General features: G+C 41.2%; 3 pseudogenes; 2 read left to right on the top strand and 1 right to left on the bottom strand.

Annotated features, from left to right (window-relative positions):
• The first annotated feature begins 69279 nt into the window (after window positions 1-69279).
• LOC142456040 (large ribosomal subunit protein eL14-like) lies at window positions 69280-74342 on the top strand (annotated as a pseudogene).
• Window positions 74343-92494: 18152 nt separating this feature from the next.
• On the top strand, window positions 92495-92782 carry LOC142456441 (mitochondrial import inner membrane translocase subunit Tim13 pseudogene; annotated as a pseudogene).
• A 34712-nt stretch (window positions 92783-127494) lies between these two features.
• On the bottom strand, window positions 127495-240989 carry LOC142456039 (dnaJ homolog subfamily B member 11 pseudogene; annotated as a pseudogene).
• Window positions 240990-251509: the final 10520 nt, after the last annotated feature.

The raw sequence follows: 251509 nt of genomic DNA, 5'->3' as shown, positions 1-251509 counted from the left end.
TCTTTCCAAGTGGAGTGCAATATATATTTGTCCATTGCTTTCTTTGCCTAGCAGGTTCACATCACATATCAAAATTGACTCTCACTATTCTACTAAACAAGGGGTTCTGGTGGCATAGTGTTTACAAATGGGGCTGCTAACTTTAAAGTCTGAATTTTAAAACCCCTTCCTCCATTTCCAAAGACAGGACTTTCTACTTCAGTAAACAGTTACACGCCCTGAAAACCACCGGGGCAGTTCCACCCTGTCCTACAGGGTGCCTATGGCTCAGGATCACTCAGAGGCAGTGAGTTTGCTTTCTGTTTGTATTACACCTACAATGCTATTTGGTGGAAAGTATGGGCACCCAAGAAGAGTGCTCAATGCCAAATAGCTAGGGACTGGTGACAGCTAAGATTGCACAATCGTCATCCTTCGACCGTTGCAAGGTGCTCCTCAACAGATGACAGCAAGAACTGAATCATTGACTGGAACACAGCCAGCTTTCAAAATTTCCCCCGGAGGTTCAGAAACATGGCTTCCTCAAACTCTGAAAAACCATCGAAAATGTAAACTCGATTTGTCTGCCACAAAGGAAACCAATGTAATAATTCCTTTCTATCCTATTAAATCTGTCTGGTAACTAGATCGCTCTATCCTCTCTTTTTGATATCACTTACAAATATGCCATCTTTTTTTTTCTTTTGCCCAAAATAACATTCTTTGTCCCTTTTAACTATCTTCTGTGGGCCATCTGCAGGAAACATTTCAGTGAGTTGTGTGCTGGTATTTTTTATATTTCTTTTTGCTGACAGTTGCCAAGACACGGAATCTTATGAAGCACATTACTGCACTGACTGTAGTAACTATCTTGTTTTTCTAAGTGCTCCGAACTTGAAGAATGGCATGTGGTCTCATCAAACTTAAAACCCACCCAGGACATGAATATAGCTGTGGTCTGGGTCCTTCCCACTTAAACATTTGGGTTGTATTTTCACACCTCCCAGCTTCATTTTAATCTCCAACTCTGATTTACATTTTATCTGGTGTTCTTGTGCATTTACTTTCTCTATATTCATGTTATGCTATTTTATGCATTGTTTATTTAAAAATCCTATTTTCCCTTTTTGAAATGTTTATATATACTTTAAAATGAAAGAACAACAAAAAAAGCTGGGAGAGGATTTAACAGCGGCAGTTCCCTTTGGAATCAAGCTACACACTGTTCACGTTAACTGAGTTCTTTTGAGGGATGGGGCCAATATACAACTTAAAAATGAACAGACCACGTTTAAGATATGACAAAATAATAATTCATAAATGATCAAGGGTTCATGAGGGAGGGGGTTACAGGAAGGGAGAGGGAAAATGAGGAACCAATACCAAGGGCTCATAAGAATTATGATGGCAACAAATGTATGAATGTGCTTGACACAATGGATGGATGGATGGATGGATGGATGGATGGATGGATGGATGGATGATGGATGGATGGATGGATGGATGGATGGATGGATTGTGATAAGAGTTATATGAGCCCCCAATAAAATGATTTTTTTAACTGAGCAAACCAAACCAGTTACTGTAGAGTCCATCCTGAGGCATCCTGATTCTCGCAGACAGAGTAGAGCTGCCCCATTGGGTTTCCAAGGCTGCAAATCTTTACACAAGTGGAAGCCCTCGTATTTCTCCCTGAGTGCCTGGTGGTTTCAAACCAACCACTTGCAACTCGCTAACAGCTTTTTGATTTAACCACCACACGACAAGGGCTCCTCACACGCATACAGTTCAAATCCTCTCATTCTTCTTAATTGCACCAGTAAATTATCCATGAACATAGGAAAAGTTTGGCATAAGCCATCAAGATAGTAATGAGTTCTGCACAGCTGATGTTCTGAGGCAAAGCTCGAGCTTCCCCGTCACTTTATCTTGATGGAGAGTAGTGCTTTTGAACTTCCTCACCACTTTTGACACATGTCCATGAGTCATTTTTTGAGAAGGGATGGAAGCTCTCCAATTCCACACTGGACAATGTGTAAGAGCCGCCTGGGCCTCTGTCCACCACATGCTGGTATAACCCTCTCCCACCATGGCAGCCAAGCGTGGCTCCAGTCATTGCCGTATGCTGCTCCCGTGAGGCTGGTTGAAAACCACTAATGGATGAAGAAATACTTCCAGAAGGAAATCAACAATAGATGTTTTCTGAGAAGTTGTAGCTAACTCCCATAGCTTTGTTTTTCCAACCGCCTCCATGAAATCAGTAAATAGTTCCATACGTGGTGTGGAGATAACTATGCCTCTTGAGAGTAGATCAGCAGACAGAAAGGGTCAATTGAAGGATTTTTGAAAGTCTACTAACAGTAACCATTTCTTAATGCCAAGACCATTAGGAGTGTCTTAGACACAATGAATATGCACGATAAACAAGAGTTGATATTTATGTTGGTGACAAAAGTGTAGTAAGATTAGGTGTTTTATGTTCTAATAAAAACTAATATTTTTCAGGATATAAAACTAATATATGCTCGATATAAATAGTAAAATTAAGTGTTTTAAAATTTAATTAAAGTAGTATCTGCTATTGCGAAAACAAAAGAAAGTTTAGAGTGAAGAAATCCATAGTACACAAAGTGAAGAGGTCATCTGCTTGCCCCACTCTCCAAAGGTAGACATTCCGAATCCCTTACGTATTGAAGCAACACATCTAATTCTCATGTACTGACTATTGTGTTGCATCAGATTTCTCATCTGGAACAATAGCAAACAAATAATAGAAAAGGTATTACTCAACTGTTTTGCACATTAATGATGCACATTAATGATCTGGCAGTAATGAATGTCAAAAAGTAATTCTGGCAGTGATGGTTAAGATCAGGACTCAGTGGTTTGGCAGTTCTGTCTTTATGTATCATCCTCCATTTTGAGCTCTGAGCTGGGCAGCCTTTGTTTCTTCATAATGCTGATGTTCACATTATGAAAATATGGAACTTTATAGGACAGTGCTGAACTGCCTTTGTGGGCTTTTGAGAATGTCAGTCTCGATGGGAGTAGGAAGCCTCATCTCTTGCCCTAGGAGCGGCTCATGGTTTCAAACTGCTGACTTTGCAGTTAACAGTCCATTACATCATTAAGGCTCTTCTAGGACACTAACAGTGCCATTGTTAACACACACACACACACACACACACACACACACACAGTCCTTTTATTGGTCCAAGTTGCCCTCAATATAGCAGTGTTGAGCTTGAGGATTACCAGGCACCAATAAGAGAACGCTGAACCTGGTTTTTAGGAAGAGAGAACATTGGCAGAGGATGGTAACGGAGTGTCCACTCTACAGCCAGCAAATGTTGGTCAGGGACGCTGCAATTCTCTGAGTCAGGACGCTCTCTCTTATCATCTCTGCCACCAGGAGCCCTAGTTGCATAGTGGGCTACTTGTGGGCTGCTAACGATAAGGTCGGCAGTTTGAAACCGCCAGTCACTCTGGGGGAATCAAGGTGAGACTTTCTACTCTCAGATAGAGTCACAGCCTCTGAAACCCACAGGGGGAGCTCTACTCTGTTCTGTAGGGTTGCTTTGAATCGACTCCATGGAAGTGAGTGTCCTGCCACCAGGGCTCCCTCAAAAACATTAACCAGATTTTTAAAAATAATAAGACTGTCTGAGAGGTTGAGGGATTTTCCTAAGTGAACAAGGATAATAAATGGCACCGCTCAAAATCAATGGCATGCTTTTCTTTGTCCAAGGTTGTGATTGGTTCTCCAGTGATTTCCAAATCAGGATAATCATTGCAGCCACCAACAGAGCTCTAAGAAACCCCAGATTTTCAGCACCACATATGGATCTACATGTATTGGGTCCCCCACAAACTGGACTACGCAGTGGCATCTTTGCTTTGATGCAATGGCAGCCTCCTGAGTAAAGCAAGATGATCCAGTGCATGTTGTGGGTGCCCTTCCAGGTATGTCTACGGAGGGGCAGAGCCAGCCAATCAGTTTCTCCCTAGCAAGGAACAGAAGAGCTATGTTCTCCTATTGGATGGCGGATGGACTATCCTTGCATGTCTGAGATACACATCGTATCTAATGGAACAGAAAGAGTGGGCTGACCTAACCATGGAGTGGACCCACCTGCCAGGACCACACGAGCCCAGACAGGAAGTTGAGTGTGTGGCGGCTGCTATGCCTGGCAGAAGAAGAGTAAGCGCAGCCACTTGGGCAACAGCCCAGATGCCACCCTTGGCTCCCTGCCTTTACCCGACAAAGAAGCCAGGCGCCAGCCCTTGGACTTCTTGCATGACACAGAAGACAGGAAGGAATACTGTACCCTCTTTGTTCATCTGGCAGCTGGCAACGGGCTTGGTTATCATTTGAGATTCAAAGAAATGTGATCTTAATTGTATCTCTAGGTTATAGAGTGGTTGATACTGGATTACATCAATGGGCTGATATTTTCCTATGCCTTATGATCCCATCTTTTCTCCGATGGTCCCACCAGAATTGCGCAGAGATAAAGAGATAGCAGTATTTGTAGTTTGGCTTGTGGTTGTGATCCTGCAGTCTCTCAGGGAAAAACGAAAAACAAGAAAGGTAGTAGTCCTGAGGTGATGAATAAGACCTGCTCCTGGCCATTCCAGAATATTTGGATGTTGTGAATGCAGTTCTTTTTGACCCTTGTTTTCGTGCAAGAGAAAGGAACCTGCTGCTAACAGAGGTTGATAGTTTAAATTCTCTAAGTAATTTATCCACAATGTTCAGGCAAGGACTGGCCATACAATGAGGGGGTGCTCATGCTAACCAAGAGGGACACTCTTTCAATACACTAATTTTCAAGGCTTTCAGTGAAATACATCCATATGAATTTAGCGAGTATTGATTTGATGACTCCGTGTATTTTTGGTATGTACCTGGTGGCATAGAGGGTTATGCATTGCACTGCTAACTACAAGGTCAGCAGTTTGAAACCACCAAGAGTTCTGTGGGAGAGAGAAGAGGCTTTTTGCTCCAGTGAAGAGTTAGTCTCAGAAACTCACAGGGGCAGTTTGAGTCTGTCCTCTAGGGTGACTATGTATTAGCATTTACTCGATGGCAGGCATAGGGTGCCTGAAGCTGAAGGCTCTGGAGCCCTGGTGGTGCAGTGGTTAAGCATTGGGCTGCTATAGCCCTGGGGGGCAGTTCAAAATGACCAACAGCTCTGCGGGAAGAAGACTGGGCTTTCTACTCCTGTGAAAGAGTTACTAGTCTTAGACACCCATAGAGCATGGTTCTCAACCTTCCCAACGCCACAGCCCTTTAATACAGTTCCTCATGTGGTGGTGACCCCCAATTAAAGTTATTTCCGTTGCTACTTCATTACTGTCATTTTGCTACTGTTATGCATCGCCATGTAAATATCTCATATGCAAGGTGTATTTTCATTGTTACAAATTGAACATCATGAAAGCATAGTGATTAATCACAAACAATATGTTATTACAGATTGTGAAATATTTATTTCTAATGACAGAGATGAAACTTTGTCTTGCCTGGTGTAGCATGGGTAACAGTCTTCCCGCCGAGTACTCACATCTGGGTGTATCTGCATGTGGGCGGACTGCCTGGAGACGGACAGAGGAGCAGTGTCTCAGTTCCTAAGAGGGGTCGCGACTCACAGGTTGAGAACCATTGCCATAGAGGGTCACTATGAGTCAACATTGACTTGATGGCAGTGAGCTTTTGAGAAAGCTGAGGGTTAATCCTCAGAAAGAAATGGCAAGATATCCTCTCCGATCTTTTTGATAGGTTATCACGACCCACCGCTGCCAACCAGCCTCACTCCCCTGAGGGGCTGTTAGGCTCAGGTGGAACATAGGCTGGGGCGCAGGGGGCGGGGCGGTCCTCTGAAAGCACAGCGAGGCCACAGCAGAGAGGAAGGCGCCATCGGGGCAACGATCGGGTTAAACAGAATTGTAAGGACGGCGCGAGGTTTCGGTTTGTTATTCGCTGTGGGTCAGAACTGGCTCGCGACAGCCCCAAGCAGCAAGGCCAACGGAAATCCTCATTTCTTTAGACATGAAGTGAAATGAAAGAGAGGGTCCGCTTATAAGTCTAATTTTTCCGACCTGGGCCGGTTCACCCCTCCTTAGGCAACCTGGTGGACCCCGCTCCCGGGAGGTCACCATATTGATGCCGAACTTAGCGCAGACACCCGATCGCCATAGCGCACTGCAGCCCAGAACTCCTGGACTCAAGCGATCCTCCAGCCTCAGCCTCCCGAGTAGCTGGGACTACAGGTGCGCGCAGTACCGATGAAGAACACAGCTTTTCCCCAGATCCTGGATGCTTCCTCCCCCCAACTACTATGATCCGAATTCCACCTTGCAGGACTGGATAGAGCAGAGGTTGTACACTGGTGCATATGGGAACTAGAGGCACAGGGAATCCAGGGTGCATGATACCTCAGGACCCCCAGGGATGTGAGGGGTGATACTAGGAGAGTAGAGGGTGAGTGGGTTGGAAATGGGGAACCGATTACAAGGATCCACATGTGACCTCCTCCCTGGGAGACGGACAGCAGAGAAGGGGGGAAGGGAGACTCCGGATAGGGTAAGATATGACAAAATAACAATCTATAAATTATCAAGGGATCATGAGGGAGGGGGGAGCGGGAAGGGAGGGGAAAAAAGAGGACCTGATGCAAAGGGCTTAAGTGGAGAGCAAATTCTTTGAAAATGATTAGGGCAAAGAATATACAGATATGCTTTATACAATTGATGTATGTATATGTATGGATTGTGATAAGAGTTGTATGAGCCCCTAATAAAATGTTTTTTAAAAAGTCTAATTTTTCAGATGTACATCCTTTTGTTCCTGAACATCCCTGATTAAGCTTATCTCGATAAAGTTCACATCTGAATCTCCCACTCAGCGTGAGCAGGATTTACTTCCTCTTGCGTAACCAGCATCATCTCTGCAAAATTGCACCTGGGCAGCTAGCGAAGTGTTTCCAGACATCCCAACTGGGAGCTTTCCTTAATAAACGAAAGCCGCTGGCAGGCTTCCCTTCCTGCACTCCGTCTTCATGGGGTCCAGCCCAGGCACTATCGATGTTTTGAAAGTGCCATTCTTTGGGGTGGGGCGAAGGGGGGGATGCCGTAGGAGACATTATAAAATACCTTTCCCTATGAACGTGTTCCCTTACATGGTGACGGGGAGCCACCTCGTCCTGTTTTACTCAAGGCCACAATAAGACACGTGAGAGCCCTCAATACTGATAATCTGGGTGTCCCCTCCTTAGCAAGTATCTAAATGGGAGATGTGAGTTATAGCTATATACATGTATGTGTGTGCATGTATGTTAGCGACCCATGAGTCTCTTTTTAAATGTAACTCTAACATAAGCTATTGAACACAAGGTGACATATACTTAATGCCTCAATGATGATATGTACTGTAATTATTCTATATGCTACATCCCAAGCAATAGATAATAAAAAATGAAACTCAACATATAAATTAAATTTTTTTGTGTTAAATCAATAGTAATGTTTCTAGTATTTTTGACATTTGTTATATTAATTATATTTTTACACTGCCATATTAAATGATTACCCTTTGTAATATTATAGTAAATGTATGCTAGATTGTGTCCGTAGGTATGGCAAACTAATTTTAAAGTTACACTTATGAATATGGTTTATAAATTTTAAAATGTAACTGCATATAAATGCCATACCGTTAAAAAGGAACTTGATGGAATTCAGTATACTGGTGAACTTCGTTGAGTTCCCGCGCTCTTTGGGTCACCTGGACCTGCATTCCACTGGTTCTCAGTCAGCAGGCACACAGGGCCCTCTTGTCCTGTCTACATCATGTGACCCTCCTGACTAAAGTGCGGGATTAGCAGATATGAGACAATTTTCTCAAAAAGGATCTGAGATGTGTCATCTATTCATATAATTCGTCCTTGCCTGATAACATCGCAGGTTGAATGCAGTTGTATATTGGGAGAAAGTAGCAAGAGTTCGTTTCATTCTGTTGCGCATTAGGAATTTTATTTCCAGCCATTACATTCTCACACACTGGGGTTAGCACCCGTTTGACTTAGTACTTTCCCTTTCCCTTCTAGGGCTGCACTACCTTTTCCTTTATGGAAAGTCTTGTCTGCTTGAGTTTTGAGTTTGTGCTGTGGAGACCATATGCCCCTGACCTTTCTTGAGTTTTCGTAAGGGAGACATAATCATTCTAATAACAAGTGGCTTCTTCGGTAGATGCTTTTTGTTCAGCTTTTGCCAAAAGGCAAGAACTCAATTGATAGGTTTTTTTGTCAGCTGAATATTATTCAATATTTTCCACTAAGTTTACCATGAGAAGTCCTGTCTCAAAACCACGTGGAGCATATTGTAAGCAAATTTATTGTCATTGAATATAAACACAAGCTGTTCCAGAAATTAGTTAGCTAAATGGCTAAAAATGGGAGATGTGTTTTGAAATGACATTTGAATGTTTATACTTTACATAGCCTGAAACACTTCCGTTTTCCTCACCTGCAGTTAGGGGAAGGGTAGAGGCAATTAGGTCAAGTTCAGGGCTGACATTGAGCCAGAAAATGAGGATTAGGGTACTTAGTCATCTTAGCACTGAGAATAAAGTACTGATTGCCCCACCTCCAGGAAGTGAAAATATGAAATAACTGAGTTTCTACCAAAGCCTGGCATATCACAAGTCAGGCAGGAGTAAGGAGGCAGAGGCCCTTACAAACTAGAGCACATGAGAACTTTTTAAAAAAAAGATGTAATTAAGGAACTAGACCCCTGGTCCTCAACCTGGGGAAATTAGAAAAAAATGTGGATGCTAAGACCAATTGAACCAGAATCTTGGGAGTGGGGAGCGGTGAGAGGATTTTAAAACATTGGCCCAGGGAATTCCCACATGCAAAAGGGCTAAGAACAACTGCAAATAAAAGCAGCCTATTCAGCTGCTGAATAACTAAGGTTACGTGGTAGGGACTAAGGCGACCATGGGTCCTCCTTGTTCACACAGTGTGTATTTGTGCATTCACGCAGCAGTTACAAGTTACTTGTCATCCCCCAATAGCCCAATGGTTCTGCAGACAGAGCTGAGGACAATTTGAGCTGTCTGGTGTATTCATTTTTACCCTCCAACCTGAAGTCAGACGAGGCCACATTGCCTTCTTGGTTCAGTTCACATACTGTAAGCAATTATCCTTTTCATTGTCTGCTTGATGTATGTATTTTTTGCAATTTTTACATTTCTGAGTATTTTCTCTGTTTGATGCATCATGCTGAAGGGCAATGTAATGTTCCTAAATGCAAAAATGTTATGATGTGCCTTGTGGAAAAAACAGTTGTGCTAGATAATCTCTCTCAAGCATGAGTTGTGGGGCTGTTGACCATGATTTCATTGTTAATCGAGTAGGGGGAAATATATATATATATACACATATATATATATATGGAAATATATATAGTACATTGAATATATATATCAGGATTATGTACTGATCAATTGATAAAAAGTTGTAACTAAATGCTAAGGTGAACCTAACTTTGTATTTCCTCTTGAAGCTAATTCAGCATTCAGAGCCTTATTAATCACATCGGCTAATGAAAGTGGACTTGTACATGTGAAAGTAAGAGTTCAGCCCCACACCAAGAGAGAAACTAGCACCTGGTACTGGTCTTCCAACTTGCTAGACCTGTAAACATGGGGTGCATGGCCTCTGAGCCCTAGATACTTCATCATTCAGTTGAAATCGATGGCCCCTCCTTCCCTCTGTGATTACAGCAAGGACTGAATGAATAGTTCACATGAGCTATAAACTCTGTTCCTGGAAATGGTTTTGGGCTAAAAAATGAGCTGCTCTTAGTACAAGATCATCTTGGGAATTTACCCTGAAATACTGCCATGTAATAAAGTTCTTTTGGGTTTTTCAAATACTTTATAAATGCATTTTATTTCAGCTATATTTTCATACCCAAATAACCTTGCCAGATTGACCTATTTTTTATCAGATTTTTCCTATTATCAGGAAAAGCTGGGATTTGCCTGAGAAGATATTTTGTTTTCTTTTTTAATTTAGATGTTATGAATCTTGTGGTTAGTTCTTCTCTTTGTTTTGACCATTTGAAAACTAACATGTAACAAATCTCAGAATGGACTAAAACTGACTTTAGTATTCATTTACCCTTTATTTCTTTTCCTCCTTTTTAAATCTCAGCTTAGATTTTATGCTTTTATATAAACATTTGTGTGTTTGAAATCCTTTGTAATGGTACCAGTGTAAGTTAAATAAAGTACAAGCTTTTTTCCTAATGAGATCTAGACTAACAGGAAGTTGGCTAATGAAGAACGGCAGCTAAAGTAGGGTCATAAAAGAAGTGCTGTATACATCATTTAAAATGTATTTAAATTTAAAACCTATAAATATGTATCTGCTCATCAATGTTCTAATACAGAGCAAAACTCTTGTCTTCAAGAGTGGGTCCACTAATGGAGTTTTTCCTTTCTGTCTAGAACAGGGGGCTGTATCATACTTGTCAACTACTATTTAATCAACTGCTATGTTCAGTATTTGTTAATGGAATCAAAATTCAGAAACTCCCAGACAGAAAACAGAGTACAGAATCTCTATGGAATGTGAACATTTTCTCCCTGATCTTTAATAAATTTCGTATCTAATACATAATATTTTTTGTCAGTCTTCTTTTTAAAAACGTCTTAAAACATTTAACTGAGTTTTCCTAGGAACAGTGAACCTCACGTTGCACTAATTTTACTTCCAACATTACAGATTTGGAAGCATGACCGAATCTTGATCAGCACACAACTCAACACCTGGAACGGAAAACACTTGTGTGGGAGTTTGCTGAGTGATTTAAACTGCTGAGTACAAAGTTGATGATCTGAAGTGTAAACCTCACCTAATTTACAATGGGGAAAAACCCAGCGTCCCAAGAAAAATTGACTCCATAATGGGAATCTCAAGGGGGTGAACAAATTCTTCTTTATAAGGTCATATTGTCAACTCCAAGTGCCATGTCATGGTTTTGAGTATAGGAATCAGGACACAGCAGAATAAACCTAAAGAAAAAAAAGGTGTGCCCATCCATGTGTGGTCTGTCAGTTGTGAACAGTGTGTGCTGTGGAGCACCGGCTTGAGAGAATGGAGAGCTTTGTATAAATTATCGATACAGAATAAGAGTAAAATGAATAGATTCTTATAAAATGACATAGCTGAATTTAACGGGAAGAGCATTCAGAGATGTCCAAACATACAAAGAAGTAAAGAGACATGCGTGTATTTTGATGAGTAGAGGTGTGTATGTTTCCTTTAGCAGCGATCAGAGTGCTGTTCTCTCCAGGGCCCGGCAGTAGCTTCCATTTCATTACCTTCCGAGAATCCATGCAACGTTAGTTTCCATATTGGTGCCACGTAGTTCCAAGAGTAATTTAGAAGCTAACGTTTCAGGGAATGTTGCTGGTGCTTGACCCCCCCCCCCCCACCGTCAGCTCAACACACACACACACACGCATGTAAACATGAGGCTAAAGTCAAACAACAGTGCTACTGAAGTGCCAGTTGATACACACACAGACTGATTCCAAACAAAACACATTTAAACACGTCTCTGCGGTTAGTGGGTCACTCCTTCACCTCAATTGGAAGAGTAATAAATTCACCCCTGGGTGAGTTAACTGCATAAAACAGTGCATTTCCTTTAAATGAAAGACAGAATTAACATGGGCTGCCCAATGGAAACTGCTACAATAAGTTGTATTCGTTCCCCAGGTAAGTTTAACACATAGGAACATGTTATCTGAGATTGCCTGTTGCTCTTCTAGAAAAGGAAATTCAGAATAGAGGAATGGTAATGGTTAATTTGTTTGTTTGTTTTTGAGTTGTATTTGCCATGCAAAGTGTTTAGGGCAAAATATTTATCAGCCCAAACCAAGCCAAACCAAACCAACTTCCCTTAAGTTGATTCCAACTCATAGCACCCTCATGTACTGCAGAGGAGAACTGCATGCAGTGGGGTTTGTAGGATGTTGCCTTTGGAAAGAGATCACTAGGTCTGGTTTTGTTTCATTTGTTGTTGTTGTTGTTGTTGTTTTTCATCACTGTGTGAGTTCCACTGTCACCCTTTGTGAATGGTAGCTGAGCACCTAACCATTTGCCCCTCTCAGGGACTGCCTGCAATTATCTAATCATTATTCCGTTGATCGGGCACCTCTCCAGAAATGCTTTATGCCCTCATAAAGTGGCATTTGCCTCAAGACTAGTCACATATCAGACCATAACTTGCAAATAGTCATGTTTAAAGGGGTAATTTTAAAAGATTTGTCAAGATTACTTTCAAATGAAGCATACTTTTTTGCTAGTAAAATCATGTTGATTAAATGGCATAACTGTCTCACATTTTATCTTTAAAATGGTTTTATTGAGATATAACTAGCATATCATATGGTTCAATAGTTCAATTGTAGTAAGAAGGTTTGTGCGGTCACCACTGCAATCGACTTTGGAACATATCGTGCCATTTGTCCTCTTGAAATCCACAATCGCCCATCTTAATGATTAACAGGAGACATTGGAAAGAAAATGTATAGAAATATACCATAGCTGGACATATTAAGTGGAATCATAAAGTTAAGCTTTGGGAAAGTGGTCATGCAGGTTTTAGGAGCTTCTGAGAATTTGGGGCAGCACATGAATACCTAATCAGATAGCCTCTGAAGTAAGAAGTTTTACACGCATGATCAATCCTAAAATTTACCCAGAAGTTCTCTCTCTCAATCCAGTTTATAGCATACTAGTGCTCTATAGGAGTCATATTTTCTACTAAAAATAAATTAGTCTATATAGTCCTGCTTTCAAAGGGGGGGAATTTAAGTATATAAGCAATTACACCTAAATTGTTAAACGTCTTTAATATAAATGTGCTAAATGCTTGGTATTTATTCATGTTTAGATCAAGTTGGTCATTCTTCAAAGAAGGTATGTTAGCCAGATGAATAATTAGCATAATTTGAATTAGAAACAAATGAGTCATTGGGCTAAAGAGTTTCAGTGAGTTGGTCTTAGGATCTCACAACACTGAAAACATTAACTTCTAAACTGTTATTCTTGCATGCCAGAAGTATACCAGATGATACCCTGGGGTCTAGAGTCTTAAAGCCAAAATTTAGACTTAAATTGACTTTTTATGGTGAAAAGGAACTATCTAACTTTACTTATATTCATTCGACCCACTGTTTAATACCAATGTGATGCTTCAAATGCCATGTCTGAAATCACAGTCTTGCATTACTCATGAGAAGTCACAGGGAGAAGAGGCCGCTCTATGACTGAGTGGAGAGTAAGCCTTCTTACACTTCCTTTAGAATCTAGAGCTGCAACATGCTGGCGTGGAGTAGGGAACCAGTGGAGAGGTCTGGGAGGCTGACTCCAGTACCAAATATTAAGTGGATGCCTGCCCCTCCCCGCAGAAGAATTTATTTCAAAGGACAACATTGAATCTGCAGCTCCGCTCTGGGAGAGGGACATATCTGATCAGAGCACACAAGAGCAGATGAAGGGGGAGTAAGAGAGAGTGGAGCACATCCTGGCCCAACAGGCCCTGAGGACGATGACAACAACTAGAGCAGCCAGTCCACAGAGAGGACCACATGCCCAGCCCTACTATGAGATATGACGTCCCTCATTGATTCATGGCCCTGCGGGGGACTGCACCAGAGACACAGTGTGGGAATTGTGCCCGAACTGATCCCACCACACCGAGGCAAAGCACTGGGGGAGTGCAGCGGAACAGCAAGGGAATGGAGCGGCAAGATCCCCAGGGAATGCTGAAAGTGGACTTTGGGGCCAGGGTGTGGTGCCCCAACAGACTGGACTGGAAAACGCTCCTAAGGGCCAACAAATGATCCTAGAACTAACTACAAGCTTTTCTTTCTTGTGTTTTGTTCTTTGTCAGTGGTTTGCTGTTGTTGTTTTGTTGTATACTGTTGCTTGGTTTTGCTCTGTCTTGTTGTTGTGCATGTTATTATCTCCGCGGGTCTGTCTAAATAAGATAGGCTGGATGAACTACCTGGAGGAAAAACAAAGGGACTGACGATTCCGGGGGGACACGGGATAGGGGGAGGTGGGAGTAAGGAACTGGTGTTAACAAACCCAGGGACAAGGGAACAACAAGGGATCCAGATTGGTGGTGAATGATCAGAGGGTAATGTAACGAAGAGGTGTAGCTGAAACCCAGGTGGGGACAAAGCATGATAGTGGGACAGGAGGAAAGTCAAGGGAAATAGAGGAAAGAGCTAGGAGGCAAAGGGCATTTATAGAGGTCTAGACAAAGACATGTACATATGCAAATATATAAATGAGGATGGGGAAATATATCTATGTGTCTATATTTATAGGTTTAGTATTAAGGTGGCAGGACATTGGGCCTCTACTCAAGTACTCCCTCAATGCATGAATACTTTCTTCTATTAAATTGGCATTCTATGATACTCACCCTCCCGACACAACCACTGAAGAAAAAGCAGGTGAACAAGCAAATGTGAAAAAAGCTGATGGTGCCTGGCTATCAAAAGATATAGCATCTGGGGTCTTAAAGGCTTGAAGATAAACAAGTGGTCATCTAGCTCAGAAGCAACAAAGCCCACATGGAAGAACACACCAGCCTGTATTATCACGTGGTTCTGAAGGTATCAGTAATCAGGCATCAAAGAATAAAAAAATCATATCATTGGGTGCACACCTCCATGATATGATCAGAGGACAAACGGGTGCATAAGCAAATGTGACGAAGAAAGCTGATGGTGCCCGGCTATCAAAAGAGATAGCGTCTGGGGTCTTAAAGGCTTGAAGGTGGACAAGTGGCCATCTAGCTCAGAAGCAGCAAAGCCCACATGGAAGAAGCACACCAGCCTGGGAAATCACGAGGTGTCGAAGGGATTAGGTATAAGACATCATCAGGAAAAAAAATCTTTCCATAGTGAATGAAGGGGGAAGTGCAGAGTGGAGACCCAAAGCCCATTTGTCGGCCACTGAAGATCCCCTTGCAGAGAGGTCTAGGGGAGGAGACAAGTCAGTCAGGGTGTGATGTAGCACCGATGAAGAATACAGCTTTCCTTCAGTTCCTAAATGCGTCCTCCCCTCACCCCCCACTATCATGATCAGAATTCTACCTTGCAAGTCTGGATAGAGCAGAGGATGTACACTGGTGCAGATAGGAGCTGGAGGCACAGGGAATCCAGGGTGGATGATACATTAAGGACCAGGGGTGAGTGGCGATACTGGGAGGGTAGAGGGTGAGTGGGTTGGAAAGAGGGAACCGATTACAAGGATTTACATGTGACCTCCTCCCTGGGGGACAGATAACAGAAAGTGGGGTGAAGGAAGACATCGGACAGGGCAAGATATGACAAAATAATAATTTATAAATTATCAAGGGCTCACAAGGGAGGGGTAGCAGGGAGGGAGGGGAAAAAATAAGAGGACTTGATGCAAAGGTCTTGGGTGGAGAGCAAATGCTTTGAAAATAATGAGGGCGGCTGATTCCCTTTTGGACACTGGGTCTGCGCTACTCCGGGCAGCGGAGGGAGGAGGCCCTAGCTCGAGCTAGCAAATAAACTTCTTTTGCAGCTTTTGCATCTCAAAAAAAAAAAAAGAAAAAAGAATGAGGGCAAAGAATGTACAGATGTGCTTTACACAATTGATGTGTGTGTGGAATGTGGTAAGAGTTGTATGAGTCCCTAATACAATGTCTTTAAAAAAAGAATCTAGAACTGTATTGCTGTTGACCTTATTTTTTTCTAAGTGGTTACAATTTGTTGTGTCCCAATAATTAAGTTGATTTTACTAATTATTTCACTACTTCCATTTTTGTAGTCTTCCAATTTTATTTATGTTCTCCCTTAGCATTTTAACAAATACATTTAAGATGATGAATAAAGACAATGTGCACATTTGTATTAGTTTTCTCTAGCTGCTACAAAAAAAGTATCACACACTTACTGGCTTCAAACAACAAACACTTTTTCTCTCACACTTTTGGGAATGTCAAAGTCCAAAAATCGATTTTAGTGTGTTAAAATTGTCAGCAGAGCGGATTCCTTCTAAAGACCCTACAAGAGAATCTATTTCTTTGACTCTTTCATCTGTTTATCCACTTCCTTGATCACCCCAGCTTCTTCCTTCATGGTTATATCATATTCTCTCTCAATCCTTCTACATCTTTCTTCGTAATAATTTTTATTATGTCAGGCCCACCTGGATAATCTAAGGTAAACTCCCCATCTCCCAAATCTTTACTTTAAGTCCACCTGTAAGATCCCTTTTCTATATAAGGTGACCCTCACGGCTTCCCAGGACTAGGAGGTGGACATCTTTGTGGGGACATTGCTCTTCTACAGTTTTCAAGGTGTGCGTGTCGTTTCTCACCTGTCTTATTGAACCTTCGCCAAACATCTTCACACTTTTCTGTTGAGATTGGTGCATTTGACCTGATGAACTACATAGAGTTTGACTTTTGAAGATATATATGTAGAGAGAATTCCTTTTCCATGTTTTATAACAGAATTTTGGAATCTTAATAATCTCATTATGCCATCTTCCAGGTGGAACAACTTTGCAATGGGCAAATCACGTTTAGATTTCGATCAGACTTAAATTTCCTAAAGGAAAATACAACTTGGGGTGTGGGTTTTAAAAATTCCCCCTTGGAGATGAACTCGAAAGGAAAATATAAATATATAACTGTTATAAGGAAAACATACAAATAACTCACATCGTTAAGTTGTCCTGAAGGCAGCTTTTTATCTGTTGAAATTTTAAGAATCAACTACTCATGAATTCCATCCATGTACTTAATAAACTATTTAAAAGAACTGAGAATTGTAAGAATGCTATTGAAACCTTTCATTACACCTAGACTGTCAAAGGCCTGCCTGGGTGGTCCAGGGAGCGCGCCTCGACTGCTACCTGCCCAGATTGGTGCCTTGAGTCCACAAGCGGATCCTCAGAAGGAATAAGCTCGAAGATTAGCCATTGAACACCTTAGGGAGAATAGAGCTTTTTTGACACGTAAGGGGTCATCTTAAATTGGATTTTGCTTCATAGCAGCTGTTAAACTGTGCAAAGGTTGATTGTGAATATTGTTGGTGTTTTAATGGCAGTGCACCAGCACATTTGCACAATTGTGTCACCCAGGCTTTTCAGTTGGAAAACACATTTAAAATTGCTTATCGGGTTTTCTGGTTTAATAAAAAACAAACACAGGCAAAATTCACTTCCTGAATTACCGAGAATGTGGGATCTCCCCTTTTCAGTTCTTTCAGTGCCCTTTTGGAAAGTCTAGCGTCCTCGACTGCTGCCTCTTCTAAGCGTGAACGCCCAGAGTAGCGCAAATGAGTGGTGCGCTCCACTGCCAACTGGGATGGTTGGACGTTCTAATCCCCCCTAACCCCCTCCCCGCCCCCGCCCCCGAGAAACCTCGGGGAAGGTCTGCTTATCTGCTTCTGCAAGATGACAGCCTGAAAAAGCTTATGGCGTGCCGTTCTGCTCGCCACACATATGGGGTCACTGTGTGCTGGAATCCGCTCAATAGCACCTGCTCAGCAGATAGAGTAACTGTCTGCCTGGTAAGCAGCGATGGTGAAACTTGAACGAAGGGAAAACCAGCATCGTGCTCTTCAGTGGTGTGATTGAAAAAACATCCAGGTATTGACAATTTGGGTGTACGTGAGAGACAGTTGGCTTGTTCTACCTGTCCCTGCAAACCTGAGACCTGAAACACAGTCACCAATGGAGAGAATGGCATGCTGGATCTGGCCTATGGACGAACATATCCCAGTTGGGATGTTACTCTGTTTGACAAAGTATCATTGTTTCTTGAATTTTTCTTTTTCCCAGAAATCCTTGTAAAAATTAGTCCAATTCAGCAATTTGTGTAATGAGTTATTTCCATGAAATTTCAATTATTTGAAGAATGCTATATTTTTATCACGTCCTCTGAAAGCCAAACCTTTTAAGTTAAAAAGGTCACACAGCTGCAGCTGTTTTATCTAGCACTTCACAACAATACTGAATGTTCTCTCTCTTCTGCAATGCCTGATGTTAGCTTGACGTATTTTTATTAGACTTACATGTAATCCAAACAAACATTATGTTCTTTAATATCTGTTTTACCAAGACTTGGTGAGATCTTTTGGTATTCAGAAAGCACATGGGTCTGGTTCATTATAAACTGCTTTGAACCACACACTTGTAATAGCTTCAGAAGTTTAAAAACTATTTTTCTCTCAAATAGATGCATCGAAAGAAAAAACGAGTGACTGGAATATTTACAATAAATGCTCTCACAAACTTTCGATTTCAATGAAAGTCCCTTCCCACAGAGTCCCCTTTGATTCCGTGAATCGATTCTGCTTTTCATTAAAAAGGAGCATAATATAACTTTGGCGATTAGATAAATCCTAAAATCCCCTTAGGCAGAGCCAAACTGAAGCAAAGTTTTGCAGAAAGTGATTTCCCCCCCTGGTCTTTCTCCAAAATGCTCCATCTCTCCATTCTTCTACACTCCCAAAGGTGTACTCAATCCAAATCCCACACATACTTAATTTCAATTTTATGGTGCAATTCCTCATAAAATTTAGTCCCAGTAGATATCAAAGTTTCCGCCTGCTTTTGTCAAAGAAAATTTGTATTGTTATCTTTACATTATCTGCTGCAGAATAGCTTGCTTTCCCACAGACCTTCTGTATCTTTAGCGAATTAGCCGACCACGTGGTTCTAATCACACTTCTACTTGCTGCCACAGCAAACAAGCAGTGTTTGGAGATCAAGTCAGATTGATTTAAATAAAAAGAAAGGGAGAAGAGTTTCACAGTGTGATTTTCAATGTGCGTGTTTCCCTTGGATCATTTATTAACCTCTTATCAGAAAGCAGACCAAAGACCAAAGTGCTTATTTCACTTGGAAAAACTATGATGATTCAGAGACTTGCTCCATCCACCATCAATAGAAAGCATATGTCTTATTCCCCCACCCTCCATGCCGACCCCCTGGAAATTGGTGCTGGTGCTTGAAAGCCCGATATGTAATACAGTATAAAGCATGTCTTCATTCAAATATAGGTTCATGTTATTGGAAGTTATGTTTGAAGGATTTGTCCATTCTTGTTTTTAATATTGTGGGGGGGATTATTTCATTTATCATACCTTTGAGTCAAAATAAATTTGCCTTCTGACACCCATGTTTATCACAACACCATTTATAAAAACAAGAAGACATACATCATCAGTTGAATGCCCATTGGTGAAGGAATGGATAAATCAACCTTGGTACATACATATACTGGACTACTATGCACCCGAGGATTATGGTGATACAGACAGCTTTAGAAGATATCAAGCTTAGGGAAGTTAGTAAGTTCCAATAAAACAAATACTGCATGAAACCACTATCATAAAAGGAAAAAAGACCCCAAATAAATAAGAAAATGGTTTTCACACCAACAGAAGCAGACTTGGATAGTTACAAAAAAGCCAGGGGGGAAGGGGTTAGGTGGGGTTGAGGATGGAGAAGAAAGGCAGGATTGGGAGGGCGATAAGTAAATTTTACAAAATAAAAAAGATACATATAGTAGCACACATGTATACATCGATATTAGGATATGAGGGGGTACCCCCCAAACAGATTTTTTTCAAAGCTATTTATCTATCTATTTAATTAGTTAATTAATTTATTTACAGAACAAGTTTATAACCTTCAAGGTACTGTCCATTACAAAAATGCTCTTGTCAAATCTGGGATTCTATTTTTGGAAATGTTTTTCAAAGTCATCTGTCTGGTTGGCTGACAGCACCTTCCTTGTTTTTTTCCTAACCTCTTCTATGTCATCAAATCACTGTCCTTTCATGTCCCTCTTCATTCATTGAAACAAAAAAAAAAGTTGCACAGAACAAGGTCAGGTGAGTAAGATGTGTGGTGCAAGATAGGCATGCTGTTTTTGTCAAAAACTGGCTCACTGATCTGGTTGCTGAGTAGGTGCATTGTCATGGTAGCAAAACAGTCTGCCATCTGCCACAATCAGGCTTTTTTCGGTCATACACTGTTTCGCTGATTGAGCTTCAAGATAGTCCAAATAATTTCCCCATTTATCAGTTTCTACCTAGCTTGTTGAGTGAATGTGTAGTTTTAGATTAGCCTTACACTTAAATGTAAGGTATGGATATGTAAGATATGGATATACATATCTTGAATATCCTTCATAGGCCAAATGACTTACTGCTTAATCAAAGACACAACTCAGCAAGATGAGAATAACCTTTCAGAAATTACATGCAGGTATGGTAAGAGAACCGATGTTATTTACATATATATGAGCATGCATAGTTTGTTTTTAATCAGCTTTTTGGTCTATTGAAATACTTGTCATATAAAGTGGTAGGGTGGAGGCCTCTTAATAGCCATAAAAATTTGATTCTAGAATTGAAGTTATCTACAAACGTCTTAAACATTGAACACTTCTGGAAATTACTTTTTTCTTCAACGGTTTATCTATTCATGTACTTATCTTTTGAAAGCCTTCAGGATATTGATGTTAATAGTGCACACCCAACATTCTTTCGTTAGGAAAAATTCCTATATGCTCAATGACTATGTCACGGGTATCCCTATTTCAAACCCTCTGTGTGTATTAAGTTATCCTGCAAAAATATTGAATCAATCAACACTCCACTAGTGATACAGCAAAATGTTCATTTACCACACCCTGGCTAAACCCCAAGTGTTGTCATTTGAAAATCTTTGCCAATGTTATTTCAATTTGAAAAGTGAGCTAAAAAAATGCAGTGGTGATTGTATGTTTGTATTGAGATACTTTAAAGGAAAGTGATCAAAGATATGTCTCAATATTGGATTTTGGAGCATTCATTATAAGACATTTTAAGCAGCTCATCTTCCTACTAGTGCTCTCATTGGTGTATAGATCTTTATTAATCACAAAATTGAAACCAAAACTAACACTGTCCAAATTGAGTCTTTGAATTATAAATATTATCCAATGCATTTAAATACCATTCTAAATATTTTGTAATATTTATAGATATATTCATATAAATTTGTGATGTAATATTTATAGATAGTGCTATGTATTTATAGCTACAGATGTAAATGACTTTATTTACATCTTAAAACCGTGTAAGGATAAATAAATTTCAATCCAGAAACCACTTTGGTTTGACTGCTGTAATTGGAAATCATTGCTAAATAACTGAAATGTTTCATAAGAACTACAGAAAAGCTAACAAGGCATGACAATAACATGGGTGTAGTAAAATATCAAGTTTGTTTCCTGACTGATCTGAGCAGAAGCAGATGGGAGACATTTAATGGGCTCTTCCTGAGCATTTCAGGTGTTCATACATTTCCCTGATCTAGTCAAGAGCTCAGCACTGATCCAGCCTGCCATGCGCTGCGTGGTGGATTCTCAACAACATCAAAGCCATTCCCTAAACCCGCACCACCGTAAGCTCCCCCAAATGAGTGCCAGGCAGACATTAGGACCAATTTTGTTTTTCAGAAGAGTTAAAAAAGAAACATATGTCCTAGAACATTCTATTAACCACATTTCAGTAATAGAAAAAATATTTTAAGTGATTTTTGTTAATGTGATTGGTGAACCTATTCTTATATTCTATTACTTTTGTATCTTTTCAAATGCTACTGGAGATAAATCCCTTTATGCAAGTTATTGTTATGTCTCTTCTCCTGTATTTCTTTTTTTTTAGTTCAAGGATCATCGTTTGCTGACCCTTAGGAGCGTTTTCCAGTCCAGTCTGTTGGGGCACCACGCCCTGGCCCCAAAGTCCACTTTCAGCATTCCCTGGGGACCTTGCCACTCCATTCCCTTGCTATTCCGCTGCACTCCCCCAGTGATTTGCCTCGGTGTGGTGGGATTAGGTCAGGTTCAATTCCCACACTGTGTCTCCGGTGCTGTCCCCTGCAGGACCACGGGTCAGTGAGGGGCATCATGTCTCATTGTGGGGCTGGCCATGTGGTCCTCCTGTCTGTGGACTGGCTGCTCTAATTGGGGTCATCGTCCTCAAGGCCTGGTGGGCCAGGATATGCTCCACTCTCTCTCCTACTCCCCCTTCATTTGCTCCCGTGTGCTCTGATCAGATATGTCCCTCTCCCAGAGCTGCAGATTCAATGTCGTCCTTTGAAATAAATTCTTCTGCGGGGAGGGCAGGCGTCCACTTAGTATTTGGTACTGGAGCCAGTCCCCCAGACCTCTCCACTGGTTTTATTCCAATTCTTTGCTCGGTAGTTTATTGAACACCACCCAAACCAAGTTCACTGTTATTTAGTGATTCCAACTCACAGCTGCTCTCTATATGGCTGTAAAGCAGCAGACAGGCTCCTCAGTGGAGTCATCAGCGGGTTTGGATATCTGGCCTTTGGGTTAGCATTCCCAGTGCCTCACCCACAGCACCACCAGGGCACAATGTATATGGGTGTGTGTGTATTCCTCTTGAATAAGCAACTTTCTGATATTCAAAAACTCTTACTGTGATTGAGTCTATTCGGATTCATAAAGCCCTAAGAGACAGGATAGCGAGTCCCTGGGGTTGCCAGTTGTCCATCTTTATGGGCTCAGGCAGCCCCAACATTCTCCTCAGAGCAGTGGTGGGTTGAATGGCACGCTTGCAGTTAGCAGCCCAATTCATAAAGCATTAAGCCAGCAGGACTCTTGCTTGCTGATAGAAGAAATGAAATACATGTGCTGAAATTAGCATAGATTTTATCTGTGGTTGGGACGTTGTCCATGCCTTTTTAAAAAATCCTTTTTATTGTGAAGTTAGGTAAGGGCTTACATTTCAGATCATCCATTTTGTACATCATTTGATTTTTTCCAGAAATACAAAAGCTTAAAATTTTCCTCTTTTGCTCTTTCCACTTGCAATTCTCCCAACCCTTTTCAATGTATAAAACCTTAGCCTTTTCAAAACGGTTGTTGTTTGCAATTGACTGCAAAAGCAAACATTGGCAGTTAAAACCCACTCCCTGTCTCCATGGAAAAATGGCTTGGTAAACTGGTGACATGCGATTACAGTTAAGAGGATTTTATGGAGTAATTCTGCTCAGTGACTCAGGGCATTTCCAAGAGTCAAAAATGCAACTGAATTTGCCTTTTCAGGGAATGCTCACACACTCATTTCTATTTTGGCCTTTGAAAGAGGATAGCTGTCTTGTTATTTGTTAGCAGTTAATTCTTATGCTACCTTTCATTGATTTATTGATTTGGTAGGATAAATGAGGCAATTATCTATTTCTCTCTATCTATCTATCCACAGAAATGTGTGTATGTGTTTTGCACCCCCATCTAAATACTTAACTAAATGACATCACATCAGAGGATCTTACTCACACATTTACATGACAGAGGTCCCAACACAGAACCTTGCACAGACTGGGCACAAAGTAAAAGCAAATTAAACCTGGCATGTGACTTTACTTTTATACCATTAACTATGTCTTGAAGAAACAAACTAAAGTCATTGATAACAAGAGTCGTGGGTACTGAACTCTACAGTATCTTATTGCAGGCCGTAAATTCAGTTATGCTATGGGACAAATCATGAAAGTTTTGTTTTCTTTCCAGAGAGAAAATACACCCCCAAAGGAGAGATTTTCATGTTCTTACAAGTCAGAAAAAATAAAAGTGATGTCGCGAGCAGGGGTTTTGTTTTCATCCTCAGTTCTCTTTTCAATACCGTCTCCTGTGGGAGAGATGGGTCAGAAGGCCCACCTAGGTCTGTGGTGGCTTCAACATCCGTGCAAAATAAGAAGGGAAGAAACTGCCACAAATTAAGAGCCCTGGAAATCAAAAGGAGCAAAAGACAAAACAGAAAAATGGGACCTCATCAAAACTAGTCTTCTCCATCTAAGGACTTTATCAATAAAGTGAAGAAGAAACCTACAAAATGGGAAAGCATGTTTGAGAGACATCTATCTGATCAAGGTTTTAAATATGGAACATCTAAGGAATGTCTGTAATCCAACAGCAAATCAGACAAGGGGGCCAAGCAGATAGATATTTCCCCAAAGATCGACAGGTATCCAACAAGCACAGGAAGAGTTACTCAAAGTCATTAGTCACCAAGGAAACGCATACCACAACCATACTCTATCCCTCTCCACCCCCAAGGAGAACGCCCGGCATCAGAACAAGAAGAGAAAATTAACAACAACACAAACAACATTAGGGGAAGTCTCAGAGATGTTCAAACAACTTCTTATAAAAAAAAACCACGTGAGGCAAAACATGTTCGCCAACTATAGATAATATTTCTGGATATACAATCAAACCTTATGCCTTATTTTTAAAGCTAAAATATAAGTCTGATGTTAAAGTGATACATGAAATTGCAATGAAAGGAATGTTTTTAACTGGATGATGTAAATGATCATGAAACCAGTCTCCTATAAACACATATTCCGAACGCACACACAAAGCAGCTGCGCAAATATCGCGGAGTTACGTCCTTAGAAAGGAGCCCTGGCGGCGTGGTGGTTACGCACTTGGCTGCTGTCGGTGAGAGAGTCTGCTTTCGGAAGATCGACAACTTCAGAAACTCTATACGGCAGCTCTCCAGAGTCGCTAGGAATCAGCAGCAATGGGGGGTGTTACATATTCAAAATTACAAAATTCAAGAAATCATTTGATGTGTGATAGTTACACAATGACTTCTAATTAAAGTGTTTATCAAAGAAAGTTCCCCAGATGGTGAAGAATCCAGTTGATTCCCTGCAGAACTTTTCAATTAACATTGGTGCCCACGCGCATGTTCACAGTAAATAAAACAACATGACTCGTCTCATCTATATGTTCTTGCCTCATTTCTTATCATTAGAGGTTGGCTCCTAAGGAGGTTTGTGATTTGAAAATGATTCAAACTCTTTCTTTTTATTATTCACAGACCATTTCAAAAGTTTTAGCCCAGCTTCAGAGCAGAATAAGGATTAGAGGCACTCAGAGCAACAAAGGGAGGTCTGTTATTTTCGGCTTCCGGTCTACAGCAGGAAACGTGTAGCTGGTTTATTGCAGTGTCACCACACTGCCGGCAGTAGCCTGTGGTGGGGGCTTGTCCTTTGCTCGGATGCGGGAAGTGCTGCCACTGGCATATGAAGCACCGGCAAGTGCAGTGGGGGCTCCGGGGCTCAGTAGGCTGAGGAAAGGGACAGGTCATCTACTTCTGAAAAGTGGCTCATAGCAATGGCATGGATAGCTACTGTGCAGTTTTGATAAAGGGTTGGAAACGAGCACCTAAGGATGCAAAGCAGTCAAAATATGTTTAGGGGAGAGTGGCTCCTTCGGTGCAGAGTGGACCTTCTGGACAAGGGGGCACATCTTCAGATGCCTTCGTTTGCTGATGTGGCTCCATTGACATGTAGAGGGAGCAGCTGCCAAGGTGCATTGCAATCAGAGTAGGGTGTGCATGGAGAATCTAGACAAGCTGGAAGTCTTTGGAAATTAAATTAAGATTAAGACACATTAAGATCAATATCCTAGGCATTAGTGACTTGAAATGGACTGATATCAGCCATCATCAATCTATCGGACTGTTTATCATGCCAGGAATGATATCATCAAAAAGTACATTTCAAGAAGTATCTTTAAATACAATGTTGTCTGTGATAAGATAATCTCTATAGATCTACAAAGACGACCAGCTAATATGAAAATATTCAAATGTGCGCACCAGTCACTAATGCCAAAGATGAGGAAATTGAAGATTGCAGTCTGAAGTGGATTAAATATTCAGTCAAGTTGCATTGATATTTACTGTTGATTGGAATGTGAAAGTAAAAAATGAAAAAGTATCAGCATTGGTCGTTGATGAAGGAAACAATACTAGGAATCAAATGATAGAATTTTTCAAGACCAGTAAATTCTTTATTGTGCATATCTTTTTTTCAACCACATAAATGGCCATTATAAGCATGGACTTCATTGGATGGAAGCCATAAGAAATAAGCTTACAGTTTTTGTGGAAAGAGATGATAGAGAAGCTCAGTATTATCCATCAGAACAAGGTCAGTGGAACGGACTTAAAAAATTTTCCTAAGCAAGTTCAAGTTAAAGCTTAAGAAAAAGTTTAAACTCCATGGACCCATAATTTGATCTTGAGCATATTCCAGTGGAACTCAGAGACCATTTTAAGCACTAATGAGCACTAATAATTAAGCACTAATAACTGAGGACGAGGTGAAGGGCATTTAACAAGCTGGAAAGACGGGGGAGAGGAGGAAAACGCATGTTAGAAAGTATTCTGAACCTCTCTGTTTCATGTAGAACTGTTACGCTGACAGGAAGAACTGATGAAGTGAAGGAGCTGAAGGGAAGATGTCAAAGGATGGACAAAGCATCACAATGAAATGTACAAACACCTGGGGTTAGACAAGCGAATGGGGATAAAAGACTCAGTATTTCTCAAGTTGAAAAATTGGAGCCTTGAGTTTGCCAGATAGAATAATTCTATCTGATATACTGAACATTGTAGTAAACATTGAAGAAGCTGGAAAACTACACAGTCACTGTACCAAAAAGAATTGGTCAGTACTCCACCATTTCAGGAGGTAGCATATAAATCAAAAGCAATGGTATTGAAGGAAGAAGTCCAAACTGCACTGAAGGCATGGACAAACAAGCAAGCAAAATAAAGCTCCAGGAATTGATGGAATACCAATGGAAATATTTCAACCAATGGATGCAGTGGTGTAAGTGCCCACAAGTCGAACTTGTTGGGTTGCTTTTTAAAAACTATTAATATAGCACAAATTACAATTTTGCTGAAAATTACTTTAAAATTAGTGCAGCAGTACATCCACAAGTAACTGCCCTAAAGTCAAGCTGAATTCAGAAGAGAGCATGGAATACGGGCTATCACTGCTGACATTAGATGGGTCTTGGATGAAAGCAGAAAATACCAGAAATATGTTTACCTGTGCTTCACTGACAATACAAAAATATGTATGTGTATGTATCACAAAAGTATGGATAACAGGAATTCCAAGATAGGAGTTCCAGAACACCCATGTAGTTTCTACAAAGATCAGGAGGCAGCTGCTCAAAGTAAACAAGGGGATACTGCATGATTTCTAATCAATAAATGTGTCTGTAAAGGTTGTTCCCTTTGACCACACTGATTCACTCTGCAGGCTGAGTAAATAATATGAGAAAATGGACTATATTTGAAAATGTGGCATCAGGATTGGAGGAAGGTTCACTAACCACTTATAATGGGCAGAAGACACAATCTTGTTTGCTGAAAGCAAAGAGAGCTTGAAGCACTTACTGATGAAGGTCAAAGACTACGGTCTTCAATATGGATTATAGTTCACATGGATCAATAAACATCATGATAAATTAGAAAAGAATGCAATTGTCAAGAACCTATAATCAATGGCCATGGAAGTAGCAGTCAGGATAAACTGCAGTTAATCTTTCAAGGACATCTTTGAGGTGTTATGAAGCAAAGATATTACTGAGGATTAAGTGTACCTGACCCATGGCCTGGAATTGTCAATCACCTAGTCTGCATGGGGACACTGGACAGTGAGGAAGGAAGACAGAAGGTGGACTCGTGCCTTTGACTTGTGGCATTGGTCCAGGAGAACAAACAACTCTGTCTTGTGAAGGTACAACTAGGATGCCATTTAGAGGCAAAGATGTTGAGACTTTGCCTTCAGTGTTTTGGATGTGTCACGAGGACAAAGAAGGACTTTATGCTTCACAAAGTATGAGATCAGGGAAAGGGAGGAAGATTTCAACACAATTCCTTGGCACGGTGGCTGCAACAAGGGGCTGAAGCACAGTGATGAGTGTGAGAATAGCATGGGACTGTGCAGTGTTTCATTCTGTTGTGTTTAGGATTGTAACAAATGGGAGCTGACTAGAGAGCACTTAACAATAATAGCAGTATTCTGAAATAATCATGTCTTTCCAAACTCAGTCTTTTTATTTTCATTTTTTGGTCATCTTCTGAAAATCAAATGCTATGCTAGATTCCTCTATTCATATTTTATCCAAATTGGTTTTATCTTTTGAAGACTTCTTGATGTTTTCAATTTGACTCCCATCCTACGTGAATGAGTGTTTGTGTTATCTATTGCTATGTCTTAGGCACTGATGTCTAATGATTTGTTATCAGTAAAAAGAAAATCTCTATTCCAATGATGTATCAGAAGTGCCGCAAACACTTCCCAACTTTATGGTTGGCGATCACCACAACAAGAGAACTGTACTAACGGGTGGCCACATTAGGAAGGTTGAGAACCACTGCTATTAAGAGTGAAGAGGCGGAGTTTAACCTGTCAATCAGTAACAGCTGAGGACAACATTTGGAGACACAACAGAGATAAATATCTCACTGGAGGCCAGATACACACACTTCCTGCGAGACATTCCTGTTGACAAGCCACATGGAGCTACACTGAGAACCAGAGCCCTGGAGCTGGGGAGCCACATGGAGACACACACCTCTGCTGAGTTGCTTCCACAACCAATGGGTCCACTGGACTGTGATCTTCCTGCATTTGGTGTCATTCCATGGTTGCGTGAATCTAAATGGGAATTTATGGACTAATATTGATATGTGGAGCAATACCGGACTTTTGGACTTGATCTAGACTGGGCCGGGATGTTTTCTTAATGTAAAATTGCTCTTTTATATAAAGTTTTCTTTTATACACATATGTCTATGAATTTGTTTCTCTAGTCAACCTATTCTAATACAAACTGGTTAATCAAGTACTAACAAAAGATAAAGCTTTATCTATGGATTATTCTATTTTCCCTTCTCCATTCTTCTCATACATATTATGAGAATTCTTCATTTGAGAGTGCTAGCACAATACTTTTTTCCTATAGTCTTGCTTCCCCGTCACTCTGGACAAGCAGTTTCCAAAGTGTGGTGTAGGGACTGGGCACCCTGATATCCTTTGAGGGGAGCTCATGATGAAAGGCAATTTTCATCATAATTCCTAGATGCTATTTGCCTTTTTTACATGATCTCTGTCAGTTACTAGGGGACTTTTCCAGGGGACATATAATATCAAATCTATGGCTTCTCATGTTTTTAATGTGTCCTTGCATCGTCTCATATTTTAAACACTTATGCTATCAAAATTCATCAGAGACCCCCAAAATCCAATAGATGCAAAAAACAAACATCTCAAATCCTACACAGAGCGATTAGACCATGTAGGGCATGCTAAATTGTGCACCTGCTTATTGTCCAAGAGGAGGACAAAATTAGCTAGGCCAAGAGGAAAACATGACTTCTTTGAAGCAAGTATACATGCCTGTATATTTTTTCCTCTCAGGCCCATCTTGAAAGAAAAGATGGCAATTCTTCCCATTTGTCTCAAATTAAATGAGTGGGACGTTGAAAAAGCCAATTGGAAAACTTGCTAAATCCTCTCCTGAAGCATGGGCTTAGGATGAAGTCTAAAAATAGCCAAGAAGAAGAAATTAGCTGGCATCTCGTCAAGGCAAACTGAAGAGCGAAAAGACTGCCTCCTACTGACCACGTGGAAACAATGCATGTTTCTCCTCAGGGACACACAGGAGGGGTTCTGAGGAAAAGATGCATGTTTCTCCTCAGGGACACACAGGAGGGGTTCTGAGGAAAAGATGCATGTTTCTCCTCATTGACAGACAGGAGGGAGTTCTGAGGAAAAGATGCATGTTTCTCCTCATGGACACACAGGAGGGGTTCTGAGGAAAAGATGCATGTTTCTCCTCATGGACACACAGGAGGGGTTCTGAGGAAAAGATGCATGTTTCTCCTCAGGGACACACAGGAGGGGTTCTGAGGAAAAGATGCATGTTTCTCCTCAGGGACACACAGGAGGGGTTCTGAGGAAAAGATGCATGTTTCTCCTCATGGACAGACAGGAGGGAGTTCTGAGGAAAAGATGCATGTTTCTCCTCATGGACACACAGGAGGGGTTCTGAGGAAAAGATGCATGTTTCTCCTCAGGGACACACAGGAGGGGTTCTGAGGAAAAGATGCATGTTTCTCCTCATGGACAGACAGGAGGGAGTTCTGAGGAAAAGATGCATGTTTCCCCTCATGGACACACAGGAGGGGTTCTGAGGAAAGGAAATATTAGGTGTGGGAACTAGGTGGGTGTAGGGTCTCCAGGGAACTGTCAGAATTTCTACAAAAGAGAATCAGCTTTCAAATCTACTATATCTAAAATGTACTCAAACCCTATTAAAATTGTACCAGTCAAGAAAGACATCCCCTATCAACTCATCTCTGCTCCCCTTCATCCTCCCAGAAAATGCCACTAGAAAGTTTTTGAGGAGATGGACTCAGGGAGAGGGAATTCCTCCCACTTTCCTTTTCCATTCTGCACGATTCCCAGGCTAGTTTTAAAATTGGGGCCCGAAGTTTTAGATGGAATGAGACTATTTAAAATCTTTGAATTTTGATACAACACTTGACAAGGATAGTCACTATCTAGTAAAAGGATACTATTTATTACCCAGACATGCTGTGGCATATGCCCGTGGTCTATCCAAAATGGGAGAGAGCATTCTACAGGGAAGAGTCAAAGGGATAGAGATCGTTAAAAGTTTAACTTCTAGTGTCCTAGGAAAGGCAGCAGCTTATGCCTATGTTTTAGTAACACGTTTGGAGACATGTTAATTCCTGCTAAATTTATCACAAATGTCTCCTCCTGGCTTTCAATATAACTCCGGTCTCTCTTTCCAGTAAGAACTTTTTGGAAATACTCACTTCTTTCTTCTATTCCAGACCAATGGGATGTGTTACACCAACCAGTTTCACCCTTCCATATACCTGGATGCCCACATGGGTCCTGCTTTCTAGAATTTTCTTCCTATTTCAGCCAGTTGAAATCCTTTCTGCCTTTCAAGGTTCACTTAAAACGCTCTTTCACAAGCTTATAAAGAAGAAACATCTGGGATGCCAAATCCTAACATTTTTAAAGAGCTGCCAGGGGCCTGTGGCACCACCTCTGCTTGGTCCTTAGGGGCTGTTTTCATGGGCTGCGCTCCAACACAGGATACACTGCTGAGTCCTCGAGAGAGATTTGGAAACAACCCGGGGCTCATCTCCTGCTGAAGGTCACAGGGTTGACCACTCATCAGATTTCACCTACTGCCTTTACTTCCAAAGGGCTCCAACAGGAGAGCAGCTTCAAACCACTAGGCTCTTGCACCAACACCACCTCAACCTCGGCGATGGCAGAGCACACACAAAGGGGAAATTCAAACTCTTCTTTTCTCCCATCAAACGACTGCCACTTTGTAAAGCAGAGGTTCTCAACCTGTGGGTCATGACCCATTCACAGGGTTCAGCCGATTCATTACAGTAGCAAAATGACAATGATGAAGTAGCAATGAAAATAATGTTATGGCTTGGGGGTCACCACAACATGAGGAACTGTAGCAGAGGGCCACAGCATTAGGAAGGTTGAAAACCACTGTTCTAAATCAATGGTCTCTTAAATATGCACATTTGAGGATTCTATATTGTTTGCCCAGTATTCGTTGTCATATATTATTCAGTCTTTGGAAATAATGGTTTCATTTATTAATTCATGCTTTTAGGTGTTGATTGTGTAAATGAGAATAGTTTGCTCTCCCTTTAGAGTTAGAGTTTGAAACTAAAAAAGTATTTGTATTTACCCAGAAAACAAATACTTTACCTCTTTTATCGTGCTTAAATAATATTGCTTATAGGATGGTTATGGCTTTATGCTTATATGGGAGGCCACAGGAAATAGACACTAACTACAGAGACAAGTTCTTTCATTTTGTATTATTAATGTTTGCATCTTCTATAGAAGCTGGTACATAAGAGGCAGTCACAAAATGTTCATTGTTTTAATGTAATGAAATATTCTCATATTGCAACACCTTTGAATATAACCGAATAAAGCCATTTTCCCTTGCCCTTCTGCAAGATTCTCAGTCTGATTTTTTTTTTAATTTTAAGTTTCATATTGGGTGAGAGCTTTCAAAGGCCTTGAGTTTTGATATTACACTCAACAAGGATTTTCATCTATAAAAAGAATACTGTTTATTACCAGGATAAGCTATGAAATATGCCCATGGTTCTACACAAATATGGGAGATTTTCTTGGACTATATTCAGTATTTGTGCTTATTGGTACCTTGAGGATTCTGCCTTACAAAGAAATCTCTGTTTTATATTCTCTCAATATATGGATCCTAAAAAGAGTGCAGTAGGACTTGATACAGTAAGGTGCTTATAACCTCATCTTATAAAGTACTTAAAAGCCTGTTGTCAATTGAAAATATGCTTATGAGACTTCATACACCTATTTTTTGCTACAAGTTCAAAACCACACTATCTTGACAACATTTATTTTTCTTCCCAAATAGCTGAAATTATTGTACAATAGTGTGTATCGCATCCTTGCCAAGCCTTTTCAGCAAAACTCTTTTTGTTACATAGGCACACAAGCATTCAATAATAAGAAATTGAGATTCTAGGAAGGATGGCAGACCAGGGGACCCGCACACTCGGAGAGCTCTTTTGAACAACGTGGGTTTGGTGTCCAGGTAGGTGAGTGGTAGGAGTATGGTGAGTGAAATATCCCCCCTGGACAGCACCCCACCCAATCCCCCCACAACACATTTGTCCTGAGCAGGGGTCTCGGTGACACAGGACCCAATTTGTGGGACATCTCCGGTACCTAGGCTGCCGCCATTGTGGCCGCGACTAGCTATAGTCCCACTCCATCCCAGACTGGGACCCTGAGCCCAGAGTCACTTTCCTGCCCTGCCGAGACCTGCGTAGTGGTCGCGGGACCCCCTATAACAGCTGGCCACTCGCAGGGTCCCAATAGGATGGAAGCTTCCCTTTTCTGCAGTTCCCCTCTCCCCACGTGGCAGCGATCTGCCCTTGCGCCCACGTCCCTCCCTCCATTCATCCAAGGCCTAGGTAACTGACTTGCAGGCCACCGGGGACTGCCTGGCGACCCCCACGGGGTACCAACCACTCCCACTGCTGCCTGGGACCTCTCCACCAGCACTCCTTTTGCCCAGTCGTCTGCCCTAGTCAGCTTAGTGCCCGCTCCACTCCCATCCAGGGAACCTGCACTGAGCACATCCCACCTGTGAGAGCCACACCGGAGCCCATCCCGCTTCTATCCGACACTGTTTCCGCCAGAGCCACTTCAGGCTGGCTTGCACAATCGCAGAGACCTGTAGCCACTACCCGGGATGCTAAGCCTGCCTGCCGCGGGCGCCCCTTCCGGCACCGACAGCACCGTGCACTACAGTGGGCACCCCTGCCTACTGGGAGCGAGCGACAGGGTCTTGTACTCCTGTGGGAGTGGCATTGCCCTCCCTGGTGCGCTGTGGGGATTCAAGCAGCCAGCAGCTCTAAGCCTGCTGTGAAACATTCCTTCCTGGGCGGAGGACAAGTGTCATTGCACGCAGTTTCCCTCCAGAGCCGCTGCTGCCTGATCCGACTAGGACCACGTCGCTGTGGAGCCTGTGCCGCACAGGGCGGGCGGATTAAGCAATAAACGTCCCGCCTGCTGAGGAGCCTAGGACAAGGCTTTGCGGTCCCCGCCAGAGCCATCTGTGTGTCCCAGCAGGCTCTCACCACCTCGGGGTCCTGCAGGATCCCCAGCGCCAGTGTCTAAGCCTGCTCCAGCCCTTCCCAGTTAGCATAGGAGGCGGGTATTGTGGCCTGTGCCTCCCTCAACACCCCTTGCTACCCCGGCATTTTCCAGCTGGTGGAGGAGGCCTGCCCTTGGGGGGCTGCTCCTGTCTGTGTAGCCTCTGCCCACAGGCTCAACGCTATAGGCCTGCAGGGACCCGGGGGGGGGCTTGCTGATCTGAAGAGCATTTTCCCACCATATAGCATCCGGAGCCCAGATCAGCACCACGTCCCATGACAGGAAGGCCTTGCCCACCTCCACGTTCTATTAGGCGTCACTAGAACTTAGAGGGAAAAGAAGTGGGGGGAGGGATTTACATGCTGCATATACTCGTGTATAAGCCGAGTTTTTTAGCCCAAAAACATGTGCTGAAAAACTAGGGTTCAACTTATACACGGGTCAGTGGTACCCCAGCAAGGTGTAACATCTCACAGGTAATTGCCATTTCTCTGCTGTTCATTCAAAGCCATGCTGACACTGCAGGGCTTTGAATGTTTGTTTACTCACATCTAACCAATCAGAACCGTCCTATGATGTGGATGGCTCCAATTCACAGAAGCAGCCACAGTGATTCACTTACGCTGGCAGCTGAACTGGTAAGGATGTGTCTGTGGCTGTGCTCCGTCTCTCCCCTTCTGGTTTCTGTGTTAATTCACATCCTGCATTTCCCACCCTAGGCTTATACTTGAGTCAATCAGTTTTTCTGGTTTCCCAGTTAATAATTAGGTACCTCAGTTTATACTCAGGTTGGCTTATATTTGAGTATATATGGTGTATACCTATGTACATCTTTTATCTCAGGCTGGCTTATCTCTTTTCTTTCTTTTACTTTCTGTGTTGTCTTTTCTCTCTTCTTTCTTCCTCTTTTTCATTATTGCTAGTACTTCTCTTCTGCCCCTTTTCTCTAGGCTTTCCTTCTATCTCTTTTTTGTTCTCCTTCCACTTCTACTATTATAACTTCTTTTCTCTCTGTTATAGCTTCTCCTCCTTCCTCTCTCCATTTTTTCTTTTTCTGCCCAAAATTTTGCTAAAAATTATTTAAATTTTTTTTAACCTTTTAAATTCTTTTTTTATTTCTAAACCAAAAAAAAAAAAAAAGTTGCTAAGGGTACCCTGAAAAACCAGGTCAATGCAGCCTGAAACATCTCACTACTGCAGGTTACTAAGTCTTCGGGGAACTCTGCCTACACAGCAATCTGACCCATCCTTATAGTAGGTCATAGGCAAGAAAACTTAACAGCAACACAGATAAGAATACCCTGGCCTCCCAGAAGCAGGGGGGCAATGAAAGGATCAAGGAAAAATCCACAGACCACATCACTCCCAACAAAAATAGAGATTAAACATAGTAGCAGAGCTAAAGTCTCTCACAGAAGAAACAGACACAGATCTGCCACAGAATGAAATCTTCAGAAGTCTGCTTGCAGTAATACAGGAGCTGAGGGAAGCAACCCAGAATAAGGATGCAATGATAGAGGAGATGAAGTCCACAATAGAGGGGATAAAATCCACCCACCAAAGGGAACTGCAGGAGCTAACAGAGGAGGTAGCAGAAGCCACAAGCAAGGTCACAGAATTTACGATTAGGCTTGAGAAGAGAGAGAACCGTATCAGTGATCTTGAGGACACACAAACAGACCTAAGCAAGTGAGAAAGACAGTCAGAGAGGAAAATTAAAGAAACAGAAGATAGCCTGAGATCAATGACAGATGCTATGGCGAGGAATAATATTAGAATAATGAGTCTACCAGAGCACAACACAACACACAAGTCAACAGCCAAGGTAGCAAAGGAATTTTTAGAAGAAAACTCTCCCATCCTAACAAGGGAGAACCAGGCACTCATACAGGAAGCAGAAAGGACTGCCAGCTAGACTAAATCCCAAGAAGAACATGCCAAGACATATGATAGTAAAAATATCCAACTTAGAGGAAAAAGAGGAAATTTTATGAGCAGCAAGAGAAAGGAAGACAGTCACATACAAAGGAGTTCAGCTCAGACCTATCAGCGGATGCCATGAAGAGGAGGAGAGAATGGAGTAACATCTTCCAAACGCTGAAAGAAAAAAAATCCTCCCCTAGAATCCTGTACCCTGCCAAGATATCCATTAAGATAGGTGGTGAGATAATGGTCTTCCAGGACAAGGAAAGATTCAAAGAATGTGCTGCAAGTCACCCGACGCTGCAGAAGATACTGGCTGACTCACTATGGCCAGAGGATCAACCTCCACCAAGAACTAACAGGAGACCACCATGTAGCCCATCTCCATCTAGAAGCCAACATGCCAGCAACAATTACCAGGACAACATGGTCTCAGATGGAAAAGAAGACAAGATAGAAACTCTCCACTCAAACACAGCACACTGATATGGAGTGAGATAGGTAAAGATCCAAAACACAAAACAGGATATGGCAACTATGAATACACAGAGAGTGATAATAACTCTGAAATTCAATGGATTCAATTCATACATTAAAAGAAAGAGGCTGGAGGACTGGCTCAGAAAACATAATCCATCAATCTGTTGCCTGCAAGAGACACATCTTAAACACACAGACAAGAATATGCTAAGAATAAAGGGTTGGCAGAAAGTTTACCAAATTGTAACTCTAAAAAGGCAGGGGTGGTTATCTTAATCTCTGACAAAATGGACCTCAAGATCCAAACCATAAAAAGAGACAAATCGGGAGACTACATAATGCTCAAAGATTCAGTAAACCAAGAAGCACTTAGCATATTGAATATTTTCACTCCTAATAATGGTGTGGCGATTTTGTCAAACTATTAAAAAGATGAAAAAAGAAATCACGGAATCAACAATCATAGTAGGTGACTTTAATACTCCACTATCAGAGAAAGATCACTGAGAAATAAGTTCAGCAAAGAGGTCAGAGAGCTAAACAATGTAATTAGGCAAAAGGGCCTGATAGACATCTATAGAGGTTTCCATCCAAAATCAAACAGTTTCACATTCTTCTCAAGTCCACATGGATCTTTTTCAAAAATAGACAACATGCTGGGACACAAGTCCAGCCCGAGTACATTCAAACACATAGATAATATCCAGACATCCTTCTCAGATCACCATGCCATAAAGCTGGAGATTAAAAGAGGATGTTCAGTAAAGCAAGGGCAACCAACTGGAGAATGAACAACGATCTCCTGCGACATGAATGGGTACAGCCCATATCAGAGAGGATATTAGGAAGTTTCTAGAAACTAATCAGGAGAATACAACATATCAAACTTATGGGACATTGCGAAGGCAGTTATCAGAGGTAGCTTGATATCATTAAATGCATATATGAAAAAAGAAGAAAGGCATATGACAGATATGCTAACACATAACCTCCAACAACTAGAACAGAGTCAGCAGAACAACCCCTCCAATAGCAAGAGAAAAGAAATAATAAAACTCGGGGCAGTTAAACCAGTGGGAGGACAAGAGAATAATGCAAATGATAAATGCAGCTAAAAGTTGATTCTATGAAAGAATTAACAAAATTGACAGATGGGACCTGGAAACACAGGGAATCTAGGACGCATGAACCTCTCAGGACCGACAGTGAGAGTGGCGATACCGGGAGGGAGGTGGGGGTAGAAAGGGGAAACCGATCTTGGGGAACTACATATAACCTCTTCTCTGGAGGAATGGGCAACAGCAAGGTTGGTGAAGGGAGATGTTGGGTAGTGTAAGATGAGATAAAATAATAATTTATAAAGTATTAAGGGTTCATGAGGGAGGCGGGAGTGGGGAGGGAGGGGGAGAGAAAAAAGGAGTATGAGCTGATTCCAGGAACCCAAGTGGAAGGCGAATTTTGAGAATGATGAGGGTAACGAATGTATAGGTGAGCTTTACACAATTGATGTATGTGTGGATTGTGATAAGAGATGTATGAGCCCCAATAAAATTATTTAGATTTTTAAAAAAACCTTATCCCCTTCAAAGTACTCTCCATTATACTGAATACATTTGTCGAATCTGTGATTTCATTCTTGAAAACATGTTTCAAACCCATCTGTTTGGATGGCTGACAGCACCTCCCTCATTTTTTTCTTGGCCTCTTTTACATTGTCAAATCACTGTCCTTTCATAATCCTCTCCATTTGTGGAAACAAAAACAAGTTACAAGGAGTGAGGTCAAGTGAGTAAGGTGAATGTGGCAAGAGAGGCATGCTGTTTGTTTGTTTTTGGGGTGTTTTTTTTTTTTTTTTTGCCCAAAACCGTCACACTGAGATGGCTGCAGCAGCAAGTGTACTGTCTTGGTGACAAAACCAGCCTCTCAACTTCCACAAATGAGGCCTTTTTTTAAAAACACTGTTATGTAATCTTTTCAGAACCTCTAAATAGAAAGCTTGATTAACAGCCTGACCTGGTGGAAAGAACTCCAAAGGCACTAGAATGAATCAACATTTTCATCTGTTTGCGAAGTTGAAGGATGTCAAGAATGAGGTTTGTCATCATTTGACATTTCACCTTTTTTGAAATGAGAAAATCACTCATATGCTTGAGTTTTTTCCCCTTGATGTCCTTGTAAGCTGTAGTCAACATCACAACAGTTTCTGTGGCATTTTTTTCAAGCAGGAAACAAAATTTTACAGCCATAAACTGTTCTCTGAAATCAGCCATCACACACACACACACACACACACACACACACAACCAAACGAATTGAGCAAAACTGCTTTCACGAAAAAATTCACTGTGACCAGAGAGAACCTTCCCAGGAAATGCCACTGGGTGCACTAACTCAGAGCAAGTTGCTGGATGCCTAGGGGAAAAAATGTACTATGAAAGCTCCACCCAGCAGAACTTTTTTCCCAGTTTTTTTTGGGGGGGTACCTCTTTTTATATGAAGTTATTATTTCTTGGCACCTCCTCCATTTAAGTCTATACACTTCTGTAAGCAATATTTCCATCTCTCTAACCCTAAACCAAATGAGGTGCTCTTGTGGCATAGTGTGTGCCCATTGGGCTACTAATCCCAAAGTCAGCAGTTCAAACCCACCAGTGGCATCTGAAGAGAAAGATGAAGCTTTTTACGCCTGTAAAGAGTTAACAACAGTCTAAAAACAAACAAACAAACAAACAAAAAAAAAAAACCTAGAGCAGCTCCTACCTGCCTTGCAGAATCACTATGAGTCAGAATCAGCACAATGGCACCGAGTTTGTTGTTTTGGGGTAAACCTTCTCCAAAGAATTATAGGCTCTTTGATTTCACCACGTTTAAACAGCAGTCTGAGCATCCTTAATGGATGTAAATCACATTCCTTTTTAAATGTTCTTTGAGATTGAGAAGAGACAGAAGTCTGAAGCAGCAAAATCAGGACTATGGGGTGGATGGGGTAAGGGCTCCCAACCACATTCTCATACAGGAGCCTCAAAGAATGAACAGAAGCATCGTCAGGAAAGATGAAATTTTTTTTGTATATTTTGCACAAATTATATTGATATCTACTTGTAGCTTTTCCCATGACAATGTATTTATGGTGATTTTTAGACATTATCAAATCTTAATTTCGTTTGGTGGGTGGTGTTTGGAATTTTATTTTGAAGGATAAGTTGTGAAAATTCTTTATATCCTCTATGAAATAACTCTACAGTTGCCGTCAATTTCACCACTCTACAGTAGAAGACACAGATTTGTATGATCAGCTTTGTTTTGTCACCTTATAAATGAATGTAAAATTGAAGTACATTTATTTGCTGTTGTAAAATATTTTTCAAGCCCTGAAGTTTTTATTCACAATAGTCTTCTTCTCTTAGTACAGAATAATTGTTTCTATGAATAAATGCTTTTTAATTATTACCGTTTAAGGAGTAGTGCAAAAGTTTAATTGCCATTTAACAAATCTCAATTACCAGTATTAATGGTTTAGCTGACTATATAAAGTTTTTCTGTCTTATGTGTGTATCACTTTTGAGGTTAGGAAATGATCCTTTATTGCTGCATTTTCAAAGCATTTGTATTCATAAGGACTTTGTAAATAAAAAACTCAAGACTTGAAAAAAAGAAATTGGAAATTTTCTATCCAGTATTATGTAAATTAAAAGAACCAAAATGCATTTCTCTTATGCCTTGGGGTTAAAAAGGAGTCGGTAACATTTAAAAAGTATGGTTCAAAGCCCAAATTATAAGGTAATATTCCTCTCATGGCAGAAGTTTCCCTCCTAAAAATGAGCTTAGATATTTTAAATATTTTATAACAATTCTACTTGGTAAGAAATCTGAAATGGGTTACTTACGGATCCAAGGCAATAATCAGTGGTTTTCCCTCTATTTTTCTCTTGTTTACCAGAATGCAGTAGATTTGAGTCAGCACCTTGTTTTACTGCAAAAATAAGGTAAAAACCCTGACTCCAAATTTTGAAAATGAAAACACACACATACACATATTTGAACCATTTGGGATTTTTCTGAACCATCTAAAGAAAGGTAATAAAAGTTCACTATGAACAAATGCATTTTCAAAAGTAGCCATTGAAATCTCACCAAAAAGTTCTGCATACATTGCCCTAAGGTTATATATTACCTGAGTCAGTTTATTCTACAAATTTTGTAGGAAATCATGAGTTTCTCTTTTCTCAAGAATTGCACATTGTCTAAAAGTTGGGCTTGTCTCAAGAAAATATTCAAGGATGGTGCGTCCCAATCTTAGCCCCGTAGGAAGGACAAAAACTCCTTGCCATTGAGTCAATGCCGACCACACGTGGTGACCCTATAATACATATTAGGATTGACCCTGTGAGTTTATGAAACCATAACTCTTCATGAGAATAGACCTGCTTTTTTCCCTCCGACCGGCTGGTGGTTTCAAACTGCTGACCTTGCAGTTATCAGTCCAACTTGTAACCACTACACCACCAGCGCTTCTGAGGAAAACCAAGTAAACATTAAGAAAAAAAAAAACCCAACCAGAGGTATGATTGTTACTGGTAGGTGCAGAGTCAGTTCTAATTCACTGTGACAATAGAAGGAGCACTGCCCTGTGCCATCCTCTGGAACCCTGGTGGCGGTGTTGCCCATTGGATGGCTAACCTCCAGGTGAGCAGTTTGATACCACGAGCCACTCCTCGAGAAAGGTGCAGCTTTGTACACCAAAAAGGTCTCAGAAACCCACAGGGGAAGTTCTACTCTGTCCCATAGGGTTGCCATGAGTCATGATTGGGCGGAGTTGTGCTATCCTCAAAAACCATTCAATGTTTGAGCTCATGGCTGCATCCACTGTGTCCATCCATCTCATTAGAAACAGTCCTCTTTTTCTCAATGCTCTACTGGGGCTGGACCCTCCTAATGACAAGCCTCAACTACAGGAAAGCTAAGTCTTGCTGCCCTTCACTTCTAAGGAGCATCGTGGTTGTACTTCTTCCAGCCCAGATCTGTCCATTCTTCTGAACATCCCAAATATATTTAAGATTACTTATTAACTCTACAGTTCAAATGATCTATTCTTCTCCTGTCTTCTGACACACTGTCCAGCTGTCACATGCACATGAGGAACCTATTGAAAATTCCAAGGCTCGGGTTCGGCTCCCTTTAGTTCTCAGAGAAGTTTACTTTGTGAAGAGGTCCTTGCAAGGGTGCAGTGTATCATTTGATTTCCTGACTGCAGATTCCATTGGCATTGATGGTGGATCTAGGTAAAATGAAATCCTTTGACAGCTTCATCTTTTTCTTTATCGTGATAGTGCCTATTGGTCCAGGAGTGAGCATACTTCTTTAATGTATGTTGAAGTGTAATCCATATTGAAGACTGGTTGTCTTTGGTCTTCACCAGCAAGTGCTTCAAGTCTTCTTTGCTTCCAGCAAATGAGATCAGCATTAACAGTTATTTATTTTCTGCAATGTAACTCCAAAGCATTTGCAATCTAGAAAGCAAGGTTGTTTCTGGTGGGAACAAACTATGACAGTAGAATAAATATCCCTGTCCAAAAGCCAAAATGTCAGTGAAATCACAGAAGCATTCTCTAAGATTCTTAGAGCCATGTTTGGCAAGTGTTCTCCTCAGTGTCTTGGTGAGTATGAGTCAACACCAGAGCGAGCGTTCTGAAATATAACATTTTAATAGTGACCACTGTGGAGAGAGAGTGTCTAAGGCTAAGGATAGGGTTAATATGACAGCAAAATAACTACTTGATAAATATAGAATCTGGCCAACCAGTTTCTCTGCAGAATACCAAACCACCAATTAGACTAGTTTTGTTTTTATGAACCTATTACCAAAATAAGCTGGGGAGCCCAGCGGGATGACAGGCAAAGTCAAAGTGGTCATTATGATATAATAAACTTTGAGTTTTAAAGTCTGGCTTGCCCCTTACAGCTTAGATAATCACAATGATGATACTCACCAAAATATAGGGTTAGAGTTTTTCTGGAAAAATTAGCTTGCTAAGGACAGCTCCTTAGTTAACACGTTATTTTCCTATTTCATAATTGATTCACTGCCACAGAATCAAACATCCAGACTCACTACCATCAAGTTGATTCCAAATCATAATGGCATTATAACCACAGAACAGCAACCCAACCTATCAGCCACTCTATGGGAGACAGACGGGGCTTTCTACTCCCATGAAGCCTCCCAGTCTCAGAAACTCACAAGAGCAGTTCTACCCTGTCCTGTAGGGTGTCTATATGTCAGCATAGACTCAATAGCAGCAAGTTGCTTGGGAGGCGAGGGAGTGGGTGCCGTTGATTTCATAAAAGTAGGTGAAATTTTCATTTCCTTTCAACATATTTTTCATAGAAGAGCCACGTGGCATGCTGCTGCTGTTGTTCTTAGGTGATGAGTCAGCTCTGACTCATAGCCACCCTAAGTGCAGCAGAACGAAGCCCTCCCGCGTCCTCCGCCATCCTTAACATTGTTCCTATGTTTGAGCACATCCTCCTAAGCCACTGTGGCTGTCCATCTTGTCAAGGGTCTCCTTTACCTTTGTCTCTCTACTTTACCAACCAAATCCTTTCCCAGGGACTAGACTCTTACCATAAGGAGCTATGGTGGTGTAGTTGTTACATGTCAGGCTGCTAACAGAAAGGTCAGTAGTTCAAAACCACCAGGGGATCCCCCGAGAAAGATGAGGCTTTCTACTCCCCTCGAGTCACAGCCGTGGAACCCCACAGGAGCAGTGCTACCCTGGCCTAGAGGTTCACTAGGAGTCAGAATTAACTTGATGACAGTGAGCTGCTGTTTGGGGTTTTTGTTTTGTCTCTTTTGATAACATGTCTAAAGTATGTGAAACAAAGCGCCTCATCCTTCTTTCTAAGGAGCAATCTGCCTTTACAGATGTATCCATTCTTTTGGCGTCTGTGACACTTCCAATATTTTTCACTGGCACCATCACTCAGATACATCGATTCTGCTTGATCTTTCTTGTTGAAAGTCCAACTTTCCTATGCAGATGAGGCAAGTGAAAATGCCATGGCTTGGATCAGACCTACCTCATTCCTCAAAGTAACATCTTTTGTTTCCAACACAAAGTTGGACAAAGTAACATCTTTGTTTCTAAGAGGTCATGGGCAGCAGGTTTATCTAAGGTGATGCATCCTCTGATCTCTTGACTGTTGCTTCCAGCAGCATTGATTGTGGGGCTAAGCAAGGTGAAATCCTTTACCAACTCCTGTACTACAAGAAGTATGTGTTACATTCATACATGGAGCTAGAGAAGGTAGGTGGATCCACAGAAAGAGAGATGAATGGAGGGAAAGATGGAAGGGAGGGAAGGAAGGAAAATGATGGATGATAGATTTTAAACATATTTCAAGATATAAGGGGGGAAAAGAAAGCCAAGGCCCCTTTCTTTCACTCATGCACTACCCACTGCCTTTGGAAGGCTTGCTTTACACCAGGCCACCTCTCTGGACAGCACGCAGTAGCACTTGTCATGCTAACTGAAAGACATCTCAAGAGGGTTTTTGCTTTTACAAAAGCAGTGAAAAGCAAAACTGGGTGTGTGTGTGTGTGTGTGTGTGTGTGTTTTGCAGCAGGCAGCTAAAAGACCCCTCCTTCCCAGCACAGTGGAAATAGTATGGCCAATCTCCTTCCTGGGCAACCACACTCTGCTTCTCAGCACCAAGTCACCCTACTTTGAAATGTGTCAACAAACACTCCATGTTGGTGTGATGTTAGATTTTATCTAGTAGATCTAGTATGACCTACTAGGGTGTTTAGAAAAGCTCAAACATTTTGAATGAATGTCAACTGCTATATAAATGAATGTCAACTGCTTCTTCACATTCTGCCATCCTACCGAAGTTTTCCTAAGAGTGTTCGATTTTCGGGTAGTGGTGGAAAACTGTGTGTGCCTTTTCATGGCCATCTGGAAGAACATGATATTGTTTTCAAATGAGCTTGCAGTTTGACACCGAGTCCTGTTCATCCGTGCCCTGGTGTCTTGAGGATAATAGAGGCCACATTCCAGACACCACGAATGACAAGGAACCTATCTGGCATTGGATTCTACTTTGGTTATTTCCTGGCACACTTACATTTGGAACAAAGAAAGAAATTAGTGACTCTTACAATGTAAGATCTTTCTAAATTTTTTAAAAGAAAGATGTAGAGCATACCTGTGCAAGAAGAACGGAAATATTTTTAAACTTCTAATCCCATTCTGAACACATTTCTTTAGAATAAAGTACCTCTGAAACAATCAAATTATCATTCCACATCTCCATTCTTCACAGGACAATGATGCAACAATCCCAGTGGAAAACTAGCCCAGTTAACTAAAACACAAGATCATTGGATATATAATCCATGTCTACACTTAGTTATTTTTTAAGTTACTAATAATAAATTTGATTATGGATCCAAGCAAGATGAATTACTTTATAATTTTAAACTTCTCTCCATTTATCACAATGTTACCTACTGGTCTAGTTGTGAGGATTGTTGTTTTCTTTACATTGAGTTGTAACCCATCCTGAAGGCTGCACTCCTTGATTTCATCAGGAGGAGCTTCAAGCTCTCCTCACTTTCAGCAAGCAAGGTTGCATCATCTGCATATCGCAGGTTGTTAATAAGCCTTTTCCAAATCCTGATGCCGAATTTTCTTCATATAAACCAGCTTCTCTGATCAATTGCTCAGCATAAAGCTTGACTATGTGAGTTGATACAATGCTGTCACATACCTTTCCTGATTTTAAACCATGCAGTATTTCCTTGTTCTGTTCACACAACCGCTTCTTGATCCATGATAAAGTTCTACATTAGCACAGTTAAGCATTTTGCAGTCAGTCAAAATCCATCTGACATCAGCAATGATATCCTTTGTTCCATGCCTTCTTCTGAAGCTGGCCTGACTTTCTGGCAGTTCACTTTCAACAATGTACTGTGGTAATCTTGTTGGATGATCTTCGGCAAAATTTATTTGCATGTTATATAGCATGTTATTTCTTTGGAATGGGTATTAATATGGATCTCTTCAAGTCAGTTAGCCAGGTATCTGGCTTCCAAATTTCTTGGCATAGATGAGTGAATGCTTCCAGTACTTCATCAGCTTGTTTAAACATTTCAATTGGTATTCCATCAGTTCCTGGAGATTTGTTTGTGGCTAATAATTGTAGTGTACCTTGGACTTCTTCCTTCAGTATCCTTGGTTCTCGCTCATATGCTACCTCTTGCTCAACAGCTAAATGTTGACTAATTCATTCTGGTGCAAACAGCTCTCTTTAAGACAGGATGGCACTGCCCTGTCTTACTCCTGCAGAGCGGCTAGTCGTTTCTAACTGCTGACCTTGCAGATCACAGCCCAACACATAACCACCATGTCACCAGCACTCTGGTTCCCTCAGATACAGTCAATTTGATTTCTGTGTATTCCATCTGGTCAGTCCGTGTGTGTAGTTGCCTTCTGTGTTGTTGAAAAAAGGTATTTGCAATGCAGAAGCCATTGATCTTGTAACATTCTACCACTCAATCTCTAGCTTTATTTCTTTCACAAAGCCAAATTTCCCAACTACTGTTTATTCCTCTTGGCTTCTAACTTTTTGCCTTCCAATTGCCAATAATTATCAATGAATTTTGCTTACATGTTTCATCAATTTCTGACTGAAGGCATTGGTAAAATTCTTCATCACTAGCTTTAGTGTTGGTACATACAAATTTTAAAATAACACATTGCACTGGATAAATCTGCTGTACAAGATCTCTTTAAAGTGTTTAAAAGCTAGGATGTTCCTTTAAGAACTAAGGGGCCCCTAACCTAAGCCATGGTATTTTCAATCTCCTCATATGCATGTGAAAGTTGGACATTGTATAAAGAAGATCAAAGAATTGATGTATTTGAATTATGGTGCCAGTGAATAATATTGAATGTATCACAGATTGCCAATAGAATGAATACATATGTCTTTGAAGAAGTACAACCAGAATGATCTTTAGAAGCAAGGAAGGGGAGACTTCATCGTCTGTACTTTGGACATGTTATCAGGAGAGTTTTATTCCTGGAAAAGAACATCATGGTTGGTAAAGCAGAGGGACAGTGAGAGAGGCAGAGAGGCAGAGAGGCAGAGAGGCAGAGAGGCAGAGAGGCAGAGAGGCAGAGAGGCAGAGAGGCAGAGAGGCAGAGAGGCAGAGAGGCAGAGAGGCAGAGAGGCAGAGAGGCAGAGAGGCAGAGAGGCAGAGAGGCAGAGAGGCAGAGAGGCAGAGAGGCAGAGAGGCAGAGAGGCAGAGAGGCAGAGAGGCAGAGAGGCAGAGAGGCAGAGAGGCAGAGAGGCAGAGAGGCAGAGAGGCAGAGAGGCAGAGAGGCAGAGAGGCAGAGAGGCAGAGGCGATTGGTAAGGCAGAGGGGCCGTGACAGAGAGAAAGTCGATTCTGGATGAGATGGATCGGCACTGTGACCGCAACCATGGGCTGACATATAAGAACAATTGTGAGGATGGCACAAGACCAGGCCGGGTTCATTCTACTGTAGATTGGATCACTGTGAATCCGAACCAACTCAGCTACACGTAACAGCAGTAATGCACATTGATTTTGCAGATTCTATGAGGAAGAGCTTGAAAGCTCACCCTTAAAATCACGCAGCTCCCATTCAAATCTAGACACGTACATTCAAAGTTTGGCTGAGTCGCTTATATTCTGTGTGATTTTGGATCAATTTATGCAATCTCTATGTCTTAGACCCCTCAAATTTAAATAGTGGTGCAAATAGCATCTATCTCATAAAATTCTTAGAGACATTAATTGAATTATCCCTTGCAAGGTCCGTAGCATACTTTCTTTCAAATTATGATCACGCAAAAATTATTTATGATAATAAATATTATCAAAGCCACTGAGTCCACAATGAGTCATAGAGACCCTATAAGACAGAATAGAACTGCCCCTTTGAGTTTCTGGACTGTGACTCTTTAGTCACAGTAAAAATGCTTCAGTGTAAAAATACTGAAGATAAACTCTAAGGTTCAACAAGTAAAATTGTTTAACTCTGTACTGAGAAGGCCTAAAATGTTTATGCAACTTCCAAGTAGTTGAAATTGTTCTACAGGAGAATGTGATCCCCACTGTGCTGGAGCAGATTAAAGGACGGGACCTGTCTGTAGTTCGACCTTCCTGCTGCATTCTCAGAGCCCCTGTCAACATCCTAGACCAACCGAAGGAAATCCAAGCTACAAACAGCAACTTGAAAAGCAATTGGTCTAATGACGGATCTGACCAATAAGAAAGGAACATTCTAATCATCATGCAGAGAAACTTGGATAACAATTCACCCTTCCCAGCTGTCCTAAATTTGTCTCACCAAAAAGACAGCTTCTATTGATTCTAAACTTTGAATGAAGCCCAAATGGCTCCTAGTTTCTCTCTTTTCAGAGTTGGGTTTTGTTTTGTTTTTCCATTCAGCAACATTCTGTCTCTCTGTCTAAATCAAATCAAGCTAGAGGAAAGTATCTGAATTTCTGATTTTACTACTCCATGCCCAGACAGCAAAACTTGACAAAATGGGAAACAGGAACTTGAACTCTGGCTACTAAAGATAGCATCTATCTTGACAGAGTAAATGGTAGGGTTGTTACTTGTCATAGAGTTGCCCGCTGCCCACAATGATGCCGTGTGATACAGTAGAACTAGCCAGTGGTGTGTTCTTGCTGTAATATTTTCTAGAAGCAGCCCCTGGATGGGTTGAAACCAATGTGCCCGTTAGTAGCTCGCTGAACAGGTCACCATGGCCCCTCCAGTGTTCTTTCCCTAAAGTCAGCCTACACGAATCACTCTTTCCTTGGTCCGATTTCTACCAAGGTCGATTTAAAGGACAAGTAACTACAAGAAGTATAATCATTTTGTTATATTGCTCTCACATCATTCGAGAAAGCTCTGCAGAAAGGCCACTGCTTCTGCCTGTATTCATAAAAGAGAAAGGACACGCAGTGTTGAACTTCACACACAACTTCCTTTCCCAAAAGGGCTTCCAACAGCCTTTCTGTGGCTTCAAGAGCTAAACGCAGCTGAAACCATCTACCCACACGGTAATCCTAAAGGGACCCTCTGAGGCGGCTGCTGAAAGATTGTCCTGGTTTCTGCTGGAGCAGGGACAGTCACCCCAAAGTGATTTTACCTCATTTTCCATAGGAGGATACTCATTGTCGTGCCTCACTCACCTGCGACCATACCTCCACCTCTCTTTTTAAAGTTTTCGACTTCTGTCTCTCAGGAACAGGGTTTTCATGGTTTCATTATTTCTCCCACTTGCACTTGCACTTGCACTTGCACGTGGGCAACCTCAGCAGCACAGGCTCCAAGAAATACCCCGCACTTTGTTTCCCGGGAGATGTGAGCACAGAGGACTGAGTTCTGAGAGCGACATGGTTGGTGCAGCAAAGCACTGGTGGAAAGCTTTGTCTTTACGATTCAAACCCCACCCCAATCCTCCCGAGGCTGCTTCCCATTAAAGACCCTCACCATGATCCCTTGATCAGTGATTTCAGAGAAGCCGCTGTTTACCTTCACCCGAATGAGGAAGTGACAGAGGCTTGGAGTTTTGGGGAAGCTATGATTTGGGGGTCACTTATCTTCCTGTCCATTGTCTACATTACTTGTCGGCTTCATAGCAGCTTCTCTATCATTAAACACATTTTCACAGGAAGCATTCCTGGTGAGATTATTTCTTGTTTTCAATCCACCTTTTTCTTTATTGAAATCATGCTTTCCGCATTACCAATCAGGTGCTGCTCTTTGACCCTAAAGGCAGCAGCACCACGTCCCCGCACAGGTGTTCCGAAATTAACAGCATTTTAACTTCTGTACACAGGGGTGTATGATGGAATCTATACCAGAAACTACTAAAGGAGTGCGTAACATTACAACCACTGATTGACAAGATTGGCTGTTCCTTCAGCACGCTTAGATTTGCGTTGTCTGCGTGCATGGGGCGGTCTGGGGAGACGTGCCAGTGAGAGCGTTGCCTAGCTGCGGATGCAGTGAGTCCACAGCTGACGCCTTAGGGGGCAAGTTCAATTTTAGTCGCCCTGAATTTGAGGGACCTTTTAGAGGATGTACCAATAAGAATGCGAAAAGTTACTTTACACTCACCTGGCAATATGCGGTAACAGTGCGCTCGTGGGAGCCGCGATGGTCGATCTGGTGGTCGGGGCCCAGCAGGTCTTCTCATAGGAAATCAGATGGGAAAAGGATGACTGAGAACGCACTCGGGAGGAAGAGGCATTTTTAGAGAAGAGGCTCAAGGAAGACTCGGGAAGGAGTCTGGAAAGAAGGAGGGAAGATGGGGAGAGAAAACCAGAAGTCTGCCTGCGGCCCATCAGAGGTGCTTTGGCAGCACAGTTTCGTCTCGACTGTTTGCCACCGCTTAAGTCCAGAGCTTGGTGTTTGACCCAGCCTTCTAGAATTCAGGTTCTCAACCCGTAGGTCGCAACCCCTTTGGGGATCGAACAGCCCTTTTACAGGGGTCTTCTAAGACCATCGGAAAACACATCTTTCCCGTGGTCTTAGGAACCGAGACGCCGCCGCTCCTCTATGGGTCTGCAGGTGGGTCCGCCCACATGCAGATTCGCCCACAAGGAGCACCTGGCGTGGAGACTGACACCTAGGCTACACCATGCTTCAAGGCGAAATTTCATTTATTTTCATTAGAAAGAAATATTTCACACTCCATAAGTACGTATTGTTTTTGTGATTGATCACTATGCTTTGTGTTCACGTTGTAACAAGGAAAACACATCCTGCGGATCAGATATTTACATGACGATTTATCACGGTAGAAAAATTACAGGTATGAAGTAGCAACACAAATAACTTGATGGTTGGGGTCCCCACCACATGAGGACCTGTGTTAAAGGGCTTCGGCATGAGGAAGGTGGAGAACCACTGGCTCTAGATCAGGCTCTCTGGCCTTCCTGCTTTATGAGTTTGCTGAAAGAAAAGTAGCGTTTCTGATCAAATACCAGGGAAACTTCAATAGGAATTACAGTTCACAGAAGCACCACGCTCCCCGCTGTCTTTATTCACATTGCTGCCGAGTCTGCAGGAGCCGGATCTGGCCTGGAAGGTTGTGGGGGCAGCAATGTGAGGCAGCGATTTGGTGCCGCCATGCTGAAATTACATATGATTCAGGCCTTCTATCCTCGTCAGTTCCACAGTGCATCTCCTAACGTTGCCTTTTTCAGTTTCCATAGAATTCACAGGTTTCTGTTGGAAATGACACCTACCCATTTACTCACCAGTACGTCCAAGCAGATGTGTTCGTTGTGAACCAGGGATGCAGCCAAGCCAGCAATGGGTGAAATTTTAAGCAACAAGGAACTCCTGGGATTGGCTGGTGTGTTTTCAAAAATTGATGGATGACAAATCTGGGTTGAGATAAAAGTATGTCTTTCCTAAGATATATGGATTGCTAAGCTGTTTGTTCAATCTTTCACTGGATAGAAGACTGGGAAATGTTCTTGTGTTTAGTAATATTTTTTAGAGGGTCTTAGCGAGGTATAAAAACGTGTTGTGTAAGCAACACTTTAAGAGTTTAAAAGGACAAAGGACAAATTCGCGCGCGTGTGTGTGTGTGTGTGTGTGTGTCTGTGTGCACTTGAGTAGTGTGAAGGAAGTGTCAGATAATATAAGCAAGAAGAGTGATCCATGGACAAATAGGTCAATAATGCCAAATGCTGCAGAGAGACAAACTGTTTCATGGTATTTTTTAGGAATTATGTCACTCGTGACCTTAGCAGGAGCAAATCTAGTAAATTGAAGGAAAGTGAAGAGTAGACAGAGACTTCCTTTTCCAATAATATTGGCAAAATAGCTATGCTGAAAAGTTGTCCTGCTATGAAGCACTCTAAAGGAGTGGACACAAAAGTCCAGGATTTTTAACGTCTGACTGAATCTGAAGGAGTAAGAGAAATCGTCAAAGTCATTCAAGGCCAATGGTTCTGGGATGAAGCAATTCAGAGTGCTGCTCACTCTAGGGGTCTCAAGCTTCAGTTGTGATGAAAGAAACAGAAGTCTACACTGGCTCGGGACTTGGAGTCCACTCAGGCCCACCGAAACCCATGCCCTCAGTGTTCCAGCATGCACTACTAAAATTGAACAGAAGTCTGCTCTGAATGAAGAAACCAGCCAAGAACTCTCCCCTGAGAATTAATGAAACAGCCAGTCCGCAAAGGGGTCTAGACTAGGGTCCCCAACCTCCCTGCCTGCATGGCCCGAAAAAAACTCAAGTTGGAAGCTTCCATAACGTGTTCACCAAAAGCAAATAATGATTTTCTCAGAATTAATAAAATCAGGCCTCTGAGAATTTCTGCAAATTAATGTTCAGCATGATCTCGTGAAATGCATGAAACAATAAATGAAACAAGGAGCGTGTGTAAATGTCAGCAGAAATCATAAACACCAGAATCAGACCTACAAAAGATCAGATATTAGGATGAGCACATTTAGAATATAAGCGTGTTGTTGCAAAAAGGCTGGCTGTCTATATCTTACCTTCTCTGGCTTCCCGGCTATAAGAGAGAACTCTCTCCAAATGGGATTATAACTACAAGCGGAGAGACTAGAGTTTTATAATATAGTACATAAAGGATTATGGCTAGAAGTGTCAAATTAATTGACTACATCTCCATTGTGTAAAGTACTAAGGAAAGAAAATCCAATGTAGTAATGACTATGAAGATACTGGCATGAGTGTGATCACGAGGTGCCAAGGGACCAGGTATAAGGCATCATGCAAAAAAACCAACAACGATATAAGTGTGTGTATGTATGTGTATATATGTGTATATGTATATGTATATATATACCATATTAAATGAAGGGGGAAGTGCAGAGTGGAGACCCAAGGCCCAAGTGTTGGCCAATGGAGATCCCCTCATAGAGGTGCTTAGGAGAGGAGATGGGTTAATTAGGGTGCGAGGTAGTACCGATGAAGAACACAGCTTTCCCCCAGACCCTGGATGCTTCCTCCCCCCAACTACCATGATCCGAATTCTACCTTGCAGGGCTGGATAGGACAGAGGCTGTACACTGGTACATAGGAGGGCTGGAGATACAGGGAATCCAGGGTGGATGATACCTTCAGGACCAAGGGTGTGAGGGACGATGCTGGGAGAGTGGAGGGTGAGTGGGTTGGAAAGGGGGAACTGATTACAAGGATCCACATGTGACCTCTTCCCTGGGAGAGGGACAGCAGAGAAGGGGGGAAGGGAGACTCCAGATAGGGCAAGATATGACAAAATAACGAGGTATAAATTAGCAAGGGCACATGAGGGAGGGGGGAAAGGGGAGGGAGGGGAAAAAAAAAGAGGACCTGATGCAATGGGCTTAAGTGGAGAGCAAATGCCTTGAGAATGATTAGGGCAGGGAATGTATGGATGTGCTTTATACAATTGATGTATGTATATGTATGGATGGTGATAAGAGTTGTATGAGTCCCTAATAAAATGTAAAAAAAGAAAAGAGGAGAAAAAAATGATTAGGGCAAAGACTGTACAGATGTGCTTTATACAATTGATGTATGTATATGTATGAACTGTGATAAGAATTGTATGAGCCCCTAATAAATTGTTAAAATTTAAAAAAAAGATACTGGCATGATTTTGATTTTTTAAATTCCATAAATGAAAACTACAGTAACTAAAATGAAAAATTCAATAGACCTGATACTCAGGACAGTAACTATGACTAAACAGAGATTGGCTATTAGACTCCTGGAAACTGTGGCCCTTACAAATCCCTCAAATCTGGAACCAAGCCTGCCTTATAACCAAACAACCGACAGACCTATAAAGTAGACAATATCACTTGTGAGGAACCTATTTCTCAGAGTAATCATCAACCTTGCCAGATAAACTGGCAGTATCCCCCCCACCCCTGCCAAAAAGCCAATAAAGTTTAGAAGACAGGAAGGGGCAGGAAAAGGGTGAATGAAAACAAAGAACCCAGGAGAAAGCGGAAAGAAAGCTGTTTCCTTGAAGGCATTTCACTAAATATTGTGAGACAAAATGTGTACTTTGTTGAATGGAAAAGTGAACTTTCACCCAAACCACAATAAAATAAATAGATAAAAACCAAGTCACAATTCAGAAAGAAAAGACATCCTTCCAAGGAAACAACAATTAAATTGATAACTGGAACCTAGACAATATTGAAATCTAGAAAATCGTAAGATATAACATCAAAGTGATGCAGAAAGATATGCTGAGACATACTAGAATTGCATACCCAACATTACTGTTTTTCAAAAACAGGAAGAAGTAAATTTATGTTTAGGTAAGACAAAACACAACATTTCTACTATCAGTTCCTCAATAAAGAAACGTATTCAAAGTCCAGCTTTCACATGCATATGAGGCAATTGAAATATACCATGGCTTGGGTCAGGGGCCCCTTAGGCCTTAAAGTGAGATCCCTGCTTCTAAACCCTGTAAAGAGGTCTCGGGCAGCAGAGTTACCCAAGCATGATTTTGGCCCTTGTTTCTGCTTTCACAATCATTTTGTGGATCCAAGCAAGATTAAATCCTTGACAACTTCAATCTTTTCTTTGTTTAACAGATGTTGACGATTGGCCCAGTTGGGAGGATTTGTACTTTTTCATTTTGATAATAAGTGGTCATCCATACTGAAGTCTGCCCCCTTGAAGGTCATCAGGACCCAGGAATGTTTTCAGGTGCCATCAGGCTGGTCCCAACTCCTAGCAACCTTCAGCACGAGAGCGAAACAAGGCCCAGCCCCGCGCCATCTTCACAATTGTTCCTCCGCGTAAGCCCGTTGTTGAAGCCGCTGTGTCCGTCCATCTCTCTGAGGCCCTTCTCTTTCCCTACTCCTCTGCTTTGCCAAGCATGATGTCATTCTCCCAGGGCTGGTCTTTCCTGACAACATGCCTAACGTGCAAATAGAAAGTGAAGAACAATGCAGTAGAAATCATTAAAAATATATCAGTAATCTAAAGGAAGAGAAAGATGCGGTACACCATACAGATGCACACGGGGACCTCCTCAGATGCAGAGGAAACCGTAGGAGGTGTGGAAAGTTAGGGAACTCCTTGATCTCTCAGGCAGATGCCATTGACTTGTTCGGATAGCGTCATGGCTTGTTAGGGAGGTTGAAATCAATTGAGTTGAAGTCTGGGTGGGATGCAGCTGGTTTAATAACCAGGGCAGTAAATTGGCTGGGGAGCCTTTCCTCTGCAGACGAGAGGAGCGACATACCTGCTGGAGCAGGCCTTTTGGTCCCTGCGTCTAGATGGCGCAGATGACACAATCAGCTGCTAACCACAGCGCTGGCTGTCTCAATCCACTCAGAAGCACCTTGAAAGAGAAATCAGATATTACAAACAGATGGGGCAGGGTTCTATTTGGAGTCTCCGTGAGTCATAGCTGACTTGACAATAATTGTGTTTGGGTATTTTTTAAATGCATTGGAGTCTTAATGATGTCAAGGCAGCACCTGAAATGTTAGATCTTAAAGTATATCCTCAAGGATGAGCAATTTGACGTGAGGAATAAGAATTAATGATTGAGAGTTGTATTGTGAAGCTGTTGCTGCTGTTGTTAATTGCGGACTCTTTGTGAAGTTAGAATTCTCACATCGGGTATTTGCAAAGGGTGTACAAAGTACACAAGTATAACATGACTTCCTCTGAGCGTAAAGAGAACGCCACGTCTTCGCTTGGCAATATGCTTTCAAGTGTGGTAGCAAATTCTCTTCCCATCTTCACTCTTATTTTTAATTAAAAGTTAGTTTGGTTTATCTGTAGTTCCTATTTTGATTCGTTGCTGTATATTGTACTTACCCCACTCATGGCACCCAAAAACATTTTTTGTAAGCCTTGATAATAAGTCTGTTTGAGCTGCTAAGGCATGTGATATTTACCTCAATGTCTAAAAAACCCAGACGAGCGCTCAGCATATCAAAGAAGGTTCAAAATATTCATTGGATAAATGAATGAAAGGAGTAGAATCATTTTACAAACTAGAAAAATTGTGAAACTTATGGACTGACTAGTGTGTTTTGGTGAGGACAGTATGAGTCCATGTTGTGGGGTAGAGTACTTCTTGCATAAGTTGTTGAGATGAAATGACGATGCCACCAACTATTTACAAAGTCTTGACTCACCTGAGAGGGCTTTGGGAAAAGAAGATAATTTTAATCTAAAACTATGGAAAACCCAGTACAAAAAATTTAATAGAGCATCTGAAAGATGTAACCATCGCAATCACTTTGTAGACAGCACCAGGGGAAACATTGATACTGTACTCATTGATGGAGTGGGTTTTGTGATGGGCTGCTGACTACAAGGTCAGCAGTTCAAGATCACCAGACACTCCTCTTGAGAAAGATGAGGGCATCGGATCCTTTTAGTTCCTAAATGCTTCCTTCCCACCCCCACCCCCATCATGATCTGATCCCAATTCTACTTTGCAAGTCCGGATAGAGCAGAGGATGTACACTGGTGGAGATAGGAGCTGGAGGCACAGGGACTCCAGGGCAGATGATCCCTTCAGGACCAGGGGTGTGAGGGTTGATACTGGGAGGTAGAGTGTGAGTGGGTTGGAAAGAGGGAACCGATTACAGGGATCCACATGTGACCTCCTCCCTGGGGGACGGACAACAGAAAAGGGGGTGAAGAGAGACGTCGGACAGAACAAGATATGACAAAATAATAATTTATAAATCATCGAGGGCTCATGAGGGAGGGGGAGTGGGGAGGGAGGGGGAAAAAAGAGGACCTGATGCAAAGGGCTTAAGTGGAGAGCAAATGCTTTGAAAACAATGAGGGCAAAAATGTACAGATGTGCTTTACACAACTGATGTGTGTATGGATTGTGATAAGAGTTGCATAAGCCCCTAATAAAACGTTTTTTTAAAAAAGAATTACAATCTCAGAAACCCAAGGAAACAGCTCTGTTCTGTCCATTAGGGTCACTATGAGTTGGAATAGACTCAATGGCAGTAGGTTTGGTTGTATTTGTTTTATTTGGGGGGGGGGCGAGGTGGTAGTTGCATAATTTGTTGTCAATTTGAGACTTTGGAGCAGCAGTTCTCAACCTGTGGGTGGCAACCCATTTGGAGGTAGAATGACCCTTTCATAGGGGCTGCTTGATTCATAACAGTGGCAAAGTTACAGTTATAAAGTAGCAACGAAAATAATTTTATGGTTAGGGGGTCACCACACCATGGGGAACTGCATTAAAGGGTCACGGCATTAGAAAGGTTGAGAACCACTGCTTTAGAGTAAAGGAGTGGAATTTAGCCTGTCAATCGGGTCTCAGCTTTGGAGGCATTCAAGAGACAAATTGCTCGATGGAGGTGGGACACATACTCACTCCCTGCCAGACATGACTGACAGTGAACCTGATAGAACTATGCTGATGCAGCCAGAGCCCTGGAGCTGGAGGAGCCATGTGGAGACCCATGCCAGTGCTGAGATGTTTCTACCAACACTGGATCCACAAGACTTTCCACCACTGGTCTGTGATCTCCCTGCATTCAGTGTCATTGCATGTGTTCCATGAGTCTGAAAAGGAATGTATAGATTGGTATCAGACACATGGGCTAATATTAGACTTATGAACTTGATCTGGACTGGGTTGGGATGTTTTCTCAATATTCAATTGCTCTTTTATATAAAGCTCGTTCTTATACATATGTGAGTGTCTCTATGAGTTTGTTTCTCTAGTCTACCCAGACAGGGAGACAGGACTATTATCTAAAATTAGTAGCCATTTAAATCGCTTCTTATGGAATATTTCATGAAAAGCATATTTCCATAGCCCAAGTTATAGACTTTACATTTAACAAGAGGAAACTTGTTTTATAGTGTTGGAAATTATATTCCAATGAAATCAAGTTTATCTTTAGAAGTGGGTTTTAAGAAACCTGAAGGATTGGTAATGCTGAAGAAAATATGGAACAGATGTTGCCTCAAGCAGTCCTGGCTGAAATGTTTTTGATATAAAGCTAATAAAAAGGGATCGTGTCATTGCTATGGTATTTTCTCTAAATTTCTACATGTTTATCTATCTAATCTTTGATGTGTAATTTTTTCAAATCTCATCAACAGCCGAACAGTTTTAAATACATATTAAGTGTGCTTTGAATTTGCAGTTACTTGTTTTTTAAAAATATAAAAACCACTAACTGAAATTTTAGAAGTGTAAATCTTGCTCTTGTTTAATGGAATTACAAGGAGCTTCAAAAAGTTTGTGGGAAAATGCATTATATTTTAATTCTATTCCCCCCTCCCCAAAAATGTTGAAGCCTCTTCAGTCTTCTCATTAAATTCATTTGCTTTGAGTGATTAGCAAATAAATAGCAAGACCATACAAGTAGTCGCTTTGGAGAGAGAGGAGGAATAGCTATATATTTTATTATCTGTTTTAATCCTTGAAATTAAGTTGGCCTTAAAGGCCTGCTTAAAGAGCTACCCACTGCCTTCAAGCTGACTCAGACACAGCAATCCTGTAGAAGACCATGGCTGTTTGTGAGGTGGTCAAGGCTGCAAGGCTCTAAGGTAGCAGGCAGCCTCACCTGTCTCCACGGAACAGCTGGTGGGTTCCTTTCGGTTAGTGGTCTCCTACTTAAACCACTGCATTACCTGCACTCCATGGCCTCATGAGATAGTAAATTATCATCTGATAGTACATGTGCTATGTGAGTAATGAAACAGCATTGGACACATCAGTGTGCTGGGTGTCCTATAAAGATAGTAAACAGGAATCCGAATATCCTCTGTTCTCTAATCTGTTGGGGAATTGTGGAATTTTATAAGTGAACGGAGTAAAATGGTGGGGAGGCCATATTTGATTTCCTCGGCTTCAGGAGGAAGAGGAAGCCATCTCCACAGCAGCCCAAGGCCAACTGCCACAAGACAGGGCTCAGGCCATCCTCTCGACTCCGTCCTTTTCCCTGCTCTGACTCCAAATGCTCCCCCAGGGCGCTCTGCTGTGCTGCTGGGTTCCATCATGACTTCCAGTGGCCACAGAGAACTCCGAGCCAATATTCACAATGAAGGGGGCGACGGGGAAGTTGACAGCTTACCAAAAGTCAGGATGACGAAACAGTCAGTAGAGTCTTTAGTCCTCATAAGCACCTTTCTTAGGCAGCTGCCAAGTCTCTGGTCCTCAGTCTTCAGCTACATTGTCCCTGGCCTCTGCCTTGGTCAGTGTACCTGCAAGTCTGTCCAGGCTCAGCCTCACAGTCTCAAGGGCTCTGGTCTCAGCACGGTGGCTCTCTGGCCTTGTGTCTCTGGCCTCCAAATGGCATGGCCTCTGCTACTTAAGCCATTTCAGGCAGGGATCTTGAAAGAGCATGCTCTACTGGTGGCCCCTCCTCTTTGATAGACCTGGGAATTCTCTCTTATATCCAGAGGAAGGGCTTTGATAGGGGCGTGGTTTGTATCTTTCACCAGAACTCCCCCCCACCCCCTAAGAAGTAAAGGGTGGCGACTTGGTTTACATGCTGCATTTAAGGGGGAGACCCATTTGACGCCTGTTCGTTAGCATAGCAGAGAACGGCCTCCCAAATGCGATTATACCCGAGGTATAGAAGCTAGAATTTATAATTCATCACAAAAGGGATTATAGCTAGAAGAGTATATTAAGAAATTTCACTTCACAATAAAAACAAAGCCTTATATATTAACTCCACTTTTAAGCTTGAACAACAAACAAAACAAAAGGGGTTTCAGGGAGATTGCCCCTTGCTTGGTGCCTCTAAAAGCTGTACCCAAAACTTCCAGATGCATTTTGATGTTCCAACCCACCCAGAAAATGGGGCTGATAATCAGCTTCTGAAAAGCAAGAGCTGTGAAAACCCTTAAAGATACACATGAGAGTGTGCATCTTACAAAAAGGAATATTTTCCAAAGCAATCTATTGCTATAATTATTTACAAAACAACCTGATCACCTTCAAAGTCCTCTCCATTACACTAAATACATTTGTCAAATCTGCTACTCCATTCTTGGAAACATTTTTTCAAACTCATCTATTTGGATGGCTGACAGCATGACCTTATTTTTTTCCTCACCTCTTCTATGTCATCAAATCACTGTCCTTTCATGTCCCTCTTTATCTGTGGAAACAAAAAGAAGTTTCACAGGGTGAGGTAATGTGAGTAAGGTACATGGGCCCCTGTCTGCAACAAATCAGGCCTTTTTGTCGCACACTGGTTAATCTTTTCAGAACCTCTAAGTAGAAAGCTTGATGACAGTCTAGCCTTGTGGGACAAACTCTAAATGCATGCACTGTTCCCCTCACATCAACAAGGCAAATGAGCATCATTTTGATCTTTAACTTCACTTGACTGGCTTTTTCTGGCTAAGGTGACCATCGTGTCTTCCACTGGCTTGATTGAGATTTGCTTTCAGGGTCGTAAGAATAGCACCATGTTTTGTCACCAGGAATGACCTTAGGAAAAAAATCTGGGTCGTTTGAAGCTGTTCTTTCAAAGCAGGACATGGTTCCACTCAACACTCGTTTTCCTGGTCATTCAGAACCTGGGGCACAAATTTTGCAGAGACCCTTCTCGTGTCCAAATATTCCATGAAAATTCGCTGAACTGAGCTCCACAGGAGTCCAGATAACGTCCCCATCTCTTCAGTGGTCCGTCCTTGGTCTTGGAGCACAAGTACATGGATTTTGTTGACATTTTTGTCCATTTGGGAAATTGACAGATATCCAGAATAAGGTGTGTCATTAATTGACATGTCACCTTTTTTTGAAATGAGAAAACCATTCATACACTTGAGTTTTTCCCATAGTGCTGTCCTTGTAAGCTGTGTTCAACATCACAACAGTTTCTATGTCATTTTTCCAAAGCAGGAAACAAAATTTCACAGCGGCATGCTGTTCTTTTAAATCACAAAATAATGAGGTTCGAGTGGAACTGCTTTTACAAAAAAAAATTCACTGGACCAGAAAAAACCTTCCCAGACAATGCCACTGGATGCACAAACTCAGAGTTGCTAGATGCTCGCCTAGTAGAAAAATGCATGCTATGAAAGCTCCACCCAGTGGAGCTTTTAATGTTTTGTAGGTTTTTTTTTTGGGGGGGGGGTAATCCTCTCATATGTATATACATATTTTAATGACCAGCCTTACAATGCAATTTAAAGGGAAAATAAGAGAGAACAAACAAGGGGACCAAGAACTGACCTCTTATCATGTAAGAAACAAGAGAGAGTGAATGTATTCTCCAACAGGCTTATATAGTCTTGGGCTAGCAAGTCCTGGTAAGCACATAGGTAACAAGGTAGGCAGGTAGTAGATGCACATACATAATAGGATGGGCAGGTACTTGAGTTAAGATGGCAGCTCAACCTTGTATATACCTGAGCCCTCCTCAGGGGAAACAATCTCTGATTAGTATCAGAAGGGAGTTGGCTGTGCGTTGGGAGGGACGGGCAATAGGGCCCGGTTGCTTTTGTTGGCAGAGAGCCTCTGAGCTTATAGTAAACAGTCATGAGCTTGTAAGAATCATTATAAAAGTAGCAATATTATGTGGGGAGTGATTTTAGTCAGGAGAATGTGCCTGGGATTTATCTCCTACTCGCAAACATGAAGGCCTTCCTACACCAGAGTCTTGGTCTTCTACACTCTTGGTCATGAGTATAGAGAATTTGTCCAGATCCACTATACGCTCTCTTCCCGGCCCTCAGTTTTCCAAAACATACATATACATTTATTGTTGTTACATGCCATCGAGTCAGGTTCCCACCCATAGCGACCCTATGTGTAGCAGAATGAAACACGGTGTAAACGAGAATGAGCCAGAACAGTCCTGCGCCATCATCACACTCGTTCCTACACCTGAGTTCATTGTTTCACCACTGCGTCAATCCCTCTGTTGGGGGCCCAAGCACGATGTCCTTCTCTAGGGACTGGTCTCTCCTGATGTGTCCAAAGGACAGGAGACAAAGCTTTGTCGTCCTTGCCTCTAAGGAGCTCTCTTTGCCATTCATCTGAAGTGGCAAAGGCAGCGGAGGCCCTGCCATAGAAACCCTGTCGGACAGTTTTACTCTGCACACATGGTTTGTCACAACTTAAAATCTGCTTCGCAAACCACACTGGCAACCTAAGAATTGTTAGCAGAATCTTCTTTCCTCTGGGTCACTGTTTTATCCTCTTCTGTTTGGTTTTGTCTCCAAAACCTGTATGTTCACATGAATATTTACTGTCTGGATTAAGATGCCTGCTGTTTTTCATATGAGCACACTAATTACACATAATTAAAGTTAAAAAATATATTGTAGTTGGTATGAGGGTTAACAAGAATGAAAGGAATGAAATTTCAAATATAAAAGTAATTGTTTTTTAGGATCCAGAACCAGCAATCAGTGGGTGAGACTTGAAACTCAGCAAAGAATTGACATTTATAAAAATTCTGGAATAAAATCTATAATTATTCCTTCCCTCCCCCCTATAAAAAAGAAACCCACAATATTTTAATAAAAGGTTCATATGTGCAATGATATCCCAATATTATAAATATTTAGATGCTAAAACACTGGGCTGAAAGTTACACAGTACTAGAATGGTCTAATTAGACGGGATCTTGGGACCCAATGTGGCTACCTGTTTAACATTGAAGGCATTGCTCATGTGGTTTGTTGTTCTGACTTCCTCTAAAGGGCCACTGAGATCTGGAAATGTCTTTTGCTTCTTCCTCCTCAAATTAAAATTTTGGAAGTAGGATTGAAAGCAGAACTTCTAATGTCAAAACCACAAAAATGTTATGGTTTAGGGGTATTTAATCTTGATAGGCTGTTTTAAAAGATCTGCTTCTTTGGTTTCAAGACTAAAAGTGGGCTCCAAATTAGAAAACAAATCAAAATGTTTTACAGTCATCTCAAATATACTTGGCTTAAAGAAAAGAATTTTAGAAAACCAATGCACACCATGTGAGTAGTGTTATATAAGCTATTGTTTTCTACCCCCGAAAATTCTAGAGAGCTTAAGCAAATATATCCAATATTTATCCTCAAATATTTCATTATTGTTACATAGTCAAAACCTTTTTCCCAGAAAGAAGATAAAGTTTAGTTATGTTATCCAGCTAAAGTAAATTTCCAGTCCAATATTTGCTCCTCAAATCCTTTGTTGGGGGTGTTGCAAGAACAATTAATTGAGCTGCTGTTTGTGAAGTTAATTAGCTATTTTTCTTCTGTTAGCTACTCTATACTTTGACCTCATCAGGTAGAATACACATGAACCAAATCAATTATTTCTGTATAAATAAACCATAGAGAAACTCAATATAATCAATCAGAACAAGGTCAGAAGCAACTGAAGAACAGACCATCAATTGCTCATATGCAACTTCAAGTTTCAATGTAAAAAATTAAACAAGTCCATGAGAGTCGAAGTACAACTGTTAACACATCCCAACTGAATTCAGAGGCCATATTAAACATAACTGGACCCAGTATGACTGAAGATCAGATGAGTTGCAGATGGCATCAAGAATATCAGATCCCAGTACTGCTTTTCACTGTGGGTTAGACCAGAGCACATGCACAGGAACAGATAAGAGATAAGAGCTCATGACACATGGAATTCAGGAACAAGAATGGGAATAGTGATACCAGACGGGTAGGTGGAAGGTGAGGAAAGGAGGAGAGGAAGGGGGACCAGTAACAATGATTGACACATAGTCACACACTCCTCCTCCAGGGGATGAACAACAGGAACCACGGGGAAAGGTGTAAGATATGAACATAATCATAATTTATGATTTATCAAGGGGTCATGAGGGTGGGGAGGGAGAGAGGGAAAAAAAGGATCTGATACCAAGGGCTCAATGGGAAATAAATGTCTAGAAAAGAGTGATGGCAACATATGTGTAAATATGCTTGTTGCAATTGTTATGAGTTGTAAGAGGCTCCAACAATATGATCTTTTAATAGAAAAAAAAAGAATATCATACATTAAAGGGGGAAAAGTTGTTAAAAAGACAGAAAGGGGGAAAAAGACCCAAATGGGTGTCAGAAAAGATAGAAACCTTCTCTTGAACACAGAGCAGCTAAATGAATGGAAGAAGTGATCGGGTAGAAGAAAGGAGCAGACAATTTCAAAGGGCAAAGCAAAATATTATAATGAAATATACAAAGACGGAGATCGAAAACCCAAAAGCAACAAGATGCTTTGTATTTCTCAATCAGGAAGAACTGAAGAAACTTTTCGCGCCTCAAGCTGAAATATGGAAAAGTTTTCTGGGCAAAATATTGAACTGCCCAAGAAGCATCAAAAAAGCAAGGAAGGAATCCACAGAATCCCTCCACTGAAAAGAATGGTTCCCGTGCTCCAGCATTTCAGGCGGAAGCACTTGATCAAAAACTGATAGCATTGAATGAAGACATTGCAGAAGTTGGTAAAAAGATTTTAAAGACTATCAAAATTGATGAAGTACTGATTTGAAACATTTCAATAAACCAATGCTGTGCTAGAAGCACTCACTAGTCTGTGCCAAGAAATGTGGAAGACGGCTACTTGGACACTTGCCTGGACAAGATTAGTACGCATTTCAAGAACTGAGTGTGGAAATTATCAAATAATACTATTAATATGACTCACAAGTAAAATTTTGTTAAAAATAATTCAAAAAATCCCAACTACTACGTGGATACCTGCCCCTCCCCACAGAAGAATTTGTTTCAAAGGACAACATTGATTCTGCAGCTCCGGGAGAAGGACATATCTGATTGGAGCACACGGGAGCAGATGAAGTGGGAGGAGGAGAGAGTAGGGCACATCCTGGCCCACCAGGCATTGAGGAGGATATTCCCGATTAGAGCAGCCAGTCCAAAGAGAGGAGCACATGGCCAGCCTCACTATGAGACATGATGTTCTTCACTGACCCATGGCCCTACAGGGGACAACACCAGAGAAACAGTGTGGGAATGACACCTGATCTGATCCCGCCACACTGAGGCAAAACACTAAGAGGGTGCAACAGAACAGCAAGGGAATGGAGAGGCAAGGTCCCCAGGGAATTCTGAAGGAGTACTTTGGGGCCAGGGAGTGGTGCTCCAATAGACTGGACTGGAAAACACTCCTAAATGTCAACAAACAGTCCTTAAACTAACTACAAGCTTTTCTTTCTTGTGTTTGGTTTTATTTTTTTGTCATTGGTTTGTTGTTGTTATTGTTTTGTTGTATATTGTTGCTTGGTTTTGCTCTGTCTTATTTTTGTGCATATTATTATCTCTGCAGGTAGATTGGCCAGATGAACAATCTGGAGGAGAAAACAATAGGACTGACAGTTCTGGGGGAATAGGGGAGAGGGGGAGTGGGGAGAAAGGTAGTGGTGTTAACAAACCCAGGGACAAGGGAACAACAAGTGATCCAAATTGGTGGTGAGGAGGGTGTAGGAGGTCTGGTAGGGTATGATCAAGGGTAATGTAACCAAGAGGAATTACTGAAACCCAAATGAAGATTGAGCATGATAGTGGGACAAGAGGAAAGTCAAAGGAAATAGAGGAAAGAGCTAAGAGGCAAAGGGTATTTATAGAGGTCTAGATAAAGGCATGTACATATGAAAATATATTTATATATGAGGATGGGGAAATATATCTATGAGCATATATTTATAGGTTAAGTATTAAGGCAGCAGAAGGACATTGGGCCTCTACTCAAGTACTCCCTCAGTGCAAGAATACTTTCTTCTATTAAATTGGTATTACGTGATGCTCACCTTCCCGACACAATCACTGAAGACAAAGCGAGTGAATAAGAAAATGTGGTGAAGAAAGCTGATGGTGCCCGGCTATCAAAAGATATAGCATCTGGGGTCTTAAAGGCTTGAAGATGAACAAGCGGCCATCTAGCTCAGAAGCAACAAAGCCCACATGGAAGAAGCACACCAGCCGGTGCGATCACGAGGTGCCAAAGGGACCAGGTATAAGGCATCATCAGAACAAAAGATCATATCATTGTGAATGAGGGGGAGAGTGCAGAGTGGAGACTGGCCAAAGCCCATTTGTAGGCCACTGGATATCCCCTTACAGAAGGGTCTCAGGGAAGAGACAGCCAGTCAGGGTGCGATGTAGCTATGATAAAATATACAATTTTCCTCTAGTTCTTAAATGCTTCCTCCCCCCACTATCATGATCCCAATTCTACCTTACATATCCGGCTGGACCAGAGGATGTACACTGGCACAGATAGGAACTGGAAATACAGGGAATCCAGGACAAATGAACCTCTTAGGACCAGTAGTGAGAGTGGCGATATCGGGAGGGTGGAGGGAAGGTGAGGGAGAAAGGGGGAACAGATGACAAGGTCTACATATAACCTCCTCCCTGGGGGATGGACAGCGGAGAAGTGGATGAGGGAGATGTTGGATGGTATAAGATATGATGAAATAAAAATAAATTTTCAAGGGGAAGGGGGGAGCAAAGAGGGAGGGAGGCAAATGGGGAGCTGATACCAAGGGCTCAAGTAGAAAGCAGGTGTTTTGAGAATGATGATGACAACATATGTACGAATGTGCTGGACACAAATGATGTATGTACAGATTGTGAAAAGAATTGTATGAGCCCCTAATGAAACGATTTTAAATAAATAAATAAAAAGAGGAAAAAAACCAACAAAGCAAAGAGGTCACACTGAAAATTTAGGTGTGCCTGACACAAACCATGATACTTTCAAGCATATCACACACCTTATAGGCTGAAGAACGAATAAGGAAGACTGAAGGACAATTAATGCATTTGAATTATGATGTTGGCATAGAATATGGAATAAAATTACCTCAGAAAACGTAAGGCCTGATTGCTTGGTAGAAGCTAGATGGCAAGACTTTGTTTTATGTACTTTGGACTTGTAAGTAGGAGGGACTAGTCCCTAGAGGAAAACAACATTCATGATGAAATAGAGAGTGATCGCAAAGAGGAAGGTCTTTAATACAATGCATTCATATAGTGGCTGCAACAATGGTGAGGATGGTATAGGACTGAGCAGTGTTTTATTCTAGTGTATATATAGTCACTGTGAATTTGAACAGATTCTACAGCACCTAGCAACAACATATGCGTGCAAAAGCTACACAATGAATAAGAAAGACCAAAGAAGAATTAATGCATTTGCATTATGCGTTCATGAACAATATTGAGTATATCATGGACTGCCAGAGAAATGAACAATTGTGTCTTAGAAGAAGTTACAGTCACAATGTTGTTTAGAAGCAAATACAATCAGACTTAATTTCATGTACTTTGAATGTGGCACCAGGAGGGGCCAGTCCTGGAGAAGAACCACATGCTTAGCAGGGGGTCAGTGAAAAAGAAGGGGACCTTCAATGACATTGATTGAATGGGTTAGACTGGCAAAGACCGGGAGGGTGGCATATGACTGGGAAGTGTTCTCTTTTGTTTTACTTAGGGTCCATGTATTTAAGCTGAGGCTCAATGGCACTTAACTACAATAACAACACTTTAAAATAATTCTGAAGATTTTAGCTTCAAGAAAATTATCTCCAGGCTCTTGTTGGGTAAAAGTTACTAAGTCATGCCTATGGTGCTCTTCCTGTAGAGAAAAATTATATAGATTTATAGCTTCAAAACATGTGAAGTAAGTGTCAAGAAGGTAATGTTAGAACCATCTTCTTTTTAAGTTTGGATTAATTGGCTCACCAAGCTTCCCGAGTTAATATACACAAAGTAAGAATTCCCAAGTAAGAAACACAAATTCAGGACATATTTCCTTGGGATGTTGAGTTCCCTGAGATTGGTTCTGTATCTTTCTCACGACTTAATCCTAAATACAGAACAAAACACATGGTTGTATTTAATAAACAGTAAATGAGGAAAGAATGCAGCTTTTCCTACCAACTGTGCTTTTGTGGCATCATCAACAGATGGCAGTTTCCAGTGAAGACCAGACCCTGCACATCATTGGGTCGTCCCACTCATCCTCCTCACATGCTGTGAAGCACAGAAAGGAAAAGGACTGGCAGCTGCTCAGCTTGTTCTTCTGTAATTAGGTTATTGATGTAAGAATTAATTTTTTAAGAAGAAAGAGAAAATGCTAATTTATGCTGTGCTTAATTTCTTTTTAAGAATATAATTTAAAGGACATTTATAGAGGTCTAAATACAGGAATGTGTATACGTAAATATATTTATATATAACAACTGAAAGAGATCTATGTACATTTATTTATATGTTAAATATCAAGGGTGTGGATGAACATTGGGCCTCTACACAAGTATTCCCTCGATACAAGAACACTTTGTTCTAATAGCTTTCTCAACACAATCACTGAAGACAACATGGGTGCAAATGTGGTGAAGAAAGTTGATGGCACCCAGCTATCAAAAGATACAGCATCTGGGGGTCTTAAAGGCTTGAAGATAGACAAGCAGCCATCAAGCTGAGAATCAACAAAGCCCACATGGAAGAAGCACACCAGCCTGTGTGATCACGAGGTGTCGATGGGATCAGGTATTAGGCATCAAAGACACAGAGCAAAAAAATCACATCAATGTCAATGAAGGGGAGCACAGAATGGAGACCCAAAGCCCATCTGTAGATAATTGGCCATCATCTTATAGAAGGGAATCCAGGAGAGATAAACTCCTCAGGACCAATAATGAGAGTAGCAATACCAGGACGGGAAGGGAAAGGTAGGGGAAGAAAGAGGGAACCGATCACAATGATTGACATATAACCCTCTCCCAGGGGGACACAGCAGAAAAATGGATGAAGGGAGAAAGAACAAAATTATAAATTATCAAGAGCTCATGAGAAAGGGAGGGTAGGGGAGGGGAAATGGGCTGATACCATTTGAAAATGATGATGGCAACATATGTACAAGTGTGCTTGTCACAATGGATGGATATATGGATTGTGATCAGAGCTGTATGAGCCTCCGATAAAATGATTTCTAAAAACACAATTTAGTTCTACACGAATGTCTACTTCACACAGCGCTTTGTGTATGTGGTGTTAGTCTTGGCTACCTTAGCAATGCTGTTGCTCTTTACTTCACCCAAGAGGAAGGAAGTGCCTTCCTCAGGTGTCCTGGAGCTATTCAGTTTGCACTATTCTTCCCTCCCCAGAACTCAGGCAGTAGAAGCACTGGTGGCATACAGGTTGCGATGCTCAGCTACAAACCCAATGGCAGTTGGGACCCACCAGCTACTCCACAGAACCATGGGGCATCTATAACTGTAGCGCTTGTAGGAATAAAATCCCAGTAAAACAAACAAACTCACCGTACTCAGTCAATTCTGACTCACAGTGACCCTGCGCCCTGATGGCGTAGTGGCTGTTCATTGGGCTGCTCACCACAGGGCCAGCAGTTTGAAACCAGCAGCCACTCAGTTGGAGAAACACTTGGCCTTCCACTCCCATCAAGAGTTATTTATAGCCTTGGAAACCACATGGGCAGCTATACTCTGCCTCATAAGATCACTATGAAAAAACCCTGTGAGGCAGCTTTATTCTGCCCTATAGGGTTGAATTTGACTAGACACCAGAGTGTGAGTTTGGGAAAATCAGATTCAAACTCAATGCTATTGATTCCATTTGACTCAGTGACCCTATGGACAAAGTAGAACTGCCCCAGTGGGTTTCAGCAGCTGTAAATCTTCATGGGAAGGGAAAGCCTCTTTCTCCTTAGGAGCAGCTGATGGGTGTGAACTGCTGACCTCATCATTAGCAGCCCAACTGCTAACCCACTATCATTGTTGTATAAAAGTTAGTAATTCAATGTCTCAAGTTCTTCAGTTGTACTATTCAGTTGTGATACAACTCTTATCACAATCCATACATATACATATATCAATTGTATAAAGCACATCCGTACATTCTTTGCCCTAATCATTTTCAAAGCATTTCCTCTCCACTTAAGCCCTTTGCATCAGGTCCTCTTTTTCCCCCTTCCCTCCCTGCTCCCCCCTCCCTCCCTGCTCCCCCCTCCCTCCCTGCTCCCCCCTCCCTCCCTGCTCCCCCCTCCCTCCCTGCTCCCCCCTCCCTCCCTGCTCCCCCCTCCCTCATGAGCCCTTGACAACTATTTTATGTGGTCATGTGACACCATTCTGACCAATGAGCTACCGTGTTGATCGGTGCTATCAAATGCGTTCTCTTCCCGCGCATCTTCCATCCTGAAGCATGGATGATGCCAGGGGCATCCTGAAAGGGGGAAACAATGGGAAGCTTGATAAGGATGGCAGCCCAAGTGTAAGACGTTGACCACCTTGTGGAGCCATCCCACCCTGGGAGTCTACATGAACTTCTCTTTATGAAAGAAAAAAATAAGCCCCTTTACTATAATTTTGGTTTTATATTACATGTTGCTGAATGCAATCATAACTGGTATACTAGAATATTGTATTTTGGGTTTTGGGCTCTATAGCAGTAAGATAAATTTCCCCCAAATAATATGAACTTAAAATTAATTCAAATCAATCCCTGTTTCTCGACTATGTAAAATGATGGGGGTGGAGGGGCAGGGAGTGTCTCATTAAGACATATATTGTAAGAAAAGGCAGTTTACCTAGTTCTGTTGAATATACCCATTGCCATCAAGGCAATTCCAACTCACAGTGGTCCCAGATAAAATGGTTGTTAATCCTTGTTTGTCTAAAACAACTATGGAGTTTCTAAACCCAAGATCATAAATGCACCTCAAATATTTATTGAGAATGACTGAACTGGGTTTTCACAGATGTTTCTGATTTCAATTTGTTGTGAGAATCTTTGAAGCAAATCACCACCCCAAAACCCAAGCTCAGTGAGTTTACAGGCATATTTAGTCAGCACAAGGTCCTGACATGTAAATACTTCGTACTCAACTATGAAACTAGGGGTTGGTTGTTCAAATCCACCAGCAGCAGCACAAAAGGAAGGATTAGAATTTTGCTTTCATAAAGTTTACAGTTAATAAAGAGTAGAGCCAATGGAGTATTCTTACTTTGTAACAGTTCTATAATGGGCTGGATTTGACTCAGTGGCAGTACACGAAGGACCTTAACTTTATCTGCAAAATGGCTTCACAGCCACACTCAGATTTGTTTTTAATTGAATGATTATACCAAGGGATAGCAATCTTGGAGGTCTTCTTTGAGTTCTGTTCGCCAGAGTGATAGGGACAATGCTAATTATTTTTAGTAGATTTATAAATATGTGATTACTGAATCAATGCATACAAATATTTTAAGATTCTTAATATAATTGTTCTCCAAAAATAGTGTTCATATTTTTTGTTTCCATCAACAACATAGGAGGGGGTTTTCAAAAAGTTTATGGAAAAGTGGAATTAAAAGAATAGATCCTTTCCACAAATTTTTGGAACCCCTGGTCAGTAAGTGTTTTCACACTGCAAATTTTTAAACCCTAGGTTTAAAAAGCAAGCTTAAAAAAATTGTACTTCCTTGTTTTAATTTCCCTTTTTCATTTGCGTTCAAAGTTTTTCACATATATTTGCTATTTTTTAATTTATTTCCTATAAGCCATCTAAATCCTTAACTCTTTTGTCACTGGATGCTTTTACTATCCAGTCTCAGGATATCTTCATGTATGAAAGATATGGACTCGATGTGGCTAATGGCTAATTTTTCTCACTTGTTCACATGCTAATTTGTATAAGTTTATCTTGTGGATGATACACTTCCCTAACATCTTTTTTTTTTGTGGCTGGCATATTTTGTGGTTGGCATATTTCCCAAACACCTTTCAGTTAGAAACCCCCAGCACCACAAGGCTTCTTCTTCATGAATTGTGTCCTCCCTAAAAGGTTGAGAATGAAAACCCAGAATGCCTTGGCCCGACACTCACAGCAGGCTGCTTCAACATGCCCCACGCTCAATACAACATGTCCAAAGATTTCCTCAGGGAAGGGAGTAATATTTTGAAATTTGTCTTAATGGTCTTATTTCTGATTTCTTTTCAGACAAACAAAATAAAGGACATTACAAATCTTCTTTACCTGTATCTGTTTGATCATTCTAATCTCAGAAGCTGGGCTGGAAAAAGACAGAGATGCATCCTTTGCCTGTGGTCAAGTTGCTTATACTTATATCAGCCAAGTACGATGGGCCAGTGTCAGTGGTGAAGAGGTTTTTCTTCTGGAATGACAGCTGCAAAATTATTTTGAAAAATTTAAAAATCATTTTATTAGGGGCTCATACAACTCATCACAATCCATACTACTTTGAAATTTATACAAGTCAATTTAAACTTTCAGAAGGAATATTTTTAAAATGCTAGTCTACCTTTTCAGAGAAAACTAATCTCTATTGATATTTCTAACATTTAAAAAAAATCTGGTTTGATTCTAAAAATATCATTTTATAAAGATAAAATTAATCTATGCTAATTTCTTTAAAACTTTTTAAAAGACAGAAATTCTATTAACATATTTTAAAATGAACCATCTTACTACTCAATCTAATTTATATTAATAGTATTTTGCACATTTTTCTTATAATGTGATGCTCTTCTTTCAACTCACAGAGAACCTATATACAACAGAACGAAGCACTGCTCTGCCCTGTGCCATCCTGACAACTGTCGTTACGTTTCAGCCCATTGCTGCAGGTACAATGTCACTCCATAGTTTCTGCCTTCAGCCAAGATCCATCTGACTTCAGCAATGATGCTCCTTGTTCCATGTCATCTTCTGAATCCTCTTGCATACCTACTTCCTCTCAATGTATTTCTGCAACTGTTCTTAGATGATCTTTAGCAAAATTTTATTTGTAGATGATGTTAATGACATTGTTCTGCAAATTGTGAGTTCTTTTGGGTCAACTGTCTTTAGAATGAGGACAAATCATGGGTACAGATAAGAGCTGGAAACACGGGGAATCCAGGACAGATAAACCCCGCAGGACCAATAATGAGAGTAGCAATACCAGGAAGGGAAGGGGAAAGTGGGGGGAGAAAGGGGGAACAGATCACAATGATTTACATATAACCCCCTCCGTGGGTGATGGACAATAGAAAAGTGAGTGAAGGGAGACATCGGTCAGTGTAAGACATGAAAAAAAAATTATAAATTATCAAGGGTTTGTGAGGGGGGAGGGGAGGGATGCGGAGCTGATACCAAAGGCTCGAGTAGAAAGAGCATGTTTTGAAAATGATGGCAACAAATATACAAGTATGCTTGACACAATAGATGGATGGATGGATTGTGATAAGAGTTGTATGAGCCCCCAACAAAATGATTTTTTAAAAGGGTACAAATATGGATTTCTTCCAATCGTTGGCTATCTAGCTATCTTACAAATTTCTTGCCAGAGACAAGTGAGTGTTTCTAGTGTGTGTTGAACTATTTCAAACAGTATCCCACTAATTTCTTTGAGCCTGGTTTTTGGCTAATGTTTTCAATGCCACTTGGAGTTCTTTTTTTTTTCCTTCACTACCATTGGTTCTTGACTATGTGCTACCTCTCAAAATGATTGAATATCAACTAATTCTTTTTAGTACAGTGAGTCTGTGGTAGTTACATAATTTTGTATCAACTTGAAGATATGAGTGTAGGGCTGGAGTCTAGCCTGTCAATCAGATCACAGCCTGATGGTACCTCCTTTTGGGTGTGGTCTCATAAGGAGAGTCCTGGGAACTTCACTCTCTCTCTCTTTCATCAACTTCCTGTTGAAGAGCCATGCTGGGAGGTTCCCACAGACATCAGATCCACAAGATTTTGCACCCACCAGTAAGTGATGTTCCTGCCTTCTGCATCATTACATGTGACAGCATGAATCTGAAGAGGAACTTATAGACTAATATTGAACTTATGGACTAGCATTGGACTTATAGACTTTATCTGGTCTGGGATGGGATGTTTGCCTGATATATAATTACTTCTTAATATAAAGCTCTCTCTTATACCTATATATGAATGTCATTGGATTTGCATTTCTAGTCAACCCAACCTAACATTGACAATATATATTTTTCCATATTCTCTTAATAATTCCTTCATCTTCAATATAGCCCATAGACCCTTTCAGTATGTCAACTCAAGGATTGATTTTTTTCCCTTCAGTTTTTTCAGTTTGCTATAGCCTGAGATTGGTTTCTGGCTGAATGCTGCCAAGATAGTGCTTTTTTGAGGTTGGCTGGGTGGCCTACATCTCATTTGGGCCTTGTGTTAGTCCAGGTTGACTAGAGAAACAAATTCATAGACACTCATATTTGTATAAGAAAAAACTTTGTATAAAGAGCAATTGTATATTAAGAAAACTTCCCAGCCCAGTCCAGATCAAGTCTTATATTAGCCCATATGTGTGATAACAGTCTATAAATTCTTCTTCAGACTCAGAAAACACATACAATGATGCCGAATGCAGAAAGATCACAGGCCAGTGGGTGTTAAGTCTTGTGGATCCAGTGGTGGTGGAAGCATCTCAGCTCTGGTGAAGGTCTCCACGTGGCTCCTCCAGCTCCAGGCTCCATCAGCATAGCTCCATGTGGCTTGTCCACAAGAATGTCTCAAAAGAAGAGTGTCTCTGGCCGCCAGTGAGCTATTTTTATCCATCTCGCCTCCAAATGAGATCATCAAGCTGAGACATGATTGACAGGCTAGTCTCTGCCCAACTGCCACACGCCTCATGCCACGGAAGTGATGAGTAGGTAGATGTGATTGATCAGAGCAGGGCTTTGGTCCATGGACCATGCCCTCAAGCAAGCTTGTAGGCCCCACCTTTCAAACGTATGCAGCTCCCTGACTTCAGCCTCAAGGCCCCACACTGGCGGCAGAAGACTGTCTGACAAGCCTGGCAAAGGGTGGAGAGCAACATAAAATGAACAGCCCCAAGATGGGCCAAAAAGATTGCCGTCAGAGAAAAGAAAGCCAAGATAACAGAGTTTTTGTCATTTTAAAGTCCCAAGGGCAAAGAAAGTGAGGAATGAGCTAGTGAAGTATGAAGTTAAGAAGCTTCAAAGGGCGGCTCTCCTGAAAGCGTCTCCCAAAAAGCCAAGGCTGAGAAGGGAGCTGCTGAATGGGAACAGCGAAGGTTCCAGCGAAGAAGGTTCCAGCGAAGAAGGTTCCAGCGAAGAAGGTTCCAGCGAAGAAGGTTCCAGCGAAGAAGGTTCCAGCGAAGAAGGTGGCCACTGCCCGCAAGAAACCCCCCCCACCCCGAGAGAAGGGCCCCTCAGAAAGAGAAAGCTGCGCTCAAGCCCACAAAGCACCTGCGCAAGGCAACTCAAGAGAGAGGTCAAGGCTGTGATAAAGTAATCAAGTTTCTATTTGGCAGGCTCAACAAAAAAACCAGATAGACCTAGAATGATTCGAAATATATTTTATTCTAGTCTCATCTCACTGACACTACAGAGACCATCCACTCCCAAGTGGATAAATAAAGGCATATATTCAGGTTATGATTTATAATATTGGGGGAGGACAGAGACACATGTCAATCCATAACAGACATGTTTTCCACAACTGAGCTAATATTCGATATTCAAAGATGTGCTGAAATTTTTCTTTTGGTGCAACATCATATCATGAACATTTTTACACATAGTTAAATCTTTTTTTTACAGTACCCTCCCTTCTTCCTATATCACGCACAGGCGTTAACGTTGACAAGGAAAAGAAAGGAACTGTAACAAATCATATTGCCGCATTGCCATTCTCAGAAAATACAGTGAAATCATTGTATTGAGGCTACACATTTTACAACACCTTCTGGTGAGTGACATACATATTTTCTAAACTATGCTCTTGGCAAACATAGGGGAGAGTGATAATCATTATTATCCATATTTTTAAAATATAAAAAGTAAGGGTAGATAGGTTGAGCTGTTTGTCTACAATTTCCCTGTAGTCATTGAGAAGGATTTTAAACCCAGATACCATGTTCCCATACTCGCTCTGTCTATATGAGGGAGTTCCAAAGAGTTTAGGGGAAAAACAACAACAAAAAAACCTTCTTTTTTCCGTGAACTTTTTGAAGTTCCTTCATGAGGATAAGCAAAAAAGTAATGCTACAAAATAGTAATAATGTTTATTAACCAAAAATATCAAAACGTGAAGCTGCTGTTTCTTGCCATGTCTGCCAACTGGTTCGGAACACTTGCCAAGGCAATGCTTTCATTTCCCTAAGCCTGGTCTGGAGAATTTTGTGGTTTTTAAAATTTAAATAACAAAAGAGTTTTGGAGTCTTCAAGGCACCCAAATGTTTATTTTCAGTGTTCTTTGAGTTTGGGGAACAAAAAGGAGTCTGAAAGGGCGATTCAGTCCGGAAGTGGGTAAGGAGTAAGTGGTCTCAGTGAAATCTCACAGGATACCTCTTGCCACCCTTGGAAAGTATGTGGCTCACACAGTTCTCACAGAAAAAGTCCTGGACATTTCCTCACCAATTCAGCTTTCTGTTTTCTTAAAAATTCATAATAAATCCCTGTAATTTACTATGCATCCTCCCCCCAAATAGTCACTATAACCTTCTGAGATGATCTCTCTGCCTTGAATTTAACTAGTCCCGCATTCTCTCAGAAGTCATTCTTTGGATTAGACCTGACGCAACCTCTCATATTCCAAAACTGACCGAATACCAATTACAATATTTCCACAAGCTGGCTAAGCCCTGGAAGTGCTCACTAGCTCATGCCAAGACATTTAGAAAAATTACCTGGCAAACGAACTAGGAGAGATGCCTATAGGTGCCTATTCCAAAGAAAAGCAGCCCCCAGAATGTAGAAATTATCAAGCAATGTTATTAATATCATTACTGAAGAAAATCAGACTATCGTTAGAAAACTCCAGATATTTATACTTGGTTCAGAAGAGGATACGGGTGAAGGATATCCTTGCTGACATGGGATGGATTTGAGTTGAAAGCAGAGAATACCAGAAAGATGTGTATTTGTGTTTTATTGACTATGCAAAGGTACTTGACCATGGGCATCATAAGAAAGTACAGATAACATTGAGGAGAGTAGGAATGCCAGAATACTCCCCTGTGTTCGTGCAGAAGCTGTGCAGAAGCCACGAGGCAGTCGTCACAACAGGATAGGGAACACTGTATGGTTTAAAATCATAAAAAGCGTGCAACGGGGTTGTGTCCTTTCACCGTACGTATTCAATCTGTAGGCTAAGCAATAATCTGAGAAGTGGGGAATACACGAGCAAGGACGCGGCATTGGGACCGGAGGGAGGTATTTTTAACTACCTGTGGTGTGCAGATGTTCCTGATGGCACTCAACAACAACCCTGTAAGTTGAAAGGGAAAAGGACTAGAAAGACTACAATCTTTACTATACATTGTGACACATAAAGAAAACCACAATCCTGCCAACTAGACTAACACACAATGTCATGATAAATGGAGAGAAGTTTGAGGCTGGATCCGCGATGGAGGCTTACAATAGCAATCAAGAAATCAATTATTGTATTGGGCCAACTTACAGAAGAAGACCTCTTTAAAGAGGTCACTTGGAAGACTAAAGAGCTCCTGATCCTAGTAGCCATGGCAATTACAATCACGCTGTACGTATGTGAAACCTGTAGAGGAAAAAAATGATGCATTTTAATTATGATGGAGGAAAATCTTGCAAGTCCCATGACTGCCAAAAGAATGAGCAAATCCATCTTGGAGGATGGATGGATGGACATCCACCTTAGCAGAGAGTATGGCAAGATTTTGTGTCATGTGCTGGGGACGTGTCATCAGAAGAGACCATGCTTGGTAAGAAGACTCTGGAGAGGATGGATGGGCACAGTGCTCTGACCCAGGGGCTCAGACCTGGGCTTCTGTGGGACATGGACTGCTATGAATGGGAGCCAAGTTGGTGGCCCCTGACAGCAATGAAATGATGGCTGTTAATGCTGGCCACACTTTAAAATCAACTGAGGAGCGTTTACAATTTTCAGGTTTTACTACCCACTTCCACACACCTCTTGTGATCTTTGACCTCATTATTTGAAACGAGATCTAATTGTCAGTGGGTCTGAATGTTCCCCAGGTCATTCGAATGGGTTTCTACAGTTGAGAAACTTCTGTGAACACACCGCTTCGCCGGCACGGAACATACTGTGGTTTCTCAGATGACTCGGGAGCATCAAGCTCTTCTCCAGCACTTACCACGCCTGAGTTCTTATTGTGGTTAATTTCTGGGAGCACACCTCGCTTCTAATGGAAGTTTTGAAGACCTCTACATATGCGATATGTTCTCTGAATCTTCCCTGGGTATGTTCTTTTATTAAACAAGAAATCTAATTTGGGTAACTGTGGAAATGGGTGGAGGGCAATTTTTACTCAAATTTTATAGCTATTTTTCTACTCTGTACTGATATTTATACTTACAAAAAGCAAGTCTAAGGTAATGCTTTTATTTCTTTTGAATTTGAATTGTTTGTTCTTTAAATTTGTAGTATCTGCTGTCCTTTTTAGCTACCATCTCTTCATTAGTTCAATTGTTAACTTTTCTTCTGAATTTTGTACATTCAAACTCTGAATTGTTTTTTTTTCTGATTGTAAATTTTTAATTCTCTCACTGGATTCAATAAAAATTCAAATATTGTGTTATATTTTAAATTTATCACCCAACTTGATTTTAATTTTATCTTAAGAATATCAGCTCTGAAACAGCAAAGCCCACATGGAGAAGCACCCCATCCTGTGAGATCACAAGGTATCAAAGGGATCAGGTATCAGACATCAAAGACATCCCCCCCAAAAAATCATAGCATTGTGAATGTGGGGGAGTGCGGAGTGGGGACCCAGGGCTCGTCTGTGGGAAATTGGATATCCCCTTGCAGAAGGGCCATGGGGAGGAGACAAGCCAGACAGGGTGCTGTGTAGCAATGATGAAACATATACTTTTCCTCTAATTCTGAAATGTTTCCTCCCCCTACTATCATGATCCCAATTCTACCTTACACATCGGCTGGACTGGAGGATGGACACTGGCACAGATTGGAACTGGAAATACAGGGAATCCAGGACAGATGAACCCCTCAGGACCAGTGGTGAGAGTGGCAATATCGAGAGGGTGGAGGGAAGGTAAGAGAGAAGGGAGGAACCAATTACAAGGATCTACATATAACCTCCTCCCTGGGGAATGGACAGCAGAGAAGTGGGTGAAAGGAGATGCTGGATGATGTAAGATATGACAAAATAATAATAATTTATAAATTATCAAGGCTTCATAGGGGTAGGTAGTGGGGAGGGAGGGGAAAAAATGAGGAGCTGACACCAAGGGTTCAGGTAGAAAGCAAGTGTTTTCAGAATGATGAGGGAAACAAATGTACAAAAGTGCTTGACACAATGGATGGATGTATGGATTGTGATAAGAGCTGTATGAGCCCCCAATAAAATGATTTAAAAATAAAACCACATCACTCAAAAAACAAGAATTTCAGCTCTTATTTAATACCTTTTACATTCCTTTGATAGTCTGTCAAGCATTTTCTCATGTATACACAGATATTGAGATGGTAGCTCTTCTCTCATGTTCTAAAACATATTTCCCTTGTTTTCTTCCCCCCATAATTTATTTTCAAATGAGCCAAGTTCTGTCTACACTCAATGCTCCTCAGGTGTGTGGATTTCCTCTCATGACATGAGTGTCTGTTTGAATCTAAGTGCAAACCAGCAGGAAGACAGTCCTTCTAGCCCAGATGTAGTCCGTAAGAGGCCATTTTCTTGCCATGTGTGTTGTCTGCTAGGATGTTCCAGAAAAAAATTGAGAATGTAAATTTACACCTCACGGCTGGTACAATTGCAAGGACCTCTTGGCATGTCTGCACAGACCTATAGCACTGTGTATCCATCCTTAGAGACGAGAAGGGCAGGACTTTGTCTTGCAGACTTTGGGCATCTTGTCGAGAGACCAGTTCCTGGACGTGGACATCATGCTCAATAAAGTGGAGGACTAGTGAAAGAAAGGAAGGCCCTGCCCTGACGAGATCGATTGACACAGTGGCTGCAACAATGGCTCACACCTGGGGACAATTGTGAGCAAGGTGCAGGACCGTGCAGTATTGAGCACAGGGTGGCTATGTATCAGAACCAACTCGAAGGCACCTAACAACATGTATCCCTGATAACTGCAAGGTCAGCGGTTCTAAACCACCAGCCACTCCAAGGGAAAAAGATGAGGCATTCTGCTCCCTTAAAGCTTTGTAGTCTAAGAAACCCACAGGGGTCGGTCTATTCTGTCTTATAGGGTTATTACAAGTTGGAATGAGCTCGATGAACTTGGAGTTGGAGTTCCATGATGCCAGGTAATAATGCTTTTTTCTCCTTTCTCAAAAGTTCAGATTAAATACAGAATTCCAGTTCAATTTGAATTTCAAATAAGCAACAAATAATAGGTTTAGGATTGGTCTATACCATGAGAGTTCCCCAAGGGCAAGTGTTCAGGCGCTCAGTTGCAGTTAGGAGCCATGAATCAGTGCTGCCTTACGCCGATTGTACGGTTGTACAGTACCCGGTGCACAACAGAACGGACACCGTCCTGTCCTGTCCCCTCATCGCTACTGTTCACTGTTTGAGTCCACTGTGGCAGCCACAGCATCAGTACATCTTGTCAACCCATCAACTACTCCATTGCCAGCTCCTGGCATGATGAAGTCTTAGAAACCCAAAGGGGCGGGTTCACCCTGCCCTAGAGGGAAGCTAGGAGTCAGAGTTGACTTCAAGGCACTGAGTGTGGAGTTTTGAGGTGGAAAAGCAAATTATCACCAGGGAATAAAGCCCTGGTTTGAACTACCACTTTTGATGTTTATCAACCCCCCACCCCCAACATAAAGGAAATCATCATTATTTAATTACTTTCTCTCAAATAAAGCCTGCTCCCTCTACCTTCACAATAGCGAGACAATTTTTTCTGGAAAAGACAATGCCCTTGGTGAAGTCAAGATTAGCTTGCCGAAGATACACATTCCAGATGATGCCGTGGTTCAGGTTTTTGGCAGTCTGTCCCCTTGAATGCCCAGAGAAGTGTATTATAGTAATTTAGGATCATTTGACCTACTTTTGCTTTGTCTTAATAAAGACACAAAACAATGCTGAAGATCTATTCCCTCTTTGCCTATTTTAAGGCAACCTAACACATTTCAGGCTTTTCCCCCCAACAATTCCTTCTTCCGGGTACTCTGGGAAAATGAATGGTCAATCACAACACCCTTCCCACATTTAAAACCAAGCTGAGCTGCAGAGCATCTTCCACTGTCTGTTTGGAAAACGTGGAAGCGTATAAAACTATGCATAGTTAAGGAAACATCTTGAGACTTGGTCTTGACACTCTTAGTTCAGTGGGTTCTCAGCTACCAGCTCCTCTTAAATAAGCCATGCCTTTAGCTCAGTTCAAATCCCGACAAAGGTTATTGATCTTGCTTTTGTGTAAATGTGCAGTGCCTCATGCTGTTTCACCACCCCACCGCAAACACAAACCAACCCTGTTTTATTCCCTCCAGCTGGTTTCTCGTTTGTCTTGATTTATCCTCAAGGTTTTTGCCATTATTGACGTATAGTGGAGGACTATTCATTTATTTGATGAAGATTATCTCTCGATGCCTGTGCTATTTGGTAAGAAGAATGCAAATTTGGTGTTCATTATATTATTTGTTTCTGTGTAACAAGATAATGGATTTTGCTTGTAAGGAACAATACACTCCCCGAGAGATGGGAGGAATTCATCCAACTGTTGAGGAACTCCTGTGGAAAGTGTTTTTGCTTCTACTGGTTTTCATTTGAGGTGTTGAGCTAAATTGGGATGATGCTCTATAACCTACAACTCTGAAAGCTCTTTATTTCTGCAGTTACACTGAGGATAGGCTGTTCTGGGTAAAGTAAACCTTTGAGGAGAACTGCTGGAAAGGGGGTGCTCATTAGAGATAAAAAATGGAACGCTTGAAGAGAATTCTGACTTGTGTCTGTAATGGCTGGAGGCCCTTTGGTCCTGGATCCAGATGGTTTTAATCTGTCGTTCTAGACTGACTTAAAGTGTTTCTGTGAGAGTATATGTGGTAGTTACATATCTGGTGTCAATTTGAGGATTAAGAGTGTAGGGGGAGAGTCTACCTGTCAATCAGGTCATAGCCAATGAGGCCTCTGTGTGGGGATGGCCTTCTCCTGAGGATTCTGGGAACTCTGGTATTCCTCGAATGCTTTCTCTCTCACTCTCTTTCTCTCTCTCTCAGCTCACTCCCTGTGAGACATCCCTGTGAAGAAGACACATGGAGAAAGGCTGAGGGAGCCAGACCTCCAGAGCCAAAAAAGCCATGTGGACACTCCTGCCAGCGCTGAGAGGCTTATAATGCCACTGGATCCACAAGACTTCCCACCCAATAACCTGTGATTTTCCTGCAGTCAGCATCATTGCATGTGTCTTGTGAGTCTGAAGAGGACTTTATAGATTGGTATCAGACATATAGGCTAATATTGGATTTATGGACTTGATCTGGGCTGGGATATTTTCTTAATATCCAATTGCTCTTCTCTATATAACTCTTTCTTATGCACATATGAGTGTCCATGTATTTGTTTCTCTAGTCTACCCGGACTAACAGTATACTCCACTGAAAAAAGAGGGAGAGTTACACTATCTTGTTAGATTACTCACCCCCAGCTACCTCACTTTCTTAATCTATAAAACTAAGTCAACAATTCTTTATCAGTTGGGGCAAACACTAAAATATTGGAACAAAGATTTCAAAATATAATAGCTTCAAAAAGACAATAATTTCAATAAAACAATTGTTGATTTCTCTCATGGAATTATTTAAGGGTGGACAGCCCAAGCCCCTTTAATCTATGCCAAAGAGTCCTGTTGGGCATTGGGCTCCTAACTGCAAGAATCAGCAGTTCAAATCTACCAGCTGATTTAAGGGAGAAAGATGAGGCTTTCTGCTCCTGTAAAAATTTACTGCTTCAGAAAACCACAGGGGCAGTTCTAATCTGTATTATTTATGAGTCAGAATTGACTCAGTGGAAGTGAGAGTCTTTGATTTGTTTGGTTTTAAGAATTTACTAGGAGCCCTAATGGTGTAGTGGCTATGCGTTGGACTGATAACCCCAACGTCAGCAGTTTGAAACCACCAGCTTGCTTTATGGGAAAAAGACAGGGCTTTCTGCTTCCATGAAGAGTTGCAATCTTGGTCACTCACAAGGGTAGTTCTACCTTGTCCTAAGAGTTAGCATCGATTCAATGGCAGTGAGCTTGTTTGTTTGTTTAATTCAGGAAAGCACATTCCTTTTGTCTTGCTATTTGGTAATTTTGTAGGCCATCTTTCCACATGTGTAAAGGCAAAGTCAGGACACAGCAGATCCTTCTAGCCTGCAAGACAGGAAAAAGGAAAGAGGAAGAGGAAGTCCAGGAAAAGCAATTTAGGTCGGTGATGATAAAGTCCCCTCTATGATGTCCCTTCACATCCCTTGGTGAGAACTCTGTCACGTAGCTAGCCTTATGGGAGGTTGAGAAATGTCATCTTCAGCTGGAAGCAAGACCTAATTGTGAGGATTAAATAATATGTTTTTAAAGTAGTTTAACACAAAATAACATAGAAGATGACTGAGGGTTTAGTATTAAATTTCAACAGTTTTATTGGCATATAATTCACATTTCATAACATTCAGTAGTTCACTGGGGACGATGCTGGGAGAGTGGAGGGTGAGTGGGATGGAAAGGGGGAACTGATTACAAGGATCCACATGTGACCTCTTCCCTGGGAGAGGGACAGCAGAGAAGGGGGGAAGGGAGACTCCGGGTAGGGCAAGATATGACAAAATAACGATGTATAAATTACCAAGGGCACATGAGGGAGGGGGGAAAGAGGAGGGAGGGGAAAAAAAAGAGGACCTGATGCAGGGGGCTTAAGTGGAGAGCAAATGCCTTGAGAATGATTGGGGCAGGGAATGTATGGATGTGCTTTATACAATTGATGTATGTATATGTATGGATGGTGATAAGAGTTGTATGAGTCCCTAATAAAATGTAAAAAAAGAAAAGAGGAGGAAAAAAATGATTAGGGCAAAGACTGTACAGATGTGCTTTATACAATTGATGTATGTATATGTATGAACTGTGATAAGAATTGTATGAGCCCCAATAAATTGTATGAGCCCCAATAAATTGTATGAGCCCCCCCCCCCCGCAAAAAAAAGAAGTGCTGAACAATCATCGGCACAATCAGCTTTAGAACATTTCCTTCATTCTTGTGCTCATCACTGTATTGCTTTGTTCTTCCCTCACTAATGCTTTCCTATAAGAATTAATACTTGGTATTAGAAAAGACAAGGTGCCCTTGCCTTTATGTAGTGGTTGTGTTTCGGGCTATTAACCATAAGCTCAGCAGTTCAAAACCACCAGCCACTCTACAAAAGAAAGAGGGGCTTTCTACTCCCATAAAGAATTACAGGAATGGAAACTCTCAGGAGTCGTTCTTCCCTGCCTACAGGGTCACTGAGTTGGCATCAACTCATTGGCAATCAGAATTTGAGGGTTTTTTATTAGAAAAACAGGTAAATCATAAATATGATTAACAACGGTTCTAAATACATACCCAAGGAGAAGTGGAAGGAACAGAATTCTGATAATGCTTGAATTTAAGTACCTCTCATCCCTGAAAGCTTTAATTACCTGGTTGCCCCCTTGGAGACTGAGTAAAAAGAATAACCCTCCTGTTACCCTTCTTTAGGGAGCTCCAGTGACCCGGTGGTTACATGCTGGGCCACAAGTCCCAAGGTCAGTAGTTCTAAACTGCCACCACTCTGCAGAAGAAAGACGAGTTTTCTACTTTTCTCCTCCCATAAAAATCAGTCACAGAAACTCAAGGGGGCACTTCTACCCTGTTCTATAGGGTTGATATGAGGTGGAATCGATGTGATGGCAGTACGTGAAGTGCCCTTCTGTAACAACCTTTGTATCTGAAGATTCTCAGAGACCAGGAGCATTGGGAGGGAGAAGAACAGAGCCACTGATGATGGTCTAACCTGTACAGACATCTGTAGAGAACTGACAAGGACCTGAAGAATGCCAGACTCTGACGTGGGCAGCACAGCTCCTTAGAGGAGAGAAGCAGGAGTTTATCACAAAGATATTATCAACATTGTCCGTCACTGTAGGACCCTGGGCCTCCTATGGGAAGAGGGGTGATAGTGGGTAAAATCCTCGATGAAAGTGATAATAAGGTTACTGTATGCTTGGCTCCATTATAAGCACTTTACAATTATCCTCCTAGGTACATTTGTCAGCCATGTTTTTTCAAATGAAAGAACCGAGGCACCCATGAGCTAAGGATGTTGGCAACTGGGACTTGAAGGGAGGCAGTTTGGATCCAAATCTGCACTATGACCCTTTGTACAATGCTTCCTTCCTATGTATTTCATCTCCTATCCTATGAAAGATGAAGAATCTCGACAGCTTGATGCAAATGAGTGGCCCAAAGCTCCACCCACTGTGGGTTGCAGGCCTATTTGGGGTCACGTCAGTGAATGCAGGAGTCTCAAAAAATTGGCAACAGTGAAAAGTTTCAGGACATGAAATGACCAAAAATGAATTGAAAATCAAACTTATAATGAAGAGAAGGTGTTGGGGGCAGTGGCTGCCTTATAGCAAATTTCTCAGGTGAAAAGTGGGGCGACGTAGAAAAATTTGAAGAAGCTCTTAAAGGGATTGCTAACAACACATCAGGGATGGAGTTCTCTTTTACTCTCAGGAACCCTAGTTCATTTCTAATGCAGGTCTTTGGGAATTATATGTGTGAGATCATTGCTAGTTTATTATTGGGTTCTGGAAGGGATAAGCAAACTCTGGTACACACGCACAGTGGTATATTATGCATCCTTAGTAAACACTGAGGGGTCTGCCACACACAACAGGACATGGGCAAAATTGGAGGACATCGTGTTCCACAAAGATAGTCAATCACATAAAGATAGTTCAGGATACCATTCTTACCATTATTAATTTGGACATGTAATTGGGACAGACGAGTCTCTGGAGAAGGATATCATATCTGGTAAAGTAGAGGGACAGCAAAAAGTAAATAAAATAAATAAGGGCCTCAACAAGATGGATTGATGTCATGGCTGCAACAATGAGCTCAAACATAAGAACAACTGGGTGAGGGCTAGGGGTGGAGACGGATCTTAGAGCTGATTATGATAATGTGTACACAATTCGTTTTAGAACCAGTTTAACTATGGAGGTGTATGATACGTGAATATTCTATCAAGAAAACTACTTAAAAAAAGAGAGCAGACTTACGTATGTTTCCCATGGGTGAAGGAGGACATTGAGGTCATTTGCAGGTTGGTGGGACAAAATGGAGAGTGGTCACAATAATGGTTTACAACACTAAGAGCATCATAGATGCCCCTGCAGCACTAAGAGTATCATAGAAACCCCCTGCAGCACTAAGAGTATCATCGATGCCCCTGCAGCACTAAGAGCATCATCGATGCCCCTGCAGGACTAAGAGCATCATAGATGCCCCTGCAACACTAAGAGCATCATAGATACCCCTGCAGCACTAAGAGCATCATAGATACCCCTTCAGCACTAAGAGCATCATAGATGCCCCTGCAGGACTAAGAGCATCATAGATACCCCTGCAGCACTAAGAGCATCATAGTTGCCCCTGTAGCACTAAGAGTTTCATAGATGTCCCTGCAACACTAAGAGTATCATAGATGCCCCTGCAGCACTAAGAGCATCATTGATGCCCCTGCAGCACTAAGAGCACCATAGATGCCCCTGCAGCACTAAGAGTATCATCGATGCCCCTGCAGCACTAAGAGCATCATAGATGCCCCTGCAGCACTAAGAGCATCATTGATGCCCCTGCAGCACTAAGAGCACCATAGATGCCCCTGCAGCACTAAGAGTATCATCGATGCCCCTGCAGCACTAAGAGCATCATAGATGCCCCTGCAGCACTAAGAGCATCATAGATACCCCTGCAGCACTAAGAGCATCATTGATGCCCCTGCAGCACTAAGAGCACCATAGATGCCCCTGCAGCACTAAGAGTATCATCGATGCCCCTGCAGCACTAAGAGCATCATAGATGCCCCTGCAGCACTAAGAGCATCATAGATACCCCTGCAGCACTAAGAGCATCATAGATGCCCCTGCAGGACTAAGAACATCATAGATGCCCCTGCAGCACTAAGAGTATCATCGATGCCCTGCAACACTAAGAGTATCATAGATGCCCCTGCAGCACTAAGAGCATCATCGATGCCCTGCAAGACTAAGAGTATCATAGATGCCCCTGCAGCACTAAGAGTATCATAGATGCCCCTGAAGCACTAAGAGCATCATCGATGCCCCTGCAGCACTAAGAGCATCATAGATGCCCCTGCAGCACTAAGAGTATCATCGATGCCCTGCAACACTAAGAGTATCATAGATGCCCCTGCAGCACTAAGAGCATCATAGATAGAGAAGTTGTTGAATTGGTGAATATATTGTTTTGTATTTTTTTCTAAGATTGTACAACTCTTCTTCTATGATTGAACTATTGAATTGGGTGATATGTAAGTGAAGTACCAATGAAACGCAATCAACAACACAAAATCAGAACTAAGAATAACTGTGAGGCTGATATACGGCCCGGCAGTGTGTCGTGGCGCTGGGCACAGGGTCAATGTGAGTCAGCATGGACTGCAGGACACCTAGAAGCAATGACACCCTTTTAAAGGGGGAATGATTCTCAAACCAAAGGAGACTTTGAAGACTATGCCTGGGTCAGGGCAGAGGACGAAGGGGTAGGGAGGCACCCAGGGAAGTAAGGAGGGGCGGTGAATGGAAAAGAAGACAAGAGAGAAAGCGCCCATACCCAGGGCTTATTGGGGTGCCACCCCTCTTGTTGAGATGAGCTGTGGAACTGTATAGAGAATGATTTTTATGTGTTATATTTCATAAATAAAAGGAACAACCATAAAGCTGAACAAATCTTAAAATGGTAAAATAACAATAAAGAGGTGTCACAGCCTTAAATGTTCCCCGATTACTTACTCTTCAAACCTAAACACAGACCTAAACACAGATCTGCATAGTTGCAAAGGAGAAAAAATGGATTTGAATCCTTTTGTGACAAACCAACAAATGGATTGGATTCTGACTTGTCAATTGAGCCATGGCTAGAAGAAGCTCTCACTAATGCATTGTCCAACGCACCATGATTTATCTTTCTATTACATTGGAACAATCCAAGGATTTAGAGAAATAACACATGTGAGATGTCTGAGTCATGCACAATTCTGTGCCTTATGGTCAGAAAAAAACAAAACTGGGGTAGTTGCTTGGCAATGACAGAAAGTTGTGTGGGAAGTCAGAGTCCACAATAGACCAGCAGTCCCTAGATTACAAAGGAGATCCATGCCTGTGTGTCTTTACATCAATTTGGTGGGTAAGTCAGAACAGGTGCATACAGTTCTTATTTAGCTTTACTTCGGTGAAAGAAAAGACTCAAAGCCTTTTTGATGATTTCAAATCTTCACTTGCAGCAAATGAAGATGAATGTGACGAAGACTGTCATGACGGGGTTGGTTTATTCATTTCAAAGAGAAGGTAAATCTATGTAACACCAAAAATTACAAGCAGGGGAGTGATACTATTTGACCAAGTATATCTAATTATGTAAGGAATCTAGTTCTTTTTTAAGCAAAGCAATATGTTCATACTTCTATGACTTTAAAGACACATATTAAAAGATAGGTTATTTCTAGAATAAGTTTGAGAAATTATGAATATTTTTATTCTCTTCTTTACCTTTTTTGAATATTTTCTATTCTCTATAAAGTTAAACTAATATAGGGAACTGGCGGTGGGAAGACAAAAGCTGGATACAATATTTCTTTTAAGAGATCTTCAAACTACCCATGTCCCAGCAGGCCTTTCACATTGTCTGCAATGAAAACAATCCAGTATTCCCGTTAGGTAACTGGGGGAAGCAGATATTACGTTGGGTGTTTTTGAAAATGTAAATCTAGAGCACAGAGGTATTCTCTGCAGTGCTCAGACAGTGGTGGGAACAATATTGGAACCAGTGACACATCCATTCAAGTCTTCCACACTTACGAAAATCATTGTTCACGGAAACATAATGAGTGTGCAAGCCTGCCGTTTCCTTTGCCATTGTTTCTGTCTTTAATGCTCCCTAGTGCCCCATAGTCTTCCAGGAAACAGCGCCCCACTCCTTCCTCCTAATGAACATCAAAAGACTTAGCAGCCGTTCGTGTATCCACCATGTGTTTTTATGGTAGAAGCTAAAATCAAATCTTGTTTCAAGTTCTCAAGTAGGAATTCCTGCGGGCGTGGCAGCACGGCTCCGCCGGGATATGCCGGGGAAGGCTCGAGTAGTGGTTTTCCATGGCCAACGAAATGTACCGTGATCAATCTCCAATGGGAAACTGGTCTTTCAAACCCGATCCAGTGTTTCCAGAATAGAATTTATTATCTCTATGGTTTCTTCAGGTTGGGAGCTCTGGGAATAAATTCCAGTATCCCCAAACTAGAGGAAAAAGTGAAATTCCTAGTTAAAAATAAGCACTTCTTTAGGGCATCTTACTTCAAAATCGTGTTGTTGTCATCTCTAGCCTGAGAGTCTGGTTTCACTTACTTCTTATCTTGGCATTGGTGCTTTTGTTGTTAGGTGTCTTCGAGTCGGCTCAGACCCATAGCGATCCCATGCACAGCAGAACAAAACACTGCCAGTCCTGTGGCATCCTCATGATTGTTCCCGGGCCTGAGCCCATCCTTATAGCCACCGTGTCAAGCCATCCTGTGGAAGGCCTTCCTCTTTTCCGTTGTCCCCCTCCACCCCCCACTTTCCAAGCATGCTGTCCTCCAAGGACTGTCTCTTCTCACAATGTGTCCAAAAGAAGAAGTCTTGCCATCCTTGCCTCTAAAGAACACTCTGGCCTTCTAATAGAGATGAATCCGTTTGTCCTTTTCACAGTTGATAGTACTTTCAATTTTCTTCTCCAGTACCACAATTCACATGTAGCTACTCTTCTACAGTCTTCATTATATAATGCAAACTTACCCAGTTTCACATTTTCAAAAAAATCAGTAGTAAAAGCAATTTTTTATAGTAAAAGCAATTTTTGCCATACAAATCTCAGTGATAATGTTAATACACAAGCAGAGAATGTGGATCCTTTTGCCTTTATACATAACTATGACATTGCTTTTTTTTCTTTCTTAAAAAATATTTTATTGAGGACTCTTACAGCTCTTGTAACAATCCATACATTATGACTCTGCTTATAACTCTGATTTATTCCCAAATTCCTAAATTTAATGGAAATTTAGAGCTCCACAGGAAATATGCAAAATTGTTGTTTTGGAATATTGATTTCATGTTTCTTTCTATATACTCTTCTGTGTTTGGGAATTTTAGATATTTGGTAATTAATTTTGACTTCTGGAAAGCAAAAAATGTGCTTTTGACATTAATAAAAAAGCATAAAATATATTAATGCAGTTCTTAAAAAACTCAATGCTTAAAATAAACTTTGATTTTAGTTAAGGCAAACCATTGTTTAAAAACCTTTAAGGGGCATTGTTGATTCAAGTTTTAAAGATGATCTCAAAGCAATATTTTTAGGGGTTCATACACACCTATCATGATCCCCAAATATCTGAATTCCATGAGAAGTTGAAATTCTGTTTTACATTTGTTCCTCTGTTGATCAAGATGCTTCAGTAGATTTTTTTTAAATCACAATATTCAGTAGTAGTAGCCAAGCAGCCTCCAATTCTTCCGATTTCATAATAAAGATACCATTGTTCATGGAAGCATTCAGCCACATACTTTATTTTCTGCTCCTGGTCCTGACTATCCTCCCTCTGACTGTTCCCGGCATATAGACATTAGTGGCTGCATTGTGGAGGATCACTGGCAGGCTTCGAAACCCCAGGTACTACTCAGTGCGCTAGAAGTAAAACAGAAGCACTAAACATGATGTACTGGAAATGAGCTGGACTTTCCTTCGCAACTGTGACATCAAACTTCACAACAGCAAACAACAACAATAAAACCCAAGAAAGTGCTTAGTTTTACACAGGCTGCCACAGTGGATGCTCTCTCCTCTTTTCTTTTTTTGGTTTCCATGAAAATATGAAAGCAAGTAAAACCATATTGGTACGAAATCATAGAAACCTTTATTAAACCAAACATTACACCAAAGCAATTGTTTCCTGGCTTACGCTCCATCGAAGTCTATACACTTCTTAGGGTTCTGTATTTTGTCTAACATTTCCAAACAGCCAGAAACTCCTCTCTGATTTACTTGGCGCTAAAATGACAGCACGGGCATCTTCGAGGAAGCCACACAGTGTTCCTTTTTAATGTTCTTTGAGTTTGGGGAACAAAAAGAAGTCTGAAGGGGAAGCTAAGGGCTGTAGGTAGCTGACATCAGATAAGATTGCCCAACACAATCATTACAGACACATCTTCGAGGCTTTGCCTGCCTGGAAGAACAAGCAAGTGACTTGGCATGATGGGAAAAAACTTTTTGTCAGTGCGCATTTTATGACCCTTTTCTCACGGATGCAGTTTTCATTTTTCTTGATACTTCTTAATAAACTCTATGGTTTCCCTTTGATTGTCCTTTAAGAAAACCTGTCAAAATTACCCCTTTGACACCCCCAAAGGAGGTTTTCCATAACCTCTCTACCTTGAATTTCACTGGCCCTGCAGATAGATCCCATCAGCAGCCACTCTTTCAATTAGACCTTTGTTTGTTTGTTTAAATTTTGATTGGGAATTAGATGAATATTTACAGAGCAAATCCATCACCCCCATAGCAACAACCACGCTTCCCCTCAGTATATTCCCTCGCATCCCCGCATTCTGCAATCGACCGCAACGTCTTCCACAACCCCCCAATAGGAAAGGAATGATTTACATGGTTGGGGTAATGCTCACTCCCAAGACAAACAGCTTTCCCTCTGGAGCAGCGGCTCTCAACCTGTGGGTCCTGACCCATTTGGGGTCAAACAACCCTTTCCCAGGGGTGGCCTGGTTCATACCAGTAGCAAAATGACAGTTATGAAGTAGCAATGAAAATAATGTTATGGTTGGAGGGTCACCACCCCGTGAGGAACTGTAGTAAAGGGTCGCAGCATTAGGAAGGTTGGAAACCACTGCGAGTATCCTGCCCGTTGACCTGCTCCAGGAACCTGGGGCATCAGGTGGGCCACGACTCAAGTCCCAACCACGGTGCCTTGGATCAGATGTACTTCAATCCTTGTTCTTCATCACTCTAAAGAGGTCCTGTGCAAAGGTCTGCCCAGTGCAAGATGCTGTTTGATTTCTTGACAGGTGCTTCTATGAGCATTGATTGCATATCCAAGCAAAATGAAATCCTTGACAACTTCCATCTTTTCTCTTTCCATCAGGTGTTGTCTCTTGGTCCGTTTGTGAGGATTTTTGTTTTCTTTACATTGAGCTGCAATCTGTGCTGAAGACCGTAGTCCTTGATCTTCATCGACCAGCTTCAAGGCCTCTTGGTTTTCAGAAAGCAAGCTTGTGCCGTACACATGCTACTATGCAGGGGCTGTCTCCCATCTCGAAGCACGTTCTTCATTCTGCAGAGCAGTTTACTCACTGATCTGCTCAGCCTTCACCTTGAGTGAGTGTAATGGAAGGATACAACTCTGACACACGCCTTTCCTGCGTGAAGCCATGCAGTAGTCCCTTGCTTTGTTCATGTGACGATTTCTTGGTCCATGTGCAGGTTCTGCATGAGCCCAATTAATTCTGGAAATCCCACTCTTCTAAAGATTATACAGTTTGCTATGATCCACAGGACTGAATGCCTTTGCATAGCCAATAAACGCAAATGAACATCTTTCTGATCTCTTCTGCTTTCAGTCAAGATCCAATTGATATCAGTAATGTTATCCCTCATGCCATGTCTTCTGAATTCAGCTTGGATTTCTGGTAGCAACCTCTAAATGGACTGCTATAACCATTTTAAAAATTATCCTCAGCAGAATTGTACTTTCATGTGACATTAATGATCTTGTCCAAGTATTTCCTCCTTGTTAGGTCACCTTCTTGGGAATGAGCAAAAAAAATATGGATCTCTTTCAGCCAACTGAACTGGTATTTTCCAAATTTCTTGGCATAGACGAATGAGTATTCGTCAGCTTGTTTAAACATTTCAGTTAGTATTCTGCCCATTCCTGGAGACTTGTTTTCTGCTAATACCTTCAGTTTGACTTGGACTTCTTCCTTCAATACTATTGGTTCTTGATCATTTCCAACCTCTTGAAATGTTCGATATTTCCTGCATATATGTGACAGAGATAAATACTGTTATACTTAAAATCCTGAAATAATGATGATATAAGAATAGAATCGGCCAGTACAGGTCGGCGCACGCGGCGGCGGTCCGGGTGACTTTGCGGAGCAATGGAGGGCGGCTTCGGCTCAGATTTCGGGAATTCCGGGGGCGGGAAGCTGGACCCCGGTGTCATCATGGAGCAGGTGAAAGTACAGATTGCCATCGCCAACGCGCAGGAGTTGCTACAGAGGATGACGGACAAGTGTTTCCGGAAGTGCATAGGAAAGCCTGGGGGCTCCCTGGATAATTCTGAGCAGAAGTGCATCGCCATGTGCATGGACCACTACATGGATGCCTGGAACACGGTATCCCATGCCAACAACTCGCGGTTGCAGCATGAGCAGGCCAACATGTAACGAGGACCCTCCAGGAGCCCCTCCCTCCAACCCCTATGCCCTTATCCATAAACATTCTGAGACAGGACAGCGAAGAAGGTGGTTCCGTAGCGCCTGGACTGCCACTCATTGGACACTGAACCTCACCCTGTCCGCCTCCAGTGTGAATTGAGTCTGGGGACCCAGTGCCTTCCTAACATGCTGGCAGCTCGGGGTCAGGTTGCAAAGACCCCCTTTGTGCTCCAAGGTCGACTTCATGCCCCATGCAACCCTTCTTGTTTGGACTTTGGTGGGAGGGTGGGGTGGGCAGGCCAGAGCCGACTTGTGCTCACCTGAGCCAAATCCACTTTAGGCTGTGAAATAAACTGCTGACAAGCGACAAAAAAAAAAAGAATAGAATCTTGAATAGATATATATGTTGAACGGTTCTGGGAGAAAAAGTCGGAGAATACCATGACTATATAAAAATTTGACAGGATATTTGTACATGGCTATATTTCTACTTATGCTGCAAATATATGTACACATGTCATTTAGCATACAGGGCCAAGTTATAGAAATGTCTGAGATATGAACAAACACCATGAAGGAAAAAGTTGCTGGACCTGGGGCCTCAGAACAATAGTCTCCGGGACACCAAGCAATTACTATAACACAGAGCACAAATACAATGCTTTATATTCTACTTTGGTGAGTAGCAACTGGCAACTTAAAAGTTTGTGAGTGGTCATTTAAAGTCTGTCTGGAGGAAAGAAGCGCAAAGAAAACGTTGATGTGTGAAAACAATTAGCCCAATGCATCTTGCAAACGTCAGCCTTCCAGAGCCTGGAACAGAAGGATTAGCCATCATTGCCAACTGCTCTGAAAGTGAGCGTGTTACAAGTCCGCGGACAGTGCGGGAAAACAATGTGGAAAAATCTCAAATTCATGAAAAATACCAGGGTGACTGGTCAGCTGGAGACAGGTGGAACCACTAAGACTACGACCCTCAGTCCCCCTTTTGGTCGGGCTTGAACGCATCACCATGGCATAGCCTTTCATCAAACAATGGTGATATGAAGAGAATAACAGCACTAAGAAATTGAGCCTCCTTAGGATTTAAGATCAAAACCCAGAAAGGCTAGGAAAGAAGGATGAATAAAAACAGGAAACCCAGGGAGTAAGCTGATAAGTGATGTAATTGACATGCAACAAAATTTGTCTCAATTGCTGAATAGAAATTGGTTCTGTTCTCTAAATCTTCAGCCAATTCACAATAAAAAGGTAGTTTGTTTGTTTAAGTTTGTGGAAAATGGAATTCATAGATAATGGAATTTTTCTATGAATAATATTTCTTAAATTCCAAATCCATATCTACTGATATCAAGTCTATTCTGACTCATAGCAATCCAATAAAGCAGAGAACTGTCCCCTAGGGTTCTCCAGGCTGCAGATCTTCAGCGAGGTAGATTGCCGTATCTCCTTGTGAGTGCTTGGGAGTTTAAACAGCCGACTCTTTGGTTATCAGCCCAGCGCTTTCACCAATATTCTACCAGGACCCCTCCCAGACATTATTTGCAGTACTCTGAAATCCTTTGAGTGTTTCTTGAGAAGAAAGAAAAGCATGTAATATTGATGAATAGATAGACTTTCTGTGTGCCATTTGATCACTAAAAGTATTGATGAATTTGTAGACATGCCTCCCCAAATCAGATCCATTTGGGGTGTTACTCTTCCATTCCTGTGGAAACCGTATCCCTAGCATGTCCTGGAAAAACCCTTAGGATTGTAAAACACAAATTGGACACTCTAATGTAAGTTGTGACCTTTGGGTAGTATGCCAATATTGGATCATCAGTTACAATAAATGTACCAACAACAACCAAAAAACCCTCCACATGTATCAAGTCAACTCTGACTCCTGGTTAGCTAATAGGACCGAGTAGAACGGCTTCCTGGGCTTTCAAGGTTGTAAACCTTTATTGGAGCAGAAAGCATTGTCGTTCTCCCACCGAGCAGCTTGTGGGTTTGCTTGAAGAGCTTGCAGTTACTAGCCCAATACATAACCCATTCCACAGCAGAGAGCCTTATCTGCCCCAAACAAACAAGTGGCCATTGAGCACACTCTGCGTTGGTCAGCCCTGTGTGGGTCTGAGCAGAGCGGTGCTCCCTAAGGTCTGGGTCCTTTCTTGGGAGCCTCTCTGAGTGAACACGAACTTCGCCTTGACTAATTAGCAGCTGCGCATTTTGCCCACTTACACCACCCAGAAAATCAGAGAGGACTGGTATTTTGGTTAGAAGGTTGGCTCTTCCATTAACTAGCTCTGTGATCTTGGATGGATTACCCATCACCCTCAGGTTCCACATCTACTGCTCAAACTCCTGGCCATCAAGTGAATACGGACTCAGTCGATCGGACAGGACAGAACTGGCCTTGTGGGTTTCCAAGACAGCCACTCTTTGGAGGAGTAGAAAGCCTCATCTTTCTCCGGACGTCCACTGCATGAGGGTAGTATTACCTACTTTGCAAAGGCTGTTAGCAGACGTGAATGGGATAGAACATAGAAAAGGTCTCGAATAGTTGCCAGAACATTGCAGGCTTTTGAAAAATGACAGCAATTCTAACTAATACAAGAGAAAGCTTGCACTAGATTTGATATTGGCATTTTCAGAATGTTAGTTGAGTTTTTTAGGCTTACTCAATAAATATTAGTTGTAACGTGAGTAAATAAACAAAGTACAACCTGTACAGTGAGTTTCTTTTTATTTGCATGAACTTCTTAAAGATAGCCCCCTCTTTTGTATTATTTTTGTACATAAATCACTGTGGTTTTATTATGACTCCCATCTTTTAGTTCAATTAAAAATACCAATCAATTTTGATTATCCATAATTAAATCCTGATTTCCCTCCTCTTGCCTCTTCCTTCCTTTCCATCTCCTCGTAGTTTAAATTTTCCATATCCTAGAGTGAGAAATATGAGTTCTCAATTTTACCACAGCTTCAATAAGCAGAGTGGAAAATGTTCTAATGAACTGCTTGAAATGAAGAATCTTAAGGGTTTCTCCACATCCTCCTGAAGATTTTCATACTGGGCTCCTCTTTGACTCACCTTTTCTCAGCATCCATTCGCACCCTGAGCTGGAGCCTAGCTTAGCAATCTTGGTAGAGCTGTTAGTTTAAAGTGGAGCAATGCTATTTTGCTGCTAAATTAACTTCATGTCATTCTTTTCACACAATTCTCTCTCGTTGTTCTTATTTTCTTTGTTGTTAGTTTTGAAATCAGAACTTCTCAAATACTCCTGCCTTTACTCTGCGTGTTACCCAGATGTGCAAAGATCAAGAGACAAGCATTCACTTTTCTGAACATTCTTTCTATCTTACTATGTATCCATTTTAAAGCGGTTTACGCTTCTTCCAATCTTACTCAAAGGTGTTTCTAGAGAAGGTGCACACTGAACAGGCAATAAATTTGCCTGAATCTAGGCTTTGTTTTTTGCATGACAGAGAAGTATACCTTTTTCTTTATGTGAGAGAAAGTTGACCTTTATTCTTACTCCATTTCCTTTTGAATCAACCTTCCTTTTTCTTGAGTTTGCCTCCCTGCTGAATGTTGACCGTTTCTCATATTTCACTAATTTCAGCTCTACCTACTTCTTATTCAGGTTCCTTTTCAAATCCTTTCCCTGACTCAGTGACTTTGTTATGGGACCAGTTCATTAGTATTTCAAACTCTCCATTTATTTATGAAAAATTAAAAGGATATACAATTTTTCATTGTAGTGTTATTGTTATGTGCTATCAAGTTATAGCGACCCTATGAACAAGAAAATAGTGTGGTGGGTCCTGCCCCATCTTCACAGTAGTTGCTATGTTTGGGGCCATTTTTGCAGCTACTATGTCAATCCACCTTCTTGAGAGTTTTCCTCTTTTTCACAAACCCTGTAGCTTCCCAAGAGTGATGTTCTTCTCTAGGGAATGAGCCTTCTTGATAACACATCCAAAATATGTGAGTGAAAGCCTTGTGATCCTGGTTTCTAAGGTGTATTCGGGCTATGTGTCTTCCAAGACAAAATTTATTCAGTCTTCTGTCAGTCTTTGGGATATTTAATATCCTTTGCCAAAACTATCATTCAAAGGCTCTAATTCTCCTTCATTCCTATTTATTCGTTGTCCAACTTCCCAGGCATCAAAGGGGACTGAAAACACCGTATCTTGTACCAGGCACACCTTAGTTCTCCAGGTGACATCTAGGCTTTCTAACATTTTCAAGAGTTTTTTATTCCCCAGAAGCAGATTTGCCTAATGCAATGCAAAATCTGATTTATTGACTTCTGCTTCTATGGCTGTTAAGTGCGGATAAAAGTAAAACAAGATTCTTAACTTCAATCTTTTCTCCATTCCCCAAGAAAATGTTTATTAGTCAAGTTGGGAGGATTTTTGTGTTCTTTATATTGAAAAACAATCCATACTTAGAACTAAAGTTTTGACCTTCATCAGTAAGCAGTTCAAGTCCTCCTTGCTTGATGCACAGTTGTATCATTTTTGTATCTCAAAGGTTAATGAATCTTTCTTCAATTCTTATTTTTAATTCCTTTGCATATTATTTATAAAATTCATGTCCAAATGAAATTTTCTCGTTAATGTTTTTGAAGCTCCTTCTTATGATATAGCTTCTAGGATGATTTGCTCAACATACATATTGAATATCTATACCAAAAAAAATAGAACCCTGACATACACATTTCCTAATTTTAAGCCATTTGGTGCACACTTCCTCTGTGTAACGACTGCATCTTTGTCTACATAGTTTCCATGTGAGCACACTGAAGTGTTCTGGAATTCCTATTCTGGGCACTGTTATCCATAATTTGTTATGATTCACACAACTGAGCAACTTTGCATAGTCAAGGAAGCAGAGGGAAAGAGTTTTCTGGTGTTCTCTGCTTTCAGGCGAGATCCAGTTGACAAGAGCAGCAGTGCCTGGCACCCGCTGTTCCCTCCCATTCGGTCTGACTTTGTGCTGATGTACTGCTGCAACCACATTTGAATTATCTTCTGCCAAACCTTATTCGCATGTGCTATTAATAATGCTGTTCACTAATTTCTGTTTCCTATTCGATCACGTTTTTTTGGAATGGGCACAAATTTGGATCTCTTCCAGTTGGTTGGCCAGGCAGCTAGCTGTCTTCCAAATTTCTTGGCGTAGACAAGTGAGTGCTTCCAGCATCTGTTTGTTAAAACATCGCAATGAGTACTCAGTCAATTCCTCAAACCCAAACTAAACCCACTGCTTTGATGTCAATGCTGACTCATAGTGACCCCTATGGGTTTCTAAGACTGTAACTGTTTACAGGAGTAGAAGGGTCAGTCTTTCTCCAGGAGAGATGCTGGTGGTTGCAATCTGCCGATCATGCACATCGTAACCAACACTTTACTACTACCCCACTAGGGTGTCTTCATTATCCACAATGCCTTCAATACCATGGGACTTCCTTGAATCTTGATCCTGTTGCTACTTTCTGAAATCATTGATCATAGGTGTTTGATCCTGTGCTATTGATTGTTGATCCTGGGCTGCTTCCTGAAGTGGTTGGTCATTGATTTTCCTTTGGCATAGTGGCTCTGTATTTGTTCCATATGCTTTCGATGCTTCCTACATTATTAATTAATTTGCTCATCATAGCCTTGCTGAAAGTGAGGAGGACTTAAGCAGTTGTTGGTGAAGTTCAAGGATTGCGGCCTTCAGTATGAATTACAATGCAATGTAGGGAAGTTCAAAATCTTCACAAGTGGACCAATAGGTAACATCATGATAAATGGAGAAAAGGTTGAAGTTGTCAAGGATTTTGTCTTGCTTGGATCCACAATCGATGCTCACGGAAGCGGCAGTCAAGAGATCAAAAGACATGTTGCATGGGGTACATCTGCTGCACAAGACCTCTCTAGACTGTTGGAAAGCAAGGATGCTACTGTGAGGAATAATGTGCGCCTGACCCAAATCCAGGTGTTCGCAACTGCCTCACACACAGCTGAAGGTTGGACATTGAATAAAGAAGAGCCAAGAAGAATTCATGCATCTGAATGGCGGAGCTGGAGAAAAATACTGAAGGTACCATGGACTGCTAACAGGACACACTGATCTGTATTGGGAGAAGTAGAAGCAGAGTGCTTCTTAGCAGCAAAGATGGCAAGACATTGTCGCCCGTATTTTGGGCATGTTGCCAGGAGAAACCAGTCCCTGGAAAAAGGACAGCATGTTTGGTAAAGTAGAGGGGCTGCTCAAAGGAGGAAGGCCTTCAAGGAGCTGGGTTGACACCATGGCTGTAACAATGCGTTCAAGCATAGGAGCAATTGTCAGGATGGTGCAGGATCAGGCAGTGTTTCGTTTTGTTGTGCATATGGTCTCTATGGGTTCAAACTGGGTCAATGGCACCTATCAATAAACCATAGGGTGAAGTATAACTGTCACTGTGAGATTCCAAGACTGTCAATCTTTACAGGAATAGACAGCCTCATTTTCCTCCTGTAGAGCAGTTGGTGGTTTTGAACTGGTGACCTTATGATTAGCAGCCCAACTTATAACCCACTATGCCACAAGGACTCCACAAACGTATACATGCATATAATATTTTTAGACAAATAACTCTTTTTGGAAACATTTTTGTCACCATACAAAGTAAAAAGCATTTGCTAGAGATTCCTTCGAAGGCTACTGCATGATTTGAATCATTGTTTTCCTGCTTTATGATGATCATAGAGGCATTTTAGAAACACGCCCATGAATTTTCTCAGATGGGTGTTGAAATGAGTGTGAAGATCACTTGAGGGGATTAGGATCTTAAGAAGTTTTGAATCTTATGTTCAATTTGCTAAGAAAGATGCAAATGATTATTTTTCTTCAGCAAGATACTATTATCATTAGTACCACAAGTTAAAGAGATCATGTAAGGAATAGTCCAAAGAAGTCTGGAGCTTGTTTATCGGAGTCTCAGCACAATACTCCCAATTCAATAGCCATCGCTCTTAGAAAGGTCAGGGTTCTCTGAAAGAGCAACACATTTTCTGGACGACCTGTGTGGTAACAATAGAGCCATATGTTCTGGAAAACTGACTGACTGACTGACTCTGAGCTGAATTATACTGAGGGCAAGAAGATCAAGCATTTTCCTCTATTTATGTGTAAAACAGTTGTTTGGGGGGGTAAATTTATAGGGCTCCTGGAGGGTATAGTCACAATACCTAATGGCAATATTTGACCTAAAGGAAGTCGAATTTACCTCTATTTCATGACCGCAGGATTCACCTTCTCAGAGCTGAAAGCAAGCAAAACGTTCCTAATACGGAGACGTAAATAGAGTGAGTGTCTGGGGAGTTCAAATGGTTGGCATGCTTGGCAGCTAACCCAGAGGTTGGCAGGGTAGCGCACTCAGAAGCACCTTCTGAAAAATTATCCATTGAAAACACGAAGGTGCACAATTCTACTCTGACATACATAAGGTGGTATGAGTCAAAATCGACTCAACAGCAAATGGTATGGATGCCAGTTGTTTTTTTTAAAAAACCCACGGTCCATTTCTTCAGTCAACATCAGGCATCAACTATAAAAATCATATCTTTATCACAGTGAAAACAGCTGTTAGCAAATATGGAATATCCCTGATGAAAAGAAGTCTTTTACAAAAGGGCCAATCCACACACCCATTCTTACACATATTGCAACATAATGTTGTCCTGTGAGCACGAACCCCATAGAACTGGGCATGCGGCTTCAATTCCAGCTCTCTCTCTCTCTCTCACTAAGGTGCCATCTCTGGCAAGACTTTAGCCTCTCTGTCCTTCAATCCTTCTATCTGAAGAAGAACACTGATAATAACGCGGTTCTACTGAGTTACTATGAAGACAAAATAAGACAATGCATGCAATACGCTGCCTGGCACGTGGTGGGTGCTATGAGTTAGTATTTGTATTTGTAGCCCATGGGTCCATACCAAGATCATAGAAACTCTTCAAATAAGTGTTTTAAGTTGAAAAATAATCCACGCTAATGCAATGACACTATTGAGATGAAACATAACCAAAAAAGGAAGATGAAAAAAATGAGCATTTTACATTCAGATCCAAAATACATGTAAGATATTTTAAAATACCAAACAAAGGCTTATTCAGTGAGCTTAAAAATCCATCGTGCACAAATTTATTTTTCCATAAATATTTTAGGCATATGAAAAAAATATTTTGACTAGAGAAGATGATTGAATTAATTAAAAAATAATTTTACAGCTTTTTCTGTAAATCATCTAAATGAATAAGCAGCAGGAGGATAATGAGAAAGGACCAAGCAGATGTTGGTTTCTGCTGACAATTACCAAAGCCTTACAGCATCGTTATAATAGGTTTACATTTGCTTCCCCACAATGTAAAAGTAAGTGGGACATTTGGATCCAGAAGAGAGCAGAAATGATTAAAGGATTGGAAAACCAGGCTTAAGAGGAAGAGATTGTGGAAATGATGTTGGCTGGCCACAAGAGGAGAAGTATCTGGGTGACTTAGTTATAGGCTTGGTGTCTGCAATGTGCCCTATAAGGAGATCGAGAACAGATGTTATTCCCCAAAGAAAATAGAACAAGATGGAATGGGTACCCTCTGGCTCTGACTTGATAAAAATCTTCTCTGACTACAGGGAATTGTTGAACAGTTAAAACTTGTTCTTTCAACCAGTTATTTATGCATCTCCTCTTCTGCTTTGAGGACTGTATTAAGTGCTAGGGATGACTGATTGATCATAATGAGCATATAGATAGAAATATAGATTGGAGCCCCTAAGAGTTAAAGCAGGTACCACACTTGGCTGCTAACAGCGATATTTGCCATTCAAGTCTATCAAAGGAGTCTCAGACGAGAGCCTTGCCCATCCACGTCTGAAAAATCAGCATTGAAAATCATATGTATCACATTTCAACTCCGACACAGTATTTGTCACCATGACTCAGAATGTAGACTCCATGGCAACGAGTTGTGTAGCTATGCTTACAGGAATGTTTCCTTTGCCACTGAACTGCACTTGCAGGAGATTTGCTGACCTTCACACAGTAATACATCCTGCCTCCACCCATTATGTCGCATATGGTTGGAGTTTCCTGAAGAGACATCCTCTGGCTGATACTCCACCCAAAAGGCCGTCCTGGGAGAAAGTGGATCAGCAGTAAAATGTGGAGAGAGAGATTTAAAAGAGAGGAAAGCAGAATGGATCTTCCAGCACAGGGAACTATGCCATGGGAGAGCTGCCGTTGCAGGTCACCTTGCTCAGAGCTCACTTAGCAGTCCCAAGAGGAGCCTTCCACCAGGAAGCATGAATGACTTGTCTGAAATTGGCTGAGAATCCACAGCAAAAACAGACGAGAAATGACAGAAACCACAAAAGTAATTTATACACGGCTTATCATCTACTCTTGCTGGCTATTTATATTTCTGTGGGACTGTAGTTATCCGGTGCCATGCCATTGGTCTGGCACACAGTGTTCCTATGTACAACAGGATGAGACACTACCTGGTCCAGTGTCATCCTCACAATCATTACGATGCTTGACCCCATTCTTACAGTCATTATGTCGATCTGTACAATGGGGAGGGGTGTCTTCTTTTTTATTGCCCCTCTACTTTTCCAAGCATGGTGTTCTTCTCCAGCTATCAGTCATCAGTATCCAAAGTATTTGAGGCAAATAGGGCCTAGGGAACATTTGGGCTATTCTTTCTAGACAAATCTGTCCATTTTCCTGGAAGTTCATGGTATAGACAATATTGTTGGTCAACACCATAATCCAAAGGCATCCATTCCTCTGTGTTCTTCCCTACTCATGTCCAGTTTTCAGATGCAGATGAGGCCATTGAGAACACCATGGCTTTTGTTACTGCGAGGGGACTCAATATTTTGATCTCTTCTCTCAATTCTTATCTCTCTTCCAAGAAATAATTAAGGTGAGGGACAGTATTCAAACCAGTCAGAGAAAAGGCTTGAATGAAGGAAGAACCCCCAGTTCATCAGAGGTCTGCATGGAATTACGAGTTAGGATTTTATCCTGCCAATGGTAAACTTTCAACCAGTGACTGGCTGTGAAGTGGGTCTTTTGCTATTGACTGGATTTCTGTAGGATTCCCTCTATAGGTGAGATTGCGTGTTCTAGAGAACAATACGAGTGACCAAACTCACTGCCATCAAGTCAACACTGAAACCGTCAATAGGGTGGAACTGCCCCCTGTGAGTTCCTGAGACTGTAACACTACAGGCGTAGAAAACGTCATCTATTTCCCTAAGAGCAGCTCAGGGCAGTGGTTTCTGACCTTATGAAAGACCTTTACATCAACAAAAAATTTAGTGAATTTTATATCAAGAAAGTGGCCCAACTCCAAGAGGCTGGGAGTCGGCCCTCTGGACTCAGGCTTCTACCAGCTGATGAATCAGCAAGGTGAACCGGTAAGCTGGGAGATTGCCGCAGGCCGACGGATGCTGAGTCACATAGATCCAAGGTCCACAAGGACATGGCAAGGTGCTTACAGCTCCCGTGGTTGGGAGGCCACATGGGCCGTTAGCCCCAAAGGAGACATGTCGAAGCCAGTCAAGCAGGAAGGCAGAGACAGAAAATTTCTCCATTGCATCTCTCATAAAAGGGCCATATCGCCAAGGTGACATCATAGACGATGACCTGATGGAATTGAACACCTCTCCATCCCTACCTTCACACAGGTGTAAGCTTACATAAAACCTGAGCACCCCACTCCTTTGTCCACCTACATACACCCCTGTTCCCCAGAGCCCATGCTGTGTCCTTGTCACCAGGCCCCTTAAACCAAGGATCAATTCAACCATTGTGTAGGTAATGCGAATGTCTTCTTTCCCCTCCTACACCTTTGCGCTATCTCATCCATTGATAAGGAAAGCCTTCTCTTTAATGTCCTTTGAGTTGAAGAGGCAGGGGGGGGGGTGCCCTCACCTCCCTTTTGTACACAATTCCTTTCAGTTTTACAATTTCCCCCTGTGCCAGTGTTTGTCTTGTTAACGTTCTGGCCAGATGCATCATAGTCTCCAAGGTGACATCTTAACTTTTTAAAACACTTTAAAGTGGTCTTTTGCAGTCAATTACATTAACGATGGCACAGTGGGTTAAGCACAGGGCTGTTAACCAAAAGGTTATAAGTTTGAATCCACCAGGTCCTCATTGAGAGAAAGATGAAGTATTCTGTTTCAATAAAGATACACAGTTCTGGAAACCCTAAGAAGCCACCGTACTCTGCTCCGTAGAGGCGTGAGCCAGAATCCACCAGGTGGCAGTGAGTTTGGCTTTGTGGTTCGGTATGTTGTCCAATTCAGTGGGCAATGTGTCCTCTAGGTTGGAAGCTATTTCAAATACACAGTGGCCACCAAACTTGACCAACCATTTGAAGATGGTGCAGGAGTGGATCACCTTTTGTTCTGTTGTCCATGGGTGGGAGCTGACCCAACAGCAAAGAACAACCAACAAATTACGGTCCATGGAAGATTAGTATCTTCGTTACAAAACAATTATCATTCAAGTTTCCAATCTGCAAGTAGTTCTACCCTCTATCCTTCATATACATTCCATTCATGTTAGAATCCGTTATATGATTCAAATTAGAAAGGTAAGAAAGAGTGATTTAATTGCTTGCCAAGACATCACCAGATTCCACCCTCAATCAAAGAAAAATGTTGTGGAGTTATCATAAGATTAAATAGTGTCATTAACAAATACATTCTCTACTTCTTCTCAGCCAGTTTCCTAGCTGTGTCTATGAAGCAATTGATTCATCAGACACCAGAGAACTGGGAAGGAGGTGCAAATGTAATTATCAAAGTTACATGAACAAAGTTATTCCTTTCACAATATAAAAAGATATGAAAATTTTTATAATACATATTTAATTACTTGATTTAATCCTCCCTCCCCCTCTAAGTGTGTTATCTATTTTACTGTAGCAACTGACTGTAAATGTTACTGGTCATGGAATATCCTGAAGTGTAATCTGGAACCAGCAGGAGATAGTATTAGGCAACTTAATTAATGAAGCTGTTTTAGGTTACATTCTCCCCAAAAGGGAACCCAGAACCAATGATTGGGGCCCCTCTAGTTCATAAGGCAGAAGCCCTGATGGTGTGACAGCAACATCACGACCCGGGAATGACCAGGCAGCACTTGGGCAGACCTGGAGGGAGGGGACCATTATCCAACGACCCCTACACACTAGCGGTGGGGAAGATCTGGGTCCTGAAGGACCCGCAAGCCTAGCTTTTAAACCCCAGGAGTGAGCAAGGTCACAGAACAGAGCAGAGTAGGCGGGGATTTCTAGTACAGACATGGTGGTTAGGAAGGAGGGAAAGGGGGAAAGGGGGAAAGTGGGAGTAGAGGGGTGAATAAGGAAGGACATGAGATGAGGCAGTGCATAGGGAGTCTTTTCAGATTAAAAAAAAAAAAACATTAGGAGTTTCCTTGTCATGAGTGGCTCACTTGTTATTGTCCGCTGCTGACCACCAGGTGGGCAATTTGAAGCCATCAGTCAGTCCTCAAGAGAATGGTGTGTCCGTCTGTTTCCGTCAAGACTACAGCCTTGGAAACTTGGGGGGTACTTCTGCTTTGTCCTCTTGGGTCACGATGAGTCAGAATTGGCTTGATGGCGAAGGCCAACAAACTTGGGGAGGTAGTTCTGAAGCACTGGCAGGGGCATGGGGAAGCAAATGAAGAAGCAATCAGGCTTCAAGCAATGTGTGTATTGCCCCTGGCAGAACATTCTCAAGTGCTGTCCCAGGGAAATCAGAAGGAAGCTGGAGTGTGGCTCCAGTAACTCCTATTCGCGGCTGACTGAGGGCTGCTTCCAGGGAGTTGGCGCTTAAGGAGCTGCCACTGGCCGCACACGTGCAAGGCCCAAGATAGCCTGTGCAGGGAAAGCGCCCCGGCAGAGGGGCAGGAGTTCACAAGAGGAAGCGAATTGTGGACAAAGGAAGGAAAACCAACACCACCACCCCACACACACACACACACACACACACACCCGCTCTGACAGCTGTGAAACATCTTGCTGTAAATCCTTTGAAAATGGATAACTTCTGAAGATGACTTTAAACCCACTGGTTGGGTAAACAGTTGAGTGCTTGTGTTAGGTGTCTTGGGTGGTTTGCCTTGATTTTCACTTCTCAATGCTGAAAGAATTCATGTGCCATAAACATGTCTGTAAATCCGAGTAACTTTTATGAAGGAAAGGGACATTTCAGCATTAAAGTCTCAGCTAGTGCATGCTATCGCTGGAAAGTGTGCAAGGCTGCATGGCAGGGCCTTGGGAAAGCTCACAACTGAAAATGGCCCTTCAGGCGAGCGTGGAGAAACACATGGAACAAATACTGAAAGAGGGACGCAACCCAGTGTGCAGAGCCAAGAGCAGGAAATCCCAAGTGAGCCAAGAGAAGGTGCCCTAGAGGGCCCTCAGTGGCTTACATGCCTCCAACTCAGGGGAGATTTCCATCCTCCACTTGCTGAGCACACCTGAAAGAGAGGGCTCTGCCCTAGCCAGTGTTTTTTATCTGCTCCCATCCCCAGTGGCAGGGGAGGCCTGGTTGAGGGTATTGGCTGATCTTATTGGCTGAGTTTAGGCACATCTGTGTGAGTCATGAAGCTGGTGCCTAGTCTGTAGGCCCAGGTTGCCCTTTACCTGGGCCCAGGTGACTTGAGACTTGGATCTGAGCATGCCCAGTTTTGGATTTTCCCATAGGTGTCTAGTTAGTGTGCCTGATTTCTTTCCAACCCCTTTATTGTGGCACGGACAGCTAGTTTTCGTTCAGCGGAAACCAGCAGAGACAACTCCTTTTATCCCAATTCTAGCTACCTGTCACTTGGCTACTAACCGAAAGACTAGCAGTTTGAGCTGAGTTACACCTTGGTAGAAAGGTCTGAAGTTCAAGACCTTAAAAGAATCCTATTAGAACCCTACCTGGCACACTTGAGTGGGGGTTGGGGGGTGGGGTCTTTAAATGCTATGTTTTAGAGGAAATGCAAAGAAGGCGATTTATTGCAATTCTAGGCCTTCAACATTCTAAGAGCATTCTAACAACATTGGGATGCTGGAGCAAATCATTATTTGGCCACAAAGAAAGCATTTTATGAGAAAAAGAATTTACATTTCAAAGTGAATATTTATAAAACATGTATTGGTATTGTGAATTATGGATAATCACAAAATTTTATACTCAAATTTTAAAAATAGAAAACTTCTATTTTCAATATTCTGTGGAAAAACTACAAGAGTTATGAGTTGGACAGCTAACTACACGGTCAGTGGTTCAGAACCACCAGCTGCTCTGCAGGAGAAAAAGGAGGCATTCAACTCTCAAAAATAGTGACAGAGACCTCTCTTGAAACCTACAGAAGCAGTTTATTTGGTCCTAGAGGGTTGCTATAAGTTTAAATCAACTCAGTGCCAGTGAATTTAGTGTTTGCTGGTAAAATCAGTGTATTCCATGAATGTACTTTTTTGAATGTACTTATTTGAAGGTGAACATAAATGTACATTAATTTTCCATTGTTTATATAGCTCAGTCTTAGAAATCTGCCTTAGTAAGGAAGCTGAATAAATAAAATTAACTATATAAAATATATTAGACCAAAAAAATCAGGTATACCTTGGGCAAATCTGCTGCAAAGGGCATGGATCTTCAGTGGTCTCATAGTCGTTCAAATCTACATAAAGTGGATGAGGAAGACCTAAGAAGAACTGAGGAGCCCTGAATGCACAGAGGTTACACATTGAGCTGAGCTCCTAAGGGTCAGCAGTTTGAAACCATCAGCCCATCCACGTGTGAAATACCAGGATTTCTACTCTCATTAACAGTTACAGTCTCAGACGTTCATGAGACAGTTCTACCCTGTTCTTGGGGTAGCTATGAATTGGCATCAACTTGATGGCAGCGAGGAAGAGAGAGAGAGAGAGAGAGAGAGAGAGAGAGAGAGAGAGAGAGAGAGAGAGAGAGAGAGAGAGAGACGGATGCATTTGAATGATGGTGTGGGCAAAAAGCGCAGAATCTATGTAGCCTGTCAGAAGAAGAAACAAATCCGCCTGGAAAGAGAAGCCTCCTCTTCTTCTTGCAGAGTGACTGGTGATTTCGATTTGCTGACCTTGTGGTTAGCAGGCCAGGTTGCATAGTAATTATGCTTCAAATCTCAATGTCAGCTGCTCAAACCACCAGCTGCTCCTCCACAGAAAGACAAGGTGTTCTATACCTGTAGGGGTTTCTGTCTCAGAAATCCCCAGGGGCAGTTCTACTATGTCCTTAGAGGGCTGCTATTCATCAATGGCATTGAGTTTTTCACTTGGTCTTCGAAGAATTTGAGCCAAGAATGGTGAGAACTCATCTCATCTATTTGGGGCATGTTATTAGAAGAACGCAGTCCCTAGAGAAGGACATCTGGTTGGTAAAATAGAGGGTCAGTGATAAAGAGTTAGGTCCTCAACAAGATGATTGACACAGAGGCTGCAACAATGCTCTCAAACATAGGAATGGTTGTGAGGACAACACAGAGCCAGGCAAAGTTTCGTTCATTGTGCATCATGTTTGTTCATCATGTGCTGTTCTCTGTTCTCTGTGATGTCGTCCTCCCAGTCAAGTTCAAGCTAAACAGAGACCGAAGAGTATCTATAATGCTCTTAGATAAACCTGTAAGTTTATGACTGGCACATAATTGTTTGGTGACTAAGTCATCAGACAACCAAAAGCCTTTTCTGGAGAGAATCTCTGCATTGTCAGGTGGCCATCCCTCCAGCTGACTTGTAACAGGTTGACTATAGCAACCTATTAAACCAATAGCAAGTCAACATCACAGTTTACAAATATACTTTCTAGTTAGATGATGTCTTGCACTTTGCAAAGCTCTTTTTTTACATACGGACTCATTTAATCCTCAAGATATGCAGAGAATGAGTTGATAGATGTCTTTTGTGTGGAAGCTATGGATTAAGGAGATTGATTCAATTGCCAGTGCTAGCCAGGTAGTAAGTGACAGAGATGAAGCACAAACTCAGTTCTATGTGGAGAACATCAACCCTCTTTCCACCAACCCATTCTTTTTCTGGTCTTCTTTAGGGAACTAGGCAGATAATTGTACACTTAAGCAAGAAATCACTGAATACTGCATCCAAAGTGTGACATAAATCTACCTAAAATAAGCTAAGGAGTGATTGTAATGTGCATTTTTTACTAGAAATCTCATCCAAATTTTCTTTTGTTTGCCAAATGAGCAACTCTCCTTTTTCCAACTGCCAAATTTCTCATGCTAATAAAATAGAATGATGTTTTCTAGGCGTTTACATAACTTATTGAGGCATCACAAATTTCTGCCAATTTCAAAAGCTTGAAACAATAATGAGAGAGAGTTTTGATGGATTGTTCTGACTCAGGGTCTCTGTTACTGTACAGCTGTCACCCGGGTGATAACTCTTTGAGGTTGAAAAATATATTTCCAGGCTCATCCTTGTGGTTGCTGGCAAGCCTCAATTTCTCTCCGGCTGCTGGCTAGGTCTCCTTGTTCCTTGCTGCATGTATCTCTCCGTGCACTGCATGAATGTGCTCATGATTTGGTAATGGTCTTCCCCAGAACACATAACCCAAGAAACAGAGAGAGACGAAGACTGTAGTCATACTCTATCATAACCTATTGTCAAAAGTGACAAACTCACCTTTGCCATATTCTATTGTCTATGTTAGCCAACCCAGGTCCAAAATGGAAAGAGATTGCATAAGGGCTCAATGCCAAGAGATCAGGAGATCGATTGGATGATTGGAGGTCATCTTGGAAGCTGGCAACCAGGATAAGAAGCATGCCAATGTATAAGACATTTTATTCCTTCTATTGTGTAAGAATATTGAGTTACATACTTACACAAAAAGATATTTCCTTTGCTTATAAATATAATCACTGCCACTGAGTCGATACCAACTCACAGAGATGCTTTAGGACAGGATCGAATTGCCCCTGTGACTTTCTTAGAGTTTAATTGTTAACAAGAGTAGAAAGCCCTGTCTTTCTCCTGAGGAGTGCTTGGTGGTTTCGAACTTCCAACCTTGTGGATCTCATCCCAATGGGTAACCACTATGCTACCAGGGCTTCGCCTTTATAAATATACAGCTCAATATATAATTTGTATTTCATCTTTATTATTCTAAGCTCAGAACAGATTATAATATCGAATGAATGAAATATTAAGAACCTACCACTATATTCAAAGAGCTATGAATAAAACTAGGATACATGGTGCAAAACACCAAAAGACAGTCAGTCTGAGAGATTTTTAAAGCAGCATAGGGTTCAAATAATGATAGAAAGCTTTTTGAAAGAGTGAAGACTGAGGGACAGGAAATAAAGAGAAAGGGAATATAATATGGGTAACACTCAGAAGTGGAAAAATGTGAACGATGAGAGTCTTGCGGAGACTTTGCATCAGAAATCCTAGTGATCACATCACGCTCTACGTAACTATGGAAGGTTCAGCAGGCAAAGTAGCTTGTATTGAGTCTGATTCCAAGGTCCTTATCTGATCTACACCTCTTAGTGTCATCACAAATTACTCCATTGCCTCAATGTTCTTCCTTCCCAGTCCTTCAGCAAAGGAGCAAGAAGCAGGCTGACCAGAGAAGCAAATCCAGTGACACCATATATGTGTAAGAGAGAGCTTTATAGCAAGAAAGAGCTGTATATCAGGAAAACATTCCAGCCCAGTCCAACTCAAATCTGTAAGTCTGATACTGGTCCATAAGACACTCTTCAGACTTATGCATCTGCATGCAATGATGCAGAATGCAGGAAGATCACTGACCGGTGGGTGCAAGGTTCCATGGATCCAATGGCTCTGGACTCATCTCCAGGGCTCTGGTAGCCACCAAGGTTCACTAGCAGGAAGGTGAAAGAGAAGAGGGGGGAATGGATTCCCAGAGACCTCCTTATGAGAAGGTCATGCTCATAAAGAGGCGCCATCAGGCTACGACCTGCTTGACTGGTTGAATAGCACCCCAACACATTTATATATCTTCATGTTGACACGAAATGATGTAACTTCCGCAGGGATAAACGTTGGGCTTGTAACCTTAAAGTCAGCAATTCAAACTCACCAGTTATTCTTCAGGAGAAAGATGAGGCTATGATGATTTACAGACTTGGTACCTGTGTAGGGTCATTGGAGTTAGAATGGATTCGATAACGGGGAGCTTGGGTTTGGGTTCTGTAATGCTTCGGTGATCCTACTTGTTTATCAGTCTCAGATACATCAACCTGTGCGCCAGTTGGGCAAAGAATGCCTCTCCAGTCCCTCTACTGTTTTTATATGGATGCCGTTCACATTCCATACACTCACCTACTCAGCTTTCCAAATGCAGTCCAGAGGTCACTTTGTATAGAAAGCTTTACTGACTTTCTTCTTCCTCATACCCACCATCCGAGTTGGTAATATTAATATTTGTATATACATTTATGCCCAACGAGGCACTGATTTTAATAGGCACATTCAAATCTTATAATTCATGACATGGCATAGTGTATTTAATATTCTTTTCTTTGAGTTAGATAAAATAATGATGCATCATAAAATCGATGGTGTCTTAAATTAATCATGATATAGTATGCTCATTCTTGCAATTATTTCCTCCCTGTTGTTAAATAGACTATGAGGACTAAGGTCATTTCTAATTTTCTATTCTATCTGCCTGGACTATCCCATTGCCTTGGAAAAATCAGACACACAGCCATGGAGTTGTTTCCAATTCATAATAACCTCATAGGGCAGGATATAGCTGCTCCAGAGGGTTTCAGGATGGTACACTTTTGTGGGGGTGCGATGTAGCAACAATGAAACATACAACTTTCCTCTAGTTCCTAAATGCTTCCTCCACCCTCCACCCCCCACCCCCACTATCAGGATCCCAATTCTACCTTACAAATCTGGCTAGACCAGAGGATGTACACTGGTACAGATAGGAACTGGAAACACAGGGTATCCAGAGCAGATGATCCCTTCAGGACCAGTGGTGAGAGTGGCGATACCAGGAGGATGGAGGGAGGGTCGGGTAGAAAGGGGGAACAGATTACAAGGATCTACATGTGACCTCCTCCCTGGGGAACAGGCAACAGAAAAGCGGGCGAAGGGAGATGTCGGACAGGGCAAGATATGACAAAATAATAATTTATGAATTATCAAGTGTTCATGAGGGAGGGAGAATCGGGGAGGGAGGAGGAAAAATGAGGAGCTGATGCCAGGGTTTTAAGTGGAGAGCAAATGTTTTGAGAATGATGAGGGCGATCAATGTACACATGTGCTATATACAGTTGTATGTATGGATTGTGATAAGAGTTGTATGAGCCCCTAATAAAATGATTTTTTTAAAAAGAACATTCTCCTGTGGACTGGCTGATGAATTTGAACTCCCAACCATGTAGTTAGTAGCCCGATACTTAACCCACTGTACCACAAGGACTCCTTTTGTCCACTGCAGACTCTTCACAAGTATTTAAGTAAAGAAAATATGGTGACTGATCCTTAAGGGTTAAATAAAATACCCCCTTCGCTGTTCTCTGGCTCATGATCCCGAGTGTCCAAGCCTTTTCATTTGAAGGGTCAGCACAGGGTTAGTGAGTGGAGACTCCCTGATCTACTGACCTTGTTACATACTTTACCCTGCAAACTGCAAGTCCCTTCCTTGTATGTCACATATCTCTAAGCCTTCCTGGAACTGGAGTTAAAAGTCTCCAAAGTTCTTGACAGGGAGCCATGGATGATGGAAATAAACTTAGAAATGTGATTGTGTTCAGTTGGTGAAGTAACTACACAATGGAGTTAGACCTGGGTTGAAGTTCATTCATTAGCATTGATCAGTATGTGCCTTACTGACTAAGCACTCTGAACCTCATTGTAATCCTCTGACCAATGGGGTAATATAATTTACTTCTCAGATTATTTGTGAAAACTACCCACATTAACAAGTACAAAATATCTACTCTGTGCTCTGGTACAGAAGGGAATTTGATCCTAGAGCCGCCATTGCTATGTCTCCTCCATGTGGTATATTACAAATTATACCTTGTTCTGTGGAATGAACAACAAACTGATGAATGACAACAATACCCATGATCTGATGAGCAACATGGGCCCAGAAATCTTGCAAATTATTGTCTAGCCTGGCAGCAATTATCCAAAATAGTGATGTGAGACTCCATAAACAGTGCTTCATGCAGGGGATTGATTCTACTTGGGCTTCCATGCATTTCTCTCTTCATTTATCAGCAAGTCATTTTGGTTTGGATCTATTTTTAATGACTATTTTACTATGACTTGAAACTTATGTCAATCAGGTCATACATTTTTCCAAATATCATCATTTTCGAATCAGGATGCAGTTTTTGTTTCCTGACACTATTATTATGTGTGCATTATACATCAATTTTTAGCCCTCTTCAACTGTTTCAATGAGGCTAGCTTATGTACACTAACATTTCCCATGAGATTTTGTAATTTTCCTCTGAACTTTCTCCCAAAACTCAAAGCCCTTGTTTTTTGTCCATATTTTCCTTTCCTCCACCCCACCCCCATACACTTTTCTATTTGGAAAATTTGGATGGAGTCCCTATGTCAACTGATGAAGGGAAAGGCATAGCGTGTGAGAAAGATGCACCAAAAGGCAGGGAGGACATGAGAATAAAGAAAAGAAGGAAGGAAGCAATTGAGAGCTGAGTCAGAAAACTTGGAGAACAGAAAACAAGAACCGTAAACTCAAAAACAAACTCAATGCCATCAAGTCGATTCCAAGTCATAACAACCCTGTAAGACAGGGTAGAACTGCCCTGGTGGGTTTCAGAGACTGTAGCTCTGATGGGACTAGAAATCCTTGTCTTTCTTCCCAGGTGAGGCTGGTGGTTTTGAAATGATGAGCTTTCAGGTAGCACACTATGTTAGGCAGAGCTCTCTAGAGAAACAAAACCAGGACACTTATGATTGTATGTATATATGAGCATAGGTTTATACAGTGCCAATGAATATAACAGCTAATTAGTCCACACAACAGTACAGAGAGCTAAGTTCAACTTACTTCCATTGAACACTTAATATTCTGGAAGCCCTTCTCAAGAGGGCCGCCAGGTTCAAGGTCAAGGAAGCAGACAGCTGAGTCTTCCCTTGGGAAATGCAGGCTGATTCCGCCCACAGGCAGCAAACAGCAAAGCAGTTACCAACAGTCAGCAGCTCAGGAGCTTAGCAAAGCAGGCCCAGATTGGATGCCAAACTCAAGCAATACAAGATGATGGGATCCACCAGCCTCAAGCTCAAGTAATGTACACACCAGCAGCGTGGCAACGCAGGCCAACATGGAACCTCAAGCTCTACTGACACAATCCACGGTTGACTTGTCCTACAGGTAAGGTAGCTCACAAGTTGAGGCAGAGAACTAGCTAAAGCAACCACATGCTGGTCTGATCACCAGAGAGCAATAAAGAGAGGAGTGGGCCTTGCCAAGCCATTTATCTTTTTCCCTCCAATTAAACTGTGACCTGGTTGACCCCACATGTTCCCATTGGCCAGATTGCCACAATAAACCTACCTATCACACAGACCCACCTAATGTGTAACCACTACACCCCCATGGATCATAGTAAAAGAGTAGAAAAAGAAAATTTGTGGTGGTTTATTGCAATCCAATGACAGAGATTAAGATAAGGAAGGAAAGATTCTTCTGAGTTCCATTTCAAATAGAATGGATGGAGAGGAAATCTGTTTTCACAAATGTTCACTAAAAGCCAGACCACAAAAATCTAAATTTCCATCATGTACTGATGAGCCCTGTCACAGATGTCAAAATCAGAAGAGAAGCAGCATTCTGGAACAATAAAATAGATAACCATTTCTGCTCGATTCTGATCTCCTTTGTCTACTTCATAAACAGAGCTGTCATAATAGACCGTGTGAATAGGTGGTTGATCCAAATGCCTTGATCAGGTTGAAGACTTTTCTATCTATCACATAGGAACAACTTTCAAAGATAATTTCTTCAAAATTCCTGTGCTTTAATAAACAGGTTTGAGTGTTTCATAATCACTAGGCATTTGAATGGAGATTGATTCACAGACTCAGATAATGGAGCTTGTCCTGGCATGTTGTTTTTAGCAAAAGGTTGAAAGATACAACTTTGGAGAATGTGGAGACACTCAACTATGAAATTTTGATAGCTTTGGGGCAGAGAGACATAAACCAAAGAAATAATCATCATTCATTCAAAAAGCATTCATGGCCTTGGTGGAAGGCCAAAATTCTGTGATTAATCACAGAATTGAAAAAGCAGGAAAAAAGGCAATATGAATTCTTGGGGTAACCAAAAACAGTGCAATTAAAATAAGTAGCTGTAGAATCAGGGATGATTTTTTTTCCTCAAATTCTCATGAATCTCATTTTTATTTAGAATTATTTGACTTCAAGCTTGTCCTGAGTGAAAAACAACAACAAATCATGCCTGAGTAAAAATCACTGACTTGCTAGAGAAGGGATAAAATATTTTATAATATAAAAGTGACTAATATTCTTTAATTAAAAAGGCCTGAGAAATAAAATTAGTTTTAATTTTTATTTATATTTTTAACCCTTGAAATTTTGTTTTCACAATAAGCTCCTGAAAAGGGTAAAGATTATATTGTGATTCGTACATTTTGTACAAGGGAACAATGATAAAATGTCAAGAACAGGGATAAAAGAATTGATATGAAAAATCAATGTGAGAAATTATATTAATTAATCATGCAGAGCATCTCTGCAGGCATATTCCAGACAGTCTATGCGGAGCCTGCCAGGGACACGCATCAAGCCCTGGGCAAGGGAAGGTGTCTCTGACTGGCACTGTTGCTACTGTGGTGTGAGTTCCTACATGCAAAGTAGCAAAATGTATGTATTCCAAGACAAATATATTTAAATATGTCTCTGTGATCACTGGGTAGCTGCAGATAAGCTCACTTAGCAATGCATTTGTTTTTATTTCAGTAAAATGGCTTAAAACAAAGGCCTGAGATCTTCCGGGCTGGTGAAATTCCAGGCAGAGATATCAGCTCAGATTATAACAACTATTTTCTTGGGTTGCCCAAGGGACAAACTTAATGGATTTTTTTCAAAGGACACAGAACTATTATGGGGACTGATCATGAAATTACGTTTTAAGAAAATTGAAAACCACATTGGTGAAAAAATGGCTAAGATAAAAAACTGAGATTTTTTTGTTTAATCTACTAATGTGAGGTTTCTTGATTGGGTAATACCTTGGCTCTTGGCTTCACATGAGAAAGAATTCACGCCAAAGCCTGTTCTGTAATCGAAGTGAGTTTTTATGAAGGACAGAAGTTTCAGGTTTTAGTATCAAAAGCGTGCACGCTCTCTCAGGGAAGTGAGCCAGATTGCATGATATCTACATGGAAGCCCTTAACTGGACACAAGCAACCTGGTGGGGCAGCCACTCCCAGGAGCAGGGTAAGACGCGACCAGCTTTCCCACTGCCCGGGGCTTTCAAAATCTCTGGCTGCGGAGGCATGGTTGAAGGTATTGGTTGACCCCGTTGGCTGAATTAAGCCCACCTGAGTCTGGGTCTAATTTGGGCTTAAGTCAAGAGCCTGAACCTAGTTTGGGCTGCCCAGGTGTACTGCCCACCTGGGTTGGGGCTGAATCTGAGCATGCCCAGTTTTGGGGTCTCCATGGGTGGCTGAGGCTTGTCTGATTTCTTTCCCAACCTCCTCTAGGGGGAGCCTGTCAACATATGGGTGGAGCAGCCCCCTGTCTCTAGCTACCGGTCACTGCCACCAGCTCCTTCTGTAAGTGTAACAGAAACTATCCTCTGAGAATTGTGTTGGGAAATTTTACCCCAAGTACTCTCAAGTCCCAGTCTTGTCCCTTCAGACTTTTTTTGATCCTGAAACTCAAAGAACATTAAAAATGAACACAATTTGAATTCATTGAAGGTGCTAAAACAGTTGGTTTGACTTAGTATAAATAAAAGTTCAGCGTTCTTTGGGGAAGGGTTAGAGAACTGGAAAGCACAAGAGAAGGAAGATAAGTTGAAAAACAATAAGCACATTTTGATATTTTTATTTTGAAAACTTTTCTATGATTTTATAGTAATATATTTTGGCTTCCTCCATACAAGGATAAGCTCAAATAGCTAGCTTCTCTACCTCCCGTTTCTTTTCGAAAAATACTTTGTCTTGTGAATTGAGTGAAGATTCAAAGAACAGATCTGTTTTCCACTAAAAAAAAGTTACACAAATTAGTTTCATGCCATTGATTGCAATTCCCATGATGTACCATCACTTCTCCCACTTCCTCCATGCATGTCCCACGGTTCCCATTGCTCCTCCTTACCTAAATGCTGCCCTTCTTATTTCCAATGATTTTATCCTTACCACCTTAGCGCGATTTTGTTTTTCGTTGTTTTCTATTGGGCATCCTAGCTGTGAAGCACAGGAGGAGTGGATGCATAACGAGGATAACTGAGACAAGGGGCTACAGATAACATAGGGGTTGGGGTAGATGATGGGGAGGTAATGGCAGAGACAGGAGGGGGAGGAGCACTGGAATGGACAGTGACTGTATAACTCATCTTGGAGGAGATGTAACCATGGGAGGGGGAATGTTCTAAAAAAATTGATGTGGGCTGATTGTACAATTCTCCTTGGTATGATTGAACTATTGAATTATACGGTATATAAATTACTTGCCAATAAAAGTGTTGGGGGGAAAATGTTTGATTACTCTTAGGAGTGCAAAGCTCCCTACTATTCCTGTTGAAATTTTAGACCTATTGTTTGAATGAAAATTGTGCCTTGGGGATGGGTTCATTTCCTGTTCTCAAGGGTGACCAAGAGTCACAATGGGCGGTGGGAAGGGTTCCTCCAGTCTATCTGACCAGAACACTTTTATTATTTTTTTATGACTTTAAGGTTTTGTTTCTTTTTTTCACACATTTCCTCCCACTCTATCCAGGACTTCCTAATGAGCAATCTTTCCAAGCAGTTGGTAAGAGCAGCCAAGTAGCATCTAGTTCTTCGGGTCTCAAGGTCATGGAGGCTGAGGTAGCTTCACATGGTCCTTTCGTCCATTGGAGTGATTGTTTCCATGTTTCTTCAACTCTTCTTCCCTTTGGGCAGGGAGAGACAAATAATGGAAACTTAGGGGGCTGCTGAGCAGTTTTAATATCCCGGTTTGGTAAAATAAGATATTGAACACTGTCACGGTGGACTAGTTTGTGCCAATTCACCTTCATGTCTCCCGCGATATGTTCCTCTGTTCCCAGGCACAACTGTAAATTCTCGTCCTCACAATTCAAAGTGGCCGTATTCAATCAACAGAATACTAAATAGTTCATTATAAATCTTCAAGACATTACTTGCATTTAATAACTTGATATCACCCTTATCTTTACAGGAAGAATGATATATCTATTATGCCAGAAACTTCTTAGAGTTTTGATTAAATGTAAAACCAATTTTCCAGAATTTGGTTAAAGTTGGCACCAATCATAAAATTATTGGTACCATTTAAATGATATTTTTATAATGATGCCTTGCCTTCATATTTTTCAGACTCATCTTTAATAAAATGTATGTGAGTTACTTTTCAATGCTGGAAGTGAATTTTATATGATAAATTACCAGCTCTAGTGGTGTCATTATTTCCCAAATAATTTTGTTTGTTTGTTTGTTTGTATCTGAGTCAGGAAGAATCCCACCTATCTGTTAATCAACACCATACTTTAGTCTTATAACTGTGCTATGATTAGGAAAAGATGCATTGATATTAAATGTCATTTAGAAGTGAATGTATTATAGTTTTAAAATGAAAACTTCTCTGAAAGTGTTAACTCATGAGAATTGTTACAATATTTTCTGGTGTCTGTGTCTATCCAGGGTTTGGAACCAGCTCATTCCTTTGAACCCTGCTTGAAATCTGTACATCCATCGAAGACCTCCTGAATCTGACACTAGATGCTTAGATGATTCTTACAGATCTTATTAATTAAAATACTCTGCTTAAGTCTATATATTATGGAAATTCAAATTCTCAGCATAGCATGCCACTGGGATGAACTAGTTCAAAGCCCTGTTTCTAACGTATTACTGATATCTCGTAAAGGAATTAAAACTAGGCTTTGTTGTTGTTACTGTATTACTGTTATCTCGTAAAGGAATTAAAACTATGCTGTGTTGTTGTTACGGTTACGTGCTGTCGAGTTGGTTCTTACTCATCTTACAAGAACAAAGCACTGCCCGGTCCGGTGCCACCCTCACCATTGTTCCTATGTTGAGCCTGGGAATGCAGCCACTGTGTCAATCTGTCCTGTTGCAGGTCTCCCTCTTTTCCCTGCTCTCTTACTTTACCAAACATGCTGGCTTTCTCCAGGAACTGGACCTGCCTGGAAATATGTCCAAAAGTCCACGAGACAAAGTTTCACCGTCCTGGCCTCTGAGGGGACTTCTGGATATACTTCATGCAAGACAGATTTGGTTGTTCTTTTGACAGTGTGTGGTATTTTCAGTATTCTTGCCCAGCACCGTAATTCAAATGTATCACTTGTTCTTTGGTCTATTCTTTCCCAGCACTGTAATTCAAATGCATCACTTGTTCTTTGGTCTTCCTTACTGAACGTACAACTTTCACAAGCATGTGAGGCTATTGAGAACATCACGGTTTGGGTCAGGCATACCTTAGTCTTCTCAGTAATGCCCTTTCTTTTCAACACTTTAAAGAGGTCATGTGCAGCAGATTTACCCGGGGCAGCATGCTGTTTGAACTCTTGGTGGCTGCTTTCCTGAGCATTTATTGTGGATGCAAGCAAGGTAAAATCCTTGACAGCCCCAATCTTCCTTCTCTTCACCATGATGTTACCAGACCAGCAATTGTTCATATATAAGTTCAAGGTGAAGCTGAAGAAAATCAAAACAAATTCTTGAGAGCCAAAGTACAACCCTGAGTCCATCCCATGCGAGTTTCAAGAACAGACCTGGCACATTGAATACTCCTGACAGGAGATGTGATGAGCTGTGGGAGGACATCAAGAACAGCAAGGGAGGAGGTGTCGCCCAGCACAGGGACAAGGGAACAGCGAATGGTTCAAAACCAGAGGAGGGAGGGGAGGGGAGGACTGGAAGGGAGTGACCAAGAGCAAGGTAACTGAGAGGAATTACTGAATCCAGAATGAAGGCCAAACATGGTAATGGGTCGGGAGGAAAGCGAAAGGAAATAGAGGAAAGGAGTAGGAGGCAAAGTGCATACAGAGAAGCCTAAATACAGACATGTACATATGTAAATATATTTATGATTATGGGGGCAATAGATTTATATGCATATATTTATAGGTTCAGTTGTAAGGTAGCAGATGGACATTGGGCCTCCTCATGCATAATCCCCCAATACAATAGCACCTCACCCTGCTAAACAGCCATTGCAGGATTCCCATCTTCCTGACATGATCACTGAAGACAGACGTGTGTGTAAGCAAGTGTGGTGAAGAAAGCTGATGGTGCCCGGCTATCAAAAAGATATAGCATCTGGGGTCTTAAAGGCTTGAAGGCAAATAAGCGACCATCTAGCTCAGAAGCAACAAAGCCCACAGAGAAGAAGCACACGGCCTAAGTGAATACAAGGTGTTGAATGGACCATGTAGCAGATACAAAGGAACAAAAACAATCATTGTGTGATCACCTTCCTCACATAATTGCTGAAGATGAAAGTGTGCATAAGCAAGTGTGGTGAAGAAGGCTGATGGTGCCCGGCTACTGAGAGATATAGCGTCTGGGGACTTAAAGGCTTGAAAGCAAACAAGCGGCCATCTAGCCCAGAAGCAACCGAGCCCACACAGAAGCAGCACACCGACATAGGTGACTGTGAAGGACAGAGGAGACCAGGTCTCCAACAACAAAGGTGGGGTGGTGGTGAGAATCACATCACCGTGAAAGAGGGGGAGTGCATGATGGGGACCCAATGCCCACCTGTAGACAGCTGGACACCCCTTCCAGAGGGGTAGTGAGGAAGAGATGGGCCACTCAGGGTTCAGTGTAGCAACAATGAAACTCAAAACCTTCCTCTAGTTTCTGAACGCTTCCTCCCCTCCCAATCATCATGACCCCAATTCTACCTTGCCTTGCGGACCTGGTTATACCAGAGGATGTACAGCGGTGCAGTGGGGATCTGGAGGCACAGGGAATCTAGGACAGACGAACCCCTCAACACCAGCGGTGGGAGTGGCGACACCAGGAGGGAAGGGCGTGTAGAAAGGGAGAACCGATCTCGGAGGTCTATGTGTAACCTCCTCTCTGGGAGATGGGCAATGGGTAGGAGGGTGAGGGGAGACGCTGGGGAGTGTAAAATAAGATATAATAATTATTTATAAACTATCAAGGGACCAGGGGTGGGATCGGGGAGGGAGGGGGATGGGGGGAAAAAAAGGGAAACCGAGCTGATTCCAGGAACCCAAGTGGAAGGTGAATTATGAGAGTGACGAGTGCAACGAATGTATAAGGGTGCTTTGCTCAATTGATGTATGTACAGACTGTGATAAGAGCCTTATGAGCCCCAATAAAAAGATTTTAAAAATAATAATAATTTATATTCTCAAAAAAAAAAAACAGCAAGGAAGAAAAGGGTCGTTGAAAGGACTGGAAAGGAAGAAAAGACCCAAATGGGGGTCAGAAGAACTCTGAAACTTGCTCTTCGCTACGGAGCAGCTAAGGCACATGGAAGAAATGGTGAAGTCAAGAGCCGAGCAGAAATCTCAGAGGGCTGCTGGAGAAGTCAAAGTAAAATATTATCATGAAATGTGCAAAGATCTAGAGTTAGAAAACAACAGAAAAATGTGATCAGCATATCCCAAACTGAAATGACTAAAGAAAAACTGTGCTTTACCCACTCGAAACCAGTTTCCAGCTTTCTTGCTACCTCAGACAGAAAATTCCCCTGCTATGTTTTCCTTATTCTTCTGGAAATAGAACTAAATTCCATTTTGATCTTGTTTTAACCCTGTCCACTTTTCTGTATAATCCAAAAGAATAAGCAGATACAAACACACGTATCTACAAGGGGGCTTCACAAAGTTCATGGAAAAGTAGAATGAAAAGATGGAATGTTTCTATGAACTTTTTGAAGCGCTCTTATACATATGCACATATAAGATCATGAATTCATAGAAGTAATGAAATGAACATCCAATTCCGATTTCAGTAAAACCAACCCCAGGACTAATTAAATGTATATGTTTTCTATTGATCTCTCCACTAATTGTTGAAAATGTATATACATGTTCTCTACTAATCAACAATTTGTTTGGGGGTCACTCTAATCTGACATTGTACCTACTTTATCTTTTTCTCCCCACTTGGCAGAGATGAACTTTTTATGATTTTAAACTTTTATGTACCGGTTGGGGCTTTTTGCATTTTGATGGACCTTTAAGCCCATTTAACAAAGAAAGAAGTGACTGTGGAGAATATTACAAGTTGTAAAACAGTTCTTATAAATTTCTTTTTGACAAGACAGGATAAAAAATAAACTGAAGGCTGTATTTCTATTCCTGGAAGAGTTCTACATAAAATCCATGGGCTCCTGTGGGTCTTCACTGTGGATCAAGTCACTACTGCAGAAACAAGCCCTGTCCTCCAAGCCTCCCAGTCTTTGCTCACTGCCATAGCCTCCTTTCAAAAGCAGACGTGAAATGCAAATATTCATCTCCTGACCACCGTGTCATAAACTGCAACTTTCCTTCTTCGAGGAGGAAGGAAGGAAGCATGAGAACGGGGGAAAAAACAACCCTTTATTGAGGTTTGTTTACTCTAACGCTATTGGAACAAGAGCACCTAGATAGGAAATGATTTCTACCTTGTGTATGGCTACCGTACTAAGTTGTAAAGACTGAGTATTCAGTAAATACATTATCAACCAAATATTAACTCTGAACTTCGGTGAACTGATTTAGAAAAAATGGAAATGGAAGGCTATCGAGGTAAAATTCCACTTAACCCCATTCTTAATACAGACATACTATAATTTGCTGACCAAAAAAGAGTAAAAAGTTCCTTGGAAAAACAGGCACACAATTTTAGGTACATCAATCTGAATGTAAACTCTAAGCGTACTATTTTGAGATGCAATAATATGCATATTGGCCCCCCTCCCTTTTTCAAAGTAATGATGATTTTATTACAGCTGCTTTGGCTGGCAGCAGAGTTGAACATTTGAAGCAAAGCAGAGTAATATTCTGGTTCTTGTCACTTTCCTAGAACTCATGAATATTAATTTTTCCAATCGTTCTTCCACCCTTGGGAATTGTGGTTTTTCATTTTCAAGTCTATTGTTACATGCATTGTTTTTCTTTTCATTAAAAGAAAGTATTTGAGACCATTCAAGTAAACTCAGTTTTAAAATAATACTAAGAACCTAATCATTTCCAAGATTTGTTCAACCCCATGGCACACACGAAAGCTTAAATTAAAATAAAAGTACTCTTCAAAATTGTATTAATGAGGTGATTTTATTTCAATAGATTCCATTGATAGCTTCTATTGTGTCTTCAATTATCTTTCTAAATTACCTTTTCAATTAATTCATTTACATAATTTGTCTCTATTATCTTCAAGTCAGCAGGCACTGAAAACCAAATAAATCCTTTGTCCCTGGTACAAAGAAGGATGGGTTCTCAAAAACTGAAGCTGACATTATCAGAAACACCAGGCCCTCTTCAAAGAGGACCTGGCGCCCCCTTTGTAACTTCTGCATTAATGTCATTTTCCTGGCAAGCAGACAACTTCATCAGAGAAGGCAGCCAAGGAGAGTCTTTAAATGGAAGTTGTGCTCATGAGGAGCAAATGCATTAAAAACTTGCTGACGGGCATGAAATGCTTTGATCTGTAGATGGAAAACTCCAAAGCAGGAAACTTGGTAATTTCTCTGCAGAAAAGGATTTGGGGCATTTTGAGTCTGGTTGACTCTGTGGTTTCCCAGCAGAGTTATTCCATGGGCTAAAATAAATGCAGAAATGGTATTTTGAGACCACAGCTGCAGAGGGGAGTCTGGTGAATTTCAATGAAAGATCCTGTTGAGTCTTGTAGTTCAGATCTTTAAAAAGCAAAGGAAATGAGAGAAGTAATATTGTTCCCTGAAACTTAATTGTTTTTCTATAAGAGATAGTAAAGAGCATATCATTTATTTAAATATATTCTTAGGAGAAATGTTGAGTCCCTATTTCCTGGATATACTTAGTACGTGCTCTAAAGTTTAGGGGTGGGGAATGAGAGTCTTAGTCCTCTTACAACTTTAATGCTGGCGAGAAGCAAATTCATGGGTAATCTTATAGAAGTGAGGCTCGGAGACACATAGCTGAGTAAGGACCATTATCTTCACAAACAAGTTTCTTAGGATATCACTCAATAATTTTCACACAAAGCTTAGTTCAATGAGCAAGGATTTAATGCCAAGATAATAGTTATTGAATTGGACCACCATATAGACAAAAAGAAAAAAAAAGACTATTCAAGCAGAACCTTAGACACAAATTTTATTTTGTACAAATAATCATCTAGCATTACACTGTGATTAGACAATTTGATACAATAAGATCTCAGAAATTTTAACACAATAAACTAGATTTCAAATACAGTCTTAGGGATTAGAGCTAGATAGAATAGTAAATAAAATAGTATAATACTTAAGAATGGACTCCTGAATTTTGACAAAATTCTGAGTCAGCAATTTATGTGACCTTCTACAACCTCCTTCATCCTTCTGTGACTTTTTTTCTTGGCTGTAAATGGAGATTTTAATTGAATTTACTTTCATTAATCTAGGTAAAACTCTTTAAATAAGTGCCTAGCATTTAATAACTGTGCACTAAAAAGGGTTATAATTATGAGTGGTATGGAACAGTGTAAAGAGAATCAAAATGAAAGTGAGTCATCTGGCTCTGCAGCTCGTGAAATTCTATGGGCCTGCTTTTGTCCATCTGCCAAATGAAAGAGTTGGGCTAGATTGTCTCTAAAGTTCCTTCCAGTTTTAAAGCACATTGCTTTCAGGCATGTTGTTTTAGGTTATGCTACATTGCGCAGTTTTGAAGCAAAATAAATTGAGAAAACACAAAAGAAAATTGAAAAAATTGCTGGCAATAACAGACTATATGGACGAAGAAAATATTTTTCCAAATGGTTTTAGCAGAGTGATATTTTTGCGGTTGTTTGCTTTTTTGGTGATCCGTGAAGTTTTTATTGGCTTTTCTTTCCTTTTTCTTTAATTGTTATTTGAGTGAATGCTTACGGAGAAGAACCATTTTCCACTCAACAATTTATGTAAATTTGGTTTTATGCCATTGATTGCGATTCCCACAAAGACACATCCCTTATCCCCATTCCTCACGTCTCCCATCTGCATTCCTCCTTCTTTCCAACCCTCTGAACTTGGTCAGATGGTCTCAAATGGCCAATTATTCTCAGAAGTACACACCCCAGAGTTATTGCTCCCCATATGTCATCCAGATCCATTCCAACTCCAAGCACCTCTGTATGGAACCTTTGAGTTTTTAAATTTTTACTGGAGCAAACTCATCCTTCTCCTATAGAGCAGCTGATGGGTTTGAACTACTGACCTTGCAGTTAGCAGCCACATGCTTAGCCCACAGTACCGTCAGAGTATCTTACAGATTGGTTTCAGAGGCTTAGGCATCTACTCCCTCTTCTGCTGTTTGTGTGCTTCAGTTATATTTGATAATTCAGTCGTGCCATGTTTGAGGGCACCTGCATTTGTCTCTATTTTTAATTGATGGTATGTACAGTTTTACGTTAATAACCCATCTTGAACCAATTTGTCGGCAAACAGCTCTGCATGGTTACCATCCTTTGTCTTTCAGTTAACACTGTGGTGAGGTCACCCATTTCATTTCCTACTTGAATGAAAAATGAAACGTGCATTTTCTTCTTTTTCTTGGTTACATTTGCCAGTGGTTTGTAAATTTTTTTTCAATCCTTTCAAAGAGCCTCCTTCTGGATCTTGTTGATTCTTTCTATTGATTTTCTGTTTTTGTTTTATTTATCTTCGCTCTGATCTGTAATAGCTCTTCTGTGGCCAGCAAGCTTCTTTTGCCATTCTTTTCCTAATCACTGGAGATGTTGGGTTGGGTGCTGATTTTAGTTCTTTCCTTGTTCCATTAGCAAGGTTCAAAGGCTCACATAATAAAAATGCAAACACTCTCCCCTGACTTTTAAGATTCTTCATGAGCTAGCCATTCTGATCTTACTGTCTATGATTCTCGCCTTGCTCATCACAATCTCTCCAGCCCACTGGTCTTTCTCATCCTGGAATAACTTCGCTATTATATCGCTAGTACCTCACAGGGTAGGGTGAGCACCCCCCAAAAATATATATGTCTTATTAAACAAAAATATCAAATAGACATCCTTTGTTTCTTCACATATATCATGCAGGCAGATACATTCGGAAGACAATGTTTCCATCTCTCAAACTCTTCCTCAAAGAACCTTAATGTTGCCTGGCTATCAAAAGATATAGTGTCTGAGGTCTTAAAGGCTTAAAAATAAATAAGCAGCCATCTAGCTCAAAAGCAACAAAACCCACATGGAAGAAGCATACCAGTCTATGTGACCACATGGTGTCAAAGGGATCAGGTATCAGGCATCAAAGAACAAAAAATCATATCATTGTAAATGAGGGTGAGTGCAGAGTGGAGACTCAAAACCCATCTGTAGGCAACTGGACAGACCCTTACTGAAGGGTTGTGGGGAGGAGATGAGCCAGTCAGGGTGCAGGGTAGCAATGATGAACCATATAACTTTCCTCAAGTTCTTAAATGCTTCCTCCTCACCCCACTATCATGATCCCAATTCTACCTTAACCTCTGGTTAGACCAGAGGATGTACTTTGGTACTGATAGGAACTGGAAACACAGAAATCCAGGATAGATGATCCCTTCAGGACCAGTGGTGAGAGTGGTGATACCTGGAGGGTGGAGGGAAGGTGGAGTAGAAAGGGGGAACCAATTACAAGAATCTATGAATAACCTCCTCCCTGAGGGATGGACAACAGAGAAGGGGGGGAGGGGAGACATCAGACAGTATAAGATATGACAAAATAATAATAATTTATGAACTATGAAGGGCTCATGAGGGAGGGGGAAAATGAAGAGCTGATATTAAGGGCTCGAGTAGAAGGCAAATGTTTTGAGAATGATGATGGCAACAAATGTATAGATGTGCTTGACACAATGGATGGGTGGATGGATTGTGATAAGAATTGTGTAAGTCCCCAATATAATGATTAAAAAAAAAAAAAAAAAAGAATCCTGAGCTCTTCCATTTACAGCATGCCAAAGGGAAGTTTTGGCATTCTTGTGGGCTCAAAGCCATATTCCTTTTAAATGCTCATTGAGTTTGGGGAGCAAAAGGAAGTCTGAATGGGTAAGAGTGAGGTTTCCTAGTTAAATTCTCCGAAGACACCTTTTGCTGTCCCCAAAGAATGAACAGGTTTGTTGTGTGGGGGAAAAAATTCCTCTGCACACGTTTCTTGGCATTTTTCTATTTTCTTATAACCTATTCTTGCATCCTTTGAGAAAATCTATCAGTATTACTCATGTTGAGCACCCAGAAAAAGTTGTTATAGCATTCTTTTAAAACAACGTCCAATTGTATTGGCTCTTAATATTCGTCCAGTCTATTGTATATCTTCTGTACCAATCCTTGTTTAAGCAATTGCTTGATACCCTCTCTTGCTTCCTCTGGTAACTGCTCTTTTGGAAAATCCACATCAAAAGTGGTTATCCAAGAGCCTCTGATGCTGTCAAAGTTGGGGAGCCCTTCCCCTGGCCTGGTGATCTTATCATGAGTAAGATATACCTTGTGACCATCCAAGTGAGCAGTAACCATATCAAAGCCGACCAGAGACTCAACTAGGAAGATTGTCACGTTTGTGTATAAATCATCTCCTTGCCTTTCAAATACTGGGTGCTTGACAACTCGGATTTAGAACTGCGAGTCTCCCAGTTCCCCATCCACACGAGGCTCACCGCCTCCAATCATGGGTCCTCCACACCTCTCTCGCCAGCTCCAGTGTCGTTCTCCATTCACTAGTTTATCGTTCGGGCATTCATCACAGACCCACTCCTGGGCCATTTGGAAGTGTCCTGGGCCTAGCTGGGTGGTCCGTATCTCTTGATGACTGTTGTATCCCCTTTACCAGGTGCCTGTCTTACCATGTTTCTATGTCTAATGACTTCAACAAAATTGTTTGCATATGTTTCTTCCCAAATGACTTTTAGATCTCCACTTCATCTGAGAATGAAACATGACAGAAAAATTTCCAAAGAGGTGTGAAAAAGAAAAATGTCTCCCCGGGAGCTCAGATGGCCTTCTTGTGGTTCCTCCTCCCTACATGCATCGTACTGTTTCCTGTCTCACTGTGATAGAATGTCATAAGCAGCACCCAAGCGTCTCGGATTTCGCCTGAGCTCATGCATCAACAGGTGAAGGACTAGTTTCCAAGAGACGTTTAAATGTCCTTTGTAGAGGCACTTCAAGTCCTCCCACCCAAGAGCTTCCAGAAACCTCGCCCGGCTGTCCCGGCCCAGAATAGGTATAGCAGCAACAGGCAGAAGTTGCCCAGGTTCTGCGGGGCCAAGGTGACGCTGTCCCCGGCCCTATGTCAAGCTCTCCTCCCAGGCGCCCATGCCGCCTCACTGGCTGGCCAGCACCCACAACCATGTGAGACTGGTACATGCTGGGTCTGCCAGGACGCCTAGTGGTCCCTTCCTCAGCCAGGTCACCGCCTGGGACTCCGCTCAAGAGTTGCTGTAACACTGTGAGTTGGCCTCTTGGCCTTGAATTTAACTGGCCCAATAGAAGTTGCTGTTTTCCTCGGACGGCTCTCTGGATCATATTATTTTTTGTTCCATAAAATCATCTTTATTGGCTTCAATCGTGCTTACAGGCCTGACTTGAAAACCAGTTCTTTGAGCTGGCTGATATTTCTGCAATACTTTCGACACCCTTCCAGTCCTAAACTTACTGAGGCAAAAGTGTTTGCTTTAACATGAAAATGTAAAACCCTGTGAAGTCGCTACTTCAATAGCTATTACATCAATGACAATTCTACTCTTCTGCCATCAGTTTGTGACCTTCGGACACAGTCCCTTCATTCATGGGGGTTGACAAGCTTCTTTCTCTTGCCTCCTACTAGAAGTCACCTCAATCTTCTTTGAAAAGATTGATCCTTCTGAAATTTCATATGGGTAACAGTATTCTAAACATGTTGCAAACTTTCAGTGATTCAGAAAGTTTTCTGTGTTTTGTTAAAATTCCCATATTAGTCATTTCAAAATCATGCTACAAAAAGCACTCCTTTTTTCAAGGCGGCCAACCAGGACAAAGAAAAGTACACTCCGGAGAGAATGTGTCTGAGCCATCTACTAATCACAAGCAGTTCAGTGGTACTCACCCTCTGCAGTGAACCCACTGTCTATGCCTGTCTAGTTACAGTCTTTGTCACGCTCATCACATGCAACTAAGGTGTAGAGGACTCTCAGGAGGACATTGGTCAATGTCACCATGGCTGTGGGTATAAGGGGAACTATATCAAAGCAGGAAAACGAGAATCTCATGACCATCAAGAAAGAACTGACCAGCATATTGCATGTGAACTCCATGTGTGAAGTGACGGCAGTAGCAGAAGTAGCAGCAGCCACAGCAAAGGGGCCATACGACAGAGTTCAAGGCTTCCTTGCCCATGGATGGTAAAAAGCTGAGTGACATCAGGCAAGAGACTAGCTAGCAGAGTGGGGTCCCCTGTCAGCATTTAGTAGGACTGCAGGAGTTCTTGAACACTTGCCTTGGCACAGAAGAGGTCACAGAACTGTGCACCTGAGAGGCTGAGGACCTGAGAGACGTGTGCCTACCAGCTTGGCTGAGAAGCCTTGCACAAACTAAAGCATTGTTATCTTTATTGTTTTCTGATCTTGACTTGCTGTGACCTGTTAACCTTGTGAGCTCCATTGCACAACAATGTGAGTGGCCATCGCAATGGGTTATCTAACCCAGCAGGGAAATAGAGCATCACGGGAGGGATGGTTGGTGTCTGAATAGAGGAAGTGGGGAAATGGGGGCATGTTTGACCATGGGAATCATCGTTGGGCAGATGAGAATTTGGGTTCTTCTCCCTTATGTAGCTAGAGAAGGTCAGACGTGACCCCTGAGCCATTTCCTCACCCTCATATTTAAAACAAAAACAAACAAACAAAACACATTGCCATCATAAGGCTCCTGAGACTGTGAATCTTTACAGGAGCAGACAGATTCATCTTTCCCCTGCAGAGTGGCTGGTGGGTTTGAACCTCTGAACTTGAGGTCAGGAGTCCAGCATTTAACCCACCAGAGTTCCTCCCCTCAAATATTAAGTGATTAAGAGCTCATTTCAATAAATGAATGTGTGATTTTCCTCTTTTAGTATAGATTATTAAAATAATTTGCTGCATTCAAATGTAATTTACTTCTATAAAATGGTTTTGTATTTTCCTATTAAAAGGAAAATTTATACGCACTATCAGTAATTTTCTTGTCTTTCAAAGAGGAATACAGAGTCACAGCTCTTTGCTTCAAGCGATCCTCTTGAGGATTTAAATAATTAATTCAAAAGGCATGTTTTAGCTACTGCCTGTGTAAACATGTAATAAATATGTTCATGGTTACCTAGGAACATTAATAATGTCCTCGTGTTTATAGGCCAGCTCTATCTCACTGCCATTGAATGGAATCCAACTTATAGTGAGGCTACATAGGGTTACTGAGGTTGTAAATCTTCACAGAAGCAGAGAAACCACACTTTCTCCCACAACGTGGTTGACGGACTTAAACTGTCAATTTTGTGGTTAGTAGTCAAAGGCTTACCTAACAGTGCCACAGGGAGGGAGAGAAAAAGGTTGATTTTTGCTTCTATAAAGATATTCATGTTCATATTTATAATAAGCAAAAACAAGGGAAATATTTTTAAATGCTGTCAAAATTCTCTATGTACCTCTTTCTAGGGCATGACTGTTTAGGTATATATTACATACAAACATCTTAAAAATAATTAGTGATCCGCCCCCCCTCCATTTCAATTATGAAAAGAAAGGTCTATCACTCCTTATGGGAAAACTATTTGGGAGTGGCTCATAGAATTTATTATCAATTGTATTTTGAATCATTTCTCAGAAAAATTGCCTTTGAAGGAGAAAATTATTGTCTTAATTTGAATGGAATTTATTCAGGAAGGATGCACACAGAATTGCCAGATCTTGAGTTACACTAACTAAGCTCTCTTTGGGCTCCCGATAGTGTAGTATTAATCTGCCAGAACAGAACATCTCCCACTAGTGTACAAGCATTTTGAAGGTAAACTTAGCTTATAATATACTCTTAAAAGGGATTCTGGTCATATGAATTTTCTTATAGTGTCATGAAGAATAAAGTTAATCCATTGAACTGTATCTCAATTCTAAAACTGAAATGATTTCCCTGAAACTTAAAATTAAACCCATGGGACGTCCATTTCTGGGAAGATGGAGTAGACCTATCTTCTCAAACTCATGTTAACATGTTTACATAGAGTGCAAACATAAAAGGCCTTTGAAAGTTGGAGAGGAGACAACTGGCTAGGAACTTCAGGACCCAAAGAATTCCCCAGGATCCAACTAGTGAGTTCCCTGGCTTTTCCTTTGCCAAATATAGCCCTGACTTAGCTCTGTGGGATGGTAACCAAAGCTCTACTATTCACATAATCAGATTTCTGTGAGAAAGAGGACGCACACAATACTGCAAAAGATTACCAAAATATCTCTGCATCTGGAAAAATACATAAACATACTAAAAAGTTGGGGGAGGGGGAACACCAACAGGATATATATTCCAAAGAAATCTCCATGTGACACATCAGAGTAAAATGTTTAAATACTAAAAACAAAGAAAAATGTTGAAAGTCGCAAGAATACAGAAAGGAAACGAGAGAAGAAACAAATGAGAAAGTTCAAGAATTAAATAAGGGTGATCATGACAGAGGAATGTCATTGCTGCACATAGCAGAGCTAGCTTGATCGGTGTGGCATTGGCTATGCAAGCACATCCACCGTGTGGATTGTAACAAATCAGGGAAATTCCAGACTGCTTAATTGTGCTCATATGGAGCCTGTATATTGACCAATAGGCTCTCGTTCAACCAGAACAGGACATTGCAGGGTTTAAAAAGAGGCAGGGCCTGAATCAGAGTTGCAGGCTTTCACCATAGTCATTCCATCTGTATGCTGAGCAAATAATCCTGGAAACTGAACTATATAAAGAACATGGAGTAAGACTTATTAACAACTCGCTCACTGAAAGGTGGGGACTGTCTTGCTGAACACTTGAGACAAGGTGTGTACAGGCAGTCTCCCTTGACAGGTTACTTTACCCTGGTCCACCTCGCTTTTCCTGCTCTCTTGCCGCCTCGGCACTCTCCTGGCAGTCAGGCAAATTCACCCTCTCAGTTCCCTGGAGTGAATCCTTACTCGTTGTCCAAGATGAAAACAAATCTGACTGCTATCCAAAACTTGAACTCATTAACCTTTGATATTTACAGAGACAATAATAAATAAAAAGAAAAAATATCTGTGTGCTCTGAAATGACTATTTTTATAGAAATAACATTTTGGGCAGGAAAAAAATATGGTCCTTACCACATAGGTAACCTGAGGAAAGCATCCGAAGTTGCTGTGTGAGTATCAGGCAAGGGCCAGCAAGTATAGCTTCCTAAAACAAGATGATGTCGAGGAAGATGAGAAATTTGGGGATTTACAAACACAAGGATAACTTATCAAATTATATTTTGAATATATTATTTCCATCCCTTTTAGTTTTGTCATGCATAGCATTGAAAAGAATGGAATGCAAGGTGACATTTGAGTTTATTTAAATATTGTAAAATGGTGATTGCACTGCTTCTAAAATTAAAATAATTTTCATAGTATATAATTGACAAAAAATCAATTCTACAAATATTAGCATAAAATACATCTGGAATGATTAAATAAACCTGTGTGTGTGTGTGTGTGTTACTAACTTGAAAGAACACTAGATCATTTTGTCAAGCATACATTGTCCTCACTCTCTTATTGAAAGGAAGGATATAATCCATTTGTTTTTCATTCACTTTCATAGGAGGCGACGTAAAAGAGACTCAAATAAAGTATCCAAATGCTACAAGCCAGTTATTCCTGTTCCCATGTCTTTTTTCGGAACTAAAAAAAAAAGTCACACTGGAGTAGAGAGTTGTCAATTTCATATAATCAATCCTGATTTAAAAAATACTGTTGACATATCAAGAGATATTATAAAGTCTTACAAACCAATCCTCTGGCATGTAGCACAATTACAATTCGATCCCTTGGCTTTTCTGCCACCATTAATGACCCCTCTAATCATATCATAACAGTACATTTCAGACCATCAACTCTGCATTTGAGAATTCAAACCACTCACCTACTTCACAATAAAAATATTCATTTATAAAAAAACTAATGAACAATACAAATTAGGGAAAGCATTGAGAGAAACGGATAACATGTCTAATTGGGGATTAAAAGAAAAATCATTTTAAAATTATAAAATAACAGTAATATTTCTATATTCAGTACATTTAACTATGTCTTGGGAGACTTCAGATTTAGAAGGTCTACCTTTATGCCACTTTCTTCCATTTGTATAAAATAATTTGTATCTTTATCAGATGTAGGAAGGGAAGCGGTACCAGATGCCCCAAAGACAAACGAAGCACAAACCTAAACAACATAAAGCAAACCACCGAGCCCCGTTTGTCCTGAGTCGAAGACTTCAGCTGGCGCACACTGTTCTCCCTGACTTTCCAGATCAAGTTCTTTCTTGCTCATTAACTGCGGTAATTTCATTTGAAATGGTTTATGCCATGTCCCCTCAATAGATGTCTTTATTGCCTCTCCATTGTGGAGAAAAAGCAAAGGGAAAGGAAGACCGCTTCGCGGCACTGGAGCGGCACTGGAAGCCAGATGTCACAGCCTTTGCTCCCAGCGGCCAGGGTGCCCAGAGGCACAGTTGGCACATTGTCTGAGATGAGAGAAGAGACGCAAGGGGTGCCTCTAACCCAGCAAGCAGTGTGAGGTTTGCGGTCCCTGGGTCTGTGGTGTCCTTTAACTGGTCCCCTTAATACTAAATGCCACTCTTGGGTGCAGCCTACTGGTACTGACACTTCCTTTTGCATGCCACAGTTCAAAGGATCAAACTACGAAATCGTTCCAGAATGTGCCTTGTAACATTTTGCTACAATGAGGGCATTTACTGTGTTCCCAAATATTCTTGAGAACCAGTGGATCCACATTCTTGAGTGAGATGCAGCATTGCAGAGGGCTCGGGATATGCTGTGGTCCTTTGGATAAAAAGCTGTGTGCTGGGTGTACTTTGGAGTACAGTGAACTTACTTAAGGTCATTATTTTCTGGGAGGTTTATAAATTGGGAGTAGGCACGCTGTCTTTTCTTTGACAATATGTACAACAAAGAGAATATGGTCACACAAAACTGCTGAATATGAAGAATGCATGCAAAGACCTAGTCTTTTTAGATTTTTTTTTTTCCCATTAGAATGGTTTAAGGATAAGCACTGGTGATAACTACTGAGATTAAGTACCTTTGCATTTAGCAACTTGAGGGCAAGGATCATTTTCTTTTCTTTTTTGCTTTTTTTATTGATTTTTAGAGAGAACTTCTGGGGTTATCTTGGTATCCCAATCGCTTGGTTGAGAGACTTGCTATCTGTTGAGCGACAGCAAATGGTTGATGAAGTAATAAATAAAAAACAAATAGATGTAGATCTAGGCGTTGAATCCTTCCAGTTCTGGGCAACCCTATGTTGTTGTCAGTTGCTGTTGAGTCAGTTCTTGCTTGTAGTCACCATAGGTATGACAGACCAAAATACTATCCAGTCCTCCCATTACTTTGCTGGTCCAGCCCATTGGTACAGACACTGTGTCAACCCATCTTTCCAAGATTCTTCCTCTTTTGTTTTTTTGCCAACCCTCCACTGTACCAAGAATGTTGTCCGTTACCATGGATTGATCTCTCCTGATAACATGTCTAAAATATGTGAGAGGAAGTCTCACTTGCCTTGCCTCCATGGAGCATTCTGGCTCTACTTCTGCTAAGACAGATCTGTTTGGTCTTTTGGCAGTCATGGTACTTCCAATATTCTTTGTCAAAATCATAGTTTAAATGCATCAATTCTTCAACTTTTTTTCTTCAGTGTGCAATTTTCACATACATATGAAGCAATTGAAAATACCATAGCTTGTGTCAGGCACACCTTAGTTTTCAAAATAGCATTTTTCTTAAATACTTTAATCATGGGCTAAATTAATGACACTATCAACAGAAGGACCTTATGCTCCAGAGAGATGCTTGATTATGTTCTCTAACATAAAATAACAAAGACATCTCTAAGGTGAACCAGAGGTATCTGTAAAACATAGATATAGGAATGGATATGGGACTCGCAAATCATTAATCTTAGCTCCAATTTAAGAACAATTAGTTCTTATGACATGGCCCTGATGTATACATCAAGCCCTCATGAAGGAAACATGGAAGCTGTAGATGCTACAGCAAGGTGTGATGAAGAAACTAGATGGTGCCCGGCTACCAGAAATAATAGCATCTTGGGTCTTATAGGCTTGTTTTCAAACAAACAGCATCAAACTGAGATATCAACTAAGCCCACATCGAAGAAGTACATGAGGTTGTGTGATCCAAAGATTGCAAATAATATAATCCGACTCTGAAGTGAGTAATGGTATCAGAGTTTAAATTGTGAGATTCTGATTTCGAGAAGGACCACAGTGGAAGTCCAAATTATAATGATAAGATCTACACATAGAAATAAGCCTCTGGTGATTTACCCCTGACTATAATCGAGGGAAGAGAACAGTGAGGTTATTCAGAGTATTAACAAGACATTTATAGCACATTAAATTAAACAATTTGACTTGAATGTTTAAAACATTATCATTGTTACCCCCTTTGACACATTTTGAATTTGCTCTAGTATGTAATATTTTCTGTTTCTTTCAAATTGTGTTTTATCTCTGTTGTATTTTGTTTTTATTGGTTTTGTATACTGTTATTGTTGTGGTTGTATTTGTGTTTCTCTGTTATCTATTTTTCTATGTTTTTCAGTATGTAAAACCCAGGATGGAGGGAAGTTTGGGGGATAGTGAGGAGCTAATAACAAAAGAGTATTGGAAGGATGAAAGTGTTTTAAAATTGTGTTAGTAACTTTACAATACTTCTTGATATGACTTAAATATCAAATTGTTTGATGTATGGATTATGTCCTAATAAAACAATAATAAACAGCTGTTATATAATTAAATTATAACAACCTACTTGAATAAAGAGATCGTGGCACCCTAGCAGACTTGACGGGGAAACACTCATAAAGGTCAATGGACAGACCCTTAAACACCTTCCTTTTCGTTGGTTTTTATTGTTGCTGTTGTTCTGTTTTCTGTTGTTGTTTAGTTTGGGGCTTATTATTGTTTCTGCTTGTCTATCTAGTAAGTTAGGCTGGATAAACAATTGGAGAAAAAAACAATGGTTCCAGGGGAACATGGACCTAGAGCTTCAACCTCCCCATGAGAGACACCCAAGGAGGGGGCCAACATACTCAGGGAGAAGGGAACAACAAGTGATCTAAAATCAATGGCGAGAAAAGTGTAGGATACCTGATGGGGCTTGATCAAGGGCAATGTAGCCAAGAGGAATTACCAAAACCCAAATGAAGGTTGAACATGATAGTGGGCAAGAGAAAAGTAAAAGGAAATAGAGGAAGGAATTTGGAGGCAAAGGACATTTATAGAGGTCTAAATACAGGCATGTGCATATGTAAATATATTGATATATAATGATAGGGAAATAGATCTCTATACATGTATTATATGTTAAGTATTAAGGTAGCAGATGAACATTGGGCCTCTACTCAAGTCCTCCCTCAATGCAAGAACACTTTGTTCTAATAACCCGGCATTCTATGATGCTCACCTTCCAGACATGATCACTGAAGACAAAATTGGTGCAAGAACAAATGTGGTGAAGAAAGCTGATGGTACCTGGCTATCAAAAGATATAGCATCTGGGGTCTTAAAGGCTTGAAGATGAGCAAGCAGCCATCTAGCTGAGAAACAACAAAACCCGCATGGAAGAAGCACACAAGCTCAGGTATCAGGCATCAAAGACTCAGAGCAAAAAATTATATTGATATAAATGAGGGGGATGGTGAAGTGGAGACCCAAAGCTTATCTATAAACAACTGGACATACTCTCACAGAGAAGTAATAATGGAGGGAAGAGCCCAATCAGGTGTAGTATAGCACCAATAAAACATACAACATTCCTCTAGTTCTTTGATGTTTCCTCCCTGCCTCCTCCTTCCTCCAATATCAGGACCCCAATTCTACCTTTCAAATCCAGCTAGACCAGAGCACGTACATGGGTACAAATAAGAGTTGGAAACACAGGGAATCCAGGACAGATAAACCCCTCAGGACCAATAATGGATGTTGTGATAACAGGAGGGTAAGGGGAGGGGAGGGGGAGAAAGGGGGAACCAATCACAACAATCAACATACAACCCCCTCCCAGGGAGACAAACAACAGAAAAGTGGGTGAAAGGAGACAGTGGTCAGTGAAGACATGAAAAAGGGTTCATGAGGGACGGAGACAGGAGGGAGGAAATGAGCTGATAAGACGGGCTCAAGTAGAAGGAGAATGCTTTGAAAACGATAATGGCAACATATGTACAGAATATGTACAGAATATGTACATATGTCAAATGCCTGATACAATGGATGGAGGTATGGATTGTGGTAACAGCTGTGAGTCCCCAATTAAATGATTAAAAATAAAGAAGGAAAACAATAAAGAAATTTATCAATTCATAATTATATTACTAAAAAGAAAAAAGATACCCTGATTTTGTTAGGCACACCTTAGTCCTCAAATCTGCATCCTTGCTCTTTAAATATTCTAAAGAGGTCTTGTGCCGAAGATTTACACAATGTGTGGTGGTTACATAATCTGTTCTCCTTTTTAAAGTGAAGGGGTGGAGTTTAGCCTGTCAATCAGGTTGCAACTTGATGACTTCATTTGGAGGCACTAAGGAGATAAATAGCTCACTGGACGTGGGACACTGGCTCACTCCCTGTGAGACATTCCTGTTGACAAGCCACATTGAGCTATGCTAATGGCAGCCAGAGCCTTGAAGCTGGAGGAGCCACGTGTAGACCCACACCAGCACCGAAATGCTTCCACTGCCACTGGATCCACAAGACTTTCCACCCACGGGCCTGTGAACTTCCTGCACTCGACATTATTGCATGTGCTGCATGAGTTTGAAGAGGAATTTACAGAGTGGTACTGGACATATGGGCTAATATCAGACGTATGGACTTGATCTGGACTGGGCTGGGATGTTTTATTAACATACAGTAACTGGTTAGATGAAGCTCTTTCCTATAGACACATGAGTTTTCCTGGATTTGTTTCTCTAGTCTACCCGGATGTGTTAATCTGAGTATATTAGAGAAACCAATCCACAGAAACTCATGAATAAGAGAGAGTTTTATATAAAGGTTAGGTGCACAAGAAAACACCCTAGCCCATTGCTGCCCAAGCTCACAAGTCTAACATTAACCCATTTCCCCATATGTCGACACCAATCCTCAAAGTCCGCCTCCATCTTACAAAACAGATGCAATGATGCCGACTGCAGGAGGAAAGCTGAATCAGTGAACATGCAAGCATCTCAGGGCTGGCAGGGGTTTTCACATGGCTACTCCAGCACCCAGGGTTGCATTGGGATAGGTCTGTGTGGCTTCTTCTCAGGGATGTCTTGCAGGAAGTGAGCCTTGCCAGCTGAAGCAGGCAACTGGCAAAGGCAGCTGCACCCTAGTCTGACCATCAGAAAACAAGAGACCAGAAAACTTGAAAGGCGAGGCTCACTGAGTCATTTATCTCTCCACCCTTCAATTTACCTCACACGTGTTTATTGGCCAGGTTGGCACAACACCAGACTAACACATAATACAATGTATCTTTTGATCTCTTGACTGCTGCTTCCATAAGCATTGATTGGGGATCCAAGTAAGACAAAATCCTTGACAACTTCAACCTTTTCTCCATTTATCATGTTACCTGTTTATGCACTTGTAAGGATGTTTGTCTTCCTTATTATTGAGTTGTAATCAACACTGAGGACTATAATCTTTGAACTTCATCAGTATGTGCTCAAATTCCTCCTCACTTTCAGCAAACAAGATTGCATCTGTGTACCACAGTTTGTTAATAAACATTCTTGATGTCACATTCTTCTTTCTACAATCCAGTTTCTCTGATGATTTTCTTAGCATATAGATGAAAAAGAATGGTGAGAGGATACAACCCTGATGTACACCTTTCCTGATCCTAAGCCATGCAGTGTTCCCTTCTGCTTGCACAGCTCCCTCTTGGTCCTGTACAAGTTCTGAATGAGCACAATTAAGGGCTCTGGAATTCCCGTTTTTCTCGAGATTATCCACCGTTTATTATGGTCCACATAGTCAAATGCCATGATGCAGTCAATTAAACACAAATAAACATCTTTCTGGTATTCTCTGCTTTGAGCCAAGATCCATCTGAAATCAGTAATGCTATCCCTTGTTCCACATCCTCTTTTGAATCCAGCCCAAACTTCTGGCAGTTCCCTGTCAATGTCCTGCTACAATTGTTGTTGGATGGTCTTAAGCAGACATTTACTTGAGTGTGATATAAATGATAACATTCTATAGTTTGAGCATTCAGTTGGGTTAGCTTTCTTAGGAATGGGCTCAAATATGGATATGTTCCAGTCAGTTGGCCAAGTAACTGTCTTCCAAATTTCCTCACATAGATGAGTACTTCTAGTGCTTCCTCAGCTTGTGGAAGCATTGCAATGGGTAGAATATCAATTCCTGGAGCCTTGGTTTTAGCTAATGCCTTCAGTGCAGTTTGAACTTCTTCCTTCAGTACCATTGGTTCTTGTTCATATACTACCTCCTGAACTTGTGGACTGTGGACTAGTTCTTTTGGGCATTGTGTTAGTCTGGGTAGACGAGAGAACCAAATTCATAGACACTCATACGTGTATAGGAAAGAGCTTTTTATAATGAGTTATTGTATATTAATAAAACACCCCAGCCCAGTTTAGATCAAGTCCATAAGTCTGATATTAGCCCATATGTCCAGTACCAGTCTATAAATTCCTCTTCAGACTCATTCAATACAAGAAATAGTACCAAGTGCAGGAAGATCACAGGTCAGTTGATGGAAAGACTTGTGGATCTTGTGACAGTGGAAGCATCTCAGTGCTGGCAGGGGTCGCCACGTGGCTCCTTTAGCTGCTGGACTCTAGCGTAGCTCCATGTGTCTTATCCACAGGAATGTCTCACAGGGAGTGAGTGTGTGTTCTGTTTCCAGCGAGCTATTTATCTCCATAGCACCTCCAAATGAGTCATCAAGCTGCAACCTGATTGGCAGGGTAAACTCCACCCCTTCACTCTTCAGTCTCAGATTGACCACAGATTATGTAACTACCGCAGGCATAGTAACTGTGTATTCATTCTATCTTCTCTTGATAATTCCTGCACCAGTCAGTATTCTGTCTGTAGAATTATTTTAAACTGCAATTAGATACTTGAATTTTTTTCTTGAGCTCCTTAAATTTCAGATATGCTGAGCATATTCTTCCCTTTTAGTTTTCCAATTCAAAGTCTTTGCACATTCTTTTATAATATTTTGGCTTTGTGTTCTCAATGCGCCCTTTAAAATTTTCCCTGTAGCTCCCTGACTTCATCTTTTCTTCCATTTGCTTCAGGTCCTCTATGATTCGGAGCAAGTTTCAGAGTCTCTTCTGACATCCCCTTTGGTCTTTTCTTTCTTTCCTGTCTTTTAAATGACCTTTTGTTTTCAATATGGAAATATTGAGAAAATTATAGTAAATACAATGGAATCTCATGCAATTATTAAAATAACATGGTGACTCTACAGAAACATGGGAACTATAGAAGTGTTGGAAATTCTTTAATATAAAATATTAATAGAGAAAAATATTCAAAAGTGAACATGATTGCTAAAATGATGGATCATCTTTTATCCTCCAAATTATTAAATGTTAGAAATTTCTGTCCTCTAGTACTCTCTTTGCATATACATGACCGATAGGGATTACATTTTAATATTTAATATAAAATATCCAAGTGAAATTACAATGTTAAGTTTCACTATTTATAAAACTACTGCTAACTTACACTGAACTTAAAGCTCAAACTCACTGCCATCAAGGAGACTCTGACTCACAGTGACTCTATGAGACAGGATAGAAATGCCCGCTCCTGTGAGTAAGCAACTAAGTCTGTAAATCTTTAGGAGAGTAGAATGCCTCATCTTTCACCAGTGGAGCATTTTTTGGTGGTTTCAAACCACTGGCCTTATGGTTCACAGCCCAATGTGATCATTAAACACTGAATTCCTTTTTTTCTCATGTGTAATGAAATCAGTGAGTTAGCATAGCACTCAGCATTCCTGGTGCAGGCAATTAAAATAATGTTACTGAAATGCACAGTGCCCTTTGTTCTAACGACCTTTCCTCTTGGGCAGGAGGCCCAGCCCACTTGAGTTGCAATGACCATATCTGATGGAGATGACATGGAAATATGAGCCCTCTCTCCAGTTCAATTTTTCCCACTCTAAATTTCAGCCTAATTGACCATTGTCCTACCGTGAAACACCTACATGGTGAGAATGAACAACTTTGACAGCTATAGCACATTGGCAGTTAGCTTATCTCTCCAAGTCTTAGTGTTCTCGTCTATTTCTGAAACTAATAATACCCATTTTACATGATGAAGGGTTGATATGGATGAAAGGTGTGACAATTGAGGGGAAATGCACAAACTGTCCACTGAATAACGAGCACAATGATTCACATGAGCCTTCTACGCTAGAAGTCCAGATAAATTGTTGCTCAATAGTTCTCGCTACTTTCCAGCTAATGACCCTTTGGAAATCATGCAAAGACGAGCAAGGACATGAATCTATAAGGTGTCATACAATTCTAAAAGTTTTATCAATGTTTTTTTTATAAAAGCTAATTAAAAACAAACAAACCGTCTTTTACACAAAGTCAGGGCTGACTGACACCACAGATCACCTAATAGGATACCTTAGGGCAGTGCGGAATCCCTCATAAGGAACGGTGCAAGCGCACTGTAAAAGAATAAGGATGAAAGGAAGAAACAATCAGGAGGAAAAAGAGAGACAGACATGAATAAAGAAAAAGATGTGTAAGCTAGGTTTGTGCATATAGAATATGTAAGAAATACGGACCCATCTGTAGTCATTTTCCTTAACCTGCATTGATACACTTATTGGATGTGAATTTAAGTAATGTTCACAATGGTCAAATAGTTCATATCATGGCCTTAGAAAAATTTTATAACACAGTGTACACTAATCCTAAGTATAATCAAGGTGTCAAAGCCAAATTGACCTTCCAGATGTTGAGGGTGAATAACTTGAAGGCAGGCCTTCCCAGCCCCACAGCCAGCACATTCCACTTATGTGGGCTAGCCCTTCTGCTTGGCTTCTCCTCTTTAGAATTAAGAGACCATGGTTTGGAGGCTTCTTTAAACCGCATTTACAAAGTAGCTTAATTGTTTTCTGCTTTCCCAGCTCAGGTAACAGGTTTTAAATTAGAAAAAAAAAAAAGGCTCCTAAAAAGCAGAGCACAGTGTCAGAGCCAGATGAGCATTTCCGCTGGGTCTCATCTACTGCTCTCTTCAGCGTGCTGCTCTTGTCTCAGGGAAAGATTGTGGGCACAGCAGCTATTTTCCCGGCTCTCCTTTCCCTGCTGCAGTCACCCAAAGGGAAGGGCTCCACTGTAACTTTAGGTCTCCGGTCTGCAAATCCTCCACAGCTCCCTCTGACTCTCACAGACCTTGTTCTGGTCTCAGCAAAAGGGGAATTCTCTACTACAGAATTTCCACCCTGGTGGCATAGCGGTTACCTAACCACAGTGGGCTGTTAACCGCAGTCAGCAGTTCGAACCACCAGTAGCTCCCTGGGAGAAAAATGAAGGTCTCTACTCTGTAAAGACTTACAATCTCAGACCCCCAAAGGGCACCATGAGTTGGAATGGATTGGATCATTGTGATCTTAGGTTCTTTATATTGCAACAGTGTGGCTCTCTATCCGGGCCTAGTTTGCCTCCCATGATGAACACAGTAGGGCCTGGCGATATTTTGGTTGCCGTAAGGGGAAGAGGAACAGATTAGTGTCTTTTAGAGTATACAGGTTAGGGATATTGCTGAAAATCCTACAACAAAGAGAACAGGCTCCAAAATAATAAATTAATAATTATTCGGCCAAGAATGTCCAAAGTATCCAGGCGAAGGAAACCCTGCTATAAACCCAATGCTAGAAGATGGAGATTCGAATGGACCGCACCCATACCACCATTGCATTTACCTGTGTATCTTAGTCCTCGGTTACAGTCTCAGCTCTTAGGAACCTAGAAATGACTTCGATGGGGAGTCTGACTATTTCATCTGACGGTCTTGTTAAAATGTAGATTCTGGGTTCTTTCTATTTGGTGTTGAAATGCAAATTTTCAGCAGGGCATCAGAGAAGAATGATCTGGACTGAAGTCCTGACAGAAACAACACCGAATTCTTTTAGCATCCTCATAGACTCCAGGGACCAGAAAGGACAATGCCTGATGAAGCACCTGGAAATCCCAGATGTACCATTTAAAGTACATTGACATTGAATTTGTCAAGGTGCTTAACTTCCCTGAGCTTGAACTCTACAGTAGTAAAGCAAGAAGAAAGAACTTGTAAGTGTGGTGTTTGGATTGAACATGAAGTTTTTGTGCAAACTACCATGCCTGAGGGCCAAGGCAAACCAAACAAATTTACAATGGCAGGGAGTTATCTGGGGAGTTTATGAAATCCATATTCCCAGGCCCTATCTTCAAAATTTCTGTTTGGCTCTGCCAGGAGCATTTACCTAGAGGCTGCTTGCTTTAAAAGATCCAGGTGTTTGTAGTCTATACAGCATATAAACCACATGCTGAGAAACACCAGCCTGGCCTGCCTGAAGCATCGAAAGTGCAGCCCCAGAGAAAGCAGGAGGTCAGCCAAAAAGAGGGACAACCTTGCCAAGACAGACCGACGCATTGCTTTCAATTATAGACTCAAGTATAGCAATTGTGAGGAGGGGGCAGGCCTGGACAGTGTTTCATTCTGACAGTGGCTCATTGTGAGGCGGAAGCTATTCCACAGCTTATGATGATAACATCTGCTTTGTCAGCCACCCTCCACCTCCCAGCGCCCCAATCAAGTCAGCACCCTCCAGCGGCTGGTACTACCCACTTTGAGAAACTGCTCGAGACTGATCTTCAATCACAGCCCTGCTCCTGGACTCTGAACATCAGGGTGCTCAGGTGTAAAATGGGGATGAAAACAACTGCTTCTTCTACTAGCCCATCCTCTCAATGATCTATTCTCCACAGAGTGGTGCCAGGGATGAACACCCACCCGGAGATGCACAGGGGAAAGGCCTGGCAATCTACATCTGGAAAAAAAATAATAAAATCAGCCTGTGGAGCACAATCAACCTCTGACCAAAAAAAGTTGATTCAATGGCAGCTGCTATGAGCTGGCCATTCTAGGAGTAGCCCCTTTGCACGTGACGGAATTCTGGTTAATTGTCCATTATCCTCTTCCTGTTTATTAATGTAACTCCACTTGGGGGTGGGGAGTTGGCGGAAGCAATCTACCCAGCTAAAAGAATATGAGCTTTTCTTCTGTGTGCCGATCGGTGAGATCGACAATAACGTCAAGGGCTTTTAGGAGAGTAATGCTTCCACTTTCTCCTTGTCCCGTTTTCATTGTCATGCTCCTCTTGCCCTCCCCTCCTCCTATTATTATTATTGCATCTAATTGGAATGTGTCTGTGAGGTTGGAGGTAAAGAGTCCACATGTATCCATGAAGGTGAAATACTTGCTAAGGATGGTGTAGTAGGCACCCTGGGACCTTTGTGGAGACCAGACAATAGCTAAGCCTGGCCACCACCAAACTGGATGCTGCCTGGCAGTAAGACCCTTGTGTGGTTTCATCCACTGTGATGAGGGTTTTGCGTTACATGGAAGGAAGCATAATCCCTAGCCAAAGAATTCCCTGGGATGAACTGGAATAACATTAGCAAGGTCAAGCCTTAATAGGCTAAACCTTTTGCTTTTAAAACTGCTTATTACTTGGGTCTTTCTAACACAATCTGTTTTGTGAAATACTCTGCGCTAATTGAAGCCGATAGGACGATCTCTTAATCTGCTGCCTGCCCTTACAGCTTTGTTGCACTTCCCTTTGATTTTTCCCTAGACTTGTTTACCCTCCTGCCTCTGATGTCATTCTTCAGTCAGACCAAAATGGATCCATGCTCCATATAGGCGCTCACCTGTCCTTAGAGCCAGAAAGGGGGCTTGGGGGCGACTAATAAGGAGCCCAAAGTGCAAAATGTAAGGAGGCCCTAGCTTCTGGGATCGTGCAAGTGAAGGGTTGGTATGTTAGACTAAGTACCTTCTTCCATGTTTCACCTCGCTGACCTCATTCTGGGGCTAACCCTGCTCAACATAGATCAGTTCACCCCCATCACCCCGCCACGTGCTCACTGTCTGTGAGAAAGTGTCTGATCTATCTTCAATATGGATGCTTTCAAAATTGCAAAGTGACTGCTCTCGCTTAATGAAATTCTTATCATGGATACCCAAACCAAAGTCTAAATCGATACTTTAAAAATGATTTCTCATTTAATAGACTACCAGAAAGCATCCCACATAGTAAATGTAATATTTCATGGATTTTTTCATTCAGTTATGCATATAAACATTTATGTGTATAGTACTAAGTTGTAACACAAAAGTATTTTCAATTGTAGGTGTGATTTAATTTTTCTTTTTAAAAATTCAAATCTTTTCTTTTTGAACCAGGTTTCTCACTTCTAGCTATCTTAAAGCTATCTATTAAGTTTCTCTTAAAAATTTCCATCATACAAGCTGCATAAAAAGATAATTAATTTCCTTATCAGCTCAAGGCCAATTGTTACAAAACAGAAGTTAGACATGCCTCCACTCTCCATCTTTCTTTCCTCTATTCTGACACCAAACATTCCTCCAACGGCATTCTACTTCCATGCTTTGTTCAATAATCCACTGCAATAATCACACATAACTCTCAGGCAATCGTCACAATTAGGAGGTTCATTAACAGGGTACCACAAACCAGGATCAGAAAGCAGGACCATTACAGGCACTGCTCCACAGCCACACATCTCCTTACTAAGAAACCACATACTTCTCTGCTCCTGAACCTCTCCGCCACATGATCCCTTGACCTCTACCTTGTTCCACGGACCAGAAAACCTGCCTGTGGCTCTCCCCGCAGCCAGATGTCCTGGTCTCAACACAATGCTACAGCATCTCTGGTTTGGTACCACTGATCTCACTGTGGCATGGTGTGGCAGTTACGTAATCTCTTGTCAACGTGAGCGAAAGGGTGGGGTGTAACCTATTAATCAGGTCATAGCAAAAGATGACTCGGTGTGGGCATGACCTCCTCCTGTGGATTCTGGGGACTCTTACCTTCCTCTCTGGAGGTAGGACACACATGCTCTCTCCTTCACCTTCCTGTTGACAAGCCATATAGAGTCACGCTGATGGCAGCCAGAGCCCTGGAGATGCGTCCACCACCACTGGATCCATAAGACTTTCTACCCATTGGCCGTGATCTTCCTGCATTCAGCATCATTGCATGTGGTGTGTGAGTCTGAAGAGGAATTTATAGACTGGTATCAGACATATGGGCTAATATCGAACTTAAAGACTTGATCTGGACTGGGCTGGATGTTTTCTTACACTTACTTTTTTATATAAAACTCTCTCTTGGGTAGGGGAGAAAATGGCAACCAGCTAGGACTCATCCTTCCGGAGTTCCTGCTGCCAGACCAGAAAATTGGGAGGTAAGGTGAAGGAAACGGGGAGGTAGAGGCCTGAAATTAGAACTAGGGTACCAGGGTTTCTCCTTAGCCCATTTTTGTGTGGGATTTCCACTCACAAAGCAAAACAAGTCCAGCCTACCCTCCGGGGGAGTGCTGTACACCACACAAGGCAGCTGGAACAAACACCTACAATGTGCTGCACTGCTGAAGAAACCTCCAGCAGACCTCTAAGGCGATCTCATCAACTAGGGAAATTCTGCCCAGCACCACTGGGTCCTCGCATTAAATGGACACACCAACCTACCATTTGGGGGCAGGGCCTAAACCCCTCTGGCCCCACATCCAAGCAATCCGGGATCAGCTCTCTCTTTATTCTTTATTTCCTCCTTCTCTCTCTCCTCCCTCTTTACCATCACAACCAATCCTCGTGAACTCAGTTGGTTTTATTTCCTTCTTTCTGTTTATTCTCTTTTTCTTCCTTTCCTCTTTCTGTCTTTGTTCCCTTCACTTCTCTCTCTGCTTGTATGATTCTCTCTGCTCCCTCTCATTCCTTTCAAATGCCACTGCTGGTTCCCAGACCCCTACACTCGGCCTGGGGCAAATCTGTGCTCCCAGTGGGCAGCCTGACCCCTAAGACAGTGCTGCACACAGGACGAGTCAGTGCTACACACAGCACAGCACGGGGTCAGCTATTTCTTTAACTATTTTTAAAATTCCCTCTCCTCCTCCTTCCTTTTCTCTTCTCTTCTTTTTCTTTCATTGCGCTCTTCTTACACGTTTTCTTCTTTTCTCCTCTCCTTCAAGCTCTTCTCTATTTTCTACCACAGCCTCAACGGATTTAGTTCTCCTTTTTAGTTGTTTTCATTTCCTTCTTTTTTCTTGTTACTGTTTTCACCTTTGCTTAATCTGTGCATTTTAGTTGTGCATGGGTGAGTGGGTGTCAGTTTGCTTGATATTATTGCCCCAATCTGTTTCTTCCTCTTTTTCTTTTTCCTCTCCTTTCACTCTCTTTCCTGCCACGAGACACTAGTGGCCTCCAGGCCACTCTCCTCTGCCTAGGGCAACTCTGAAGGCCCAACTGGGGGAGATCCCACCCGCATTTTTGGCATGGAAAGCAGCTTGGGAATTCACGCTGCTCCTCTCCCACACACCAAGCATCAGGGGATTCTCCCCTAAAATAGTGGGGGCATCACCAGACTAAATCCTGATGCCCTACAAGTGACTAGGGGAAACGCCTGACCACCACTTGTGGGCTGCGAGAACATCCACCCAAACTCCAAGGTGATCTCTCTGCCTACGGTAATTCCCCTGCCAGCTACAGACCTCTACACCAAGAAGGTATATCCCAACACCCTCCTCAACACTACAGTTGCAGAGAAAAATACCACAAGCCAGACGAGGTGCTCCAAGAACTGTGAAGCCTACTGAGGGATAGGCCAGGGAAGCGACAGACTCATGGGCCCACAACAAATCCGACCAGTGTCACATGAGAGGTATATACAACACACATTCCAAGTAACAGAATTCTGGATGGCTAGGATAAGAGTGAAACCACAGGAAGATATAGCGATAGCCTGACCCCTCAGAATAGTTATGGGCAGAAAGTTTATAGAAGGACTCATACAAATCCCCCAAGAGAGAGCCCAGGGATCTTCGACTCAGGAAGATGGCTCCAGGGTCCTCTAAAACAACACATAAACAGAGACCAGTTCCAACAGCTTCAATGAAAAAGCAGGAAAAACAGAAAACAATAATGGAAGAAATCATGAACTTAACGATGTGCATAGAAGAAGCAGATATTGACCTGCCACAAAAAGAAATTTTCAAAATGCTGCTTAAAGTCATAAAGGATATGAGGGAAGCAATTCAGAAAAGAGACGAAATGATAGAGGGGATAAAGGCAATGCACCAAAGGGAAATACAAGAGTTAAAGGATAAAATAAAAGAATCCAGTGACAAATTGACAGAACATGTTAATAGACTTGAGGAGGGAGAGAATAACACCAGTGACCTAGAGGACAACCAAGCAGACCTCAGCAAATGGGAAAAGCAATCAAATATGACAATTAAAGAAGCTGAAGAAAACTTGACAGCCATGTTTGATGCTATGAAAAGAAACAATATTAGAATAATTGAACTACCAGAACAAGACACAACAAAGAAGTCAACAGCAACAATAGCAAGGGAATTCTTAGAGAAGAACTTCCCCAGCTTAATAAATGAAAATCAAGCAACCATACAAGAGGCTGAAAGAACACCAGCGAGAATGAATTCCAAGAAGAAGTCACCAAGACACAAAATTGTCAAAATATCCAACTATTAGGAAGAGGAGAAGATCATAAAAGCAGCTAGGGAAAAGCAAACAGTCACGTATAAAGGTACCCCAATAAGAGTATGTTCAGATCTGTCAGCGGAAACGATAAAGAGGAAGAAATTGAGTAACATATATTCCAAAAATTGAAGGAAAACAACGCAAATCCAAGAATACTTTGCCCAGCCAAATTATCTATTAAGATAGATGGAGAAGTAAGAGTCTTCCCAGACAGGGACAACCTCAAGGAATTCATACAAAGGAATCCAGCCCTACAAAAGATCCTTGCCAATCCAGTATGGGCAGAAGATCAACACTCACCAAGGGCAAATAAGAGACCTTCACATAGAACAACTCCACCCATAGGGTGACAAAGAAGAAACATCCCCCAGGATAGCATCAGCTCAATAGTGGAAAGAAGGCAAACATACACTCACACAAAACAAGTGGATAAGACAGGTAGATAGAAAAATATCCATCACAAAAGGTACAATATGACATCACATCACAGAGTCCACAGATAGATATAATAATACTGAATATCAATGGCCTGGCCTGAACTCAGCCATTAAAAGGCAGAGGCTAACAGACTGGCTCAGGAAACATAACACATCGATCTGCTGCTTCCAGGAGACTCATCTCAAGCTTATGGACAAAAACAGGTTGAGAATTAAAGGCTGGAGAAAAATATACCAAGAAAACGGTAATGCAAAAAAACAGGGGTAGAGATCTTAATATCTGGCCAAATTGACCTCAAGATACAGGTCATAACAAGAGACAAGGAGGGGCACTATATAATGCTCAAGGGGACAATATACCAAGAACCAATGAGCATAATAAACATATATGCACCTAAAGAGAGACCTGCGAAATTCGTAAATCAAACACTCCAAAAGATGAAAAAAGAGATCACAGGATCAACAATTATAGTTGGTGACTTTAATATATCACCCTCTGATAAAGACAGATCATTGGGAAAGAAACTCAACAAGGAGGCTATAAATCGAAATAGCACAATTGGACAACTTGACTTAATAGATAGTTTCAGAGCTTTCCACACACATGCAAAAAAATGCACATTCTTTTCAAGTCCACGTGGCACATATTCAAAAAGAGACCCCATGCTGGGACACAAGTCGAACTTGAGTAAATTGAAGCACATAGAGCTTATCCAGATATCTCTCTCCAATCATTGTGCCATAAAGCTGGAAATTAACAGAAGGGCAGTGAAGGAAACAAGGGTCAACAATTGGAGGATGAACAATTTCCTATTGCAAAAGGAGTGGGTATTTCCCCAGATCAGAGATGAAATCAGGAAGTTTCTAGAAACCAATGAGAATCAAAATATGACATACCAAAACCTGCGGAATACAGCAAAGGCATTTATCAGAGGAAGGCTGATAGCAATAAATGCACACATTAAAAAAGAAGAGAGACTCATGGATGATATGCTGACACAAAACTTACACCAATTAGAGCAGAGTCAACAGAACAACCCTACTAATAGCAAAAGGATAAATATAATAAAAACCAGAGCAGAGATACCAGGAGAGGGAAAACAAGAAAACTATGGAAGAAATTAATGCTGCTAAAAGTTGGTTCTTTGAAAGAATTAACAGAATTGATAGACCCCTGGCAAGCCTAACCAAAGAAAGGAAGGAACAAATGACATTTGCAAGGGTGAGGATGAAACAGGGGACATTACAACAGACCCTAATAAAATCAAAAGGATAACTACACAGTACTATGAAGGTCTATATGCTAACGAATTCAACAATTTGGAACACATGGACAAATATTTGGAAACACATCCCTCCCTAGACTATCCCAGATGGATGTCACCAACCTCAACAGACCCATAGCAAAGGAAGAAATAGACAAGGTAATCACGGGATCACCAAGAAAAAAATCCCCTGGGCCAGATGGCTTCACAGGAGAATTCTACCAAGCATTCAGGGAAGAACTGACACCAATCCTATACAAACTCTTCCAGAACATAGAAAAAGACAGAAAACTCCCAAACTCTTTCTATGAAGGTAGTATAACTTTGATATGTAAAGTAGACAAAGATGCCACAAGAATTGAGAACAATAGACCAATATTTCTAATGAACATAGATGCAAAAATCCTTAACAAAATACTGGCCTATAGAGTATAAAAGCATATTAAAAAAATAATTCACCACGACTAAGTGGCATTCAAACTAGGGATTCAGGGATGGTTCAACATACGAAAAACCATCAGCATTATTAATCACATTGGCAGGAAAAATGAGAAGAACCACGTGATAATATCAATGGACGTAGAAAAAGCATTAAACAGCATCCAACATGCATTCCTGTTTAAGACACTTAAGAAGATAGAAATAGAAGGAAAATTCCTCAATATTATAGAAGCCATATATGAAAAACCAATAGCTGATGTGGTAGTCAATGGAGAAAAGATGAAAACAATTCCACTGAAAAGGGGGACCAGATAAGGATGACCCCTGTCCCCACTCCTATTTAACATCATACTGGAGGTCCTAGCTAACAACATAAGACAAAGGAAAGATATTAAAGATATTCAGCTGGGGAAGGGAGAGGTGAAATTATCATTACTTGCAGATGATGTGATTCTATATATTGAAGATCCCTTAAATGCCACAAGCGGAGTGTTGGAAGCAATAGAGGAATATGGCAGAGTGGCAGGATACAGAGTCAACAAACAGAAGTCTATTGGGCTGCTCTACACATCAGACAAGACCACAGAAGAAATGATTAAAAAGGTAGTACACTTTATAATAGTCAAGCACAAATTGAAATACCTAAGGATATTCCTGACTAAAAAAAATGAAAGAATTGTATGAGGAAAATTATAAAACACTACTTCAAAAAATCAAGGGTGACCTCAACAAATGGAAAAATATCCCTTGCTCGTGGATTGGCAGACTGAATATAGTAAAGGTGTCAGTTCTGACCAAGGCACTATTTAAGCTCAATGCTATGCTGATACAAATAAAAGCATCCTTCTTCAAAGAATTGCAAAAACTGATTACCAACTTCATATGGAGAGGGAAGAAGCCCAAAATTAGCAGAGAACTCCCCAAAATTAGCAGAGAGGGCTTGCTCTACCTGATTTTAGAACATACTATACGGCCACCATAGTCAAAACACTGTGGTACTGGTAAAATGACAGATATTCAGACCAATGGAAAAGAGCTAAAGACCCAGACATAAAAACATCAGCATACAGGCAACGGATCTTTGATAAGGGCCCAAAAGATATTAAGTGGGAAGCAGATGCCATCTTCAATAAATGGTTCTGGAAAAAATGGATATCTACCTGCAGAAAAATGAAACAAGACCCTTACCTCACTCCGTGCACAAGAATAAACTCAAGGTGGATCACAGACCTTGAGATAAAACCCCAAACAATTAAGGCCACCAATGAGGGAATTGGGACAAATCTGAGACCCTTGGCACAGGGAATACATAGGCTATAAGAAATAGGGAAGGATACAAATACAGAGTCACAAATAGACAAGTGGGATATACTGAAGGTAAGACACCTGTGTACACCGAAAGAATTCACCAAGAGAGTCCACCAACTGGGAAAATATCTTTAGCAATGACACAACAGACAAAGGCCTTGTTACTAAAATCTACAATACTTTGCAAGCTTTCAATAAGAGAAAAACTAACTGCCCACTGAGGAGGTGGGCAAAGGACCTGAACACAAGTTTCACAGAGTCTGAAATCTGACTAGCCTATAAACATATGAGAAATTGTTCCCATTCATTAGCCATAAGAGAAATGCAAATCAAAACAACTATGAGATATCACCTAACACCATCAAAGATAGCCCAATTCACAAAATCAGAAAGTAACAAGTGTTGGAGGGGCTGTGGTGAGATAGGAACTCTCTCATTCACTGCTGGTGGACCTGCAGGTATGTACAGCCACTATGGAAATTGATTTGGCAATATCTCAAACAGATGGAAATTGAGTTACCATACAACCCGGCAATCCCTCTACTGGGCATATACCCAGAAGAGGCAAGAAACAAACCATGGCCAGATATCTGTACTTCAATGTTCACTGCGGCACAGTTCACAATTGCAAGGAGTTGGAAGCAACCCAAATTTCCATCAACAGACGAATGTATTAAACAACTGTGGTACATACATACAATGGAGTACTCTGCATCGCTAAAAAACAGTGATGAACGCATGAAGCATATCGACGCATGGGAAGAACTGGAGGAAATTATGCTAAGTGAAATAAGCCAAGCACAAGAGGACAAGTATAACATGAGTCCGCTGAGGTAAGTTTATTTATATATAAAAAAGAGAGAACAGAAAGGTAAGTGGCAAAAGGGGCACAGGGAAAAAGCTACTGTATACAAACACTCCAGGGGTGAGGTCCAGATAGTATGGCAGGGGCCAGACCAAATCCAGGGGTACATATGGTAGCCAACTAAAATTGGAGTGGAGGGAGGAAAAGGGAAAGGGAAAAAAAAGATGTGCGATGGGGGAATAGGGCACTGACCCACGCAAGGGGAGGGTATTGTTTGTGTCTCCACAGGGAAAGAGGGACCAGATATAAAGACAGTGCCAGATGACTGCAGTGTGTCGGCAAGGCCTGGGGAGCCAGTGGAGGGGCCTGAGGGCTTGGTCCCCATACCAGCTACGTGGACAACTGCCCCCCCCCGAAGAATTCACTTGAGGACGGCATTGAAGCTGCAGCTAGGGGAGAGGGGCATATCTGATCATCACAAATGGGAGCAAAAGAAATGAGAGGAAGAGAGAGTGAAGCACATCCTGGCCCATCAGGCCTGGAGGACGATATCCCCGCTATGAACAGCCAACGGACAGAGTGGACAATATGGCTGATCCCACTATGAGACACACCGTCCCTTGATGGCCCAGGGCCCTAAGGGGGACAACACTGGAGACTCATTGCTGGGACTGTCCCAGACTGACCCCGTGACACTGAGGCAAACCACTAAAAGCATGTGACACAGCAACTACGGGAGCAGAACAGGGAGCCCCCGAGGGAGTACAAAGGACAGATTCTGGGGCCAAAGCGTGGTACCCCATTGGACCTGACTGAAGGACATGCCTGGAGATTAAAAAAAATCAGACCTTTATCTATTTACAGGGTTTTCTTTCTTTAAAAATTTTTTTCTTTTAATTAATTTATTCTTCTATGGGTAATTGGTTTCCCTTTTTACTGTGTTAGCTGTTTTCTCACTCATTGCCTAACTTGCATTGACTTGATTTTTGGTGCATATTATTATCTCTACAGATCTATCTAGATAAGATAGACTGGATGAATAGTCTGGAGGAGAAAACAATGGGAACAATGGTACCGGGGGGACATGGGAGAGGGGGAGGAGGGATCAAGGAGGTGGTGCTGACCAACCCAGGGACAGGGGGGCAATAAGTGAACCAAAATCAGTAGCAAGAGGGTTGTGAGTGGCCTAGTAGGGATTCATCAAGGGCAAGGTAACCTAGAGAAATTACTGAAACCCAAATGAAGGCTAAGCATGATAGTGTGACAAGAGGAAAGTAAAAATAAATACAGGAAAGAACTAGGTGACAAAGGGTATTTATAGAGGTCCAAAGACTAGAGTGTACATATGTATATGAGGGTGGGGAAGCAGATTTTTGTGCATATATTTATAGGTTTAGTATTAAGGCAGCAGATGGACATTGGGCCTCCACTCAAGCACTTACTCAATGCAAGAACACTTTGTTCTATTAAATTGGCATTCCAGGATGCACACCTTCCTGACACGATTGCTGAAGAAAAAATGTGTGCATAGGCAAATGTAATGAAGAGGGCTGACAGTGCCCGGATATCGAAAGATATAGCATCTGGGATCTTATTGGCTTGAAGATGAACAAGAGGTCATCAACTGAGAAGCATCAGGGCCCACATGGAAGAAGCAAACCAGCGTGGCTGACCACGAGGTGTAGAAGGGACCAGTTATTAGACATCAAAGAACTAAAAACCATATCAGTGGGTGCCCACCCTCCTGACACAACCACTGAAGACAAACATGTGCATAAGCTATTGTGGTGAAGAAAGCTGATGGTGCCTAGCTATCAAAGGATGTGGCATCTGGGGTTTAAAGGCTTAAAGATAAACAAGCGGCCATCTAGCTGAGAAGCATCAAAGTCCACATGAAAGAAGCAAACCAGCCTGTCTGACCACCAGGTGCAGTAGGGGCCAATTATGAGAAATCAAAGAACTAAAAATCATATCAATGGGTGCCCACCTCCCTAATACGATCAATGAAGACAAATGTGTGCATAAGCAAATGTGGTGAAGAAAGCTGATGGTGCCTAGCTATCAAAGGATGTGGCACTTAGAGTCTTAAAGGCTTAAAGATAAACAAGTGGCCGTCTGGCTCAGGGGCAACAAGGCCCACATGGAAGAAACACACCAGCCTGTGTGCCCACGAGTTGTCAAAGGGATCAGGTATCAAGCATCAAGGAACAAAAAATCATATCATTGAAAATGTGGGTGGGTGCAGAGTAGAGACTCAAAGCCCAATGGTAGTCAACCAGACACCCCTTACTGAAGGGTTGTGGAGAGGAGATGAACCAGGCAGGGTGCAGGGTGGCAACGATGAAACATATAACTTTCCTCTAGTTCTTAAATACTCCCCTCTCCCCCCACTATCATGGTCCCAATTCTACCTTACAAATCTGGCTAGACCAGAGGATGTACACTGGAACAGATAAAAACTAGAAACACAGGGAATCCAGGACGGATGATCCCTTCAGGACCAGTGGTGTGGGTGGCGATGCCTGGAGGGTGGAGAGAATGTGGGGTAGAAAGGGGGAACTGATTACAAGAATCTATGTATAGCCTCCTCCCTGGGGGAGGGACCACAGAGAAGAAGGCGGGGGAGGTGTCAGACAGTGTAACATATGACAAAATAATAATAACTTATGAATGATGAAGGGTTCATGAGGTAGAGGGGCGTGGGGAGGGAGGGAGAAATGAGCAGCACATATTAAGGGCTCAAGTAGAAGGCAAATGGTTTGAGAATGATGATGACAACAAATGTACATATGTTCTTGACACAATGGATGGATGGATGGATTGTGACAAGAATTGTACGAGCCCCCAATAAAATGATTAAAAATTCACTCTTATACACATATGAGTGTCTCTGGATTTGTTTCTCTAGTGAACCTGAACTAACACACTATGGTACCCTGGGAGTGTGGTCCTAGAGAAGCAAATCATGAAGATGGAGACGGATACTTGTTTGAACTATGCCCCATGGTAGTTTTTCTTCTTTGGCTAGCCAGTGATCAGATATGGCCAAGCAGTTTACTGCGTTGTTTTCTGGAAAGAATATGGGATGTTAAAGTTTTGATTATTTCGTTTGGTTATTGTCTTTGGTTATTCCTGTGTGAAAGGGTGAATGTGAATGTGATTAATGTATATGTTGAGCTCAGGGGATGAAACTGGCCCTTATATTTCTCAGAGACCATGCTGCTTAATGAGGCTGACAGAAGGGCCTGACTCGATGCAGTCAGAGGCCTAAGGCTGTATTTTGTATTGGTGGAAGAGCTTAGATGAGCTAGATAATGATTGAACTTGACTGTTTTAAAAATTGAGTTTAGGATCTGGCTGTACTTGGTTTATACTGTTTTATTTTGACTATTGTTATTGATATAATGATTGATAAAAATGATTTTAGGGAAGTATAGCGAGTTGGTAAGCTCACTGCTACAGGTAACAATTTGAATCTCTAAATGGGTTTACGACACTCCTGAAAAGAAGGCTCAGAAAAGCTAAGCCCCACCCAGTGTCTTGAGTGCACAGAACATTCAAAGGTGAAGACGTGTTAGGGGACTGTTGACAGATTGAAAGGGGAAAAGCAACCTTTTTTTTTTTTTTTTTAATTTTTAACTAGTGGTTTGTGCCGGAAGCTGGAAAAAGTTGGAGCCATGAAGAAACTCTCCTATAGGACTGAACACGAAATGAAGCCTGCAGGCAGCCTGGAATGCTTACCTGGTGACCACCTGTGTCCACTGGTCTAGTGGAAGTGAGAAATGCAGCAATAAAGAGACCAGTTCAGTCAGGCCACTGACAGGGAGCTGGAGTTGTCGACAATTCGTGATCCTGTCCATGATCGAAAGGCAAGTGGCCAATGGGCTAAGCAAGGTGGTCCACACTGAGTTGACCTGAACCCTACCAGATGAAGGAAGATTTTTGAGCCTGTAAATGGATGCATATTTATGCTAACTTTATTGATGACATCAAAGAATACACTTGTGTCAGAGCACTGCATTGATATGGGGAGGATAAAGGCATGTAGTGGCTGGCTTATAAACTTCATAGATGGGGGAATATGCTAATAGGATTATAAGTTTGGTGTAGGTGTTCGCTTAACTACAAGTGTTAGGCATAGAATATTGTTGTTTTGTTTACTTATAGAATAGTATGCTTAAATGAGGCTGCCACATTTTGAGTTGTATGCATTTTGGTTTTATCCTGTTAGGTACAGATATGGTTTTATTATTAGGTGGTTTGTTTTTTTTCAAATTATATATCGCTAAAGAGTTGTGTAAAAGTGTCAATTTGACAGGGGTGGTCTATGGCACTTACATAATCACCTGTCAACTTGAACAAAGAGGTGGAGCCTAGCCTGTCAATCAGGTCATAGCCAATGATGCCTCAGTGTTGGCAAGGCCTTCTTCTGAGGATTCTGAGAACTCCTATCTTCCTTTCTGGAGGCAGGACACACACTCTCTCTGCTTCACCTTCATGTTGACAAGCCACATGGAGCCATGCTGATAACATCCAGAGCCCTAGAGGTATTTCCAATGCCACTGGATCCACAAGACTTTCTACCCACAGGCTATGATCTTCCTGCATTCAGCATCATTGCATATGTTGCATGAGTTTGAAGAGGAATTTATAGACTGGTATCAGACATATGGGCAAATATCAAACTTATAGACTTGCTCTGGAATGGGCTGGATGTTTTCTTAATGTACAATTACTCCTTGATAAAAAGCTCTCTCTTATACACATATGAGTGTCTCTGGATTTGTTTCTCTCGTCAACCTGGAGTAACACACCTGGTCTCTGCCCCTTTAGGCAGGGACAAATTTCAAATGTACTCCATGTGGACTCTTCTTCCGTAATGGTCCCTGGAATTCTCTTCCTTGGCTCCCAAGAAGCTCCTTTTATACACAGAGGAATGGGCACTCAAACTGACCAGTCTCCTCTGTCAGTGTTTGGCATACCCTATTTACATAGTCCCACCCAACCATTTGGGGGAAATTGCAAAGACAAGGATAGAAGAACTAGATGAAAGGATCGCACTTCACCACACAAACATAATGTACTTTTACATAAATGATGTGCGCTTTTCGTGTTTGTTTGCCAACCACATCCTCTCCTTGCTATGTATTTTATAAGCATGTCATGCTAATATTTAATAGCAACATAAAAATACTTGATATTAAAGTTAGCATAGTTGTAGAAGCTACAAAATCAAAAATCAAACACTGTCATCCAGTTGTTTAAGACTCAGAGCAACCCCATAAGGAAACGTGGCACAGCCCCTGCCAATTTCTGAGTCTGGAACTCTGTTTTTGTTGGTTTAATCACTTTATTGGGGGATCTTACAACTCTTCTAACAATCCATATATCCATAGTGTCAAGCACATTTGTACATATTTTGCCATCATTCTTTTGCCATCATTCTTTTCAAAACATTTTCTTTCTACCTGAGCCCTTGGTATTAGCTCCTCATTTTTTATCTCCCTTTCCTACCCCGCCCCCACCCTCATGAATCCTTGATAAATTATAAATTATTATTACTTTCATATCTTACACCATCCGCTGTCTCCCTTCACCCATGTTTCTGTTGTTCATCACCCTGGGGGTGGGTGGGTGGGGTGGCTTATACATTGATCTTTGTGATCAGTTCCTACTTTCTCCCCCCATCTTCCCCCTACTCTCGTGGTATGACTAGTTCCATTATTGTTCCTGAGGGGTTTATCTGCCCTGAATTCTGTGTGTCTCAAGAGCTCTTGTCTGTACCAGTGTACATGATCTGGTCTAGCCAGATTTGTAAGGTAGAACTGGGGTCATGATAGTTGTGGTGAAGAAGTATTAATTAACTAGAGGAATGCTGTGTGTATCATCAGTGCTATACTGCACCCTGGCCTGCTTGTCCCTTCCTTGTGAGGGGATGTCCTATTGGCTACAGATAGGCTTTGGGTCTCCACTCCTCCTCCTCTCATTCTCATCAACATGAGTGTTTGTTTTCATGTTCTGATACCTGATCCTGTCAACACCTCATGATCACCCAGGCTTTGTTGCTTCCCAGCTAGATGGCTGCTTGTTTATCTTCAAGTCTTTAAAACCTCAGATACTATGTCTTTTTGCTAGCCAGACACCATCAGCTTTCTTCACCACATTTGCTTATGTACCCATTTTGTCTTCAGCGATCCTATCACAGAATGTCAGGTTATTAGAACAAAGTATTCTTGCATTGAGGGAGTACGTGAGAAAAGGCGCAATGTCTGTCTGCTACCTTAATACTTAACATCTACCTTAATACTTAACATATATGTACATAAATCTACATCTCTATGTTTATATTTAAATATATTTTATATGTAAGTGCCTGTATTTATACCTCTATAAATGTCCTTTGCCTCCTACTTCTTTCCTCTAGAGACTGGAACTCTTTACGAGAGTAGAAAGTATCCACAGAGAGACTGGTGGTTTCAAACTGCTGACCTTGTGATTAGCAGCCCAATGAGTAACCGCTATGCTACAAGGACTCCTATAAACTATAATGAGCTGATATATGTGTTATATGATTCTTCAAGCTTAACATTGTTCAGAATGATGGATTTCATCACAAAGGTAAGGGTCAATTTCCCGGAAGTTACCATCAGCTTAATATCATTCTTTATACTATAAAAATTGGTCCACATTTTAAAGAAAATTCATATTCCTATTTTGGATTTTTAGTAATTTCTAGGATTTTGCTATCATTATTAAACCCATCATGTTATATTAGGAAATTTGTAGGAGCCAAATTGTCTAAAATCTGATTTATGTTAAGAGACATGGATTAACTCTTCTAATATTTTAGTTTTCCAGGCATAACTAAGATGCATAAAAGCATCTGAAGTTCTTAAGAGAATCCATAGTAAAAGAAACCTTGATCTCTACTAATATCTAGATGCATTAGGGAAAAAGCCTTTGCAAGGACTTTTTTGACTGTCTATGATATATTCCTTCTGAAAAATTAAGCACATTCCAAGCCAAAAGTGATCTAGAAGACATGAATCGTATTGCTATATAGTATATGAAACAAATTAAATTTGACAACAAATTAAAGGAAGAAAGAACTATAAGTAATTTTAAATGTAACACATATATCCAAAGGATCTAAATACAGAGGGTATCAAAGAGTTCATGGAAAATATCCATTCATAAAATATCCGTTGTTAACTTGATTGTTTAACAAACATTTCAGAGCCCCCTTATAGATGATTGTATTAGGCTGGATTCTCTAGAGAAGTTAAACCAGTGAATATTTATATTAATTCATATATATAGTGATGTTTCTATATTTGTGTAAATATTATATGTACATATATGATATATCTATATGTGTGTTTACATATGTTTAGAAAGAAATTTACATCAAGAAAATGGGTCAACAATAGTAAAGATGGCTAAGTCCAGTCCAGTTCAAGTCCATGGGTCAGATTTTCAGCTGGAGGCTTCTCCTGACGCATGCATATGCAGTGGCTAATAAACCAAGGAGGAAGACCATAGGCTCGTGCCTGTAGAGGTAGGTGAAGTCAAATGCCAGGTCAGATGGTAGGATGCTGATCGCTCCCAGGATTGGCAGGCAATATGGAAGGCCACTGGCTCAAGAACCAAAGGTCAATGAGTCAGATGCAGGATCTAGACCAATAAAAAGTAAAGAAACTCTCCACAGAGTCTACTTATATAAGGAGACCACATCGGGGTTTATGTGACCCAAGGATATAATAATAAAATGAGTGATCAGAGGAGGGAATTGTGTTAGAGCTTGTGTTAGTCTGGGTGGACTGGAGAAACAAATCCACACAAACTCATTCGTATATGAGAAAGAGAGTTTTATATAAAGGGTAAGTGTACATTATGAAAGCATCCCAATCTAGTCCAGTCTAAGCCCATAAACCCAATATCAGCCCATATGTCTGACACCAATCCACAAAGTCCTCCTCCATCTCACAAAACACACGCAATGACACCAGCTGCAGGATGAAAGCTGAATCAGTGAGTGTATAAGCATTCAATACTGGCAGGGGTTTTTCACCAGGCTGCTCCAGCATCCAGGCCTGCATCAAGGTAGGTCCATGTGGCTTCTCCTCAGAGATGTCTCCCAGGAGGTGAACCTTGCCAGCTGAAGCAGGGAACTGGCTAAGGCAGCTGCACCCTGGTCTGACCATCAGAGAACAAGTGATAGAGAACTAAAAAGGTGAAGCTCACCGAGCCATTTATCTCTCTGCCCTTCAGTTAATCCCACGTTTATCAGCCAGGTTGGCACAATAAACCTTAACTATCACAGAGCTTAAAGTCTAAGACTAAGTACTCAGTTTTCAGAAGACTATGAATGACAGTCAAGGCCACAAATCCATTTGCAGAATCCCCATGTAAATTAAGCCTCTGTTGCATTCCCTATAATCATTGACTAGGGCTGTGAGTAGTCTTGCCCTTCCACACAGTGCTAGTCAAGTGGATTACTTTCACCCCCAACCCTTCCAGCATGTCCAGGAGGTACAGTCTCCATATGTGCTTACCTGTGTGTGTCCTTGATGAGATCATAGTGCTGGGTTCCCATAGTTACGAATCATATCATGGCTGTTTTGTGGAAGCCTGTGGACCAATATTACAAGCTCCTCTGTCTAACATAATGTCCATGTTTGAATAATGGTCCTTGATCCCACGTCAGGAGTTCCACCAGTAGCTAGCATGGATTAATCCTCCACCAACCATATTGTTGTGGCAATTTTCTTTGGCCTCCCCTGTGCTTTTAAAAACTCTGTATCCAGCAAACACGTGGGCACTATTATGACCTTGGGCTAATGATTTCCCTCAGACACATATGTCTCTGCAGTTATCTTGTCCTTTTCTTTTTAAATTTGTAAAAGGAGGAATTCTGTCAATGGTCAGAGGGAATTCAAGCAACAACCAGGAGGAAACTGCCTTTCAATAGCTTCAGGGCTCTAACCTGCATTCGAGTGTCCACTCCACTGTGATCTCCCGTACCTACTGGGCTGCCCATAGCAGGTCCCATCACAGAGTTGATTATGTTGTGTGAGGCGGGATTACTGCCAAACTACTGAGAATCCTTCCTCAACCAACTTGACACAAAACCTAACCATCCCAGTGAGAGAAGGTAATGTATATCATTGGCTTATTTTCAAGATGACACTTAATTGAAATAATTTATCACCACTGCACTTTGGCTGACTGTAGGCCATCATGTTCATACAATGTGCCAAGGACAAGAAGAAATAAGAGGACTTTTTAAAAATTTGTCTTTTCCACCTTCAAAATCTTTTAGGGGAAGTTTTGTCCAGCTACTTAATAACCATTTTCAGCTGCGTCTGGCATGCAGCAGGCTCTCAGTAGATGCTTGTGGAGGCTATAAACCAATTTTGGACCAAGGAAATGTAAACTGAGGTACATTTCTCAAAGCAGGCAACTTAAAAGAACTGCTGAAGTTGTTGTTGTTGGTTTTTTTAAAAAAAGAAATCTGTATTTTTGAGTGTCTCTTCCATTCATTTAGAATCACAGAAGAATCCATAAAGTTCAGGTTCATGCATTTTATTCATTTATTAAGCCATTAAAATGTTACTGGTAACTAATTAATCTTTAGAAAAATCAGTACACTTGAAACCATTTTAAAAAACAGCCTTAAGAAAGTAAGTCTTTTATCTTTGAAACAAGTGTTGTTTTGCCAAGAGTAAAAATCTTGAACATAAACACATTACTAATTGACTTTAATGAAGTTCCAAATGTGATTCCTTTGCTTATGTTCCTTCAAAGATCTGCATTTCTATAGAACTTCTGGTTTACAGAATAAAGAAGAATGGAAACACTTATTTCCTTCACTCTTCATTGTTTCTTTCCTTTGCCTCCTTGTTAGAAAACTGTTTAACATAGATGGTATAAAAATCATATCACACTGTCCAGTGACTCAAAGAGATCACAACCTCCCAATTTTAATTCTAACTCTCCCAACAAGCATCTTTTCAGATGCATCTCACGCTGAACATTTTAATTGGGAGGCTATAGCATTTTAGGTGTTTCACAATGCACCTCCTATTAGCCAGGCAAAGAGTCCTGGTTCCATAGTGGGCTATGCAATGATCAGCTAACTGCAGGTCAGCAGTCTGAACCCACCGATCAATCTTCAAAAGAAAGATGAGGCTATCTACTCTGATAAAGATTTATAGTAAAAAATGTTTTAATAAAAAAAGATTTATAGTCTCAGAAACCAACAGGGGAAACTCTATTCTATAGGTCATGAGTCAGAATTCACCTGATGACAGTAAGATTGGCCAGGGTTCAAATGCAGCTCCTTCCCCCACAAATCGCATGCATATGTCTTCAGTGACAAAGTGATTAAATATTTATGTTTCATCACTGGAAAAATAAATATTATTCATAAAAAACATTGCAACTTTAGAAACGTGTTCCATGTGTCCCCACATTGAAGGGCTCACATTGCCTTCAAAACGACCTTTGTTTGAAACCATGCAACTCTAACAAGAGACGTGCTCTCTCAAACTGCCAACACGAAAAGGCAAGTAATTTGCACTCAATTTGAACGTGCGAAACTTCAAATATCATCTGTTCAGTGCTCTGGGGGTCACTCTCATCTCCTTCCCCGTCCTATCGTTCTATTCAACAGGATTGATTAGCAGCTGTTCATCATTTTTCTGGAATAGTCTACATAGGAATCTGCAAAACACATTTTCAGGAAGCAGGCTTTTAGAAAGGCCATGTCTCTACAGCATATTGCTAGGTCCTCCCATGGGCCAAGGGAATCTTCTCTGATCAGAAAATAATGTATTCTCCTTCTTGTTCTCGGCAATTTAACGTTTTCCCCACTGGCATGTCAATTATCAAAGCTATCTAAATGGAAACATGCCAACTTGTGTGGGAGCTTTGCAAAAGGCTATATCAGAATGTGTGTAAGATGTGTTTGTGCCTGCCTAAATGCATGCATGTTTACATATGTCTACGATAGCAAAATATTTGTGCGCATGCACATAGATGCTTTATGATACACTAAATTTCAATACTGTGAAAAGTTTTATGTAGACTTTTGCACATAATCCTTATAAGAAAAGCACAAAAAGGGGGCCAACAATTTATATACATGTATAGAGACATCATATGACCTATTAAGATATCTGTGGAAACCTAAGCTGTCATAGAAGACCAAAAGGGTCTCAGTAATAAAATAGGGCGATTTTGGGAAAAAAAATGCATGTTCCAAACTGGTGCATGAAAAGTCTACTATCCTTACACAGCTGAGTCATCCACTGTCCTATGACCCTTGATTCCCTGATTGCTACTTACATGGCCATCGATGGTGGCACTAAGTGAAACAAAATCTCTGGCAACTTCACAACTTTTGTCCACTTATCATGATGCTTTGAAAATCATAATTAATATCAAGTAATGACCAGATAATTAAATTACAAAATATGAAACTGGCAAAATTTCAACTGGTGATAATAGTCACAGGCAGACTTTGAGTTTTCAACAAGGAGTCCAAAGGAAGGTCATAAAAAGCAATCAAATACAAGGATTTAAAAGATACTTTTCTTTTTTTGAGAAACTTGACCTAATATTCTTTTTAAACCAAAATGGTCATTTTTGGGTAGAGTATGCCCCCTTTGACTCCTGGTTTTTCAGTTCACTTCCAACTAGCTGCTTATTACTATTTTTTCAGTTTAATCTTCTATTTGTAATTTAAGTTACTCTTCATTTTTCTGAACAGTTAAAAATAAGAAACCAAAACCACTATATTACCATGATTCTAGGCTGTGAGCACATTGGTACATGGACTACACACCACATAACAGACTCAAAATTCAAAGCGGTCAGTACGTAAGGGTATGGAGAACAAAGAACTGAACAAACCAGAACCCCTCTGGGAAGCTCCCCTTTGCTGCTGGCCCGTCCCCTGGCCAGACTCAAGCCAACAACTCCTGCAGCAGTGAGGCCAGGGCTTGAGCCAGCACTGATCCAGAAAGATGTCAGTTTCCAGTACCCAGTGGTCTAAACCCTGTAACAGGCCTTTTTCTCCAGTACCCCCCAAAAAGAAAGGGTAGAAAGAGAGTTAATGTTCTATAACAGAATTTTTAGATGACAAACTGTTCAGTAAATTTTGTGCTGATTCTAAAACCTTCCTGAAGAAACAGAGTAAGGCATGAGGAGGTTACAAAACGCAGGGGAAAATAGCTCTTTGAGACACCTTAACTTATTGATATGGATCTATGTCATCTGAAAATCAGAAGGAAGATGTTTTCTGGAAGTACAAAAACTTACAATTGATTGAAGTCTAGCCTGTCAATCAGGTGATAGGCAACGAGGCCCCTGTGGGGACATGGCCTCCTCCTTTGGATTCTGGGAACTCCTATATTTCCTCCTTGGAGGTGGGAGACTCTCTCTCTCTCTCTCTCTCTCTCTCTCTCTCTCTCTCTCTCTCTCTCTCTCTCTCTCTCTCTCTCTCACTCTCTCTGCTGACTCCTTGCGAGCCATCCCTGAGGAGAAGCCAAATAGACGTACCTGTTGCAGCCAGAGCCCTGGGGACTGGGAAAGCCACATGGAGACCCCTGTCAGCACTGAGATGCTTACAAAACCACTGGATACACAAGATCTCCCACCCACTGGCCTGTGTTGTGATCTACCAGCATTCAGCATTTCATGTGTTTCATGAGTCTGAAGGGGACTTTATAGATTGGAGTAGGACATATGAGCTGATATTGGACTTATGGACTTGATCTGGACTGGGCTGGGATGTTTTCTCAATATTCAAATGCTCTTGCATATAAACTGTTTTCTTATACACATATGCATGTCTATGAATTTGTTTCTATGGTCCACCCATAAGCTTACAGTGGTGTGCTCCAGTTGGGCCAATTCATCTGTCTTATGAGAGTCCACTGTGGATATCTCTTGCCAGTATCTTGAAATCAGTCACATTGGGAGTCTTTACACCACAACAATCAGTAAACCCCATGAAACCAGTTACCTGTCTCCTCCCCCCGCCAGCTGATGGTTAAATACTTTGTTCAAACTGCCAATCTTTCAGTTAGCAGATGAGAGCTCCACCACTGTCCCACCAAGGTGCTCAGGAAGATCAAAAGTCCAACTGCCAGAGAGTCCATTCTGACTCCCTGCAAGCCTAGGCAGGGCTTCCGACGCTGTGCATCTGTACAGGACTACACCGCTTCATCTTCTCCCACAGAGCAGCTGGCGGGTGTAAACCACCATCGTACCACTTAGCAGTCCAAGGCCCAAGTTGTCAAGGCTTCTTTAGGAAGAGCAAACCAAACCAAATTCATGGCCATCGAATCAATTCTGCCTCACAGCAGCCCTCTAGGACAGGGTAGAAATCCTCCTGGAGCTTTCTGAGACTACAACTGTTTACAGAAGTAGGCAGCCTTCTCTTCCCCCTCCGAAGCAGCTGATGCTTTCAAACTTCTGACCTCGTGGTTGTCAGCCCAATGCCTAAACACTATGCCATAGGAAAAGCAAAGGGCATTCTGATAATTCAGACAGCAGGTGGTAAACTTTGGGGATTTTTTAGCCTGACAGGTAGTTGACTAGAAAACATTAAACAAATGAAAACACTGAAATAGAAAAGAATCATTGCAGACACATTCCTCTCGTGTCAGAAGCTAGTATTTTGAACAATTCAGTCTTCTTCCTAAATTGTCCTTCCCTCACAGGAATCGAACAGATCGTGGTTCTTATGTGTACCGGAACTCCTATGATTTGTATGTAGAAACTTAGTTCATACTGGAACTTTACTGAAACATAGAATTAAAGAACATTTCCCATAATAAATTCAGTCGTTCTACCTTTGGAATTGGTAACAAGCTAAAACGTCTTCACAGGTGAGTAATGTATGTTTGGTTCCAAAGTCAACAGTCAACCACAAACATCTGGCTGGTCTAAGTAAGATTTTTGGACTTGAAAATATCAGATCACACTTACTATCATAAGTGTTCCAGAACATATGTCCATTCGACACCGACCTATAGTGTTAGGGGAAATGATCAATATGTGGTCAAAAACAACCTTTTATTCTGTTGACTATATCATATAAATCCTGTCTCATATCTGTCAACTAATGGATCATCTCTATCTCTCTCAAGTAGGTTAACTTGCCAGCTGGGACATATTCTCCATGGAAAAAAAACATTTTCTCTCCATTAAATTCTGAAAGATAACAGAGGATATGAGTTTCAAATGAAGTGAGTGGGAGAAGAAATGACTTAAATGGTTATTGACTGTGTTTCTAAGGTCCTAGCCCAGAGATGACAGAACACAGGAGCAGAACGTGCCATTTGTGTATGACAATGCTTGCTCACACTGAGAATGAGCAACACAGCCAGCATGAGAAGGCGGGTCCCTCCACCCCAGAGTGCTTTCCCTCGTTCCAACAGCCGATGACACGGTGTCGAACAGAGTGGCAATCGAGAAAGCAAAGTGAGTGCCTTCTACTGCAAACCAGGGCTTTGAAGTGATTCCTCCCCATGTGATCCCCTGAGAACCTTGACAGTGAGAATCATTAGAGATCTAGAAGAAACACCTGGAGATCTTGTTATTCAGTATACCTTGGATATTCAGTACACCCTGGATTCAGTCTACCTGGGGTGGAAATACAAGTTTTTAGCAAGCAAGCAGAGGAACTAATTTTTGAAGCCCCGTGACCAACAGCAAGATGACTACTTTTCCATCCTCTACTTCCATCTGCTCTCACCTGTGGCTGCTTTAGAAAGAAATCCTACTTTGGCCCAACACTTAAGGATCTGATGTCATTGTTCTGAGGTTCAGCCTGGTTGTCAGAAATTTTAAAGATCTGCGGTTGATATGGACAGCTAAAGTTTGAAGGCTCTGATTTAGAGAAACGAAGAGACTAAGTAGGGTTTATCAAATGTGAATGCATGCATCACATGGCAGTCTTATTAAAAGCAGGGTTTCAAGCCAGTTCAGTCAGGACCGACAAGGTGAGGGGGGGGCGGGGAAGAGCTGAACATGTAAAATATGTGTGTGATGGAACGATAACCTCAGCAGGAAAAAGTAGACCCAATGAAAAAGCAGGGATCAGTGGCCTGCTAGAAACCTAGTCTCCCTCTTGGAAAAGGTCAGCAGGTGTGTTGTGTAGCAAGCAAGTTCCTTGCCAAGCAGAAGCGGCAACGATGGAGGCTGGCTCACAGGCAGATGGCTCACTTGAAACGCGTGTTACTCTCCCCACTGCTGGCCGCAGTCCAGTCTCCTACAGCACACTCTGGAAACAACCCACTGGGCTCTTAGAGCTGCCCCTCCAGGGCTTCAGCCTGCCATCTCTCCTGGCAGTCAGCGTCCAGTACACCCACGTTTTACAAATTTGGCTCTGCTCTTATTTTGCTGCATCAGCAGTTCAAAGCCGTGGTTGATAACATCTGGTGAGCCACCTAATATTTTGCATTTTTAAGGAGCCCTGGGGACGTAGTGGTTACAGTTCCGTGTTGGGCTGCGACCCGCATGGTTGGTAGTTTGAAAGCACCAGCGGGGCCGAGGGAGAAAGACTGGGCTTTCTATCTGTGTAAACATAGTCTCAGAAAACTTTCAGGAGTCGCTGTGAGTCAGCATTGACTACTCCGTGGCAGTGAATTTGGTTTGGTTTTGTGGTGTAGTGAGTTACTCACAGGGTGCCTCCATGAGAGAAAGATGAAGTCCACGCCAAAACGCACCAGGGCAGTTCCATCCTGTCCACAGGTCCCTGAGTCGGAATCTGTGGAGGCAGTGAAAGCAGCAGGAAGAACCTGTGAGGTCTGAGGGTCTCATTTGGGGTAAAGGGGCTTCAGCTATGATCACAAACTAGTTCTTGGAGCAACATCAGCATCACCTGGAAACTTGTTTAGACATGCAAATTCTCAGGTCTGGCCTTCAGAGCCAATGAATCAGAAACCCAGGTGGAAGGGCCCTCGAATCTGCATCATAACAAGCCCCTCTGGTGATGTTGATGTGAACTAAATCTGAGACTAGCAGTCATATGGTTTATGCTGTATTACAGTCAGTCAAGAAGCATCATTATTGGGGCACCGGTGGAGCACTGTTTAGTACTTGGCTGCTACCCATAAGGTCAGCTATGCGAATCCACCAGCTGCTCCTCTGGGGAGAGATGTAGCAGTCTGTCCCCATAAAGATTACACTTTAGAAAACATAATTGGCTAGACAGGAGTGGGTTTAATGGATGCATCCTCATCTGGGAGGAATGTATAAGATTTATTGCAGGATTGCATTTCGATAACATAAACAGTTGATTCTTATGTACACTAGAGTAAGAAAAGCAGTTTAGAGTTTTAACACACTTCGTTCTCAATACCTTTGCCTGGAACCATAGATGATAAACTAAGAAAACAAACTTACGCTTGAGTGGATTCTGACTCAAGGAGACCCTGTAAGACAGGGCAGCACTACCTCTGTAGGTTTCCTAGACTTTGCAAGCATAGAAAGCCTTGTCCTTGTCCCTCGGAGCTGCTACTGATCTCAAACTGTTGACCTTGCAGGTAGCAGCTCAAATCATACACCACTACAAATGATAGCTCATTTAAAAAAAAGATGTAAGAATTATATTGTGCTAATATCTAGTGGGTTTATTTATCATTCAAAAACAATTTTGGTTTTAGTAAGATTTAATTTTTAGGTATAGAAAAACAAAATCAAGAAAAAGGAAATCTCTGATGATCCCCACTTGTGTAGAAAACCATGATAATGGTTTATCCTTCCATCCAAATAACAGTGTTTCTAAAGAGAGAATAAAAATAAATGGTAAAGTGACTATGTTATCCTGTTTAAAAAAACAAACAAATCGTGGTGATATTTTGACAAATAAATAACAATGAAAGACATCCCAGTAAAGAAAAAAAAAGAGGGGAGGCTCTTGTTTAACATAATATTGGTCAGTGAAGGAGGTAACAGCACATCCGGTTCCTCTGATCTGTTTAGGAATAGAAACCCTCTTTGCCAGGATTCAGAGAGTTGAAATGAAGTCATTTTGTTCTGTTTCTGCATTAGAAGTTCAGAACTTATGGGCTTAAAAAATACCAGGCAGTAATGAAAAACAGGGTGGCCTCATTTAAGTTACCAGCAGTTGAATAAATTCCCAGAAAGTTGAAACAGTGATCTGTACTGGTGACCTTTAAATATATAATGAGTAAATAGTTTGGAAAAAGTAATTCTCTCATGGATCTCAAGATGCATTTTCTTTCGGTCTGTAACAGATCAGCTTGCTTTCTGTCAGGCCAGACTGCTAATTTTTTTCAACAAACTAGTTGCTCAGAGGTGCTACAGCCAGAGCTGTCAAATCAGAAGTCTGGCTAAAGAAAAGGAAGTTTGGTGTAGGAAGCAGATATCCCAGGCTCTTTTGTACTAAACCAGATCGGGTAGAGCCAAGAATTTAAGCTTTTCATCATTAAATAGCCCTGCAAGTTCAGCAGTTCAAACCCACCAATATCTCCATGGGAGAAAAATGAGGCTTTTTGCTCCCATAAAAACTTGCAGTCATAGAAATCCAAAGTGGCAGTTCTAGCTTGTCCTGTTGTGTTGCTGGGGGTCTACATGGACTCAATGGCAGTGGGTGGTCCCAGGGTGGCACGGGTAAGTACCGAGCTACTAACTGAAAGGTGACAATTGGACGCCAGGCAGGGCATCTGATGATCTACTTCAGCAAAACCACAGTTCTAGAAACCCTATGGAGTGGAGTTCTTTGTTGTCCATGAGTTAGTCATCACTTGGAATCTCTCTGAAGTCAACTGATCGGTCTGTTTGTTCGTTGATTTGTTTTTAGAAGACTAGTATGATTTTCAACTGACATTTTCCATTTTCTTAAATGAAACAGAACTCCACCATGACCCTTCCCTTCCATGGATGATGATCTTTGCCTCAAACCCTCTGAGATCATGGCTGTCAATCAATGTGAGGATAAGGGTCTGGAGCCAGAAGAAACCGTGTGACTCCTCGAAGACAGGGAAACAGCTCGCCACAGAGCAGTGTTGAGAAAGATGGGAATGTAAGAGCTAACAGATTGGGAAGTTGGAGGTGCTGAGATTGGGAACTGTAGTAGAAAGAATATATTATAAAGGGCAAGGCTGTTTCCTGGCATACCTTTGGGAAATGTGTTTTTGTTTTTTAGTGAAGTGGTAGTTAAGCATTTACAGATTGACATTTACCCTGGCATCAGTGTAAATATAATCGATGACTATTTGTTATCATCACAATGCAAAATTAAAATATAACCAGTTCATGCCCCCCACATTTGGAGGATACGATTGGGATGATGTGATGGAAAATTGGTCCATGATATCGGCACTGTTGGAAGCCAAAAGTGAGCTGTCACAGGAGGCTTGGTGATAGTATACCAAGAAACAGATCCCATTCATATGAAACACTGCGCTGAATAGTACACTGCTTTCATGAAAGACTGACTTGAAATCCACAAGAGTAGGTATTGACTTATTACTCAACTGTACCTCAATGAGTAGTCTAAACCCACTGCCTTCAAGTCAATTTCCACTCAGTGTCTGTGTAGAACAATGTAGAACCGTCCCATAGGGTTTTCCAAGTTTTAAAGTTTTACAGAAAGAGACTGACATATCTTTTCCCCTTGGGGTGGCTGGTGGATTCAAATAACTGGCCTCTGCTTATCTGTGAAATCTCCAACTATTATGCCAACAGAGCTTCTTTAAAATGAGTAAACACACACACACACACACACACACACACACCAAAACAACCCACTGCCAGAGTCAAGTCCAACTCAAAGTGATGCTACAATAGGATTTCTGAAGCTATAAATCTTGATGGCAGAGAGATGGCCCCATTTCCTTCTGCAGAGTGGCTCATGAGTTTGAACTGCCAATATCATGGTTACCAGTCTGATATTTACCACAGCACCAATATAAGCATTCAAAATAAACAAACAAACAAACTCACTGCCATCAGCCATTTCCAACACAGAATGACCCTTAAGGCAGAGTAGAACTGCCTTTGTAGATTTCAGAGAATCTGAACAGAAAACCTCATCTTTCTCCCTAAGAGTAGCTGGTGGGTTCAAACTACTGACCTAGTGGTCAGCAGTCCAACAGGAGTCCACCAGGACTCCTTTGGTAGTATAAATTAAAAGTACTTGGGAGGGCATATTTTACTAGTAGAACAGAAATATTATACTGGAGCTAGTTTCAGAATCAAGGAAAACTTATTAAGCCCTTTTCATAACTTTGACAACTAGGCAATACTCTCATATCTGTTTTTATTTGTTTTGTTACTAGATTTCTTATACGATTATGTACTTTAATCCTACAAATAACAAAAATTTGTAAAACAAATCAAACAGTGTTCAAGGTCTAAAAGAAATCAGGAGGAGGTAGATCGTAACATTGCACCTCTAATTCTGAGAGTCCTTTGAATATTGTGTTACTCTGAGTTGACCAGAGAAACAAATTCATAGCTACTCATATGTGTATAAGAAAGAGCTCTATATAAAGAGTAATTGTATATTAAGAACACATTGCAACCCAGTCCAGATCAAGTCCATAAGTCCAATATTAGCCCATATGTCCAATACCAGTCTATAAATTCCTCTTCAGATTCACACTTGACGTGCAATGGTGTTGAATGCAGGAAGATCACAGGCCAGCGGGTGGAGAATCTTATGGATCTAGTAGTAGGGGAAACATCTCTGCTCTGGCACGGGTCTCCACGCAGCTCCTCCAGCTCCAGGGCTTTGGTTCCATCAGCATAGCTCCATGTGCCTTGTCAGCAGGAAGACGAAGCAGAAGCAGAGTGTGTCCTGCCTCCAGGAATTCCCAGAATCCTCAGGAGAAAGCCATGTGCACACAGAGGCCTCGATGGCTATGACCTGATTGACAGGCTAAACTCCACCCTTTCACAAGTTGACAGGAGATTATGTAACTGCCACAAATATCATTGCATATGCCCCTTACTGGGCAGTCAGCAAGCCACGAGAACGGAACTCACAGAGCTATAGGTTTTGTTTGGCTTGCATCCCTGCCCCGCTGCCTTAGTGGAAATGTAGAATATTCAAACTCAAATAAGAACACTTCAGAAATGGAATCTTTAAGGGTAATAAGGTAAAATAGAAGCAATCTCTATTTTCAAAACTTCTAACACATTGAGCAGCTAACTGAAAAGTCAAGGGTTCAAACCCATGCATTTTCAGAAACCCAAAGAAACTGTTTTGCTCTTTTCTTTGGAGTCACTATGAGTCAGAACTGACTCGGTGTCCGGGTAATGGCAGTAACCACAGTTCCTCATGCACTGGTTCTCAGCCTACATCTGTATTAGAATCACCCAAGGAGTTTTAAAAGAAAAAGTGATGCCCACTTAATACCTTCAATTATTTTTTCAAAATTCCTGTGATTAGGAATCAAGAATTAGTACATTTTAATCCTACCCTTCTCTGCCTCCCTCCATCCCCACCTCATCCCTCCTGTGAATGATTCCAATGACCAGCCAAATTTGAAAGTCACTGCTTTAGCTTTATTCCCAAAATGAAGATTAACCTAAAGAATTATGGAACGTTTCACAAGTTATGTATGGCAATTGTTAACATTATCACCTAGAACTGTCCAATACTGACCCTAAATTAAGTTCAAAATTGGCTGGGTTGGCCATTTGATCAGATGGGAAAAATCAGCTAAAGAAAACAATTCTTTGATGGGAATTTAGCTTTCTGCCAACTACATGCTTGAGTGTTTGTGGCCCAACTTCAAATGAAAACAGAGGGGTTTTTTTGGGGGGTGGGGGGGTTGGTTGTTTTTTTTCCCTAACTAAATCATGCTATTCACAACATACAGCTCTGTCAGCACTGACAGTATAAACTCTGTAGATTCCCTTTCACTTAAAAGTGTGCTGCAGATATTTAATTTTATTATTGTCTAGAACAGGACTCTGAAACACACTGTGGAATTTGGAGAACACCCCAACACTATCTAGATTTTAATTTGATTCAATAACTAAATGAGATCCTTTCTCCTTCTGCTGTTTCTGATTCGATAATATACATCTTCTCCTTCCCCAAGGCATTTTCCCTCAAATAAGTGAGATTCATACGGTGATAACAATTATTTTCAATACTTAGGCCATATCTTGTAGACAAAGAGTTGCATAATAACCTGATTGGTTGGGTGTGTGGATATACAGTTAGTAGAAAGATTGCTACATTGTTCACAAAGGACAACGGAGACTAAATACTATCTATCCATTAGGAATAAAGTGACATCTGGACACCAGGAGAAAAGAGATTTTCTAATATAGACATCATTCTTTAATTATTGGAAATTGCTGGCCCTGAAGTCAAAAATGTGATAAGATAATAATTTCTAATCTTTTTCTTTTAGCCAAATGGTAAATAAGTCACAATTGAAATAACTTTGGCACCGTTAATTCTCAAAAGCAGATTTAGGCAGAGACTTCAATAAGCTTGAAATCAGCACTTAATTTTTCATTTTCCCTTTTCCCCTTTCTGAGAGCCTTAAATGGAACAGTTTCAATTCAAAATTTAACTTAGATTGCCAAAAACTGATTGAGAAAACATGGTGCATGAATAAGATGTTAGGTGGGTTAAAGGGGCTGGATAAGAGCAGTGTTTCAAAGAAAAACAGCTTTCACACCATATTTTTATCCTTTTCACAGAAAAGGACTTCTGTCTTTTGATTCTGGAACTTTGTGCCTAAAAATACACGCTTTTTGGTGTCCATTAGATATTTTGAGTCATGTAGGTTAATGTTTGGAATTTTCAGACCTGTACTTCAAATGGAAATAGTTTGCATAGTTTTAACATTCTCTGTTCTTTCTCTGTTTCCCTTAATAATAGGGGATTTAAAAGCTCTCTGGCTTCATATGCCTTAAATGTGGATTCTTTTACCACTAAATTTAGAAATTCAAAGAAATATTATTGAAAGTGGTAGATATAATCTTGTCCACATTTTTCTAAAATACCAGCCCTGCTCGTCCCATCCAAGTCATCAAATTGCTTCATCTAGGTTTCTTAATGAGAAATTATCTCTTTCAGCTCAAAAGAGATCAATGATAAAAAAGTGATATATTTTTAAATAAACTTTTTTCATAGCTACAAAATATTACACTACCAAATGACAGAAATGGTCCCCTTCTAATGTATTCCTGTTGTTCTTTGCCACCAACTCTGCTCCAATGCCTGGTGACCTTCTGTAGAAGCAGAACAAAAGGCTGTGGGCCCTTTCTACTGCACAGTAGACATGCTGGTAATCAGCGCCGCTCCTGGGGGAGGGAGGGAATCTCCATGCGGAGATTGATGGTTGCTTAAAGGTAGGCTTTAGTTAGCGTCACCTGGTTTGATTCCTTTTGAACCTGGCTGCTAAGGTTAGAACTGGGCTGGACTAATGTATTAGATTGTACTTTCACAAATACTCTTCTAGTCCAACGGCTGACTGGGGAATCAGGCGTACTCAGAATAAATTTTCTTCAAGAGTGGTAAGCTTGTGTGGAAGTGTATAGATGATGCAAAAAATCTGTCGGTGGGGGCAATATCTATTTACCTCAACTATGAAGACAGAGTCGGCATCGTCTCCATGACAATGAGTTTGGCTTTGGTTTTCAGAGTGGTTATGTCAAATGAAGACATACTCAGCCCCACCCAAGGACCACACGCCAAGCCAGGAGAGCATGGAGTTGGTGCGTACAGAGGAAGAGGATTCTAAAACTGGGGAGCTCAAGAGTTTGAAGAAATTATAGGAAGCAGGGAGATTTTGTGGTTAAACACTGAACATCCACTATGAAGTCATTTTCTATGAGAAGCCAATAGTTTGATGCATTCTAAAGAAATGCATTAAACGCGCGTGCCCCCGCCGCGCGTCGGGACCGGGTCCGGTGCGGAGTGCCCCTCGTCCCTGGAAACGGGGCGCGGCCAGAAAGGCGGCCGCCCCCTCGCCGGTCACGCACCGCAAGTTCGTGGGGAGCCTGGTGCTAAACCATTCGTTGACGACCTGCTTCTGGGTCGGGGTTTTGTACGTAGCAGAGCAGCTCCCTCGCTGCGATCTATTGAAAGTCAGCCCTGGACACAAGGGTTTGTAAAAAAAAGAAAAAAGGGGAAAAATAATAAAAAGAAATGCATTAAAGTGGTCATTTTCCTTGAATCTAGATGAGATGTGATCAATTAATAAGGACTTTCTAGCCATACTTCTGAACTCTATGGCTATCATCCCAGTTTTTGACAGAGAAGAAGCCTTTTTATTTGAGGCTCTTACAGATATTGTAATAACCCCATAAATCAGTTATATCAAGTGCACTTGTACAGATGCTGTAATCCCATTTTGAAAGGACTGAAAGGAGCCCTGATGGTGTAGTGGTTACACCTTGGGATGGTACCACAAGGTCAGCAGTTTGAAACCATCACCTAAAATGACACTTTCCTCTCCCATAAAGATTTACAGTCTCGGAAGCCCACAGGCAACATTCTACCCCATCCTTCACGTAGGGCCACTCTGAGTCAGAATTGTCTTGATGGCAGTGAGTGACTTTTTTCTTGACTCTCTGCTGGGCAGAATGCTGGTATGGATGCGTAGAATTAAAGTGGGATTAAGGCTTGCCCTCAGCAGAGGGCGTGAATTAAGTCATATCCTTTGTTTCCTTGGGGTTATCTTTAGACTATTAGAAGAGGAGACATAAGACAGCATTCTTCATTTTCCTTGGAGTATGGTAATCTAAAAGACAAAAGCCTCATGTCCATCACAGCCACGCCTCTGTGGATAAGAGCCTTCGTGAGTAGACAGAGAAGCCTAAGAATCCCCAGAAGAACACATTTCCCACCTCTGATGAAGTGGTAACGGCGGAGACCAGAGGCACCAGAGACTGGCACAGAGACTCGGAGGAGCATTACCAAGACTGGGATACCTTCTCCTCATCTGGCCCAAGGCTATGAAACTGTGAGACAGACAAACTGTTGAGCAAGCTTCCTGGCCTACAGAGGCAGAAGCCTAGGGACCATGTGGCTGAGAGGCTGAGGACTGGGGAGAAACTTGGCTGCTGATTTGCTGATTGAGGAGAGGTGGTGCCATGGACCAAGGATGCTCACTAGTGGTAACCTATTAATTTCCCTGAGACACTCCAATTGTGTGGCCATTCCAATGACGCATTAAACCCAGCACAGAAGTAGAGTGCTGGGGGAGGAAAGGCTGGCGTCAGAATAGGTAAAGAACGATAGGGCAGGCCTGACCCCTGCCTCGTGGCAATAGGGAAGGCAGAGAAGTTCAGATATGGCCACTCTCATGATGTTTAATGCACCGGGCTGGATAAAGATACAGAGGCCTGCTTGGAAGAAAACTGTCCCGCAAATAACCAACCAACCAGTTGCCATTGGGTTGATTCCAACTCATGGAGGCCCTGTGCTTACAGGGTAGAGCTGGGCTCATAGGGTTTTCAAGGACTGATATTCCAGAAGGTTACCGTGCTTTTCTTTCACGGTGCCTCTGGGTGCACTCCAACCTCCATAAAGATGGAAATCCACCCAGGGACTCCTCCCCACAGCGAAGTGCATCTTCTGTGCCAGTCGGCCCCTTGCTCCCCAGCGACTACATGCTCTATCCCTGGAAGACTAGGCGGCCAGACCTAACCCTGGAGCTTCCTTTTTGATCACTTCTGATCCTGTCTAGATTTCTGCTCTCAAAAGTGTGGCGGACGGAGCTATACGTGTGAAACAAACAAACAGAAAAAGGAGGCCTCTATCAGGGTAAATCACAAAGTGCTGCTATTAGGCTTCCCCTGGGTGCCCTGGTCGCATAATGGAGTGCATATTGGGCTAGGAACTGAAGGTCAGCTGATCCTCCAGGCAAAGAGGAGACTTTCTGCTCCTGTAAAGAGTTACAGTCTTGAAAATCCACAGGGACTGTTCTACTCTGTCCTATAGGGTTGCTACGAGTTGAAATCAGCTCCGGGGAAGGGAGTTTGGGTTTGTTTGTTTGTTTGTTTGTTTGTTTTCACTGGGGTTCAGTTAATAAATATACTGTTGGTTTTTACTTATTCCCAGCAACGATCTTTGGGTTATAGTTGTGTCCTCAAAACCACCTTAAGCCAGTTAGAGTTCTTTTGAGATCTGTTTACTCTAGGTTTGAAATGTTGAACTAAAACATTTCACATTAGCTTATCCTGAAGAGCCCTTTTGGGATTTGTTATTAAATGAATAACTACTTTTGACGAAGTTTTGTAGATTATACTCATGTTGCTGTAATTTTATCTCAAGGAGGGTGGTCACTAATTCCAAAAGGAATGAACGATGGAAAATGTTCAAAGCATAATTCCACAATGGCCTCATTGCTGGCCTTCTCCCACTGAGCAACACGGCTTATCAAATTTGCCTTGATTTCCAGATCTTTCTAAACTACAATGTTCTTGTGTGTTGGTTTCAATATGATGTTCACCATCTGCTGTCTGTTTATAAAATGCCGGCGTGTGGTACTGTTTATATACAATGTGTGATTGGCTTACTATAAAAGACAGCCCAACGGATGTCATTTCAAGGTGAAATTTTATTGGAGGATATTTATTCATTTCAAATCACTTCACTCATGACTTAATCATTGCAAGTTGATCAAATAAAATGATCCCAAACTATTCTAAGTAAGAAAAAACTTGCTCATAATGCTTATCTCTGGGACATCGATTCCAATGAGGAAAAGCTTGGTTTTATTTGCTTGGAGAACTGAAATGAAAGCACTGGCTTTAACCTTAAACTATTCATGCATATTGAGACCGGAAGCAGCCAGGGCCACTCAGTGCGTACGTGAAGGAGTCAGATCCTGAACATTTCATACATGTAAAAAGAAATAGGAAGATCTGGTATTGCCACAGAAGCTAAAATGTTGGGGAGTCCCATGTGGGGACTGATTTCTCTTTGGATGGGAGTAAACATTAGGAGGCTTTGCTAAATTTGCTTCATTTGACTCTTCCTCCTCCCCCTTTTCCCAAATCCATGAGCATAAAGAAAGACAAAGATTTGAGTCCATGTTAAAATAAAGATCTCATCAGTCACATATTTGCGGTGGTTGACTGGCAGTGGCAAGTAGTCTGATGGAGAAGAAGACAAAGAGAGAGCTTCATGGCAAAAAACCCAGGGCTCTGCTCTCCTGAAATCAAACATCTGGGAGCCCCAAATCTCAGAACCCACCTCTAACAAAAGAATCCCTCATAAAGCCCTGGAAGTGTTTACAGCAGCCGTAACCTGGGTCAGCACCTTGGAGATGGAAGACCCAACCTGTCCCTCACAACACTACAAATTATTCAAGAACCTACTGAAGCACTCCCTCGAGGCAAGAACACTGCCTTAAACTGGCATTTCATGATGCTCACCTTCCCAATCTGATTGCTAAAGACAAAACGGGTGCCTAAGCAAATGTGGTGAAGAAAGCTAATGGTGCCTGGCTATCAAAGGACAGAGTGTCTGGGGTCCTAAAGGCTTGAAGGTAAACAAGCCGCCATCTAGCTGAGAAGCAACAAAGCCCACATGGAAGAAGCACACCCACTTGTATGATCTCCAGGTGTCAAAGAGATCAGGTATCAGGCATGAAAGAACAAAAAAAAAAAATCATATCACTGTGAATGAGGGGGAGTGTGGAGTGGGGACCCAAAGCCCATCTGTAGACAACTGGACATCTCCTTACAGAAGGGTCTCAGGGAGGAGACAAGTCAGTCAGGGTGCAGTGTAGCACCAATGAAATATACAACTTTCCTCTAGTTCTTTAATGTTCCCCCACACACACACACACACACTATCATGATCCCAATTCTGCCTTACAAATCCATCTAGACCAGAGCATGTACAGATAAACTAGAAACACAGGGAATCCAGGACAGATAAACCCCTCAGGACCAATAATTAGAGTAGTGATACCAGGAGGGTAAAAGAAAAGTGGGGAGAAAAAATGGAAACCAATCACAATGATTGATCTACATATAACCCCTCCCTGGGGGACAGACAACAGAAAAGTGAGTGAAGGAAGATATCAGTCTGTGTAAGACATGAAAAAATTATAATTTATCAAGGATTTATGAGGGAGTGAGGGTGGGGGAAGGAGGGAGAAAATGAGGAACTGATGGCAAGGGCTCAAGTAGAAAGAAAATGTTTTGAGAATGACGATGGCAACAAGTGTACAAATGTGCTTAACACAATGGATGTATGTGTGGATTGTGATAAGAATTGTATGAGCCCCCAATAAAATGATTTATTTTTAAATGACTTGACAAGTGTATTTAGTGTAACGGAGAATACTTTGAAGGGAAAGGTTGTTTTGTAGGAAAAAAAATCTAAATACATAGCTTTGAAAAAATTATTTAAGAGCCACAGATATATTTTTATGAAATCAGAATGATCTGAATAATATCGTTTACAAATTATATAAATGAAACTATGATAGTTTTGTGTTCATTTTCAATTCTACTTCAGAGCCACATATGCGAACAGAAAGAGCCAAATATGACTGCCAAGTGTCAGTTTGCTGACCCCTGTCACAGCCCAAAGGGTCCTCGTTAAGCCCTAGAGAGCCTAATCACTTTTATTATATTCTCTTAGCAATTTTATGTTTCTAATATTCTATTTTATGACTTCATATTCTTTGCTTCTCTAATAATATCATCTGTGATTTAAATTTTTATTTTTTAAATTTATTCTTTTTAATCATTTATTTTCCAATTGTTATTGTCTCATCTCTGGTTTTCAGCATATTTTACTGTTTCTTGACTTCTATTTTTCCAATTTACTTTTTGATTTTATTATGTTATTTCAGTTTTTTTATCATTGACTTTAAGATATTATGCCTGCTATCTTTTAAATATTACCTAACTTTTATAAATAGCAAGCAAAAATATTAGCTAAAACAAGACATGCAGGTCATTGTGGCCAGGGATCAGCAAACTGAAGCCCAGGAGCCATAGGTGGTCTCTGGGTTCGCATATATGGCTCTGAAGTAAAAGTGAAAGTGAAAATAAAGTAGCATAATTTCATTTGTAAAACACATAAAGGATATTATTTAGTGATTTCGTTTGTTTCTAAAAATATGTTTTGACCCTTGAATAATTTTTAAACTGTTATAAGGAACAGGATTGGCTCCCTCATCTCAAAAATTTGCCAACCCCTGGTCTGGAACCTGAGCAAGGAGAGTTAGAAGATAATTTTTCTCTTAGAAATTTACAACGTTTCTCCCAGATCTCTACAGTTAATTCCTAAAGTGTCTCGCTAGGTAATTACTTGATTGTGAAGTGAAATTGAAAAGAGAAGTTGACTATCCTCATGAACTTTGTATATTGAGTAAAACAGTCAATACTCAGGCCAAAAATTACACCCTGAGCTTAAGGACAATGCTTCCGTATGGTCAGGACATGGGGAGATTGGAATCGTGGTGATCCCTTAATTCATTTATTAGCCAGTCCATTTCTAAGGAAACTGAAAACTTCTTGATATTTGTTCTACAAATTGTTGAGTGTTGACTAAATTCTTGGAAGAAACCAGAGTTTACCCAAAGAAAGAAGACAACACGGACAGGAAGAAGCCAGACTAATACACCAGGTGATGCCCTTCTGAGTCCAGTAGGGCAGTGGGATAAGTGTTGGACTGTTAACTGCAAGATCAGGAGATAGAACCCACCATCTCTCCCTGGGAAGAACAATGAATCTGTGAGCTCCTGTAAAGCTTTCTAGTCTTAGAAACCCTGTAATAGCTCTCCATGCATTGGAGTAGTGACTTTGAGTGGATAGATGATGTCCCGCTAGCAAATAGCCTCAAAATAAAAATAGAAGAACTTCATTTCTTGATCATGATAATAATTTCCATTTTAGATCAGCTGTATTTCTGGTTCAAATTTTGATTACCATCTATGTTAGTCTGGGTTGACTAGAGAAACAAATGCATGCCACTCATTTGTGTGTAAGAGAGAACTTTATGTAAAAGAGTAATTGTATATTAAGAAAATATCCCATCTCAGTCCAGATCAAGTCCATAAGTCTGATATTATCCCATATATCTGAGACCAGTCTATAAATTCCTCTTCAGACTCATGCAGCTCATGTAATAACGACAAGTACAGGAAGATCACAGGCCAGTGGGTGGAAAGTCTTGTGGATCCTGTGGCAGTGGAAGGATCTCAGCGCTGGTGTGGGTCTCCATATGGCTCCTCCTGCTCTGAGGCTCTGGCTGCCATCAGCATAGCTCCACGTGACTTGGAAACCCGAAGACGAAGCAGAGAGAGAGTATTCCTGGCCTCCAGAGAGCTATTAATCTCTGTAGCACCTCCAACATGAAGTCATCAAGCTGAATGCTGATTGAGAGGCTAACCTCCACCTTTCACTCTTAATAGTCTCAAGTTGACACCAGATTATGTAACTACCTCACCCTTCCATTCTAATCAATGGAGAGGTGGTAGCAATTGTAGTACCAAGAACAAAAACAAAACTATCATCGAGTCTGACTCGTGATGACCCTATAAGATAGGGTAGAACTGCCTCAAAGGGTCCCCAAGGCTGTAAATCTTTGTAGGAGCAGATAGACACATCTCTCTCCCACGGAACAGATGACCAGCTTAAATTGCTGACCTTTCAGTTTCAGCTGAGAGCTCATTCGCTGTGCTAGCAATGTTTCTGGCACTTGTGGTAGCAGAGGGAATATATATATATTACTGTTTTACAACCCAGGCAAGAGGTATCATAGTCTGAACTCCACTCTTCAAAAAAAAACACTGCTTAGACCCTCTGCTGCCTGTGTACTTCTCTAAGGAGCAACCAGTTGGAAGGCCGAAGAGGCATGTGGTATGAGCTTGTCCTAAGATCTAGCCAGCAAAGCATCTGGAAATTTTACATTTTTAAATCAATGCAAGCATCAGATCAGGCAGGAATATGAGGGGGCACCCCCAAAAAACAGAATTTTTTTAAGGCTATGTATTTAATTTTTTTTTAACAAAAAACCTTATCACCCTCAAAGTACTCTCCATTACACTTAACCTCCCTGGCAGCCTAATTATGTCAGTAATTTTGTTAATTGAAGGGCGGAGAGATAGAAGACTCGGCGAGCCTCGCCTTTCTTGTCTCTCGCTCTTTGATCACTGGACTAGTGTGCGGCTGCCTTGCTTGTTCTGTTCCTCAATTGGCAAGCTATACTACCTGTGGGACACCTAACCCATGGACTGTGTTGCTGTAATTTGAGGTTCCTTAATCTCCCTGGTGGTCTAATTATGTCAGTAATTTTGTACCCAAAGCAGTACATTGTTTTGCATAAAAATTGTTGTTTTATATTGTAGGCCTGTAAATCTTTAAAAATTATTCATTTTAACCTCTCTAGCAGACATTCCAGGTATGATAAACTTTAATTCACAAAATCATAAATTATAATATAATAAATATACAATAATATAATTTTCCAATAATGTAATCAAATAAAAACACTGTAATTTTTTAAAGGGTGCAACATCAAGGGTGCATTCAATAAAAATCCTGGGTGTGAAACATTTTGAAACATGGGACTGCACAAAGTCCGATGTCCCAATCAGGACAATGGAACCTGGTTTCCTTTTGTATTCTCTTTCCATTGCCATCTCGCTTTGAGCAACAAACCACCCACCTCCTTGTCTGTGCTTACTCTTTTTCAGTTGATGGGATATAGCCCATGAAGTGACAACCAGTCAGGCGTTCTGGGTTTACAACGTCAACAGCGCAACATGCAGGTCTATTCACAGCCATTGATGGTGTTTGGTGGTTCACAAAGATCCCTTCAGCAACTTTCCAAATGAAGTCAGAATGCACCAAAGGCTTGTCACTCTTTTCTCTGTGCAAAATGTAGGCATTCCACAAGCATTGCTCAAGAAGATACCTGAAGATCTTCTTGTGGCATTTCTTTGGCCGTTTCCGCATTGCTGGGCAGAATGTACGTGCTTGGTCGGCTCTGTCGACACCTCCCCATGGCTTTATTGTAGTCTGTCACTACTTGTGGCTTCATGACTTCTTGCCCACCTTCCGTGCGTACCATAACAGTTGAGGGATTATGAACTATACTCATTAGGCACGCATCTTTCTTGTCACGCCATCACGGTGCCATCATCTTGCCTTTCTGACAGGCAACCATTTCTCCAGTTTTTAGCTGCTTCTTGCCAAACATTGCTGGCATGTCATGCGGCATCGGTTTTGTTTTTTATAAGAAACTTCATAAGTTCAGGGGATGTATAAAAGTTGTCAGTTGTAATGCAATAGCTCTGATTTAGCAATGGTTCGATGCGTGTTAGAACAGAAGATGTTGCCATTCCATAGTCGCTGTACTTGGGATTGAATTTTGTGTCTTTTCTATATATAGCAGAATTCCAAATGTAGCCAGTTGACGATTCACAGAACATTCAGGATTTTATGCCAAATCGTGCTCTCTTTGATGCAATGTATTGTATCCAGCTGAGCCGCCCCTTATAGGCCATTAGACTTTCATGTATGCTGATGTCTCTTTCTGGCACATAGGTCTGCTGGAACGTCTTTACAATCATTTGAGATACTTCCCAAATTTTCTTTAGTTTTGGTGCAGGATGTTTATGAAGTGAAAAAATTTCATAATCAGGGAAAATCTGTATTCTGACATGACAGTGCCAAAAAATGACATGAGTTGCAAGTAATTTATTGGTGGTCCAACATCATTGCCACAGTGGTTTCCCACCAGTCTCTGAAGTGTCATTAGGCCCAGAAATGTCCAAATGTCACCTTGGGTCACTGTTCCCACTTTCTGCTTCTTGAAAACTTGTGAAGCAAGAGTAGTGGGTTGTTGTTCTTTGTACTGGTTTGTCTCCGTAACAATTTTTTCAATGACCCCATCGGTCAGAAATAATTGTAAGTACACCGAAGGGTTATTGTGGTCAACATCTACTCTCTTACCAGGTGCTCCAGTAAGCGGGAATCTTGGGGGAGCTGCCTGGTCCGTTCGGCAGACACTAGAGCACCAAGTTTGCTCATCGTCGAGCTCATGTGCGGAATCGTCACCGTCGTCACTTATCTGGTCAGTGTCGGATGAGTAATTCTAAGTCACAGTCGCTGTCATTTATCTGGTCTAAGCTCCTTTTGTGCTAAAGTGACACTTTTGATGCCATGGACAAAAAATTTCCAGGCAAAAAGGTTTCCAAATGACAGTAAAAAGGCAGGCAGGGCACTGGAGACTGATCTAGGGACTAATCTGAGGTGATTTGCTTTGATACAATGTAATCCTCACAGGTTACACTGTATCACTGTGAGTGAGTGTGTGTGTGTGTGTGTGTGTGTGTGTGTGTGTGTGTGTGTGTGTGTGTGTGTAACAAGGAAGTCAGTCAGATCGCTCTGAGATCACAGTGGAGGACACCGCTGGACTGGGGAGCAGTTAAGACACGTCGCTGCAGTGTAATCCCGAGTGTGGCTCAGGGTTACCTCTTCTGACAGTTAACATTTACCCCAAGCCCCACTCGGGATTACCACCAGGGAGGTTAATATATTTGTCAAATTTGTGATTTCATTCTGGAACATTTTTCAAATTCGTCTGTCTGGATGGCTGACAGCACTTCCCTCATTTTTTCCTTCACCTCTTCTGCATCGTCAAATCACTGTCCTTTCGTGGGGCATGGGGCAAGAGAGGCATGCTGTTTTTTGCCAAAAACTGGCTCACTGAGATGGCTGTGTGAACTGGTGTATTATGGCAAAACCAGTCCTCCTTCTGCCACAAATCAGGCCTTTTCGTCACATACTGTTGTGATGCCATCTTTTCAGAACCTCTAAATAGAAAGCTGACTAGCAGTCTGACCTGGGGAACAAACTCCAAATGCACTGAGTTGACATTTTCATCAATGTGGGAAGCTGATGTATGTCCAAAAAGAGGTTTGTCATCTATTAACATTTCGCCTTGTTTGAAGTGAGAGAACCACTTGTGCACTTGAGTTTTTCCTGTAGCCCTGTCCTTGTAAGCTGTGTTCAGCATCACAACAGTTTCTGTGACACTTTCCATAGCAGAAATCAAAATTTCACAGCCGTACCCTATTCTCTTAAATCACTATCACAAAAAACAAAACTTCTTTTTCAAAAAAATTCACTGTGACCACAAAGAAACTTCCCAGGTGACGCCATTTCATGTACTAACTCACGGCGAGTTGTTAGATGCTCGCCTCATGGGGAACATGCATACTATGAAAGCTTGGCTCTGCCCAGAGCAATTCCAGGTTTGGGGTACCCTCTCATACAATCCAAACAGATAAAATAGAGCTTGTTTTAAATGCAGTTTTCTCTTTGGTTTTTCTATTTTGAAAAGTTAATGCACAATGTTGCATTAGAAGGCAGTAAATGTCCTGCACAGGTAAATATTTTGAACTTTACAGTTCATACAGCCTCTTGCAGCTATTCGGCTCCACCTGCCACGAAAGCAACCATTTGCTATTCTTCAGTGAATGGTCTTTGAACCAGGTTTGACCCACCAGTAATATTGCAGATTCCTAGAAAGCTGAAGGGGTGCTGTTGGCATAGTCAAGGAGCCACATTTGGCTGCTAACCTCAAGGTCAGTAGTTCAAACCCATACGCCACTCCAAAGGATAAAGGTGAGCTATCCTCTCAAGTATTTCAGATGAGTTGTTCGGAGGAGCCAGTCCCCATGAAAAGGACAGCATACTCAGTAAGTAAGAAGGCAGCATAAAGAGAAAGCCCCTCCAGAAAACGGATCGACATGGTGCTACAGTGATGGGCTCAACCTTCACAACCGTGAGGATGGCGTAGGACCAAGCAATGCTTCCTTCTGCTGTGCATAGACACCCTAGGAGTCAGATCTAACATGATGTCACCTAAAAGCAGCTACTCCTGAAAAAACTGAGTCTCAGAAACCCACCGGGAAGTTCTACACCTTTCAAATATCAACCCGTGTGTTTTTAATGATAAGATAGTATTCTTCAAAACTGCCAGATGGCTTCGATATAGAGTTATCACCAAAATATTAAATTGCTCAAACTAAATGCTAATCACACTAAATTTTCCAGAGCCTATGCCCTAATAGGATTGCCACTTAAACCATACATTTCATTGAAAAATCCGCAAGCCATGAGATGTCCTAAGAAATGCTGAAGATAAGGTAGAAAAACTAAAGTAACCTAACCCCTCATATTGAGTGACGTACGGGAATATACCTTCTACAGCAGTCTATAGAACGCTTTCTGCATATCAGATTCATCTTAATCTTCATTTTGTGGAAAACTAGGAGCAGCTACTATAGTTGTGATACAACCCAGATATGGCTGAACTGACACTGATGTGGGATGGTTTGCCTGTTCCTCCGCTGCTCAGATCAGGATATTTTGTTGAGGCTGTAACTAACATAGGCTATTGCCACAATTTCCAGAATGTTATAATTATAGTAAGGTGAAAACAACTGGTAGGTGGAAACATGCCAGTCCTACAGTACCTTTCTTCTGGCCTCTAATTCACTCACTCAGATTCATTGAGGGAGAGAGGGAAAGACTCTCGGAGAGGCAATAATTTACCTTAGGAGCCTACAAGAATGGAGGGGATGTGGAGAACCGCACAAAAAGAAAAATGATTCTGAAAAAACAAAGACACGCAATAAAGCCTTTTATAGAGGCACATGCAGACACATATTTCTGATGGTGTATACAAGTGCTCTAGTTGCTCATGTTATATACAACAAGACATCTATACTGGAAAGGAAGCCTGCCACGTTTCCAGTCATCACCACCCTGTAAGCTTCTCCAGGTCTCACTGACAATGGAAATAGAATTACAACCACAAAAAACCTTTTCCTGTTCATGTGGAATATTTGATGTTTAGATGCCCAATTAGTCTACTGTAGTTTAGCTTCGTGAGGTTAAAGTGTCTACTCCACTTAGTTGTTACACTTCCAAATGGCCCAAAGATCATTAAAATTTAAAGAGTCCAAGAAAGACCAAGGAGATGTGCAGAAGGAAAATGCCACATTTTCTAAGACGCGGTTGAAGCATAAATAAGAATAATTGATAAGAATTACTTATATAGCCTTTTTTCTTCTAAACATGTGAAATGCATTCCCTTTTGTTTTAAATTTATGACTCTGCTTTACCAATTTTTAATGTTCTACCATAAAGCCTGTCTTTCCATGACATTTATTCTCTTTAAATATTTATAAATTGTTACCATGCTTTCAATTCTTGACTTTAAACTTGATTCATATTCTCACAGATATATGCATATTCTACAATAAAATAGAAGCAATTAAATAACCAGGCACCAATCCGACTACTTTTTCATGAGAGATTCTAAAATCCTTCATCTCATTCCAACAAGAAAACCTTAAACTCCCTCCCAATTTCTACCCATTAAGTTTCATCTTTAATTCTTTATCCCTTTAAATACTGATGATTCATGTACTCTCAAATGGTTTGGCAGATTTACAATGTGTAAATACTGGGAGAATCAGACTCCATGCCAGTAGATGCAAACTGTAGATGTACAGTGATTATTTACAGACATGGATGTGGGGAATATCCACAGATGTTTGGAGTTTAGTCTCTTGAAATGTTATATTTGGGTTGTGATGGAAATAAACATCAATGCAGCTAAGCAATTAAGATTTTTTTCCTGTTGGTTGTGATAACACCATGCTCTGTTCTCCAAGTTGTGTTTTTTAAGTGTTTTATTAACTTTTAGAATTGGCACTGCTGGAAATATGATGTACAAATGCAGTTTAATAAAAACAACAAAATGTCAAGAAACTGATTTTTATTCCAAAAGTAATGCTTGTTCTATATTTTTAAATGGATAACTGACAGCTTTCACCATTAAAAAATAACCCTAGCTATAAAGAAATAGAAGAAGCCCTGTTGGGACTGGATAATCACAAAGTCAGTGGTTCAAACGCACCAGCTATCCTGTTTCCCCGAAAGTAAGACATGCCCCAAGAATAAGACCTACTTACAGTTTTGCCTCTGGATGAAATATAAGGCATTCCCCCGAAAACAAGGCCCCCCGAAGCTACCGTAACTCTGGACTCTGGACCAGAGCAGCGGGTGCCGCCGCGCAGCGCACTGTTGACCGCAGTGCAGCTGGAGCAGACAGGAAGTGTGAGGTCTCTTTTAATAAAACAATAAATAATAAATGTGTATCGTATCTTCTTCATGGACAAATAAGACATCCCCTGAAAATAAGACCTAGTACATCTTTGGGTGCAAATATTAATATAAGGCACTGTCTTATTTTGGGGGAAATGGGGTAGCTGCTCCAAAGAAAAATAGTGAGGGCTGTCTGCACTTATAAAGATGTGTAGCCTCAGAAACCCTCCCTGGGGTTATGCCGAGTCTGAATTGACTCAGTGGAGGGAGTGCATGAGGAAATGGTCACTGGACTGCACAAACTGTTAACATGCTCAGCTGCTAACACAAAGGGTGGACATTCCAGGTCTACCCAGGTCTACCTCAGAAGAAAGCCCTAGGGATCCACTTTCAAAACATCAGCCCTCAGGAACCACAGTTCTCCTTTGACACATATGGGGCCTCCATGAGTCACAATCAACTCAATGCCAACTGTTTACACAAACACACACACACATTCCTGTTAGGTGCTGGTGAATTGATTTCAATTCATAGTCACACCCATGTGACAGAGTAGAACTACCCCCACAAGGGTTTTCTGGGCACTAATATTTTTAGGAACAAATTGCCAAGTATTTCTCCTTTGTAGCTGGTGAGTGGGTTCAAATAATGTTTTCCCTGCCTTCTCCCTCAAAATATATTAAGTAACACCTATTTGAGGATCAGAAAGTAGCTCTGTCTATGCAATGAGCTGCTGACTGCTATCCACAAGGCCAATCGTTCAAACCCACCACTAGCTCTTTGGGAGAAAGATGAGACTCTCTTTTCCCATAAAGATTTAAAGCCTCAGAACCCAAAGTGACAATTAGACCCTGTCCTAGAGGGTGGATATTAGTTGGAATCAACTTAATGGCAGTGGATTTTGATTCTGGATTTGAAGTATTCCATGGGCAAAATTTTATAATTCCAGAATATATTGATCACTTCTTCCCTAGAATATTTTTATGAGCCCCCTAATCTACACAAAAATTGAAATCAAGTTTGAGTCTATGTACTATATTTTTCACAATGGAAAAGTATGTTATATAATTATAACATACTTATATAATTACTGATATGTCTATATAAATTATGCACATGCAAATAAAACACACGTAGTAAACTAATGCTCAAGGGGGTGTACACTTTGCGTTAAGTATTATATATATTGTTGGATTCGTTGCTAAAATTTTGTTAAGGGAGCTAGTGTCAATGTTTATAAGGAATATTGACCTAAATTTTTACTTCTTTTAACATCTGCTTTTGGCATACTGGAAAATACTGGCTTTCTCCCCTCATTCTTTTTAATGTCTGTAGGATCTGTAGCGATGCCCTTATTTCTAGTATTTCGTGTCTTTTATCAGTCTTTTCCATTTTATTTATCTTTTCAAAGAAAATGCTTTTCACCAAGTTTCTCATTTTCTTGATTTTGTTCTTTATTATTTACTTACCTTTACTTTTGGGGGCTTAATTTAGCTTTTTAACCTGTTTCAGTGGGAGCCTAGAGAATGTTAAACTATTCTGCTGCTGCATTGAGAATCTAACACTATAAATTGTCCTGCTTTTATTGCATTCCAAATGTTTTTCTATGTTATATTTTAGGTGTCATCTGGAATATTTTCTAATTCTACCCATTTTTATCTTGTGTTGTTGTTGCTGTTATTTGGAAGAGTGATGCTTTCTTTCAAAGTATCTAGATATATAATTTTGCTTTCAATAGTTCATGGAAAATGTCCATTATCTTTTCATTCAATTTTCCATTAATTTTTGAAGGTGCTTTTAAATCTTTTTTAAAAAAATACTTTTATTGGGGGCTCTTACATCTCTTATCACAAGCCATACATTCCTCCAGTGTGTCAAGCACATTTGCACATATGCCGCCATCATCATTTTCAAAGCATTCTCTTCCCACTTGAGCCCCTGATATCCATTCCCCATTTCTTATCCCCTCCCTCCCCCCCATCCTCCCTCACAAACCCTGGATAAGTTAGGGATTATTTTTTCCATATCTTACATCGTCCTCCATTGCCCCTCACCCACGTTTCTGCTATTCATCCCCTGGGAGGGGGTTCTAGATTAATCTTTGTGATCGGTTCCCCTTTTCTTCACCCACCCTTCCTTAATCCTCCTGGTATCTCTACTCTCCTTGTTGGCCCTGAGGGGTTTATTTATGCTGGATTCCCTGTGCTGTGGGCTCTTATCTGTAGCAGTGTACATGTTCTGGTCTAATCCGATTTGTAAGGTAGAATTGAGGTCATGATAGTGGGGGGGAAGGAATCCCCAAAGAACTAGAGGAAAGTTGTGTGTTTCATCAGTGCTATACTGCACCCTGACTGGCTCATCTCCCTGCGACCCTTCTGTAGGATAATTGCCTACAGATTGGCTTTGGGTCTCCACTCCACACTCCCCCTCATTCACATTTAAAGGATTTTTTGTTCTGGGTCTTTAATGCCTGATCCCATCGACACCTCATGATCACACAGGTTGGTGTGTTTCACCAATGTTGACTTTGTTGCTCTCAGCTAGATGGTCACTCTTCAGAGATCAAGAATTTTAAGGAAAATGCCGCTTTATTTTACAGAAACTTACAAGTCTGTTAGACGTTCTTCTAATTAAAGAACTGTCAAAACAAAAATTAAGATATAAATGTAGCAAGAATAAGAAGCCTTTCTGTAACTCAAATGTCAACTCTACAAGCACCCCATTAATTTGACTTACCATTTGACCTCTAATTAATTCTATAGACTTTAGTCTTATAAAATCTACCCCTCGTTTTCTTTCTTTCCTTTATTTATTTTTTTCTGTCCAAGCATATTTTTAAAAATCTTTTAAAAAATAATTTTAAAAATCATTTTATTGAGGCTCCTACAACTCTTATCATAATCCATACATACATTCATTGTGTCAAGCGCATCTGCACACTTGTTGCCATCAACATTCTCAAAACATTTTCTTTCTGTTTGAGCTCTTGGTATCAGCTCCTCATTTTTCCCCTCCCTCCCTCCCCACCCTGCCTCCCTTATGAACCCTTGATAATTTATAATTTTTTTTATGTCTTACACTGTCCAACATCTCCCTTCATCCACTTTTCTGTTGTCCGTCCCCCAGGGAGGGGGTTATATGTAGATCATTGTGATCCATTTCCCATTTCTCCCCTACCTTCCTCTTATTTATTGCTACTCTCATTATTGGTCCTGAGGGGATCATCTGCCCTGGATTCCCTGTGTTTCCAGCTCTTATCTGTACACGTGTACATTCCCTTGTGTACCCAGATTTGTAAGGTAGAATTCAGATCATGATAGTGGGGGAAGGAATCATTAAAAAAAATAGAGGAAAGTTGTATGTTTCATTGTTGCTATCCTGCACCCTTACTGGCTCGTCTCCTCCCCACATGTTTTCTACACATTCAACAGAATATAGGAAAGGAAGGAGAAAAATCCCATTATTTTTGTGTCTTCCTCTTGATGAAGAAATCTACTTTCACACTTGCTGTATTTTCAATCTCAATCCAAACTTGAAGTTGTTCTCTTTCTTCAATTGCTACAAAACAAATACACTAAAACTTTGAGAACAATGTAGGTTTTGCTAAAGGATTTTTGGAAGTAAAAAAAGAGGCTTGTGGTCCAGTTACAAAATTAACTTCAAATTTGTTTGTTTTGAAAAATAAAATGTGTGTTTTATTGCAACAACTAATACTCTTGTTTGTTGCCTTCAAAAATCCTTAAGTTTTTGTCTTAGGAATATAAACAAAACATACACTATTCAACAGATTCTTTATGTACAACTTAGTAGTGACACTGATTGTTCTTCAGATTCTGGAACCATTGTCATTCTTTTCTGAAAACATAAACCCACTGTTCCTTGTGGTTCTTATGTAATCTTTAGCATTGCTGTAGTCAATTTGATCCCATAGAGATGGAGCTGAAAAGAACGTAACGCTCCAGCCAGGCATTCTGTACTGATTGTGCTACACCATCGTTTGACTGGGTGCTCTCACTACCAGAGAGCGCCATTGGTTTTCCACCTAATGTGATTCCATCCTCTTCATCTTGTTGATTCTCTTCTCCATCACTCATTCTTTCTGTTCTCTTAACACTTCGCTTCTTCTCTGAAGCAAGTCAATTCTTTTCTGATCTTTCTCTTATAGTCATTTTTCGTTTTTTATTCCTCAACTTTGGTATTAGCCAATATCAAACTTCATCTGTTCTAACCTCCAACACCTGTCTTCTGGAAATTTCTTGTAGCATCTGTCTACAGAAATGATACCTCTTGTGTCTCGATGTTTTACTTAAAACTTCCTATTTCAAGATATAAGCATTGATGATTTAAATGAGGAAGAAATGCAGACATTTATTCTGCATAGAAGAAAGGCAAGTCGAGTACTTTAGAAAATTAGCCATAGAAGCCCTTATGCGTCACAGTGTGATATTATCTGATGTGCTGGAAAATAAACCTCATAAGTTGAAAGGCACTCACAATTCACAGTGATCTCCACCATATTAATGGTCATGCCGATGACGCAGGTCTGGGCAGCGTTTTCTTCTGGTGCACATGAAGTTGTCATGAGATAGAGCCATCTTGATGGCAACTAATAGAACACACCTAAAGATAGTGTTGACCCTTACTAATAATCAATAGTGTAAATATAAAACAAAATTTAGTAGCATTTTTGCACTTTTCAAAATTGTAGACATTTAAAACAATTTAAAGGGCAATACTGCATATTTTGTTCTCATATCTTTTAAGGTCTGTTTGAAAGATAACTATTCTGTAAAACAGATCTACTATGTTACAATGATATTAAGTCTTATATAAAATTCTCCCACACTTACAGACTTAACAAATAGTAATAAGCAGACAAAAAATGGTTTCTACTGTCTATACTGTAGTTTAATGGAAGCAATAGATCTGTCTTTTTAAGAGGCCACTATCTATGTGAAACATTAATCAAGCAATATGATACAATTACAGAATCAAGGATCACTCTGTTAAGTCAGTTCTAGAAAACCTAAACTTTTCTTAAAGCAATGACTGATCAAGCCTTGGGTATGAGTATTCTTCTCCCCCCCCCCATCATTTTATTGGGGACTTCTACAGCTATTATCACAATTCATATATACATCCATTGTGTTAAGCACATTTGGACATTTGTTGCCATCATCATTTTCAAAACATTGTTTTCTACTTGATCCCTTGGTATTAGCTCCTCATCCTTTCCCTCCCTCCCCCACCCTCCCTCTCTCATGAACCCTTGATAATTTATAAATTATTTTTTAAATGTCTTATACTGTCCGATGTCTCCCTTCACCAACTTTTCTTTTATCTGTCCCCCAGGGAGGGGATTATATGTAGATTATTGTGATCAGTTCCCCCTTTCTCCCAACCTTCCCCTTACCCTCATGGTGTCTCTACTCTCATTTTTGGTCCTGAGGGGTTTATCTGTCCTGGATTCTTTGTGTTTCCAGCTCTTATCTCTATCCATGTACACACTCTGGTCTAGCTGGATTTGTAAGGTAGAACTGGGATCATGATAGTTGGGGTGGGGGAGCACTAAAGAACTGGAAGAAAATTGTATGTTTCATTGGTGCTATACTGCACCCTGACTGGCTCATCTCTTCCTTGTGACCCTTCTGTAAGGGGTTGTCCAGTTGCCTTCAGATGGGTTTTGGGTCTCCACTCTGCACTGCCACTCATTCACAATGATATGATATTTTGTTCTTTGATGCCTGATCCTATCGACACCGCGAGATCACATAGGCTGGTATGCTTCTTCCATGTGGGCTTTGTTGCTTCTCAGTTAGATGGCCACTTTTTTATCTTCAAGTCTTTAATACCCCATACATTATCTCTTTTGATGGCTGAGCACCATCAGCTTTCTTCACCACATTTGCTATGCACCCGCATTGTCTTCAGCAATCATGTTGGGAAGGTGAGCATCATGGAATGCCAGGTTAGTAGAACAAAGTGTTCTTGCATTGAGAGAGTACTTGAGTAGAAGCCCAATGTCCATCTGCTAACTTAATACTAAACCTATAAATATAAGCACATAGATCTATTTCCCCATCATCATATCAAATATATTTACATATGTACATGCCTGTATTTAGATCTCTATAAATACCCTTTGCCTCCTAGTTCTTTCCTCTGTTTCCTTTTACTTTTTTCTCATCCCACTATCATGTTCAGCCTTCATTTGGGTTTCAGTAATTCCTCTTGGTTACATTGCCCTTGATCAAGCCCTACCAGACCTCCTGCACCCTCCTCGCCATCGACTTTAGATCACTTGTTTTTCCCTTGTCCCTGGGGTTGTTAATGCCCACTTCCTTTCCCCCACCTCCCCTTCTCCCATGTCCCCCCCCAACCATAGGTCCTGTTGTTTTCTCCTCCAGAATATTTATCCCACCTATCTTATCTAGATAGACCTGCAGAGATAACAATATACACAAAAAAACAAGACAGAGCAAAACAAAGCAACAAAACAACTACAACAAATCTAATAACAAACAACCAAAAAAAGCCTATAACTAGTTCAAGGTCTGTTTGTTGACCTGTAGGAGTGCTTTCTGGTGGAGTCTGATGGGGTGCCATGCCCTGGACCCTAAACTCTATTTTTGGTGTTCCAACAGAAGCTTTGTTTCTCTGTTCTCCTTGCTGTTCTGTTGCACATCCTTAGTGTTTCACCTCAGAGTGGTGGGGTCACATCAAGCGCAATTCCTGCACTGTGTCTCCAGTGTTATCGCAAGTAGCACTATGGGTCAGTGAGGGATGCTGAGTCTCATAGTGGGGTTGGCTCTATACGGTCCCCCCTGTGCTTTGGCTGCACTGAGCAGGAATATCACCCTCAGGGCCTGGTGAGCCATGGGGCACAAATATTCTTAATACCAAACAGTATTAGCCTTTAGATATTGTAGGCCTTGGTGATTCCTTATTTTATGTTTATATCAGTATGCAGAGTGCCTCAAAAATATGTTAACCAAATCACTCTACCTGAAAAAGTATTACCTTCACAAAACTATGAAACTATAAAATTCATAAGCTAACAATGTTAATAAAGTAAACCCACATTAATTCACATATTGGTAGTAATTTAGATATTAAAAAGAAGGAAATTTTGTATTAATTGGAGTTGCTGTGTGGCACAGAGTTAAGCACTGGAGTTATATGATCCAATGTAACTACTTACTGAAAAGTTGGCCGTGTGACTCCATCCAGAGACACCTAGGAAGATAGACTTGGGAATCTACTTCCAGAAGATCACAGCCATTAAAGCCCTATGGAGTACTGATGAAATCTCCATGTTTTGAAAACAAGTGGTTCAGTTTGTGTGGGTTTTGCTTCATTGTTTAGTAGCCACATATGGAGCATGGACGTCCTGATCTGAAATCCAGCTGGACTTCTGCCTCTCGACTAGCCCCGGGGTTGGAGCTTAACCCAACATTAATCAAGCTCATGTAGAGTGAATTGTAGACATTGCACCCTGAGATATGTTTTCTCTCCTTCCATGTCAGCCTTCTTCTTACACTTGTTACTTTCTTCTTACTCGTATACCCTATTCCTGTGCAAACACTGAGAATTCTACATAGAGAGGGTTACATTATCCAATGCAGCCTAGTCAATCCACACCCATTCTCTAAGTCCAAGTAAATGGAAATTCTACAGTCAAAAAGGAAAGTCACAGTCTTGGACTAAATGACAATCATTTCTTTAAAAAATTCTTGCAGTCTGTTGAGAAAGATCATCTTACTTTTAAGTACTTGATGATAGTATAATTTTTTACAATCTCCAACTTATTTCAATAAACTTACCTCACCACTCTCAGAGCCAAAAACGTTCGGCACATAGATTTTGGCAAGGCAAAGCGCATTGTTTATGATGCCACAGCTATCTGGCCACATCTGCCCATCCTCCCATCAATCTCAGCCACTCATCTCTGCCAGCAGCAATCGGAGGGAAGAGAAACCAGTACTTCAAAAGTCTCAGTATAGTTCATTAAAGATTAGGGGGATTGACCCAAGCCAAGATGAAGATCAGAGATTTGGCAGTTATGTTTGGATATGATGACGAGATAATCCATAGAAACTCAGGATTAGCTGTGAGGAAGTCTGGATTTAATAGTCCCAGCACAGTCTAAAAATAAGTGCATGAAAGAACTGAAAATCCTCAGAGGAAAACACTCACTCATGCCATCATAAAAGAAGCAAGGGGCCACAAATCAAACAGTTCCCTCAGTCATCAGATTCCAAAAATTCAGGATAGATGACAATAATATTAGATACCCAAACAATGAAATTGAAGAAAGAAGGATGAAAATAAAGAAACCAAAAATAACAATGAGTGACGAGGTAAAAAATAAAAACCCCCAAACTGGAGCTATTGCAACATTTGAGAACTGTTGCAACATTTAAGAACTGCCTCTGAGTCGACTGTGATTCACAGAAACCTTACATATAACCACCGTACATGACATTGCTCAATTCTACGTCATAGGAACACGGTAGGAATGTGTAAGCCTATTGCTGCAGCCACCGGGTCGATCAATCTCATTGAGTTTTTCTTTTTCTTTAACCCTCTCCTTTACCAAACATGATATGCTTTTCCAAGCTTCCTGTACCAAACATGGTTCTTCCTGTTAAAATATCCACAGTCAGTGTGATGACGTCTCACCATCCTAACTTCTCAGGAGCCTTCTGGGTGCGCTTCTTGCATTAGTCTGTTCTTCTTGAAGTCCACGGTACATTCAATATTCTCCACTAACACTATAATTCAAATGTGTCAATTCTTTAAGCTTCCTTTTCTATTGATCAGCTTTTATATGTATATGCAGCAATTGAAAATAACACAGCTTGAGTCCGCTACACCTTAGCCCTCAAAGTGACATCTTTCATTTTAAACACTTTAAGTAGGTCTTTTGCAGAATATTTCCCCAAGGCAATTTATTATTTGACCTCATTATTACAGGCAGCTTGGGCATTGATTATGGATTCAAGGGAAATGAAACCCATCTTTGATATAACCACTAATCATGATACTATTGATTCAGTTGTGAAGAATTTTCTTTTTTCAATGCCGAGGTACAATCCACAGACTGTAGTTTGTGATCTTCACCTGTGCTTCAAGGCCCCTTCACTTTCATCAGGCAATGTTGTGCCATCTGTAGCTCACAGGTTTGTTAGCGAGCTTTTCTCTCGTCTTGATGCTGCGATCTTCATCTAGTCCAGCTTCTAGGATTGGCCATTCAGCAAACAGTTTGAATAAGTGTTTTGAAAGAGACGATACGGCACACACTTTTCTGAGTTTAAAAGAGAAAGTGCCCCCTTGTTCTATGGGAACAACTGCCACCGTTCCTCAATAAAATCCACATGAGCATAGTTTATGTGTTCTGGAACCCGAAGCAATTAGGCTGCTCACTGCAAAGTCAGTAGTTCACAATCACCTGCCACTTTTCAGGAGAAAGACATGACTTTCTACTCCCATACAGAGTTCCAATCTCACATGCAAACCCCATGGATAAACAGATAGAGTCTGGGCTCCTGCTTAACTCTAGTCCCAGTGCAAGAACAGTTAGTTCTGACAACATGGCCCTGTTCTATCGATACCTTCATAAAATGATCCCTGAAGATAAGGGTACGACAGCAAAGTGTGGTGAAGAAAGCAGATGGTGACTCGACTCTGGTATTCAAGATCTGACTGTTGAAAGATCATGATCAGAGTTTGCTTTTATATACACCTCACTCTAAAATCAATATAACTTATATACAAAAAATATAAGCAAAAATATATATAAGCATCACACCATAATTAAAATTAAAAAGTAAAAAAAATGAAATGAAAAATCATAGAATCATGTAGAATGTTATTTTATCTAATGTGATGTCTATATCAATTTGAGGACCCTAATTCACTTATACTTTTTTAAAAAGCCATTTATGATCTAATATTGTCTAATAATGTCTGGGTAAGATCATATATATAAGGTGTAGAAGACTATAAATGAGGTTATTGGTGAAGTCATTCTGCTGGGTATAAAAGTAAATGATCTTGGAAATAGGAACAAAAGAATTTCACAACCATCAAAAAGAAGAGCCACCAGTCAATCTGATATCTTGACCACAAGACAAGAGTATGGGGAAGAGCAGAGGGCGGACTTTCTGGCCTATGGAGTAAGTAAAACTGAATGTAGGGCATGTGGCTGAGAGGCCGAACACTAGAGAGAGAGGCCTGCCAGTGTGGCTGAGAAGAGATATGGATGTCAACAGAACTTTATCCTGCACCATCCTCACCATTGTTCTAGTTGAGCCCGTTGTTGCAGCCCCGGGGGCAAATGATCTCATTGAACAGCTTCCTTTTTCAGCTATGCTCCTCCGCTTTACCAAACACTAGGATCCAGAGGGACGAGTTCCTGAAGGACATAACCAAAGTAATGAGATGGAAGCTCGCCATCCCCCCTTCCAAGGAGCATTCTGGCTGAACTTCTTCCACGGCAGATTTGCTCGCTCTTCGGGCATTCCATGATACTTTCAGTATTTTTTCACCAGCACCATAATTCAAACACATCAAATTTTCTTCAGTCTTCCTTATTTAATGTCCAACTTTCATACTTATATGAGTTGATTGAAACTATCATAACTCATGCCAGGTGCACCTTAGTCTTCAAAGTGTCATCCTTGTTGTTCAACTTTTTTAGAGCGGTCATGGGCAGATTTGCCTAATGCAGTATGTTATTTGATTTCTTAGCTGCTGCTCCAATGACCATTGATTGTGGAACCAAGCAAGATGAGATTCTTGCAACTTCAATCTTTTCTCCACTTATTATGATGCTGTCTACTGGTCCTGTTGTAGGGTTTTGGGTGCTTTGTTTTTGTTTTGTTTTTTAAACAGTGAGTTGTACTCTTGACTGAAGGCTGCAGTCCTTGATCTTAATCAGCAAGTGCTTCAAGTCCATTTTGCTTTCAGTAAGCAAGATAACCTATTTGCTTCCCTAGTAAACTTGCATAATTGTGAGTATTGTCTAAGTTTGGTGTGGTTACTGCAATGGGCTACTTCCCCACACAACTTCTTCATATGATGTCAAACTAGTAAAGCATCTGAATCATAAATAGAACTTATCCTCTACAACCTAACTGAGTTTTTAGAGCCATATAACAGCTTCTTCTTTTTTTTTTTCAATGTCTTGTGTCCTGAAATTTGTGCTGTCATATTGAACTCCGGAGGACTCTGACTCTGTAGTCTAAATGATTTTGTTTCAAGCCATGGACATTTCTATTTCCATCTTCTCCCAAGTTCCCTCTGTTCTTGCCCCACAGACATCCTGCTCACTGAATGTCAGCCTTGCAGAATTGGTGCTCCATGTTTCTCAGCTTTTCTTTTCAATGTTCTTCTTCCTTTGGCTTTTTGTTCTATGTTCTGATATTTCTTGATTTCATCCTTAAACTGTTGAATTTATAAATCACATTTTCAGTAAAAATGTGTTTTGTTTTTCATGTTTCTTTTGAACTTGAACACATAATATCCTCTCAAATTTTTATGACACATGATTTCTTTAACAGTCCTCTTTTTTGTTTCCTGAAGTATCTGTTTTTTCTGAAGTGTATATTCTGTTTGGCTTGGTCTTTCTTGATGTTTTTATCCCGACTTTTTTATGATCTTTGGATTTTTTAAATACAGAATACTAGACTGGGTTGACTTTCTAAGATAAAGTTTAGGAGTGGCCTCTGCTCTTGTCTGTGCATTATATTATGGGGAAATCACAGATATAAAGATAATAAATGACTCAGAGTTTGGTGCAATTTATTTACAGGCTTCACGGTGGGTAAGCAACGAAGGAGATGGTACTTCGGTGAAGGTGGAGACAAGAACTCCAAATACAATGATGAGTAGGCCTGTATGCAAAAGATCTAATTTCATACTTGCAGTTAATTATAATTCTTTGGAGACATAGCCTTTCGGGCTTTTTTGTTTTGCTTTTGCTCTGTCTCTATTTTAGCCTACATGGAAATATAGTAAGCTGTTTAGAAATATCATGGTTCTACCTATTTGAGAATGTAAAGGTTTGGAAAGAGTGTCCTACTATAGTGGATATTCAATGGTCATTCTTTCAACCAGCCTTCCGGTTTGGCTTCCCTGTCATTCATGTTTTTGCTTAGATCTTTTTTGTTCCTGAATAAGACTCATCTCGGGAGTTCTGTGTCATGTGTAGCCCTCTCTTTATTGCTATAATGTCCTTCTATGTATTCTGAAATACAGGGATTTACTTAATTTGAACCTATAAACAGAGTTTTATCTTTTTTGCATCTTCAAGAAACTTAATGGAATACTTTCCAAGAATGGTTTTATGAGTTTATTTCTTTGAATCATATAGTGGTATTTCAAGAATGAGCAAAGGCTTATGCTAAAAAAAACCCTTCTTGATTCAGAAGATTTTTAATTATAATTGGACTAAATAAAAATGGAGTTGTCATGACCTGTTTAATATCTATCAATAATTTTTATTATTTTAAACATTTGCTCATATATCCTTTATATTTCATTGCACATGCATATGTATTAATATATTTATTTGATGTCTTTATTTTATGATTTGTATTTTATCTTTTGATATTAGTACAAGGAAATCATTTTACAACTACCTTGAGCTTTTTGGGGGAAAAAACCAATACCTATCAAGCCCACTGCTTTCACTCAATTCAGACTTGTCACAACCCAATAGGACAGAGTAGAACTGTCCTGTGGATGTCCAAGACGGTCAATCTTCAGAGGAATGAAAGGCTCATCTCTTTCTCACGGAGCAGCTGGGGGTTTTGAGTTGCTGACCTTGCAGTTAGGAGCCCAATGTTTAACCTACTACACCAAGAAAGATAATAAATCACTGAGTATTTTAATATGAGTCTTGATGCAACTAACAAGATAAAAAACATTTCTTATACTTAACATTTTACATATTTTAAATATGTTAAAAATCCTAATGGTGGTGAAAATAGTACTTCATTGGGTGTAAAATAAGTGCCATCACAAATCAGTTATGGATTATTAGTGCTGTACAATCACATCCTGTGACTCCATCCTGTTGAGCTGAAGGGTCACGGCACATGAGAAAGAGAAGAATCAAACAAAGCTCCAACACAATGGCCAGCCTGTTGAAGAGGATGGTAACAGATCAGAGCATAGTTTGAGCTTTACTACTTATTAAAATCTGCTGAGCGTTCATAAGCACACGTTGTAGTCAATGCCTCTGGGGTTAGCCACCTAACAGCTCTCTTGACCAGAGTATAATTTCCTCAGACTGCTACCTTGATTTCTGTTAGAATGTTATTATCTTCAAAATAATTGTATTTGCAATTGTTAAGTCTTATCAAGAAGTTTTATTAATAATCATTATACATAGAAGAAATAAAAACATAGACACAGATACAATAAATTTCCCATATAGTTGTGTAAAACTCGCCATTTTTAAAGGTGAAAATCAGTAGATTCTGATGTATTAATTTGTACTACCATCACTACAGTAAAATTAAAATGCTAGCACACTTAATCATCCTCTAAAGGAATTCTATATGCATTAAAAATCACTCCTCATGCTCCATACTTATCCCCAGTCCCTGGAAATCATTATTGTTATTTGTCTATTTTGTCTATTTTGAGTATTTCATATAAATGGAAACAGACACTATGTGGTCATATGGTGGGTTTCTTTCACTTAGCTTAACATTTTAAAGATTCACCCATGTTGTATCAGTACTTGATTCTTGTGTGTGTTGATAATATTATATGTATATAGCATATTTATCCATTCGTCATTTGATGTATATTTGCGCTGTTCTCACTTTTGGCTTTTATGAATAATGCCGCAATTTTTATGTGGATATAGAAAAAGTTTGCATGTCTCTTGTGTATATGAATCGGAGTGGAAATGTTTGCTAACTCTGTGCTTAGCATTTTAAGAAACATCTTCCCCTTTTCAAACAAATTTACTCTCTTCTCTGAGTGGAACATCCCCAAGGAGAAAAGAATTCCAAGCATAAATAAGCTGAATTAAAACAAGAAGTTTCAAAGAATGCTGCTGACTTAGTTTTTCCTATCTGGACACAAGAATCTTGGCCAAGCTATGAAAATAGTATCCATTCTGTTACAATATTTATAGGTAATAATATTAGAATTCTTTACCATAGTTCTTTATAAGGACAAAAATAGAATAAAATAAACCAGTGGAAAATGTTTAAATCCATACTTAGAATACAAATGTATTGCTTAAAATGTATTAGATTACATTTTACAATTTAGCTCTTCCTTATAATGTAGAAAAAATATACCATAGCATTTTGTTACCAACATTCCAGTCCCTGTCACATACAACAGGTAATATCATTTATTCTAGAATAAGTGCAAGTATAGACTCTATTCTAACTAGAGCAGTTTTCTTCTGGGTTCTGCTAGTAAGTCTTTTTGCCCGGAGCTCTCTTTCTAAATTCCCAGAATTCCCTTCATTGCTATGCAGAAGACGCTTGCTGAATATACTTTGACTAAAATAAAATACAGAATTGTAAAAAGAAGTTGTAAACTTTCTATGGGAATCATTGATGTTGTTACCATAAGTTATTCTAAATCTAGCAACATAGAATGGCTTTACAAAGTCAGTTTGTTTGCTTTTACAACTTTTTGTGGATGCATGCAAGTTTTGCTCCATTATCAAATCAAGGGTAAAAGAGTCATTTACTTTAGTGACATCTACAGGCACTTCCGGAGAAACACATTTTCAACGAAACCACTCTCACCGGGCCCCATGAGGAAATCTGGTATGGGTTCCAGTGTCGTAAGATATGTAAGGCTCCCTGGCGTCTCCCCTCACCCGCCTCCCCCTTGCCAATCAATGTAAGATAAGATATAATAATTATTTATAAACTATCAAGGGACCAGGGGTGGGATCGGAGAGGGAGGGGGATGGGGGAAAAAAAGGGAAACCGAGCTGACTCCAGGAACCCAAGTGGAAGGTGAATTATGAGAGTGACGAGTGCAACAAATGTATAAGGGTGCTTTGCTCAATTGATGTATGTACAGATTGTGATAAGAGCCTTATGAGCCCCAATAAAAAGATTTTTTTAAAAAATTAAAAAAAAAGATATGTAAGGCTGCCTCATCCTAGAGTCAGCTGAGTCTTCAAAAATATCCATTTGTTTCCAAGACTAAACTTCATTAAATGCTTAGTCATCTTGACCACCCCACTCCCATCCCCATCCATATTTCTCCAATGAAACCGTAATAATATTTGAGCTTGATACTACATTTTAAGGCATGAACGGCTCCGACTGACTCATCTATGCCTCCTTTTACTCACTTGAGTGGTACTTTTATGGAGCTTGGTGGGAGGAGAAAAGATTGCTCAGGTCTCACCACACAATCACATTCACCCCTGTGATCTTGATGCTTACTGAGCTAGAGAAACATGTGGTCCTGCCCCACTCTACCACCAAGTGAAAGGATAATAAAGCTCTGGAGAACTGCCTGAATTACAAAAGTTAGAAACCTGTAGAAGACCCTTGGGCTTAGTAAGTTCAAAACATTTCACATTTACAAGTGTCACTTGTCATTATGTGTGACCCCATTGCAAGCAAGATGGGCAGGTATCACGGGAACAGGCAACACGAGCAAAATGCAAGGGTGCAGCCCGAGAGGGAAATCTCCTGCAGCGAAAAGCAGTGTGCTGTTAAAGAGAGTGACAGGTTTGAGTGTAGACACACCCAAACTCAACTGTACCATAAAAGCCAGCATGAGGAGCCTGGCATGAGAGACAACCCTTAACAGCCAAGCAAGATCTAGAAAAGGACCCAGCTAAAGAAATAAGACTTCTTGTGCCCTTTTACTCCTCGCCTCTACCCACCCTGGAGGATCCAGGGCTAGGAAATTGGGATAACATGAAGCAAGAAAGAGGGGAGATTCACCACCCTCCTCATTCTCAAACTCCTAGGTTAGGCCCCGGGGAAAGGAAAAGATTTAAACATTTTAATTAAAAAAGCCTAACTCATTGCTATTGAGTCAATTCACAACTCATACGCTGTTGTTGCTATTATTCGGTACCATCGAGGCAGTTCTGACCCCCAGTGGCAACAGAATGAAACACTGCATGGTCTTGCTCCATCCTTTTAATGGTTCCTATGCCTGAGCCCATGGTTGCAGCCATGCTGTCAATCTGTCTCCTGGAGAGCCTTCCTCTTTTCCACTACCCTTCCACTGCACCACGCACGATGTTCTTCTCCAGGGACTGGTTTCTCCTGACAACATGTCTGAAGAATGTAAGATGAAGTCTTGCCATCCTTGCCTCTAAGGAAGGAGCACTCTGGCTACACCCTGACATATACGAGAAACTTAATTTAGACCTGACTAGGCTTTCAATACCTGAAAAGTAGAACTGAAAATTACTATACCATATTCAGGAAAAAAGTATCTAAAAGATTTTTCAAACTTGGTAGGAGAGAAATAAAACTACTTTCTAATTCCAGATTACACACTCTAGCCCTATCTAGTTCATGTAATTGGGACTTGCTTTCTAAAAAAAATTTTTTTAAAACGAATATGTTAGCTAGCCTTAGGGAGGGAGAATGGTCTTGAGTGAAAAAAAAGGACTATTATGTCCATGTTCAAAGTTAGTTCAAGGAATATTCCAAAAATTATATTTAAAGTATATTTATTCAGATAAATTAATTTATATAATCTTTATTTTAATAATTAAAGATTTATTTCTTCCTCATAGAATACTTTCTATAGAATGCAGCTGCTTTTTGATGAAAATAGGAGAGCAGGATATATAGAGATGGTTTTTTTATGTCCCTTAAACCAAAAGTTTGTTCTTCCGACTCTCCCGCTGCCAAGCATGAGGGTTTGTGCTCAGTGAAATGTAGAATCGGTGTCACAGCGTCTGTCTGCTTTGAAGGCTCCCGTGTCTTCAATACAGACTCTTCAGAGTGGCCTGCCCTTCATCCCATGAAGACGTTCCCACAGCCAGGTGCTCCACACAACTTTCCTACGAGACTGGCTTTCCAGGCTGACTTCCACGGAACCGAGATGAGAATGTTGAAACATTTACCAAAAGGATGCCCAGATGCTTAGCTTGTCTAGCTTCCTGTTAATACTATTGCCTTGTCAGCTGCCTAAAAATTAAGACAGCTACTCATCAAAGAGAAACATAAATGATATAAATGATACAACACAAAAGAACCACTAGTAATCAATGCTACAGTCTCCTGTGAACCACGTGACAAGAAAAGCAGAGTCCACAGAAAAGCTTCCAAGACGGTATATCTCTCCAGGCAGCATGAAGCACGCTGTTCTGGGAAGCACGGCGAAAGAGAGGACAAGAAGGGGTTTTCACGAAGCAGTGCATTGAGATCAAGGATCAGGAAGTGGCAAATGCGTGTTGCATAAATCGCTACTTCCGTGTTCCTTACCACACGGTTGAGTCATTCAGTATCTTCCACTCCATCTTCAACAATCTCCGTTCCCATCTCCTCAGCTTCCTCTCCCAGAGCAGGCAGCCCTGAAGATGCAAGACCACACGATTTTTGTATTTTCCTCTCCCCAAATATTTGCCCATTGCCCTGGTTCGTCACTATGTGGCAAGAGGACTGTGGGGCCAGCTGCGGGTGGCCGGGAAGCATGAAGGCAAGGCTGCTTCCGGGCTTGTTAATGACATGAACAAGCACCCTTCGCCTTTCTCCTCAACCTTCCAAGCCTGCCTTTCTTGCCATCCCAAAGTTTCCTCGGGCATGGCCCCACGCCATACTTAGGAAGGGATCACTGAAGATATGAACGCTGTGGTAGAGTATGGTGAGGAAATCAGATGGTGCCTGGCTGTCAGAGAGATTCATACCCTCTAGAGTCTGAAAGACGTTCCTCAAAACAAGCAGCCATCTCAGCGAGCCTTCGTCTAAATCCACACAGAAGAAACACACTAGCCTCTGTGATTCAAGAATTGCAAATGATGAAGTCCAAACTGAAAGGAAGTACGGTATCAGAGCTTGAATTGTGGACACCTGGGTTGCAGAAAGCCATGCGTGGCAGCGGAAGCCCAGACTCCGCTTGCAGGAGTCTCACACAGATGAAGGCTCCGGAGAATCCTCTCGGAAAGTGATGCAGGGATAGGAGCAGCCTCGCCATCAGATGCCACTGAAAAGCCGAGGATGGCAGATGTAGTTAAGGTCAAATGGAAGACCATATCATTTGATTCCTCCTCACTCATTTTAGAGTGATTTCAGCTTTTAATATTTTCTGCTCTCTTTTTTGAGATGTATTTCATCTAGTCACTATCGGGGACGGTGTTGTTGGTTGCTTTCTGTGTGTTATATGATTTGCTGTATATGAAACCCAGGAAGTAAATATATAGACAGGCACTGGATCGATAGCATGGGAGGGTAGGGGGAAGTGGGGAGCTAACAATAATAAGTCTGAGAAGAAAAGCTTCTGAAATTGTGGCAATAATGGCACAAATCTTTTTCATATGACTGAAGGATTTACTTGTATTATATGTGAACTATATGCCAATAAAACTATTAAAAATGAAATGATCAAGCTGGAAAAGAAAAAGTCTCCTACAGAAAAATAACTACCCCTAACTAAACTCAGCCAAAGAATCCCTCTCACAAGCTTCTCTCTCTAAGGTGAGGGGCTCAAAGGGAAGAGTGGAGGGGTCTCATTAATAGCAGGATTGTATGTATAAACAACCCCCCCAAAAAAACCAACACACCAGACTCACTGCCATTGAATCAACCCTGTGGGTTTCTGAGACTCAACAGATCCCCTTTCTCTCAGGGCACCGCTGGTGGTTTCTAACTGCGGACCACGCAGACTGCAGCCCCATGGGTAACCACCACCAGGACTCTCTGATAGGATATACAGACCCGAAGCAAGGTTTTAAATAAGCCTGATAGTATGCTACAGACAGAACAACAAGAAGAGGTCATTAAAAACAGAGCTAGGCATGAAAAAACACAAGTTTTGAACAAACAAATTAGATCGATTCCCTAACATGTAAAATATAGCTAAAAAAGAAATGAGTGAACCAGTAAAATATAATCCATGTATAAAATGATCTTTTTGCCACACATGAAGCCGCACTTTTGTGATGCCCTTAGAAACCAGGACTTCAAAATGTGCATATACTTGACAAGAGAGCTTCAAGACATTCGTGGAAAGCTCATTAGCTCTCAATTCCATTTCTCCCCAAACCATTTCCACCTCCCTTCTATTTGATGTAGACAATGCCAGAAAGAGAAGAAAAGAGGGCGAAAAGCAGGATTTAATTAGCATGTGGGCTGAGGAAGGTTTAAGGCAAAGACTTCTCTTCTCCGAAAAAGATGGTTTCCTAATGACATCATCCTGACACCAGCAGGCAAGTGAGAGAGCACTCTGAAGAGGCAGTAGTCATTCCCTGGGGAGGGGCTGCCTCACTCCCTCGTGCATCACATTTTAACTAAAAATGTGAAAATCCAGCTACTTAAAGGAATTCACCATAATGCACTTTGCCTCAGATCCTCACAGTTGACTTTTAGATTTCTTCTTGATAGTAGCTAAAAATATGAATGATGGTGAGCAAAATCAAATTCTAAAAGTGAAGAATTATAATTTGGTCTAATTTTTATCTTTAATCAATTTGTTTAATGAAAAAAGCTTACAGTGAATTGGGTGAAGGTTTATAGAACAGATCACCTGTCTTACATTCAACAATTTACCTCCATTGCTTTATCTCCTGCATTACAACCCCTCAATGTACCCTCACCGCCCCACATCCTTGTTGTGCTTCCCGTCACCACTCCTCCTCCTTTCTTAACCTGTCCGATTTTGTCCCTGGTAAAATGCTGCCCTTTTAATCCAAAATGACTTACTACATGAAAGGGTTCCTGCTTCTCTACTGCTATGATCCCCCTTGTAGACCTATTATTTGTCTGAGCCACTGGGTTCAGCTCCAGACAAGAATGTCAAAGGACCTTAGTCTCAGGGTTCTGCCAGTCTCTGTCTGATCAGCAGGCTAGTTTATGTCACAATTTTGAGTTTTTGATCTACATTTTTTTCCCAATCTACCCAGACCTTTTAGTACGATCCTTTTCAGAGCGGTTGGTAGTGGTAGCCAGACATCATCTAGTTCTTCTGGTCTCCAGATTGTGGAAAGAGATGTTTGTGTGGTCCATTAGTTCATTAGGCTAATTGTTTCTATGTACCTTTTGGTTTTTATCAACTTGTCTTTCCTCTGGATGGGTAGAGACCAATTCTTTCATCTTAGAAGGCCACGCCAGAGCTTTGCAAATGCCACTTGCTACTCACCAAGGTAGGGTGTGTAACATTCTGAGTGGACTGTTAGGCCAATTACCCTTGATGTCCCAGTGGTGATGGCCCTGAGCCCCATGGTTCATAAGCTCTCATAACTTTGCCCACTCTGTGCTCCACCACTTTCGTGGATAGAGTTTCAGCAAAGGGAAACAACACACGTACACAAATATCCTCTGTCAAACCGATGCAGTTCTTGTCATCTGAAAATGTTTGCAGCGGATTACATGATGAAAGGCACCAGGTTACAAAGTTTAACAAACACACACACATACACACACCTTTTAAAATAACTGAAAAGACATTCAACCAATGCATTAATGCAAACATTTCTGAGTGTTGAAATGATAGGTCCAGTGTATTGCATGTTCTTTCATATTGTCCTAGAATTCTGAATGGAACTTGCATTCTTGTATCATAAAAAAGTGGGGGTGACTATGAGCATCACTAAAAGACCCCCCAACCCCCACTCCCATCATCAATACAGAAAAATAGCTGCTCCCAAAGCAGAAAGTAATCAATGATTAAGGACTGCAATATCATTGACACTTCTAATGAGGGGACCCCCTCACCACAGTCCCCGGACTCCTTGGTGGAAGTGACTAGGAAGGGCTGCAGAAGACGGACAGAAAGGGTGCCACTCACCAAGCCAAGCCACGGCCACACCGCTGTTTGCCAGTATAGGATCCCAGGTGGAATTAGCCCGCAGTCAATTTGGAGCAAGTAAACAGAAAACCAACATTCCTGTGGCTCTGTGCTCGACAAATTTACTTTCCAGGGGTGTTTGTGTGTGGAGAATGTGGAAAGAAAATAAGCAGTGGTCACTTATGAAACATTTGGGTCTGAAGATCTTAGCCACCACTCTATTCCTCACAGGGACATTTCTATTTTATGTTTAAAGTGAGTGTGTGTGCATGCACACACATGTGCAGACACACACGCTCTGGAGGAATCTTTTTTGGCACCAAAAACACCCAAGCCATTGCTAAGGATAAAAGTTCCCAGTCCTAACATGAAGAAAATCTTTGGTGATCATGCTATCAATGATCTTTCCTATGACAAATCAACACGAAGACCTCCGAGTATTCACAGAAAGGACAATGTGAGCATGTGCTACTATGAAGAAGGAAACACTCAGGCACAACAAAAGTAAACGTTGTCTACTGTGCAGTTCTAGCCCACCTGGCCAGAACACTCATCCACAGCTAGCCCAGCTGTAAATAAGTCTTTCTCAAGAAGTTTGCTAGAACCCAACCTCTGTTTCCAGAGATTCTATCTAAGTGTAAAGTTATAAAATTGTTTCATCTCACTAAGACTTTCTCCATAATATCCTAGTTCGTGCTGACATTAACCACAATAAGCCATGACCACAGTCCATTCTGTATAGCCCACGAACCAGTGGCTCTCGGATAACATGGTTACGTCTAACCCAGTGACGCTGCTCTTATGAAGACAAAACTTGGCTGGATTTCTGCTTGCAGAGACCTACTCTTACTTAAAATCCACATAAATATAAAACTGCTTTACCCATTTACATATTATGTTTTAGAACCTCTATCACTTACAGTACACAAGTAAGAAGACAATCATAATTGAACTTGATAACCTTGAAGCTTTCTAAATTCCATTCCTAGAGTCTATTTGAGAATGACAGACTCTCAGAGGCTGGCTTCTAACAAAACATCTAAGGAGTTGAGTTAGTCTGCATACTTTAGAGAAACAAATCCACAAAACTCATGTATAAGAGATAGTTTTATATAAAGGTTAAGTGCACATCAAGAAAACATCCCAACCCAGTGCTCCCCAAGCCCACAAGTCCAACATTAACCCATATGTTTGACACCAATCCACAGAGTCCTCTTCCATCTCACAAAACAAATGCAATGATGCCGACTGCAGGAGAAAAGCTGAGTCAGTGAATGTGTAAACATCTCAGCGCTGGCAGGGGTCTCCACACGACTGCTCCAGCACCCAGGGGTGCATTGGGGTAGGTCCACATGGCTTCTCCTCAGGGATGTCTTGCAGGAAATTAGCTTTGCCAGCTGAAGCAGGAAGCTGGCTTATGCAGCTCCAACCTGGTCTGACCATCAGAAAGCAAGAGACCCGAGAACTAGAAAGGAGAGGCTCACCGAGCCATTTATCCCTCTTCCTTCCAACTAACTCCACATGTGTTTTTCGGCCAGGTTGGCACAATAAACTAACTACCTCAGGAGTTAACCAGGATATTTACAGATAACTCAAAGGGAGACAGGAAAATCAAGAAATGCCTTCCCCAGGCCACTAATCCAAGTGAAATTTCCTGTCCAGATACGTCTCTGGGTGTGTTTCTCAGGAGGGAAAAACTACGAAGATGAGTGAGGGGGAAAGAGTAAAATCTTGGAGATCTATGTGTAACCTCCTCTCTGGGATATGGGCAATGGGGAGGCGGGTGAGGGGAGACACCGGGGAGTGTAAGATAAGATATAATAATTATTTATAAACTATCAAGGGACCAGGGGTGGGATCTGGGAGGGAGGGGGACGGGGGAAAAAAAGGGAAACCGAGCTGATTCCACGAACCCAAGTGGAAGGTGAAATTTGAGAATGACGAGTGCAACGAATGTATAAGGGTGCTTTGCTCAACTGATGTATGTACAGACTGTGATAAGAGTCTTGTGAGCCCCAATAAAAAGATTTTAAAAAAAGAGTAATACTGAAGAGAGTCAGCAAAAATACATTTTCCATACTACTGTTAGTAGTCGGGCCAAGTGATTCTCAGGGGAGCCAACTCATTAGCCTGCTCAATCTTCAAGAATTTAGGAAGGAGTTGTGCAAAGATGTTCTTTTCTTCTTCCAAGAGGGACAACTTCCCCTGCCAAGTTCAAAGAGCAGCATTAAACTCATTAAGCATTTGTAAGATGTCACTCCTACCACGTTCTGATTTTTGTTTCTGGTCCTTCTGAACAACTCCGTGTGGACGGGATAAGAGTTGCAGGGTCAGCCTTGCTTCGCTTGCTCTGAATAAAACAGCTCGGCCTGCTGTGAGCATGGCTAGGATGGGAGAGAACGAGCCTGTCAGGAAAAGGTATTTTTCAGGAGTCTCTGCTCCATCCTTATTTGTTCTGAACCTTGTGATCCTTTGAAAACAGCAAGATAAAAAAAAATCTACAGGATACAAGGTGACTTGGGGGAAAATGCCCAACGGTAATTGAAAAACGCACATGGAAAAATGCACACACATACACAAATATACATAACGTACTCTAAAGCATAGCCAACCAAGAAAGCCATGTAAATATTTAAGTCATGCAAATGGCATAAGGGTTTAGCACATGTTGAAAACCAATCATGGTCAAGAACTTAGAGAGTCCTAAAAGCAGTTTATTTTTTTCCTCGCAGGCAAATTCTCCTAATATTCTCCTATGGCTCTTGGGAATGTTTACAGTACAGAAAAGACCTGCCTGCTTGCCAAATCATTCTTAAAGCTAAAAATGATCACAGCTAAAAATAACCTACAAAAAAACACTTTTAAGCTTCTTTCGCATTTCCTCTACTGTAACTTGGTCTTGATCTCACTCTGGTTTTTTAGAACTAAAACAATAACTCCAAGTCTGGTATTTAAAGAAGTTATTTGCGTTTCCCCTTGGAAAACTCTCCACAGTCAGCTCCACCCATCACTTCACGGCTTCTACTCTCTGCAGCACCTTCCCCATGACAGACCACTGGGTCGACCCGGTCCTGCCTCCAGAGACAGGTCCCTGACTTGTGGTACACCCACCTAGCTGTCAGCTTCAATCCCAAGAACTCAGTTGATTAAGGTTGGAAAGATTCTACATTCTGGTTAACATTCTGAATAAAGATTTCTACTTTAAGGCCTTGAACTACACAGACATATACATTTTCAGAATACATCAATATCTGTCTTCAATTTGTCGATGAATAATTTGCACATGGTCCTATGACTAATTTTTAAATAAATCTAGCAGGGACTTAAACAAACGCAGGGTTTTAAGAGTTGGGTGAGCTTTACATTTCCCTGCTTATCTGTAAATAATCAGTCATGTGTTTGGTATTCACGTAGGTTCAGTATATGTTAGTTTCTACTTAGTCCTCCTGTCTGATTCCGAATTCTTTGTTCCCTTTTCTCTTTACTTTTAAAGCAGTTCCATCCACAGATGGTGTCTCTTATCTAGACAGCGTTTGGGCTGTCTTCTATCCTCTTGTTCATGTGGTTTATATTTTGTTGTGGAGTCTTTTTAATGCCAGATATTATTAAGCAATATTTTTTCAATTTAAATGATTCCATTCAAGTACAAACAAAATAAAACAGGTTTGGTCTTCACTAACATTGTTTTGCTTCCAAAATACATGCATTCTACCTTCTGTCAAAGGACATATGTCGTCCCAGACCTTCCCAGAGTTGTGGGTGACCATGAATTTAGTAGTTTAAGAACTTTACCACTCATTGCTAGTGTAAATATATGGCAAATGGCAGTAAGTGATCAAGTACTTTAAAATTCTAACTTTATTGGAGGACAAATTTATGAATTTCAAGTTATAAGTAGATATGAAAGGTATGACTTTAAAAATATATTCTGTCACTAGAAAGTATGTGGAAACTATAACCCTTATCTTCAGGGACTACTAATGTACCATATTATAGATAGAATGTAGTAAGAGGTTTTTGAAATTAACCATTGTAATGAATATTCTCTTGAGTTTGAAAAAAATATATAATTTTGGACTAAGAGTTAGAAAAACAAGGCATGAACTATTTAAAATTAAAGTTTACTAAGAGGATAATAGCACTGATAAATGTTGAGTATTGGATTTAGGTCTTTAATATTTACTTATGAATTTTTTCTGATTTTATTTATACATGCTATGGAATAATGCTAACATCTTGTTTGGGGTAAAAACGGAACATCGTTGAATCCTAATTGAAAGCAGACAAATTTTCTTTTATCGAAGGTTAATTTCTAGGGTAGATTCCACTCTATTTTATAGCCACGTTAAAATGTCAGCACACTCTGAATTATAGAATGTTGTCAGGGGCTCACATTTATAAATACCCACCGTGCAGGAGAGAAGCACTACAGCAGTGAGAACTACATTGCTTTTGTTACTGAGGGGAGTACACGAGAGGGAACTTCAGTGATGATGTCTGCCATCCAAGTCCATGACAAATCTCTTTAGTTGAAGTTGCAAATTCTAATCAACAGTTTGAAGTGACTGAGTTTGGTGAATAGCACAGAAACATTTGAGACCCTTTTAATCTACAAAAGGCTTTTGATTGAAGAATTCAACCTTTACATGGGATGTCAGACCTCAAATATTTTACTCATTTCCAGTAACTAGTCCTCCAAAATTGAACAATGGGTCTCACTGGTCGGTGTCATTTAACACACCCAAGGCAAACAGAGGAGGGAAAGCTGAATTATGATGAAATTCTGTACTATTATGACCTTTTCCATGACCAGAATTGATGATTATGTCCCAAAACACATGGTGGGGATGAAGATATATTTAGAAATGTGTCTGTGACTCATTATGTCCACTTGAGTCAGTTTTCTGTCCATGTATTGGCAATAAAGGGAGACGAGGTATTATTTCGGTCACTGTGGGGCCAATTTATTGTCCAAGTGGACTGTTCCTGCATGTGGAATCACCTCTGTTAGATGTCCAATTGCCACCGTGTTGCAACCGTGCACACTACTCTCATAATGTCATGAGCTCAGCTGTATTCCTGATCAGATTTAATAGCAAAACAGTCCAGATAAAAGTGTTTCAACATTCTCTCTGGCATGACATAAATAAAGGTGAAAACTCCTAACAACTATTTCCTTAAAATATTAATATCTTCCAAACCTGGGAACAATGTCACTCCTTTTCTATCAACCAGGAAAGGCTGGAAAAGCTATAGACCCTGATTTTTCTTTTTTTTCTTTTATAAATCATTTTATTGGGGCTTATACAACTCATATCACAATCCATACAAGCATCAATTGAGTAAAGCTCCCTTATACATTCATTGCCCTCATCATTCTCAAAATTCGCCTTCCACTTGGGTTCCTGGAATCAGCTCATTTTCCTTTTTTTCCCTCCCTCTCCCTTCCCACTCACCTCTCCTTCATGAACCCTTAATAATTTATAAATTACTATTTTATCTTATCTTACACTGCCCGGCGTCTCCCTTCACCCACTTTCCTGTTGCCCATCCCTCAGAGAGGAGGTTATATGTAGGTCCCTGATATTGGTTCCCCCTTCCTATACCCCTTTCCCTCCCGTATCGCCACTCTCACCGTTGGTCCTGAGGGGTTCATCTGTCCTAGATTCCCTGTGTTTCCAGATTCCAACTGTACCGTTGTGTACCGTCTGGTCTAACCCAGGTTTGCAAGGTAGAATTGGGATCATGATAGTTGGAGGGGAGGAAGCATTTAAGAACTAGAGGAAGGTTGTGAGTTTCATTATTGAGACACTGATTTTTCTTAAACCAAGAAACCTGATGTGTCTCTAAGGAGAGAGAGACCTGATATGAGTGCAGAGTCACTAATGATAAAGTTGTACAAAAACTACTAGACTGATAGAATTTAGCCATGCCACCTCTCCATTGCCAAACAGACATTGTTAGATGCTATTGATTCGGTCCAAGTGACAGTGACCCGTGCCACAGAACAAAGCACTGTCTTCTGCTGCCCTCACAGTCCTTCTTCTGTTTGAGCCCACGGCTGCAAACACTGTGTCGCTCCGTCTGGTCAAGGCCCTCTCCTTGTCACTGTCCCTCTACGTTAACAAGCATAGCATCCTTTTCTAGGGACTGGTCTCCTCTGATCACATGTCCAAAATACATGAGGCAAAGTCTCATCATCCTTGCCCCTAGAGAGCATTCTGGCTGTATTTCTTCCAAGACAGATCTGTTTGTTCTTTTGGCGCTCCATGGTACGTTCTGTATTCTTCACCAACACCGTCATTCAAATAAAATTGATTTTTCTTAAGTCTTCCTTATTCAATGTTCAAATTTCACACACATGTGAGATGATGGAAAATACCCTGGTTTGGGTCAGGCTCATCTTAGTCCTCAAAGTAACATCTTTGCTTTCAACACTCTCAAGAGGTATTGGGCAGCATGATTTGCCTAATTCCATACATCTTTTGATCTCTTGGCTGCTGGTTCCATGTGAATTGATTGTGGATCTAAGCAAGACAAAATCCTTGACAACTTTGATCTTTTCTCCATTTATCATGATGTTACCTATTGGTCCAGTGTGAGGATATGGACTTTCTTCACATTGAGTCATAATACGTAATGAAGACTTCAATCCTTGATATTCATCAGCAAGTGCTTCAGTTCTCCTAATTGTCAGGAAGCAAGGTTGTATATCTGCATATTGAAAGTTATTAATAAACCTTCCTCCAATCCTGATGCTGCATTCTGCATATCGTCCAGCCTCTCGGATTCTTTGCTCAGCACACAGATTGAATACATATGGTGAGAGGCTACAACCCTAACACACATCTTTCCTAATTTTAAGCCACGTAGTCTTCCCTTGTTCTGTTTACATAGCTGCCTCTTGATACATGCGCAATTGCCAAGTGAACACAATTAGATGCTCTGAATTCCTGTTATTCTAGGGGCTATCCATAGGTCAATATATTAAAAATAATAATAAAACAACTTCATTGTCATATACTTAAAATAACCAGTTGGGAAACAAAATCTGACCACTTCTGCACTGGCATGGATGCTGAGCAATGGACGCGTTCATGGATCATCAGTGGGAGGCGAAACAGGACAAAAGCCAGCGCGCACGGTGGCAAGTTGATGCTGGACCACAGGCGCCGGATAGGCCCGCGTCAAGCTGCTCCTTGCTGTTGGGGAGCAACATAATTCAAATGCGCCAAACCTTCTGTAATCTTCTTATTCATTGTCCAATATTCACACGCATATCTAGCTTTCTGGCTCCAATTTGCACCCAAGGAACACACTCCGAAAGGTTAAATAAAGCAGCAAAGCATTAACAGAGGCTGTGCTGGCATTCTAATTAAACTATGATTATGAAGCAAGCACTTAATGAATCTATGGTCATCGACGCCGCGCCTTCCCCATTCCCATAGATCCTAGGGACTTTCACGCAAACCTCACTTCAGTCACCTTCCCTGATGTTCACCTTTTGCTGGATTCTTGACCAGAATGTTGCTAGCTAAATAACAGCTAGGTCAATTTTGGTCACTCTTTTTCTGTATACGAGGCATACCCCACCCCCAACACATCCTCCAAAGAAACAAAAACATTTTTTTTTTGTTTTGGTTTGGTTTTGCTTTGTTCTTTTCTTCAGCAGATTGTGATTTTTATTTTATTGTTTCTTTTTTATTAATGTTTTCATTTTATTAGGGACTCTTACAACTCTTGTCACAATCCATACATTGCTTGCATCAGGCGAATTTGTGCATATGTGGTCTCCATTCTTTTCTAGACATTCACTTTCAATTGATCCCTTGGTATCAGCTCCTCTTTTTTTTCCTCCTTCCTCCTCCCCCACACTCCTTTAATAGATTGTACATTGTTTTTATTTTCATATCTCACACTGACCACTGTCTCCCTTCCCCCATGTTTTCTGTTGTTCTTCCCCCTGGAGAGGGGTGTATGGTTATGTGTCAGTCATTGCAATTGGTTCCCCCTTTCTCCCTTCCTCTCCCCCTCTTCCCTCTACCCTTCTGGTAGCACTATTCCCATTCCTTTTCCTGGAATCTGTGTGTCGTGAGCTCCGATCTCTTATCTATACCTGTGCACATGCTCCGGTCTAGTCTGAATTGAGAAAACAAAGCAATCTTATCACCTTCAAAGAGCTCTCCATTACACTTACTACATTTTTAAAATCTGTAATTCCATTCTTGGAAACATTTTTCAAAAGTGTGTGTTCGAAAGGCTGACAGCATCTCCCTTGTTTTTTCCTCACCTCTTCTATGTCATCAAATCACTGTCCTTTCATGTCCCTCTTCATTCATGGAAACAAAAAGAAGTTGTAGGGAGAAAGGCCAGGTGAGTAAGGTGCGTGGGGCAAGAGAGGCATGCTGTTTCTTGCCAAAAACTGGCATGCTGAGATGGTTAAATGATCAGGTGCATTGTTGTGGTGATAAAACCAGACCCTGTCTGCCACAAAGCAGGGTGCATTTTTTGTCACACACTGTTACACAATCTTTTCAGAACCTCTAAATAAAAAGCTTGATTAACAGTCTGACCTGATGGGAATGAACTCCAAATGCACTAGCCTCCTCACATCAAAAAAACAAATGACCTTCATCTTTGATTTCATTTGATGAGCGTTTTCTGGACAAGATGACAATGGCACCTTCCACTGGCTTGATTGATGTTTGCTTTCAGGGTTGTAAGAATAGCACCATGTCTCCTCACCAGTGATGACCTTGGAAAACACAACTACAAAAGTCCAAACAAAGCAGTGTCTTTGATCAAGGGGGCCGCCTGGGTCAGTTAAATTAAAGGTAAAGAGGTCATCTCAGAAGGATATGGTGACTATTTTCAAGAGGGTAGGAGAGTGGTGTTAAGGGGAAATCTTCATAGATTTCTCTCCAAAGACACTGAGCAATCACAAGAACTTATTAGGAATATATTGCAAGAAAGTGGAAAAGTTATCAGCAAGGAAAAGGCCAGGCAAGTTGTCCCATGGTAAGTTTGCTCAACTAACCTAGCTACTGTGAACCAGGATCCGGTTTCTGTGGCTTCATCACTCACAGCTCAGCACAACTCTGTTGGTAAAGGAGAGGGAGTCCAAAGGATGGGCAAGCACTCTAAGGTCATAAAAGGTAGCTTCTGTGTGACGTCGACATATACCGGTATAGTAAATTGAAAAATCTATTCACAGAATACTTCTATAGAGATATATAAAGGCATTTATAAAGATGCCTAAACTCTAAACATTCCCAAGGAATTTAGATAAATTCATGGTGCCCAAAGTTTAAAGAATTCTTGATTTTACAGAATAATAAAAATGCCTTTTGAGTTTATTGTATCATTAATTAAGACTCTAAGAACATTTTCTTTTTCTCATAAAAAGTCAGGCAAAACATTGTGATATTGGGTAACACTTTTGAAGTCTTCTTTAGAAGGAGTCAGCTGCTAGTCTGTTCTTTCTTCATTGCTCAAATATTTGGTATTTAAAAAAGGATTTCTCACATTGCTGGTTTATCATAAAAACAATATGACTGCAGACCGTGGGCAGTACGTTCATCCTGGCAGTTAGAGTTTGGTTAAAGTGGCTTTGTTGTGGGTGGAGGTCTCGCGAGTGAGAGAGTTCAGGTTCACTTTGAAGCATCAGGGATTCTCCTCCCACTCTTTTAGGCACACATCGGTCCTTTTCTTAAATTTATTTATTTTTATGTTGCTTCCTTACAGAAACCAGGAAGGAGTTTACTTCAATTCAGATTCAGAACCACTGAGTCAAAAACCCTGAGGAAGGCACTGATTTCAGCTAGGAAACCCCAGCTGCACGGGGCTTCCTCCCCTGCATTCAGTGGTATCTGGATCGAGAAAATATCATTTGCTGCTTACTTCAATGCGTACACTTCCAAATACAGCATCTAAGTGAAAGATCATGCAGTTTAAATCCGAAGTGAAATTGTGACTGGAGGGAGTTTTGATTTTTTTCATGAAAGAGCATGTTCAGCCCTAATGTGTGTGGTTTATGCGTGAGTCAGTAGACCCAATTGGACTAATGTGTTTGGTCTAAGTAGGGAGCTAACCATTTGGTATTACAAATCCTTAACCTTTGGGGGAGTAAATAAATAACGCTGATTTATGTGCCCTTTCACAAACTGAGATGAATCAAAGTTGATGCACTTTTATTGCTCAATACCTTCCAGCTATCATCAAGACCTTGGCAAGACAAGTAAAACGATCTCTATGAGTAAGAAACCGTTGAAAAGGACTTCCTCCATGGGACAAATGATTGGTCATTTCTGTGAAAACCGTCCCTTGATCCTAATATCGTTCCTGCTCCTTTGCCTTGCCCTGTGCTTAGAAGTACCAGCCGTGCTTTCTTCCGAAATCTGGCCAGGAGAGTTGCAGCCACGTGATTAGTTACTCTGGAAAGGCCATAGGACGTAGTACAAACCCTAGAAACACATATTCCCAACACAGTCTACACAGCGATTCAAGTTTGGGAAACCCAAATAAAGTCATATTTCTTTTAGTACCATTGGCTTGATCCACTTCTGCAGCTAGTAGGAAACTAGCTTCATTCATGTAACTGTTTTCTTTGTTGGAAATTCTCATGCAGAAATTCACAGTATGCATGCTTCTGGAGAAGCATTAAATCAGACATGATAAACAGTCCCAAGGCAATGTTTAGACAGCTTAGACATTATCCTGGCTTCTATGGATGGACAGAATGGTGTGTTTGCCATCTATTCGCTAGGACTGTCTAATGAAAGCAAAAAGTAAAGTATAGATCAATAGGTTAATCAGCTAACTCAATTAAAGTGATCCACATGCAGGTAAAATTTTGCTGAAGTTTATTTTAAAATGGTAGCAGCAGTACAGCAATAGGAAGCTGCCAGAAATGCAAGCCAGATTCAGAAGAGGACAGAGAATAAGTGGGATGATCACTGATATAAGCTAGATCTTAGTTCAAAGAGAAAACCAGAAAGATGTGTACATGTGTTCCATTGACTGCTCAAATGTATTCAACTGTGTGGCTCATAACCAATTATGGAGAACATCGTGAAGAGAGGAAATCCCAAGCATGTAACTGTGCTCATAAGTAATCTATTCACTGACGAAAAGGCCATGGCTCAAATAGAGCCGGGAAACACTGTGTGGGTTAAAAACCAGGAAGGGCATGTGTCAGACTTGTATCTTTTCACCATACTTATTCAGACTGTATGTTACCTAAACAATCCAAGAAGCTGAACTTGATGAGACATCAGGGTTGGAAAAAATGACACAACCTTGCTTATTGAAAATGAAGACTTGCTTGAAGCACTTATAAATTACTCTTCAGCAAAGTAATCAAATGTCCTCGCACCTGAACTTTTCAGCAACATCATGATAAAGGGAAACATGTTTGAAGATGCCAAGGCTTTCATTCTTAGATCCACTATCAACACCCAAGGAAACAGCAGTCAAGATGTCAAACGACATACTGCATTGGGTAACTCTGTTGCAAAAGACCACGTTAAGGTGTTAAAGAGCAAAAACGTTGTTTAGGGACTAAGGTGTACCTGATCCAAGCCACGAGATTTTCAATTGTTTCATAGGTATGTGAAAGCTGGACGATAAATACGACCAAAGAAGAATTCATGTCTTGGAAATTTGGTGCTGCTGAAGGATAAAATAAAAGAGCAATGTAAAGATGCTTTACTTTGTGTGCCATGTTCTACCAGAAGAACAAATCAATCTGTGCTAGGAAAAAATGTAGTCAAAATTCTCCATAGAGGTGAGGGTGGTGAGCTATGAATTCATGTACTTTAACATATCAGAAGGGTCATATTTGGTGAGGGACGACCCCTCAATGAGGTGAATTCACCAAGTTACTTAAACTTTGCAATGCTTGAGAAGATGAGGTAGGGCTCGGCAGTGCTTCATCCTCTTTTCCATTGGGTCCCTATGAGTCTGGAACCAACCTGATAGCACTTAACAATATCCAGGTAGGTGAACAATAAATTCATAACTGGTACCAATCTGCACTTTGTTCTGTATGGTTTTGACACAGTTAATGAATTGCAGATGTTTATTTTGCTTCTCAGCAGCTATAAAACACAATTGGAGCACCTAGGAAATTAAATTTGATTTGCACCTATGACATCAAACATCACAATCCCCAGGCTATGAAAGAACCAAACTAAACAGGTTAAATTCACACTACCAGAATTTCAACATGACACCATCAGGTGTTCAGTGCACTTGAATCTAGCAGATTATCAGTAAGGCTGTAAAAATTAATTATATATTTTAATACAGAGAGAGAGCGAAAGAAGAAAAGAACCCTTTTCTAGTACAAATCAGGATGAGACTATTATTCATGATAGTCTCATTAAGAATTGGGCATTCGGGTTAGGGTTAGGAAAAAAAATTTTTTTTAAGAATTGGGCATTCTATTTCTGTATGTATGAGGTAGTTAGTTTATTGTGCCAACCTGGCCAATAAACACATGTGGGATTAATTGAAGGGTGGAGAGATAAATGGCTCGGCGAGCCTCGCCTTTCTTGTCTCTTGCTCTTTGATCATTGGACCAGTGTGAGGCTGCCTTGCTTGCTCTGTACCTCAATTTGTGGGACACCTAACCCGTGGACTGTCACTGTAATTTGAGGTTCCTTCAAGACCTGCTTTGCCACACCATTGGAATTTACATCTCGTGAGCTGGGGACTGTCAGACCCTGTCATCTGGCTGACTGTTGGTGACCAGCCTTTCTGTTTGCTGCCTGTGCCCGGATAGCCTGAATTGCTCTACAGAGGACTACCTAGGGGCCCTCAAGACTTGCAGGATTGCCAGTGTCTCACAACTGTCTCACAGGAGTGAGTTGCACTGAGCCATTTGTACTGCTTTATAATTTAATTAACTGTTTCTTATGTTATATATCTATGTATCTGTATAATTATATATAAAATTATTAGCATTCTGATTTTGATTCTCTAGAGAACCCTGTCTAACTCAATGTGAATCAGCAAAACAGAGCAAACTGGCCCGAGGTACCTATGAGCTTGAGTCACTTCCCATCAGTGCTGACCTAGAAACTTGAAAGAGATCCAATAACAAAGTAGCCAATTACATGAAACAGCAGTCTTATTCTGAATAACTTCTTAATGTTGACTCAGAACCTAATAAAAACTCTGGGTTTTTTGTTTTGCTTTCTTAGAATTTTATTCCATTTCTATTATCTGACTCATAAGTATTGTTAAATATTTACCAGAAATCTGCTTGCCGTTTTTAACATTTGTTAATCATAGATGATGCGATTCCATCAACTCAACAAACATCTTTAAAGTTGTACAAGGTAAGTCTCCCTACCTTAGCATTGCTCCCCATCCTAGTAGAATAAATGTTTGCTTTGAGCTTCTCCATGCCAAGTTTCACTGGTTCATATCATGTAAATCTCTTTTTGTAAATCAGACATGCCCTCAGGAGAGCAGAATCTCTTTTCTGCCTTCTTCCAACAAGTCCTTGAATAAAAGGTTCCCTGTATTCATTCAGAAGAAGAAGAAGAAAAAAAAAGACTTGAAACACATTTGTCCCGTATCTCACAGCACCTTTAGCCACAATTCAAAGACAGTTCAAGGTTCTCATATACCAATTCCCTCACATTCTCCAGGCTGAAATCGTCTATGGTGTTATGTAACAGGTCACCAAATGGTTGAAGGTCACATTGTGCTTCTTCTAATTAATCATGCTTCTTTGTAATGGTTTTATAGTCATTAGCCTAATTCCCTTTTCAGGATTTGTATCTTGTGTGTCCTGACTTTTGCGGTAGCCTTACCCTGAGTAAGCTGGGTTTGAGCTTCCCTGGTGTGGTATCCTGTGATGGGCATCGACTGCAGCCTGTGCGAGCGCATCAGTGAGCTGAGACTTGGATGGAAAGCAGGGGGGGTGGGGTGGGTGCTGGGGAGGAAACCTTAAGCAAAGCAGGAACCTTCCTTAATGGTATGACATTTTTTTGGTATTCTGACCATGGAGAAAATTAACTTTTCCCCACTCAACATTCCCATAAGGAATATAAGATATTCGACAAATCTATATCATAGTAAAGTAGGTAACTAAGCATTATGACACATTATCATTACCATTTTATGACTACTTATATAGCATGCTTAGGAAATGGGAAAACTTGATGTGCATCCTCACTTGATTATAAAAACTGGCATCGATGCCCTTTTGCTAGAGGGAATGGGAGAGAAAAAAGATCCCTTACAGTTGCTGATAAACTACTTTGTCTCGCTTTGTAGGAGGTATTTTATCTCATTGTAGTTCCTTTCCTCGGAGTAAGAGACAGATAACATAGTTTTAAAAGATGGATGACCACAAAGTCAGAGACATTTAGTAAGGTTCCTAAAATCCTTTTTGTGTGTTTGTCTGTTTTGGCTAAATAGTAAATTTGAGATTCATTTAAGTCATTGGAGCAAAGCACCTTGCTTGGAGAGGAACACATACAAAAGCACTTAGGGAGATTAGTGAGGAGCAGGCACAGCCACCTGAGACCCAGCAAACCATCCATAAAGAACAACACTAAAGCTGACTCAAGGATTACCTTCATAGTGTGGAATACACCTAACAGAAATGGACTCGGTCCTTGCTCCCCATTTTATCTAAAAGAAAGATGGTTTTTACTTGTCTGGGAGTTGTGGGGGGGGGGGGGGGTGATTAAATGTACACATTCAATCCCTTTCAAATAAATGGGTTGAATGCTAAAAAGATCTTTACTCAGTAGTTTAAAAATATCCCAGTAAAAACAGATTCAGAATTAGAAAAGCCATCAATGACGCCATTGGTCTCTTCCAGTGTTTATATCGTGCCTGATCACGAGAATCTCAATGTTCATCCAGGTCCTTTTCACCTATTTCTCTTCTCACGTAGCCGATAAGCAGTTTATAATCTAGTTCAGGAAGGAGTCCAATCACCATGCAAATAAAATTTAACCTAAGAAAACTTCCTAAAACATTACCAGAAACCACGTTTTGAGTCGATAAATGTCTTGTATTGTTCTAGATTCCAAGGCTGTGCCCCAGACCACGACGATAAACGGGGCCTTGGGACAGCCACACGAGTGGCTACTGGGGGCAGGATATGAGGTTACAAGGCATGAGTCACCTGAAAAGTAAAAAAAAGAACTGCTGACTGAAAAAGATGACACCACATGAAAACAATCGTTCCAATAAGGCACAAAAGAACTTGTCGGCTCTTGTTTCAGCCCGTGAAGTGCCACATGCACTGCAAGTTTAAGAACTCGCTGCAAGTTTAAGAACTCGCTGGCAAGGGTTCAGTCAGCAGCCCAACGGATTGAGTCTCTAGAATAATCCAGGGGTTTTCAGCCTTCACTGCACAATAGAATCACCTGAGCGTTTTGTCGTTCTGTTTTATTGTAACCCTTCCTTGGACCCCAATCAGATACTGAATTGGTATGACGAAAAGGCAGCCGTTATTTCTTTTCACATCTGCATACCAAGGGGCTGTGCTTTCTAAAGCTACTCAGGGAATCCTAGAGTGAGCCAGGACGCGAACCGCTGACGTGGATGACACAGGAATAGATGTCTTATTCGGCACTCTCTCTCAGGGGCTAGAACTGCTATCAGCGGAACTCTTTTTCTGCTGCCGCTGTTCTTGCGAGGTGCTTTCGAGTCCGCCATGACTTTGGACCACAGAATGAGACAGAAGACTGTTGCATTCGCCCTCGCACTGCTGCGGCCCCTGCACGAAGCCATCTAACGGACCTTGTTAGCAGACTCCCTACTTTGCCAAGGAGAATAGCTTTCTCCAGGGACTACCCTTCCTCATAGCATGTCGAAAGTATGTAAAGAAAAATCTCACCATTTGTGCTTCTAAGGAGCATTCTGATTGTCCCACTTTCAACACAAATGTGTCATTCTGCTAGCCGTCCATGGGATACTCAGGATTCTTTTCCACACTGTCATACAGATTCATCAGTTAGTCTTTGGCTCTTCCCTATTCATTGACCAGCATTGCATGGTTCTATTACCCATGAAAATTCTGGCAAGTTGTTGTTCTCCCAAAGACTTAGTCTCATCATCTATAAGATGGAGATTAGAACTCCTTAAATGCACACGGCTATGAAATTTAAATGAAGATTTCTACAGTAGGTGCCTTAGTGTAGGAACAAGGTCATATTAGTTTCATAGATAAATATCAATGACCTTGGCACTTTATTTTTCATCAGAATTTTTTATTCATATACTTCTAGAATGACATTGAGTGTACATGGTTACATGGTTGATAAATATATCTATTAAAGGCATTAAATATCTTTCGTCCTATCACTTATGCAATTTAAACTACAGCTTTGGTATGTTGAAACAAATCCCCATGGGATTTGTTTGATGCAAGTGATGAAAATCGAAAGGCACCTGGAAACAATTAACCCAATGACTAAGGAGTCACACAAAAACTAATCTCCACAAGGCTGAGACCAGAACCAAATGGCTCCCAGCCACTACTAAGCCAAGAGCTATCAAAAGGATCGCAGTTAGAAGGATTTGCATAGAGCACGAGAAAAATGTGAAACAGAACTGAAAATCATGAAAGCATAGAAGCGTATTGGTTGAAGAGAGACTGGAAGGACTCCCAATTATGACCTTTAGTGACCCTTCAGATCTGGAACGGAACTCACCCCTAAGTTAGAACAAGTGAACATTTAAGATCAAAAGGGCATCATGTACCCCAGAACAGAGGGTAGCAAACAAGAAGAGAGAAACCAGAAATATAGGGAAGAGGGTTGATACGTGATGAGACATTGGAGGGGTTGAAGGAGATGAGGCAAAAAAGATGTGTATAAATTCTTGAGTATGAAACCGGTGATCTGCTCTATAAATCTTGATCTAATTCATAAAATATGTTTTTCTGTTTTTTTTTAAGTAAACAAATATTATCACCTAGTAATATTTGTTTTATCTAGATATCCCCAAGTTGGAAAAACGGTGTTTGGGGTATGATGTTTATTAATTTTACTTATTTGCTTAAAAGCTGAACATACATGTAGTGCCTAATACTAGATATGAAGACGCTCAAGTCGGTAATCTTGAGAACAAAAGAGGCCAACCTACTTTTTCCACACGTCTCACCGAGAAGCATTAGTGTTGGAGGACTCAACGTGTTCTGCTCCCCACCAAAAATGTCAGCCAGTGACTCCACAGAGAAAGATGTGACAGGCTACTTCTGTAAAGACTTACATCCTTGAAAACATTATGGGGCAATTCTGCTCCGTCCTACAGGCTCACTGTAAGTTGGAATTGACTGGACAGCAATGGGTGTTAGTTTGGGGTTACTGAGAACATCTTGGGGTGGGGGGAAGGAATGTAACTTTCATCCTTTTATCTCCACTCTGCTAAGGGTTCCTGACACAAAGCATTTCTCTCTATATGAGAAGGGACTTCAAAGTTTATGGAATTAAAATATAATGAATTTTTTCCATAAACATATATATATATACATATATGTGTATATATAATTTATTTTAAAAGTTGCCTTTAGTATTTTGAATATGGAATAATGGAACACAGATAACCCAAATGATGACCCAATTGTCCCTTCTCACCCCGAAGGCCAAGCACTAAGAACACGAATGACACCTGTGTGCCTGTCACACACTAAGCATATCGGTTTAGCACCATTTCCATTCACATATTTTGAAGCATAGATTGTATTTCCTTCCTATGCCGAATCTAATCTTTTATATTTCCTCCTTACTCCGAATCTAATCTCTGACAAAACGGTTGTATTTTCCTCCATGAACATGAAAGAGATGAAGAGTTAATGCAAAAGGACTTCAAAATCTGTGGGAAACTGTATTCTTTCAATTCTATTTTCCATAAACCTTTTGAGGCCCCTTATCTTGTTCAAAAACGGCATTTTAACATCTGTAAAGATTTTTAGAGCATAGAGTAATTCTCTTTTATAAGACACATGGCTGTATAATTGTATAAAAGAATAATAATTAAATAATAGTAGTGAAAGATAAGTGCATGACTTCTGTTACAGCCAATTAGTCGCATCTGCAAGATCAGTAGTTTGAAACCACCAGCCTGTCCACAGGAAAGGGGACTTTCTACTTCCTGAAAGCAACACAGTCTCCGAACCTCACAGCAGCAGTTCCACAGGGTTGCTATGCATTGGCGACAACTCCATGGCCATGTGTTTGGGTTCTCTGGGGCAGACCTTCAAAACCCAATGGCTGTTTCTGATGCGGACTCCTTGTGCACCCTTGGAAAAAGACCTGAATTCTTAATGCCTGGATTGTCAATTTTCATCATAATCATTCCTTCCTGTTGACATCACAGGATGCTGAGGAAATTATCCAGAAACTGGAAAGTATTTCACATCTCAGTGCCATTAAAATATTGTTCCCATTATACTTCAGAAATTCCTCTAATAATTTTGATATATAATTCCCTTGTGGCATAACATGACAATATCAACCATAACCAAACCACCAAACTCAGTGCCACTGAGTCAATTCTGACTCAGCGTGACCCTATAGGGCACGTAGAACTGCCCCTGTAGGTTTCCAAGGCTGTAACTCTTTACAGGCGTAGAAAGCCTGGTCTCTTTCCCAATACCAACCACTGCAGTGATTTCTTTTGAGGTTACATAACAGATTCCTGACCCGTATGTTTCAATTTGACCAGAAAGGTCAAGCAACGAAGAGATAGGCTGGTGGATGGCCAAGCAATAAAATGACAAGTTTTCATAGTAAAACCAAACCTTCACTGCCAGCTAGTGGACTCCGACTCACAGTGGCCTGTAGGACAGGACAGAACAGTACCTGTGGGCTTCGGCACTGTCACTCTTTATGGAGAAGGTCTCATCTTCCAGCTGTGGGACGGCTGCTTTCACACTGCTGACCTCGTGGTTAGAAGCCAAATGTGTAACCCCAGAACTATATATTTCCATTTCAAAACTGTCTAGAACATATTCAAAATGTTTACAGGTAAAAAGTACATCAAAAGAATCCACTGTTATCCTGTCACAGTCATTCTTGCCACGTCTGTCATGATATACTACATTGGACCGTGGAGCTAGGATGGAAGGTGACAACCAAAGACGAGCCCACAGATAACAACAGTGATGTCAGTTGCTGTCAAGTAGATTCTGATTCACAGTGACCCCTTCCAGAAGCTTGCCAAGGCTCTGGCTTTTCCAAAGCAGGGTTGCCAGACCTTCCAAGATTCTTCTGGGTGGGTTCGAACCATCAACCTTTGTGCTAGACGCTTTTGTAACCATCTTCAACACCAGGGGTTTCTTAAGTAATTAGCTCAGAGTATAATGCAAAACCTGCGGCGAGAGAGGCTGGTGCGAGCTGCTGTGGGAGCTCACCAAGGGCCTTCCCGGAAGGAGAAATGCAGAAGGTGGCCCTTGCGGTGGTCAGTGAAGGGTGGTTTTGTTCTCTGCAGTGCTGTGAGAGGTAAAGATTGTTCTCGGTTAACAACAACAACAACAAACAGTGGGAACGAAAGACAGCCAAGGAATTGGTGATTTTTTCTCACCATTTATTTTAATTATCTAGTTCCATGATATCTTTTTTATTATGAAGTTTCTCGGACATAGTCTTCTGCACTAGCATCGCAGCTTTTCAAACAAAGCGGTGAAGAACTATTGTTACGATTGGCTCTCGGACTGTTTTTGCACGGGTCTATGTCAATTGAATGTAAACAAGAAAATGAAAACCAAAACCTGATCCTGTAGGACCACCAACGTGTACTGCGCAGAAGGAACTCGGAGGTATTTACCTCTGCATTGTGGAGGTGAGAAAATGGAAGGTCCAATGACTTGCTGAACGTTATCTACCTTTCAAAGACTTCTGCAGAATATTTTAGAATATTATCTCACTGAATCCTCCGAACTGGCTTGGTGTTGAAGACCCTGAGATCTGCAGATGAGAAGGCAGAGACACCGACAAGTAACGAGCGGCAAACTCGGATTTGCTCCTGGCCAGTTGAGTCTCCCCATCTCTATCAGAGGGTGAACACCACGCAGGCATCCCCCTCAGCCAGTTAGGGGCAGATTCAAGGCCAGAACACAAGGTTCTTGATGGCGAATCTCATTTTCTTTCCAGTCTAAAATTGCTGTTTCTGTACAACCAAGATGGGTTTTCATCACCTTGGACACTGAGGCTTCTGGCTAGGTCTGTACCCGGAACGTTCCCTATTCCTCTCAGACTCTAGAGTTGCTGGTGTCTCTCATCTGATGGGAAGAGTGTGTCTGTCTCCTGAGCAGCACTCATTCTGCCTACATTACAACAGAACCCCAGCGAGTGAAACCACAACAAACAGCTACAACAGTTTGCATTCCTTCAGCAAAGAGAAAATAACTGAACAACCACATGCCGTGTGGGTTTCATTTGTCGTGGAAATGAGGAAAGGAGAGCAAGTTGCTGGCACATGTCCTGACAAGCCCACAGTGCCAGGCCTCCGTGTGGTTTGAGCTTTGGCTATCTCCTTTCAGGGGCCCCAGCTGAGGAAGGCAGCAATCCTTTCCTGTTCTTGAAGATATCATTTCATGTGCGTGCATGTAACATGATGTGGAGTGGTTTTTCCCAGCCCACCCCACCCCCCAGAATGACTGGTTGGGCCCCAGAGCCAGAAGCAGCAAGAACAATAGCCTATATACAATGAAACCAAGATAATATCTCATCCGTGTTTTTAGGCTCTGCCCTGCGATTTGCATCCTTGATCACAAATTGGAAATCACTAGAGAGCTTTACAGTAACCAATTCTTTGCTATCTCCATAAGAGACAGTGATAGACTTGGTTTGTGGTGTCGCCCTGGCCAATGGGCTTATTTTATAATAGCTTATAAGAGAAGGCAAGATCAAGCATGCGTCCTTGTAAATGTCTGATGCAGTAGTACAGACTTTAAAGCTCTTCCGGAGAAAGAAGAAGTTACAGGTGTTGGCCACTGGGGCAGTGGAATGAGAGGGTTGCCCTCTGCCAAGACTGGGACGTTGCTCTTTCTTCTCTGAGAAGTTTGGAGGACAGTGTTCCTACAGGGAGCAGACACTAGGTATGGGTTTTCTTAATCCATGCCTACATGAGCAGAGAAAAAGAGAATGAGGACGACATTATGGTGGAGAGAGGAGACTGAAGTGTTGAAGATAGTTGAGTTCTTGGAGGGCAAATGGAATTGTGGAAATTGGGTGCCAGCTGTCTTTCTGGGTAAATTGCCCAAGGAAGCTGTTTTGCAGTGCAGGGTGTGGTAGACTGCTGGTGGTAAATGGTGCAGGACTGAAAAATACTAGACTCCGACTTCACAGAACTAGACAGTGAGGATACCACATCCCTCGGTCCCAGGGAAGGCCACCACTTGGAATGACTGCCCACAGAGGCAGAATGAAAACAGCAATACCCAGTGGAAACCTAATGTAAAAGGAGTTGAATAGAGATGGATGCTTTTCTCTCTCCCTTTTTCTGCTCCAACACAGTGGAGGAGTTGGGACTGAACGACAGGGTAAGCAAAATGCCAAGCTTTGGATTAGATGTGATCCTGACAATAAATTTGGAGGGTGGGGGGTGCAGGGGGGGAACGAGCTAAGATATAGTCATCCAGATTGACCAGATATGTTTAGAATCCACTCAAGATACTAACAGTCAAAAAAGATGTATTCTACTCAAGAAGGTCACAGATAGACCAGAAATGCTCAAATCAACCAGTCACTTTTGTGGGAACAGACCCATTTTCCCAGAGGCAGTTTGTGGATAGCAAATGGATGCATTTACCAGGCCACATCAGGCCGCAACTGATTCATTTGGTTCACTAAGTAGCACATTCATTGTGCTAAATCAGAATCTTTTCCATGGAATAAAGGCACACTCTGGCAGATGCTCTGAATCTAGCACCTTTGTGATTCCTGTGCCAAAAGGAGCTTTGGTGGTGCAGTGGGTTAAGCATCACACTGCTAATGGAAGAGGCGACAGTTCTAACTCATCAGTTACTCTGCGGGAGAAAGATGAGGCCACCCACTTCCATGAAGATTTACAACCTTGAGAACCTTCCAGAGCAATTCCCCTCTGTCCTACAGGGCCACTCTGAGTCACAATCAACTGAGGCAATAGGTAGCCTCAGTGCCACTGGCTAGTGATCCCAATGGATCCTGACTTAGTTGCATCATGGACCTGAAACAGCACATCAAGCAGTGTGCGTTCACTTTGTGCCATTACGTCCCTCCCCGGGCCTCAGTTTCTCATATGGGCTGTTATCTGTCCACGAAGCTGCTCTGAGGTCTACAATGTCCTTTGCACAGTGACAATCACATGAGCTACTAAATAATTGTTCATAGAACTCTGATACTGATGAAACCGTTTTCTCAGATAAAATGCCAGTTAGGAGCCATCATGTAAATGACTATAGAAACAGAAAAGATCTCGCTGAAAGATTCTTTCTCAGAGAAAGTACTCCTGCAGCACAGGCTGGAGGACCCTGCGTGTCCCACCTCCCTCTCCCTGAGCATGTGGGGTTCTAGAATACGCTTCAGCCCAGTTTAGATTAATCAGACCCACACGTTGCCTGTATAATCTCGTCTAAAACCAATCTTGTTCAATGATTTTTAAGGGTTCCAATTTAAAAGTGTCTGGACTGCTGAAGAAAACAGTAAAATAAACAAAATACGTTCTCAGGGAGGAAATCGGTAGCAAGTTTAGGTCCAAAATTATCACTTTCCTTTTTAGAAGGCAATTCAGAGCCAGAGGGTAAAACGAGGAAAGGCAGGGATTCTGTCACTGGGAACTTCCCGCTGATCAAAGGATCACAAAAGCAGAGAGGAACTAAGTTTAATTATAATGATTGCAAAGTATTAAGGAATCTTTAATAAGGAAATAATAAAATAGCACAATCACGCTTTTCCTTTGAAAAGTGGGCAAGAGCAGCTGGAATGGCACCTGGAGCTGTTTGTTCCTAGTAAGATGTATCTTAGAACGGTTATGTCGTTGCGGGTCACCTTCTTGAGGTTGTGTTATATGTTCTTCTGGTTTTTGGTATATGAAACCCAGGATTAAGGAGCTTATAGAGACAGCAAGCAGAATAAGGGTTTGGGGGGAGGGAGGTTGTTGGGGTTGAGCACAGGGGAGATGATGTCAAGGTGTCCATGCAGACTACCTTAATACTTCATACAGAAATCTCTGACAAAGTAGCCTGGACAACTCTAACTTTCTTGCAATTTAAATATTCTGAACTTTTCTGGAAAATAAGAGAACTCTTTTTAAATAGATTAGGAATTCAACATACCAGAATGCTAATTGATTTGTGAATTGTCTGAATTTAAATGAATGGAGTTATTTCTCTAAATAAAAAACATGCCTTTTGCCATCAAATCCATAATCAATTCCAACCCATAATGACCTTGTACGACAGGGTTGAAATGCTCAATTGGGTTTGCATGATGGTGACTCTTCACAAGAGCAGACTGCCGCACCGTCCTCCCCTGGAGCAGCGGTGGGTTTGAACTGCCGACCTTTCTGTTAGCAGCCACACATTTATCCAATATGCTTCCAGGGCTCCTCCTAAGTAACTAGACTTCCCATAATTTTGGGAGAAAAATATGCTTCTTCTTCTTCTTCTTTTGATAAAAACATTCTAAAGCTATACTGTGTGCATAGTACATACAGAGAGCAGAGCCGCCCCTTTCAGTTTCTGAGACTTTATAGGTGCAGAGTTTCATCTTTTTCTCAAGGATCGGCTGGTGGTTTCAAACTCCTGACCTTGCAGTTGGCAGCCCAATGCATAACCCACCATGCTCCAGAGTGACCCAGAGTCACTGTACCAAAAAGAATTAGTCGACGTTCAACCATTTCAAGGGGTTGCATATGAGCAAGAGCCAAGGGTACGGATGGAAGAAAGTCAAGCTGCATCGAAAGCATTAGCCAAAAACAAGGCTCTGGGAATGGACAGAGACTGAATGAAAGGTTGGTCTATGTCAGGAAATTTGGAAGACAGCTACTTGGCCAACTGGCTGGAAGAGATCCATATTGATACACTTTCCAAAGCAAGGTGCCCCAATGGAATGCACAAATTATAAAATAATATAATTGATATCACATACAAGTTGAGAATTTTTTGACAAGAGTTGCAGCAGTACATTGACAGAGAGCTACCAAAGGTTTGGTCCAGATTCAGAAAAGGACATGGAATATCATTGCTGATGCTAAATAGATCTTGGCTGAAAGCAGGGGATATCATGAAGAGGCTTAATTGTGTTAATATTGACTACGAACAAACATTCAACTGTGTGGATCATAACAAACTATGAATAGATTTGATGGGAGAACTCCAGACGTATCATTGTGTCACGTGGAAGGCATACATGGATCAAGAGGCAGCTGTACAAACAAAACACGGGAATACTGCAAGGTTTAGAATCAGGAAAGTGTGCAACAGGGTAGTATCCTCTCACCAAATTTATTCGGTTTGTTAAATCATTTTATTGGGGGCTCTTATAACAATCTATACTTCAATTGTATTGATCATATTTGTGCATATATTGTCATCATCATTTTCAAAGCATATTCTTTCTACTTGAGTCATTGGTATCAGCTTCTCTTTTGTCCCTCCTTCTCCCACACTCCCAACCTCGTGAACTCTTGATAAATTATGAAGTATTGTTATTTTCATATCTTACACTGTCTCCCTTCACCCGCATTTCTGTTGTTTGTCTCCATGGGGAGGGGAAATGTTTATACATTGATTGTTGTGATTGTTTTCCCCTTTCTCCCCTTCTCCACCCACCTTCCTCCTGCTCTCCTCGTGTCAGTACTTCCACTACTGTTCCTGAGGGGTTTATCTGTCCTGGATTCTGTGTGTCGAGAGTTCTTATCTGTACCACAGTACATGCTGCACTCTAGCTGGATTTGTAAGGTAAAACTAGGGGAGGACACACGAAAGAACTAGAAGAATATTGTGTTTTTCATCAGTGCTAGACTCACCCTGGATGACTTGGTCCTTCCTTCTGACCCTTCAGTAAAGAATGTCTAATTGTCTGTAGATGGGCTTTGGGACTCCACTCTGGCCCTCCTCATTCCCATTGATATGATTGTTTATTTTGGGTCTTCTGATCCCTGGTCCTGTTGACACCTCATGATCACATAAGCTGGTGTGCTTCTTCCATCTAGACTTTATTGCTTCCCTGGAAAATAGCTGCTTGTTTAACTTCAAGCTTTTAAGACCCCAGGTAGTATGTCTTCTAATAGCTTGGCATCACCAGCTATCTTCACATTTGCTTATGCACCCATTTTGTCTTCAGTGATCACAGAATGCCAAGTTATTAGAACAAAGAGTTCTTGCATTGAGGGAGGGCTTGAGTAGAGACCCAATGTCTATTTTAGGGATTCCTCCAGGACTTCATTGTTTTGCTCCCCTTGCCACTCTGTTGCACTCCTTTCTGTGTCTGGCCCCAGTGGGGTTTGGGGTGGGAGTCAGACCAGGCACAATTCCTGCACTGTCTCTGAAGTGCTGTGGATCAGTGAGGGGATGTGGTGTCTGGCAGTGAGGCATCAGACTTGGAGAAAGGCTTATCAACCAACTCCAATATCCATGATAAACTTTGCTTATTGAAAGTGTGGAGAACTTGAAACACTTGCTGTTGAGAAGCAAGGATTACAACCTACAGTAAGGATTACAATTCAGTGTAAATAAAACCCAAATCCTCATAAATGGACTGTAAATTATGTAATCTGGTGTCAATTTGGGACTTGAGAGGATTAAGACTAAAGTTGTGGAATCTAGTCTGTCAATTGGGTCATAGCCAATGAGGCCTCTGTGCACACGGCCTTCTCCAGAGAATTATGGAGACTCCAGTATTATTCCCTGGGAGACTTCGCAGCTGACAAGGCACATGAAACTTTGTTTGTGCCCTGGATCTGAAGGAACCACATGGAGACCCCAGTCAGTGCTGTGATGCCTCTACCACCACTGGATCCACAAGACTTTGCACCCACTGGACTGTGATCTTCCTGTATTTGATGCCATTGCATGTGCTTTGTGAGTCTGAAGAGGAATTTATACATTGGTATCAGACATATGGGTTAATATCGGATTTATGGACTTTATCTAGACTGGGCTGGGATGTCTTCGCAATCTTCAATTGCTCATGTATATAAACCTCTTTGTTCTACACACATGAGTGTCTATGAATTTGTTTCCCTACTCTACGCAGACTAACACATGGACCAATAGGTACATCACAATAAATGGAGGAAAGACTGGTGTTGTTAAAGGAGTTCATCTTCATTGGATCTGCAATCACTGCTCATGGAAGCATCAGTCAAGGGATCAAACAGTGCATTGTGTTGGTATATCTGCTGCATAGGACCTCTCTGTGGTGTCAAAAAGCAAAGCTGTTACTTTGAGGACCCAAAGTGTATTTTTGAATGCTTTGTATGCATGAAAAAGTTGGACAATGAATAAAGAAGACAAAAGAAGAATTGATGCATTTGAATTAGTTCCTTCATAACATTTTTTTTCTATTTTCATTTTATTTCAGAGCATTGTGGGCCACAAAAAAATTACCTCGGGGGCTGCATTTGGGCCAGGGGCCTGCCAGTTTGACACCCTGCCCTTGAAGAACATTGAAAGTACCATGGATTACTAAAAGGGCTAACTGATCTTGGAAGAAGTAAGGACACAGCGTCCCTTGGAGGCAGAGATGGCAAGACTTTGTCTCATGTACTTTGGACATGTCAGGAGAGACTAATCCCTGTAGACAGATAGCTTGCTTGGTAAAGTGGAAGGGGCAGTGAAAAACGAGGCCCTCAAGGAGATGGATGGACATGGTGGCTGCACCAATGGGCTCAAGAATGGGAACAATGTGAGGCTGGAGCAGGACTGCGGAGTTTCTTCCTGTGGTGCCTAGGGTAGCTATGGGTCGGAATCACCTCAATGGCATCTAACCCTATCACCACCAACCTGGGGTTGCTGGGAATTGGGATCTACTGAGAGGACTAAGTTTGGAGAAGACTTGAGCTTGATTCTAGGGAGTAGCTAAAATGTGGTGGGTGAAGAAAGGTTGAAGAGAGTCTTCAGACTCAACTTCCAGTTTAATAACTATTCATTTGACATCCGTTTACATAATCTAAATTGGAGTAGTCAATCAGTGGCAGGCTACAATGACAGGCATCGGGCCCTGCCCCTGAGGATCTCTGACTAACTCATACAAATACCAAGAGGGACTTGTAATCTATACAAATAGTTGTGGGGAGAGCTCAACTTGTGGGGGGAGGGTGTTTTTTTGAGATTGGCCTTAGAGAATAAAAAGGAACTCAACATGACAAATTTGTGGGGAACGGTTTTCTAAGGTGATGAGGTAAGTTGTATCTTGGAAAGCCCGAGTAATCCAATTTGGCCAACCTTTTAAAAAGTGAACAGATCTTAAAAGAAATCTAAAAACATTTAAGTCCTATTTTAGAGAATCTTGGTGCATTTCTGTTTACATTTAATAGTAAAAATGGAGTTTATAAAATGTATGCTCTATGGGATAATACAATCACAGGTGTAATTTAGAAGAAAACTTAAGCACCAGCCTGTTGATGAATCAGGAGCAAGGAAGGGAGAAGAACGGAAAAGTTCACACAGGGACCAAGTAAGAAAGAGAAAGACGTGACCCACGTCTCACCTCCTCTGAAGCTATGAACTATGGATCAGAAGCAGCTCCCAGAAATGGATCTGATGTGTTGTGTTTTATTCTGAGCTGCAAGTACCTTCCTTCGGTGTTCACTCTGAAGACTCTAAGTAGTGAAAAAGTATCACAAGAATCTTTCTAATGTAGTGATGAAAAGTTTAACCTCTGTGATGTCTGAGAACTCTTTCCAACAGAATAATGAGAAAACAAAAGTCAGATAAATACTCTAACCACTCAGTGGAAATTACATCATGAATAAATTCCATGTGTATTGAATTATATTAGGTATGCTGACATTAAAACCATGAATATATTTCCAAATACATTGATTTATGTATCAAGCAGATATCTTTGGAAAATAAACTATACTGAGTTTTATTGATTCAAGCAGAGAGATGAATAATGCCTGATGGGTAAATTCCACACGGGTTTTTCTCAACCCCCATCTGCCCAATTGTTGCTCAGAAGAAGGAGGGAAGCACTGAGGAAATTGGATAAGTGACGTACATTCAATTCCTAGTCTCAAGCCTCCGACTCAAAATCCTGTGTTCATTCAATTGAATCACAAAACTTAGGCCTATACAAATAGAAAATAGAAGCATGGAAAAATGTTTAGGAAGCAAGACCCCTCTCAGTTTATGGCTTAGGGAACATCTAGTGAAGGCAAAATTTGGCATTGAGTTGTGAACCTCAAGGTTGGCACTTCAAATTCACTAGCCACTCCTTGGGAGAACGATGAGGCTCTCTGTCTCCATAAATATTTATAGTCTCAAAATTCCTATCTAGTTGCTATGAGTTGGAATCAAATCCACGGTAGTGAGTCATTTCCTATTGAGGAAGAATGGCTTGACAGGACATAAAATCATAATGTTTATTTTTATTGAGCTTTATTTTATATTTCAAAATGTTATCATCTTTAAAATTCAAAACAACTTCCTTTGACAGGATATTTCTAGTATATAAGAAAGAAAACAAAGGAGAGGAAAAATAAAAAAGCCCAGCTCACAATTAGAACTCAGGCCTCTAGCATCTGATTAGCAATTCCTTCAGCTAATGAACCATGGGGGTGTGGTGGCTCAGAGCTCTGGCCGCAGGAAAACAGTGTGGGCATCTGCTCCTGTGACGATTACAGCCATGGAGATCCTAAGGAACAGTTCTGCTGTGTCCTACTGGGCCTCTGAATGGGATTGGCTCGATGGCAATGAACGTTCTCTTTCAATTAAACTCTGCTAACTCCTTATTACAAACTACTTCCTATATTCCATTTTCTTTGAGTTTGCTATCTTTATAAAGAATATCTTTCGGGTTAAAAAAACAGATCATATGAAAAAATGCTGAGAGTTAAATGGATGTTAAGTTGTTCTTTTAAAATAACATCTTGATATGAGTTGTTAATTAATGATATGAGTTGTTAATTAATGGATACCATGTGAATTCTAATGCATTCAAATAAAATTTACTAGTTCAAAAAATAAAGGAAAATCTGCTTAGCAGAAAATGGTCTGTCAACTCACACATTGCTTTATCCCTGTAATTTAAAGAAGAACGTCTCATAAGCAATCATCAACCAGTACCTAAAATCCAGTTCAGCATTTGGAGCTTGTGTGATGGCTCTTCAAAAGTCCGTGGGGGAATTTTCATGATCTTTTCATTTGAGTTTTCCACAAACATTTTGAAATACCTCCTTATTATAATTCAAATTCACTGTCACATTAGCTCTTTAAAATGTAATTCTGCAGCCAGTTATAAGTTTGTGAGCCTCATTACTGAAGACATTGAGTGAAAAGTTGACACTTCCTGCTGACAAAACTGAACTGGGTTGGATCTCAAAGTGAAGTCCGTGAACAGCAAAGAAGCAGTAGGGACCACATCACCTGGGAAGGACGTGTTAGAGATGCAAATGCTCAGGCTCTATCTCAGGTGTAGCACATTGGAATTTCTGAAATCTATATTTTAGTAAGCCTTCAAGTTGTGTTTGACAACTCCCAGCATAAAGAATACGAAGAGCAAAGCTGATTCCTGAGATGTTGAAAACCAAACCAACACCCTGTGGCTCTCAAGTTGATTCTACTTCATAGAAACCCTACAGACCTAGGGTTTCTAAGTTGACACATTGACAGAAGCACTCTCACATTTTCCTCCCTTTGAGCAGATGGAGGGTTTGAATGGCCAACCTTTCAATTAGTTGCTGAGCATATGAACCACGAGGGCTCCCCTGAGAAGCAAAGAGCCTCGACCTCTGTCTAGTGTGCGCTCTTGGAGCAGCCAGCTTTCCTTTTGAGACTGGGTGTCCAGCGAGTCTCTGTAGGTGCCAATTTGGCCAGGAAGTGCGGCAGGCCCAAAATGCATTCTTTCTCCCTCCAAATCACCCTTCAGTCTTAAACGACACACAAGGAATATGACCCTTAGAAGCAAGGACAGCCAGACTTGGGGCTTGCTTCTTTTGGATATGTCATCGGAAAAGATCAATGGTTAGAAAAGAGCATCGTATTTGGTAGCGGATCAAAGATACTAAGAAGCTTCTCCGTGAGAGACGTGCTGACAGAATAGCCACAACAATGGAGTCAGGAGTGATGATGATGACGACGGTGGTGTGGGACCGGCAAGGTTTAGTTCTCTTACCCGTAAGGCCATCAGGCATCAGAGCAACCAGAATATCATCCAAATTTTCATTGACCACAAAATACCCCTCTTCACACATGGTGGAAAATCAATTCACACCCTAATATTAATAATTGTTAGCAGCAAAGACCACTTATATCTCTATTCACCAGATGGGTTTAGAACAAGGCTTTGAACAAGCTCATGAAGACAGGTCAATCACACTCCTATAAGAATAACCTTTAAACCCCATAGATACCAAATCAGAATACACCGCTTAATAAGATCCTCAGGTGATCATCTTAAGTATATAATTCTTACAGGACTTATACACTGTAGGAATTGGTAGGACTCACCTAGGAACCTCGTTAACCTGTAGTTTTAGATTTGGCATACTAGGGGTCATTAGGCAAAATCTCAGCCACAGGTCAAACCAAAATGACCCAGTTCCATGCCCTGGCTTGGATTTATGGGATAATATTTCTGCAGTAATATGTGAGGGAAGATGATCTGAAATGTCCCTTTAGACCTAGACGATGCCACTCAGCAATAATGTCATCACCACTCTCCACAATTGTGTGTCTACTTCTTTTCATTCATTTGGTTTTTGTTGTGTTTGTTTGCTTCTCTGTTTGTTTTGGTTTAAGCAGCAAATGTTTATTATACCTGGCCTCACAAGTCTATTGTATGAGTCTTACAATAAGGTACAAAATATTATGTCCCTGGCCATGCGGTACACTTGCTTTCATTTTTCACTGTTGCAAAAAATGTTTGGAAAGAAAGAATTAGAAAAGTGTGCCATGTTTGCCCTTTATTTTTGAGCTACAAATAAGACCCAACCATAGTGCAACTTTTTGAACTCTCTTACATCTGAAGCTTAATACTTCTTCTGTTTCAGTGGTAGCTGCTAGTCCAAGTCACTGGGGAGGGGAGCAGGGGAGTAGTATTCAATACCTAAAACAATTTCTTTTTTACTTGCCAGTCGGAAGATCCCAAAGATTAGAATAACTGAAATGTTAAAGTGAAGCTTGAAAATAATTGGCTGATAATAGAGTTTGGATATAAAGTCAACTATATTGGTAACAAAACTGGCATGACTTGGCTTTGAGATCTGGAATTAAAGGAATTTCACAGTTTACACAAATAATTGTTGAACTCTCTTAGTGCACTACAGTGAGGTCTTACTTGTATCTCAAAGATAAACGGCCAAACTTGACCCTAATATTAAATAAACAACAAAGCACTCACCTGATTGGCTGACTTGGAGTCTGGCGGCACTATCTAGAAAGCAGTGGGCAGACTGCTGACTGCAAGATCTACAGTCCAACACACCCGCACATCCTCAGGAGAAAGATAGAGCTAGCTCTCTGCTCCCATAAACATTTGCAGCCTCAGAAACCCTATCTAGGGTTGCTATGGGTCAGAAACAACTCAATGGCACTGGGTTTAGTTTTGGGTTTGTTTGCTTCTTCGTTTTATCAATGACTTTTGACATAAGAGCATTAGAATATTTAGGTGCGGAGTAAATCCTTTGGTTTTCTGGCCTGTGGCAAATCCCTTGCCATTAAATAATTTCCAATTCTATCACAATTGTATTTTGCATTTGTTAACCCACTGCCATGGAGCAGTGCCAATGCACAGCAAGCCCACGTGTGTGAGGGCAGGGCTATGGTCTCTGGGGTTTCCAATGGCTGATTCTTCCTAAGGAGATCAACCAGACCTCTTTTTGCCAAATCTCTGGGTTTGCTCAAAGCTCCAGCCTTTCAGCACCTGCACCCTCCGAGAATGGCCTGAGTCAGACAGGACTAGAGGAAAAGTCAGAAGGCTCAGCTTGGGCTGTTTGAGCCCTAGAACAAGATATGACTGGGAATGGAACAGCATGACTAGAGGAAGTAACTATGCAGAATGTGAACAATTAAAATGTCAAGTACCAAGGGCCAACCCTCATAAAGAATAAATCATTGAAGCATTTATTTCTTTATCACCCAAGAGAAAAAAAATAAACAGAAATGGAAGAAATTGAAGAGACTTTCTCAAAAGTGGTTTGGCATTGTGAAGAACAGCTGGATTTAATGTAGCTTTCCCAAGAAAAGAGAGGGAAGATCTGGAGGTAGACCAACCTGTCAGTCCAGATCGATCCAGCTTCCACACATTTGTTTACTCTTCAGCAAACCTCTACTCAGTGACAACCATGCACCAGGCAACCTACCCAGCACTGGAAGGGCAAGATCCCACCCCTTCCCACGGCTCTTCTCTGCCTCTGTCCTTTCCCCATGCCCTCATTGTGACATAATGGAGAAATGTACAGGTATATTCTATATTAATCAATTGCTAGATCATCTGAAATAACTGGAGGAAATATAACCGTAAATCCTATTTCTACTATACTCATCAAGACCAAACTTTGTCTCTCAGTCAATCAAAAAATGTATAATGGCAAAATATGGAAGTGCAGCACCTGCCTTGCACTGGAGAAGGATTTGGCAATATAGTTTCCGAGAGATGCACAGTCTTGAAACCCCAAAGGGGTGGTTTGGCTCTGTCCCACAGGAGAAGATCGGCCTGAGGACAGCGGTTACACAGGGACCACAAGCCGAGTAAGACCTAGGACAACCCGAAATGGAAAGAGGCAAGGAGAGATTCTCTCTGGTTGCCTTTGGTGGGAGTGTAGTCCTGTGCGCTCCTGAATTTGAACTTTGGGTCCCTGGAACTGTGAGAGAGAACTTCCTGTTTTTTAAAGCCACCAACTTTGTAGTAGTTTGTTAACAGCCCTAAGAATCAAATATATCCACTCAAAAGAATATGTAGGATGATGAAAGAAAATTAATACATCATTGCCTATCTTTCCGAGATAGCTTGACTTTATGGTATGGTGGGGCGGGGGGGGGGGAGAGAAAACCCTAGACACATTTTTATTAATGCCAAAAATAGAATGCAATGGTTAATAATTTCTCATCTATGGATGTTGGACACACCTAGGTCGTGTGTGTGTGTGTGTGTGTGTGTGTGTGTGTGTGTGTGTTAGGCAGTGGGGTTGGGGTACATATAGATCTTGCTATTTACAATGCAGGAGCATTCTGAGAGTGGGTGGTGATAAATTTACAACATCCTGGACCTTTCTGAAGAGAGTGAATTTTTTCTAGCAAATTCAGGGTGTAAGGAGTTCTGCCCCCAAACTCCATGCCTCAAGGTTTAGGTAACTCCCTCCCTGCACCCATCGTCAGCCTCGCACTTGGGCATTATCGCACACGTTATCATTACGGCACAAAGGAGGCATCACATTTGGTGAGTTTACCCTATACTTATTCAAAGCCTACGGTGGCAGCCATTGGATTCCTGACACTTTGGAGAGAAGATATCCCGATAGTCCATCTGTCTGTCTGAGAGCGTAACAAGATATGAAAAGAATTTTTTTTAATCTTTCACTTTATGTAAAAGTACGCCGAATCAACCCAACTCTTAACCAGGATTTGATGATCCACATCACAATAAAACTTCAAAGAGAGAGAAAATCATACTGTGGTCTGGAAGAATGCAAACTTGGAGCCAAATCTTGAAGGAACACGTACAGCCGACCTCGGAGGAACCGGGTCACAGGGCATGGAATGGTCCGCGTGCTCACGTTTGGACGGCCCTGACCCCCCAGCCCACTAGAACTTCTAAATGACTCACTGCATTCTCAGATGCAGCCAGCCACTGGAGAAAGTTCCAGATTCGGTGTTCCAAAGACAAGTTTAATGTTAATTCTATTATTTTACTTAATGCACCAGTTCCATCTAAAATAGTCCAGAAAAATGACAGATCATCTTTGAACAAAGAAATTACAAAACAGCACGGTATTTATATGACAATAAAATTGCTGAGTACCTCAAAGTATATGAATTCCTTGGCTTTTCCCTCAGGTTAATGGTACATAAGAATCTATGCCCCTTTGAGAATGATTGGGTGAGGAAAGTGCAGATGTGCTTTATACAATTGATGTATGTATATGTATGGATTGTGATAAGAGTTGTATGAGCCCCTAATAAAATGTAAAAAAAGAAAAGAGGAGAAAAAAAAAGAAAATGATTAGGGCAAAGAATGTACAGATGTGCTTTATACAATTGATGTATGTATATGTGTGGATTGTGATAAGAGTTGTATGAGCCCCTAATAAAATGTTTTTTAAAAAAATGAGGAGCTGATACCAAGGGCTCAAGTAGAAAGCAAATGTTTTGAGAATGATGATGGCAACAAATGTACAAATGTGCTTGATACATGAATGTATATATAGATTGTGATAAGAGTTGTACGAGCCCCCAATAAAATGACTGAAAATAAATAAATAAAAACACATAAAAATTGAGGAGTGAGCACATTAACTGCAGCTTTTAAAGACGTTCTTAACGATTATTTAGAAATGTGAATTCAAGCTATTTCAATCAATTAATAAAAGTATACTAAAAGTAAAAAAAAATACCTACTGTCCTTTTAATCCACACCATTAGAGGGTTCCACATGTCCAAATAAGCCACGAATATTTAAAAGATAAGACTAACAATAGAACTGGCAATAAAACACCAAGCAATGTTCTAAGGACTTCATATGTAATAATTCATTTAACTAACCCTCTTTAGACTGCTGAAGACTTGATGCAATTTAATAATGGAGTTGGGGGGGGATATTGAGAAAACCATAAACTGCTAGAAGAACAAACAAATCTAGATTGGAGAGAGTACAGCACGAATGTCCTTTAGAATTGTGGACGGCAAGATATTTTCTTTCTCAGTAAGCGCATGCTATCAAGAGAGACCAGTGTGGGTGTCGTGCTTGGTAAACAGAGGATCATCGGAGGAGACGAACACCTTGCCCAAGATGGACTGACACAGTGACGCCAGCAATGCACTCCAAGGTGGCAGTACCTGTGAGGACAGCCATGGACCGGGCAGTGTTAGCAAAAGTAAGCATCTTGCCAAATATGGCTTCAAAACCTGTGATTGTAAGCACTATGCTGTGAATCCTCACAGAAACTGTGGGGCAGAATTAAGGCATTAAAGTTAGGTCGGAGATTCTGATACGCAATGCAAAACAAAACACAGCGGTGCTTTAGCATATTAACTACATAACAAATTCAATAGGGCATTTCATCAAAATAGATTAATTTTCAAGAGCAAAATCCAGGGGGGAAAATTATACAAAATAATCAATGCTGTTGCCAGGTGCCTTCCAGTTTCTTCAGACTCAAAGACTCTGTACAGCAGAATGAAAGACCACCTGTCCTTGCCCATCTCAATTGTTATTTTTGAGCCCATTGCTGTAGCCACGGGATCAATCCATCCTATTGAGAGTGAGGGGTACCATCTACTTTACCAAGCATGACGTCCTTTTCCAGAGACTGGTTTCTCTTGATAACATGTCCAAATTATGAGAAGTGTCACCATCTTCACCTCCAAGGAGCATTCTGACAGCACTTCCTCCAAGACCGAGGCATCTGTTCTGCAGCAATTTGTGGGTTTTCAGAGTTCTTAGCCAACACTCTATTCATACGCACCAATTGCTGTGCAGCCTTTCTTACTCCTGGTCCAGCTCGCACATGCATGTGAGGTGATTGGAAATACCACGGCTTGGGTTGGGTGTGCCTTCATCCTCAGAGTGACGTCTTTGCTCTGTAATACACTTCAAAGAGATTTCTTCCAACAGATGTGCCTAATAAAATAAGCATGGCCTCTGATTTCTTGATGGCTGCTTGTGGATCCAAGTAAAATTAAATCCTTGACAACTTCAATCTTTTCTCCATTTATCAAGATGTTGCTATTTGGTCCAGGTGTGGGGATCTGTGCTTTCTCTGCATGAAGTAGCAGTCCAACCTGAAAACTGAAATCTTTTTTATTGATCAGAAAGTGCTTGAATTCCTCTTGACTGTCGGCAAGCGAGGTGTGTCATCTGCACATTGTAGATGCTTACTTAGCCTTCTTCAAATCCTGCTGACACTTATTTCTTCATCTAACCCAATTTCTTGAACTATTTGTTAGTACACAGATAGAATGAGCATGGGAAGAGGGTAGTATCCAAAAGCACACATTTTCTGATTCTAAAACACGCACTCTTGCTGTGTTCTGTTTAAATGTCTGCTCTTGGCCTGTGTATAAAATAGTGGGCTATAAAGAGTTTTCATCATTTTTAACATCTCTGTTTCTTATATAAGCCCCCCAACCAAAGAGGAGGACATACTGTCTACCTGGAACACAGTAAGATACTCTCCAAATGAAGAGGACTTAACAGTGAAACAAAAAATTGAGTCCTTCCCCCAAAAGTTCCTTCTGATTCCTAAAGAATTCTTCCTGGATTGTCTAGTTGTTTGATTTAACAAGAAGCCTGGAGAAAGAGAGCAAAGATCATACAATTGAGTACACATTTCCTTGTGCTATTTCCTATTCAGAAGACAACCAACGTAAGAATCAAACTTCTTAAAATGTCTTTGAATTGCATCAACCACATCTGAGGTCACTGTCTTCTTCCTTTCTTCCTATTAGTACAAAGCACTGAGTTTTGCATACACACGTCGACCCACATACTTCCTGCATTCTACTCCTGTTGCTATGACCAAGATTTTCATTCATTCACCAATACATATCAAGTCTTCACTATGTAGAATCTCTAACACTAATTAAAAAGCTAATCTTCAACTCTCTCCCACTAAATCTACCTACATCCACTCAGACCTTCTCTTTCTTTCTGTTACAACAGACAAAGCATTACTTTATCAAAACCCAATCCACCAAATTTGTGCTCTGAATTTCTTCCCCTCATGTCCCTCGGAATATAGTTATATCCACTATTTCATCTCTACTCTGATCACCAAACTCTTCTATAAAGAACTATGACCTACAACGTGCAAAATCATGTTTTAAAATAAAGGTCCTCTTTTAACACCCATCTTCTTCCCGTTGTCCATCTAAGTCACATCTTCCTGACTTACCAAGTTTCTTAAGGAGGTATATACAGATGCATTCTGTGCTTTCTTCTTATTCAATTTTTAAATACAATCCAAATTACCATATATACTCGTGTACAAGCTAAGTTTTTCAGCACATTTTTATTGCAGTTTTATGGTAAAATTAGGTGACTCAGCTGATATTTGGGTTGACTTATACTTGCATATATATGGTACTTGAGCTAAATTCATTCAGTAGAGGAAACCTCGTGAATAGTAGGCTAAGCTTTGGGCTGCTAAAAGCAAGGTCAGCAGTTCGAAACCACCAGCTGCTCTGGAGGAGAAACAAGGCTTTCTACAGGAGTAGTCCCACCCTGTCCTACAGGGTCACTGTGATTGAAAACTGATAGTGATTTGATTCGTTTTTAAGTAATTCACTGATTATGATTATTGGTGTCTAAAGATCCCAAGCCACTCTTCTCTACGCTGTTACATGTACTGCTCCTCCAGTCAAGCCTCTGTGCTGTGCTGAGACTGCTTGATAATATGAAAGGAATTCAGTGGACCTGGAAACTTCCTGAGCCTTCTTCTGTTGGACTGGTTTCTCAGGGCTTTTCATCTTGAAAAATAATTTTATAATTTATCATCGAGCATTGTGTTATTGTTGTTGTTAGGTTCCCTTGAGTCAGTTCTCACAATAGACAACAGCTAGAAACAGTGGCTGGTCTCGTGCCACTGCCCTCCCACCCACAGACACGCAGACACACACTGCCTTTCACCAGCTTGATCCCAGTGTTGCAGACACTGCATCAGGCCATCTTGCCAAGGTCTTTCCTCTTTTTCACTGCCTCCCTCCTTTACCAGGCGTGACTTCCTTCTGCCCAAGCATGGTCTCTCCTGACAACATCTCCAAAGTGCGAGGTCTTGCCATCTGTGCCCCTAAAGAGCATTCTGGCTGTACTTCTTCCAAAACATACTTGTTTCTTCTTCTGGAAGTTCACAGCACTTTGGAAATTCTTTGCCAGCATCACAATGCAAAGGCATCAGCTCTTCTTCACTCTTCTTTATTCGATGTCCAACTTTCCCATTCATATGAGGCTATTGAAAATACCATGGGCGTGTCAAGTGCTTCTTAATCCTCATAGTGTTAGGCTGGGTAATATGAAGTAGCAAAACCAGCGATGCTTACATGTGTTTGTATATAAAAAGAGATTTGCATCAAGCACACAGTTGCTTAGTGAGTAATCTACTCAGGTTTCAGTGTGGGGGTCATAAGAAAAGCTGGGGGAGAGGTACTCTCCCAACCCATGTAGCTTCAGGACTAAGGAACCAGGAAGACCCTAGCTGATAGATGCAGAGCTAAATGAATCCAAGTTTGGCTGAACGGATCAAAGGTTGGTAGTCTGCTGATCAGCAGGTGGGCGACAAACCAGATGCAGAAGTGAGCTGGTGTCTGCACACAGTCCATCTATACTAAGAGGGGACACCACCCCAAATGAAACCTCACCTCAATTGTATAAAGACACTGACCAAATTAAGGAAGTGGTCCTCTACCTATACTTCCCACCACTGCGTGACTGCATCATGTGGTGCTGACCACCGTACGTGAGGTCACATCATACGAGAAATCCAACCCAGCATACATTACTCATCGATACTGTGGGCCATTATTCCATGGCTCCCAGTGATCGCTGCTCCTTGCGGTCACACTTTTCTATAATCTCCTCCCCTAGAGGATGAGCTAAACTCAAACCCTTCTAACGAGTCCCCAAAGCCAACCCCACTGCTGCGAAGTCGATTCTGACTCAAATTAGAATGTGGCCAAAGTGATGGGATATCATTTCCACGATGACACTGTAAGACGGCTAGCCTGCCTTTTTTTGATTGACAGCCTTGCCTTGGTAGATGGAGCAAGCTGCCCTGTTGAAAATGCCCAAATGTCAAAGAAATAAAAAAGTCATCAAAAACTGAATCCAGCCAACAAGCACAGAAGTGAGTTTTGAAGTGACTATTTTTCCAGTTGATTTTTGAGATAACTAAAACCCAGTTGTCACCTTGATGGCAGTCTTTCAAAGGTGCCAAAGCAGGGGATTCAGCCAAGCCATGCCTGAATTCCTGATTCATAGAAACGGTAAGATAAGAAGTATGTTATTTTAAGCCAATAAATGTTAGGGTAATTTGCTATGCTTCAATACAATCACTTCAACTCTTATTCTAAAAATAAAAGTAGACGCGTTTATAATGTTTGAGCCAAAGAACTGATCACTTCATATGATTTTATTCATTTAACCATCCCAAGAACTCTAATTTTTAAAAGAGATGCTCTGGCAAAAAAAAAGAAAGAAAGAAAGAAAGAAAGAAAGAAAGAAAGAAAGAAAGAAAGAAAGAAAGAAAGAAAGAAAGAAAGAAAGAAAGAAAACGTTCCGGAAACTTGCATCCTCCTCTAGATTGGAAGGTATCCTTCTTACTCAGAACATGGTGAACTCACAGGGCTTGGGTCTGGTGGGAGGTCACCTAGACTAAGCCTCAGGGAGAAGGCCACCTCATCGACCGCCACCACCACCACCCACACCCACACACGCACACCCACACACGCATTGAATGCACTTGCCATAGTGCCTTCTATGAAGCCTGACTGTGCAAACATGCTATTTATTAGATGAACTTAGACTTTTTTTAGGTATTTCTTTTTCCTTTTAAAAAGAAACATTCATATGACAAAATAATAATCAGTTATAAATTATTAGGGCTTCATAGGGGAGGGGTAGTGGAGAGGGAGGAGAAAAACTGAGGAGCTGATACCAAGGGCTCAAGTAGAAAGCAAATGCTTTGAAAATGATAATGGCAACATATGTGCAAATGTTCTTGACACAATGGATGGATGTATGGATTATGATAAGAGTTGTATGGGCCCCAAATAAAATGATTTTTTTAAAATAATAAAATAAAAAACAAAATTCAGCAATGCAACTTAATCCCTAAATCTGTCACATGAAAACATAAGCCACAATAAAAACAATGCAAGAAAGAATGGCAGAACCATACGTTTGAGAACCAGGGACAAAGGGCCCCTACCAAGAACTGTTCAAGATGCATCCAGAGTAAGAGATTTTGAAAGAAACATTGTTCCTAGGGAAGGAATTGTATTTACCAGAACTAAAATCTGAATATGATATGGCCAAAGAAAAGTTGCATTTGATTCCCAAAGCTTTCTCATTTAAATGCTGCTATTGACTTGAGTCTAAGAGAGTGAGCATTCATCTTGATCACATTACTCGAATTTCTTTTGTCTGTTTTAAAAAATGGTTTTTATTTTTCAAAAAGCAGTTAATGCTACACTCTTTACTTTGGGATGATGCTGTTAGTATATTAAGATCACGCTTCTGTTGCATTCCTAATTATAAGGTAACTTGATGGAACAAAGAACATACCACGTTAAAAAAACAAACGACCTCTGGGTGACCCCTGTGCATCAGAGGAGAACTGACTCTGAGGGTGGGGGGGGGGAGTAGCACTCTGCTGCGTGGGGCTTTCAGAGTCTGGCTCTTTAAAAGAAGAGCACCAGCCTTTTCTTCTGACAAACTTCTGGTAGAACTCAAGCCTCCAACCTCCCACTTAGTAGCCAAGAGCACTGATCATTTGCAACACCCAGGGATCCCTAGAAGAAATGACAGTCAGCTTCCCAATTGTACACCTGAGGAACCTGA

The sequence above is a fragment of the Tenrec ecaudatus genome, chromosome 9 (assembly GCF_050624435.1).
Source record: "Tenrec ecaudatus isolate mTenEca1 chromosome 9, mTenEca1.hap1, whole genome shotgun sequence".
In the NCBI taxonomy this organism is placed as follows: Eukaryota; Metazoa; Chordata; class Mammalia; order Afrosoricida; family Tenrecidae; genus Tenrec; species Tenrec ecaudatus.
The sequence above is the reverse complement of the archived record's forward strand: the minus strand, read 5'-3'. Positions and strand labels throughout refer to the sequence as shown.